Here is a 288,358-nt window from a genome sequence, read left to right as displayed (position 1 = left end):
AAAAATACACACAAAGCGACCACAGAAATAGACACAAATCCTTTGTTCTTTCCTGTATTATGGCTCATAATGGCTATTATTCTAAATTGAATGTAGACAATGTGGCCCCTCAGATCAGATGATCACATTTTGTGGCCCCCAGTGATGGTGATAAAAGTTGCTGATCTCTGCACTAGAGCATGATAAACTCAAGTATCTACAGTGAGCGAGTGGACGGCCTCGTAAATTTACTCTGCACCTTCGCTCATCATTTGTTCTGCCACTCAAAGTGTCACAGATGTAACAGGTATCTGAGCATGAGCCAAATCCCCTGTCAGTCACCACCATGAACACTCTGTGTCTGGGAAAAGATGGTGAGATAGTGATGCCCCTTCCTTTGAGACTCAATGTTCAGGGTCGGGAGATTACAAAAGAGGCTTCAGTGGAAGATGCAGCCCCTGTGGCTTCAGTGACATCAGGTGATTGTTGATATAATCCTCTTACAGAACAACACTACACGGTTGGGAAAACTTTGCGCAGACCTCCTTGGCTCACCAGCAGAGAATATATAGCGAAACAGCTTTGATGACGGACCATGAAGACTTCACAGGCTTTGTTTTCAGCTTTATGTTTTATTACATGGATGGTAGCAGCTGCAAACTTTATGATCCCTTTAAAAGTGCAGTTGTCCAGGGGCCGTGCTGACAATGAGTTACACCTGATGAAATGCTACTCCTTATACGACAGTACAATATCAGTTTTAAGATGTAACTTCTGGCAACGGCATTTATTGACATGATTTAAATTCCTGCAATTTTCTTTTAGTTGGCCTTGGAAAGAAACACAACAGGGATTACATGTAAGTAAGAACATAAAATGTAGCTTATGTAACACCTTCCTGTGGAATATCCCTTTTATCTGTACAACTAACATTTAAGTTGACCCTGTCTTCTATATTTCAAGCAGCATGTGAATGTATTTTCTATTTCCATTATAACCGCACATTAAAGGGCCCATCTTATGCTAAATGAACTTTTCTGTGCTTTAAACATCATAAAGTGCTATATGGGCTTCATACACAAAGTGTTTTTTTCATTGAGTCCCTCAATCGTTAGTTGGAGGATGATTTGCTCCTTTCTTACTGCGGGGCGAGCCCAAATACCTCGCTTCAATTTGATGGCACGTTCCCACTTTGATGACCAAGGTGAGCATGTCAGCGTCCTTCGCGCAGTGCTATGTATGTATTTTCTACAGTCTATGTGTGTAACGGCGAACGCACCGCCCCCACGCTCTGTCTCCTGTTTATTAAGCAGCATGAGCTCGGCTATGGAGTGGGTGGGAGGAGGGCGGGCCGTCCTCTGGCCCTACATCACCGTGCCGTGAGGAGGGTCAGTGTCCCGTCTACAGACACGCCCACTCATGAATATTCATAGGTAGGCCGCAAATCAGCCCGTTTGTGTAGAGTTGCTCAGAAAGTGACTTTTCAGAGGCTAAAACTCTGGAAAACAGGCGAGTTTGGGAAAATAAACCTCATACTATTTTTTGGGGGTTCTTAGAACAAATGGAGATGGATGAAAAATAGCATGATGTGGGACTTTTAAAATGTACCCTGCTATTTCCCCTATGTAGACTGTGTAGAATGCCAAAAACTGGGTAAAATTGGCAGCAGTCCACGTATTTGAATGATCGACCGGTTAATCACAGTCAATCAAAGAGTGAGAAACACTCTGATCCCTACAGACTGGCCAGGAAAGGACACTGTTTTTAAAACGTACCCACTGGCCAAATCATCAGTTGAAGTAAACCCTTGAATATGGGCCACGATCAAGTCATTTCTTTTTTTCATATGATTTATATTTGTGTGTTAATACCCCCACCACCTGACCAGTGTACCGTAATTGTATTGTCTGACCAGCAGCTGGTCCTTGGATGTACCAACAGATCAACTAATCAATGATTACCATATAAAACATATCAGCCCATGCTCACTGTGCTCAGTGGTGAGGCCTGACAGTCTTGGGGTGCATTCACTCTGATGGATCCTAGAGCGGTTAAAACGTTTTAGGATTTGTTTGCTCAGAGTGTGGACACACAAACAAAGTCTACAGAGGACCAAACAGGCGAACTCTAGAGCAATTGTTTCTGTCGGTCTCTGAGCATTTCTAATAGAAGCCCAGAGTGATTAGGAGTGCGGTGAACACAACCACTCTCGGAGCAAATCAAACACAGGAAGTATCAGGATGACGTAGAGGCGACGGCACAAAAACAGGGCTTTAAAACCACCAAAAGTCCGACAACTTGTCGCTGCTGCATTCTGTACACTCTTAAGCACTCACTTTGACCCATAGATAAGAGCTTCTTCTTTGGGCTTAGAGCAGATCAGAAGTTGCGCCCTGAATACAAAATGAACCAAAGCAAGGTGATAAAATTATCACCTGTCCTCCGCCCAATCGGACTGAGTCGGGACTAAACCGGTGTGAAAGCACCCTTACTAAAATGAACTCAATTGGCCCAAAAATGGCCTGTTTGTAAGGCTACACCATCTACCATTTTGTACATCTCTCTTAGCATTTTCCTCCTAAGAATCACTAGAATAGACCCTTGCACATTGGGACTGGTCATATAAGGGATTACGAGGCCATTAATAAACACAAGGTTGAAGAACTTCTCTCCAGCCTTTCGTGTCCTTGGGCAAGGCACTTCACCCACATTGCCTAGTATGAATGTAGTGAGTGAATGAGTGTTGGTGGTGGTTGGAGGGGCTGATGGGGCTCGCGTCCATCAATCTGCCCCAGGGCTGCTGTGGCCACAATAGTAGCTTACCACCACTGAGTGTGGAGTGAAAGAATAATGCCTTAATTCTGTAAAGCGCTTTGAGTGTCTATGATAAAGTGCTATATAAAATTCAATGCATTATTATTAATATTATTTATGTGAGAGCTGTCAGTACGTAAGAAAGAAAGTTACTCGACCAAAGATGCAAAACAAATGCGGAGATTTTAATTACAAAAAGGTGTATTTAATGATCACAGCTGTGTAATTTCCAACTGTATTCAGTGTTATTAAAAGAATATCCTGCTTGTGCACGGTGATCAATGTCCAAGCATGTGAAATCACTCACAGATTTGAGTATTTATGTCAATCTTTCTATTTTTTATCATCTATTTACTGTAACTGCTCATCATCCTCACATGTCCATTAATCTATCAACTGATAGCTAACATTTTCTAACTAACATCTTCATAACAATACACAAGCTTTTTTATTGTTATTAGTTCACTCCACATGATTCCGAACTGTTCTTTATCGTTCTTTATTGACTCTCAGCAATCATTTCTTATAGCTTATAGCCTTAAATGTAAATGATTCCATTTATTATCCTTACTTGAGGTGAAAGCATTAACTTGGTTTTCCGAAAGCATCTGCAGATGCAAACAAAATACATCTGAGAAGGAAAGTGTTGAATATTTTACTGGATTTTGGCAAACTGAGAATAGAAATCAAAGTGCACGTTGAGGGACTGCAAGCTGTGAGGTATCATTCATTACTCCTACAGAGACTTAAATATCTAAAGCCACTTTATTCACACCCACAACTACTTTCATTCAATCTCACTTCAGGGGAGTGGTGAAGGTAGAGTGGGTGTTGTAGGTGGCTGTAGAGGGGGTTGGGGGATGGACTCGGCCTGTTTTAGGAAGACACACAGTGCTGGTTTGCAGCTGCTGAATTTCTCACAGCTACAATTTCAAGGACGCCAAAATGAATTACACGTCAGGAGTCCACGTTTGGTAAAATCTCTCCGCCTAATCCGCACGATCCCATCCTCCTCGGCTAATTCCATATCTGCAGTAATTCAGAAAAAAAAGTGCTACACATTAATGCTTGCACTGCAGCATTCCCTGATCCCCTCACAGTCTTCTTCACAAAATATTCGGAGGGCTCCAATCTCTGATTTGCATGAGCAGTAATTAGGAGGCTTGGGGATTAAAAGCACCACCCAATGTTTGACTGAGACAGCACACAGCGGGGGGGGGGTGACTTCACCGACAAGTGCCATTCTGATACTAACCATGAATAACAATAACTCATTGATGCATATTTCTACACCTTAGTAAGGATATTATTTGAGCTGCTGAAACATGAGATAAAAGGAACCAGTAGAGCAGCGGCGCTTTGAGAGCTGGCGGCCAGTACCTCTGTAACGTGGAGGGTTCCACTGATACCACAGCTGGAGTGTATGTGCATGTGTGTGTGAACAGGCAGTCTGTCTGCATCTGCTCCATCCTTCACCCCGCTGCTATCCCACAAGGCCTTGGTGCTTTTCTCCTCAGCGGGCGTCTTATCAGGGGACAGCCCATCAGGGACACACGTGCCATCGTTCTGACACTGACCGTGGGTCATTGAAATGCAAACAGTGAACACACTAAACCAAATGGGGTCGAAGAGCAGCAAATATTTGGCCAAGACTTTTTTTTTTTTTGAACTGACAGAGCCAGCCTGTTTATGGAGGATGAAACAAGGTTAGAGCAGATGGCCATTCTGTGGACGTTCATTTGAACGGTCCCCAAACCAAATAAAGCCAGCGTTGAGACTTGTAGAAACAGGAGGGAACGTGCAATGGCTGAGGCCGACCATCTAATCTCCTCCCATTAAATATTAAACTGGACGAAGGTCAAGAAGAGCGATAAAATCATTCATCCTAAAAACCAATACAGTGTTAAATAGATTGCTTTCAGGGATAGTTTCCTTCTAATCGAGCTGAGTGTAACTTCATAAAAGTTGGTGATGTGTGAAAACCAACTCTGTCTCATGAAATGTCATCAAACTGTTGGCCTCAGTCACACAATCAGAGTAAAGTGAACTACAGGAGAGTAGCTCCCTCTATCTACCACAACCAAGAGAGAAACAAAAGGGTTTCCCAGTCGTAGAGTTCAAGTCCTTCTTTTTCAGTTTACATATTTGCTGTTATGAAGCAACTTCCCCGAGTAGCTTAAGTAGCTGGATCCTCACACACAGTATTTATTCTAAGAAAAAGGGAAGGTGGCCTAAGCACAGAGGGCAAACATGACAACCCATCCACGACAAGGAAATACTGAAAGAGAAAGAGTAAAACAAACACAAAAAGCAAACAAATGCAAGTAAAAAAAAAAAAAAAACAAAAGAGGCAACTCTGTCAACTCTTCATCATGTCATCAAAAAAGAGCATGAAGTTCACGATCATTATTTTTCCTGCCTCTGGGAAAGTTTTACCCACTGAACCCAAATATTTGGAGACAAACATCATAGCACGTGTACCACACGGTTTGAGAACAAAATGAATCTGCCTTCAAGTGTGTGTTTAAGCATTAGCCACAGATTTTGAAGAGCTGTGTTCTCAAAAACACGTTTGTTAAGCAGCTAGCCTCATTCATTTAGGGTTCTGTTCTCCCGTTTGCGTTGAAGCTTTGTGTTAGGCCCATGGAGTAAACCCCGTTTCTCTAACACGTATTCTTGTATTCGGACTCAACACACCCAACGTGCGTAAAGTCGCCCCACTTCGCTGTGAACGAAGGCAGGCTAATGTGATTCATTTACAAAGGAGGCAGATTTTGCTATGATGTTATTTTTTTTTTCAGCTGTCTGAAAATCATGGAATATGGAGTTTTTCTAACACTGAATGTCATTAAAATCCTATAAAGATAAAGTAGTTTTTAATTTGAAAAGGCCTTATTTGTTGAAGGATAATGCCCACCCACCTGTTTTACACCCACTTGCTCCTTTTAGGGTAGCTGGTGTCTGCCGGTGCCTATCCCAGCTGTCATCAGGCCCTGGAGTGGGTGACAGTCCATCGCAGGAAATATAATAATAATAATAATAATAATAATAGTATCTATTATATAGCACATATACATATTGCCTTACTTGAATTGCCCCTTAAAATAGTACGTTTCGATAGTTCTTCTTATAAAAGTCTGTCATCATTAATGTGTCAGTGACGTCTTGTTTATTTTATCTAGTTACACTTACAGTTACACAGTGAACATCACTGCTTTTGATGCCGTTTCTCTCAATATTGAACAAGTATTGCACTATAGTCATGTAAATCAAACTACTAGACCTTTGTCTTTTATTTACAGCCATGTTTCAAGCCTTGAATATTGTTAAATGTGACAGATTCCTTCTTTAATGTAATGTATGAGATATTGACATGGACAGAAGCTTAGTCCTGGGTAAGATGGCATTCATTTTTTAAACAAACACAACATGAACGTGTCCTCATTTATCTGCACAGTAATAAACAAATCAGGATTTGACTAAAAGATTCCAGTAAATTCTTTATGACAAATAAAACAACTTAGCAATGAGTCATGACTGAACAATCAAAACAAGCATTTAGCCTTAAAGCTACAGACATAGGCATTAGCATCTATACTGTAGCTCAAACCCACTTTAACCATAATGCTGTTCCTCCATAGCTTGATATATACCTAAGTATTTATGACTGATAGACTAACTCAATTAAATATAATATAATAGAAGTGTGAGTGGTTGTCTGTGTATATGTTGCCCTGCGATGGACTGGTGCCCTGTCCAGGGTGTGCCCCCGCCCAACGCCTAGTGTGAGCTGGAGATAGGCACCAGCAGACCCCCACGACCTTGAGAAACAGGAACTAACGGGTCTGAAAATGAATGGATAATATAATATAACAGTGGGTCCCAAACTGGGGTACGTGTACCCCTAGGGGTACATGAGCACATTGCAGGGGGTACTCAGACAGATTTAACAAATTATAAAAAACTGTTGGGAAATGTTCCTTGTTCCTTTTTAGGCTTTTTTGAGCAAATTCACCACAAACTACCAGTAATATTGCACAATAAAATACTATATTTTCTTGTAATTTATTTAAACAGGATTATTTTATGCTGTAGAGGCCATTTAATCACACAATAATTACCTACATTTTACAAAGGAGACCCTATTTATTTACTATTGAAGTAATCACATATACTGTAAGTTGCATGATATATTATTTTTAAATAATTTACACTTTGCACACATAGTCTTGAATTTCTAGATTACGCCTTAGGAAACCAATGTTTGAGACACATTTAGGGGTTTATGAGAACCCGCTGGTCCAAATATAAAAAAAGCATAATAAATTATGGAGACAGTACTTATGATATGAAGAGGGGGTACACACATGATTTGACAAAAATACAAAGGGGGTACATGGGACAAAAAAGATTGAGAACTACTGTAATATAATATAATGTCATGTAATGTAATATAATATAATATTTACGGCTGATAGACCAACTCCTTAATGAATACTTTAGATTTTTTTTTACTATTTTCGAAGTATTATTTTAAAGTGAATACTGTTTTATGAAACTGATTAGGTCACCAGGCTCTGTGACATTTCCTCCGCCGTAACGACTCGTGCAGAGAGCTCTGTTGTGATCTGCTCCCGTCTCTCTCTGAGAAATGATGCTTTTGACATTTATAGCAGCAGCGCATCCGTCCCTGACGCACTTGTTGTTTGCTCTTTGTTTTATTGAGCGTGATGACTCAGTCTTTCCCTTCTATTGTCCAGCGTGTCCGACTCGGTTGCCACAGCAATTTATCCTCCAGACAGTGCGCACGGAACAATTGATCAAGCGCTCGATAAGGCCTGTCAGTGGCACACAGGACGGCATAAACTTGGAAATGTTTACCTAAATGTATTCAGATGAGGTTTAGATTGAATAAACCGATAACCACATTCACAAAATATCAGCTTTAATTCTTTTTTTATGTCACCACAATGAATCTGTTCAGTCAATGAAATGATCTTAAACGATGTCTTTACACAGATGAGAAAGATTTAAATTACAGAGAGCATGACCTTTTTTTTACTTTAGCCAGTAGCACGGACAATGAGTTAAGTCTGTGCTTGACCTGACCTTTTACTCCAAACTGCTGCAGAGACACTAACACTTAACCCATGCTGACCTTCATTTCTCCATTTGAGCACCAAATTAGACCTGTGGGCATCTCCTTTTGGATCTCACATACAAGGCTCCAACGAATCATTGGATTTAGGCTCTAAAATCTTTGACCTTACATCAAATCAGAAGTTAAATACAGTATATGTGATTGTTTATGTCACAGTTTATAATAACTATTGAATCATTTGAAAATATTCATTTTGTTCAATTGGTTCAGCTACTTAGGCTAGTGGTTCTCAACCTTTTCAGCCCGTGACCCCCAAAATAAAGGATCCAGAGACCGGGGACCCTCAAGGTTGTTACATAGACATGAACATTGAAGAACAGTCATGTGGAGACAGTTCATTATTATTTGCGTCATAGTATATAGTCAACTTAAAGATGTGAATCCTTGTTTTAATCAGAAATAAAATGGGTTAAAAGGGACAAGAAAAGGTGGTGAAATGGGATTTTAAAAACCACAAAAATTGTGGTAAAAAGCTTCATTGTATCAACATTGGCTTAAGAGTGGTAAAAAAAAAAAAAGTAAGAACAATTAGTTTAAACTGACAAATAATGGGCATGACAAATCGTGAATGCGGTTAAATTGGCAAAATAAGCATAAAATGGGGTGAAAAGGGGTTAAAAGTGACAATAATGGCTCAACATATGTGACATTAGGTGGAAAAAGTGAAATAAATATGGCAAGAAAAAGTGATGAAAATAGGTTAAAATATGACAAGTTTGGTGTAGTTTCAGAACAATTGTAAAAATAAGAAAAAAAATGTTCAATTTGTTCTGAAAATATTCCAAATGGGGTCCTGACCACAAGATTGAGAACCCCTGACTTAGGCTGCGTTCACACTGCAGGCAAATGTGACCCAAATCCGATCTTTTTGCCCATATGTGACCTGTATTCGATTTGTTAAAGATAGTCTGAACAGCACAATTCCAATATTTTCTCAGCGCGACACACAGTCCTACACTGTACACCTCCATATTTACTTTCGTAAACACTGTACGAGCCCGTGGAGTCGTGTCACCTTAGGACCTCTTCTGCACATGCGGGTCACTTCAGGGTCGCATTCCATTCATACTCCAAACTGATTGAAGACACATTTAATATGTCATTTGAACGATCACACAAACAATTGTGCATTAGGAGCTGCAGTGTGAATGTACTGTAGTGATAGTTACAAAGTCAGTCAGTTTTTATTTCCGTCTTTTCAAGAAAGAGTGTTTGCATGTTCCTGTTAAGTCAATTTCCCAAATAAAGACACAAAAATAGTTTCTCGTGATAGAACAGATAAGACTTATATCTGAATCCTTTTGTTTTTTACCTATTCTGCTCAACATATTCCTTTTCTCGACTTATTTCTGGCTGAAGTAACGCGGCTTAAACTGACAAAAGCGTAAGTGGCCTTTGTTTGGTTATCATCTGTAGCTTTAATGAGGATACCACACATGGGCAGCATTTTAACAGGCTGCTTTAAGGCCTAATGAAGGCAGTGTTGCACTTTAATGAGCCGTGCTGCTTAGAGACGCTGCCTTCGATCGCCCATTAATCAGCACATTCCACTCCGCTTTCTATTTTGCTCCTATCTCTCACTGTCTCTCTCATTTTCCCTCCTCTGTAATTACACAGAAAACTCTCCCCACAGGCAGCTGCGAGCGGATGATCTCGCCGAACCCCACACACATGCACGCCAACCACGTGTTTGTAAACTTTCCCTCATCCTGTCTATGAAGACCGACATCAGGAGTAAACGACTTCCTCCTCGCTCTCGCTCTCAGAGAGGGGCTTCTGAGAGCGATGAGGGGAGGCGGAGCCACCAGTAGAACATCTTGGAAATAATGTGTCTCCACTGGCTAATGGTGTCGGTGTTTTACTTTCCTTTTGCTCTAATCACTCAGCAGTTGGCGTGAACTCAAACTGATAAGTAGCATCCGAATGAAATGTTTCCACAGTCTTAATGGCCTTTTTTTTTTCTTTTTTTTTTATTCGGCACAAATAGGGTGTGAAAAAAGTTCACTGAGGGATGGAAATGTTGTTGATATAATGAAGTGATTCCGTCAGTGATGATTGGAGGGAAAAGTGAAATAACAGAGCAATAGAAAATCCAAACCAGAGGAGAAAACCCAAGCAAGGGGAGAACATGCAAAGTCCACAATGAAAGTACTTGAGGCTTAAAAACAGAACCTCCTTAATGTGGGGTAGACATGCTAACCACTACACCCTAGGTTCCCAAAGTGGGGTACGCAAATTGTCAAAGGTGAAATAGCTGGGTTTCAGTCACGTGGTTATGACGGCGCGCAAAGGGAAGACAGAGGGCAAAATGGAGAATACACCTATGGGCGAAACCGGTGCAGAGAGTCCATATTGTACTGATTTAGACCCTGTTTCAATACAAACAATTAATTAACAAATTTGTTGGGCTTGACTCCTTCTCGACAGAATCAAAAAGATTTGCTGACCTCCTTCAGTGGCAGACTGAAACACCCACAGTGTAGGACTGAGCGCTACCGCAGGTCATTCATCCCCACCGCTGTACGACTGTACAATAAAACAGTCTGAGGGATGAATAAATAATCTACTGTATCTACCTTCATGGCTGTTGATATCACTATCTCTCCTTCAGACATCCTACTGCACCAAACAGCAGATGAAAGCCTATAAAAGTATGGAGGAATGTACCTTTTTTGTGAGCGGGTGGGTCCACAACCTCGGTACCAAACAGCTCCACGATGGTTATCATTTGGTCTTTGCCAGGGTGTGTTTGTTCTAATATTATTTTATGTGTTAAAGCTGATATCTGGAGTCTCTGAGAGGACGTCTTGATGTCCCGCCCTCAACAGCTCCCCCTGCCTCTGCAATCTACCAGAAGCCACGCCTCTACTTTTCTGCACGCGCACCGTGGAACATAACAAGGTCGCATCGGTCGCATTGATATACTGTAGGTCTATGGGTCAGGTAAGAGTCCAAATCAACAAAGACGTTAGCCTGACAGTCAAGGATACATGAGGTTTGTGGGTGTTCAGCTTTTATTGTGCACAGTGTGCGGGGGTGAAATAAAGAAGAAAGTCCTCATGAACTCCATATTAGATTACCAATAACTTAAAATCACTACTTAGTAAATGAGCATTTAACGACAACCTAATGCTATATAAGAACAGCCACAAAAGCAAAGTTATCTCGCTAGCATAGCTCTGACTAAGTCATTGCTACAGACACAGGCATCAGCAGACTCTGCTCCTCCCGACAGCAGACGCAGATTTAAAATCCACTTTTTACGGCGTTGTTCTGTGAGCTTTTTACATTTCTCACCTCTGTGAACGATAATCTTCAGCACTTTATAATATCTCTTTTCTTTTTCTCAGTTAGAAGGATTGGAGCAGCCGTAAACTACAAAAAAAACATGGGCATTTTAAATATTTCAGACGTCAAATTCTCAAGCTACTTCACTTCCTGCCCTCCATCGGAATTTTGCGCTCTCGCAATGCAGCAACGTGACATCACTTGAAATCAGCCTGTACGTGAATAAAAATTAAAAACAGCGTGACAACATTGGAAACTAGAATACTATAAATAGAGCAGCAGTCAGGAGCCTCCATGCATTTTCACAAAGACACACTGGCCTCAATAAGACTGCCCTCTAGTGGTGATAAAGAAACAATCTCATTAGAAAAGTGCAAATACAGTATGTTGAGAGCAATAATGCTTTGTGCTAGCCAAAACGCGCTGTTAAGACTTTGCTTCCACCTGCTAGTGTGAAAGTGGATTTGCATCTTTGAGAAACGTGAAAAATAAATACAGAACAAATTCTCATTAAAGTTGTAGTGAGTTGTTTTTCACAGTTGCAGGGTGATGAATATGTTATATTACTGACATATGTACAAAGAACAAATTGTCGATTTGTTTTAAAAAAAAAAAAAAAAATGGGAAAATCCTTCCTGCTGAAAATGCCAGTAGGCTAATTATTAAATAAATATAAATAAATTGAGTGATAATTCTGAATGAGATGCTTTATTGGTTATTATCATTATTTATTATACATTATTTCTCAACAAGATAGGTAAAATTCAGAGACAAATTTTTACATTAATATGTTTTTTAGGTGTGCAGGAGTAGGGGGTACATGGCTTCAAGTTGTGAAAAGTTTGGAAACCACTGCACTACACTATATAACACTGTTCTGTGTCGAGCAAAAAACAAAAAAAAATTCTATTATTTCAACATTTAGAGGTTTATTTTTTTTCCAGTAATATTACTTATATTGTGTGTGTGGAGGCCTGCTTTAAATAAGCATTAGTGACATGTTTGTTATAGTGCCTTATCAAAGGTCACTGGACACACACGTTCACTTCCTGTGTGTGTATTCTAGTGCCAAAGGGACTGTTGACAATTATGGATGACACACCATCCAATCAAAAACAAGCACTCTCCCGTCAAGTGTCTGGTGTCACGTTTAAACCTGAGCCATCTTTAACTATTGCACTGGCAAATATACTCATCATCAAAAGTTGCAGAGTACGCACTCAGGAGCATCAATCAAACCAATGAACACATTGAGCTGTCAACAGGAAGTTTACACCTTACCCACATGTTTGTAGCACATGAAACTCTATGTTTATACATCACAGGCACATAAATCCGTCCCATTAACCAAAGCCCACAGTAATTCAGCACCAGCACACAATTAGCCTCCTGACAGCAGATCAATACTTTTCTGCTCAATTACCCAGCGACTCCCTCTCAGACACATATGGAGGAAATAATAACGTCATGTTGGAAGTGACACCTGACCTCAGAATTGATATGGTCTCGTTTCGCTTTCACTCTGAGTGGGGCCTGCTTCTTCGTCAGTCTGAGATAAAAAGGGGAAATGAGCGCTGACAGTTGTGCAGAGCCGACGCTAATTTGACGTTGTTCTCCACAATCGTTGTCTTTAACAATTCAGCTGATTTATGTCTGTGTTTTATTATAATAGAAAACATTTTCCTTGATTTAGTCTGCTGGCATTGAAGATGACTCTTTAAATGTAGTGTTTTACATCAAAAAGGGAGAAAATGTTACATTTTACGAGAAATCTTGATCTTTATATATAACAGTGTGGAGATCAGATGAAGAAAAATCAGCATTGCTCAGTTTTCCGGTGTCACGGACTGAGTTTACCTCGTACTGAGATTGATTATGAGCATGGCCACTACCGGAAAAAATGAATTTTTGCTAGTTCCGCTGTGATTTTTGCTACTTCCGCCGTGCTGAGTGAGTGACAATCTCAGTCGACAACTTGAGTAAAGTAATAGTGTCTCATGCAGCAATCTCAATACGAATAGAAATAGTTTGATGATTATAATAAAACCCATTACAAAAAGGAATCATTTATTCTCCAAAAAACATGATAATAATATACATTGCAATAAATAGCAGTCAACCTAATGTAACTTTACAACAATATAGCAAAAATTCATTTTCCGGTATAGTGCGCATGTGCGGCGCGCGCATGTGCATATATGCGCATATACAATCTCAGTACGATGCGCACTCAGTACATGACATCGGGTAAGAGGAAATGCCACCTTTCAATATAAAAGAAGTAAACTTAACTTAAATAAATATTTAAACTATTAATTATGTTGTGTTAAGTTTACACAAAGGGTAAAAGAAAGAATTCTATTGCGCGGCATAAACAACTAAAATTGTATCCAAAAGTTACTCTTATTTTGAAACTACTGAAATCTGTTTTTGGCAACCTCTTGTATTTTTTATGCTCTTGATTTAATGACGCTTTCATGAGTCAGCATTTCTGGAGAGCCATTGTGTGCATGAGCTGAATGATGAAGAGGCATTTTAACTCAGGAGTGTTTTTATACGACCCAGGGGAAACATTTCACACACACTACACCACACCTGACGGAAACGCTAAAAACCAGCTCTTGGTCGATATTGAATTCAACTTATCATTTGTCACGCTGACATGAAGGTCACTCTTTGTCCATGCTGAGATGCTCAGTCTGCTCGCGACAGCGTTAATTATTGGGAAATCTCATTTTTCCAGGCCAATTTCCTTCCATTATGACTTTGCTATTCTAAATGAAGTAGGATAAAGGCTCTTAAAGAGGCTGTAACTCACTGCTAATGACTCTGCTTTCCTTCCTTTCATAAAATATGACTTAATCCAGCTTTAGAAGGATATCATGAAGTTTTCAAAAGAATGTCAATCATGACAGTGGTAAGGAAATAAATTCACCACAGCATAATTAGTCATTATTATTATTACTACCAGTTTCCAGGAAAGTGTTTGTCAGGGTCTGTGACAGGTGGGACAGTTGGTATTGATTCATCCTTAGAGTCGAGTGAGTAGCCAATAGCCAATGGAGGAGTCTCAGGAACACCCTCCAGACTGACTGCTGGGAAGCAGGTGGGCGTCAGCTGCCCTCATACATCACAACACTAACAGCCTCTTCTGCAGACAGCGGAGAGAACGAAAAGGTCTCGAGGCAAAAGCTGGGGAAGAAAAAAAAAAAATCTCCAAAGTATTGGAGACAAAAAGAGAAACAGAGAAAAAGCAGAACGAGGGAACATTGAGACCTGAAAAACAAATCAAACTAGAGAGGATGAGGGGAGGGGAAGGGAGGGGTAGGTGATGTAAAAAGAAAAAGCCGGCTGTAAGTGAAACAAAGGAGTCAGCTGCTGGAGTCGTGCATGAACAGCTGGTGCCAAAAACAGAGGCGAGGACAAAGTGGGTTCTGTTTGGACTGGACTGGAGCCAAAACTGGGCCGGCTTAGCAGGCAGGGAGCGCCGCCAACACCAGCAGAGGCCTACGGGAAGATCATTATATAACCCAGAGGGGAAACCTCACAGGCACAACGGAGATGCTCTTGACTCCTTAATGATACGTCTCAGTTTAAACCCACATCAAAGACGAAGGCAGGGACACGTTAAAAAGAGAGAGAGGCACATCTATAAAAAGATGAGGGAGTCGAGAATGTAGCCTATTGTTTATCCATTAACCACTGCTATCGCCTGCACTTTATCACTCTGCTTTAACATATAATGGCTGGCAGGACTATTGATGGAGCCCCAGACATGGCATGGTAAAATAATGTTTGATTTGTGGCTGAGAGGCAGCAAAGTTAATCAAATTTTAATTGTGATTATAATTTTGGCTTCTATATGATTAAATTAACCTAATCGTCTGCAATTTTTACATTTAAAATGTGGGCTCCGCTGCATATCAAACCAGGCACTTTCTCAACATAACTTTTCTTTATACACTGTAATTATTATTGCACTCTGTAACAGTGTATTTATAGTTAGCCCATTGTAATTTTTTTAATTTTGGGGAAAATTTTATCGTATTTATCATTTTTCTTGTTTAAAGCTTTTCTTTTGCACTCTAAACTGTTCATATATTGTGTGTTAAAAAAGTAGTTTGATAAAGAAAAAATACAGAGAAAATTTGTATTCAAATAATCGTGATTATAATTTTGGCCATAATTGTACAGCCCCAATTGTGGCCACGAAGTAGTAGTTTGCGACGTAGGATCGATAATGTCCATTAATGTCCCTCAAGAACCATCACTCATCACTCCCGGCTGTTAGCTTTAACTCTAACCTACTCTATCATCAACTGTTATCTGGTTCATTTAGTTGTTTACAGAAATATATCATCAACCTTACACACCTCGGTAATCCCAGATTCCCCAACCTGTTTGCTACCACAGGCTACGTGTCCCGTCTTCTCAGCCTGGCGATAAGCCACACCTACTTCCTTACTTTTTGTAAGAAAGTAGGCATGGTAATGCCGCCGTTTCTGCTCACTTCCTCAGTTTGAAAGAAACTGAGCAAATCAGAGCCATACAGAAAAAACACGTCTCCTCTCCTGCGCCAAGCAGTGTCAAAACAAACATGGTGCCCACCACTGAGAAGCTTTAAAAGACCTGGATATATCGTTGGACAAAGGACAACAAGACGAAGCTTCAAAACTGTAAGTCTGTACCGTACTACACGCCATCTTCCTCTCTTCAAGCATCTTCATCTTCGTTTAGGCAAAAAGATCTACTTGCGCTATTGTCGTTTGATTAGTTACTCTGCGCGCACTTGTCCCGCCTCAAGAACTCAAATACCTGGTGAGCACTTCCAGACTAATCGCCTGTATTAAACATTGAACAATACACGAAAATTAGGACGTATTCCAGGCTACCGTCTTCCTGCTCTTACGACACTCACTAACCCACCACTTCCAAAGGGATCATTGCTTCTTTAATGTACACTTCATATAGTCCCTATTTCATAAATGTTATAATCACAACTTCTCATGTATTGTGGATATCTGGACAACTGAACAACTAAACGTACTTGGAGAAACCTTCATTTTTCAGCTGTTCTGATTTCGCGGCAGTTTTGACCCTTTTTCTATCACAAGCTGCCTTCATTAACAGCTGTAGAAAGCAGCTGCTGCTCTGCAGAAAGACTGCATCCTCACAACAGTCGGTGGATTCATGCTGCACTTGATGCTCAGTCACCGATGGGCTGACAGTCAGTCACTGAGCAGGACATGCCCGGACTTGTTGCTAATTGTTCATTTGGGGGCTAAATCCGGTCTAATCCTCATCTATTTTTCTTCATGCGAGCGTGTTGTTCTCCAGCCAGCTGATTATCTTTGATAAGCTGAGGTCATGCAATGTTGACACTAATATAATAGAAGTAACGATAAGTATTATGGAGGCTTTGCTGACACATACCACCGACCTTTATTTCCTCTGATGTTAGAAGAAGAGCTGCTTCATGAAAGATTAATCAACACCTGGTTCTGCTTCCATTTCTCAGATGTGCAGAGCAGAAGCTGCTGGAACCTTCAGAATAGTGTGAACATGATGAGTTCTGTAGAGTGGGAGACCTGATAGTAAAGGCAGATATTCTTCTGTCAGACTGGGAATACAGCTGTTGGTCAAACTGAATATTTTTTTATGATTACACCTCTCAGAAGCTGGGTTTCCATTACAGATGTTCGCAAAATAAAAGCAATATTTCTAAATGTTGACTAGTCTTATTGCTCTTTTAACGTGTTTCCATTGAATGTTGTTTTTGGACAGGCGTCTCGTAGCTCGTGTGAAATCTCATCCTACTAGACTTAGCTGCAGGAAGACGGACGCTCAGAACCTCCTCATAGCTTTGTTGTTTCACGTCTAATGAGGCAGTAATGATTTTTAAGTATACAGTCGTCCCTCGCTATAACACGTTCACCTTTCGGGCCTCTGTGTTTTGCGGATTATTTTTACAATGCAATTTTGGAAGCATTTTTTTTTTACAGTGTATAAACGCACATTGTGTTCTGCATCCTGATTGGATAATGCTGCGTTCACCCACCAGCCGGCTGAAGCGAGGAGTTCAGTGCTCGGATAGCAGAGAGAACTTTTACCTGCTCCTCGCTGATTCTCCTCCACACCTAATCCTTCCTAGTCCGGTCTCTGTTATAAAGGCCGTGTCATACAGCTCCAGGTGGTCACACACAGCTTCTACTCTATGGTTGAACAGACCGGTGTCCACGTTGATGTGACGTCATCGTCAACAAAGACTCTGAAGGCGTTCGGCATCAATGTCTGATCACTAGCAGTGTGACTCTGAAGTATGTTTGAAAACAGGTTTATGTTTTAAAATCTACGCAGGTTTGAACTTTGAAAGTGTTTAAACAAGAGAAATGTTCATTCCTGTCTGAGAAAAGTGTATAAAGTGTGTGGTGAGGGGTTTTACAGCCTTAAAACATGTATATTCATTGTAAAAAATAAAGCTGACTACTTTGCGGATTTCGCCTATTGTGCAATAAACGAGGGACTACTGTAATGCAAAGTAATGTCCCAGTCTCCTCTTCTGTTTACATGTAACGCGCCATGTTTTCTCGGAAAGAAGTGGTCATGTGACCAAGTACCTCATGTCATGTGACCATGTACGTCAAGCTCTGTGAAGTGTAGTTGCGGGAAAAGTGTTTCCATAGCGCTTGTGCAATATCGAAACGTCTGAAATTCCTCCTCATGAAAGCGTAATAACTTTTTAGCGATATTTGAGTGTTTTACAGGTGTTTCTATTGCCAGTTTTTATTGAGCTATTTAGATTTTACGCAGTTCCAAGGCTAATGGAAACGTGCTAATGAACAGCTTTTTTTTGACTATCTGGCAAAGTGAGTTGTTTAATTACGCCGTTTGTTTGAGTGTTTAAATCTTTGAGGCAACAAACTGGTTCTCAAATGACATTTGAACTGGTAAAGCTGGTATCAAACAAGTCCAAGATCAAAATACATAAGAAAATCCCTCCCACCAACTTATAAACTGTTGCTTTACATCATTTTAAAACCTCTGTTCTCACAGCAGCAGCAACAGCAGTAAACATCACGTCGCTGTTGCTCTCAGGAAAAATAAATTATTATCTTGGGCCAATAAAAGTCAGTAAATGGCAACAGTAATAGCCCTAAAACACTCTAATGAGTTTTGGCTCCACAGATACAGACTGACTTGCATTTGTAATAATTTGACGTTGTAGGAAGAAATGTACTTTTATTATTATGCTGGGAAATAATAAAAACAAATGAGTGCACACGACTGTATTATGCTAGGAGAGTCGTCCTAAACATATATATACACTCTGAACCACTGAGGAGTAACATATAGATGTCTGTATGTATATATTTATATATATCATCATACAGGAGGGGCGAGCACTCAGCATCACCCACACAAACGTACACACCAGCCACACACGAGTCACCCGTCCCCCTCATTAGCGCTTATCTGTTACTCCTCAGTGGTTCAGAACATGTAATTATGTAGCACACATACATATAGAAATGATGTAAGTGTGTGTTTTATTATTGATTTACTAATAGGGGTTGATCTGTGACCCTCAAGCTCCCATTTGTTTGGTTGGCAGGGCTTAAATGGCTCTTATAATGCTGAAGGTGAAGACCCCTGGTGTAGACTGTGTATTCTTTTTAAAAATATGATCATATTAGAGTATATGGATGCCCAACTGAAGCCCAATGGTAACTGACGGATTGGGCCATGTTCGTACAGATATGTAGAAACAATGCTCTGGTTCTTGTTCTGGGTCTCATTAGTGCCATAAGGCATTGAGCATTTAACTAACAAGTTATTATGTAGGAATCCAATGGGCATGTTTCACTTGATACAAACAACATCTCCCGTCTCTTCTGTGATAAGGCGTGCGTTCTGCGTCACTTTTTACTACACATTTTGTGTGTATTTTGGTAGCAAAACTTAAGTGCCAGATAAAGAGGTGACCTACAAAGAAGAAAAATCTCCTTGTAGGGATGGGAATTTGCAAATTATAGGAATATGTTGTCCAGATGGGTTCCACACAGGATTGTCCAAAATCAGAACTTGAAAAAATGGTCTTGAACAATAAAGAGCAGTTTGTCAGTCAATCCTGTTCACATTCAGTCCAAAAGTTATTTTCTGCACGTCTTTCTTCAAATACTGAGGCAAATACTGACGCAAAAAAAAAGATCCTCCTCTCAGTCAGTGAACGAGCTACAATCCATTCATTGTTTCCTCTTGCTAATGTCTCCTTTATCAATTCTTTTTCTTTTTAAAGAGAGTGCAGTAAATCTTATTAAAGACTAATCTTCCACTACCAACCAGCTGCTCTCTTGGCACTGGTCAGGACCAGTTCCCGTTACCATGGAGATGACCAGCCATGCCAGTTTCTCATACGGCTGGGCTTAGCGCGCTAAGGAAGCCAAGTGTTTAGGGTCTGAGTGTGTGTGCTCATGTGCGCAGAGTGTGCCCGAATAACTTGCGTGTGTTTTACTGCGAGCCAAACCGTGCAGCGTGTCAACCTTCAGACGAGAAAAAAGTTCCTGATTAACTTCCATCCCCAGCTGTTTGTCAGTGTGAGGCTGTGAAGTGCTTTAGCATAGTTTACTACTGCTCTCAGAACACAATGGGCACGAGTGAGTTGGCCTGAGTTAGTGGAAGGCTGCCTTTTGTGTGATTGTCTGACTGTAGAAAGTCCAAACGTAGAAGGAAACCCCTCATCACTGTTGGATCTGAAACATGAACTTTTAATTGGTTTAACCAAAGAAAAAGCCTTTAAGAGAGTGACAGAGTGCATCACAAGAGTAAAACAGACCAAACAAAAACTACACCTACAGCACATTTTCTTTATTGTAATTCTCTGCATTGTGCAATCCTTGCAATTTCCTCGAAATCGCTGTAATGTGTTTCTTGTTTTATGTCTTTTTTTTTATTTTATTTTTTTTAGCTTTTCCAGCTGTGCAACAAAGATAATAGATGACCGCAGACAACAAGCTATGAGGTAATTAGAATGCTAGGAACAAGCTAGTTTGCAAATGCTTGAAATCCACTAATTACCACATCAACTCAAACTTTGAGGCATAAAAACGAATTCTTTGAGCTACGCTAACCAGCTGCTCGAGGTTCATTTCACACAAGTAGTGTCACTGCACTGAGCGTTCGACCTTCAAAACCGGCTTTTTAGGAACAGCTGCACAGAGTGTGTGTGTGTGTGTGTGTGTGTGTGCGTGCGTGTGTGCGTAACAGTCTTGTAGAAGGCAAAATTGCACGTTTGTAATCTATTTCTACAGCTACTTCTGAGTTGACTTCTGATATTTTTCTTAAAATAATATGGGATTATGTATTGGGAGAAGAAAAATAATAATTTACTAACATCAAGTATAATTTATTTTTGCAGTTAAACTTGAATGTAACAGCTTTCACATAAACGTTTACAACCAAATTTAGGTCGTAAATTAAATCCTGAGTACAGTAAACAAACAAATTTTGCAGCATTTCTAACAAAATAAAGGAATAATTCAATATATATATATATATATATATATATATATATATATATATATATATATATATATATCATAATTGTGAGTTCTCAAAGCATTACAAACAACCTGACTCACAGACCAGGTTAAGCATCACCAAGCCTTGCATCATTTTCACTGACCAACTACAGCTCACAGACCAAATATGACAGCTGATTAGCTGTTACCGTCGTGTTGGAAGCCCGCTGTTACAAGGGAGTGTAGATAAACTACTTCAGTTTCAAACTTATTCATAAAAGACAATTTAATAACTGTTTTAAAAACATGATTTGCTAATATTAGCTTATCTCTTGCAAATCAAGTTTCCCAGTTTGATGTGTTCACTTGGCTAATGAAAGCTGCATGGGGCTGTGTTTTGCTTACATCATGTTTAATGATGAGCCTTTAATTCTAAGCATTGGAACATTTAGCTTCAGATGTTGGTGCCATTCTTGGCAATGGTCTGTCAGCATAAATATTCAAGCTTTTGTAGTCCCTCACAGACGCGATCCCACAACCCGTGCACAGCTTTCTTTTTGATCCACTCATGATTTGTCGGTGTGTGTCAGGCCTTTCACTGAACACATCTTGCAACAAGTAGTGAGGGGAGGAAACTGCTGTGGTCTGGTTGCTGTGGAAACCAGGTAAGAGCACATTTTGTGCGTGCGCTCAATGCGCGCAATGACAACATACATTCCATGACGTCATTGTCAACAGCAGAGAGGTGAGGGGCGAACTGAGGCACCTCAGCGAGCAGTCAATCCTCAGAAAGTACAGTTGTTTTCAACATTTACACCTTTCTCCATTGTTGGAGACTTTAGTATAGGTATATTACTGTACTCTGAGACTTTTTTTTTTTTTGCTATTTAGTGATGTGGAGAACTTTTTTTTTTTTATTAAGTTTTACTGCAGACCAAGTAAGACTAATTGCAGAACCACATGGGTCAAATTATTCCGCCCCCCCCAATGACAGCAGGGATACAACAGTTCTTAAGTCTATTAGTCCTTCATTGAGGCTTAGTAAATCTGATTCCAGATGGCAGCAAAATAAACCCACCAGCAGCAGGTGACTCACATCCACCAGGAGTCGATGCAGGTGATAGAGATCTCTAAAGGGATACTGACAAGCTTATTACACACCTTAAGATTCACTGTGCAGTCAACTTCCAGTTATTTATTCCAGTTTAAACTAGTAGAAAAAATAGGTTAGAAATGATTTGATATATGTAAACTTGGTGTTAAACAAAGTTTTTGTAATCTTTGAGATTAATAAATGTATTTATTCATAGTGTCTCAAGAAAACAAAAGATCATTTTGCATCAAAAAATTTTGCAGATAAACTCTAATGTTGGGAAATTACACAGATTAACAACTTACTTCCATATTGCATCTTGTTTTTTTTTTTTTTTTTTTAATTATAATACATTTTCTTTCCCTGGGACCCACAATTTGCAACGGTCAGTAAAACGCGACCCACTTTTTTCTTCTTTTTGTCGAAATTCAACCAAATTTAGATTTTCAAAAATAGCTGTTGAAAACACACACATATTCTTTTTTAAAACATACATCTAGATGTTTTCCTGTGCAGCATGCATACAGTAAATATTAGTTTGTTTTTGACCAGCTGTCCACGACCCACCCATTACAGGCCCGCGACACACTTTTGGGTCCCGACCCACCTGTTGAAAATCCCTGCTTTAAAGAGCGAGTGAAACATTCCAACAAGTGCCTTGATTAAGTCCATTGAGGTCTTTGTTAAACATTATAATAAATACAGTACAATATAGTTTTAGTCAAAATGTAGTCATCAGGAGTATTTCAGTCAGTCCAGTTTTAGTCATTGCAATGACATTAAGATTTTAGTCGATTAAATGTGTAAGAGATGTAGTTGACTAGAATATAGTCATAGTTTGTTGACTAAACGTTCCAATATTCACTTGCATGTGTACCACATATAAACTCAATACTGTTCCATCATGGATCCTCATAAAAGTGATCAGTTCACTATTGTAGCCAATGGAGCTAGAGCGGATTAGACGGTTTATGATGCACTTTTGAACGGTAAGATGTTTAAATAATCATATTGGATACTATTATTATTATTATCAGCATATCTAAACCCATTAACATGCTGTGGTGTTTTTAATGACCTTTTTTTTTAAAAGAAAATTAAAGAAAATACAAAGCAATACATACTGTATACAATACATATTAACACATTTTTTTATCCACATTAATGTTGGCCTCAACTACGTCAAAAAAGCAGATAAGCGAGTTTCTATAGTGAGGAATACAGATATTTAAAAAACACAAAATTGAGAAAAGATACAAAAGAAAGGTGCATTTCAGTTCAGAGTGTCGGAATATGGAACAATCTCAATGATGACATCAATTATTAAGCTCCCTTAAATACACAGACAACTTGACTCAAAGAAATTCACAAAATAACGACAAAAACTGACTCCAAAAACTCATAAAAAGAACTCCAAAAACAGATGAAAAACAAGAAAATACCAAATACACAGAAAATGACTCCAAAAACGCACAAAATAACAACAAATACACAGAAAAGAACTCCAAAAACACATAAGAATAAGGAAATACCACATAAACAGACAAAATGACACATATAAAAATGAATTTCAAAGCAATACATATTGTATATAATACATATTAACACTTTTTTTAACCAAATGATTGTTGGCCTTAACTATGTCAAAAAAAGCAGGTTAGTTAGCTGTTTACACTAATCATTATTATGAATTTACATTAGGGGAAAAAAACTATTTATGGACTACATAAACATATATTGTATTTACATATACATATGATGGAGTACTGTATAAATATTGTCAATCAATGCAGTTATTGACAACAAATTACCGAAAATCCCAGTTATGTCACTAGGAATTGATGGATTTGAATGGCGCGCCAATAACATCCGGGAACAAATTCAGTCTTACATGAATCACGTGACGGTCAAGCATTTTGGACTTCTGTTGTCGCAACGCTCTCTCTATACGGCTCTACCTAACCTTGCCCAGGGCACCGCAATAATTAGCTTCTGCTCTGCGTTCATTCATAAAAATATTGGAGCTTTTAAGCTTTCTTGGCTGTTCTAAGCAGTTTGATCATCTGATAAAGCCTCTGGGTCAGACGGGTCCTCTCCCTCTCACTGGCCCCCTGATGTTCAGCTCCAGCATTCTTCATAGCATGCTCTGGCTTGTGACTTTATATGGAGCCCAGTCATGATAACATCATTAATCCTGCTCTAGCTTACTTTTCTAGCTTCTACAGCTCAGCTCTGCAGGAAGAATATCCTTTTTCTCCTTTCTCTGCACTCTGGAACCATTGATCTTTCACCTCCTGGTACCTAACAAAAGACGCCTGTTTGTTTACCACTGCTAGCGATCAGCTATTCACCTAGCTATCATGGCAGCTGCTTTTAAGCCATAATGATAGACACCTGACAGATCACCTTTACTGTCATCATGAAATGTGTACTTGTAACCCATCCCTAAGGAGCAGTGGGCAACCACAGGTTTAAGGGACTTGCTCATCATTGCACAGTGATGGCCCATGGTGGATTTGAACCAATGACCTTCCCTTCTTCCATAACCATTAGGACCACTGCCCTGGAAGGCTAAGTACACATGGCAGGTATAGTGAAACTGAAAATGGCTGAATAAATCAATCAATACCAGTTTTGCTTTACATTTCCTGAAGTGGTGCATGTTGTTATGGTTTGTCAGTACGTGCAATCCTTTGGGATCCTTTCAACACATGCGCGAAATGCGTCTCCATCCAGTCGGGCCTATTTTACAGCAGTTTGTGCATTATTTAAAAGTTTGAAACCCTGCTGTTTAAAAAATTATTAGAAATGTATTCTGATTTATTATTTTCGGTTTTTATTTTATTTTACTTTTGGTTTTTGAAGAAACACACTCCTCTGTGTCAAATGGTTTTCTTTAATGACAGAGATGAATGAGACCTGCAAATACAAAAGTGCAGCTAAGCAGGAGCTTATAACTCTTATATAAGAGTTATATACAGTATGTACATATATATGTACAAGAACATAGAGAACAAATATAAATGCGCAAACTCACATGAAATAAGTGGAACAGCTCACAAACACGTCTTAGTGGGAGGGAAGCAGCAGAAAACATGGATGCCTCCGGACTAACTCAGACACCAACGAAGCAGAGGCCTACAGTGGCCCCTAGTAGTCGGTGGTAAACCCTGCAGTTTTTGATTGTCAAAGTTGTGTTTTGTGTTTTGATCCGTTTTTGTATATATCGTCTTGCGGTGGTTTTTCCTTTTTGTCCCTTTTTTTTTAAGGTCAAAATGTTAAAATATTTAACAAACATATGGTCGGTTTACGTTCAAATATCACGTCCCAGCAGCTCTGTCGTAAGAATCGCAAGTAAAATGGAAGTGATGTAGTCGCATGCGTTGAAAGGATCCAAAAGGATCAGGCCCGTGAAAGGTTTGGGCACCGACGTGGGTGTTTACAGACACACAGAACAATGTCCGTCAGTCGATGAGGTCACGTGCAAAAAACGGTGGATCGCAAGCTCAAAAACTGAGAGAAAAGATTTGCATGGCTCTCATTACGAAAAAAAATCACAAAACTAACAATGAAACATGAATGCTTTTTCACAAATTAATCAAAATATATCAATTTGTCGCCATTTGTTATCCAAGAGTTTCATTTTCTCTTTAAGAAGCATTACTCAAATGCAACATTTAAATTGTCAATCCAGACTCTGTCGACACTGCTAAAAAATTCCTTGTAGACACACTCCAAACTGCTTTAAAATACCATCACTTATGATTGATCTCTGCTAAATGTTCTAAACTGGCAGAAGGCGGCGGTCTATAAAGGCTCTGTGGTCAGGGTGGGTTTGAACCGCAGCAGACACATTTCAGCAGAAAACCCCTAACAAATAAAACACTTATGAGATGGCTGTGTTTGAAGTTTTTAACTTTATTGTTTTTTGCAATTTCAACATATTTCCTGTGGAATAATACCCGTCGTTAATCTGTGCGGTCCTTGATTAACAAAGTCCAATTTTTTTAAGAAATGCATTTTACTTCAATACATTTTTCATCCTATTGTTACACAATAATAAAGGTCTCATTTGCCCCGTGTACATTTCCTCTTAGAGCATTTGAACGCATCTGGCTATTTTGGCCTTTTTGCTGAGCTCGGGTATCTTGGTCAAAGAGGGCCAACAGCAACATTACTCCAATGACACAGAATTCTAATATAAACTAAAATTAAATCATTCTCGATCATGCCACTTAACAAATAACTATTTTAGCTGTACTATATTTTTTTAAACCTAATACTAGGTTTCAAAAACAGTTCCAGACAAAGAACACTATCTTGTGTCTAAGTAGCCAACTGATGAGTCATCAGATAATCTTTGATTAAACCTCTCTGCTACATTCTTTTATCCTGTTTGACCAAAAGAGATGATTTGTTCTGTTCTGCTCCTCAGATGGGATTATACTGTACCTCTCATGGATTGAAGGTCCTTCAGACGCTGGAACGACTGAAAATTACAGAAGGCTTCTTATCACAAAGCTAACAAAAACATGTAATATGGATTTTGAAGAACTGATGAATGTGATGTCAATGAATCTGCAGGAGCCTTTGGTACTGTAGCCCACCATGTTGCCTGGGGGATAATAGATGAGAAGCTGAGACAGGAAAGGATGATGATATGTATGACCGACCTCGAGGAGAGGAGCAGAAAAATATGTCTGAACAGATTTAGTGTCTGAAAAGTCTTCGAATTCCTGTTCCAATGCAAAAAAAATTTGGCTAGAAATAATATTTAGGTGAATACATGACAAATCTGTGAGTAGATGAGTAAGGATGGTGTCCTCACAAAGTCTTCATAAATTCCTGAATTCAACTTGAATGTTTACTTTTACAAATCAGGACATACCTTCCTGGAGGTTTCCACTCCATCATAGGGCACAAAATAAACTCTGCATCCTAATCTTACATTGTTTCAAATACACGTCAGAAATGGGACTGGATATGTGCCAAAGTGACCAGGCAAAGCCAGCCCTCCTCTTTATTCTCAATTAATCCTTATCTCTTGGCCTCGGGCCATGGCGGGAAATGTACGGCAGGATGGCCACGTGCCCTCCCTCAGCTGCCTGCTAATCTTACTGCCAGCCTCAGACTCTCTGCGACCCCTCGGCCCGGCATGTGCGGTCCAGCTAATCTTTTCCTCTGGTTCTCTCCTGCCCCCTAAAGCACAGAGAGCAGAATCAGACCATGAAAGGCCAGTGCTGGTGGATCCCTCGCTGATTTCCTACAGCAGGTGGAGAATTCAATGCATGGTTTCATATAGACTCTTTCCAATCGCAATGAGTGTGTCATACAAGAAACTTTACATTACAATACTGTGTTTGACTGTAATCTTCCTCATTGTTGCACAAATGCCAAGGGATAATAAAAGAGGGAGGAATAGTGCTTGGCAATCAAATATTCCCATGTCGTTGGTTTGCTGGCGTGCTTCTTTGAACCTTCTCGATTCACATGCATTCCTTTCGCAATAGGAGCTGTCACTTTGTGTGGACATTGTCCCGTCAGTGTGTGTGGCTATGGGGAGAGTCTGATGTCCACTCTGGGCTACTTGTCTGTGATGTGAATGGGAAGACAATGAGACCCCCAGTGGCTCCCTCTCTCCATGACCTGCCTGGGGTCTGATTTGCCTTGGCAGGGGGGAGAGAGGCCCAAAACAAAGCTGAAGGAGTCTCCAGTGAAGGAGTTCAGAGGTCAGTCCTGACGCCCAGCTAACAGGCCCGTCCTCTGGTTTGGGTTCCTAAATGGGGATGAGACACAGAAGCGTAGAGACAATAGGATAAAAGGAGCCTCCAAAACCATTAAATTCTGAGGAAGTGATGGCCGTGAATGATGACAGAGAGTGAATAGGGACTCTTGAGGTGGGAGGTACGCTCCATTAATGACCATGGATGCTCCATTATGGCAGCCCTGGGAGCTGGTGATGAGGTGGTACATTTACCCATTAGGCCTCTCTTCTCCAAACCACGGGACAATTCCAGACTGATGCAGAAGTCCAGGTCCGGCTCGTATGGACTCCTGCTGGGAGCCTGAGCACGGGAGGACAACGTGACACCACCAAGGCCCCTTTCGAGGTAGGACGAGTCAAATTACTGTTTGTGTAACGTCAAGCCTTTCATCGTCTCCCCCTAAAGGACACTTTGATTGATGGACTCTCTCTTTTACAATGAGTGTACGAGAGGATGTGGTCATAACGTTCACAGCTTCAAAGGGAGGAAGATAATGGATCTGCTTCTGATTGGAAGCCATTTGGCATTGTCCATCTTTTCTGCAGGCCATAATAAACCCGTGATGTAAATGATGATACGTTCTTTACTCTCTGTCAACACTAATGTAAAAAGATCATAACATGTACAGTAAAAGCAGAATGGAGCTGTAATTAAATGTTTGCATCCAGTTAATTATCTGCTTACCATCCATTATCTTAAATGCACAAGGTGTGTTCAACAGACTCACTATAGTAGGTTATGGTAAATGATTTATAATATTAGGGACATGATGACTGAAGGTGATGCAGGAATGTAAAATAAAAACAGATTTTTGGTTTTGAAAGTTTTCATACACCCACATCACATCCAGCTCCCACATTCTTCTTTATATATTTTCATTTTGCTTAAGTTATAGATCATCTTCTGAAAAATTAGGAACATCCAACATTATTAAATTATTCACAGTGTCCAACAACAGTGCAGGTCAGAGAGGAGGACTGATCACATGCACTAAGAATGAACCTTTTTTTTTGTCCTTATTAGACAAATGTCTGCATGTTTCTGACGTACCTGGAGATATCCTTCCAAACAGAAAGCTCCAGACGCACCTTGGAAATTGATCATGTGTGTTTTATGTCGTAATTCTAAAGTTTTTCCATATTTATTTTGTAAATCTTTCTCTACAGCTTGTTTTTGTTGTTTTTCTGTGTGCACAAAACTTGGGGTTAAACTGTAACATACAGTTAGAAAGATATGGTTATCTGTACCCCACGAGCCTATTTATGCTAAGTCATTATCGCATCTCGGCTATGCCTGTCAGTTAAATGTAGTTATTCTTTATCAAGGCTTCCAGTATTTATGCTGAACTCCTTTATCAGCCCTGATTATTAATTTTTTTTACAATGCATGATTATTATTCTGGTCTAGACTGTTGGTGCAACCTCACTCTTAGTTTTAGCTGTGTAACACGAGCTTTAACATTCCCCGCACATTTATTCAGTACAGCAGTAATATTTGATGTTGCGTGTATTACAGTAAACAAACAACTGTTTATGTTGTTGATCTTGCAAAGATAGGCAAAGACAGCTTTAAATTGCAAAAGTCCACTTCTGGTCCTAAGCAATTTGGCGCCCTGGGCAAGATTTTAGGCAGCGCCCCTTTGCATCACAGTAAATTCCACCGCTAATTTAGAAAATCACACAAGAGCCTAATATCTTTGTTTCTGATCATTTGTTCATTTTTTGGAAAACAAGAAAACAATTAAAAAAGTGTCTAAAAATCCATACACATGAAATGATAATAAAAAAAAAATACAACAATATCTTATAATTAATATAGACATGTAATTAAAAATATTCTAAACAAAATGTAAAAATAAATAAATCTGTAAACAGGTAACATAAAGCATGCTACATAAAGGCTATAAAGCACTGCATGCACATAATAATATTTTATATAAACCACTATTAACAAAACACATTAGAATAATTGCAAAATAACTATCATACTATCAGTTTTTTTTTAAAGAGAGACCTCTAGTGGTGCATTGAAAAAGCTTGTTCATCCCCCCAGAGAGCAGGTACAGATTATTGTTTTATATTATTAAAGTATTTATTGTTTTTTTCATATTAACAAAGTGTACCAACTACTTTCAATTTGAGAGTAAAATATGATTTAAAAAGAATATACGTTCATTTATTTAATTGTAATAACAAAACATGCATTGCTGTCACTTCTTGTAGTGTTGACCTTTGACGGCATGTGCAGATAAGTAAAAAAATAAGAAATAAAAAAAGAGTATAAGTTTTTTTTTTCTTCCTCCATGTGTTTTACCCCCTGGATGAAATGGAATCAATAGCATAATTTTACATTTTCTTTTAGTGTTTAAATTGAAAAACAGAAAATGACCTTTTTATCACCTAAAAAAGCTGATATATGGCGTAGGGTTTCTTATCACATTTTTCACTGGCAATTAAAGCATGACACATCTCAAAGTAATGCAGTAAATTAGTGCCCTCGAGGTGTGTGCAGGTAAAAAAAAGAAAGGACTTGTTCTAAGGCTCTGATAATGATCTGTTGTTAACAAAAAGTAATCGCTGCGGAATAAAGGATTGAGATCGTGAGAAAAATGGAGCGAAAAATGTTTGGTCTTTTTTTCCCCCAATCCATTACTATGACATAGTTTAGCTCGATTCTTTACCTTCGCCTTGTCACGCTGCTATGTTGGCCTATGTATTGAACTCCTAAATCAGTATTCTGTTTCTAAATGTAATCACAACACTGACTATAAGATTAAGCAAGAGGCTTTTTCCCTAATCTGACTGTCAAGGTTCCAGACTAAGTGTTTTTACTCTTTGTAATCCGTCCATTCAGATTTAACCCCATATTCCTGTTAAAAAGCAGAAGTATGTCTAGACTGTAATTATGGAGCCACAAATAGCTTGATTTAAGAAACCCAGCCAGATGTTTTACAGTAAGAGTCTTTAAAGCAACACATCCCAGCTGGCTGTAAGTGCTCAACAGATCTGTCAGGAGAGTTAGACCCTTTTTTTTTTTCCCATGCTGAAAAATCCAGCAGCCCGGTCAAAAATAGGCATTCCACAGTGTGAGGAATTGCTTGCTGGATGATATTCTAGAGCGGTTCTCCGAAGATACACGTGGCTTGAATCTTCGGTGGCCGGGCTTTAGCATGGATAAGGACTGTTGCTTGCTAGCGGTTGCCGGCAAAACACATTTAGTGCACACTGCATACATTGGGGTCAACAAAATAAGCATGCATACGACACCATCAGTGTCTCTTGTAAGCACTGCTCTTCTTCTCCTGATGCCCCTTTTGAGGAGAAAGTGCTCTACAAACTCAAGTGCACTCGCGACGTCTCTGAGGTTAAGTGCTTTACATGTTTCTGCAGACAAATTAGATGCTGCAATGCTGAAGTATTTCAAGCTCTAAAGCCAGAGTCGGTGTGTACATACTACATACTGCTTGGCTTTGTGCTGCAGCAGAAACAGCGGAGGCTCGTCTGCATGCACTGGCATGAGGCTTTATCAGATCAAAGCGAGAGCACTAAAACCTTTCACCGAGGGAGTCTCTCCGTCTTCAGCGAGGGATCCTGGCTGCTGAAAGAGTTAAACAGGCTGCAGGGAAACCGACATGGGATTTGACTGGACTCTTATCTAGCTGTCAGCAAACCGATATGCTAATGTTAATATGCTAATCACAACCACAGCATTGGCTTGGGGGTTAAAACTCAGTGACGAGCAAATTAACAAGGGTCAAGCTTTACCCCCAGAACAAGCATGAGTGATAAAACATGAGAGCGTGAACTGATGGAAGTACTCAGTTAGGAAAAGATACATTGGAGAGATGCTCTTTCAGTAGAAATATTGAAAGAGAGAAGATTAGTTTCACTGATCCTGAAGCAAAATGAATTATATATACAGACCCTTTCCAAAAGATTAGATCATCATGGAAAAGTTGTTTAATTTCTATTCTTTCATTCGGGAATCAAGGTCCAAGCGTTTGGAGGAAGACGGAACCCAAGCTGCTTGAGGTCCAGTATGAAATATCCACAGTCAGTCATGATTTGGGGTCATGTTCTGTTCCTCACCCGTCTTCCTCCAAACCCTTGGACCTCGATTCCCGAATGAAAGGCACACTTTACTTTCATCGGAAAAGAGGACCTTGGACCACTGGCCAACAGTCCAGTCCTTCTTCTCCTCTTTTTTTCTGCAAAAACTGAGAAGTAAATGGTGATTTCTTCACAGTATTCTAATTTTTTGAATTCCTGTTTTCGTGGGTTTTATGAGCTGGAAGCCCAAATGATGTAAAAATGAACAAATAAATACTTGAAATCTTTTAAATTGTGGGCCCTGAATCTATAATCTATGAAAGTTTAACTTTTTCAATAGAATCATAAAAATTAAACAACTTTTCCATGATATTCAAATTTTTTTGGAAATGGTCTGAATGATGATGAAAGGGAAGCATTGCAAAAGAACTCCAAAAGTGTGGCCTGATTTTGGATTTAATAGAAATATTTTCAATGACTTTGGAAGGTTTGCATCAAGAAACTAATCTAGGGTCAAAGGTCAGGACATGGAGCATCCATCCAGTTATAGCTATTTTACTAAAGGGGAATGGGGCATCTTACATGTTGCACATTTGTATGTTCATCCAGAACCCATTGGTAAATAAATACTGTTTTAGGGAGTCAAAGTCAAAGTCAAAGTTAGCTTTATTGTCAAATCCACAAGACATATAAAGATTCAAAATTACTGTTTAATGTAGAAAGTAACATAGAACAAATTAAATGTAATGTTAATGATTGATTTTGATTTTATTTCTTGTAATATTCACTAAAAGATGAAAAACTTTCCATGTGTATTCTGCAAATACAACTTTGACTCATTACTGCCATTCAGGCTGGAGACTGAATTGCAGCAAGTGCATATATTGCCCCTGACCAACCCCAGAAAGACTCCAGGTTCACCCAATGGGTGCATATATTCCTTCATCGGGTGGTGTCTGTTTTGTAGTTTTAACACTCATCCAAATTATTTTCTAATGGAGTTTTGACCAAATTTAGACAAATGTGGAGAACCTCCACTGAGGGTTCCTACATGCTTAGATCTACATTTGGCAGTGTAGAAAGGGCAAAGCTATTATTCCTAGCCGAGCACAACAAGTTAATGCACATATATGATGTGTAAAAGAAGAAATGAAGAATCTTACAACAGTGTAAAATAAAAGCACACAAACCTAAAGCGTTTCATTGCAGGGTAATTTGCCCATCGCTTGTTTCTTCAGCAGTGCAAACAGAGAAAACCTGTTTTCTCAAGAATAATAAGGCATATGGATAATTCTAGTTAGAGGCTCTTTGTTGGGAAATCAAACAGGGAATTTGCTTTTGTGTCCAATGCACCGTTGCATGCATAATTTAATTTTCAATTCATAATGACCCCCAGCCCCCACTGGTGTCATGGCCCTGGAAGAGGTGAACAGGACTTTCTTTTGATTCAGCTGTAATTAAAGTGGACTAATGGACAATTAGTTTGAACTCATTTCCAGGACAGCATTGGTCCTACAGTCACCTTTGAACCACATGGCTTGACACCACTTTGACCCGTTCCGCTGCATCTATAGAGGGCTGTTTTGGGGTCAGAGGGGGACAGGGGTCATCCATACCTTGACAGACCTTTGATTTCACACAGAGTTGTTTGCAGATGTTTGGTAGATGCGCATTTCCTGGTTTATCTATTGAGACATCAACAGTTTAATGGTCCACCAGTGGCTGAGAAAATAAGGGCTGTAAAACAACAACTTCAGTCATCCATCAAATTATTGACCTAATTTTGGGGTATATTTAACCCACAGTTCTTGTTGTTTATTCATCCTGCTTTATTCTACAATCAAGTGTGGCATGAGGTTATCTTCATATATTCATTTTCTTCCTTCAAAATCTGTTATGATGTAATATTTAGTGTTGTTGACTTTCCTGAATGTGTACAAAAGAAGTCAAACGCGTGCTGACACTCTTATTGTCAGCAATGAAAACGGGCCCACTAATAAAGGCTCTTTGTCTTTGACTAGGAAACCTGACCTTTTTGTGTGGTTTTGCTCATTAAGCTCTACGTGTCAGCTTGTCAGGATAGAAAATCTAAAGTATTCTCTCTTAGTTTTTGTTTTTTTTTTTAATTAAAAAAAAACGTAAAAATCAATTTGAAAATGTTAATAACATTTAAATCTGATGCAACGCAAGAAATTCAGTGAAAAAAAATTTACTGACATGATTTCATATAAAATATCTAATTCTTACAGAAAAACCTTCTTTTGAACACATTTTGAAATGTATCATATGGATACAAATCATTTGATATTCAGCATTTATGGTCAGTTACAGTGTTGTCTATTAATGACATTAGATCAGGGTTCATCAAGACGGTGCCCGTGGGCACCAGGTAGCCCGTACGTACCACTGGAGGGGCCCTCAGACCTGTTTTAAAAGGAGCAGTATTCAGCAATGAGCAAAAAATCTAAAACCTGATTTATTTGCTTCAATCTCACAAAAGTAAAGACAAATATAGACAGTGCTTTGGTAAAGTTAAATACTGTTGGACTTCATGTAGTTTTTGCATTGAATTAATCATCTTTAATCATTTATCTTCACAGAAACATTGTTCCAAATGTGTTTATATAGTAAAGTATATAGGATTTTGTGAAAGTTGCTGCAGATTTGGTGCAGAGATTGGGATGTTTTAAAAACCTAAAAGGAGAGTTTTATGTTTTGTGTTTGTTAAAAGTAGTTAGCAGCAGTAAAATGGAAAGAATGGCATAAATTAAGAGAAATAAAGTGTTGCATGTTGAAAAACATATATATTGTTATATTTCCTATTTTTTTTAAGTTATCGTTCATTATCTTTCCCTCTAATTAAAGTCAAACTGTGAGATTTCAGTATTTCAGTGTTTATCAAAGTGGTAGCCCTTCAGATTATTCAGTAACTTTGAAGTATAACACTGTAAACCCGAATAAGTTATGATTACTCAAAAAATGAAGGCAATCGATTGCCTCAATTTTTTTAAGTTGATTAAAGTCATAATGTTCAAGAACTTTAAAAGTTGGATGACTACTTGTACTTTTTGATAGCAGTTAAATTAAAGTGCTAAATGAATAAGGTTTATTATTAAATAATATCTATTTGAAAGAATAGAACTTTATCATTCTTAGCATGGAATTACATAATTCTACTAAGTTGTACTTAAGTTATGTTTTAAGTTATGCATACTTATTAACAAATGTAGTTCCATTTACTCAAAAAATATTAGTTAAAGAACATGTTACACCAACTTGACATAATTAAGTTAGTAGAACTTTTTCTTTCACTTTGAGTATAGACTACTTAATCTATTTAATGACTTTGAACGTTAGGGTTTACAGTGAATAGCTTGTGGTTTCAGAAAGTTGGGGACCCCTGCATTAGATGGTGGACGGTTCCTGCATTAAAGGGTTTTCTTCAAAAATGGCGAGCAATACAGTTTATATATAAAGATTTGAAGATCTTTCATCATTTCAGTGAGATTTTTTTTGCCTTTGTTGCCCCGAGTTCATCAATTCCAAATAAAACAACTTGCGGCATTAAACGTTCTTCCAGTTTTACGCAGCAGCTGAAATCACAATGACAGAAAGATTACAGCAGCTCCATCCTGAAGTGGTTTTAGTCGTTTCTTTGTGTGCTGAACAGTTTGAACAGCAGGGCTTACGTCCTGTGTGAGTTCTGAGAAGCATCGCACAGACAGCTGATTGCGCTCTGGTCTAATCTTGTTAGGGATTTTCAAAAGTGCTGCGTCCACTCAGATGTGGAGATAGGAGCGCAGCCTTTGTGTGCAAAATTTCAATGGTACCCTCCCAAAAAAAATAAAAAAGGAGGGGCACAAAGCCCCCCACCCCCACGGTGATGTCATTTCACTGTCAGCAAGCAGAGAGGAGCAAGTGAGAGGGAGAAGGGCCCGGACAGGACATGCTGTGACCAGCGTTCACACATCAGCACCTCAGGCAGACCCTTCCTCAACACAACTATGTTCACAACCCATAAATTCAAAACACTAATGCTCTAAACTGCCTCAAATCTGCCCTTCAGAATCTACAATCCATCCAAAATCCACAAATGTCATTTTGCTTGTAATGCTTCCGACATGCACCTAAAAAAACAGCAGTTCCTGTCGGATATGGATACATCAGTGTCATTAAAGTGAGGCTTCCCGTTTAGATGTTTCCTCAAACTCCTATATTTATCAGAGCAGTGCACACAGCTGACCTCCAAGCCACATGTGACACAAAGTGTGTAATGGTGTGTACATTAGCATGTGCATGGGCAGTCAATTAATACTTGGTGCGTCAGTCAGTTCAAGCTGGTGCAGACTTTATTGCAAAAACACACGTGAATGACTGGAATCAGGAATGTGCAGGATTCTCATCCTCTGTCCTTTACATGTATGACACCTTTTTTTTTTACCCGTCAGTGACCTTTGACATGCATCGTAAATTCAGGTTTGGCCATTTGGCACTTTTGTGTCTTTTTTAACTTTTATGCGAGGTGTGCAAAGAATGTTTTAAGCCAGCATTACGTTCCACAAAAACAACTTCATAAATCTCAGCTGTGTGTGTGTGTGTATGCCCATCCCTGGACTACTGTGCGTCTGGGGTTTTAATCACTTGGCAAACTTTAAAAATGTGGTTTCCTAGAGTTCCCGTTTTTTAGAAGACCAACCTGATGATGCTCGGTGGTTAATGTTACAGTACATATCTCATACACGGAATACGGAGAAGCAAATATACAGTAATAGGCTTGTGTCGCATTCAAGAAGAAATCCTATACCTTGTGTCAGATATAGGGAGCACATCCAAGTGTGAATAGGTATTTATGGACATGACTCATGTGTGTGATCAGAATCCCTGCCTGTCTGTCACACATACTACTCCCCCCTGGAAAACGTGTCAGCCCCCGTGGTGTCCAGTTTAAGTCTGATCCTTTCTTCACTCCTGTAAATCATTCCACAGCCAAACATCAGCAGGTCCCGCCAAGTAGAGACAGTAAAGCAGAAAAGGAGGAGCAGCCGGTGCTGTGAAAATATGGCGATGGACGGGTGAAAGATAAACATCCCCTGGGGCCGCAGGGCTTGAGCTGTGAATGGACCTGGTATGCTCATCATGAAGCCTCTTCCTGGGCTCATCAGCGGAATGGGGTGAACTTTTGACTGAATGCCCTGATGTTTGAACTGTTGTCTTTGCTTTCGTTGTTTTTTTCACCATATTTTAGGTCAGAAAGTGCTTTTTCTTCTTTTCTGGCTCAATACATATTGAGTTTGATCCACAACAAACAATAATAACAAAGTCATATCTTGATATCTTTTCTCGAAGTGGTGCTGTACGATATTAATCTCGATATTTTTAACTCAATAAAGACAATTCTGGGTTAAATTTGCTGATAAAAAAATGCCACATAAGCATATTTATTAACAAGGGACAGCACGTGTGAGTGAGTTCTGCAGTGTGGCTTGTTTAGGGGAAGGTCTGGGTTAGGACGCACTCAGAAATCCATCTAAATGTGCTTTTCATGCTGTTCTGAGACATGACATAAAAGCAGCAACTCCTAAAACGAGGATTTTAATACAAAATAAGCTATAAAAATATATATCTCACAAATATGTTAAAATTGTAAATAAGGACACTGTTTGACTGTACTCTATGAATAACATTAAATACTTGTATGATGTGATTTGTACTGTGTGATTGTATAAATAAAAACAAGTTAAAAAAAAAAGTTAAAGACAATCAGTGTCTCACACATAACTTCTGGCAAACAAGATAAACTAATCAAACCAACATACATTGTTGAGAAGGGATGGGTGAGAACTGCGTGGGGTCTTATGTTCAACACAACGATGCATAAGCAGCTCCTCAGGTGCTCTTATGGAAGTGGACAAAGTCGTAGTTTGAAGACTTGCCTTTTTAGTATGTTAAAAAACAATCGCAGTGGCAGCCGAAACTGAAGATCCGAGACACTCTTAAGGTGTGAAATCTTTTATTTATTACAGGGATGTCATGTCGACGCATAATAAAGCATAAATAAACGCATAAATAAAGGATTTTACACGTCAAGAGTGCCTCAGATCTTCAGCTTTGGATAGCACTGCTACGATGTATTGTTTTTAACATATACTAAAAAGGCCAGTCACTGATTCCCTTCGTCAAAATAAAATACACATTGTTTTTGGCCGTGAAGGGAAATCAGTTTAGCAATTGAAAACTTATTCTGATTATATTATCTGTGTGGCAACATCATTAGACAAACCAAGGTTTGCTACATTAATACTAAAAATCTACCTCCAGTATTTACCATATACTGTACATACCAGTGTTTAGTTACTGTTAGGGATTTAAAATAATTAATACACACAATGACATCTTGAGATATTAAAACATCACGAGAATATCTGGCCAAGTGGTCCGAGATGTATTGTATTGCATCAGCATTGCATTAGCATTGCATTTCTCTTTGTGTGTCATGCTGACTCTTTCTACCCTTCATTACTGTTGTTCTAGAGGCATGTTACTGCCCCCACAGGTGAGCAAAGGAAGTGTGTGTGGGCCGCAGACAGTCTGTCAGGGGTGCACAATACGTCGATCGCAATCTACCGGTCGATCGCGGAGGCATTTTGTGTCGATCGCGCACATGGCCCGCAAGACCTCATAAATAAATGAGAACGGCACAGTCACATATACCAAATATGAAACCTAGCAATTCAGCTTTTGACCTTAATGTGAGGGGGCGCTAGCGCACTAATCAGTTCATTTACATTTACAACCTCTAGCCGCTCACACCGACCCAACCAGGTACATTTATGAAAGTGTCTATTTGTATGGTTGCCATACGGACAACCCCTGGTGCTATTGGTACGGTTACCAAAGTACACGTACAGTACGTATCGTCTTAGGGTTAGGATTAGGTTTAGGGTTAGGGTTAGGATTATGGTTAGGTTATAATCCAATATCGCAACTATTTTTAGGGTTAGAGTTAGAATTAGAGTTAGGTTTAGTCTTAGTCACACAACCTAAACTGACCAATGACTGACCTATCATGTGACCTAAACTGGCCAAATAGGGGCGCTGAGTACGAATAGAATCACCCCATTCTTCTTATTCGCTTCTGAATTGTAACTTAACGTCTGGTCTTGATTGGTATTTCATCTGAACAGCAGCAAAAAGGATTAAGATTAGGGTTAGGGTTAAGATTAGGATTAGGGTTAGGGTTAAGATTAGGATTAGGGTTAGGGTTACTTCTACTTGACTTTGACAAAAGTCAAGTAGCGGAAATGACATTTTTTCAAACCCCACTAAGGCGGTCTTGTAGCCCATCCGAAACGCCCCACAGCTGGCCTGACCCTGCCCCCTTCGCCCTGCCCCCGGTAGTTAGGTATTTATATTGTGTTGCTGAAGGGTTCCAACCACAAATTTGGCAACATTATCAGTGATTTGGACTGAACTGACACCAATAGTGGATCAAATATAAAATATTTGTCAATTGTCGTCAGTCCACAAGTAGAACACATACTTTCTTATTTCTTCTCTTTGCTTCTTTCTGTACTGAACACAAACTTCTTCTTTCTATTTATCTGATCCAAAGCCTTAGCGCTTTATACAGGCTTAAACAAGGCTCCACTCTGGGTATTGAAGCTGGAAATGTTGGTATTGTGATACTGGACACATCCATGTACAGTATGTGGCCAAATGCATTACATTCTACACTCCATAAAAATCAGCTGTAATATGTTTCACTGTGCGTGGCTGTGGCTCTTTGGAAGTAGTTCTGCTTTCACGTTAAGTCAACAGTCCAGTGACGTGACGGCAGTGGATGAAATCATGTGCAGCTGTAACAGTGAAACTCATGGAACGGGCTGCAAAAGGCCAGGCTGGTTCCCCGTCATGAAACTTGGAGGTAAGAGAGGAGTGTGGGAGCCAGAACTCATTCTCATCATTAATGAAGCTATGGCAGGAAAGAGGAAGCATCGTCTCAGGTTCAACATAAATGCTGGGTGTTTGCACTCAACTCCACCTTCAATCTGGGAGCTTTTTACTCCTAACAAAACACTTTACATCGGACCTTCTGTGTCTTTTGATGTTTTTCATCTGGACTGGACGATGACATAGCAGCACAACTTAAGTTTTATTGACTGCAAAGTGACTGATGTATTGAGCCAATAATAATGCAGGGGCTGCTGTTGGTAATAAGTCCCTTTCATTTATGTGGGAAACAAGCAGTGTTTGAAGTGAGGTGGGGAACGCCATCTCTATAGCTTTCATTAAAATTTCATTGTCAAAAAAGTTCATCGTTGGGGTACCAAGTTACTGCCATTTGAAGCAGGACCCCTGCCCTGCAGAAAGCACAAAGCACACACTTTCCCATAAATACCTGAATTTGGCCACTTAATGATGCCTGCACAAACGGCCCCCCAACCAAACAACTAGCCCCTATTGCGAGTAATTTATTGGAGACAAGCTGCATACTCAGATCAAAAGAGTGGCACTTACTTGTAGCACCTTCACTCCAATGAATTTACTGACCCCACAAACCTTTACATTTTTGTATAAAGGCCATGAGAGGCTGACAAAGAGTCGCCCCGAGGAGGAAAACAGGAGGTTGGCTCACATCAGGTTTGGGTTTGTATCATGCTTGTGTAGCCCAATAAATCAGCTTGTTAGGAAATTCACCCACACTCGTACGTGCACATACACTCACACAGTAGCTGAGAAAATATCAGTATGAAAGCCAGATATCCAGGGAGCAGAAACACATGACTGGCAGATGTGCATGCGTCATGTAGGTCCACCAAAATACAATCATAAATCCACCTGAGATTGAAAATACCAAATCCATGAATGTAGAAATTAATTTTGTCCACTTCCTGCTCTGCATTTTCTTCTTTTTTTTTTTATTGGACCATCAGTGAGTCAAGGTTGAGCTTGAGTTTCATTACGAGACAGATTTAATGACCAGGTTAAGGGCTTGGAATTCCCACAACCCGAACATATGAGGAGGATTTAGTTTGGCTCTTTTGTTCCTTCACATGAAACGGCACATTGTTAACCACGGCCTGCAGGCACACCGGCATGGACTCTACAACAGGTTAGATCAGCAGCTACCACGCTTCACTGATGGCTGAATATCTCCTGCTGATCAAAATGTTGTCTCAGAATCAACATTTTGGAAATAGTTTCTCTCACTATTAAGCAGAAATCAAATGACAGACTGTATCAGAATCAGAAGAAAAACATTATTTATCCCCATGGGGATAGTTGTAGCTGGATGTGTTGTAGACAGTACAGACTGGAGATACTTTTGTAAAACTGTGCATGACGAAGGACTTCTAAAGCAGCTTATTATGTCCATTTGTGATCAATCTCTTTTCTTTTTACTCACAAAATAAACAAAAACCTTTTAACCTTCACCTTAAATTACTCTTTTTGATCATCTAAAAGCAACAAATTACCATTTAAAACAGAGGTCACCAACCATCCTGTAACTGTGAGCTGTACCGTATAGTGTGAAGGACTACCAGTACGAAAAGCACTTTTTAAAAACGACATTTTCACGGTTTCACTTTAATTAGATGGTGAGATAATAAGCAAGGACAGCAGTAACTTCATTAAAAGGGCAGAAAATGTTGAGGTTTCAACATGAAACACTTTCTTGCTCCTAATTCATGCAATTGTTTCATTTTAATTCAATTTTGTAGAAAATCCACTTACATAAATCACATTTTATATAACACACCACTGACGTAACACTTGAAAATAAACATTTAAAGATGGTTAGTATAATCCGAAAACTTTATCAACAATATTTAACTCTATACTAAGTTTCAACCACATCTCTTATGTGTATTAATCCTTGTTAGTTACAGTAAATCAGATTTTAGATGGATCTCACTGGTGACTAGAGCTCCCGAGGACCCCTCACATGCTCCATGTGGGCTACCAAGGGCCCACTGGCACCGTGTTGGTGACCCCTGATTTAAAATGTATAACAACGTACTTTCCCCCCCCCCACAAATTTAGTTTGTCCTTATTTAGATTTAAATTGGGCATAGAGAACATTGCATGGGGTTTATGATCCGCAGGAGAAAGAGTATATCAACACCCAAAATGAGCCAATTAAAGCAGAGTCAGTCGACTGCTTTAACTTCCTCTCTGAAATGAGAGGTGAAATAATTGGTCGTATGACATTAGGTGGTGTTGATCTGGCTTTAAGAACACAGGTCAGCTGTAATCAGATCCAGCCTGTGGCAGTAAAGGCAAACGCTAGTACCGTCCATCCAGGAGCCACACACACACACACACACGGAGGAGGAAAATAATGTATCCTTCTGTTATCTCATCTGATTATATTCCCTCATTAAAAGTAATTGGTAATATTTGTTAATATGAAAAAACAAGGCCACATTAATCTAATGACACTATATTGCAAAGCCTATAAAATGATAATATAAAGCAATAAATATTCCTCGCCCCCCACTGTTTGGACTATATATACCTGCTCTGGGGATGGGCGAGGTTTTTGTTAATAAAGGTTTCTATAGCATCTTATTTTGTTCAGTGCCTTATGCATTTTGTTTACATAATTTATCGTAATGTCACATTTGGTTAGACTGTTTTGAATGTATTTATATATTTGACAATATTTATTCTTTTTTATTCTAAATGTGTTTTTATTTATTATCCCATGTTAATAAAATGTTATGTAAATATTTTTGATTGTTCCTCACCACCACACACTACTTAATATTTGTATTTGTGTGTCTTTTTAAATGTTTTTTTTTATAACTTGGGAAATAATGTTCTTATTTAGCTGTTTTGGATTTACTATCCAACATGTCTGGTGTTTTAAACCTGTGGGTCGCCTGCTGCTTTTAGGACTGGGATCTTGGGGTCATGGGCAGCACAAAGGATGAACTTTTTGTTTTTGTTTTTTTTTTCTTCTTCTTTCCTTTTTTAATGTAAAGCACTTTGTGTTGTACGACCTGCATTATAAGTTCTATACAAATACAGTTTTGATTGATTGATTGACTGATTTTGAAAAATAAAAGAAATTGTGAAAGATAATAATATTCTGTTTCTTGTGTAATGATGTTTAAATTAGAAGTGTAAATGCATGATTGTGACGCAAAGGGACGTCACATAAAAATCATAAATAATAATAATTGCTTAGGGTTCTAAATTGCCCTCTCACTTTGCACTGTTCACGCTCATTTTTGCACTAATACCATGCAGTTCCTTCACTTTTGACTTACTTTTGACTATTTGTACTGTTTTAATATAAAACTCAAGCCATGCACTGACACTTTCTGTATATTTGGTATATTACAATGACATTAAAGTTCTAAGTCGTAATGCCTCTGTAAGTAAAGTGTTTCAGTCACTCCTGGTGCACGTCTTTCTGAGATGAGTTTCAAAGTTTCCTCCCATTTGTTTATAATGAGTCGATAAATCTGTGGTGGGCAGCGGTCCTGAATGATGTAGTTCAGATTGTCCCACTGATCAGACACGCCTCAGTGTAAGGAAAGACGGAAATATGTTTACGAGTCAGTTTTATTTTGAATCCTACAATTTTAGTACCCGTAACTAACATGTCCATTTCTTTGTCGTCCTGTTTCTAGTTGTGGTGATGTTTTAGTGTCAGTAAAGTCCTCCCCCCCCCCTGTATGGCTATGTCTTCCCGCACTGTGATTTGATGTGGGTGAATGTGTCAGGGTCACAGTCAGGAGGTCTCCTCCCCGCTGGCGATGGACCCCATTTTCATGGAAGACCCCCCTCTGTGTTATTGAGACATGCTAGTCATCTCCATTGTGGAGCGTAATTAGGCTGTTGTGCTTATTAACTCCTATTATCATGGGAGCGCTGAGATGTCTACGTGCTGCTGGTGGTGCGGGCGGAGTCTGCAGATGGCTGTAAATTCATGTTGGCATCTTTTTTCAAAGATTGGCAGGAGGACAATGATCGGTGCACGCTTTTACATGCATTGTGTAAAAAAATCTAAGGTTTTTGTTTCAATTCGGACAACACGGTGAGCAATTATTTTGTGAAACCACGAGCCACGCTTGGTGAAAAATAAACCGCGCAACATGCTACAAAATATTTACAACAATTATAAATACCTGTGTGTCAGTAAAATGATAATTATCTCCGGAAAAAGCTAATTGAATGAAATTATTGAAGTTGGAACACAAGAACAAGTCATTTTCTATGGACGGGATGAGAAGAAGGAGAAAAAAAAAAGAAACATAGTTCCACCTTGAAATTAAAATTGTTCAAATGTTTTTTAACATGCATGACCAGTGGTGATGTGGTGAATTAAATCCAGGTAACTTCATAATGCAACATCTGACCATAATGACCTTCATCCTTCAATATGCAATAGTCAATATGCAATATTCAACAAAGATAGCAGTTTGTTTGTTTTTTTAGCTGAAATAAAAGAAAGCAGAGTGATGCAACATAAATAATTCATCATTCAGTGTTATTCAGAGTAGGTGGGGAAGGACATAATACAACACAAAGGCAATAACAAACACTTCATGTGTTTTGTATAATCTAATGTTTCCCAAAATGGCAAATAGCCACTAGGCTTGTAAAAATACTCCTACCAGTTCAATGAAATAATGTTGATTATAAAAACTGTCCAACGAGTGTTAACTTCATGTCAGTGTACATGTCTGACTGAACTGGCACCCAGTGTCCAAAATTAAAGAACTAAAACAGTTAACTACAGTTTTAATTTCAGAAACCCTCATCAGTAACTAATGCATCAGATCAACAGTGCACAGGAGTGAATACTTGTTTAGCTGGCAGGCCATTAATAATGTCCTATCATTAGTTGATTTGCTAAATTACTTCTTATGCTAATGAGTCTAAAAAACTGGTTTTGCATATTTAAAAGAACTTTTCAATGGACTTTATGTATTTAAGAAGAGGAGGCGTCAGGAAGTTTAAAAGTCTGACATTTCATACTAAAATGTTGATAAAATACTGCTCGTCATGGGGTCAAAGGTCACAGTCAAGTATAGCTGTGTAAGGTTGGGAGTAGGGGAACAGTTTCACCCTCACAGTGGGTGATGCAGTCACAACGAACAAAGGTCACGAGCCACATGCAGAGGAATCTCTCCACATTCCTCCACAGGTTGATCCTGTTCACACGTTCACCTGTATGAACCAGCACATTCACACATTCACCCGTTCACGCATGCATCACTAATGTAAAACATTGGTGAAATTGACATATCATAAATCATCACTCGATGTTAATACTTGTCTAACTTGTAAAGTAGGAGTGTGAAACTTTAACTGGTAAGACAAATCTAGTACCATAGTTATATCAGATCAAAGATCCTTAAGGGACCCATGTTACGCTGAATCAACTTTTCTGTGCTTTAAACATAAAGTGCTAAATGGGCTTCATACACATGCCTAAAGTGGTTGTTTTCATTGATTCCCTCAATCGTTAGTTAGAGGGTGATTTGCTCCTTTCTTACTGCAGGGTGAGCCCAAACACTTCGCTCCAATTTGATGACACGTTCCCACTTTGATGATGAATTTGACGCGGCACTGAGCTGGAGAAGCCGCGCCTCCAGGAAGCTCTCTGCCGTATTGACATGTAAACAGACACGCCCACGAAGGTGAGCATGTCAGCGTCCTTCGCGCAGTGCTTTGTATGTAATATTCTACAGTCTATGTGTGTAACGGCGAATGCCCCGCCCCCACGCCCCATCCCGTGTTTATAAAGCAGCATGAGCTCGGCTACGGAGTGGGTGGGAGGAGGGCGGGCTGTCCTCTGGCCCTACGTCACCGTGTGGGGAGGAGGAAGTCAGTGTCCCGTCTATAGACACGCCCACTCATGAATATGCATAAGTAGGACGCAAATCAGCCTGTTTGTGTAGAGTTGCTCAGAAAGTGACTTTTCAGAAGCTAAAACTCTGGAAAACAGGCGAGTTTGGGAAAATAAACCTAAAATATGATGTTTTTGGAGTTCTTAGAACAAATGGAGATGGGTGAAAAATAGCATGACATGGGACCTTTAAGAACCTAAAACTCCTTGTGATTCTGTTATAGTTTGTAACAGTCACTTTTGAGTGTATAACGCCGCAAGGTGGCGCTTCGCGTACTCAGACCGATGTGCTATCTAATTGTTATGAGTGGTGAAGCTGGCATATTTCTATTATAGAATAAACAAGATTGCGTGGAAATTTATACAGTAAGTCTTGCTCATTTTGCTATCCAGCCGCACACGTCCACGGCAAGATACTTCACCGCCAACACCACCACACGTTACATGTTATAGTTTTTACTGTAGGGCTCTCTCTAAAAATACCGAATGGTTGATATATATATATATATAGGCTTAAATGTATGTTTGTGTAATTGTGAAAAGATGTGTATATGCATGTAGATATAGTGTAAAGAGTAGCTTCCATATTTGATCAGATGTGTTGTTAGAACTGCGTGAGGAAAGTGAACGGTGGTGTAATCCCCTGCATTTCTGCTGGGCTCAGCATAATGAGCACCTCTGCTTTAGAGGGAGAACATATGAAACCCTGTGCATGAATAGTGAGCCTTTATCACGTTTCTGTCAACTTCTATACAGACTTTTCCCATCATTCACTTTTTCCTCTCCCTTTAAATGCCTTCAGGTTGTTCAGTCTCTGATGGATTGAGTCTTTATTGCACTTCAGATCACAGCAACTATCCACTTTTTTATTTTTTTAGAGAAAACTCTAACTTCCCATCTACCTCAGCACGCCTCTAATCTGGGAATCACTAGTCTTTAAGGATTAGCGTGAAAGGCCGCAGACAGATTTGGCAGTTTTTCAGGAAGCATTTCTTAATTTTTTTAAAGCCCACCCTGTCACAACGTCGAGACATTTCCGTCAAATTGTTTCACTGCCCACTAATTTATCAAACCAGAAAATGCTAATCAAAAAACACATGCGACGCTTGTAGGCAAATAACTGCTGAAATATACATTGTTTATGGTTTTTTGAGGACAAACTGTTGATGCTTTAAATAATAACTGAAGCTCAAATCCACTTTTTTATGCTAAATATATATATACACACACACATTTCCAGTCTAGACGCCCGCCAGCCCAAACCTCGGGGTTTAGTTACTCTTTTAGTCATCATTATGATGATCTGCTGTCTTCTTTTGTGGTTTTTACAGCACCACATTGTAGAATTAGTAAAACAGCTTCTTATCATGTGCCGCTCCAACTCATCAAATGTGGATTTCATCAGAAGATAACCCGTCCAACGCTTTGTCTCTGTTTGTAGGTCGTTGTTTTTGAGTGTGAGGCTCTAAAAATGAGACTAAAAGTGTTTGTTTAAGATGTTCCAGGTGGAGAATCCTTTTCAGACTCCCTCCCATTGATCCATTACAGAGAAACCACTGAGTGCTATATATAGGTTCAAATATCTCTGAAGCTTCAGGCCTTTGTGCAACCCATTAGATCGTCTGAGCTACTGTATCAAACCTTAAAGTGGAAAACTCAGGCACCCAAAAAGTAGATATATTATGGTGCCGTTGGCTACCACCATCATACGTGTCATCAGTCTCAGCCCACACAGCAGCGGGCAGGGAATTTTAGTATCCCTCAAGTCTCAGTATCTCATACCCATCTGCCTCACTGAGCATTTTAAATGGAACTGTGGTAGGCCTGTACATCAGCGAGAAGGTGAAAGGGTCTTCACGAGGTGAAAGGGTCATAAAAGTGATATATTTCCACCAATCCTCTTATTGACATGTCCTGAAATCCTGCAAAATGTATGTGTGAGACATGTGCAGTAAGTGCTAACTGCATACATTTGCATTGCATAAATAAAAAAGATAAATATAATAAGAAATCATTCATCAGCAGCTCTAGACTAGAGTTTGTTTAAAGGTACTGGATCTCATGAGACGATTTCAAGTAAATATATCATTTTACTTTAGGTTCTAAATCTAGACCCGTTTTGTCTAAATTAAGGTTAATCCTACTGAACTGTTCAATTATTCTGACCAAAGCGTCTGACTGGGCTGTGAAACAGTGATTCAGTACCCTGAAGAAAAGTGTTTGGTTGGTTGGTTGTATGTGTGGGTGGGTGGGTGGTAGGTTGGTGTGTGTGTGTGTGTGTGTGTGTGTGTGTGTCTGTGTGTGTGTGTGTAGTTGGTTGGTTGTATGTTTGTTCGTGTGTGTGGGTCAGTTGGTTGGTTGGTGTGTGTGTGTGTTTTTGTGTTTGTTTGTGTGTGTGTGTGTGTGTGTGTGTGTGTGTGTGTGTGTGTGTGTGTGTGTGTGTGTGTGTGTGTGTGTGTGTGTGTGGTTGGTTGATTGTTAGTTAGATTGTGTGTTTGTGTGGGTGGTTGGTTGTGTGTTTGTTTGCGTGGGTGGTTTTTGTGTGTTTGTGTGTGTGTGTGTGTGGGGGGGGGTTGGTTGGTTGGTTGGTTGGTTGTTAGTTTGTGTGTTTGTTTGTGTGGGTGGGTGGGTGGGTAGGTAGTTGGTTGTGTGTTTGTTTGCATTTGTTGTTGTTTGTTTGTGTTGTTTATTTGTGTGCGTACATTTGTGTGAGTGTTTGTGTGGGTGGTTGGTTGGTTGGTTGGTTGGTTGTTTGTGTATTTGTTTGTGTGTTTGTGTTTGTGTGGGTGGTTGGTTGGTTGGTTGGTTGGTTGTTTGTGTATTTGTTTGTGTGTTTGTGTTTGTGTGGGTGGTTGGTTGGATGGTAAAAATCATCTAAGAAGGCACAATTGATTAGATTTAAAGGAATAATACAATCTCTTATAAATCAAACTATCTCACACTAAGTGACAAAATTACTTGGAGAAATGTGATTAAATATATAACAATAAAGGTCGTTCTTTTTTGTTGTTGTATGTAATGATATGTACAAAAATTATTATAAATATAAGCTTTCCAAATATAATTTTTTTTGCACAAATGAGTTTAGGGTGGGTCTGTCTATTGTTTACAAGTAGGAAATGTTCCTTTGTGTGGTTGTGTGTTCAGATAATTGATGAGCACGGTGCTGTGTGAAGGTTATTCATAGAGAGAACATGGTTCATGTGAAACAAATCTGGTCACAACCACTAGGTCATTGTTAATAATGAAGGAAATGATCATTTTTAGCATTGGTGGCTCCCACCAGTTTGCATGGTGCTGGCATCTCGGTACTGTACACCCAGGGGTGTCCAAGGTCAGCCCTGACAAAACGAGCAGGTCTGAAATATGCCTGTGTTCAGCCTAATGACCCACAGCACAATTAACACTCTGCAGCCCAGCAGGTCAGCGTGTGGACGCGGAGGTGTTTATTGGCTGTTGGCTTCGGTTCCCCTTGTAGACTCGGTCGCTCCCAGCTGATCATCTTCCAGACTGGAGCTGGAGGCGCTCCAGTCTGACACATGGACAGTACAGTGAAGCCCCAGCAGCCGCACTAAAGGAGGCTGACACACATAGCTGCACAGAAGACCAATGAGAGGCTGGGAAAGAGATGTTAGAGAGCTATTTTCATCTTTGTGTGATGCACACTGAGCAGGATCACACACTTGTGAACATGGTAATTTTCAGGAGGCTGACATTGTTTTTCCAAAATGAAGCAAGTAATGCCAAGGTTAAAGAAGTCCCTCAAACTTAATCAACCTATACATTCAGTTGTATGACAATTTCATCACTTTATCCTGCAAGCCACAGGAGATATCAGTGAATCCTGACGTAAGTGACCCAATTCTTTTTTTTTTCTTTTTCTTCCTAATTGAAATGAGCTGTTAACAGGTTTTTAAGTGATGATGATCTAAATCACACATGGGGAACTGGCGGCCCGGGAGCCTCATGCGGACCCTTGCTCTAATTTTGAGCGGCCAGTAAATTCAACGCACAAAATGAGAAAACACATACAAAGTTACAGAAATATACACTAGACACCAGCCTGTCATTGCCCGATCCCGTTAGATCTCGGAAGCTAAGCACGTCTGGGCCTGGTCAGTAGTTGGATGGGAGACCACTGAGAATTCCAGGTGCCACAGTGGGGTGGCAGTCACCCCAGTGGTATCTGTCATTGTGCCCTTGGGCAAGGCACTTCACCTACATTGCCTAGTATGAATGTAGTGTGTGAGTGAGTGTTGGTGGTGGTCGGAGGGGCCGATGGCGCACTATGGCAGCCTCGCTTCCGTCAGTCTGCCCCAGGGCAGCTGTGGCTACAATAGTAGTTTACCACCACTAAGTGTGGAGTGAAAGAATAATGCCTTAATTCTGTAAAGCGACTTTGAGTGTTTATGATAAAGCGCTATATAAAACTGATGCATTATTATTATTATTATTATAAATACACAACATGACTCCAAAGACACACAATGGCAACAAAAAAACCCAACACCTAATGAGAGAAAAATTATGAAATTACAAAACGATAACAAAAACACAGAAAACACACACAGGACAATAACAGAATGTGCAAAACAACCACAAAAAACAAAACAAAACAATATATTACACCAAAAAACAGATGAAACTACAATAGAAACTCATTGATCTTCCCTGTATTAATGCTCACATTATTCTAAATGCTGACATGAATGTTGATAATGTGGCCCTCGGATCAAAAATTCACTTTTTCTGATCTAAATCATGAAATACATGTTATTTTATTAACTCTGAGGCTCATGCTTTGTTTATTCACCCACAAAAGACAGATGAAGGCCATTTGGTATTTTGGAAGAGCAGTCAGTGAGTTGCACCTGCACTCACGCACATCTGTCCCTGAACATCTAACGACCCGGAGCAGGACGCGAACCAAGAGAACCGCCTCGTCCCCTGCACACAGAACTGTTCTGCCTCCCATGTGTTGATTGTGCCGACACTCAATGTGCCAGACCCCGGGAAGCAGGTGCTCCTTGTCTGAGCCAGATTTTAGACCCACCGTCGCCTAGCAACAACACCAAAAGATGAAAGCGGCACTGGCTCAGTGGGTAACAGCTATTTACCAAATCAACCACAAGTTTGATTTGGCTGGTTTGACAAAAAAACAAAATGCGGAAGGTGCAACAATGGAAGCTTCCAGTTCATGGAACGCTACAAGTCCACAGACAAAGTAGGGATGTCAAAGACCTGTTGTGGTCATATTTTAATGGTTTTATCATGCTGATAAATGAGCAAAGATGTCCTACAGGCAGCCACTAAAGCAGCAGGTCCATTAATGCTGATCACTATGGAGTTAACGCAGCGAATCAAAATGATCCAGGTGGTGACCTCTCTGGTAGCAGCTGGTTTTTCTCTCATTTTGGACTTTAAGGTTTATACAAAACTAAATATATGCCCACTTTTTGCAAGACATATTCTACCTTTAAATTCAGAGTTTAAAACAGTTTGTAGCTATTGCTCAGTTTAGATCATTTATAAGGCCCTGGAGGACTGACCTGAGCTTCAGCTTTACTTATTAAACACTAATGCTGAATGTGAGCTCTTGTGATCTTTAACAGAACTAGTACAGTTAACGGAACATTGGGGCAGGTGAAACAGTGACTGTACTTCATTAAAAGAAGCTTCTCAAATGGTTTATCAGATAGTCTGTCCCGCCTTGGGGTCAGCACCAATCCGCCTAAACTAAAAAGGCGCTCCTTGACAACAGACAACAATATTCTTCCCACTTGTGGAACACGCGAAATAATGGTTGTATTTCCAACTCGTGAAAGCTCCATGCTGCATTTTTTTGCGTAGTTAGCCGCTTGCGGTAGACGGTCTCATTCAGATGACGTCGCATATTAGTGTGACGTCATCTGAATGAGATCCAGTACCAGTACTTGAGGTTAAATTTACAATAAATGTGTAAATAACGCTTTATTCTGATAACAAAACATGACGATCAAGTAACGCATTATTATTCGGCTAAGTTACTATAATCTAATTACCAGATGTGAAAAAGTAACGCGTTAGATGACTGCGTTACTTCAAAAGTAAGCTGATTACAGTAACGCGTTACCTAGTTACGCGTTGCTGACCAAAATAACGGATGCACACTTGTGGTATTTGGAAGCCGTTGACAAAGTTGCAGGTCAAACACACCGCGTCTGGGAGATGTTCGCTCCACAAACACACACACACGCACACACGCAGACCTTTGCTGCTTTATGGTGCTTAGTGTGTGACTTGTATAATGGCTCAGAATGCTGTTTCCTGCCCATCTTTCTGTGGGCAGTGTTGGTGTATCTGTCACTTCATCATAATTGCTTCAACTGACCTAATATAATGGCTGATTGGATGTTCCCATTGAAGTCTTTGATTATACAGTTAACTTCAGTTCATTTTGTTTGTTTGCACCTTTTTGCAGATACAAGGTAAAGTCACCTTTTCCACTTGTGTCCACTGATGTCTTATATCACCACAAACATGCACACAAGTCGAGTTAAGTAATAATGCTCAGAATCTGTAAGTAAAATGATGTAGTCGGACTTTATGCCGTGTGTGGCAGATTTTAAACATCACAAAGAAATGTTGGATTGTGATCTGATATTGACGTTTCCACTTTTTATTAAATTGTAAGCACTGTGTGATATTTTCCCTGTGAAACAAAGCACACATTACAGAATCTCAGAATCCTGTATTTCATCAAACCCACGTACATACTTCTGTATAACGTTTGTGATGAGCGATATCACCAATGGCCCCTCCCCTTTCCCCTCACTACCAACAGGGAAGTACAAGGTCATTAGAATTATCCCAACAACACAGCAATTACTGTGGGAAAAAAGGAATGTAGTAAAAAAAAAAAAAAAAAAAAAACAAAGAACATTGCTGGCATTCAAAGGGTTTTGGTGTCTCGAAGCAAACAGAGCTGTCCACATTACACCATGAAATGTTTGCCATTGTCGTCGTGCTTTTATTACAGAGGCCGGTGCTTGAAGTGAGTGCCAGTCTCTCTGTCTCATTATGGGACATCCTAGCAGAGATTAGGGGGCCTGGGCAGCTGAATGGAGGCGAGAGGAAGCCCATTCTTTTTTTTTTTTTTTTTGCTCTGGATGCTTTCACTCATCATGAATGAGTGCAGTTCTGGGAAATGTGTCCTGTGAACACAGAGGAAAACCCCTAAACCCAGCATAGCTCCTTAGGGGATCTATCTTTGATAAACGACTTCCACAACAAGAGTGTTGAAGCCCTGGATCAGGCAGTGCCTCTAATGACCGAGGTGGGGTCCTGCTCACACACAACTCAAGACGGTTATTGCTTTCCAAACACGAAAGAAAATGTCAAGTTCTACAGCACACTCACAAATGATATGTTCTTTCCCATTAAACTTAACACTGTACACACGGAATATTTACTGCCACGTCAAGGGGTAATATTCTTTTGCAGCACCTGAGCAGTGGAGAATAACGGCAAAACAAATAGCGTTTACGGTTCCAGCGCATTCCCATCTGAAAGGTCAAACATCAAAAAGCTGTGAATGAATGACACTGACAGATGCTGTCAATCCCAGTGGGGGTTATACTGCCCGTGGTCTGCACGAGGGTGGGGCTAGCTGGGAGTGCTGGGACGGAAACAAACAGCTGAGTGGGCCCGATGTTCTCCAGAGCCTCAACAGCTGAGACCACGAGGGCTGAGGAAGCAGAGCTTAGCTCAGTAAAGAGCGAGGAGACCCCTGAAACCTTTGTGATGAAGAGGAAAAGGACCAGGATTGAACAAAACTCTTAGAACAACACGTCTCTGCTAACGGTTCAGCAAACGATGTACGCACAACATCATAGGTTCCCAAAGTGGGGTATACAAATTGTCAGAGGGGTTACGTGAATTAAAATGAAAAACAGTGTGACAATATTAGAAACTACAATATAAATCAACCTCGCAGGCAGGAGCCTCCATGCATTGCCACAAATTACACATGCTAAAATATGAAATTCAGCCAAACATTGCAGATTTCTGTGCATCCACGTTGTAGCGATTTGTATTTCATGGTTTCAAGGTAATGAATATGTTGTGTTTCAGCTAATATATGTTCAATCAACAAATGTTTGGTTGATTCGTTTTCCATAAAAAGAGTGATTTATCACTAAAAAATTGCAGTATGCAGCAAATAGGGTGATTCTGAATAAGATGTTTTATTATGTGCTTATAAATTATTATTATTATTATTTTATTATATATTATTCCCCAATAGTTTAGGTAAAATTAAGAGAAAAGTTTCACTGTAGGGTTACAGTGTATGCTAACCCGTGGACACCAGAGGAGGTGCGACCTGCAGCAATGCCTCGCAGGAGATTCCAGCTTCCTGTAAATCCTACATTACATTATTATGTTTTTGAAGTGTGCAGGGGTAGGGGGTACAGGGCTTCAGGTCAAATGTCTGAAGGGGTACGCGACTGTGAAAAGTTTGGGAACCACTGCACTATGTCACACGTTGGTCTGCAGGAGCAGTTTCAGTTGAACAGCAGACATCCAGCAGTTATGTTATCAGCAGCAGCAACACGTCGAGATTAGAGAGGCCACACATTTCGGTTCAACAGTCCAACAACATACACCAAGAGTCAGTGAAGGCTCTGATTACGAGGAGCTGCTGCTCAGAGACAAAAGAAACACACGGGATTTTAAAGAGTCAGGAATGCCAAACAGCTCTCAGGGATACTTCATGGTTGGGAATCAAAGGGTCTCTTTGAGCACTTGAATGGTGAAGCTTTTATCTCCCCTCTGTTGGTTGAGTAAGCTATGAGTGAACGATAGGAACACTTTCCACTGGGAGAAATTAAAGGGCTTCCCACTTGTACGACAGAACAAAAAGCTAATGATTCCCTCGACTAATATTACCACCTGATGTTTCACCTACAAACAAGGACTGCACTCAGCGCTGGAACTGGCCTCACAGCCAGTGACGAGTGTTAAATGATCCAAGTACAGTTCCTGCAGACCAAACCACCTCCACACATTAAGTGACTGAGGTCCAGGGGTTGAGCACTCAGTGATGTGCAAAGCTCCTTTGCCTCGTCTGAACATGACCTCCAACCGCAGGCTGGGAGGGATCCCCTCACAAAGGGACACTGTCCTTCCTCCTGATAGCAATCTGAGTGCTGACATCTGTTTTGAGGCTGTATTTACTAAACGTACACAGCAGCAGATTTGGAGAATCCCAGGAGGCTCCTTGTTGGGTCTAAAGGCCATTGCAGCATCCACAAGCTATAAAAGAAGGCATGTCGGACATAAATGAGGTCTTTACGGGGCTTTGAATAAGGCTGTTATACGGTGTGTGGAGGAGGTAAAGTGTAACACTTTCTAGTACTATCACATCATGTGAAAAAATGTACATAATCTAAAGTGAACAGGCAGATGTTTATGAAATGAGATTTTACGTTGTTATAATGATAATCAAGCAATGTTGCATTTACACAGTGTCATAATGGCGTAGACAGTTAATGATAGCGTGAACCTGTTTTGAAGAAATCATATATTTCTTGTTTATGTATTCAATGAGAAATGAATGCATGGTATAGTTAGTTACCCTCATTTCTAGTTATTTCTGTACTTTATTATTATTAATAATGAGGATTCAAGGCCTTTTCAAAGGCAGTAGTAGCAACGTTTGCACTGTATGAGTTGCTTGACTGCAAGGTCATTTAGTCATTTTTGGTCAACTGGGTTATAATAATGATCATAGCGGTGATTTCAATGTGTGTTTGGCTGAATGTGCTTCTTTAGACCAGCAAGTATACTGTATATTAGGGGTGTTCAAATAAATCCATTCGGCGATATATTGCGATACCACGTCGCGCGATTCTCTGATTGATTCAAAATGCATTCATACAGATTTTTTTTTAATTATTATTATTATTTGTTATAACTGCACACAGAAGTGCTCTGAAACCTGGACATGTTGACCAGCTTGTGTTTTTTCAATAAAATCTAAAAAGAAAGTACTAACTTTCTACATTTATTTGTTGTTCTAGACATATACCTCAGTTATGTTGCACTAAAGTCAAAGTTGGTTTCAAAGCCACAGGCAGATTGTATGTTATCTTTTTATTTTTAAGTTGTTGGCACATGGCATGTTAAAGCAATGTTTTGAGTGTAAAATATGCCAATAAAATATATTTCATACAATGTTCTCATGAAGGTTTAAACATTTACAAATTAGTTGTTTTCTTAAGTCAGATATTTAAAAAAAAAAAAAAAAAGAAATTGCAATAATCGCCTTATACTTTAATATAGGAATATATCGTATCGTATCGTGACCTATGAATGGCCAGATGCCAGGCAATACACACCCCCACTGTATATACAATTAAATCAACAAGCATACGGTAGGTGCATAGTTCTAATACTACTTAAACGATGCTTCGACTTATCTGTTAAATCTAGGAAAAGCTTCAGGCATAGTTGTTTAGTCCAGTGGTTCTCTTATTTGTGAATCCGAGTATTCACTTTGTCGGACTATTAAAACAATTCTTAGAATAGCGTGAAAAAACAACTATAGGGCACGGAATGAATGAAATGAGTAATAACACACATTTTAAAGAATCTAATTTTGTAAATAAGTGGAATGAAACTGTATTTCTTGCCTCCTGAAATGATTTATTTCTATAGTTTTTTTTTATCATTTTCACTCATCTCCCACCTGGTGTGGGACAAAGACTAACCCTTGGATTTTTCTGTTCATTTTCTAATCAAGATCATTTCCATCATCATTATTATGATTATCATTTTTTTTACTCAAAATAAACTTGTGAAGCCCCATATTTTTAATTCTTTCATTTGTTAATTTTCCACTCTGTCTCAAGTACCCCCTGTAGTGCCATCACGTACCCCCATTTTGAGAAACAACGATTCACGTTTTCTCTGTCATTTTTACTTTCTCCCGAGAGCCAAATTGAACGCTCCAAAGGGCCAAATTTGTCATTTGTTAATTTCCCACTCTCTCTCTCAAGTGCCCCCTGTACCCCCATTTGAGAAACACTAGTCTATAGTCAATAAGAAAAGATCAGTGTAGTCGACAAGGTACATAGTCGGTTAGCAACAACCTCCCTCATCTCTGGTCTACACTACACACACACACACTGTGCACATACATATATACAGTGTGTGTGTGTGTGTGTGTCTAGTTCACACATTTGGAAATATTTTGTCTACAGACCAGCTGTTGCACAGTAAACCATTAATCAGTTCAGCATAGAGCTTTTGTCCACGTTTATATACAGTAATTATCATATTATATACCTGTTGTTTTCTTCTGAATTATCACTCTGACATAATACAGTCACACTCAAAAACTCAGTCAAGATGAATAAAGTGAATAAAGGATGACTAATGAGTAAAGTATCATATCTTCATCTCATCTTAGTGATAAATTATTTTATTTTGATCTATCCATCAGCGATACTTGACATAGACTACAAATACAAGCAGGATGACTTAAAGTATTGCTCATATACATACTGTACATCCCATGTTAACAAAAAAACACACTTTAAAGGTACTTTTCCATGGATCCGATTGTAAATATGACCCTTAGCAAACAGATTTATGAAACAGCAAAGTATGTTTCCTGATTAAATAGTGATTAAAAAAAATAATAATATTTTGCAACGTTGTGAGACGTTTGAAACGAATCACTCTGTTTTTACAAGCGACTCGTGTATCATGTTACATATGCTTATTGTGATGGACGTATTTGTTGCAAAACAAAACCACGTATTATGTGCATGTGGGTGAGTGGGGTTGTTGTTAGAAAACACTAGAAACTCTGACGTGAGACATTACGATTTTTCGTTCAAAGTTCAACTGCCAAAGTAGAGCGGGAAACTCCTTTCAATAAGAAGTTATCACCTTCTCCTCATACTTGTTTTCACTTTCAACATGAAACTACGCATTGAAAACACATTGTTTAAGTTTAGTACATAATAGTGGCTGGAGATAAACTCTCTGATCAATTACTGTATATAAATATAATTGTATATAAAATAAAAGCACCCTCTTTATGGCGTGTGTAGTTCAGCAGTGCAGGTGTGGATGCTCTAGTTCAGTGGCTCCCAATCTTTTTTGTCACATGTACCCCCTTTTGCATTTTTGTCAAATCATGTGTGTGTACCCCCTCTTCATATCATAAGTACCGCCTCCATAATTTCACATGCTTTTTTTTATATATATATAACAGCGAGCTCTCATAAACCCCTAAATGTGTCTCAAACATTGGTTTCCTACGATCTAATCTACAAATTCAAAACAATGTGTGCAAAAAAAAAAAAAAAAAAATGTAAAAAAAAAAAAAGTGAATGTAACCATGTCGGAAATAAACTGAATAAATAAAAAAATAAATAAATACATAAAGTGTAAATTATTTTAAAAGAATATATCATGCAACTTACATGTGATTACTTCAATAGTAAATAAATAGGGTCTCCTTTCTTTCTAAAATGTAGCTAATTATTGTCTCCTATTGCCAGAAGTGTGATAAAATGGCCTCTAAGGCATAAAATAATCCTGTTTAAATAAATTACAAGAAAATATAGTATTTTATTGAGCAATAATATTGGTAGTTTGTGGTGAATTTGCTCCCAAAAAAAAGTAACTAGGAACATTTCCCAACAGTTTTTAATCATTTGTTAAATCTGTCCAAGTACCCTCTGCAATGTGCTCAAATACCCCTAGGGGTACACGTACCCCAGTGTGGGAACCACTGCTCTAGTAGACAATGGGGTAAACAACAACAGGGGTTCAGCACTAAATATTCAACTGAGTCGTATAATAACTAATAGGAAGCAATTATTCAGTTCAGATTATTAACAATCTGAACTGTGAGGTCAGCTTAGTTCCATCGTGGGCACAGGTCATTAACTCTGCACAATCAATCGCTACAGACTTCAAACTTCATGTTGCGGTTGCCATGGGAACGGCTCTCGTCTGACTGAATTGTGTCACGTGTGTAAGGTTTGGTGTGAAAATGAGGTATTAATATATTAAAAAAAAAATACAAAAAGATGATTTTTGAAAATGTTTTGCTCCCAACTATGTGGGAATAGTTTGAATCCCTTTCTTTTCCATCATGACTGTGCACAAAGCACAGTCCGTAATGACATGAATGAGTGAGTTTGGTGTGGGAAAACTTGACTGGCCTGCAGGAAGTCCAGACCTCAACCCAAATACCATTGGGATGAATTTAGACCAGATATTTTTTGTCCAATGTCAGTGCCTGACCTTACAACTGCAGAGAATGGATAAAGGGGAATTGGATGTTACTTAAGTTCTTCTTCAAATGAAGGCAGACAAGTCAATACAGTGTAATGTAATACACCTGAATACGAGCACAACAGGTGAAACTCACATGGATACTGAGAGTTTTTCTAGCATGAAACTGTTGACAATCTCAAAAGTTCAATTAGGCTAATGTGAGTCCATTTTCAATGCATTAAAACCCACATTTGTCATTATATTACATCATTAAAGCCTACATAAAGTGGACCTGTTAAAGAGTAGAGGTGTAATAGCATTTATTCTGCCTCTTGTGAGAGGTTTCAACGTTTAAAGTGGATACAGGATGTGCAACCCCTGAAACACATCAGGACATTACAAAACACGACATTTGAAGAAAAAAAAAAAAAAAACGTTTCACAATAAAGCGTTAGTTCATTAGCAGAGATATATTTTAAGCCTCTTCCTTTGCCTTGTGCATCTTGCTGCCTAATGACGCAGTGACGGATAAAGCTGCAGGACCATCTGGATTCTGGGCAGTTTAGCAGCAGAGGTGAGGGCCGCACTTTGGGTGATGCATACTAAGATGGTAAACGGTTCAAGCAATACATTTATATAAAAAAAAAAAAAAAAACTTTAAAGATGTTTAAAAAGTAGATATGGCCTGCCCTTAGCCCTTTGGTGCAGCTGTTCACTGCATTGCTGGTCAGTGTGCGATAACGTGCCCGTGACTGGAATTGGATTAAACCTTCAGTGAACACCCGTTAATGACTTCTTAGCCCCACCAGGACCAAAAACGTGACAAAAAAAAAAAAAAAAACGAATGGAGCACTTCAGAGGGATGGGAAGAATGAACCCTGCAGGGCAACAAATGTCTCATCAAGGCCTGCCATCCAGGTGGGGAGTGGCTAAGGACCCGCTGCTCTCTGGGATAATGAGCGGATGGTGGTGATGGTGCCTTTAGATAAGAGTGCAAATCTACTCCACTGATATTACAACGGCTGCTGGTGGAGCAGTGAGGGGCGCGGTGTTTACACAACATGTGCACATGTGGTTACGTGTGGCTGCATGTCAACGAAAGCCAACGTTTCATCTGCAGGACTGATCCTGCCGTAAACCACACACTCATCTCAGGATGTAACGACATCACTGCACTGCACACCATAAACCTACACTGTATCTCTACACACTTCCCCTGTGAATTCATCACGTTCAAGCCATATTCCACTGTTTTCTTCGAAATATCTTGAATCTTATTGTTGTCCCAGTTTTCATCAACAAAAAAATGTGCAAAACTGAAATTATCCAGAACTCTTGTTTGTGTAAAAGGAAAGCATGCTACGGCTAACGGGTGAGATGTAGCTCACAATACAACTGTTCCAGCTGATTTTGGGGCGGAGTCAGGTGTGAAAGGGTTGACCTTGCATCTCACGTCCCAGTTTGATCTCACGTGGGTCGGATCAGAAAACTGCGTCAGAATGACTTGAATTTGCTACGAATCTTCTCAAAATTTGCAAGAGTTTTCCAGGTTTTATGGGGAAAAAATTTGTGATTCATTATTACTGCAAATAATGTAGTAGTTTTTTTGGTTGGGTTTTTTTTTACTGAATTTGGGGTATTTGGAGGGAGTGAGAAATCTACAACTTACTGTATATATGGTGATTTACAGACTCATGTAATCGTCACTTTGAACAAAATCTTCCTGCGAGCTGGACTAGACATTATACTCTGGCAGGATAAATTTGATTAATTCTATTTAATACCACAAGAATGAAATCAGTAGTGAATGCAAATCTGCTCTACCCATTGTATCAAGATGTCCTTTATAAAGTGGCATATATACAAACACTAGCAAAGATGCGTACAATGTATTTATTTGAGGTAAAGTAGGAGAAGTAGAATTTATTTACATTAATACTATTGCCTCTGAGCAGAACTCTGATCGCCCCAAAAAATACAAAACCAGAACATAGAATGAAAACACATCAAAGGACAGAAAGGACTGTCTTAACGGAGCATTTCTTTACATTTCAGGCTGTGATAGTTTCCCACGAGTTTAATGCAAATATTTACTTCCATTAAAACACAGAGTCATCCTGCAAGGATGTGCAGCTCAAGTAGACCTTGTCAGAAGGCGTGTCACCACCAAAGGAGACGTTGTTGTTTTTGAGGGAGACCACGGGCAAGATCTGTCCGACTTCTGGCGTGAATAAAACATGCTGTAGCATGATGGTAGCGACTATCGAGAAGTTACCCTGCATTATTCATGAGGAGTAGCAGGCTAGGATGAGAAGTAGTGGGTGGGGTGGTGGGGGTGGTAGATGTAGAGGTATGGGTGTTATCTGCCTCTGGAGATCGGAGAAGGTCATCCACCCAGCAACTGGCAGAGTCATCATCTATAGGCTGCTCTCATGCAACGACATCAATCCCTCAGCTTGGAAATAGTCGCAGTGAGAACCAGCCTATAGTTTAGTATAGTTTATGCACATTAGCTCAGCAAAAAAGTCAACTTGGGTTTATAGGAGATAAAACTCAAGAAAAACCCTGAAGAGCATCAATAAGACATGCACATGGAGGGGTTCATGCCTCAGACTGATGAGGATGTGACAGTGGTTGGTTTATCCCAACATCACCAACCCAAGAGACACAAGGTTCTCCCATAAGAGCTGAATCAGTGTTTTCCCTCTGCAGTGTAGAGTAGAGAGGATGAAAAGTGATCCAGTCAGCAGCTCCTCTCCCAGTCTAGTCTGCAGAGGAGCTGCAGCCAAAGCTGAGGCGACTGCACCACCTGCAGGCTCGCAGTCACACCAAGTGTGTTGTGCTCTGTGCGTGTGTGTGTGTCTGTGTATGTGCGTTAGTGTGACAGTTTCAAGCTCTGCACTGCATCAGACTTTTGCATGTTTTACATTCAGTCAAAAACCAAAATCTCAGCGTTTGGACTCAGATTTGATGTAAAATATATGTTTGTGTTGAGAAAATGTTTGACCTTTTCATCTATTTGGACAAAGGTCACGCGCTGACACAAAACTGCTGTAGTTGCATGTGTACGGCCATTATTTCTGTGACACACCCTGCAGAGTATTGGGCCAGAATGAGTGCAGCTGTGGCAGAGGAAAAAAAAAACCAGTGCATCAGCAGGAAAATATGTTAAAATCAAACAGGTAGGGCTACTGCAGCTAATGGCTATTGATTACCAATCCAAACAGAGCACATTACTTGAAGTGTTTGGCTCTGCGTGTATTTAAGTCAGGCTGTAACTCCAGACGTTCCTGTCACTATCACAGTTTCAAATGATAGGATGTCATTCATTGCTCTGCATTAAAATAGGACTGACAACAGCTTTGGAAATGCACCCATCGAACCCCATGCGAAAAAAAATCTACACACCCACAAATCTTTTTTTATGTCTCGATGTTCCCTATCGAGTAATGTAAGATAAGTAGGTGCAGAAGAACACTGTAAACGGTGCCAGAAGGGTCCGATTCCAGTAAAGTGAACGCTCAGCTGCAGCCATAGAGTTGGAAGTGAGTTCCCCCGGCTGACACGCCCTTTGCTCTCACAGAACGTGGCTTTCTAATTCAATATAAATACACTCCTCCACCTTTCATAGGCAACAGTGTGGAGCCAAACTCACAGTGTCTTCCACACACATCGACAAGGATTAAAGTGATTTGGAGCAACATAATCTGATATAATCGCAGATATTCAATCAATTACATTTTTTCCCCTCTGCACTCTGAGCCCGCAGGACTGAGAAAACCAATTCAGTGACGCCCAGTAATTTCATCAAAGCTGAAACACATACATTTGTTAAAATGATTGGCAGGTTGTCCACACTGTGCAGAGAGCGGTTAGATGTAGAGGACACAGCACTTTGGTTTCCTGTGTGGCCTAATTGTTCGGACTCACTGATTGGTTGGTAGTGAGATATCTTTTTTTTTTTTTTTTTTTTTTTTGTAGTGTCGACAAATCAATAGAACTCAAAACGGGACAATATCATATAACTACCACTCTAAGACCAGTAGACTACACAAAGTGAAAGAGTCGTGCAACTACTTGATAAGTTACCAGGCAGGCCAAACTCTTTCACTTTCAAAATAGTTGTTGAAAAACTATATTTTGTATTAATTCTGGCTAAGTTTGTCAGACGTTAGCCATGCATCATTTTGTGATCAAATATGAGACAATTCTGTTTTAAGAGACAGTTGGTAAACCAGGGTTGTGATCGGCCATTTTCAAAGGCCAAGGCTGTGTTCAAAACGGCACACTCTGTACTATACACTACAAACTCAATGAGTATATACTGTCTACTCTATACTAAATGTATGATAATGACTGATGACGACCGTTCCCACTGAAGTATACTTCCAAGCTTCCCAAGAGGCATTTCAAACTGTTTATTCATCACCTTTGAAAGCATTTTAAGCAAGAAAATGACCAAGTAGAACATCAACATGCGGCCATTTTATTAATAAAACTCACAGATGCACATTTCATTCTGACATCTCATAGTTTTCACAAAACTTCTGGTTAACTTCAAAACAAGAGCCCTATTTACAAATGCACCAAAAAACTAATGGAAGAACAGAAAAGATGCTTTTGTTTTGAAAAGGAGATGTTTGATTTTCAGCTAAAAGCCAGTGTCACGGTCTGAGTTTACCTTGTACTGACATCGATTTTGCTCACGCCCACAAAAGGAAAATGAATTTTTGCTACTTCCGCCATGCTGAGTTTGAAAATTCAATTTCAAAGCAATGTGTTTGTATAAAAAAATATATGTTTTATAATTTATTCTATGCAGTTTTTTTTTTGTTTTTTTTAATACATGTTTGTATAAAAAAAATGTTTTATAATTTATTCTATGCAGTTTTTTACAATAATAAACTGTTGTTTTAAGCATTTTTTTAAAATCAGTACAATAATCTATGTGCATGGCTAATCCAGCACGGGTACATCTCAGTACGTAGCAGTCACGTACTGAGATTGTAAATTAATCTCAGTACGGATGTAAACTCAGACCGTGACACTGGTATCAGGACGATTTTACATTCTGCACGCAATGCATCATGGGGCAGTTATGATTAGTGTGCCCACCGTACATACTATACGTAGTGTACATTAGTGTATTTCTCGCATACTCATTCTTTCCATCCTCTCTAATGTGAACGCACTACATACTGATTTTTACGTCAAACTTAGTATGCGTATTACATTAGAATGTGATTTCGAACACGTCCCAAGTTTCATGGCGAAGCTAATTAGCTCTACACTTCTAGCACCAAATATTAGCGACAGTGGACGCATTCTGAAGCTTTCTAATAAACTCAACTCTATTTTGCACAAAACATCGCAAACCCTAAAATAAAAACAACTGACCACTGAACATCAACACTGTCATACCTAAAACTTTCTGTCACCAACAATAAAAGTCTAGATTTGCCCAACATGTGCAAAGCTCCTGAAAAATGAGTTGGTGACACTACTTACAGCAGCCTTCACACAAAGTCATACCTCTATCTAAGTGCTGGGTCACTTGGCCGGATATTACACAGTGACAGGATGGCTGAAGACAAACTGCAGTCGCTCAGTCCTCCAATCCTAATTTATTGTCCGACCGAAACAGACAGAAAACTGTCAGCTAGCCACAGGACATCCTCATCAGGAAATTGCAAAAGGCCCGAGGCATCAAAACTGGAAGTAAACGTGACCACAACCGTTGACCACAAAAAGAAGGAAATCATCCCCAACATCGAAACTTTTCCTGTTGTATCCTGGTTTTATTTCCCCATTGTTTAAATGCAGGAGTGAACTGGGACATAATTCAGTTCTAGCATTTTGTGTCCAGACCAGTCCACTACATCATCAGCGACACCATGTAGAAGCTGTTATTTAGTCAGTGATTCTCAACATGTGGCTCTTTATGTCTTAATTTTTATTATTATTCCCACAGAAACCCTTACAAAATGGAAACTTTTTAACGGCTTTTTACCCATTTCCTTTGGTCATTTTGCAATTATCTTTTGCCAATAAATATCGTTTTTTTTCCCCTATTTTTTGTCCATTTTTGCGAGTTCTTTTTGACACTTTAATCCAATTTTTGTCTTTTCATTCATTTTTTTGGCCACTTTTCATCCAAATATGCTAACTTTTGCCCAATAAATTCTACTTGTTTCCTTTTTCACTTTGGCTGCCTTTTTTGTTCCACATTTGTGCCTTTTTTCACTATTGATTGCCACATTTTGCCCATTTTTGACCTTTAGTCTTTACAAACCCCCTGGTTCCTCTTTATTTGCCACTTTTTTGGGCACTCTTGGCCCATTTGAATCACTTTACACACTTTTAAGTTTTAATGTGAACTTTAGTCAAAACGTGAGTGAGCTGAAGCTATGATCTCTGACATTATGATATGGTTCCTCCACTGGTGTTGCTTTGACAAGGTGATTGACCACTGATTACATTGTTGGATGCCGGTAGTGATAAATGTCTTTAATCCTACTTTCAATCATTAGACATGAGGGTCATTGTCTAGTAGTAAAAGATATGAGATTATAAAATACAAGAGTCATTCATCATGAGCCAATATAAGAAGGTTTTCATGCAATTTATATCAAGAATGCAGTTGTAAATCTGAGTGTGTTTGGAGCGTGTCCATCATCGCCTTTGTTCGCCCATTTACTGGCACATGGCAAACAAAGATAAAGATAATATTGATAGGCAGATTTCTAAGTAATTCTAAAATAACTAGCAGAAAAGAGTGATCAAACGTTCCCCTGGCCCAGAGGTTGGTTTAAAACACCCTCTGTCTTTTTAAAGGATCTTGGCCCTGTCCACTCACTGTGGCATTACTGTCACTGACTCTCAGCCAAAGCAAAGAGTCCAAACTGCTCAGCACATCCAGATTACAGCCGCTCTTGTTCAGTTTTACTGGTGTACAAACAAGACTCTCACTGAGCCGTTGATGTTTTGACACAGCTGATTAACTAAGACTCCCACCGATTAAAGCAACATGAGGAGGAAGTGGGATTCAGGGGAGTTGGTGGTTGGGGGTGGGGGTTTGGCTTCCGTGAGAGAGAGAGAGAGTGGTTGTGTGTGAGTGTGGGTGGCGAGGGGCTCTCAGAGGATAGCCGTTGTGTTTCTCAGAAAACTGAAGTTGTCTCAGCCAAGAGACAGATGAGCAATGTGTTAGAGCCCTGTGGTTTCAGGATAGATCACAGTTCTCAGATTGCTGTCGTGTGATTACAGGAATAAACCAATAACATTGTTACTTAGAAATAACTGACAGTTGTGCAAGTCTACTGCATCAAGAAAAGGCATTTCTAAATAAACCAACAGGAGGGAATGAGAAGTTTGGAAAACACAATGAACCAAACTAAGGTTTAAATTTGTTTAAGGATGACATTTCTTTGGGTCATAATTAACTTTTCATTTCAGAAGATTGTGAATTATATTTCCTATTGTTTGAGTCAAATGCAGCTCTTGACCTCTGACTGGAAACACATTGAATTTTAGAAAGAATCATCATAGAAAGGTTTGAAACATTTAAAAACATGATAAATGAACTTGATTTATGTTATGGTCTATAGCAGCGATTCGCAACTGGTGGGTCAGGACCCAAAAGTGGGTCGTGGACCTGTACTGGGTGGGTTGTGGACAGCTGAGCAAAAATAAATAAATACCTAATGTCACTCTTGTTGGACTTGTCTTTTATTTTGAAAGACAACTTTTCTTTTTACAGGCATACTGTGAAATGCATGTTGCACAGTAAAATATGTAGATTGATGTTTTAAAAAAGATTATTTTCGAAACCTGTTTTTGAAAAACTAAATTTGGTTGGTTGAATTCTCAAAAAAAAAAAGTGGGTCAAGATTTAATGACCTTGGCAAAATGTGGGTCCCAGGGTGAGACCAACAAACCTTTAAATCATCTAATGCTCTTCATCCACACGATTCAGAGCTGTAATGCACCTAAAAGGTAAAAATGATTTATTATGAGGGAACCTTGAGTTGTGCACCTGAGAGTATAAACTCATTCATCTGGAGAGCTAAGCGTTCATGGCTCAACCAATGATGCAGGGCGACTGGGAGCTCCTGCGTCAAAGGAGGAAGATCAAAGCAAGGTCACGGCACGCTGGGAAGAAGTCACAGTGACAAACGCTGCAATACAACTACAGCTGAGCTGAGTCCATTCAGCTGAAAAAGTGCAGCGAGCAGCTTCAGCCCAAACCTGGGCTGCATTTTAACAACCTCCCTCAAGGTCATTAAAACACACTGAGGATAAAAACCACTTAGCCTCCTCCTGTCTCCTTCACTGCGTCTGGTTCCTTTCCTCTGACTTTCCTGAGTGCAGTGATGCTGCAGCGGACACACCCTTCCACACTCTGCTGCCTCTCGCTGACCCTGATGACTTGTGCAGTCTGTGCTGCAGTGAACAGCAAGGTTAACAGAGTGAACGCAAAGTCACAGGACGTAAAGGATCCAAACCAAAGAAGCAACACGGGTCATGAAAAGAATAGTCTCAGTTTTTCTCTTGTAGCCAATGCAATTCCTGTCCATAACGACAGGATGACACTCAAGAGAACTCTTACTCAGTGAGCATCTTGCCAGAATAAATGCTAATCGGATTTGCAGAAAAACAGCAATGCACTTTATTTAGTTACTGTTATTCCATTGTTGGCTTTATCCTGCTACATTTGAGAGAACAAAGCTTAAAACAAAGCCCCTTTTTTAATAGATCTAATCAATATGATAACACAGCCTGAAATATGTTTGCACATGGAGATTATCAATCTTAATCATAATCTGCACATTGTCGCAAGGATTAAGAAAAGACTTTAAAACAAGAGGGAAAATAGGAAGTCGGTACTTGAACTTTTCTCTCATACTTTCTAAATTAACTCAATGTTCAAATGTATTCCTGTTTTGTTTGTTGTTTTTAATCATGTTCCCAAAGGGCTGCATTGCTGCATGTAATGCACCAAAAAACAGATTCTTTAAATGCAGAGTTGGCTGTTTTAAATTCAGGTGAATGACAGACGTCACCATGGATACGATTGTCTATCAATGCATCATCGTGGGTTAGATCAAATAGTCCATTCACACTCATCGACTTCACTGGCTTTCAACTTTTTTTTTTTTTTTTTTTTTTTTTTAAAGCAATCAGAGGCACACAGTTATGGAATACACTTCCAGAAAACGTCAGAAACTGTGGCAATTTCCCAACCTTTAAAGCAATTTTCAAAAATTGGTTGAAAACAAAGCAATCATAGATAACATTGTCCTTTTTTCTTAACTCCTGACTGCTGTTTTTAATTGTAAATAATATATGCAGAGTCGTGTTTTCTGTCGTCAGTCAGTTTACTGTTTGTCTCATTGTGTGATGTTGCTTAACTATCACGTTTACCTGCCTTAGGACAACGGATGAAATTTAACTATCTGGCATATTTATGTTCATGCTATTCGCGGACACATTGATTTACATGTAATGTCCTCATTCAAATAAATGAAATGAAAACACCCACTGATCTGAAGTCTGATTTTGAAAAAAAAAACAAAAAAACCTAAAAACCAAACGTAAAATATGTCAAAACTGATTTAATTGGGTTGTAAGTCAAGGCGAGCACTCATCTAGTGGCATTAAAAATAAATCTTTGAGATTAAATTCAGACAGTAGATCTTATCTCAGGGAAAAGGTTCAAACCTGTTGAAAAGAATCAGACTTGATGAGACACGCTGTAGAAAACAAGAGTTCTCCTTTAATTTCTCCGGCCACAGCCTCCTGTCCACTTACAGTACAAACTCCCAGCTTTAGTTTGATTTCTCACACATCACAGTTTAAAGTTTTCAAAGAGAAATTACAACACAACTATGACAAAAGACAAACGCACAAATTAAAACCTATAAAAAATATATAAAAACAGTACTCTTGAATCTCATGTGGACAAGTACCATTCCAATAACCGACTTCAATAACGGACAAACAGAGTCGACCAATCCAACTAAACCTTTTGTGGTTTGTTTTTAAATAGAAGGAAAATACATCATTTTCATCATGCAGAGGATATAATTAAATAACAAATCAAACAAAAATAATATATACTTCTCTATATATCTCTCTCTTCTACATTTTCAAGTCAAAGCACTCCCGTCCCTTAAAAAAGGGAAAAACAGTTTATAAACCCACAATACTTTCATGAGCTACCACTGTGTGGCACAGCCTTTACCAAAAAACATCTCAGCAACAACAGTTTGGCACAGAACAAAACTAAAGTTCATCATGGCAGTAGCATTTTGCATTACAAAAAAAAAGGGCGGAGCTATAGCTCTTTATCCTAAAAAAAACAAAAAGAAAAAAGCAGAAAGGAACTGTTCTGTGCAGTGACATCAGTGCGGAGAGCGTGTGCAGTCCTACTGCAGCATGCTCTTGATAGTCTTGTTGGTCGAGTCATCGTTCAGATGCTTGGTTGTGTACCTGCAGAAGAGGTTAGCTGTTAGCACCAGAAATGTACCATTTTAATCTCCATATAGTAAATAATCTGACATTGTTTTTCTGTCTACGAGGACAAAAACACAGTACAGTGCATCCATGTTAAAGTACAGTGGAGAAAATCAAAGGCAATAAAAACTATTCAACATTGACTGATATTAGATTTGAGGAGGTTCTCCATCTCCTCATCCTGAAACAACCAACTATATTAAATGTGATAGGAAATAAAAGTGCAGAAAAAAGTGTAGAACCTGTATTTGTTCAGAAGAAAAAAAAAAAAAAAAAAAAATCACCTTTAGTGCAAGTAATTCAACTATGTTTTCTTCAGGAAACAATCCTACACATACAAAAATGAGATTATATCAGATACAATGGTTTGATTTATCGTAGGAAAGACCTCACAAAGCCCAGCAGCAAAGACACTGACATGACTTGTCTAAATCAGGGGTTTTCAAAGTGTGGATGAGCCCCCCTCAAAGACCATATACTGTATACGGCGGCACTAAATGTACTTTCATTGGAACACAGAGACAGAGTGGTAGACACACACCATCATGATCACACACCCAATTGAGAAACCCACCATAGATGCACCTTAACCAACTCGGGTAAAGAAAAAGAGGCAGAAAACCTCAAATACCTGGAAGGAGGGTCTCACAGGCACTTTCCTTCTTTCTTCTTCTCATAAGGTTTACCGCGATTTCTTCTGGTTTATTTTTTATCGTACAACGCACCTACCCTGAAGAGGAGGTGTGTCCCACATCTAATACACTGACTCCGTCTCCATAGATGGCGCTGTATCCTTTACAAATCAGTGCGTATAGACTTTTCAAAATTTCATCAAATTAAAATCTTTTTTCCGTGTTTTTCTCCAGTCCATGTATTTTAAGATGTTCAGCTCCTTTAGCTGTAACAGCATTAAATTGGTTTCCTTGTATGTACAAACAAGGCATCTTCCGCTTCTTGACTGCCATCAATATCCTAATTGCGGAAGAAGGTTGCGGGATGAAGAAGTGGTGCACACACAGAATGTGCCAAAGCCCAATCAAGCCAACACATCTAAATGCTTGATTGTCCATCACATTATCTGGGTGTGTTATTCGAGCTACATATATTCCAAATCTAACTAAGTTAACTTGTTTCCATCCATTTAGAAATCCAGTTACGATTGGACGAAGCCATTTATTTGTTTTTTTCTAAAGCTGCATGTAACCACCAGGCAGTGCTGTGCATTAGGACAACAGAGGAAAAGCACAACCTGGTTTGTGTGTGATCTGACCTGAGAGCGTTCAGAAGGCCTTCAACGCTGTTTGGAGGCTGATCTTTGAGGACTTTGATGCAGCCTTTCATCTGTTGAGTGAAAAGGAAAATGCTTTTAGAGGAAGTTATGAGCTGCAATATAAAGCAAATTATTTCCTAACTCACATCAATTTTGGACGACTTGGCGAAAGCTCCAACAGGATGCACATAGTCGTAAAGGATGATTACCCCGACCATGACCCGGAGGCAGAAAGACACCGTTGCCTCGCTGGTGAAACGGCTGCGATACTCCCTGATGGGTATCAAACCTTTGATTAGTCCTGATTAGAACCATCAAGACAAAGTTAAACAGCTGGTGCTCACTTACGGTGTTTCCAACATGACTTTACACACGCTAGCCATTGTGCTCAGGCACTCTGTCGTGTTTTCAATGGGCAGGTTTTTGTTCTAGGCAGAAGTGAGCATTTACACATTTACACAGCTGCTTCAATGAGCTCCGCCCACATCCTGCAAGTCTCACCTCGGATACAAACTTGGTCGTGCCGTCACTCAACGTCTTCAGCATGGGAGTGGCATCAGCATAAAACAAAGATATCCGATTGGCCAGCTCATTGTTGACTTCGTTCTCATTGTCTGCCTGAAAAGAAATGAAGCCATTAATCCCTCCTTTTTACATGCAGTGGTTTATTAACAAGTATTAATAATTCATGCATCTTGGTTTACTAAGTGTATATTATCGTTTAGATTTTCTACGTCCAACATAAACAATAGATTTACACACTAAGTTACTAAGTTCAGCCATGTCAGTTTAAATACTGCTAAATTGAGCGTTTTACAAAAAGATGACACATGTGGATGGCCTTATGCATATGTAAAATGTTCCCAGAGTCATGTAATGTAACCCTTTATGAACGGTTTAACGAGGTCATCCAGTAACATCTCAAACACCCAATAGTCTTGTTAAGAGGTAATTGCTATGTGAGCAAACAAAGCAGAGAATCGACCTCTGCACCAAGATTCAGCCCTTAGTCAGCAGTGAATAATGGAATAGAAGGCATGTGTTTAGGTAAAAAAAAAGGATTGTTTGTCCTAGTGCCTATAGATACCATTACTAATACTACTTACGAATATTCATAGAAATATTTTGCTTAAAAGGCTGATTACTTGTATTTATGATTGCCAACTGAACTCGGTTTGTTGTCCTTAAGCAGCTTCAACAAACACCTGTGTTTTGTGTGTATTTATATTACACACACTACACAAAACATGGATGTGAACCAATCTGTGGCTCCTGGTTTCCCAATAAATGCAGCAGCTTTTTAAAATCTAACACACACTGATGCTGAAAACACCTTGAACATCCTGTTCTAAATTTGTCTGCACATTTGAATAACAAGAACATCTCCTGCTTTCATGAGCACAGACAGGACATTAAAAAAACAATGCCCCAAACTTTTACACTGATACATATTTTAACAAAAGACAGCACCAGGACTGGGCGGGACTGATGCGTTTCATCTCAGACGTCTGTGCGGTGACTACACGGCGCTGCGCAGAGGGAGAGCATCTCTCAGCTGTGACAGCTCTACAACACTGTTTGTCTATGGGTCATAACTAGGTGTGGTTTCTGCTTTTGTGGATGAACAGTGGAATCCACATCATCCGTGTGTGGAGTAAGTGAAGGGCAAAAAAAGACTAGAGATAAGCTGGGAAAATACCAGGAAGTTAAAGGGGTCATTGAGTTTGATATTTAGAGATATAGTGGCGTCAATCGATATGGGAAATATCCAATAACACTTTAATAGCATTCAGAGAGCTGCTTCCTCTGCCTAAGTAAATCTTTCTTTAGGGTTTACACCTGGGGTTTATAGGAACAGCTTCTGCATTATGGAAAAACCCTGTGCCCTTTAGGAGGCCTGAAATGACGCTAAGTGACTGCACTGTTGATACAGATGAATACGTAAACCAAAGGTAAGGCAAATCTGACATTTCATTTCTTACTTCACAAAGTGTGAAGACAGAAATAGGACACACCTTGAGCCTGAATTAGACATTAAAACAGCAGGAAAGCATGTGTGGAGCAAAGTCTATTAATACCGACTCAGTTTAATTTCAGTCAGATTGGACAGCGAGCTGGAACGCACAATATTACCACTCTACAACTGACTCACGCACACGCAGCACACAGCAGTGTTTGTTGGATGACAATAAATCAAACAGAACTGAGAAATTTGGACTTTCGTATTTTAGGCTGTCAGACAAAACATTTCCCTTTCTCACATTATGTTGATAAATCTGTCTCTTATACTTAATCTTGTTTTGGGAAGTGTGGCAGGAAAGCCAATCACTTCTCAGAAAAACTCAAGTGAACCAAACTTACATGTTTTTGGACAGTGAGAGGAAACTGAAGCACAAAGAATCAAAGTGTAAATCCCACACTTAAACCCAGATTTAGCCGTGGGATTTTATTCTACCCAAGAGACAGTTTCTAATACATCTCTAATAGAAACAGTTGAAAGTTGAATCATATTTGTGGGTTTCGATTCTTGAAAACAAAACTTAAAGCCAAAAATCTTTGAAATGTTTACAGTGCTAAGAAAAAATGAGGTAAATCCTAAAGATTGTGGAAAAGCTTTTGAATGTACTCACCTGTACGTTGTTGATCCACATTCGGCTTAGGGTTCTCCTATAATAACTGAAGTCATTCTGAATGGCAGGGTTTGTCATCTGCAAAATAAATCAATTAAGCCAGTTTTAAGTCTTGTTTGTAGGCGGTACAGCCTGCAGCCAAACATTCAGCTCGGAATCAAATTGAATTGCACCGCTGTGACAGAAAGCTTTAGCCATCGAGACAGAATCGTAGCTTTGGGGCTGGAGACGACAGCGAAATCTCACCGATACAATTAGAATTTTATCTGATGAACTGGTTTTTAGATGTCTGACCCTTCCTCCTCCCTGTTCCTGCTGTCTGGAAATGTTTCTCCCCCTTTGGTGCTGAGCAGAGTGTCGGTAGGACAGCAGGCTGAACAATTACAGAGCTGACAAAAAGCTACAAAAGGGTCTCATTAAACAGCAAGACAAATACAGGCTTACTCCCAAACAATGGATTCACTGTAAGAGATGAAACCCACAGGAGTCGCTTAACTTGGCTGATATAACTTTGCAAAATAGGATCAACAACTTGTAGTGAGTGGCTTCAAGCTCAGACACTTAAACTGGGTCACACACTCGTACAAGGGTGTGAAAAATTGATAAAAAGACTGGCATGCCACCTTGCCCCCCCCCACCTTCTTGTATTTATCCAGTCTGGGTAGTGGACACTAATTGGGAGGTTGAAGCAAAGTGCCTCCGGGGGTCTTAACGTAGTTGACGTATCTAAGGAGCAGGCATGTAAGGCCAACCAGTTCACTCACTGTCCAAAAAGATGAGCGCTTGCACATTGAGGGCATTTCACTAAAATCTACTTTTAGGTTTCTAGAAGCTTCCTCCCTCTTTTGGCAATCTTCAACCCAGAAGCACATTAGGCAGAGCTCCATTTAGGATTACTACAATTTGCAGACTTCTTTCCCAGCAATAATCCTCATTAACAATTTCACTGACATCCACTGTTTTACCAGCGGTGGAGGAGCAGTATCAGGATTGTAATTAAATAGCTATCAGGCTTTCTCTGACTGTACTTTGAAATCGTAGAGAAGTACAAAAATCAATACAGGGTCATCAGTAGCAGCAGCACAGCTGCAGAGAGACGTACTTTCAGCTCATCGAAGCGCAGGGTGAAATGCAGAATCTCAGCAAACTGCTTGGCCAGCGCCTGCTCGCGCTCCAAGTGTTGAGTCGGGTCGCTGTAAGTCTCACTGGTCAGAGCTCCCAGGAGGCCGTGCAACGCTGCTTCTGTAGAGAAAACGTGACCACGTCTGTGACAAAGGTGCAGTGGTGTGAGATCACGGACCTTTTCACTGCAATATTTTAGTAAAGCCCTTAAAACTCATTTTAGTTCAGGGGCCAAATATGGAGCAGTTTGATCTCAAGGGGGCAAAGGTTTTTATCTGGAAAAACAAGTAATTTCAACATTATTTTCCCCTTGTTTACACTTCTAGGTATACATAAAATACAAAATATGTACTGTAAAAAACTGACAATATCCAAGCAATAAGTGACATAATTCCAAAGAATCTTTACTTTAAATCTCCTAGATTTTGTGAGCAATTTCTATTTAATTAAGGGAAATATGAAGTAGTAGTTTAAGGAAACTTAAAAGATTTTGTCAAAATTGCAGTTTTTTTTATTTCAACAGTTTACCATTAAAAATGACTGCAAACATGTGACATATAAGCACCGGAAAAACTGTGAGCCCCTGCAAATACTGCTGAGTGTCATTTATACCAGTGGTTCTCAAACTTTTTTAGCTCAAGTACCCTCTTTCTCTTATTTCTGAAAAACGTACCCCCTTTGTCCGGCTATGACATTTTGCTCAGAATACTATGAAAAACAACTATAGCACATAGTGATGGAATGAATGAGTTATAACACACATTTTAAAGAATCCAATCTTGTAAATAAAGTGAATGAAACAGTATTTAGTGCCTCCTGAATGAATTTGTTTGTGTCATCTCACGTCTGGTGTGACCAGGACTGATCCTTGTATTTTCAGTTCATGTTCTAATCATTATCATTTCCATCAACTTTATTATGATTAGCATTTTTTAACTAGAAATAAAAGTTATACATCCCAATATTTTAATGCTTTAATTTGTTAATTTTCCACTCTCTCTCACATACACCCATTTGAGAAACACCAATTCATACAATGATTCACGTTTTCCATGTCATTTTTACTTTCTCCCGTAGGCCAAATTTAATGCTCCAAAGGGCCGAATTTGGGCCCTGGGCCTTGAGTTTGGCACATGCCTTTTCAGCATTTATTACAAACAAAAGCCATAATCAGGAGAGTAGCTACATTAGGAATAAAGTGGAAACAAGTGTGAGTGTGTGCATGTGCCTGCAATTACCTAGAGATATTACCAGTAGTCTAGACATATGTGGACGCATTGGTATAGTAATATAAACTATATTCATTAAGTGACAAAACGTCACTTTTACACCAATTGCAAATGACAAAACTGAGACAGTTTGGCACTCGTTGATGAAAAGTGATGCATCCTCGGGACAAAAACTCTCACTGCAGATTAGATAAATATATCCTGTGCTATGAATATCCCAAAAACAGCCTCAAAGGGTTTTTTTCAGGCTATGGAACACATGCCACCCAACACCCCCCCACACACAAGCACTCCTGAGAAAAAGCTCAACAACTCAAACAACTTGATGAATCTTTCAGTGTGAACTCAGTGTGAGGTCAACAAAGGCTTTCAAAGTGGATCACAGCCAGAAACGTGAACAGCACAGAGTGTCAGCCAGCTGAGGCACCCTGATTATGACGCAGACAGATAATAGGGCAGCGGTTGTGCCCAAACTGCCCAGGGCCTCGTGCCAGTCTCAGGAGGGAGGAGGAGGAGGAGGAGGAGGGGACGACATATTTGAGGAGGACCCCCAAGAGGAATCCCTGCTCAGATGCAGATGAGGCAGGGGACTAATTATCTCATTGGAATAAAACAAGAACGAGGTGGAGGGGCGGGGGACCAGGATTTCATTCAAGCAGGATTACGCTCATTGTTTTGACAGGGAGTAAATACAGAGCCTGTGCCATGCCTGGACAACAAATGCCCATAGACCCATGAGCAAGAATACAGGAAGAGGATGGGTAGGAAAGACAGGAGGAGTGAAAGTGAAAGGTGGTGAATAACCTCCTCATATCAGATGAAAAACATCTCACTCTTGTTTCAATGTTAGGTTTTCAATACAGATACATCAGAAACTCTGTACATCTTACAGCTAAATTCTATTTTTAGATTTTTTTTTAGACACAGACGATGCTCAGAATTCAGTCTAGACTGGAGAGAACCTCCGACAGTGATACACCTACGCCTACAATCACATGCGACATGCTGTGTGGCACAAAATGAACATTTTGAAAAGGGTAAATTCCAAGTGGCCTGTGCAGCTCATGTTGATTACAATCGCCAAAGTTGACATAACCCAGAAACAGGAGGGTTCAGACAGTAGTCTAATTAACATAATCGGACAAAGACTTTCAGCAGAGGGACAGCACTGTGGCAGGGCAGTAAATTGAGCAATAATGGTTCCCATCTGCTGGGATGGAGTTTGCAGCAAAAGCAGCTGATTTAAAATTTCCTTAGCACGGCAGTTTTTCCCCACTCCTTTCCCACATCCCAGTTCAAACAGTGGTTGAGATGGAGCTGCTTTCAAGTCCTTTTAAAAGAGCCTCTTTCCTGTATCAGGGATGTGGAGAGATGTCTTTGCTCATCAGGTCACTGCAAAGAAGGCACTTAGGCAGTGTGGGCTTCTGAGAAGGTAATTTCATTTCTATAATTTATATTTTCATAAAACTAATTTAATCCTGAGAATTGTTTTGAACATGAACGGATTAAGAATTCTAAGTACAGCATAAAAAAGAGCAAAAACAAAGCGTTGAAAACTTCACTCTTGAGGTGTTTTCTTATTTGCACCTGCAGGCCCAGCTAATAATGACAAATAAAATCAAAGCAAAAGCAATATTATACTGTAGAAAGACTTTATATTACTGACTGTAACACTTTAAATATTGCAACCACTCTTTTTGAAAAAGGTAGGCAAGTGTTTCCCATTTTTCCACACGGACGACAACAAATATAAATAATGACATAAAAAGTTACAGTATGTGAAAGTGCTGAAACAGTCAGAAATGACTAGCTTAAAGTAAGTTACTGTCATTTTTGACTTGGGATATGAAAAAGGCTCAGAAAATAAAACTGTTGTAGTGCATTTTGATACTAATTACATAAGCTGCTGTCCCTGGTGCTGACGCTCTGAAGCCTGTAGCCGAGGACTTTTAGCTTCATGCAGACCAGGCGGAACAATCGACTGCCGAGGTCACGGCAGCCCCTGAAGCCTGAAGTCAAGGCAGTGAAATGGAGCAGCAGCCTAGGCATGCATGCGACCTACTTTGTTACATAACAGCCATCGCCATCTCGCCGTCGCCCCACTCTGCTCCCACTGTCTGAAGTCTTTGCTGAAACTGGAATTATTGGGTTGAGTGTGCTGGGGCATGATGGGGAGCAGCCCCGCCCCTCCTCATCCCCCATTTAGCCTGAGGGTCATAAGAAGATCAGGGGGAGCAGTAAGCCTGCCTCCCCCACCCCCTCCTCTTATATTCATGCTAATTAAACAACCTATAGCCCCCCATCCCAGACAGGGGTCACAACACAGTGCATCGCAAGCAGCATGTTGAGAAATACACGGCTGGGGGAGGGGGGTCGGGCCTGTTAATGTAAGGCCTGGTGCATGTACAGTGTGTGTGTGTGTGTGTGTGTGTGTGTGTTGCATGATTGCTGACTTCAACAGCTCAGCAGTCAATACCTTGGATAAACATGTAAACAATTAAGGTCAGGTGAGGTTGCATGTAGAAAAGATCCTCGTCATCAAGTAGCTCACATCTCGTCCTTGAGCTTATTGAGTTTGTGGCTGTGGTGAGCTCTGAATTTACTCTTTGAAGGCACGTTCTCAGAATGTCTAAACTTCCAGTGCCTCAATACCAGTGACAACATTTACCACTGCAGGACTACAGCAGGCTGATGCTTACCTAATCTCTGTGAAAACTCATAGAACTTCTTCAGCTTTCCCACCAAGGGGACCACAGCTGCCCACGCCTGCTCCTGCAACGCTTCATCATTTGGATTCTGGATCGCCTGAAATTGAACAAAATGCAATAGCTTCTGAAAGGGATTCGCCACTGTTTTTACAAATGTGGCCTAAAACCTTTGAAATGTCCTTATTAGAAGATCTATGCTTAACAAAATGCATTATTTACCATATTTATCTTATTAACTTTTAATAATAGGACTAGTTTACCGTTTGATAGCCTGTGCGCCGCCATGTTGAAATGACATTATTGATGACACTAATCACCCCTTTCAGCCCAATGAGTTCTATTTCATCCTTACTGACCGCCAGAGGCGGTGCTTGAAGCACTGGATGTTCCATCTCGCGCATGCGCAGGTCGAGTAATTATATCAACAAAGTCACCTGTGACCCCTGGATGACCCGGAGAGTCTATATCTACCGGTGTCATCAGGTGATCTGTTCCTTCTATCTTCTCGCGATTGCGGATAACGATAGCAGGTCGGTTGTTGCTATTCACAGCTTGTCGCTTGTAGCTTCGGAACCGTAAGGTTGGCGCCTCGAGTGTTCTCGTCCGCAAAAAGCTGCGACTCGCTGTTTTCCCTTTAAGTGAGGCTGGCACGTAGTGACCAGTTTACCAGGGGCTGCCTGAGGTGGTGAGTACCGTACACTTGATGTCATCGGCGGTGTTTCGCCTTGTGATTGTGTGCTGGTTCAGACTCGGTAGCTCCACGGCTACGCCACTGTCTCTTTTCAGTGATTAAACGGCTACGGTTAATCTGCTGTGTTGCTATGCTGCTCTGTTAGCGGACCTCCAGGCTGGTGCACTTGCTGGCCTGAGTGAAGTTCCTTCATTGAAGCCCCTTCATTGAAGCCACTGCAGTTCGGTGGTTATCAATATAATTATTATTAATTTAATTATTTGTATATAATTAATATAATTATCATAGTAATTATTATTCATATAAAAATAATTTGTAAAGTTGCTATTCATATAATAATAATTTGTGTAATTATTTATATTATAATATTATTAATAAAATTAATAATATTAATTAATATTAAGGAAGAATGGACTGCCATTTGTGTGTCTCCTGCATGGCCCCCCTTCAGGCAGAGGACGGTCACGATCAGTGTCCTGCTCGCCTGGGCATTGACCACCTAAGAGAGGGGGTGTCCGATAATCTGTGCATGAACTGCAGTTTTATGCCTCATGCACTGCGAGTCTCCAGGTTGGCTGAGGCGGAGGGCACAATAGACCTGCCCTTTTCAGGTAGAGCCACTGGCGTTGCTAAGCGTGCCAGCACAGCGTCTGGCGAACCTGCTCGGAAGACAAGGAATGTTGATGCTCTGGCTAATAAGGTGAATGCTCTCACCACCGAGTTTGCTCAGATTAAAGCCATCTTAACCTACAGACAGAGCCCGGTGCGCCAGCCTTCCCGGCTAACCCTGTTGCAGGTCCATCCCACCTTCAGGAGGAGGATGCGCTGTCCACGGCAGCATCATGTACCCTGTTTGGTTACGCTGACCGGAATGGGCATGGGGAGCTTGCCACAGGCTTCTCATGCTTTTTCAGAGGGTTCTAGTAGGACCTCTTGTCTAGGTTCAGTGTCCAGCCGTGGCACTGTGCAGCCGGCAATGCGCACGGCCTTGACACGCCTTGGGTTGGATGAAGCCCCGGTCCCTCCCCGAACGGCAAATGCTTTTTTCAGGCAGGCCCCCGACACCTTGGCCTTTGTGGTGCCTCCCTCCGACCCATACATTGCGGAGCTCCACAGATGCTGACCTGACTCGAGGGTTCTCTCCAATCATACAAGTGATGGCAGGGCTCTGGCAGCCATGCATGATGCTGGCAGCTATCTGAGCCTGCCATTGCAGCCCTGATAGTTTCCCCAGATGAGGCTGTGAGACCTGATGCACGCTGCCCCAGGCCTCAGTGCAGGTTGACTGACGATCTTCTGACTTGCAGTTATAACATTGCTGCCCGAATGGGACGGTTAGGTAATTCTCTGTCACACTTGGTACTGGCTTTGTCGAGTACCTTGCAGGATTCCGGGGGGGAGCCTGCAGCTCAGTCCCTCAGCGGTGCCTCATTGCAGACATTCGCATTTATGACCAGGGAGCTGGGCAGGCTAATGTCAACGATAACGCTGACTCGTCGCCAGGTTGGCACAGTCCCCTCTATCCGAACCATGTCACAGAACATTGCGTTCTCTTCCGGTTGTGCTGGGCCGGACCTTTGGTCCAGCGGCATTGCAGGCCTTGGAGCGTAGCGTGCAGGCTGGCCAAGCAAGGCAGCAGTTTGCCAGTTTGCACCAGGCTCCCCATGCCCCTCCTAGGCAGGGACATTTGGCAGGAATGGGTGCAGATCACCCATACCTACGGCCGACTGCTCGTCCGTCTGGGCAGCCCAGGGGCCTGCAGGTCACAGTGCCAGGAAATCGGCAACGCCGTGCAGCCACACATCCGTCTGCTCAGGGGCCAAGGGGTTCTGCACCAAGTCGCTGCCCCCCTAGAGCCCCAAGGGGCGGTACCTGAACCTCAGGGGCCGGTTGTCGAATTCTTTTCCCAGGAGCAGCTCCTCTGCTGGGAAGAGCAGACCACAGACCCTTGGGTAGTGTCCACGCTATCCAGAGGTTATACATTACAGTTCCGATGCCAGCCCCTACATTCAGTGGCATCAAACGCACTGTGGTCAGAGATCCTGTAAAATCCTTTGTGCTACGTGACGGGGTAGTCACCCTTCTGGGGAAGGGTGCCATCATCGAGCTAGTGGAACCGGAGGCTTGCCTCAGCGGGTTTTACTCCACTTATTTTCTTGTGCCCAAAAAAGAGGGCGGATTTCGCCCGATCCTGGTCTTGAGGGGGTTGAACCAGTTTCTCAAAGTTCTCCCCTTCCATATGCTGCGTGTAGCTGATGTCCTTCAGACTCAGTCTTCAGTCTCAGCAGGAGACTGGTTGGTGATGGTGGAACTGAAAGATGCTTACGTTCATGTTCCCATTGCCCCTCATCACAGACCGTTCCTTCGTTTCATGTTCATGGACAAGGTTTATCAGTACAAGGTTCTGTCGTTTGGGCTATCCCTGGCCCCTCGAATATTTACCCCATGTGTGGCAGCTGCTCTGTCACCGTTACAGGCCAGTGGAGTTTCAATACTCCCCTATCTGAACGACTGGCTCGTCATTTCCCCGACTCGGGAGCAGGTGTTGCGGGACACTGCTGCTCTTCTCAGTCACGTAGGCAATCTAGGTCTCAAGGTGAATTGTGCCAAGAGCAACCTCGTACCCAGCCAGGTGGTGAGGTACTTGGGGCTTGTGCTGGATTCATCAGTAATGCAGGCCTCCCTCTCTCCAGCGCGAGTCTCCGCCATCCTCGGCCTTCTCCGGCGTTTCCAGCATGGCGCCCTCCTGCAGTATGGCCTGGTCCTGCGACTCATGGGGATGTTGGCCTCGGCATCCATGGTCGTACCACTGGGGCTTCTAACACTGCACCCGTTTCAGGTGTGGATGAACAGCCAGCATTTAGACCCCAGCTGCCACTGGCACAAGGTGGTCAGGGTGTCTGCCCAGTGTCTCCTTACCCTGGAGGAAGGAATACTTGATGTTGAATGTACCCATGGGAAGGGTAGCCTCCCGCCAGGAGGTTGTCAAGACGGGACGCCTCTCTTATGGGTTGGAGTGCTGTGTGGCAGTCCAGGACTGTCAGGGGCCTGTGGTGTGCCCAGCAGTAGCGACAGCACATAAATGTGTTGGAACTTCAGACAATACCTCAGCTGTGTATCACATCAACCACCAGGGCGGCACCAAATCTCTGACGTGTCTGCGGGTGGCACACCGGCTCCTCACGTGGGCTTACCCAAACTTCTTGAGCCTCCGGGCAATGCATGTTACTGGTCTCGGGAACACTGCTGCGGATCTCCTCTCCCATCAGAAGCCTCCATCCGGGGAGTGGAGACTTCACCCAGAGGTGGTGGCTGTGATATGGGCCACGTTTGGCAGAGCAGCAGTGGACCTCTTTGCCTCAGAGGCAACGACTCACTCCCCTCTCTGGTTCTCTCTGAGAGAAGAGACCAGCCCCCTCGGGCAGGACGCCCTGGCGCATACCTGGCCAGACAGCCTACTTTTTACATTTCCTCCACTTTCCCTCATACCAGCAACGTTTCACAGGGCCCAGCAGGGTGGTCTCCATCTGCTTCTGGTTGCCCCATGCTGGCCAGGAAGACAATGGTTCCCGTGACAACGTGGTGTCTTCCGGAGAGGAAAGACCTCCTGTCTCAGGTCAACGGCCGCATATGGCACCCGAGTCCGGGTCGTCTGAGGCTGTTCTTGTGGCCCCTATAGTCGTGGACCCACTTTTGGCGTCCTGCGAAAGGGTGGTTGCCGACACAATTTTAAACTGTCGAGCACCATCCACCAGGGTGCTTTACGCTAACAGGTGGAGGCTATTTGTGGAGTGGTGTCACTCTCACAACGAGGTGCCGGGGACATGTTCAGTGGTTGCAATGCTGCGTTTCCTGCAGTCAGTTTTTGACAAAAACAGGACTACTTCCACCCTCAGGGTGTATGTGGCCGCTATCTCAGCCAATCATACTAAGGTGGATGGCCAGACAGTGGGATCACATTATCTGGTCAAGCAGTTTTTTGAAAGGGACTCAGAGACTCACACCACGTCGGGTCTGTGGGTCGCCATCATGGGACTTGCAAGTTGTCTTTCGGTCCCTTTCCCAGCCGCCCTTTGAGCCGCTGGGACACACTGATTTGAAGTGGCTGTCTCTCAAGACGGCCTTTCTTCTTGCTGTGGCAACGGCGAAACGTGTGGGGGAGCTGCATGCGCTGTCAGTGAGCCAGGCATGTCTTCGCTGGAAGGATGATGGCTCTGGGGTGAGTCTCAGGCCAAATCCTTCATTTTTGTCCAAGCGGTTGCCCCCTCATCATGTGAACCAGCCTATCGAGTTGGCTGCCTTCAGTCCTCCGGGCTCCTCTGGGGGGAATGGCGAGCCATCAACACTGTTGTGCCCCGTGCGGGCGCTTAAGGCTTACATGGAGGCAACAGCTAGCCTACGAACGACAGACTGCCTTTTCGTCTGCCATGGAGGCTGTAGAAGGGGGACCGCACTTTCTAAACAGAGAGTCTCTCACTGGGTAGTGGAGGTCATTCAATATGCCTATAGTGCACTGAACATCCCGGTGCCTCAGGGCATAAAGTGCCATTCTACTAGAGGCATGGCCGCGTCATGGGCCGCCTTGAGAGGCGTTCCCCTGCAGGACATCTGTGCTGCAGCTACTTGGTCCTCATCATGCACCTTTGGACGTTTCTCCAGGGTGAACGTTGCTGGTGTCCAGCTTATGGCAATGGCCGTGCAGTCAACAGCTTCAGGCCTTGAGTAGGTGAGGATTCTTTCGTGACCTTTCTGGTATAAGTCATCCAGTGCTTTAAGCACCGCCTCTGGGGGTCAGTAAGGATGAAACAGAACGAGAGTTACGTATGTAACTACGGTTCTATGAATCCTGGATGACCACCAGAGTATCCTGTCACTCAGGATCCTTGTGTCCTCGCGAGAAGATTTTGACAGGAACAGATCACCTGATGACACCGGTAGATATAGACTCTCCGGGTCATCCAGGGGTCACAGGTGACTTTGTTGATATAATTACTCGACCTGCGCATGCGCGAGATGGAACATCCAATGCTTTAAGCACTGGTCATATAGGATTCATAGAATCGTAGTTACATACGTAACTCTCGTTCTATGGAGGTGAAGCATTCAGGACCATTTAGTAGCTTTTTCAGTCAAAATGACAACTTGTGCTGCATTGGGTTGCTCGAAAAAAATCAGTAAAAGCTAAAAAAAAAATTGATGTAAACATCTTGTTTACCGAAATTTGATAACCAAAATCTGTGTCCTGAAAAATTCTGTGACCGCAGGAGGCGACAGTTCCAACTCTGCTGTTTCGTAGACAGCATTAGGAAGAAAAGAAGTGCATGTAAATGTGACTTTTTTAACTTTAACAGATTTTTTGACTGTTGTCATTTTGACTGAAAGAGCTACATGCTTCACCTCCAATAGAACTCAATGAACTAAAGGGGCGATTTGCGTCATCAATGATGTAATTTTAACATAGCGGCGTACAAGCTCTCAAACGGTAAACTAGTCCCATTTTTAAAAGTTAATAAAATGAATATGGTGCAAAATAATGGTTTGTGTTAGGCATAGATCTTTTAATAAGGACATTTCAAAGGTTTTAGGCCACATTTGTAAAAACAGTGGACGATCCTTTTAAAGCATCATTAAAAAAAAAGAATATTTTGACAGCAGTTTAATATATCTTGGGGGTTAACTTGTTCTGAGGAAATCCAAACTGTCATAACAGGCTGCAGAGGAACTGTATGAATTCCGTATAAAAATGAAAGGAAAAAAACAACCAAAAGCTCCTCTCACTTTGAAGTTGAAAGCTTTGGGGTAAAACACTAAACTGTTGAAGGGCAGATTTTATTGTGAATTTGCTTCTTTTAGTGGGTAGACTGATTATAATAATAGTCTACTTTAGTAACAGTGCAGCATATTATACAGTAGTGCAAATTACTGATGACTTAACATCTAACTCAACTACAGATTATCTCCTAATGAGGAATAAATTGCTTTAAATGCAGCATAAAAGAGATATTCCTCTTTAGCAGTAGGTTTGTAAACACTTTGCTCCGACTGTGCCGTGTGTCATCAGTCAGAGGAGGATCACAGCTTCAGGTGTACCTCTCTGATCTCCTGCCCCGCCCCCTTGTACGCCTGCAGCTCATCCAGGATCCCCATTGCATCCTTCAGCACCACGTCCACCTGCTCCCAAACCTCCTGCTCAGCTTCCGTGGGCTGGGCATCTGTAAGAGACGCAAAACGAGGTCAGCTTCAATCTGACTGCATCTAATCCACAGTCACACACACTCTGACATCGTTCTTGGAAATCTAACAAATCATCTGCTATCCTAGCAGGTTAAAAGGCAAATTTTCAATTATGGAGACGGAGGATCAGTGAAATACTCTCATCTCCCCTCTACAGTTTATTAAGCTTTGACACCACCCGCTTTCCCGGCATTGAAAAGGGAAATGAGGCATGTTAAGAGAAAACCAACAGAGAGAATCCTTGTGGAGCTTCATACTCTGTTTAGGTTCAAGTTCAAGCTTTTATTTATTTTTTATTTTTTTAAATTGTACATAAAAAAAAACAGAAAGAGCAACACTTCCTTGAGCAAAAACATCAGCGAGATGATGGAGAAACCTTTTGCACTCCTGCATGTGAAATTAATAAAATATGACTCGCACAAGGTGACGCTCAAGCACGTTGGGATTAGATTCGTATTACTAGTTCTCATTAGAGGAAATAAATGCGGCTAGTTTTGTTCAGGGAACATTTTGGGCTTTTCAAGCATTTTAAAGAGGATTATTGATTTAAAAGAAAAAACACTCAGTACTGCAGAAAAACAAGCATTCTGTGGTTGTAGGGCCAAAAAGACCACATTAGAAAGCTTAGAAATGTTCATCCATAAACAAGCAAATTTCAAAAAGAGCAAAAACAAATTAGATATACACGTTCTTCCTCATGCTTGTCCTTTTGTTCAGACTATGAGAACACACACACACGCAGGTTATTGTTTAAATATAGAAAGTACCTAGAAACCATCTGCGTGCGTTCAGAGGTGGTTTTCTCTACAGGTATGCCACCATACAGCGTTGCCAAGTGTGAGAATAACACAGCACAGGTTCAAGCCATGTTGAGACGCCTCGGGCTACAGAGAACTTCAATGCTTGGTATTTGAGGAGGGGGCTCGCTAGCATCTCTGCTTCTGATTGATATTGCACGCACGCAGACACACACGCACTAGAGTGGAAGTGTATAGTTGATAGAAAATTGCAGCAGCTCTAGAGGAGGATTTGATTCCAGTGCCGCTGGGAGGAACACAGCGTTAAATATAAGCAGGGGTGAAAAGACTTTGAGAGTTTAGGTGCTGAAAATGTTATGGTAAGATATTCATGTGATCGATATTGGTAAGTGTTCACTTGAAGAGACTCACTTTCAAAATCGAGGAAGAAATTGGGCTCCTGTTCCAGATCTGTGCACGTCAAGACTTTCAGTAGGTTCCCCATGATATGAAACCTGTTAAAGACAGGAGAAAAACTAATAAAAATGAAGGATGTTGAAAGAAGAAGATAATGCTCTCAACGCAGTGATGAAGGATGCTCCTGTTGGGAAACAAACACTTGGAGTTTTTACGCTTTACCCAGTTTCTCAGAGCATTTATAAACATTTACGAGAAGTTATACATGCAAGGTAATACAGTTCATCAAGCTCTACAGGGATATGACTTCTAATCTGCAGGATGAAGTAGGCAATTTGCAGCAAAACAGCACATCCAATTAAACTTTTATACAGGAAGCTAACATCGTAATACACATAGGAGGACCTGCTGTGTTGTATGCATGTATACATTCATCTTTTAACCCAACTTTGACACATTCACTCCAATCCCAAGAAAAACAAAACCTGCATGAGTAGAGACAACATGCAAACTCTGCCTCTAAAGAAAACATCATGAGCTTGCACATACTTCAGAATAGAGTTAAAAGAGCTGAAGCAGGACATCAATATTTAAAAAGATCAGTATACAGTGATGGCTTGGGCTTATATACTGTAAAGCTATACATGTCTTTAAAGTGAAGAGACAGATTCAATGTGGAAAACAAAGAGCAGTTTATTCATTACCGAGTACGTTACTAATTTGAGGACAGATGCAGTCAAACCATCAGAAATAATTGGTTACATATATGAAAAAACTAGTTTATTTACTGATACAAATAAAAAAAAGTATCGATTAAGGCATTTTAAAGGAAATCATTTATCTACCCAACACTGACAATGCATCATGTCTTGAATACAAACAGAATAGAGAAATGAATAACAACAATATTCCTCATTCAATATGTATAAGTGGGGCTACTCATCCAATGTTGTAAAAACAGTACACAACACACAGTTAAAGAACAGTGAATGGATTACATTTGTTTCTTAATGACACACCCAGCATAATGTGCATTTCTAGATTAAAATCTATAAGTTTGAGGAGTTTTACTTTTTCTGTAGCCATTTAAAGCTGCTTGCAACGACCCCTAACAATTTTAAACTGTACCTGTATTTCATCCAAAGGTTCTCTGATCCACTACTGATGCCAGTGTGACCCCAAACAATCTGCCAAAGTGACTTTCCAACACATTTCTGGTGTTTTCACAGACTGAAACTTGCGTCAAACAATGGTGGATGTTGATTTTGTGGCTTTTCAAGGAAACACCCAAACACGTCCCTGAGTGACGTTGAAATAACAAAAACAGACCAGAAAAATGGCGTCAAGCAAATCACTGACTTTCTTTACTGGCAAAAAAAACCCCACACAAAATCTGGAGTCAAAATTAAAAAAATAAATACTTCTTAGATATCAGAAATGTAACTTTGCACACCTTTGCATTGGTCCACAGGATTAACCAATCGCACAATGCAACTCACAGAAAGTCACGTGACCATTTGTCAACAAACACCATGTTTATAGTCGAGTCAAAAACAATCTTGCAAATGCAATTACCACCTTCAACATGTTAGTGAGTAAAACTAAATTCTCCCGTTTTGCTGAAGAACTATCTTCAGTTAGTTGCTCTATGAGGCCTACAATGTCTTGATCTATTAAGACATTGTATTAATATTCACATATTAAGAGGTGATATTATGGAGGATTGTTGCCGGCAGCTTTAAATGCACACCTTCATGAAACACGTTAGACCCAACAATAATAAGTTGTTTTTATGCCCTTTAGGCGACATGTAGTAAACCACAAATTGAAAATTAAAAATCAAGACTGCTTAGATTCAGCCGTCCTCCTACACCCACACTCTTCTAACATGCAGACACACTGTAAACCCAAAACGCATCTCAGCTGCCACTTGTGCAATAAAAAGTGACAGCCGCACACTGACGCCTTCTTCACCAAGCCTCCCGACTCCTGAAGAGCACAGAGCACACGTTCTTAGAAACACCAGACACAAGTCGAAGATTTGCTGGCAAAAAACAGCGGCAGATTTAACCCTTGGTGACACGGTGGAGATAAAGAGGAGTTCAAATCCCAGGGGACAGGTAGGAAGGTCAGGACATTGGTGTCCAAAGGTCACATAACATTAGTGACAAGAGAAGAGCCTGAGTGAGTAAAGGCTGGTGGTGATGGGGTACATCATGGGTGCACACTAGGTAATGGTGGGAGACAGAGAAGCGTTGTGATGTGACAAAGTACGCACTCAGCATTCAGGAGGGAAGGGTTAGATCAGGTGCTTTTAAAATGCATGAGATGCAGCGTGTGCAGATAAGGGCGGGGCCATCTTTAAAACCTTTCAATGGGCTGTGGTCTCATTATTTTAGTGAATATTTGACATAAAAACCTTATTTTATGACAGCGCAAAAAGTTTAGCTTTAATAAAGGATGGTCATTATTAAAACCTAGAAATTACATTTACAAAAAAAATAGCTGATGCAGCTGTAATACATTACCTCACCCAACCTGATAAAGTTAAGCTGCAGGCGATGTGGGAGAGGGAAAAAACACATTTTCTCTGAATTAGCTGCCTTTTTCCACAAACTGTTACATTTTTTTTCTTACCGTAATAAATACACCATATCTTTTGATCACTGTGGAACAAAGTAAATACTGAAAAACTAAAATTATAATCACCTACTGTCAGAAGTATGAATATATTGAAATTGTAAAGCTATTTTTTGTATTTTTTGAAAAAATAACACAAGCAAATAAATTCAACACAACATAAATCCACAAAGCAATTCAAGCCAAAACAAAGCACTCAAATATCATCTGTTTAGCTAACATATTGATTATGCTTAATTCATTATTATATTGTATTTATTGTGTTTGCTGTTTAATGTAAATCCTTTCCCATTAAACTTATAAACTTTGAGATGAATTTTTGCATTAAAACTGCACACTTCATCTAATACTTTTTTCTTTTCCACTTTTCACCCCACTACCCATTACCAGTGACGACCTGCACAGACCCACCTTCCTCCTCCAGCCTCGTCCCATTACTCCCCACTAATGTGACCTGAACAGCTGACTGTGGCAGCGCTGGCAACTTTGCTGGCTGTCAGAATAAAGCACCAGTCTGCGCCTTTGCCCATCTCTGCCTGTGCCTCATCTGGTCCTTTACTGCCACCTTTCAGCAGCTCGGGCAGAGCCAATGCTCTGTCCCAGCGCTCATTGAAATGAGGTCATTTTAAAGTTGGGGGATTTGAGATGGACATACTTAAAAGCCCACAGAAGAATCTTCAAGAGCACCAGAATAAATATGAACATTTGGCTTTTTTTTTAATTTTTTTATTTAATCATAGCCGAGCTTAAAACACATAAATAAATCTGAAATTATGGAAACCGTGTTGGCAGCTTATTTAGACCTTCTAGGATTGTCCTTTTTAAGAGAAAAAAAATGCACAATAACAAATAATGAAGTCTCAAAGAGTGTAACTTGTAGCTAAGTGAAGATGAAGTAAAGTTAGGCAGCTCTGGGCATGCACTGATCTGATATCAGAGATGAGGAGATGCCGCTCTGCCACCTCCCCTCCCTTCTTCTTTATCCAGGAAAGCTGGCATGTCCTGGGCACTGCAGAGAGCCCATCCACTGCTGTGTTGTTGTTTTGAACCCCCCCACTGGGCCATCGCGTGCTCGCACACAGCAAGGGTGGGTTCGGTTGGGGAGGGGAGGGGGGTATCTGCTTCTAAGGCTAGGGGCAGAATCTGACAAGCTAGGAGCCCGCGCTGCTCTGCGATTGGCTGAGCTGATCTACCCAACAGCTCACTGTATCCATGGAGTCAAAAAAAAATTTGGTGCCATTGAAAACATTGCAACAACCAATCAGGTGCCAGCTCCTGCCGAGCAGCGAGTACAGTAGTAGTAGGACTTGAAAGCACATGCATATATTAATACTGATGAGGTAATGCGCCAAAAAGAGATTAGCAAAGGAGTTCAGTCAAATGAAAATCAATTTATATTTTTATGCGATGTCAATACTAAAAAAATAAAAATCCTAAATATATCTGTTGGCTCTAAACAACAAATGTCAAATAATGTAATGACACTTAAATGAATGAGCTCTGACTAAACAGAAACCAGGAGGAAGCAGAGAAGCACATCAATAATGTGTGCAGAGAGATTATTTTTTGCAGAGACACCAAAACAGTGCCACGCCCATACAGCAGCAGCCTGACCCCTGGATGGCACTGCCTCTACATCTTCCAAGCATGAGCCTCCACTTTTCATACCCACGCCCAGAAGTGGGGCAGCAGCTGAAACCGAGCACCGCGGCTGTCTCCTCCAAAAAGGGCTCAGAGCTCGGTGGCTGGCTGAAGTGAGGAAGAGGAGGAGGATAAAGCAAACATTCCACTACTCAGCTGCAGCATGAGGATCCACGTGCCCTGCTGCTTTACTAGGAGAACTACGCCCTCCCTCTGCCACAGTGCTCAGCATCACGTGGGCTCTGCCGTGGACAGACGAGGAGCCTGGGGTGTGTGTGTGTGTAAGGGGGGGTTTGGGGGGTGATGGAGGAGATATTGTGATTTTAAAAAACTAAATAAAATGCAGCACACATTTCTGTTCCAGGTCTTAAAATGTCATGCAGGTGCAGGTGCCTCCTAAATGTTATTTCTTACATGGAGGGGGAGGGATTTGAAGCGTCACACTGCGGCAGAGGCGGGCAGAGTAGGCAGCTTTAAACTTGACCTAGATTTCCTGTGTGACACGCCACATCGCATTAGCCCACTCGGCCAGACCTGGACCCGCCGGAGCTCGCCAACACTGGCCTGACTCGACAGGCAGAAAAATAGGGGTGCACTTCCCAAATGGGGCTGGCATGTGCTCCCCCACCCCCCTTCTTTCCCCTTGATAAAAAAAAATCCACCCCCACCTCCCCCACCATCTTCTGCCAATACTGCACAGCTGACTAAAATGGCTTAAAGGGGTGGATGATGACTTGAAGAGAAGGGGTGGGGGTTGTTTGTTTATGGGGTGAGCCTGGTTACCTTGTAGCCACGCCCCTATATTCTCCCACGCTGGTAAACACAAGATAATTCCCGCCTCACCCAGATCCAGGCCAATCAAAACAAACATACAGTAACTCCAAATCATCACAACCGACAGCTTTTACTACAGACTTTCTCATCTTCACTTTGCAACCACATCTGCATCTAAAAACACAGCATTTATCAATAAAAACAACTGGTACAATTCATCACTACAGCTGTGATGAATCCAATCAGCATTAAAGCAAATGAACACATGAAGCCGGCAATCTGTCCAGTGAGGCAAATCAGAGGGAAAAAAAATTGAAGACAGAGAGCCCCATCCTCCTCAGTCGAGCTCCTCTTTTTGGATGGCACCTGATGAAAGTTGGAAACCATGGCAACAGGCACACACACAAGAGTCAGCTAAAACACTTAAAGTGAGCAGTGTGGAAAGGCTCTCAGTGTTACGCCAACACAACACTTTATTAGACCAACATGCACAGATGCTGACCGCTCAGAAGGTGCTTCAGATACAAAAAGAGATGAAGAACAGAACAGGACAACACAAGTGAAGACGACGTGTAAAAAAAAAAAAAAAAAACATTTAAATATTGACATTTACACATTGAGGAGTCCTAGGCTGAGTTTTGACACTGAGTATTGTTTTAATAAACTTTACAACCAATTCATCATTGTGATTCTTATCTCTATGTGCATCACATCTGTTTCAGTTACAGTGAATCATTCTCCGCCCTCCCACCCTGACCTTGAGAGTCCGCAGACCCCTTTCTTAGATGTGTGGGGGAAAAGATGACAGGAGGCCACCATTGACTCACTGTCTCGGTTTTAATCAGCCCCCCTAGTCCCATTCTGATTCAGTCAGATCTTTCATTCCTCTGCAGCAACAGCCTAAAGAGCAATTCTCAACTGACCTTCTGTGACTTGACTGTGACACACACACTCCATGGCAACTTTACATCTCACTGCTTCATTTCCACATTAAGAGTCAAATTTATGTAAACATAAAGCTGTGTGTGAAGAACATGCTGAAATATCATCTCAAATGATATTTTCCAGCTCAGTATTAACAGAGCAGGATTTAGGGTGGGGCACAGAGGAGATTTGGAGAGTCATCTGACTGTCAGGTTAAGGAGCAGAAGTGTCATTCAGTAGGAGAAGACTGCCATCTGGAGGATGACAGCAGAAGTGCACGTCAAGACAGATTAACAAGAACATGACCACTCCCTCCTGCACGTGCAATTTCATAAAATACAATTTTAGTCTTGATTTATTACAAAAAATACATTCCTCAGTAATAAAAACGTTAATTGCTCACACATAAACCCAAACACCACTTTGTCCATGCAATTGTTGAATAAACTAAACATCATGTACATATACATGTTTAAATGTTTCCCTTTTGCTATCATTTACTATAGTAGATCATTGAAGTTCATCTTACTGTAACACGAGATAAATGAATATTATCAGTCACGCAATGAAAGAATAATATGTTGGGCTCAGGCAAAATATGTTTTTACTGGAATGAGGGGCTTCGAAAATCCAGGAGCGTCAACCAGTGTTTAGATGAGTAATAACACACAGGATTACAAATTACAATACAACACAACTGTAATGTTTATGTGACTAAAAGCCAGAAAGGTTAATGGTATTCTAACGCAGGTCTGGAACTTCCTGAAGGGAGACCCGCGTGGGAAGTTACAGTGTTCTCTCTCTGGGAGGATTAATAATGGATAAGGTAGGAGAAGCAAAAGGCTTTTAGCTAATGTAGCAAGCCATATATCAGATGCATCATCTCAAATTACAGATGCAATAGTTGGGGATAAAAGTGGGAGGTAACGACATCATCCATATGCTGAATCAACGACACAGAATCTGATATTTCCAAGAGAATAAATTATTTAATGAGTCAACTTCTTGTACAGTAAAATGTAAAGAGCATCATTCCATTTTTACAAATTATTATATTGTTGAGGGTGACATGATGCTAATGGGACTAATATAAAACTATCATGGAGATGTTCTAACTGTGTGATGACAGTGGTGTATGTCAAGAAAACTAATGTATTGTTAAACAGGGAATATAAATATCTAACTATAAAACTTAAGTTGACACCAGAATTTCCCGCTCAGGGATCAATAAAAGCCATCTCTATTTTTCTATATTCATAGTTGAGGTGCAGTACCAAACCTCACCAGTTGAGGGCAGTATTGACCCACTGCTGACACATCAACCACACCTCCCCCAGGCCTGATACTGAAGCTAATCCAAGGCTTCTATTCACAGAGAGCTCTGCATGTATACAGCACAGCACACACTGCTATGCTGTAGCGCTGCAGGCTCGTCGCGCCTGTCAAAAATAGCTCGGCATTCAGCCCACATCAGTGCAAGGCTTTGAGTTTTACTCAACCATCGCTCCGTACACGTCATGGAGGTCTCATCAGCCCTATATATGAACCACCTGAGGCCCAGCTGTCACATCGAAGCAGCTTTTTAGAAGCAGGGCTCAGCCAATCGAATGGTAGCTGAGAGTCATGGCAACAGTCTCCAAGGAGACGAAAGGGAAGATACAAACCATGGGCAGACGTGCAGGTAGAGAGTAATAATGAGGTGTTAGAACAGAGATGAGAGTACTCAACAAATGAGATCCAAAATGCTTAATTATGAAGACAACACGACTGTAAAAATATGAGGCTTATCATTGAAACAGAGTTCTTAAAAAACCATTAATAACACTATGAAGAAACCATTTAAGCTGCTGGTGTCTGAGCTCTCAGCTTGTCGTGTGACCTTGTGCCTTGCAGTTACATAAACATGAAGACTTTACCAGCGAACAGGAAGCTGGGAGAGCCTGCATTACTCACTCACTCTTTATGACCCACAATGCATTTCATTTCCTGAGCCCCATTACACATTCACCCAGTGCGTGGCAAAAGAGGACTATATAAGGTAAAGGTGGACCACAAACACTGTTAGACAACATCATGTTGCCAACTCTTTGATTCTAGAAATTTGCACACTGTCATATTTGATTACATTTCATGTAAAGGCCCAACTCGGGACGAGAGTTAGAAACTAGCAAAAGCCATTAACTCAGTTTCTGTACTGTACTCGAACTATGTTAACTTTAATCTTCCTTTTCAGATAAAGAATTCAATGTGCATGGAAACACATTGAGTGATAAGAAAACAATGTTCCTGACTCATTTACTACTCAAAGAAAAGTTTCCATTCATTCAAAACCATTTGGTATAGAGCAAAGTCTTTGTTTAATGACTCAGTATTGGCAAGGATGTTGCAATACGATGCGTATCGTGATACTTGGATCACAATATATTATCACGATATATCGCAATATTCTACCCAGTTAATAACAGAAGATATTGATCATTCAGAGAACAAATTGAGTCTAAACTATTTGCTTCAAAACATCCTATTGATTATTATTAGTGTTTTTGCACATTCTCACTGAAAAAAAAGAAAATGCAGTGTTACACAGTCAACATAAAATAAAGTGCAATAACTTTCTTTTCACTGAAACTACTGTGTAGAAGTCTCAAAGTAACCATGACAACATAATGACGCCATTGTAACAACTGTAAGTGAGAACATTAAGGATAAATCACCCTGAGTTACTGATAATGCACAAAATTAGGAAAAAATTATGTACCCTATTATATCAGTTTAAACACTGATCTGAACAGACTATATGTAAATAAAATGTCTGTGCATACATAAATATTGCAGGCATTACACACTGCCATCATAAAATTAAGTGCATTGAATAACCATTGTAACACATTGAAAGCATTGTAACACCACTGAAATATTGCACAAATACACAAAATGATTAAGTATAAAAAAAACAGAAAAATGTATTTTTTAAATTAAAAAAATCTATTTAAAATCAGCACCCAAAAAAATCACGATCGTGAAATCGAAGAATGTTCTCTTCAATCTATAAAATCTGGCTCAATCTTGTGGTCTTTCTGTGCAAACAGCCAAAAACACACATGTTGGGTTCATTTTTGGAATAATCAAATAAAACAAGTAAATAAATGTCTAACCAAATAAAATAAGAATGAATGAATTTGCTTACTCAGTAATATTTAATTGGCATTTTTTTAGTTTTGTTGTTGAGAATGGAACATTCCTGCTTTTAAGCTCAGCCAAGTGAGCAACATTTGATCAGAAAACACACAATCCAAGCAAAGGCATGTGCAGAAATCATGTGACTACAGGCAACACCTGCTACATTAACAAGTGCACAGTATATCTACGCAAACACATACCAACAGTGGAGCAGTGGGACTGGCAATCAGGACCAGGGAGGTCCAGCCTGGATGGTATCCCCAGGTCAGAGTCCAGCAGAGGTCAGCCTCTGAAGCACAAGGGAACAACAGAAGCATTAATGTCAACAGAAGACACAATAACTCCAGCAGCTAATCTACAGCCCCTTTGCATTTATAGTGTAGGAGTGTCTCAGCCAATAAGAGCACAGGAAACAACATTTCCCTCGATTCCAAAGTCTCACAGTTAGGACAGAGTCAGTCACACTTGAATGTATTTTTTCAGATTGCAAGAAGAGTTCTTCATTCTACCTTTGTCCTACAATTCAGAGCAAATAGACCTTGTTTACTTTAGCCCCCAGACGCAAGAAGAACACAGAGGTATAAAGAAAAGCAGAAATGTGAAATGTACACATATCTGACCAGGTTTAAAATGCAAGGCAATCACAAAAAAGTGAGACTTCATTAAGAAAAGATGAAATACTTAAACAAGATTCTTCCTTTTATCTAAGTCTCATTTTAAACTAGCAGTTGAAAGCATTTTTAAAAAGCAGACTGCTTCCTTCACATCCTATTGTGCAACACTTCCTCTAATTCACTTCAGGTTTTTTTTTTTTACAAGGCACCAAACTTCCTCCTATAAGAGCACAAGTTCACAATTCACCCACTCAAGCTCACTTATGGCATTCAACCAAAACACAATGTGAAAATGAGGGTCAAATTTTCTGTACAACAAAACACTTCCTTTTAGAAATGAAAACATGAACCCAGACTCACGAGCAGTGCAGCTATTGAGCACAAATTCTGCAAGACCTTTCTGTCGAGACACTTCTTCCCTGCATACAAATACACAGCAATAGAAGCAGTGTTGGTCATGCATGAATGTGATCAGACTTGAATGCCTTAAACTTCAAAACCGTATCAAAAGTGGGCAGTGGAAGAGGAGGCTAAGCAAGCTTATGCGTGATGGAATGAGAGAAAAGGCAGGCTACGAAAAGAGACAAAGAAGAGGAAGAATCTGAAAGAAATCCTCCAAATGCAAAACTTTTCCTGCAATGGAACAACTCCTGGTCCGACTGGGTGGATGGGAGTCATGGATAGAGGTCGACCAATATATCGGCCGGCCGATTTATCGGGGCGATATATTAAAAAAAAAAACATTAAATAAAATATTTATTTTTAAAGTTCAATAAATGTTAAGAGTTCTATTGGTGTATTAATTTAAGTTCTAATATATACATTTATATCATATGAGTGTTTCAATTGTCTTTCATAATCAATGTGCTTAAACTTTAGATATTGGCCATCAGCTGAATTTTTTTATTTATTTATTTTTTTAAATCGGTATTGGCCTTTGAAAGTTCCATATCGGTCGACCTCTAGTCATGGGGGATTGTGTGGGAGAGCATTATGGATGTCTGCTATGCATGATGTGTACAGCTAGGAAACATTCCATATATTAACCGATATATCTGTCATCTGCCATTATATCCAAAACTGGCTGACGTATTTTCAAAATCTTTATTTATCCCCGCGGGGCAATTCATTCCGCAGCAGTAGTAGTAAAAAAACAACAAAAATGACAGCAACATAGACATCTGGTTGGCACGCACAAATGGCAACAACAGTCACAAAAAACAAAATTAAAAAAAATTTAAAAATCTGGTATCAAAACCCCCAATATCCCCACCAGCCCCAAAAATCCCATAATGGTCAGGCTCTAATGTATATAGAACATTTAAACTAAGTATGTTTAAAAGTATGGTTTGTTGTTGCGGTCCAGCAGTTATCAATATAGTGATCTGTAGTGAGTGATGTGTGTTGATTTGAAGTTTAGGATTTGCCTTTTTTGTCTTAATGTAAATAACATGTATATGTATTCTTTTTTTAATTATTATTCAAAAATTTATTATTTCAAATATATTTTCTATTGTATTTTATTTAATAATTTCAGTTCCAAGCATTCTGTTGCATAGTGTACGTCTATGTATGCATGTATTTGCTTTTTATAACGGTAACAAAACTGCCACAGGAAGAGATTTACGGTAAATATCTTAGTGAGTCACAGTGATGTTGCTATTTATACAATACAGGCAACTTCTCTAAAGCTTTAGACGGGTCTCCTGTATTGTAGAAATTGCAGCTGAATGGACCTTAATCATAATTAATTAGATGAATATTGTTCTGATTCGCAATCCAACTGATCAATAATCAAGCATGGCTAAAACTACTAAACAGCACCCTATTCATTCTCTATTTACAGTCCATTAACCAAATATGAAGCTGCTGGATAAATATGTCTCAACGAAAACTCTTTCTTGGAATCAGTTTGAAAAAATTAATATGGAAATTAGATTGTAGCAATTAATAGAGAACACTAACCCTCATCTGGGAGGACTAATGCTGGACATGTAGAGACTTCTGGCATTCTCTTCAGTACAGTAGCAGGAAAAAATGAGATCATTCATGATTCAACTTTGTTTACCCCTCCAAGCAACTATAAAATCAGAGTTACTACTGCAAGAAAATAATTACAGTACAGTAAGGCTCTCAGACTTCTCAATGCAAGGATTTAATTTGGCATTAAACTTTACACGTGTTGCGAGCACATGATCCTAGCAAAAACTGAAATGTAGTTAAGAAACGTGAGGATGCATGGACATATACAGTATCTGAAACTGAAAGGTTTAGGTTATTAACTGAAAAGTTTCCTTTACAGTTATATTTTCCATTTGGAAGCTTAACTACAGTTGAAACCAACACATTTTACTCGACAACTATTGCATATTTACATTCAAATTTAAACCCGTCCCCAGTTTATAAGGTACCACCACAATCAAACATAAGATACCATTTTATAAGCTTTACCACATCTAGGGACAATGTGTGTGGCTCTGCTACAGATTTGTGTTAAACGATTTTCATGTGATAGCAAACCAGACTATTAAGAGCAACAGTGCATCAAGCCTTTACTGCTGGCGATGGGCCAATTATTTTTACAGTTACGCTTTGATTACATTGATTTAATGCACACATGTTTACAAGACTAAGTTACAAGATTACAAGGCATGCAGAGTGTTTATTGTACATATAAGATGAAAGCCTGTGGTTAGCTTCTCTCAGTACAGCCTTTAAAGTATAATTTTATCTATTTTGTTGTTGACAATGCTGCCATCCTATCCACTGGTAAGTGTGCTTCAATTTTATATTTAAATAAAATATTTGTAATGTTACAGTTATGTATATACAGTCACAAATGTTGCAGAAACTGCAGGTGTCTTTCAGAAACTCCATGAGTTCTATGAGTAACATGAGTGCGATGTCTCACTATGGGATGCAACCTTTGTCTGCATTCCTCAGAAGCATTTATTTCAATCTACCAATCCTGATTGGCCGGTGAAGTGCATCCATCTGCCTATAAAAGGAGGCCGCGGACAGGCAAGCACCATTCAAAATTGTTTAGGACTTAACATTTTCTTTGACAAATATGTATGCTATTAATACATTCCTGCAGGTAACCTTGGCACAATTATTTTTTATCATTACAGAGGCTCTCAGCACCAAAACAGAGAAAAGTGGAAAAAAAATACAGTAAGAGTGGTGAATAAACACATTGTCAACTGGTGTTGGTGTATCCAACTGTGAGTGAAAAGGATCGAGTTGAAAACATCATCAAATATGTAACATTATCAGAGATTTTCAGCCTAAATAACTTCAGTTAATTAATTAAATGAATTGAGTTTTTAGCACAATCTCAGTCTTTAGCTAGTTTAAATGTGTGAGTTTTGTACACCATGTAATCCTGTCAATTCATTAGATATATACAGTGTGTAGGGTTTGGGTTAGCGGGTCGAGTCTTTTCACAGTATGAATTATGAAGTTTTGGCAAACATTGAAGGGATTCACATTGTTTCAGCATGAGCTATGTGCTGCTAGCTACTGTTGTGCTTTAAAAAGCCATGATTTTAATATACAACAATGTCATTGCTAAGTTCAATAATAACACGTCTTTGGACCAACTAAATACGAATAGTTTTCTAACATAGTGGTTGAAAAACACTGTTCTAGACAGGAGAAAAAAAAAAGATTTTTAGTGTTTTTACAAATGACTGCTGATACCTTTGGTTAGCATGACAATACAATGCATTTCATTTTTACCTTAGTACCTTACTTGCTTCATAATTTTTAAAAAAACATAACAATCCAAGCTCATAGTCAGGTGTATGAGATTTGAAAAGATGAATTAGGGATCCTGAAGGCTTCTTTAAAGTTTAACTAAACCCTAGGTTTTTGATGACTTGCCAATAGGGGGAGCAGCCCAAGTCACAATGCTTGAGGTTGCATCATTTACATCGATTTGAATGTAATCTAGTCGCTTCAGTCACTTCAGTCGTGTTCAGTGTGAACGCACCTTTAGCATTTACACAGAATTAAAATACTTTTACTAAATGGTAAAAGTTGGACTCAGGTCATTGAACAGCACTAATAATTATATTACCCAAATACATATGTATTCAGCCAAAAAAAGGTGGGTTGTGGGGGGTTTAGTTACTCTTTTAGGTCTTTAGGACTCACTCATGACCAACAAAAACACTAAAGTCAGTTTTCTGTTGGTGTGAAGATGGAGGTTTGGTGCGGGGGCGTAAAGCCACATTCTCATGGAAATATCTCTGCCATGCTGATGCACCATCTGTGGCAACAAGCCTGCTCCATGTACTCACTGACATGTAGGCGATCACATGAAGCTCTCATGCCTGCCAGCTTGCACATATTACAATTCATTTTCTGCATTTTTTCCAGACTTTGAAGTTTGGATTTTTTTGTTATTAAGTGCTAGAGAAAAGAAGAAAATCCTCTACACAATGGTCACCTTTGTAGCTTTCTTAAGCCTCAAAGGCTTTATGTGTAAAAGGTGTGGCGATAGAGCACAAGGTTAGATGCTTTCCTTTGAATGTGCTACTTTATTTATATACCTTATTGTGGTAGATTAAATGCAGAAATCAACATTAAAAAAAACTTAATTTTTCTTTTATGCCATCTTCGCAGACCGTCAGGCTCTGGTAGCTATTTGTTGGTGAACATTAATGAGATGCAACTTTGAACACATGACCATTATAAGTAGCACTACTTTTTTCAACAACATGTGGTCAACATGGAAAAAATACACAGCATTTCCAAACATTAGGGGCCTATGTTACGACTCTAGCTTGGATTAATCTCCGTTAGCTGGCTTCAACTAACCAAACATTCCCTGTCAGACAGGAGCTGTCTTACGACCGTCGATTACCTATGATCACAACATGCTAATTTAAGCCAAGTAATTACAGCCCCTTTCATGTGCGCGTGCACATGAAAGGGGTGGAGATTGCAGCATCTGACCAATCAATGGAGAGAACTGGCAGACTGAGCGTCTTTACAATGAATGGAAGAACAGCTTATGATCAAATACAACAAATATAAATCCATGATGACAGTGAAGAGCAACAGTGAATTCGTAATTTAGCACTCGTTAAGGTCAACACTACAAGAAGGGCTGGATATCAAATCTCACCCAAAATCTTGCATGATCTCATGCTTGTTTTGCCAAATTTCTGCTTTGTATGAATATGAAATTAACCACAACAGTTAACTTCATTAACAATATCAAGCATGTTTGGCATGACTTTGGAGGGTTTAAATGCCAGTAATGAGTCTGACATGATTAGGGAAAGTTGATGAAAGAAAACACGGAAATGGATAAAATGGTAAATCGGAGCCTCTTACACACCCAACTACCTTATTATAGCTACCGTTTACAAGTTTGTGTGTTCTTGCTTAGCTCAGCTGCTACAACCGTATGTAGATTTCAATGCGAACATGTCTATAATTGAAAAAGCACAGTGTAAAAAGCACAATAAAATAGATAACAGCAGTAGGAACATGCAATATTGATTAAATTCAAAGTGCGCCTTTGAGAGAGGGAAAGAATCCGATATGTGATCTATTGAAACTCCAGCCTACTCTAGAGAGGGCTGGTAATACGCTTTAGCACACGAGCAGATATGCTAAAACAACATAGAAGTGTACTCAGGGGAAATATGACATTTTCTTTTTGAATCCATCCTGTAACAACAGAGTTCAGTTTACACAAGGTAAAGGTATGGATGTTGTTTGAACAAAGGGAAAGTAAATATTAAAGATGTACGTGAATGGGGGGGGGGAGCCATGAAATCCAATGATGCTTAAGTGATCGGCTCTTGCAGATTAAGCCATGTCATGATAATGGTGTTAGTGCAGAGTGCTGAACAGGCCATATCAGTTAAAGGAAGTTAATCCAAATAACTGCAGCAGCAGCACAATGCCTGAGAGAGGGATCAATACAGCTCTGAGACAGGGACAACAAAGCACGCTCGCTTTTAATGCACGGGCCACAGCAGGTGGACACAAGAAGATGCTGTTTAAGTGCAGAGGGTCAGTTTGACTCTGAGGTTACTTTGTGGGGCTGATCACGCTGTTGTACAACAGTTCCTACCTGCGTAAAATGATAACAAGTATTGAATTAAACTTTTCTACTAAAACCAGATGATAGGTTGCTGAGGTCCTTAGAGTTTTTTAAGGACTGCCTCAAATATTAAAACAGAAAAGAAAAAACACATTGTTACATGAGCTGAGCATGTTACAACAATGACTTAACCAGAGATGTGTAATCTAGCGCACACTTGAACCCATTTGTCACCAGAAAGCTGGCTTGTCGTAAAAATCTGACTGTCAGCAGGAGATTTGAGGGAGGCCCATACCGAGAATGACTGCAGTAACCCAACCTGAAGATAGGGGCTCAATGACACTGGGTGTGTTCTAGGAGGCAGACTGCAATGAGGGGTCCTGACCCTCAGCATGTCAGAGACATGGTATATTCATGGTGTCACAACTGAAGAACGCACACTCACTTACTGTATGGTTTAGCAGATTTGAGCACAATAAATGAAATAGTTCACAGCTCTTGTTTACAGACGTCATTTTAGTAACTTGACAAGAGGCCCACAGACAAAATATTTAAAGTAATGGCAAATTGATATTTGCTTAAGAAATGTAATAAAAATGCCCACATCGTAGGATTTGGGAGATGTGACATGTTTTTAGAGATGCACCTTATGAGGCATTTTCTGTTTATTTTAGTTAAGTTACACAAAGCTAAAATATTTTCCAGGATAGGTGACATTCTGTTTTAACAAAAAAGCTAACTTTTAATCTTGGTAACCACTTCATACCTGAGTATGCTACTTGCTCATTTTCAGTGATGCTTCCTATGGGATAAAATGATAAAATACAAAGAAATACACTTTAATATTAAACAAATAAATTCATAGATGGGAAACTTCTATTACAGCATGGGCCACATTATCAACATGAATGTCTGCATTTAGAATAATGACCAACCTATGCATTAATACAGGAAAAAAAACCTAAGGGTTTGTGAGTTTGTATATTTTTGTTGTTTTGTGTGTTTTTGGATTCATTTTGTACATATTTCTCTTATTGATGTGTTGTTTTGAGTCATTATGTGTGTGTTTTTGTTGTCTAGTTTATTTTTCAGTCAATCTATATTTTAAGTGTTATTTTGTGGATTTTTGCTGTTTTTTGCTTTTTTCTGTCAATTTGTTTTGTGCGTTTACCTGAGATGACTTGTAACAAACAATTAATTAATTTTGCTCCTTTTTTTCTCCATTTTAATGGTCTTTTTTTCCTTTTTTCTAATTAAAAAAGGTAAACTTATTTTGAAATAATTTATATATTTAGAAATGAGCAACTTGCTAACTGCTACCTGTTCTACAACACATGAGGTAGTCCTCATAATTATATCTACAGCCTCCAGGAATGGAAATCTTTGTGTAATTTGGTTTTCTTTCATGGCTTTCACACTAAAAAAAAAAAATGACGTTCCAGAACACATTACACACCTCTGTATTAGAGTCAGACCTCCAACTCAACAGTTTGGTAAATGACCCACATTGTCTTGACAGGGCTGTTTCACAAGCCAAGACTGCAAGAAAAAGCTCAGCTAGATCACTTCCTCAAATCCTAAAATGACCACTTCAAGATTTCCTTTAGTCAAAAACAACTTTTCTCCTCACTTCAGTCATTTTTGTGACTGCTTTTAAAACAAACACTAAATGATGAACTATATCTTAAACTCCATGTTAGAGCAGTGAGTTTTCCTCAGAATGCTCTTTATTTTTTTTAACACGCCTCAGCCTAGTGCAGCAAGTTTGTTATGGCTGCCATTTCAACACTGGGGCACCCGTCATCTCCTCAAGGCTGTTTTTAGAGGTCAACACTGGCAAATCTAACAGAGCTAGACTGTCAGACCCTAACCCTTCATTAAAGGAAGACATAAATAAGATAAGCACCGAAATAGAAAACCTCAAAACATCAAGTGTTTTTTTTTTTTAAATCACAACAACACTGATGTGAAAATACAGAAGGTTTCATCTATTAGTATTCAGCTAAACTAGCATCAGTGCAGACTGACTACCCAGTGTAATACTGAAGCACTGATGAGAAATAGTGTAGATTTGGTCCTTTTTTCTTATCACGTCAACAACAAACTAGGTTGTCCGGATGCATCACTTCCACTTTCAGCCTCAACACAGAGACGATGCAAAGAGGAAATGAGGTACACATCTTTATTTAAACACAGTGGATTCGAACCTGTACCACATCTGTCAGCGGTCTACAGATACGGCCAAATTCCCACAATTGTTGCCTAAAACTCCAGTAAACTAAAGCTACAATAATACTTAAAGGCAGTCTGCAATCTGCATAGATGGCTTTAAGCTAAAAATAAATAAATAAGAGTAAACTTATGACGTCTGCCTTTGCAGATTTTCATTTCAAACATCAGTGCAGATGACTTGTGCCCAAACCGCTGGTCCAGCAATACCTATCCAGACATGAAACAACCACAACATTTTAGCCTGAAGGTCCAGGACTTGAACCTGCCACAGTTTCAGTTGATTCATATCCTAACAGCTACATTAATGCTCAACACACTTTGCAGGAAATTGCATGCATCCGGGTTTCCCGGACTATTAAGACATGCAGCCGGGTCGACATTGTAAAAGAAAACTCATCCATGCTCGACATGCCTGTTTTTTTTTTTTTTTTTGTTGTTGTTGTTGGAAATAAAAACAAGGAAGGAAGAATGTTGGCCAAGCATGATTATAATGTGGTGGCAGTAGCATGGAATCAACCCTCCATTCTGATCATTTCATCAACATCATAATCAGTATCACAACAATGAACAACTTTGGATTCAACTGACAAGTGGATCCAGACTAAATAAAAGCTAATTATTATTTTTATTTTTTTTTTAAAAAAAAATGGGAATATATTAACTTTAAATCTTAAAGATGTAAACATAAAATGACATTTCTTACCACAGCCTTAATACTTTTTTTTTTTTTTTTTTTTAACTTCCTCTAAGCCATCAAAGGCAGCAGTTAGTGTCTGATGTTGTGTAAAGCAGTGATGATGGTGAACACCATCAGTCAGTCTGCCTCCTCTCCTACTCCAGCTGTCCGTGTGTGTGCTCCACTTAATGCAGCTTTAATGAAGCATCACTTGCCTCCTGGAAGCGATCAGTCTTCACCCAAACCACACGGTTACTCCAACACATGTCCAGTCCACAGGTGATCAGGACAACACACACACACAGCGGACAGCTGATGATAGTCTGCACAGGCACAATGTTCAGGGTCCGATCGGTCACCGTCTCTGACATGTAAGAAGAAAGTATAGCGGAGGGCTTTAATGAACTAGCCGCTGTGCTGTGATAAATACACGCTAAAGTAAATGCTATTGTTTGGCTACTTTACATTAAAGGTAGTTTAACAGATTTCCATGTTAATATTTGGGCGACCGTGGTAGTGGGTCGTCTTCTGATCGAGAGGTTGGGGGTTCGATCCCAGTACCTGACTATGTGCCGAAGTGTCCTTGGGCAAGACACTGAACCCTAAGTTGCTCCCAGTGGTCGACTAGCGCCTCGCATAGCAGTCCTGTCCCATTGGTGTGTGAATGTGAGAGTGATTGGGTGAATGAGCTGATATGTAAAGCGCTTTGAGACTGCTTCAGTGTGGTGATAAAGCGGTATATAAAATCAAGTCCATTTACCATTATATAGTGAGTTCTGCCAACTAGAATCAAGAGGTAACATTCGAAACCAGCTGCGCTGAATGTCGACGAATGAGTGGAAAATAATCGGACCTGAGAACCCACGGTGAGCCGGTTAAAAGCGGAGCTTTAGTGTGTTTTTATTACCTTGGTGTTCGGAGAGCCAGCCGGAGCCGCTGAGTGAACCACGCTATGAGCGACGGGGCGGGCTGAGAGGGCAACAAAAAGCCGTTTCCGGGTTGTTTATCCCTGCGTCACTTTACGTCAGACTGAGGTGAGCTCGATTTGTTTCCCATCAATGCGCGGAGGATCAAATCCCAACCCGACCTCAAGACAACTAAGTCTACCCGCCCGGTTTGATCGACCCCTGAAAATAAATTCCACACGTGTGAGACTGCCGCTTAAGTGGACTATACTGTGAATCAATGCTGATTTATTTAACATACTAGTTATTAAATCAATACCAAGACGTACCGTTCACCGTTACAATAGTGTCCTCGAGCAGAGAGCTAGTCATTTGCTTAAAAAGGCCAGGGAAGGACATTGTTAATATGTAATTTGACCCCAGTATCAGAAACAGTCATCCTCCTCCTTCACTGAGGTTCTCAAAACGTGGGCAGCGGACCTGTTATCTGTGCTTTCAGAATTCCAAATGTTGCCTTGATTTTGGATTGTGACTTGTTTTTATGAAGTAACAGTGGTTCCCAAAGCCAGACCCTTTGAAAACCACTGATTTAAGCCGCTGTGTAAATCTTAAGGCAGGGGTATTCAACTCCAGTCCTGACACTTTTAGATGTGTCACTGCTCCAACACACTTGATTCAAATGAATGGCTCGTTATCATTGCTTCTTCGGAGCTTGATGACAACACATTGGTTTCAATCAGGTGGGTTGTTTGTAGCAGGGAGACATCTAAAAGTGTCTGGAATCCAGCCCTCGAGGACTGGAGTTGCCCACCTCTGTCTTAAGGCCACCAGACTAAATTATGCAAATTCCCCTTATCTGAAAAAAATTGCTTTGACCGTCGATGACTGTGTTGCTAGTTGACAGTGTCTCCTTCCTTAGCCCACTTTTGATAGATAGATACTTAAGGTGGGACAATATATTGTACGACAAGATATCGCAATATTAAAAATATTAAAACATCATGGTATCTTTGAGGGTATGAGTTGTATTGTTTTTAGTTTTCGTTTTTCTACTGAGTTGAAAAGATCAGACAGAGTAAATATGCAAAATGTCCATTCACCTTTTTTTTCAACTGCAATTTTTGTTGTCCGTTATCGTTATTTCAAACTCTATCATATATTGTATCGTGAACTCAGCGTACCAGCCCACCCTACTAGCTACCCATCAATGCAGACCAGCAACATTACATACAAGTTTTGGAGGTCATTTAACTTCATTGTCTAACCATTGCTTTTTTTTTTTTTCCTGGGACGAGACACAGCTTTGTACTTCATGATCTAGATGGCCTTATGGCTACACAGATGTATGGAAGGACAGTGAGAACAGGAAGCTGAACCCAGCGTTGAACCAGTTTATCCTTTTGTTATTTTAATTTTATGCATTGGAACGCGGTCCATAAACCATGTGTTCTTCAGTACACGAACAGATTCATTTCAAAGTCTTCTGTCTGCAGAATGCACCCTTAGCTGTAATTTGATATAGTCCTCGATAATCAATGGTGAAAAACTCAAATTATTAGCAACATATATAACAAACTTCAGCATGAAGTTGATGTTATTCTGTTCATTCTCACTTTTGGTCGCAATAAATGAGGACTAACATTTCCAAACATTTCACAGCCACCTATCTTCAGCAGGTGCTAATCAGGATTAATCAAGCAGCACAGCTGGTTCCACTCACTAATCAGTAAGGCATATAAACCCATTCTGAAAAGCCTCCTCACACGCAATTATCAGAAGAGTTGGACGAGAAGTTTGCGCAAATCTACCCTAAGCCATGGAAAAGGAGAAGACTCATGTGAATTTGGTGGTCATTGGCCATGTGGACAGTGGCAAGTCCACCACCACTGGACACCTGGTGTACAAGTGTGGTGGTATTGATCCCAGAAGGTTGGAGAAGTTTGAGAAAGCTGCAGCTCAGGTGAGTAACTTGTTTTTATGCTTGTCTGTGGCTAAAGGGAAACAGAATTGTGAATTTTGGAGCTCAACATTGAATTGTTCTACAGGCTGGCAAGAGCTCCTTTAAGTTTGCCTGGGTGTTGGACAAGCTGAAAGCAGAGCGAGAGCGTGGGATCACCATTGATATCTCACTGATGAAGTTCAACACGCAGAAATACTCCATGACTATAATTGATGCACCAGGTCACCGGGACTTCATCAAGAATATGATTACTGGAACATCACAGGTTGATATATGCACACATATTTAATCTGCTTTAAAATGGCTTCATAATTGTATCTATTCTCCTTTCAGGCAGATGTGGCCCTCCTGGTTGTCTCTGCAGCCAAAGGCGAGTATGAGGCTGGTGTTTCCAGAAGTGGTCAGACCAGAGAACATGCTTTACTTGCCTACACTCTGGGTGTGAAGCAAATCATTGTATGTGTGAACAAGATGGATCTGACGGAGCCACCTTACTGCCAGAAACGCTATGAAGAGGTGGTGAGGGGCGTCAGCAACTTTCTCAGGAAGATTGGCTATGATGTGCCGTCAGTGCCGTTTGTCCCCATCTCTGGTTGGACAGGGGAGAACATGATTACAGCCACTCAAAAGGTAACCATGTTTGCTTTAAAGTTGTCAGCAGTTCTGTGTTAACGGTAATGTTTGCACAGATGCCGTGGTACCAAGGATGGAAAGTCAAACGCAGAGAAGGGATGTTGAGTGGGAAGACTCTGCTTGAAGTCCTTGATTCTGTTCAGCCACCTGTGCGCATAATCAACAAGCCACTACGATTACCCCTGCAAGATGTCTACAAAATTGGAGGTCAGATTAAACCTATGGTATACCTTCGTTATAAAGATTTTTTTTTTTTACAATCTGGAGCTTCAATTGCTCAAATGAGGCCCAGGTGGGCAAAGCAATTGGAGTAATAATGGAATGAGTGGTTCAATACTGTTTGTAATGATTCAGTTTGCTCTTTCAGGTGTTGGGACGGTACCAGTGGGAAAGATTGAAACTGGGGTCCTGAAATCAGGCATGACCCTGACATTCTCACCTGCCAAGCTTACTGCAGAGGTCAAGTCCATCGAGATGCACCACAAGGGGCTGCAGACTGCTTTGCCAGGGCATAATGTTGGGTTCAATATCAAGAATGTGTCTGTCAAAAACCTGCGGCGTGGAGATGTAGCTGGCAACGCTCAGCAGGATCCTCCCTCTGATGTTTGCAGCTTTGAAGCACAGGTTGGCTTATTAAACAGAAAATGGCTTTTATAAACTGAATTATTTAATTTATTTTTATTTTTAAATCAAGATAATCGTCCTGAATCATCCAGGGAAGATCAAAGTTGGCTACTCCCCAGTCCTAGACTGCCACACTGCTCACGTCACATGCCGTTTCGCAGAGATAAAGGAGAAGCTGGACCGCCGCACAGGCAAGAAACTCGAAGACCACCCTCAGATACTGATGTCTGGAGATGCTGCCACGGTCAAACTGGTTCCCATCAAGCCCATGTGTGTAGAGAGCTTCTTCACATACCCTCCTTTAGGTACTGTATACACCACCTTATCCCGCAATATAGAGGTCCTTCCTCAAATCTAAACTTCTCTCATCCACAACAGGTCGTTTTGCAGCTCGAGATCTGAAGCAGACCGTTGCTGTTGGAGTCATCAAGTCCGTGGAGAAAGACAAAGGGTCCAAACCTTTGCCTAAAGCCCAAGTGGCCAAATGAACAGTTTTACCAGTGTTGTGGTAACTTTGCATTTTGTAACTTTTATTTGAGGTGCAGCTTTTGTGTTAAGACACAATTTGTTTTCTATAAAGTTTATAGAACTCCTGTGTTAATAATCCAAGTTGGATGTTGTGATTTTGAGTTAAATTTGAAGAATAAATAATGGAAGGAGATTCTTGTCTTGTGTTAATGTTCAACTAATGTTTTAACACTTATATCAGCCAATGGTTCCAGTGGATTCTTTTTGTGCTTTAAACGGTGTTAAAGTTATCTTCTGACATGTTTTGACTGTCAACTGCTCTTTGGCAAGAGTTCTGATTGCCTTTAATGTTTCAAATCCATGTAATCAAGCAGCATTTTGTCTTTAACAGTATGTTGACAGTCAAAACATGTCGAGATAAAAATTCTCAAACCTAACATGCCAGCCAAATGCTTTACCTTAACGGCGCATAAACAGTTTCACAATGTGTAAGACTCAAATTACGGTTGCAGCTCTTCACATCCTTTGAGGTGAAAGTGTATTAATTATAATTTTTTATTTTTTTTTTCCCCCCACCCATTTAAATGGTTGCTACTCATGTGTTTTAAAGCATCCTTGTACTAGACTTTAATTTACTAAGGTTAATGGTTTAACCTCACATTAAAATCTTTTGGCCAATGGCATGAATCATGAGTCTGACTAGTTGGAAATGTTAAAACACTTTAGCACTGGAAAAACCACCTTAATTCCAGGAACTTTCACTTAAGCTCTAAAGGAGCAAGTTAATAAACTAAACTCTCACATCACATCTAATTATACCTAAAATGTAAATTCTGTTTCACCAGTTTTTTAATTGCAACTCCCTGGTTTGACTAATAAAAAAACTATCTGGAGCCCAGAAATAACTTTGATAAGAAGCTAAAGAATGCATTTCTAATCCAAAAATTCCTGACAGCTTGAAAAACAAAAGACCAGACTAAAGTACAGCACTTTTATTGATACAATGGGTTGATGGGTTTATTTCTTAACTTGGGGGGGGGGGGGGGGGGAGAAACTGCAAGTCAGTGAAGACTGGGTGAAAATACACTGGCTCTCCAGTCTTTACAACATCCACCCTTCATCTCAACACACACCTCTGGTTCACAGGCAGACATGGAAATTCAATCTAACATGGAATGACTTAAAATGACTCGTACTGAAATAAAACTAATTCAAGCTCATGAGGTTTTACAAGACACCGGTTTGTGAACACAGGTTGGTGCGAGGCCAGTAGCCTGTCAGAAACTCAAGTTATTGCTAAGATGCATTCTTGTGTTTTCTCGTACTTGTCAACAATAGTGGCTTCAACAACAGGACCTCTACGCGTAGTCCTGAATTATTAGTGGCTCTTCAAACCCTGAGCTGAGCGTCTGTGAACGCAGCACTCCACTCGTTTCCAGTCATTGTTACACCATGCACAGAAATATAAAAAAAAAAAAAGGTAAAAGGACTGTGGAGATAGCTTTGAGTTCACACGCAGAGCATACATACAGTGAACAGTGTAACAAGGAGTAAAATAGTGACCAACAGTGAACCACAGGCTGAGTTTCCACCACACAGTAGCAGCATGTTTTTGATACTGTAAAACAACCATAATACGTGTACACACAAAGCAAGCAGGGACGGGGAGTACAATTTATGAATCTCGTTGCACCTCGAGAACATCAGTGAGAGACTACAGCCTCTGCAGTCGATTACGGTGTTTAACAAGGATGCAAGACACAAATAATGACCTGTTCTGTTTCACATTCCATTTCATATTTGTCCTTTTTCCAGAAATATATGCTGATAATTACTTGAGGGTCAGTAAAATGAATACCAGTAAAATTGAAAGTCTACCACCCTGATGCTTGATCTGACAGGCAGAGAGCAATGGTACATGTTTTGTACAATAAAACATGTATATACACTTACACACAAATATATATATTTACATACATATATACACAGGAACAGCATAAACATAGACTTTTTTAGGTAAGTGCTAGGTTTGAGATAGGCATCGTCTCAGCCGTGCTATAAGGATAAGATAATACTGGTAGAGGAAGAATACACACATTCTTTGTACAGGATGGATGAGGCATCCATAGTTAGATCAGCCTTCTTGGGTTTCTTCGTTGTTTTTTAATCTTCTGAGGACACTTGTCTTGTGACAAGAGGCTTTACTGTAGCTATTTACAGGTTCTCACTTCAGGGAGAAGCGTAGTGCAAGACTTTGTGGCCGTCAGTCACTCAGGATGTGCACAAACGACATTGGGAACACTCCCTTTCTGTCCGGCTCTCCTTCAATATGTCCGATCTAGGAGAGAAACACAGGCAGAGCATGTGAGAAGATGAGCTGAGTCTGGATTATTATTATTATTATTATTATTATTATTGTGGTGTGCAGATATTTCAGCTGGACTCACCCACCACTCCTGATCCTCTTCCCCTGTAACTATGATCACCTCTCCTTCAACAAATGTCAGTTCGTCATCATTGTCAGCCTGGCAGTCGTAGATCGTCTTCACTCGGCGGGCTTTGTTTTTCCCCTGGACAATAAATATTATTTACAACAAAAAAATATATATTTTCAGACCAAAAATATAAGTTTGCATCTTCCTGGTTCCTTTCAAGTCAGCCACATATTTTCCAATAAATCCTACAATAACCCAGGTGGCCATTGTTTTTATAGGTCAAAGAATAAAAAGTTAAATAGTAGTAATACACATGGGATCTGAAAGCTGTTGTAATCAGGCAAGCATTTTTCATTTAAAAATATAACAAGAGTGAGAGAGCAGAGAAAATGTATGTTCAACATCGTATTGTGTATGAAGGGAAATGATCATTTTGCTAATGTTAATCAGCATTATACGACAGTTAGTTCTGACCAAGTAATTTGATTGGACAACAGACATTCCAAAAGTGCTGATATAGAGTAACAACAGCACCCGGACTTCTTACAGATCATATCACTCCCCTGTACAGCTGATCTGAATACTGTTAATTGGGCTAACTACACCGTACTAAACTGTGTGCTCTCCACTTGTGGAACTATTTTTTTTGACGGAGCCAAATGATTAAATCAACAAATCGTAATCTCTTGACACTTATTATTGTTAACTAATAAAATGTGCTTGTAGAACTGTTGAATAAAAGCAATATCACACTCGAGGTCGTGCTGTTGTGCTAAAATATCAGCAGTGGTGTGATCATCTACTGCACAATAGCGGTGTAAAGTCTTCTTTATAGAGTTACTGGCGAGAGAAAAATAAATAAAATAGCCAAAGATGTGTTTAAATGGAATACCGTGTTTATCTTTCTTGGGAGGGGCACGGGGGTCTCTGCAGTGACAGTCCCTCCTGGAGTCCCGTTGGTGTCGTCGGCCGGCTGTTGGGATGGGCTAGCAATGGGAGCTTGATGATTAGGTGACGGAGAATCTTGAGGCTGGGGTTGAGGTTGAGGCTGAGGCGGTGGTGGAGGTTGTGTCTGAGGTCTTTGCAATGATTCACTGTGCGACAGCCTGGGAGTGGACTCGCCTGTGCCAGGTTTCGGGGGTATATCTGCGAGCTGAGGCTTTGGGGGGAGGTCTTTGAGCTGAGGTTTAGGTGGCAGGTCTCCCAGCTGAGGTTTTGGGGGGAGGTCGGAGAGATGCGGCTTTGGTGGAAGTTCTCCGGGTTTAGGGGGGAGTTCGGACAAGTGCGGTTTGGGAGGCAGGTCTCCCAGCTGAGGTCGGTCGGCCACAGGAGCTTTTGCTGCAGGTTCGGTCGCTGGTGGGGACTTTTGGAAGACCTCTGGAGGAAGGCTGGACTTGTCCATAGACGGATGGTGTATGGTGTCAATCTTACGCAAAGCCACTGGATAGATACACATACAGACAATGAAAGGATGAAGTCAAACAACACTTTAAACTGTATCAAATGCGATGAAAATCGAACCTTTCTGAGGTAGTTTGGGAAGAACCCTTGGACCAAGTGTTGACTTTGTGTTGCTTGAAGTAGTGCTAAAAACAGAAGTTTAGAGACATCACCCCTTTACCACCTCATCAAACTTATTCCTAAAGGTGCGACTGTACATTTAATTATTGGCACAACATCCTGTGTGATTGAAATCACGTATTGGCTTATCAAAAACTATGATAGTGTTTTTTATTTAAGTAACTTAGTAGTATTGTTTATTTCTTCTCAAATATAAGCCATTTTATAATGCAGTGACGGGAAAAGATGTTAAATACCTGCTGGATTGTTAGTGTATAATAGTGTGTGACAGTTGACTTTGTGTATGACAACAAATAGTTTTAAGACTTTTTTCTTTAATCGTTTTTAAAATCCAATCTTCTTCTCACACAGAAAGTTGCACCTATAACCAGTAATAATTTTCCATTGTGTCCGATACCTTTGCTGCTGAGGAATGCCTTCAAACTTGTTGGAAACAGGAGACATCTTAGTGATTGAAGGAGGTGTGGAGTCACTTCCTAAAATATTAACACCAGTGATGAGTAAAACATTATTTAACATCAGAGTTTAAAAGGAGATTTATTTGATAACAAAAAATGGAGAAAATCAACATGCTGTGATGGTTTAAATAAAAACAATGAGGGAGGCATCGTCTGGCTGAGCTTTCCATGAGCCCGTGATTTATTTATTTATTTTTTTTAGAAAACTGAGATGGTGTAATAAAGTGCCGATGAATGATTATCAGTGTTTAAGTCGTGACATAAACACAACAGGACAAACATAAGTACATTTATAAAAGCATTTCCGATGCCAGACATACAAGGTAAGCAATATGAATGATTAGGATTAGAGATTAGAGCGTTTCTCTATTAACAGGTTTGTGTTTCCTAGCAAAATGGTGTCTCTGTATGAAGACCTTGATTGAATCTTTGTGAGAATAATTGCAATAAAAGCTTAACTCTGGACTGAAATTGCCCTCCATTGATGCCACTAAACTGGTTTGTTTAATAAGGGGCTAGCTTGTATCGCAATTAGCCATAACATTGTAACCCATTATAACCAGTGTGGATCTTATCATCGAGATTACAAAACTATTATCAAGATTATTGCATTGTGATAAAGCTGATGACAAAGTAGAGTATTTCCTCATATGTTATAAATGTAACTAATCATCAATCACCATTGGATAAATGTTTAAAATTGTAGCATAAGACACAAAAAAATATAAAAGTGTGTATGACTGTTCAAAATTACCACCACACTTCACTTAAAAGCTCTTTTTCAAGATTTGAATCAGGTTCGGGGTCAAATATAATTGTAATTGCATAATTGGTAATTAATTACAATTATGATGTAATTGTGATTGTAATCGTAATTCTAAAGATATGTTGGTGTTGTAATCGTATTATTGAGTTCAGATAATTGACTGAGTAATTGTAATTGGCATGAATATTCTATAAAAAGTGTCAATTACAATTTAATTAAACGTAAAACTGTGGAACCGTGTTATAGTTCTATGGCTGACACATACTTGGTTAACAATCATTAAAATATGTTTCAGATCAAGTTTACCTGTTGGTTCTATTAAGGGTCATTTTACCAATAAAAAAATAAATTTTAATTTAAATTTAAATCAAGGGGTACACTGACACAAAAATGGCTCAGACGTCCACACCAAAAATATTAATACCAATATTTTCATTGATTAGGAAGCCTAACAAGGTAACCAAGACACAAGAAACTAATTAGATGATAGATAATATGTTTTATTTTATACATGGGTCAAAACAGAGCCGTTTTCACAAGAGATGCTAACAGAAAGCTAACACAAGAGGAAGGTCATGTTTTATTGGCTTATTTATTAAAGACTGTAATTGAACTTTAATAATTGAGAACGTAATTGTAGTTGACTTTCACGGAACAAATAAAAATTGTAATTTTGGTTGTAATTGGAAAAAATGCGGGTCAACGTAATTGTAACTGAGTCGTAATTGATTAAAGATGTTAATTGTAATTGAAAAATGTAATTTACCCCAACCCTGCTTTGAATCATATCTAAGTAGAAGATCCATCGGAACCTGCAGAACTGTGTATCACTACACTATCAGTACATTTGGGGCTCACATGGATGTATTTGTGTGTCCATGAGCATTGGACACTGACGTATAGAACCTGCCCAACGTCTGAGAGCCGCTCTGTGCTGTTAATGTGTGTTTGCATCTCACCCCCAGTTAAGCCCCCTTTACTGTGTGGACTGTGAGAGAGTGGGCTGGGTGGGTCGGACAGGGTGCGTTTGTGTCCAGGAGGAGGGGGCGGAGGCCTCTTCTTGGACAGGGTGGAGCTGCCTCCTGCTGTAAGTGTAGAGGGAGGACCAGATGGGGGAGGAGCTGGAGGAGCGATACATAAGACACATGAGGTGATGAAGCTCCACAAAAATATCTCTGATAACCCCCAAAACACCCAGAGGAGGAAGAGCAGAGGATGACGAGGAATGGAGAGAGGGGGAGCGTGAAGTGGAGACGAGTATGAACACAGCACGTGTTGTCGGGGAAATTAAACATTATAAACGGCACACAGCAATTCTAAATTCTTTATTTATGCGTGACAATCGGGACTTTAAAGCACTCACTGGTCGCTAATGTGGAGAAAAGGAAGGTGAAAGCAGCCAATAGAGAGCTCAGCCAGAGAGGAGTCAGCTGTGGTTAAGATTTTACAGCTCAAAGATGGTGGGACGCGTCTCCTTTCAAACACGTCGGCAAGAACTAACTCAACTTGCCGACATCGTCCCGTAATTTAGCGAGAAAAAACCACCACCATCTTGTAAATGTGAGCTGTAAAAGGAAGAAACAACTGAGGGATAACTGTATATGGGGCACACAGCCGAGAAAGAGGGAGAACATAAAACCAGGATATTCACTGATGTATGGTCGAGTGCCAGCCAGAGTGGCGTAGTGCGAATGAGAGCCAAGGAATGCCAAGTGTGGAGCTGAAAGAATAGAGAAACAAAAAAGAGAAAGAAAACAGAGCGAGATGAGGAGTGTGGGAGAGAATCTACAGCATGTCAGACCTATAAAGAGCTCTGCTCCCACACACTGTAAAAACAACAAGATGAAACCTCATCAGTGGTGAGCAACGTAAAAGAATAAATTAAAAAGAAGAAGAAAAAAAAAATAAGGAGGGAAAAAAAAAGGTGGAACAGTGTGAAGCCGGTCCTCAAGGTGAGTGGGAGAGATGAGCTCCTCAGCACCCACGAAGAGGAAACGCTGCTGCTAACGTGAAGCATCTGAGAATCAGGAGGAAAACATTTGTGTTGTTTCGCCTCGTCATCTTATTTTTGCATAAGTGGTCCAAATCATCTTGTTTCCAGTGTTTTTGGTTCTTTATCAACTGAGACTGTCAGATTAAGCTCATCTTTCTTCTGCTTCCGCCAATAATAAATACAGCTTTGGATAAAATACATTGTTTGCAAAGTGAATTTAAATCCTTTTTAGGTAAATCAGACACTAACTACCTGATCATCATCATCATCTAGCCTTTAATGTTTTTAACATTTTTTTATAACCTTGGTTTTTTCTTTTCAGCCATAAGGAGCATTTTATAGCAAATGATAATCACGTTTTGACTTCTTTAATCACATTAAGGTGACAGAACGTATTTTTCCAAATCATCACAACAGATTAAAGTCTCCTCGATAAAATTAACTAGATTAATAACTACTTAATCTTAAATTGGATAAAACTTTAAATTATAGGGGCAAGTTTGGTAAGGTACATTTAAGACTGGTGGCCAGTCCATCAAATGGTTACAACATATCTTCAAAAATACACAATTTTAGCCCTATAGTAAGTTTAAAAAGGGTTTCAAACTCTATTCCTTGAGGGTCGTCGTTGTGCACAGATTTTAAATGAGCTCTGGTTAGTTGGATCGCTATAAGGTTTTCTTAAGAAACCCCACTTCAGATTAAGGTGAGATATTGATTTCATATCAAACTCGCACACAAGTAGGGAGCACATGCACACTTCACTAATCATTTATCAGAATGTACAGAGAGAACAGGGTCAGTGGGGCCAGATTTTGTGCCAAAAAATGTGTATGATCCTTGATATGTATTTATTTTTTATTTGACCAAACATGCCAAAGCCTTTGTTATGAGTCACGTCCAAACCTGCCGTCCTACACTGGAAACAAGTGAAATCCCTCCCCAATGGCCTTAACAAAAATAAGATTCAAATTTTAAATCAGATGACAAAGAAAATGACTTGTTAAGATGGATGTTGTGATCTTATGTGGTGATTTACAATCTGGTAAAGAGCTGTGACGAGTTCAAAGAGGGAGGGTGTTGTCTTTAATTCCAGCAGCGCCGACCCAGCACAGCCTTAGTACGCCCTGTGTATTTTCTGGGCTGATAAAGTGTGTGTATCAGCGCCTCTTTTACATGCCTCACTAATGATCACCAACTAAAAGCTTACTACAGTATGTATGTAAGCAGTCCTAATGACACCTGCTTCCCGCCATCTGAGCCAAGTGCGGTGACAAATTGCATACCAACGTAGGTTTGATTGACGGTGCACCAGGGTAAGTGATAACAGAGCATTCCTGAAGACTCCTGGGCACAGTAACACATTGTAAGAAGTAACGAGGGTCGGTGTCGCTCGTTCTTTACACAGTTATCATTACAAACCAACAGAAAAAGAAGAAGAAAAAAAAAGTAGAGTAGAAACATCTTGATATCACTTCTAAACTGCAGACGACCTTGCTAGATCTGAAATATCTTAGCATTTATTTCTGGGTAAACATTAGCTGCCCTCGCAGCAGGCAGGTCTGACCTTTGCCCTGGTTCCTGGGAGGCAGCGGCGGGCCGTCGGCAACAGGGGAGGAGCTGAGGTCGGTGGAGGCGCTGTACATCTGGTTGGTGAAGGCGCTGTAGGACAGACGCTGCTGCTTGTCTCTCTGGCTGATGAAGCCAGGCAGGGAGAGCTTGTCGTGAGGGGACAAGCTAGAGGAGTGGCAGAAGCTCTGTGGCCTTGGAGAGCGGTCCTTCTTGATGGGGCTGGGCTGGGAAGTAGAATCACAACCTTTAACATTCACAGCTTCACTCTTTGAAACCTGAACAGATCTGTAGGATGTTCTCATCTAAAAAAAAATGGGGGTCGGGTTCAAACCTTATCGTCCAGATCATCGTCACTCTCGTCCATCTCCTCCAGGCGGAGGCTCCACTCATACTCCACGTGAATGTGAGGGTTAAACTTCCCCTCTGCGGCCTGCACGAGCTGAAACACAAAAACCATGGTTTAATACATTCAGAATCAGAAACTGTTTCGAGGACTTTGTTTTGGTGCAAACAATAAATGTAGAGGAAAAAATACAAGAAGACAAGAGCAAGGATAACAGTGCAACCAGTAGCAAAATGAAAAAAAATAATAAAATATTAATTCAGAATGTCAAAGAAAAAAAAAAAGCAGAACAACATTGGAATTTTCAGGGAGAGGATGATTACATAAATACATGATATAGATATAACCCCTGCTTTACAACCTGTGTCCCCCACAATTCACTTAGACCAGTAGTTATCAAAATGTTTTGGCTCAAGTACCCCTTTTATCTTATTTCTGAATCCAAGTACCCCCTTTGTGCGACTACAACCTTTTGCTCAGAATACTCTGAAACAAGTTTGGATGAACTATGGTCGTGCCCGCGGAACGTCTTTGTGACGAGTAGCACGTTCCATGTTCCCGATAATTCAGTCAAGAGCCAGCCCCCTGGCGCCCTCGTGTCACATACGAAGTAATGGGCCCCATTCATTTATTGGTACGTGTCAATGATTCTGTACCACCATTGACTCACAAAAAAATGAAAAAACTACATTAATGGAAATTGCCAAAAAAAGGGGGCTGGGCCCCCAGGCCCCTAATTGAATTGTGCGAGGCATTATCCTACTTTCGTTTTTCTTTTCTTTTGGGGCCCTCTTTTTTCGACAATTTCCATTTAAGTTGCTCTCTCATTTATTTGAGTCAAATATTGCGACAGTTGGTGGTACCGTATCATTGACACCAATATATGAATATATATATACATTACTCCGTATGTGCCACGGGGGCCCCAATTTGTTTTACTCGGTGGAACCGAGTCATTTGACTGAATTCTCAGGAACGTGGTACATGCTATTTGGAGCGGAGACATTCCGCGGGCCCGACTGTAGTTCATCCGAACTTGTTAGTTATGTTCTAATCAAGATAATTTCCATCATCATTGATATGATTAACATTTTAAACTAAACCCATGTTTTTTATGCTTTAATTTGTCAATTTTTCACCCTACCCCCTGTAGGTACACGTACCCCCATTTGAGAAACACTGACTTAAACCCTTCAGAATAATTGAAGTTATATTCTTGAATGTAAATAATGCAAAAATATGCTTCAAAGGTTGTTTTAATAAAGCACTAGTTCATAAATTGACTCATATTTAGTCCCAAAATTGCATTTTATTAATTAAATAACTGTTCTTTCAATTATATCCTTCCTATTGTGACTAGAATATTCAGAAATAACTACACAGTACAGATAAAAAACTAATTAAACAAACAATAGGCTACAGAAAGAAAAACATACAGATGTGTTTGTGGTTAGACTTCAGCTCAGTACGTGTTCCATTGTTTTCCATCTGCCTGCTTTTTTAGTGCTAATAACATACATACATGCAGAATTACTTCCACTCTGTTGGCCTTCCTGCTCGAGGCTGGAGACAGACCTTTGAATCTCATTCAGCGTTTTGACTAAACTGGTCAATGCAAACATTACATGAGATCATTTCACCCTCTTGCCACCCACACATGGTTTTTAGTCTAATTAATGTGACTAAATGTGTGTATTCTGTGTGTGTGTGTGTGTGTGTGTTTTTAACATATTTTTAAGCAATCATCTTGTGTTGATCAGCACAGCAATGCTGTACTTACAGCCTCCTCGCACTGACTGTTCCTCAGTCGCCTGGCAACATCCAGCGCCGTCTCTCCGTTCTGATTGGCTACAGGGCAAGGAAGGGAGAGTGAGGAGTTGAGAATGTGCCACAGACCAAAGGGATGGGCCTTGGATGTGTGACTCACTGATGTCGGTGGCCGGCTTGCCCCTCAGGAGCAGCTTGAGGCACTCAGGCTTTTCGTACATGCAGCAGTAATGCAGCGCGGTGTTCCCCCACTCCGTCTGCTTATCCAGGTTACCACTGGAGAGGAGAACACAGGACAGAAATCAAAAGCCTGAGGGAGTTTCCTTCCATCACTCTTTGTTCTGAGAAGTCATGTGCCATTAACCAGGATTTTAAGGGTTTACAGTAAAAGAAATGAGTTGGAAAACAAGATTTAAGCATCTTTTGAGAAGAAAACTGCATTATATCCTTTCTAAAGAAATTAAAGCCAGCCAAAACAATATTTTGATTGAATTCAACTTCTAATATAAAGCCTGATGTGAGGCATTGACCAAAGAGCGTGTGTGCAGTTGGAGCAGTGGTGGGTAAACAATTGAAAAGAGAGGAATAAATTACGGCACAGAACAAGTGCCTGACCCATTTCTCTTTGCCTTGTGGGAATCTAAGCTGAGCAAAGCTGAACTGTGCTGTGCTCTCTCTGTCTTTTACAGCATCATTTTAACAAACCAGAGCACAGAGGAAAAAACAGACTAAAGGTGGACTGGAACGTACAGTTTGATGCAGCAAGTTTACAGGAAATAACAATTTCCATGAAGTAAATCCAAAATATTGACTTTAACAGAAACCGATGCCAACACAATTTGGACAAACGTGTAACAAATTGTCATTGGCAAAAAATATATATATTATTTGAAAACTGTACCTGTTTTGCACAAGAAAGTCCACTAGGTGCAGTGAGGTCTGGTCAGCAGTCCGTACAGAGTAGTGCAGTGCTGTCTCTCCAGATTCCTGCAGGGGGCCATCAAACACAGCAGAGACAGTGAGGTGATGGAGGAGAGCATCCATTCTGTATTCTCTGCCTCTCCGAGTCTTTTTCAGCATTTAAAACAAGCTACAATAAACAAAATGGCTCCTAAAAGTAAGGTTTTCCAGGAATCATATTTGGATTCGGTTAATTTTTGGTCAATAAAAATCCTGCCAAAATCTGATTTGGCAAACGAAAACTGAATCTGAAGATTTATTATAGATTTAATGCACAGGAGTAATTTTTTTACAGCTTATTAGAGCATCTCACAGATGAATACAGGCTCGATTTAGCCACGCATTTCAACTGTGATGTGTATATCTCAGGCTGGAGGTTTGTGGGATGTCACTGTGGAGCACTTTGTATGTACTGACAGCAGCAGATCAGATATCGGTGAGTCAGACTTCATCACATAGACAGCAGCTGCAGCAGCAGCTCCGTCTCTCACTAAATAACTCCTCTCTAACGCACATTCATCTCACTGCACACCTATTTTCTAAGAGGGAGCTCCCGATGTTTGTTACAAAACCTTGACCCAATTATGTCAGATTAGGTCTGATCACGCTTGATGTTTATAGTACGCTGTTCTTGCCATCTACTGTGTGTTACAGAACTTTCATTTATGCCCCAAGCGGCGCCGCAGGAGGCGTGCAAAACAAAGAAAGGAAAAGAAAAAGACTCAGCAGCAAAATGAAAAGCAGACACAAGAGCGAAAGCTGCTGCAGATGTCTTCATTTAAGTAAATAAGGAGTGAGTTGATGCAGATGATGCCATAGATGTTGCTGTCTATCACCACCTGCTGGACAAGTGTTGTTGTAGGTATGCTACAGCCAAGCAGGGAAAATCACAAGAATATTGTGCGTCCGTGCTGTGGGACGAACTTCTGCAGGATCATCTGCAAAGCTCTGCAGAACACTGCAGTGCGCAGAAGCCAGTGATTATTACACTTTACCCAAATGACGCCAAGGTACGCTAATAATAGTGTCATCTTCAAACACATCTAGCCCTGGAGAAAACTTTAAATTGTGCAGTGTAAAGAACAATGGAGGGGCTAAAATATATTACATAGCATTACCAGATCATTGTTCACATTGAAGTAGCTGAGGATTTCACCATTGAGGCACAAACCAGGAGATATTAATGTGACTATTAATATCACAGTTACGTTTACGCCAACAAGCCACTAGCTGGTAGAACCACCTCGACTTTTTCTGGTATTGTGTTGGTTGATTACATTCATGGGATTATCGCCCTTTTTTGACTTGGTGAAGAACTGGTTTAAGGTGAGCTGTTAACTAAGAAGAGGTTTGTACATAAATGTGTTTAAAACATAATATGTTTTAGAGGAGAATATTGTAAGCTGTAAGGTTTATATCTTCAGTGATGTATGTTATACCACTAATGAGCAGTCAATGACTCAGCTATTTTACTCAAAGGAAGACGGAGAGAAACCCCGTTAAATATCTACAACCAATGAGTTACAGTTTTTAACACTTTTTTCGTATAATTTTTTTAATTCTGTTTGAATCACATGATGCCTACATTAAAGCCCTATTCACAGGGGATTAGTTTTACCTAGGGACCACATGTTATAAATAAATAAACATCTGCTTTTTATGCGGCGCATTCGCACGGGATAACTGAAGCCTGAGATTTTGCTGAAATGTACGGACATCTGAAAACGTGAAACAGTATGTGAGTAGATGTTAAAGCAACTTTGCAGGCTTTTGACCACAGCTTGGTGCTGTGCTACTGCTAGCGCTAGCCAGCTGTATAAAATAGAAGGCTACAAACAGAAAAAAAAAAAAAAAAAGATTATTACTGCACAGTGCAAAGCAGGACTTCATCTACCATTTTCTTCTGATATTGCTCCTTCTCTTTTTGTTGCCGTATGTTACAGGCCCGGGACCCAAAAGGTTTAATAAACACTCCAATGCAGCCTCCATTCTTCACCAAAAGTAAATACACATGTGTCCCAGTGTCACGGTGTTTACCTCGTACTGAGATCGATTATGAGCATATATGCGCATGCGCAGTACCGTAAAAAACAAATTTAATAAAAAAAAAAAAAAATTAATCAGTTTTGTTTATTTTTGTTTTCAAAGGGAATGGACAAGTGTTTTATTAGTCTATTAGATTAGGTTAAGGTTAGGGTTGCATGATCATAATCAATCTCAGTACGAGGTAAACACAGACCGTGACACCGGAAACAAAACAATGCGTAATCACGCATCTGATCCCGCCCATTTATGTACAAATCACAGAGATGTCTATTCGCATTGGATTAGTATTATCACAGGACTTCGGAATTCAGCAAAATATAGTATGTAATTTGCGGGGGAATTTTTACTTTACAAATTACTGACATGGCCGATTCGCACGGGATAAACGTCACGGACATTCTCCACAATTATTACAAATCGCATGTGGTCCCTAGGTAAAACTAATCCTGTGCTAATAGGGCTTAGGACTGTTTTTATTCCATTTTTTTTTTAGCTAAATGAATTATTAAACATTATTTGCATCCTTCTTATTAACCCTGACTTCATAGAATCTGTCTTTGTGTTTCTGCTTTAGCTCAGTTAAGCATTTTTACTCTATGTGAAATTTTAAACTTCATTATTTTATTGTATTTTTTTTTTACTGATTCGAGCAAGTTAGTGTATAAATACCATTTTCTTTCTTTTAGATTTATTTCTTTACTGAGCTGTTAAAAGAAAACAAAAGAAAACCAGAGTGGACTCACTGGTCCTGCCTCAGGAAGCGGCTCCATCAGCTCCACCCCTTCGGCGTACACCTGAATGAGAGAGAGCAGGTCCCTGGACTGAACCGCTTCAAACAGCTCGATCATCTTAGCTGGTGCTGATGTGCATGTCTTCCTGGCAAACTTGTGATCCACGTACTTAGCGTTGATGAACTCCTTCCTCACCGTCCTGTGAGCAGAAAGTGTTCTTTAAGCCTCAATAGTTACAGAAATGAGACATATGGGTGTAAAATGAAGAGGCGACTTACATGTCACTTGAAGGAGTGGGCTTTGGTGAAGGGGAGGGGAGGTTTCCCTCCATGATCTCATTGAAACTACTGTTCCCTACATTCTTAGCCAGCTGGTGGAGAAAGAACAAGCATGAAATGCAGAAATGTCAACAAGCACGGTGGCATTTACATGAAGAACATGAGCTTTGGGAGACAAATCCCAGGAGTCAGATTCTCTTTCTATTCTCACTATTCCAACATTTCACTAGAGATTGAAATAGTAAATCATGTTCCTCAAAAAAAAAACAGTTACAGTATTTTTTTAGTCAGTAAAAGACTCGTCTGACTTACCAAGAGCTCTGAGGTCCCCAACTTGTCCAGCTCCATGGACTGGATGCGAGAAATGTGTACTCCCATCTCTCTGTGGATGCCAGAGCACTCGATGCAGGTGAGGATGCCCAGGTTCGTCGACAACCATTTGGGATCTGCAAACAATGACCAAGCAAAAAAAGCTCTCATCGATAATTGATAGGAAACTCAGAGTAGTGATCGAATCTTCTTCTGCAAACTGCCAGCAGAACATTTTAAAATCCAAGTTAAAGGCACTTGTTTTCTCTACTGTGTCTAACTGAGAGGGAAATGTTTAATGTTTTTACTGCTGATTTAATGTTTATTGATTTTTAAACTGTTAAATGTTTTCTGTTGCATTTTCTAATCATGTAAAGGGACGTTGAATTGCTTTGTGTATGAATCATTTTATGTAACAAATCTGTAGAATATTGACAATGTGCTGCCTGTTGGTGTGCAGATCAATATGAATAATAATATAATACTACTACTACTACTAGTACTCTATACTACTATATTATATAGCATTATTAAGATTAATTAAACTTGTATGTTCTGCATTTTATTTATGAATCCCTCTGGTTAGCAGAAGACCACTGTCTGAAAGAAAGAGTCCACTGTGTGACCCCAGGATGCTGAGATCCTGCAAATCCGTGAATTATCTTCACACGACTTTATGAACTGCAGGGATTGACCAGGATCCCTGCTTGATATTCTGATGCAGTGTAAGAGATTTGGGCGAGTATTAAAGCGAGGGCGTGTGACCTCAGCACTGCAGTGACGCTGCATCCAGAGTTGTTGTTCTCTGCGTTTCAGACAAGTGAGCACCAGGCGGAGGCCAGGTGGAAACATCACAGGGCAAGAAAACAATGAGTCATCCCAGAGCAGCAAAGAGGGCAGTGAACACATGCGTTAACATGACACAGCGAGCAGATGCAGTCTGACGATGTTTGGCTGTGTGCATGTTAAGCATAATGAGCCAACGCTGACCCCTGGAGCTGCTTTTAATGCTACAGCAGCACATCTGTGTTGTGCACACTGAGGTCCTCGGAGAATATCAATTGATGGAGACCTTTCTGTACTCGGAGATGGAAAAGGTGACCCACGAGAGTCATTAGAAGGACTTTTCAACCATGAGGTGAAATGTTTTCATTTAGGACACGAGGGAGCGCTCGACTCTGCAGCAGCAGCTGAAACTCAGTCACATTCAGGAAAGTAATCGGAATAAAACTACTGCCCATCTCATCTGGAACACATTCTAAGACTGAAATCTAAATAATTTAAGGCAGTTGTTCTCAAACTATTTTGGCTCTCGTACCCCGTTTCTCTTATTTCTGAATCCAAGAACCCCCTTTGTCTGACTACGACATTTTGTTCAAAATTCTGTGAAAAATAACTATAAAGCATAATGATGATGATAAAACACATTTTAAACAATCTCATTTTGTAAAGAAGTGGAATAAACCAGTATTTAGTCCCTCCTGAATAGATTTATTTCTATAGTTTTTATAATTTCCAGTCATATCCAGTCTGGTGCAGGACCGAGACTGACCCTTGTATTTTCAGTTCATGTTTGTAATGAACATCATTTCCATTATAATTTTTAACTAAAATAAACATTATAAAACCTCATATTTTTAATGCTTTCATTTGTTCATTTTCCACACTCTCTCTCTCAAGTACCCCCTGTAGTGCCATCGTGTACCCCTAGGAGTACACGTACCCCCATTGAGAAACACTGCTCTAAGGCAGCGGTTCCCAAACAGGGGTACGTGTACACCTAGGGGTACAGGAGCACATTGCAGGGGTTACTCAGAAAGATTTAACAATTAATTTTAAAATAATCGGGAAATGTTCCTAGTTTCTTTTTAGGCTCTTATTTGGACAAATTCACCACAAACTAACAGTACTATTGCTCAATAAAAAACTATATTTTCTTGTAATTTATTGAAACAGGATTATTTTAGGTGGTAGTTGCTATTTTATCACACTTGTGAAAATTGGAGACAATAATTAACTACATTTTCCATAGGAGACAATATTTACTAAATAGCAATCACATAAAAGTTGCATTGTTTTTTAATAATTTCCACTCATTGTTTTTGTAAATTAAGTGTTAGGGAACCTTTTTTTTTCTGTAAAAAAAAAGGTCTTAAAGAACCAATGATCGAGACACAGTTAGTGGTTTAGGAGAGCTTGCTGTTCCACAAATGAAAAAGCATATGAAATTATGAAGAGGGTACTTATGATAGGAAGAGGGGCAACACATGATATGACAAAAATGCAAAAGGGGGTACACAGGACAAAAAAGATCGAGAAACACTGCTCAAAAGGAGCACAGACATGACTAACTACTCACGCACCTCTTGTTTGTGTGTGACTTATGTAACAACATGATGTAATGATGTTATTTCTCCAAGACTAGAAAAGTTCCCGCCCTAAGAGCCGAAAATCCTCCCGTTGGTCAGAGGAGGTGCTGCTGTGTTTGTGTAGCCCAAATGCAGTGTGTGCATATTTGTGTGTGTGTTTAACTTTGTACACGTGCAAGTCTCCTGCAGGTCTACAACCCTCCTAAGTGCTGACTCTTTGCTACTGAGTGCGGGGGAGGGAGGATGAAGATGGGAGCTGTGCACTGAATGCTAACAACACTTGAACGCTCACAGGCACACGCACGGACACGCGCTCGTTAGTTGAAGGCTGCAGAGGGGTTTGAAGTGCAGCTTGTTCAGTTGCCTTTAGGCTGAAGGACGGAGAGATGAAGGCAGTCGTGACACTGCAAAAGTGAAGTGTGGCTCCAGATGAATACAGAACATACCGTATCACAGTATAGATTTACAATGATCTGACTTTACATTATGACCTCTGAAGGATGAAGTGAATAACACTTTTAGAGCTCACGCCCTCTCTTTCAGTCCAGGGGACACACATGGTCCAACAATCTACCAGCGTCCCATTGGTGTGAGTGTGACTTTGTTGACATTGTAACGCGCTTTGGGACTACTACACTATGTACAAAACTCACCAGAAGCCCCACAGTCGCAGCACATTTCATTGCCTGGCATTCGAAACACATCTTCTATGATGGCTTTGGTCAGGTCCTCTAATCCATCCTCCGCTCCGGTGCTCTGCTCACCACGAAACGCCATGTTTAACGCCTCCTCCTTACTGTTGGTCAGCACAGAGATCCAACTGCAACAAGGAAACAGTTATAGTTATAGATCAACACATCTTTATAAGTCAAATAGCATTTAAGGCACAATAGAAACTTCCCCCAAAAAACATTTAGAAACTATTTATTGAAAAAGCTGAGACGAATAACTCACGAGACAAAATGAACTTTCGGTCACTCACTACACGCACGGACAACAAAAAACAGCTTTTGTGTGTCAGTAAGCGGTACCAGGTTATGGAACAGTTTGTGTGTGGAAATAAAAAAAAAACGTCTTAAAATACATAAAAAGTATTTCTCGAGGCATGTTAAAGGGAAAAAATTATAAATAGGTGTGTATATACTTATGTACTGTATGTGTATGTTTGGACAGATGAATACATAGTGGATTAGATTAATTTTATAATTATATAGATATATATCGATGATTCATTTCTCCTTTTACAGTGTAAATAGGTGTATATCATAAGAAGATTAATGTATGTACAGGCTTCATGTGCAGGATTTTGTAACTATTTATTCTCTCTTTGCTTTGTTTTAGTTTTTAATTATGATTATTATTATTTTCTCATTGTGGTAATTGCACTGCTGTTGTTTTCATGTTCAAAATAAAAATTAAACCAATTAATCAATCAATCAAAATAACCTTCGTATAAAGGTAAAATATAACTTTGCAACAGCAACATTACTAAACTCATAAAGGTAAATAAAATCAAAGACTTGATGACATTTTTTGAGGGTTTCTATGTTTGTTTGGTTATCTTTAGAGTGTGCGCCTGCTTAATTAGAAGACAAACTGCGTAAAGAATCAGAGAAACCCTTTCCATTATCAGTGACCAAAATAAAGAAGTTAAATCACGTAACCACCTAAAGCTGAAAACACATACTGTACATGTGCTCATTAAATTAACTTTACGAATGAAAATAATGTAGCTGAGTTTCAAAACACTTCCCAACCTGCAGCAGTGCAATCATACACAAACGCACTATATACACAAAACAGCCTGGCACATAGAGTGCACCCACAGCTGAATGGTTGGTATATACAGTAAATACAAGTATAAAACTAGATATTTAAAATCCAGTGAAGTGCGTGTGCACTGATGATCAGGTTTCTGACATGCATGACTATCAGCTTCCAGCTGAGCTCCTATGGATCTCTAAATATTTGAAGGGCAATCCCCAGTGAAGCTGCAGTAGAACGTTGCGTGACAGAGCCAGCAGAGAGGAGCTGTGAGCTGGGACCCAAGGGACTACACGACCAGGAGACAACAAAGAGTGCCAAACAAAACCCACAATTCAGGAGGTTATTCATTCATGCGATGTGAGAATACATTATATTTAACATGAAAACTGTTCATACCAACCCCTGAAACAGAAGCACCTTAAAATTCTGAAGCTATTTGAGCTACCATAGCTTAAGTGTGCTAGCGTTGCACCTTTATGCATGTCTACATTACATTTTTGTTTCCCATTAATTTTAATTGATATTAACTCATTGACTGCCAAAGACGTCTGTAGACGTGAATTGTGTTTTCCGGCTGGGGTTGCTAGGAGACAGTGTGACGAAGCTCTTCAGTGAATATCTGACTTGTACAATGATGTAGTGACCAACTGGTGCCATGTAGGTGGCAGCAGTACACCTTTGGATGAGAGATCACCCATGATGGGCAGAGCTCAGAGAGAGAGGAAAGGAGTTTACAAGACAGAAAATGGTGCTACGAAAGTTGATGCTGAAGTTCCCAGCAGCGCACACTCGACCAGAGCATGTGTGGAACTAAGTGGACTATTGAGAGTGTCGTGATGGTGAGAGAAAATGATCAAAAAACAGGGCGAGCGGTGAGACTTGGCATAACCGGGATGAGGGGGAAGTTGTGTGTGTGGAGACTGACGGGGGGAGAGACTTGGAGGACGGCCAAAATACAGTAAAAAAAACATTCAACTCTGACCCAGATAGCAAAATAATTGTTGCCATTAAAGGTCAGTCTCAGTGTTGTTTTTGTAGTTTTATAGTAGGAAACTAATGTTGAGGCATCACTAAAGCTAAAAAAAAATAGCTTCAAAGTCACTAATAGGTTTTTTTCAGAAAAAGACGGGTTTTCTCAGCTTTTTGTCACAAACTGGTGATTTGTGTGAAACTTGCCTCCATTCAACTGCTGATTACAGAAGAATGAAACAAGCTAGAAACAAAATTCTTTTTTTCTGATGAAACTAGAGAGTCTAATCTTTCAGATTGTCATAAGACAAAATATTCTGTGAAAATCATCTAAAATGCTTGGCAATATGGGGTTGGCTGCTCTTAAAAGGGCTGGCAGTGAATGAGTTAACCCATTCACAATAGCAATCATATTGTTAGATGATAAAACATTAAAAAAAAACGAGCAAGAAGTAAAAGAATCAGAAAATTTTACTGTATATATTCTGTCGTTTGGACAATGTGTGTGTATTTGGTATCATGCATGTGTGTGTGAGGCCAAGGGAAACAACAGTGTATGGTTACAATGACCTATATCACTTCACACCACAAATACCACTCACATCCTCCCAACTCACTACACAAAGTACAACGGCTCATTTTAAAGACAACTGCCATTAAACAAGTCAGCCATTGACTCACAAGTGAGTTCAGAATAATTGAACCCAGATGAATAAAAAAATGAAAGTTGAGTTTACCACAAAAACATCAGCAGTATCTTTCATGATTTAAAGCAAATGTAATCCTTGGTACTCACATAACAAACTCTTGTTCATCTTCAGCTTGGAAATGATATGTCCGGTTATCTGTTGAAAACACATGGTTAAAAAATATGCACTTTGGTATTTCAAAACAACATAGAATCAACAACATATCAGATATGACTTTCTGTGTCTTAAAATAGATGCTCGTTGGCTAGTAAAGGTTGTTTAAAGGCAGTTTGTGTTTTATTAACAATGTCAATTAAAATTTTAATGCAAAACTCGAGAACCGTGTTACAGTCCTATGACTTACACATATGAAGTTTATGTAATCATTTTACCATTTTTTAAAAAGTTAAATCAAGGGCCATACTGACAAAAAACACTCAAGACGTCCACACCAAAAACAAAATTGGATAATAAATAATGTTTTTTTTTTTTTTTTTAATTTTAATGCATTTTACAGTTGACTTAAGACAAAACAAGCCCGTTATCATTAGAGATGTTAACAGAAAGCTAACACAAGGGGAAGGTTAAGTTTTATAATCTGGGTTATATTTATTAAAGGCTCAGTAATTCAACGATTAATGAAATTTGACCTTTAGTAATTGACTTTCAGGGGGAAAAAATAATTGGAATTGGAATAAATGCCAGTCATCGTATTCATAATTCAGTTGTAATTGAACAGGGCTCTTTGAATGTGTAATTGAAAAATGTAATTGCATATGGCAAATGATCAAAACTTCATACCAAACAGTACTGATCCCAGATTTAAAACATGGATCACAAAGGTCATTTTCCAAATTGTAAATGATAATCAATTAAAAAGTTTTGACACACTGCAACATAAAGAATATTATTATGAATATTATGAATATTACTCATTTTAATAGTCATTCAACAAAATATGTAACAGATAAATGGGAAAAGAAAGCAAAAAATTAATATGAAAGAAGAAAAGTGGGAATATATATGCACATCTCAGTGGAGGAATACAAAATCCCATACTTGGAAAGAATTCTGTTGAAAAAGTGTATGACGTTTCTTTATAATCCCCTGTTAAAGTGCACATTTTTCTCAAGGAAACAGTCACTGTTGGATAAATTGTGGTTGCCAGGTTGCACACCATTACCATGTATTCTGGGAATGTCATATTCTTCAAAAATATTTGTTTGATGTTAACGATGCCTTAAAAGCATATTTTTCACACTAACATTCCACTTGACTTTAAAACTATGCTTCGAGGTTATAAGACACAAGCAATGCAAACAATAAATTGGTATCTCTGGAATATTCTTTTAGCTTTAGCTAAAAAAGCTATAACAAAGAAGTGGAGAGAACAGAGAGAACCAACTATCCATGACTGGACCAATATAATGATGGACATTTACATAATGGAAAAGATGACTTTTACAGTGAACCTAAAGATGAATCTATTTGTTAAACACTGGAGTGGGTGGGAAAGATATGCTAAACAATATATGCCTGAGAAAACATAGACTATTCTCTGCTTTTAATTGACAAGAGTGCTACAGATTGACATGGATGCCTTTGTAATTATTTTATTTTTCATGTATATTTACTTGAATTAAGCCCAATCTGGGTGGTGATGTAATGCTACACTTGTTTACTCTCTGGGTGTTCAGTGGTTGAATTTAATCTTATTTAATTTCTTCATATATATATAAAAGGGGAAGGAGACAAAAAAGGAAATATCCTTGAATGTTTTTTTTAAATCATATTTGTCTTTTTTGGCAAACCCGAAGTGTATTGTCGCCTATCTTTCAATAAAAACATAAAAGAAAATTGTAGTTGACCCCAACCCTGCCTAACATGCACAAACATGACAGATTTCTTTAACTCTGAAACACACATTTTTAAAAACTTACGAGAAATGAGATCAAAGCATTTCCTGTCCTCAGAGCTCGGCTTCACCTGACAGGTGAGCAGGTTGAGTTTGACCGGCTGCCTGTTGGACTGAAAGAAGAAAAAATGTAATGAAACGCCTTTGTATGTGTTCTAAAGTAATACTGTATATATTCAGTGATTACTCAGTCACACTTTCTACTGGTAGAAGCTCGCACCAACACCAGCCACACAAAGACTCTTCTCTAATTAAAATATCTTCAGGCTACAAGTTGATATTTAAATAACAAACAGTTCTATAATTTTCGATAGACGTGCTGAGTTTGTCTGTGTGTGACAGAAGTGTCACAGTGACACCAGCTGATCTCTGAGAATCCTCTTAAGAAACTGGACCGTGCTGGCTGTGCTGTGGACAGTGATAATGGGCTCAGTTGGACACATGAACACTGAGCTCTGTCTGCTGCCAGCGCTCCAGCAGACAGCGGGCCAGGGCACGTGCTAATGAAATGCTAACAGTCTGTGAGGAGCCCTGGAGCCGAGCTGGTGCGATGGCATCGAGCCATGTCAGATAAAGTCAGCTCGAGTTCAGTGGGGAAAGAAAGGGGCAATAAATTACTTTGAGAAGGGATTGTAAGCTCCTGAATGATGAGTGTAAACTAAAGTGGGTCGAAGCAAACAGGTTCAAAGAGTGGCCTCAGAAATGATCTTTTGTTTTCTGCTGGTACATGAACCACCACACCTCAATGGATGACTCAACCCGTAAGACTGAAATAACCAAACCTCAAACATTAATATTTAGACAAACATGGCACAAAAGGGTATATTTGGAAACAACTGGGGCAGCAGATAGAAAACTCCAAACATCAAAATGGAAACTAGTTCCACTCACATCCCATTCCACAGACAAGCAATCCCTGTAAAACCCGTAGTTGCCATGACAACAATTCACGTCCAAGTTACTAATGCCACAAGAAGTTTACCAAAATGTGGAACATCCTTTCATTTAGATCAGGAGTGTCGAACTCATTTTACTTTAAGGGCCAAATACCAGGGACCAGTTTGATCACAAGTGGGCCACAGGTTTTAGGCATGGAAACAAACAATTTCAACATTAGTGTGTCCATTTGCACTTCCAGTTGTAAATTAGACAAAGTACGGAAGGCATCAACAATATCTAAGCAATAAGTTACAGGTACTTAAATGTTATTTGATTTATTTATATTTTGACCAATTTTTATTTAATTTGAGGAGAGTGTGTGGAATAATTTGAGGAAAAATTGCAGGATTTTGGAAACATTTTGAGTAAGGATGCACCGAAATGAAAATTTGTGGCCGAAGCAGAAGCCGAATAAACTATAAACGCCTGGCCAAAAACCAAATGTGGTTGTTAGGTTTTTCACTATTTTTTTTTAGTAGTGCATACATTTTCAGACATGTTTTTTAAAGAAAGTAAATGTTTATTGAATATTCTGATATTTTTTAAATATCCCAGTAGTCTTTGCTTTTCAAAAAAACCACAACAAATTATAGTATATTAGGCCTTCAAATAAAATAAAAAACTAAAGTGCATTAAAGTGGATAAACCCACAACAAATGAATTATTGTCCTTTAGGCACAAGTCTGCATAGCCACAGTAGATAGGCTAATAATGTAAACCTAGGGCTCTATAAAATCAGTTTTATTTTTTTTCCAAATTCCGTGTTTTCCACTTAAATTTTTTTAATTCCGTTTTTTAAGAAATATTTATCTTTTTTTTTTAAAGAAAATACTAGTTTTTAACTCCTGCGAGGAAACAAAAATAAATACTAATAACTAAAAAAACAAAACTTAATTAAACAAAAATGTATGTTAAAAATAAAGTAACATACAATTAAAAAGTAGATATAAGTTGCAGTGACATGGATTATTCTGACTGCTCCTTTTTAATTATTTACATGTCATATAAAGATGTACGAGAACAGCATTGATGTCACCTGATTTCCTCTCAGGGATCAATTCAATGGTTTACTGAATCTGAGCAGGCTTATTGATTAAGTTTTGATCAACTTATAGTTTAAATTAACCTAATTTAAAATATCCTGATGACAACATTCCAGACCGTAATGATTAAACAAAACTAAATGGACACAAGGAAGCATCAGTTATTTCACCACTAGGGTCAGATTATTTGACAGTATCAGAAGTTATCATTAAACTACGATGTTTCAGACTCTACAATCCCTGGCATCGATGGTCTAGTCCACAACAACAGAACAACTTGGATCTTCTGTAGCACAGATGAGATGTTGCTCCAGCTGACTTTTATTTTGTAAACCGGAACTTCCCACTGAAAAGGTTGTACTTGAGGTAGCTTGCTGACTGTGAATGTGTACCTACAAGGCACGGAAGAAAGACTGGAATAAAAAGAACTAAAGGACAACAAGGACTAAGTTATTCCTAGTTAGCCAGACAACAGTTCGAACACTGAGCAGGGGGAGATGATTAAAGCTGATCACGTTCTCAGGGAGCACCGCTGCGCTACAGAAAAAAACGGACGGAGCTTTTACAGGCACAGCAAAGTGAAACAGGCACCAAGAAATGTGCGTTGGACACCGCGTCACTGCAAGTTGTTTTATTGTGTCATATGCTACTCTTAGGCCTTTTTTTTAACTCACTCCACCAAAGGCCAAATGTTGCTTTTTTCGCAATATTCGGCCGAATATATTCGGTTACTGAATATTCGGTGCATCCCTAATTTTGAGTTCTTTCAATAACAATTTACCACTGAATTATTTGGTAATTTACACAATGATTAATGTTTTCTCTGTCATTTTCACTTTCTCCAGTGGCCAAATCAGAAGGACTGATTTGGCCCCCATGCCTTCAGGTTTACACATGTGATTTAGAATATTTAGATTTGGATTTATCTGTTGCTTGAGCCTAATGAGACAGAGATCACAGCTGGGCTGCAATTAGCTAAATTCACTGGTTGTTCTAAGCCCCTTGGTCCAGTAGTTCCCTTTTGTTTACAGGCGGATTAGAGATTGACCGACATAGTTGTGGGATATGAATAATCCTTCGATATAAATAAGCAGTTTTAGATCTTTGTAATGCACAGGGAGGGAAAAAAACCACAAATAAACCGTGTCTGCATGGCTGCAGTAGAGTGAGGATGCTCCTACAGACATGCTAGCCTAGCACACACTGTAACACTGAAATGAGTCACTGAGATGCAGCAGGCACCAAGCAGGAGGGCGGTGGAGGAGAGATTGCGGGGTTGTCATGGCAACCCATCTATGTCAATTTCCTTCCGCCAGGATCCAGACTGAAAAAAGCTCGACACTGCCTCCCCACATGGTGCTCTCCCTTTGATCCACACAGCTGCTCATGAGGGTGCACGTGTCTGTACTCACTGTGGCATGGGAGATGGTGAGGATGCCACTTTTGACTGAGCACTGCCTCCTTTGCCACACCTTCCTCAACCTGTGCAACAGAAAGAATGGAGCTCATTAGCCACGCATGTTTTTTTGTGTCTTTCCTCTCCTTAAGAACCTTTAAATATTTCATGCAACATGAACACCAGGTTTGGGGTCAATAATAAGTGTAATCGCAAAATTGGTAATTAATTACAATTATGATGTAAATACAATTGTAATCGTAAATGAAAAAAATATGTTGCTTTTGTAAATGAAATTGAATTGTAATTGAGTTTGGATAATTGACTTGTATGGAAATTCGAAAAGAACTGTCATTTAAAATTGAATTAAATGCAAACCTGTGGAACCATGTTACAGTTCTATGCCTTACACATATGTAGTTATTAATCATTAAAATTAGTTTCATATCACGTTTACCTGTCAGTTCCCTTGAAGATCATTTTACCAATTAAAAATCATTTGAAATTGAGGGGTATAGTAACAGAAAAAAGGCTTAGACACTCCCACCAAAAATAGTAATACCAATATTTTCACGGATAAAGAAGTCCAACATGGTAACCAAGAGATGAAAAACAAACTGGATAATTGATAATATTTTTAGTGTATTTTACAGCTGATTTAAAACATGGGTCAAAACTGACCCATTATCATAAGAGATGCTAACAGAAAGCTAATAGGATGTTGGTTATGTTTTATGGGCTTATTTATTCAAGGCTCAGTAAGTGCGATTAATTGTAACATAATTGTAATTTACTGTCAGGAGGAATATAGTAATTGTAGTTTTAATTGTAATTAGGGAAAAATGCCAGTCAACCCTAATGAACACCAAACTCTTGCAATTTGAAATGAGTGTAAAATTCTATGCTAGTTTTTAAAAAGACCTTAAAATATAAACTTATCAAAGGTTACAATGAAATTTGATTGTTTTCGATTCTTCAGTTTAACCTATTATGTGTTTTGTAATGATGTACTAGTACTGTTTTATTGTGAATTATTTGGTTAATGCTATGATGGTACCGGATAGGCAAAAATAAGATTAAAAGATTAGATTAGATTAAATCGGGCTTTCGCCTTTAATTGGCCATGTAATGTTAGTACATTATTGGAATTTGTCTTCTGCACTTAACCCATCCCTGAGGAGCAGTCGGCAGCCATTTTGCGGCACCTGGGGAGCAGTTCGGGGTTAAGGGACTTGCTCAACATCCCACAGTGATGGCCCCGGTGAGGCTTGAACCGGCAACCCTCCGATTACAAGCCCAGCGTCCTTAACCACTAGGCCACCAAGCCTTGGTGCTTCAGTCTAATCCTTTTTTCAGTTGCTATTTGATAAATTCTGTTGTAAAAACATGTTTTTAATTATGTTTTTTTTTTTTAAACCGAAAAAAAGCATTCATTCATTCAAATGAATAACTGCTGGGATTGGTTTAAGCTCACCCGTCGCTCTTCTTCAGCAGATAACCTTTCTTCTCACTCCCAAACTCCTTGTTTCCTTGCAGCTGGTGCATGCTGTAGCCACCTTGCTTACTTTGGGAATCCTGTGGAGAAACCCATACAGTAAACACATGCACAAATATGCAATATTCAACACAAACTGTGAACGGAGAAGCTGCTTTCAACCACGCATTTAAGACACCTACAAACAACAAAAAAGGTTCTCGGAGTTAAAACTGCCAGTGAGAAAAAACGATGGAACCTACAGGACATGCTCTGCAACACGTCTACAGGAGCAAACCAGTCAAAATGTCACGCAGGACAGACAAATGCCAGCATGCCGAACGTGCACCAGCACTTACTCTTCTAGACTTGATTCCAGACAAGCAGAAGACAAGCAGAGAGGAGATAGAGGGGAGACGTGTGAAGGTGGTGAGTCCCAAAGAAGCTACAACTGTGTGAGTTACAACAACTAGTCGGTTTCATGCAAAGTTAGCTGCACTCAGAGTGATTCGTTACGGGGTTTAAAATGAATATGGTTTAAATGTGGACATATGCGTGTGTGTGAGTTGGGCAGTGAGTGACTCTCCACTGAGCAGCCAGCGAGGCACAACGCTGGTCATCAGCAAAGCCAACCACACACTGGCTACCAGCATGGTACAGCACTGGGCTCTGCTCTGTGCTCACATGGTAGTGACCAGAGTGAGTGGTGATGGGAGGAGGGTGGGGGGGTTAAAAAGGGGTTTTAGTAAAGCTGGGCAGTCAGATTCACGTTAGCTGTGGCTGGTTCCAGTTCACAAAAGACAGTTTGTGCTGGACTGGCAAATAATTGGGATTAAAGGTGACTTTGAGTGGATAAATGCAACCTGCGTACCTCTTTCTGATCCAACTGCAGGGAGGATTTGATCAGATCTCGTAGAGCAGTGAGCTGCTTTTTCTCCTCATCCTGAGTTTGTTTGATCTGCAAAAAGAAAAGAGGAAACAAGGAGGGGCTTTAGCGGTATTCTTTTTACCATCAGGCTTAGGGTGAGCAGCCTGAAAGTCCATTGACCTCTAACTCAGATAAAAAGTCAGCAAAAACAACATTACTGCACTTGAGATGATTTACTTGTTTTTCAAACTATTCAGGTTGTATTTAAGGCAAATAATAAATTATTACCAGAGGGATGGAACTTACAAATTAATTTGTGGTCTGGCTTTTGTTTCAGTATGTGGAATAAAATTCTGGAACAGTTTGCGAATGTAAATTATTCATTGATTGATTTATTGATTCAATCTTATTTCGAACATGAGCACAATAGCAATGTATCTACCACAATGAGAAAATAATGAAAATAATAATTTTAAAAATAATAAATCAAACAAAGTTAAGAGAGAACAAATGTTTACAAAATTCTGCACATGTTCAAAAATGAGTAGAAGGAAGTATAATATATGATCCTACCCCTTGTAATATTTAGTACTATACATACATATATATATATAATATACACCAATTTACACTATAAATATAGTATAATTCATTGATATATATGCATATAATTATACAATTCATGTGATCTACTTTCTGTTATACATTCATCTGTCTAAACATACACAAACAAAAGTATATACACACCTATTTAAAAATTTTTCCCTTTAACAATTATGCTTGAAGAAGATAAACTGTATATATTTATATTTTAAATTGCTTTAAATTCTGACAGTTTTTTTTATTTCCATACACAAACTATTCCACAACCTGGTTACACTTACTGACACATAAAAACTTTTTTTTTTGCACAGAGTGTACAAATATCAAGCAATATCAACATTTATGTTGTATTATAATCAAAATCATATAAATATGAGACAAACTGCAATGGTTAGACAGGATGCAGAAAACATAATTATTTGTTACTTTAATGTAGGAAAAAGGGTGGGACTTATAACTTTATAACTCCACCCACTCCCTTTCGAACACAAAAAGTATGTGTATGCAGGAATATATGTAATTATTTTTTTGTTTTTCTTTTGTTTATTGTGATATTGTTTCTTGTATTATTACATTAGTATGAAATAAAACAGTATATCTAAAATCTATCAAATTCAGTTTACCATAAACTTGAATTGGTAGAACTGTTAGGAATACAGATTTATAAATAAAGCCATGAGCATGATGCAATAAGAATATACAGTTTAGTATTTCATAGTAGCCTAATATGTATAAATAAATGAAGCTAACTGACAAATAGTTGGGTTTATTTTTAACTAATGAATGAATGTCACCAACAATATGTTATTATAACCAAACGTTTGTTTCCAGCAGGGAAATGTATCACAATGTGTTGTGTGTTTACTTTACTTTGGGACCAAACCTTTATTCTTTGACATAATCATTGTGTTGTTTCAACCAGTTTGTCACATTGGATCGTAAAGAAAATCCCATATTTACATTATAGAGATCAGCTGCCAGCTTCTCAATGTACTGCTTTAGCTTATCCGCTGTCTTCAAGCCATCTTGGAAAAAACTGAAAGAACAGAAAGCACAGATTATTTTGCTATTCGTCAATGAATTATTTAAGAAAAGCCACCAACGGTCACACTAAGGAGTTGTAATAATGTCCAGATCCCTGAGCAGGAGTGAGATTTAGCCAAGGCCAAGGCAGATTTGCAAGAGGTGCTTAGTACATGACTACATGCTGGAATCCATTATAGATCTGTCAGCGATACACACCTCACAGCAACATCTGCAGCTGCAAATCACTGCTAATGACCTCCCTGTTGTGCTCTCTCTATCCTACTGCTGCCAAGACATATCTCTCTCCTGCTTCTCATCACTTCCTCTGCTGCATCGTTCTACATCGGTCAGCTAGGAACGAACAACCTTGCGTAAAAGATTTAAAAATATAAGCAGCGGTTACTTTCTATCTATTTATTTATCAGGGACAATGCAATCCACATAGTTACAATTAAGGTTTGCAGCTGATGCGACACATAAATAGGTTCTAGCTAGTGTGACTCAGTATTTTTCATCTACTATCTCTTTAAAAACACTTGTCCCTTCGCTTCCCTCCCTCTTGTAATCCATAATCGCAGCATCTATTTGTCAAAGGCTGCAGGTTGAACAGATTACCAGGGAACTGTATTGTTTCCTTGCTGCATTTCGACAGGAAAAAGCAACGCTAACAGAAACTCGATGATCCTGTCGTGGTGCTGATGTAATCTGCAGCTCTGACACACGGAGCGTCCTTTTTATTCAACCCCCCCCCCCCACATCCTAGCAACTGTCAGAATGGATCTGTATGATGACCCTTGCATATTCATAAGCACTATATTTATACATATGACTGCAGATGTTGCAAAGAAAATAATCACACAGGATGTGGAAATCGGACATGGGGCTCCAAGAAAAGGCTGCGCCTGTGAGGATATCCATCATATTTGGGTGGGGTGGGTTAGAGGGATTAAGGTGGTACTTACTTGCACTGTGCGTGGTAATACTTAATCAGGTTCTGGAGGAGGTCCACTCCTTTCTTGGTCTTGATCTCATTTACTTTGATCAGATACTGAAAGAAGAAGAAAGGTGCAGTGTTGAAAAGCAGGGCATGCTCCAGAAATTTTTTGTTGTTGTTTTTTAATGCAGAAACCTTCGTTAGCTCTGTTGCACAAACAATGGCCACCCTTCCTTTGCCTTCGACAGTCATATGAAAAGCACTTTGCAATATGATAATCACATCTGAGTGTGCACATGCTGCATGAGAGCCTTTGATGTAAGAGCCAAGTTTAGCCTCACTCTGTGGGAGAAGGGAACAGGCTGGTAAACACTAAGGAGATAGCCTTGTAGAACAAGAGAACAGCATCCCTCTGTTTTCTTCTGATGACACTTTCCAAAGGGTAAAGAGACATATTTGACATTAGCATGATAATAAGAGAATAGCCTCCAGAGGAAGTGCTCAGTCTGGCTGTCTGAGGATTGAAAACAAATGTCTTCAGACAAGACTCCCACCAAACAAATGAATAAAAGATCATCTTTATCGTAACCTAATCCCACTGTGTGCCAATCCTCAGAGATTTACAAAGAGTCACAGCCATAGACCACTTTCAGCTCCACACTAAGATTTAATCTACTAAACAATGCTTTGCTGAAGCCTCCGACGTCAACACACGGTTTCAATTTGCTTCTTAAAATGTGTGTGGATGCATGTGTGTGTTAACATACGGATGAGTGCACAGGGCTGTGTGTGTGTGTGTGTGTGTGTGTGTGTGTGTGTGTGTGTGTGTGTGTGTGTGTGTGTGTGTGTGTGTGTGTGTGTGCGTGTGTGTGTGTGTGTGTGTGTGTGTGTGTGTGTATATGTTTGCGTCTGTGTTATGCACGCATATGCTGTCTCTTTGTCTGCCTGACACTGTCTGTTGGACAGGAGATTAACCACATTTTGTCCGAGGCCGGTGTGGGCTCTGTGTTTCTGCATGAGCATGTTTAAAGCTCTTTTGCTAACGAGCTGCGACATTCGCACTGCTGTGGTGTCTGGGCAGAATAGAATGTAGCCTGCTGAGTGCTGCCTTTCCCCACTTGCTGACAGTTTAGGATGAAAACCGAGGGACAGAGAGTGAGAGCATTCTGTAATCTGGGGATGGAATAACGAGAGAGAGAGAGAGAGAGAGAGAGAGAGAGAAAGGGAGTGCAAGAGTTTGCACGCAACAGAAAGAAACGAGGTTAAATGGGATGAATAGATTGTACTACTAACTCACACACAGCAGCAGCAGAGATATTTGCAGCCTCTAACTCCCAACATTTCTACTTTTCTTTTCATTTAAAAAACATAATTAATTAAGTCTAAAGGCGTCAAAATGTAAATAAATGTCTTTCCTGGGTCTAAAAAAGATGACAGAATCTCAAGAAGATAAAATATCAAGGATAAAGACTGTGTTGTACATTATGTCACACAAAAGTCAGCTAGCTTCTTATATCTTTAACTTGAGGAATTTTCAGTGGATAGATAATCTATATTGCTATGAAAACTGTATATACTTTCCTATATCATATCATAGTATATAGCATCCATTTAGGTTATACAACAATATACAACAATAATAAAAAGGGTAACTATACAGAAATCTGTACATGCTGTATAAAAGCCTTCATTTGGTTTTTAACAGTGGAATGACACTATATATACTATATAACAGTCGGCTTGTATAATCCTATGTACACTGTACATTTTTTCCAATCAAATAGGTTATTATTCAAGTATATTAGTCATCAAGGTAAATAACTAAATTCGGATGTGTTTTTGCCCTTTTCTATAAAATATTTATACACTATATAGAAATGGAAACTTGCACAATGTGTTTCCTGCGGATTGTCTTGATTTATGTATTTATTTATCTTTTTAAAAGGTTCACTTTTTTCAGTCTCTGTTCATCGTTACAAGCTCATTTTGCTTAAAAGTTATTACCTGCATATGACCTGTTCTTTAAGTTGTTACCCTGAGTAAAAGTCCACTAGAATGAAGGACTGATGGGCTGAGGGAGTGGACTGGGTTCCCACACTTTTTTCACAATGATTTTTTCAAAACTTTAAAAAAATATTTTACCAAATTCCCATGACTTAGTTCTGAACCGCTAAGACCGTTAGAGTGCAAAAATGAGCGGACCTTTCCAGTGTAACAGAAGTCTGTGAGTGTGCCACGGTTAGTAGCAGAAAATAGAAGTTCACTATCATTCCACCATTAGTTAAAGCTAGAAGAAAATACCAAGTCGTTTTGATGTTTTGACGATCTTATTTCAGGCATTTAAATGAAAATCATTATTTTTAAGAAAAAGGCACATTCTTACGATGTCGATGTTGATCGAAGGTTTACATTTCCATCGTTTTTGATTCGATCGTTGCTTCCCCAATCGATTAATCATTACACCTAATACATGTAAGTAGATTTCTCTGTCAGTAGGTGGCAGTAGGTACCTCGTGAAACATTGTCATTTGGTTGATTGATTATATACGATGATGCCAAACATTTTGCTACAGCTGTATTAAGAAGATGGGATGCCCAAACTTAGCACGCAAGAGTAATAACAAACAATTTGGTTAAATTAAAGATGTCAAAAGAAATGTATGGTGTCAAAGACATAAAACACAACCAAGCCGAAAAACTGTTTGTGTTTCATAATGCCTCTAAGTAGAATAGCTAACACAATATTAAACAGCGTTTTACTAGATGTCAGCAGATTTTTTACATGAACAACAACCCCAAATTGATTTGCTTTTCAGCCCTGCTGTGAGTCATCAGCAAAGTGTCTGCCAATTGCAGCCTGATCATGGCAACGACAAATTAAACTGAGTTACTGGAAAGCATTACTGGTAACTGAATCTGACCGGCCCACACAGCGCGAGCTCTGTAACAGAGTGAGAAGTTTGAATACAGGTGGAAAATGTGGGCAGGAGAATACTTTGGAGTCACGATGAGATGAGGGGGGGGGGGGAGAACAGCTTGGCAGTTCACAAAAAGACTGGTGAATAATTTACACGAGCAACAGCAGTCCAATGGAAGCAAGCACCACTGGTCCATTATGTAACTTAAGTAAAGGCATCCTACCAAGAACGGAGAGAGATGCGTGGGCATCGTCACCCACTACTAAAGTGCTTTTTCACACAAAGCTGAGAGAGTTTTAACAGTTGGTTCGGAAAACCATGGGCACGCACAAATTCATTACACTTGACAGTCAAATTGATTTACTAATGTGCACAAAAATCAAACAGACAAAATATTATTAATTCAAATACATTCACATTATCAGAGAAACATCTTAAAATGCTCTAGGATACAACGTCTTATGCTAGCAGTCCCTATAATGACATAAATCCCTTTTTATTAGTTCAATGGTATTGATTATGAATGGGGTATTTTGGCAAACAAATCAAAGTTGTTTAATAATGCAATACACGTTAACTGGAATTGATCTGTTAATAACAATTGCCTTGCTGATATCCAGAGCTCTTGTTGTGAAAGGGTAAAAAAGGAAGATGATGGTCTGCGTATGTAGCACATGGAGCCACATGATTGGAGTCCTTGGTTGTATTTCATGTAATGATCCTGCAGGAAGTTACACCCATAAACAGGAAGTAGTCACCCCAGATTAAATAAAACCAAGAATTATTCAATATAAATGAAATAGTTGTGATTAGAGTGAATATGTGAATATAATAAGAGTAAAATGTGAGAATATAAGACAACAGACATTTTCTAAATCTAATCTAAACTAATCTAATCTCCTGAGAATGTTGCTGAAAAGGTCATCCTCACCTAACAAAGGACTTCATAGGGAAATACTCAAAAACTAACTTTTAATCCTTTTAATACTAACTGAAAATCCTTTTGTTAATTCTTGATAACACTTTCACAGTTCACATGACCAATGTATCAGCCCCCAAAGAGTATTTTTAGCTAAATGGCATGTGACACTTCTGCTACTGCTCATAAACCGGAATTAAAAATGTCTTTTGTTGATGCTTTCTCTACGCGAATGCTATTTTTGTAAAAGAGTTCCTTTGCCTTTTGTAAAGAAAAGGCTTGTTTCCTCTGTAAGAACACACGTCTTTAGTTTGATGTATTGTGCACAAATTACAACATGCCCTGCAGCTATACGAGGCATAATGTGGTGGTGTTGGGTGACCTTTCAACTTCCAAGGAGGCTTTCTTTGCTCCTCTGATCACAGTGCAAGCCAGAACAAATCAGTTCAACCCATTCAAACCTGAGGCAATACCAGCATTTTTCCATTTTGTGAAGGCCTGGGTGCTTTTCATGTGGAGATATTCAGTATTAAAGTCTGTTTCCAAAGCTTTTTCTGCATATCACTATATTTATTGAGTTGTTACAAATTTGCTCCAAATGTATCCATGCCAAAAAGAAGTGTTTCACAAAATCTTCAAAAGTTTCTTTTTTCGCATATAGCATTTCTCCAGCAGGACTTTACCTTTACTTCTTCTGATACACAGTGTGTGATGGTGATGGTTTTAAAGATTTACCTCACACATCTGCAGCTGAAACAGACGCCGTTCCTTCTCCATCTCCTCAGCGATCTCAGCTCCGGTGATCTCCGTGCGGATCATCCCATGCTGCTTAGCATGCTCTCGTTTCTCCTTCTCGATCTTTGTACTGTGTGAAACAGAGAAAAACACAATCATAAATGACATAATGGGCTATGCTAATTCCAAATAACTGTATTGTAATGTACCTTGGAAACATTGAAGACGCTGTGCAAATAAAAAACTGATTAAAATTTTACTGATAGCAAAGCAAAAAAGCAATAATCACAAACTGGTACAATGTTGAATCCCTAAAGAAACAGCACTGGTTTGAGATCATCCAGGACATCTATATGATGAAAAGTTGACTTACCAACTAAATCTTAAAAAAGGAAATACCCATGAAAACAACTGTCAGAAGTGGACTGTTTACAAAGAACCAATGCCAACAATTAACTGGATCACTTGAGAATGACTAAGAACATTGTTCCCACGCTTTTGTCCACTATGATTTTTCAAAACTTTTACAACATTTTTCTAAAATATTTGACTTAGTTCTGAACGACAAAGATGATGATCAAAAATGAGCGGGCCTTTCCAGTGTACTAGTATAACAGAGGTCTGTAAGTGTGCCACAGTTAGTAACAGAAATGTGGCGCAGGGAATGCAAGTTGTGTCCATCACTTATCTATTATATAGCATCGTACAATGGTGCAATATTTTTTAAATAACGATGCATCAGCTATTGAATGTAACATTAAACAACAACTAGCTAAGTGCTACCATGTTTGATTAAAAGATTAAAATTTCAATTTTCAGACACATTCATTAAAAGCAACGTACAACACAATGTGTTAGGGTTAAGGGACTTGCTTAACGTCCCATAATAATAGCAAAGGTTGCATTTTAAACATAAAAAATAGGGTACCGATATATTTCCAAAATTTTCCCTAAACAGTTAAATTATTCTATGACTTTTCAAGACTGGAAAATTGGTTTTTACAAATTCCATAAGTCTTCCAGGAATTTCATGACTGCGGGTAACCAGGAAATGCAGTTGAAAATGCTAAACCTTTGTAAAATTATTGGGGTTTTTGTTTGTTTTGTTTTTCTTTTTGTTACATTTGTAAGTTGTTTGTAAGTTATAAATGGTAAATAAAAAAAAAAAAAGACGCAAAAAAACCAGACCTTTTTTGTACATTGCAGCCATAAAGGGTCCAAACTGCACTGTAGTGTATCATACATTGGATCATGTTGTCAGGAATATTTATTAACAAGTGAATAACAAAGTAATCTTAATTTTCTACTTACAACTTAGCCTCGTAGTCTTTCCAGGCTTTGTCAAAAGGCTTCTTTATGTCCTGCAGAATCACACAATTCCAACAATCAGCAAACTACACAGAGGTCATGCTGGGGACAGATCCGTGTGGTGTTGGATCACAACACGAGATTTAGAAAATGCCTCCCTCAGCTCTCTATTCACAGGCGAGCGAACACGCCTCTCCTTGTACCTTGATGTTACTCTACCCTCGCTTCTAAGTTCAAATATAAAGGCGATGTTTACTTCTTTTTTCTTAATCACAGGCACAGTAGAGGAGAGATGGATAAAGGGATGTGCTGATGGGGCAACTAGTGCAGCGAGTGGAGGATAGAAAAAAAGAGGAGGAGAAAAGCTTCACAGACAGTCTTACCCCTTTCACGCCTTTCAGATCACCCTTCAACAGAGAGTCGAGAGTGAAGATCACATTGTGGCTGAGGCTCTGGAGCTGAAAGAGGAAACAAAAGGGACATAAGGGGGCTAAAAAACATGGACATCATATCATTGCTTGGACACAGAGAGGAGGTGAGATTTTAATGGGTTTGTTAGAGAGCTGCCAAACAACAATTAACTGATGTTACAAACAAATTTGTCTTTGGAGCCAAAGCTTTTCAAAAATCCATCCTCGGAGTCACAGAGCACGACCGCTGCCAAAAACTTAATAAACACAAGACAGGGAGCCAAATTGTTGCACTGGATGACACTAGTGAACCATAAATATAACTTTTTACCACCCAGGATCGAATGTTATTCTTCAGGTTAAAAGCAGAGGTTCATAACCTTTTTTGGGTCGTGACCCCATTTTGATATCACAAATTTATAGCGACAGAGAATTTTTTCTTTCTTTCCAGAATTAGTTTTTGATCATGTTTATTAAAGTGTGTTACAAACACAGAGTAACCATGATTAGTGCACAAAGTGACAAGTGGCCACCTCAAGAAAGTTTAAGTATACTGAATATAGTTATTTGATATTTATTGTGTGTGATATGTATATAGAAAAAAACATAATTGAAATATATATACATATACTGTATAATCAGTTTTTTTTTTTTTTACCTAAGTTTGTGTTTTTTTTTTTTTTACATATTACTAGACATTTCAGGTGACCCTGGGTTGAAGGAAACTGGAATACTGAAATACTAAAACTCCCCCTTGAAAAACAAAAAAAGGAAATATATAAATGTAGGAATAAAGCGCAGATATACACAAAAAAACTGTCTGCCACTTCTAAAAACCAAATGTATGAGGTAAGCAAAATCTGGATTATCCTGAGGATTTCATTATGTGATGTAAAATCAAATAATGCCTTCTGCCTTATTATAAATATAAACTCCACCATTCCAAATATCCATTGATCTGCAAAACCTGCTTATTCTGCTTATGATCACAGAGCACTGAGCCTATCCTCATGCACATTTCTTACAATATGGCACCTCTAACACATGGAGATAAGGGTTATAATAAATATCTAAAAATTGCATCAGTGTAAAGAGAACAACGTCTGGTACATTGTTAGGTGTAATAACAAAGCTGATTTGTGAAAAACTGTGCTGAAACACTGCATAAAGTACAAGTCAATCTATAAAGCCAAAGCTTGGCTTTCTCAGTAGCTCAGGTTTCCATAGCTATGCTCAGCAGCTCTAACCATTAGGATCAGCAAGGTCATTTACAATAGCACTAAGCATTTAAGTCCCTGTTGTCTTTAGCCCAGTCTGCATAGTGCACAGCAGTGGTCAGGGAAGTAAACAACGCTTAATGGGGGCTAATGTGCTTCTCTTAAGTGCATGTCTTGCAAGTGGCCAACGTCAGGATCAATCTTTCACTGGCAGGCTGCCTGCACGCGCTCACTGTTCATCTCCACTCCTCTGTCTCCTCGTTTAACTCAGAAACATCTGTGTGTAAAGTCCTTGCATTCAGGACAAAAACAAGTGTAGGACAACTAGGGAGTGTGTTACTCATCAATACTCATGTGTAGTACGCACACATACCAGCTGCCCTCAGGGGGCTGTTATCGATGTCTAAACATTGCTCACTAGCGTAAACCCCTCAAAATGGGTGGTGGAACTTCTTTCGTGCAGGGAGCTCTAAAAACTCAGATCTTTAGGAAGTTTTCTTACATTGGCACAAACTTATACCAATACACACAGTTGTCCCAGCAACTGTAGTTTATTTATGGAGTGGGCTCACAGTGGGCCACAGGAAGAGACCAGTAGATATAGAAATGGAGGTAAAAGGGAAAAGGGAGCAAGACCATGGTCTCCTGCAGACGACGATCACTCACAGAGGAAACTAACAGGACACATCACTCAGACACAACGGAGACGTCAGAGGAAATCCACGCCGGCTGATAAGAGCCCGACGGAAGACAAATGACTAAACTTCACAGCTTTGAGGCGCATGGAGCAGCTGCAGTATTAGAAACCTAAATAAACTATTAGTTCTGCTACATCCAGGGTTGGGAACAATTACATTTTTCAATTACAATTACATCTTTATTCATCCATGTTCAATTACAACTCAACTACAATTATGTGACCGTCATTTTTTCCAATTACAATTAAAATTTAAATTATAATTTTCTCCCTGAACGTCAATTACAATTACGTTCTCGCTTACTAAGGTTTAATTACAATTAATCCCGATTACCGTACTGAGCCTTTAATAAAAAACCTCATAAAATGTGACCTTCCGTTTAATTAGCTTTCTGTTAGCATCTCTTATGATAATAGGTCGGTTTTGACCCATGTTATAAATTAGCTGTAAAATACGCAAAAAATATTATCCATCATCTAATTAGTTTTTCATCTCTTGTTTTTGTTGTAAGGCTTCTTTTGCCATGAAAATATAGGTTTTAATATTTTTGGTGTGGGCATCTGAGCCATTTTTGTGTCAGTTTACCACTAGATTTTTAAAAAAAATTTAAAATGGTAAAATGATCCTCAAGAGAACTTTCAATGGGAAAAGTTGATCTGAAACATATTTTAATGATTGTTAACTACGTATGTGTACGTCGTAGAACTGTAACATGGTTCCACATGCTTGTGTAATTGTAATTGACAATTTTTTATATAATTTCCATGCCAATTACAATTACAAAGTCAATTATCTGAACTCAATTACGATTACAACAGCAATATATTTTTTCCTTTTTACAATTACGACTATAATTACGTAATAATTGTGATGAATTATCATTAAGCAATTACAATTATAATTGTACCTGACGATACCCAGTTTAAATGCCCAAGCATCAGTACAATTGGTGACCTTTTTAAGTGCTGATGCATACATGTTTTTATTATAATCCTGTTACTCACAGGGGTCATTAATTAGAACTAGGGCTAGGTGATATATCAAGGGTCAAGATACATCAAATTTTCTATTTTGACGATATAGAAAATTACAATATCGCCTATATCAATTTATATAAATTTTTTACAGCTTATTTTGTATTAAATTACTTGTTTTACAAGTCGCTGCTTTTACTACTTTTCACGACAGCATTAAAAGCACATTTAGAATGAGTTCTGAGTGCATCCTAACCCAGACCTTCCCCTAAACATCCACACTAAAGAATTCACTCACACATGCTGTCTCTTAAAGGAGAAAACCCTGGATTGTCTTTCTGGTCAGACTTCATTTAAATTTAAATTATCGAGATTTATATCGTATGTCGCCATTTTGAGAAAAAATATTGAGATATGAGTTTTGGCCCATATCACCCAGCCCTAATTAGAACTGTTTAAGTCACAATCATACATCAGCTTCCTTTTCTGTATTTTACCATCTGTCAATTGAATCAGAGATACATTACTGTCAGAAATCAGTCCATGACAGCGTGCTAATGTGTTTTGTGCAAACTAGCCGGCTCTAATAGCTCTAATGCTTTGTAATTAATGAGAAGTGGTGCTCTCTTTTCCTTTTGCTCCTCAGCTGTGATTACAGACATGAGTGTGACAACACAACTTATTTCGCCATGACCAGGCCATTTCGAGCACTGATGCCAAAGTGGGAAAAGGGTGGCTAAATTTAACCCTTATCTTAACCCTAAACTCAGATCCTAAGCCATTCAGACTGGTGAAGACAGCTGTAAGAATGTTTCTCCACTTCGCGTCCGTTAATCAGACCACCCATACAGTGTGGAGTGGAGCCTGAGGCACACCGGGCACTCTGTGGCTATCTGTGTTAATGGTGCTGTGAGTGCTGACACAACAGACTCACCAGGTTCTTCAGCAGGGCAGAGAGCTCCTTGGTGAGAGAGGAGAACTTGACGAAAGCCGTTCCCAGGTCAGGGTTGTCTCGGCTGATAAAATTGCTGCCAAATTTGTCCAAAGCCTGCGCATAGTTTTCCTCATTCTGAACATGGTCTGGATGGGAGATGGGAAAGAGACAAGATCAAAAGTTGGTCCATTTAACCCCAATGAAAACACATTGATTGAGTTATAAATATTTGTATGTATACAAGAAACCGTTAGGGACAAATAATCCCTTTCTCTAATACATCTGGAGCATGCTGCATGCATCTTTCTCTTTAAACATCACAATAACACAGATGTGACGGACATGCAAATCAAGCCCTTCACAAGGACAGCAACAAACCTTAGCACTCATGAGCTGTTGTTTCTGTTCAGCACTCCACTACAACGGCTTTTGTTGTAAATATTATCAACAGTAAGTCATCTTTATATACAGTTGCTGTCAGTTAAATGAGGCATGAGTTTCACCACGTCCATGAAAACTCAGCAGGGGCCATCACTCAAAGGGAATCGACCATCTGTCCCTGTCGTTACGTGGGTGATGAAGCAAAGGTGGAGGGAGGGAGGTTTTAAGACTGTTGCCAAATGGAGAGTGGAGATTGGAGGAGGTCAGGTGAGACCGAAACCCCGTTGAGTTAATACCTGCTGCAGCCATTGTGAACTACTGACATACTCAACAATCAAACAGAAGCCCACCAGCCTGCCGTCAACACTTCTTACACATTTCTTCAACGCAGAAGTGTTATCGGACATAGATTTCAAAAAATAGAAGAAAAACAGATTTTTTTATCGCATTCTAAGCAGAAATTAAAAGTTTTATACACAAGACTGATGATTATGATGACATGACATCTGTCATTAGCATGAAGGCTTTCATTAAGTGTTGTTTGTTACCCTAACCCTAACCCTTCATTACCCTAACCTTAACCCTGCCAAACCCTATCCCTATCCCCTAACCCAGTGGTTCTCAAATTTTTCTGTTATTTCGGAATCCAAGTACCCCCTTTGTCCGATTCCAACATTTTGCTCAGAATTACATGAAAAAAACAACTATAGAGAATAATGATGGAACAAAAGAATTATAAGACACATTTGAAAGGATCTCATTGTAACTAAGTGGAATGAAACAGTATAGTGCCTCCTGAATTAATTTATTTCTATAGTTTTATAATTTCTGGTCATCTCCCACCTTGTGTTGGACCAAGACTGACTCTTGTATTTTGGGTTCATGTTCTAATCAAGATAATTTTCATCATCATTATTATGATCATCATTTTCAACTAAAAACAAACATTACAAAACACCATATTTTTTACGTTTTCCATTGTTAATTTTCCACTTTCTCTCTCACTCAAGTATACCCCCTGTATTTAACAGACTTGGTGAGAGTTTAATACATAAATTATGTCAACATTCAACATGTGATAAGCATGTCAACTAGCTGAGCAAAATGCTAAATGTAGTTGTTGTCGATGCTTTTCAGCTATGTTGGAGCAAACAGTATCATGTTTAAAAACCTTTTTTTTTTGTCTCACATTGTTGATTTACAAGAAAGAAGATGCATTCAAAAGTATTTCATGGAAAATAACTGAGGATTTGTGACATAGGAACCAGCCAAACAAACTCAGCTGTTCGTCTGGAAGGACTGGAAACATAAAACACTGTCTGAGCCACGCCAAAGGAAATACCAACATCTTTTTTCCTGGAGATATACAAACTTTTTTTCTTCTTTTTGTGGCAGTAAACTCAAAGTCAATTCAAGCCAAAACACAATAAGGCAAAATAAAGTATGTAGATGCCTCACCTTGACCTGAATTGTAGATGGCCTTCACTGATTTCTTGACCTTCTGCAGGGATGTTCGGTCCTGGTCCAATGCCTACAAAAGAAGACCAAAAAAAAGTATTTAAATGTCTTGAATTAATGTTCTTGAATTTCACAAAACATCAGCATCAAAAGCACAGAATATCTCATATTCAAACTTTTGTTTTAGCAGCAGACGAGACTGGAACAGCACATCGCAGAACAACAAACATTTGTTCAGCATTTCAAAGCCTGCATACTCAGCAAGGCTGAGGAGCTCACAATAGGGTCCTTGACCTGAATGTTGCATAAATCATTGTTTCAACACTGCTGACTGATGGTGCACACTGCACACAGCCTTTGTGCTTTGTAACAGGCAAAATATACAGACGGGGTATTCAGATTTGTCACCATTGGCTCTTTTATTGGTACAAATGACTGCATAGAAGCATCTGAAAAATCAACAGCCAGTAACCTCTTGTTTCAGGAAGTTTTCAATTATTTTTCCACTAGCACGTGCTTCTTATTTAAAAAGAAAATGACTAGGGGAATGAATAAAAGTCAAACATAAATAAATAAACACAAATACAGTAAATTTATCAGGAACATGATTCACAGGGAAACAAGAGTTAGTCGCATATTTTTGACAAAAATCATAGGAATGACAGGGACCCCATTTTGATTTTGTCGGCAGCACAAAAACAGTGCAACAATTTAAATTAAAAATAATTCATAAATGGTATAACAATAGATTTTTTACCTAATTTCTTATGAGGACTCTGAGGTGTATAGACATTTTTAATGTGTATATACGTCTTCAAAAGATCAACTTATTTATTTTAAATGTAGTTTGTTATATTTTTTAATAATCTATGCAGATTAATATTTTTTTTGATCTAAGATAAACAGTATATTGCTATCAATTCCACTTTACCCAGTGTTGCATCAGATTAATAAGCCTTTGATTGAGCCTCCCACCTCTTCTTGATGGCGGTTTAGTGTGAAACTATAACTCTATTCTTTTAAGGACTGACGTGTCTTTGAGAGCAGGCCAGCACATCTGCTATGTGTGATACTATAATTCACTGTAATATCTGTGATCAACAAGATTGCAGTGTTTTGTCACTCTTCTCTCCTTCACAATTGTGGACATCAAACTCGCTTTCATCGCCAACTTAAAAAAGGATATGTCATCCAACTATGGCAAGATTAGGTTCATATCTGATTAATTAAACCTCTGCATGCATTACAGTAAATGTATTACGCAAATGTAATAACTCTGATTTTACTTCAAGCAGCTTTTTGCTTTATGTTTATACTATTATTATGTGCAGTGACAAAAGGAACCTTTTATCCATCAGCAGTTTTTTTTAACGTGAATCGAAAGCAGAATCATTTTTATTAAGATGAAAAAAGGTTGAACTAAAATGAAATTAAATTATGGTCAGCGTGATGCTTAGAAAAGTCCTTTAAACAGGAAAGTACAAACAGATTTTTTTATTTTTGGTGCAAATTGCAGAGTGTAAAATTTCAGGCGAAACCTAACGAAAATTACAGTATACAGTGACACGATCCCTACAAGAAGGGATCCTTTACAGAACGAGTAAACGAATAAAACTAAGCCCAGGACTTACAGTCCTAACCTCATATAGACCAAAAAAACAGACATCAACATCCCCCGCCAGATTGGTTGTCATTATAACTCACAACTTTTTCCTAAATGTCCTAAATCTAACTTAGATGTATACATAATATCTTAAAAGTTTGCTAGGAAAAACTGTCCCCTTCGAAGATACCTCAGAGTAAAAAAAAAACAGGCACAAGGGCAATATCTCCGGAAGAAATAATTGCGTGCTTCTCATTTTCGAACTTCATCAAGGTATTGATACCCTGAGCCACACACCGAATTTGGTTATCCTACCTTAACCTGTTACTGAGAAAATCTGTTCCCTTTAACTAACACAAAGTTTGCTGATAAATAAGCTGCTTTTACACATTATCTACATATGTACGCCATGGCTAAGAATTCTGAATCATCAATTAACAATGATTATTGTTAATGTACTCTTCTAACAATAGTAATTTACTAGTAATATTTTAATGGATTTAAAGGGAACCTGAAAAAGGTAATTTGCTGATGATTTGCTGGGATGGATGAAGGTAATGAATTCATCCTCAAACTGAACTCAATACAGTAATCAAACAAGACAAGATGACTTTTGTCATGCCATGCTGTGTTTGCACTACATGTTGGCAGTCTTTGTGAAGAAAACATTAAATCTGCCATGTTTTCACATTAATAGATGAGCTAAACACCATTAGACAAAGGTCAGCCAATTAAAAGCTGCAGCACACAACTATAAGAAATGGCTAATTAAATTCCACAGCTTAATTAAGATGTCCTTGGCCTGCCTTGGACAGCTTTACATAGCTGTCCTAATTACGACAACCATAGTTTGCCACCCCGGGGCCCTTTTCTGCCAGGGCCGAGCCCTTTGATCCCCAGACACATGAACAGCTTCTGCTGCCACTTACCTCCACACATCTTACACTACACAGCTCCATGTCTGGTTAGGTATCACAGGCTTAAATAAAGGTTTAAGAACAACTTCATTTAGCAAACAACTCCAGTGTTGGCCCACTGACCTCAACTTTATTGTGTCTCAGTAGTAACTAAGAATGTATTGCATTTTTGTGTCCACATGGACCCTATGTGATAAGTATTATAAATGAATATTAAAAGGCATTTAATCATTAGAAATTAAATTACCTGATATAATTAATTTATTAATGTTTTACTTACATTTTAACTTATGACAAAAAGCCCTCTGGCTGCTGAGCAGAGGGAAACCTATAGGATACATTACTAATCAACAACATTTTAAACTTACTAACTTACTTATTAAAACCAATAAAAACTGATACAATTCTGTCAATTTCAAAGTAAAGGAAAAAACTAAAATGTCTTTTTATAATAAATAAAAAAAGGTAATATTTTTACAATTCATAAACAAATAACTTTTTTTAATTTATTGTATTCATACTAATTATTAAGCAGACAAAAGGTCACTGGACTTATTGATCAAAGTGAAATAAAAGATTAAGTTTAGAGATTCCCCCTCCATCGGGATTAGATCGATTCGGTACCAATCAGTGCGCTCGCCCAAACCCCTGGTTCATGCACAAAAATTACGCATTACTCAGGCAAGTTAGGGGTAATTTTAGCTTGACAAACTATAACTTTAACTTGCCAGTGGCAAGCTTTAATGTCAAGCCCTGATTTGATGACAGTTTTGACAGTTTAGACTACTATAGAGATTAATTTTATCCGTCAATCTGAACAGGAGTCATTTGGGCGTACAATTGACAAATACAAATTTATAATACGCTAAGACAATATTTTTCAGATATCTTTAATAATTTTGGGAGGTGTAAAGGAATGAAGCCACAGCAAGTATAAAAAAGTAACGTATGAAGATGTAGACGGACTAAGAAGTTGACTTGAGCCCTTTTGGTTAATCTGTCAAAGTCTTCAAATAGAAAGAAATTGAAAAATAAATTCAGTAAATTTGCCTATACATTTTTGGGCAATACTACTTTTATATCAGTTAAAATTGTATTCTTTAAAATCCAGCATGACAAATGTTTCTAATCTCACTGCGACCAAGGCTACACCCTTTTATACACAGTGCTTTTGTTTAAAATATGCAGCACAAGCACAAATATCCAGTCTTTTCCTGTATTGTGGACTGGATCTTAGTTTTGGAAATTACTATTTCTTAAAACAAGTTTAAAAAAATGCTAGTTTATTCATTTGTTTTGTGTTTTTAAATTGTGTCGAAGATATGATTTCTATGATAGTTGACGCATTGACTGAGAGGATGTGTTTTGATAACACATCAAGGATTAGGAGTGAGCAGGCAGAATGACCTTTGAGGAACTTGTGACATTAGCAGATATCACCCGCAGCCATGAGACATACAGTACCAGATACTCTCTAAGTAACTACATTCATAATTACAGTTCAGTCTTCTTTGATTCTGTTGCTGTTATCCTTAAATACACTCACATACAGCTTCATGAACCAGACTTGGTCGATTAACTGCAGCGCACTACTTAATTTTGGAAGAATCTGCATATTCACAAACTCATATATTTGCTGTTTCTGTGTTAAATGGGGCGGGTGATGGCTTACTAAAGTTGTTTTCTCTCAATGAATAAGCTGCCTTTGCAATCTCCTAGCAACAGACAAGAATGCATCCAAACTGAATACTCCAAAAGACCGACAACTATTGAATGCAGTCAAAGGGTTGTTTTTATCAGCGTGTGACCAATGGCAATCGTGGCAAAGTCAAAACATCTGCAGTAACTCTTCGTTCCACATTGGTATGGGTGAAGCAAATGAGGTAAAGGCCCAGTTTAAATGAAGTAAAGGGTGGTCACACATTGACTTTCCGCCAGAATCATTTTTTGCAACCCGCCGAATTAGCAACAATTTCTTTTCTTGTTGAATCTCCTTCATGAACTGTTAAATCATGAAACAACGACATAAACAGATTCCTTTGTTTTGTTTTTTTAAATCTAGCTTGAATTTTTCCGTACAATGTTTTAATCAAATCTTCAGCTTTTTATAAAACTCTCCCAAGTTAAATAATCCTGAGTTTTTCCTTTTCCTAACTGCTGAATTATTATTTATTACAAAACCTCTAACAATCATGACAAATACAATATAGGATACAAGCCAAGCAAAGTCCCTGGCCAGCCCAGAGATCTACTTTCTGTATGTTAACCAAATGCCTGAACAAACACCAACAACCTACTGTTCATCATGACCTCCTGTATCATCATGCCACCTTGACACACACTTAAAAACACCTCACGTCACTCAAACCCTATTACCCAAGGCAATGTATCAACACAAATGTCACATGGAACCTGAGGACCCTGCACTGCGTATACTCAACTAATACATTAAAATTTTATCAGATTTATTTTAATTTAAAAAAAACTCACAAAAGAAAAACTACGACTCAGAGTGAACCAAATGACCAAATGGGTTAATGACACTTGTGTCCTGCTTGACAAACATCACACATGAAGAAATGAACAGAGTCTATGTATGTGTGTGGCAATTGTGATTGTTTCTCAGCTTTAAACTTCCTGCCACAGGCCTTATCCTTCCTCTGCATTGCAGCCCCTTCCTTTCCAGCCATCCCTTTGACAGGAAGCAGGAAACGGCTTGCCTGTCAGAGTCTTGTCCTGGGTCCTCAGCACTCTGTTTAACAACACCAGGCGCTCTCCGCTGACAGCTGGAGGATAAAAACAGCATTCTCTGGTTGTCTGGAATGTAGTCTGTTGGTTGGCTCAACTGCTCTTCTCTAGTTTGGTATCACCCTAGTGTGGGACTACGTAGTTACCAAGGAGATGCGATCTGGCTCTCCCACGTGTTAGTTCGACATTTTTCACCATATGAAACTACTCTGAGAGAGTAGTTTCATTGTGGTAGAGTTTACCCTTCACCCAGCAGAGAGGGGACACTGAACTTCATAGAAAATGCAAATTATTGCCTCAAAGAAGAAAACAGGAAAGGCACAGTCATCAAAGGACTTTCCCCGGAGTTTAAAGATGAAACTAAAACATTGTCAACGCCATCTTTGGGGTCAAAAGGACATAGCTGCTCTTTTATTTATTGTTTAAACTGTAATACTTTGTTCTTCTAAATCTTTGTCACACTCAATATAACATTAAAAGATACAACTAAAATTGATATCTCAGTTATTTTGATAAATTCACATTGAAGACAAGTATATCCGTTTGTCCGGCAGTTGTGTCTATGTGGCATGACTCAAGCAGGAAGGGCGGGGAGCCGTTTTCATTGGCAGGAAACAAATGCACAACTTTTTCTCTTGGCCAGCAGCCGGCAAGGTCTCCACGCAGAAGGGAAAAAATTATAGGATGTCACATTTCCAAAAGCAGCTGAGGTTAGATGGCCTATTTCTCATACACACTGAGAAAAAATATTATGCTGTCTGTCAGTCTGATTAGTTCAAAATGATCATATGAGGCATGTAGTATGTCCAAGATGGTAGCTGAAGTTAGGTTAAATTACGATTTTTTTCATTTTTTTACTATTATCCTGAACATCATTTTACTTGGAGTAGTCTTTTAGTCTGAATGGATGAACAGTTTATCTGACAGAACGATGAAGGTCTTGGAGTGCTGCTCTTCAATCTTCACAAAATTCATTGATCTTACTTTTATCACAAGTATTTAAACCGCATTAGCTGGAGGCTTTACACAAAATCACCTGTAAAATATCAACCAACTTAACACATGAGCTTTGATTTGAGTGCTTAGGGTAGTTTGAGGGGTTCCTCATGTCTAGTAGTATAAGAACATTAAGCTCAATACATCTTTGTCAGCATAAAGTGGCACCTAAACGGACACATATTTTGTGGCTTTTTTTCAAGTAAAGAATACATGTTTTGGAGAATATCACTCAAGTAAAACATTGTGCAAAACACTTGCTATACATTCAATCACCTGTTTTACTGGGAAAATATGGTGGTGCGATATTCTCCCAGAACATATAGCTATCTCTTTCTGTTTCAGGAAGTGAAATGGCAAATACCAAAGTTGATGAAAGCAGATGAAACAGAACAGCGGAAAATGAAAAATTGGAGTCCCTACATCTTTTACCAGAATGAAAGAAGGTTTACAAGCTGAGATGTTATAGCCAATAAAAAGGAGGTTGTTGGCTTAGTCAACTGTGTTGTGTTGAATGCTAATAATCTATGGCTGTATTTTGTCATTGAAAAAAGCCTTCACCACCTTGTTATAGATCTTGTAGTCACAGAAGAATCTGGAATTTCGACCCAAGGACATGACCTGCATCAATATTTTGGACAGGATAATTGTAATCTAAGGCCAGTGACATTGCCCTGCTGTACTTTCTTTTATATTCTTACTAGTGCAAAATGTCCCAAAAGGAAGTGCAAAGCAAGATTAGGCTTTAATAGACATTTAGTTGAAAATAATAGTTGCTAAAACACTCAAAGTCTTTAGTCAGGTATTAGTGGTGATATGTCAAATATCAGGTTGCAATGGTTCGATGACGTTGATCAATGACAAAGTTTATCGTTGATGAATGTGATAGCCAACTATTAGTCATTTACGTCATTTCAAGTGTTACTGTTATTCACCATCCAAGGGAGAAAATGGCCACATTTTGAAGAAGATTTTCTGAGGAGTGCCATCTTACATCTTTACTATCTCACATGAATACATGTAAAGCTGTTTAATGATATTTTACATTACAGGATTAGAACTAGTTTGCACTGTGGACAATTTCTGCAGTCAAACACGATGAGCAGGTCAAGGTGTTTTGATTTAACTGGTAACCATTCTAACTAACAACTGCGCATAACTGTGGTTAACCCTCAGGCTGGTTTTAAACCACCAATGTGTTACTGGAGGTGGTGTGACTGAGAAGTGTTCGAATGATCCAAAATCCGAAGTCTTGGGGGTCAGAAGGGCTGTAGGCGCAAAATGGCAGCCACGCTTCTGTACCACCACTGGTATGACTGATGTGAGTGACTGGTGTGAATGAAAAATTGTTTCTCTAACTTCTGTAATGCACTTTGAGTCTCCTTGAAAAAACTGATATATAAATCCAAACCATCATTATTTTTATTAGGGGGCCAAGCCCGTGGGGCCTGGGGACCGCGTATATAAGCATACGTGGTTCCCAGGACAAGCAGTGCTGGGAAACTTGTTGTAATCGTTCCAATTATTATTATTTTTCTCTCGGTAAAAGTGGTGCTGCAGGCTAAACCGGGCAAGGGTGGGCGGTGCCCTTTAGAGGGTTGGTCCAGACCCCTCAGCTTACCTCAGATGCAAAAACTCACATGTCCAAATTTGAATAATTTAGGCCACTAGGCAGCACTGCAAATATGGGAAATGTATATCTCTTAAATGGCAAGACCGATTTTTACCAAATTTGAAAACCTCATATCCACAGATTCCCTGAATAGCACTGAATCATCTGGACTGGGCCACGCCCATTTCCACCTATAATTGTTTTGCCGCAAAATCGCAAAAACTGGAAAACCTACTTGTTCGAACTCCTCCCTGGGGTTTTGTCAAATCAGTGTGAAACTTGGCACGCAGAGTCTTCAACTGGACCTTATCTAAAGTTCATAAAATAATTTTGTTTGGTCAAAATATGTGCAAATTATTAACGAATAAAATTTTCTAGCTAGCCATAAAAACGCAAACTGTTGTATATCTCAGTCAAAATAAATGCTAACAACTCCAAATCTGAGATCCTTGGTTGGCTTGTGACTGTGGGGGTATGAGCCAAATTTGAATAATTTAGGCCACTAGGGGGCACTGCAAATATGGGAAATTTATATCTCTTAAATGGCATGACCAATTTTTACCAAATTCGGTGGGTATGACCTTGGGTCGCTCCTGAGGCCGTATCTTGTTAAGTTAAGTGGGCGTGGCTTATTACAACATAAAAAAACATTTATTTCAGCTGAAGTATTATGTTGAGGGCTGTGAAATTTACAGGATATATATAGAATGGTAAAATGGTAAATGGACTTGATTTTATATAGCGCTTTATCACCACACTGAAGCAGTCTCAAAGCGCTTTTACATATGAGCTCATTCACTCATTCACTCTCACATTCACACACCAGTGGGACAGGACTGCCATGCAAGGCGCTAGTCGACCACTGGGAGCAACTTTGGGTTCAGTGTCTTGCCCAAGGACACTTCGACACATAGTCAGGTACTGGGATCGAACCCCCAACCTCTCGATCAGAAGACGACCCACTACCACCTCAGGACACGTAGAAGAGCACGTAGAACGGGGTGGTGTGTAGCTCAGTGGGTTGAGCGCCCGCCCCATGTACGGAGGCTGTAGTTCCTCACCTGCAGCCGGCCCCAGGCTCGATTCCCGGCTTGGGACCCTTTGCTGCGTGTCATTCCCTGCTCTCTCTGATCCCTTTCCTGTCGAGCAACTGTCATATAAAGGCCACTAGAGCCCAAAAAATCCTTTAAAAAAAAAAAAAAAAAAAAAGAGCACGTAGAAGAGCACACAGACCACCCATTCCAAAAAGTGTGCCACTAGGTGGTGCTATAGGGGGTGCAAACGCATTTTGGCCTGTAACTTTCACATTTTAAATCACATCTCCACTCCCATGGAATATTGCTCTTTTTAAGTCACTCCACATCAAAAACCTACTTTGAAGGAACCAATTAGTTTCAATATTTAGTGACTAGTCGACTATCAAAATAGTCGTCATTTGTAGCTCTGCTTCAATACTTCCTTTCCTCTGTACTTTTTGTGCAGATAAGTCAATCGTATTTGGGTTAGTCGCTTCCCAGTTGTCAAATTGGGAATCTAAAAAAGCTCTACTGTGTGCTTTTCTGTATCGATTTCTGTGAGGATTAATCTACCTCCCTGAGCTCAGCTGTGCTGATGCTGACTCTGTGCTGAGACACATCACCGACTCACCAAAAAGCATGTGTCAAGCTGTACATGCAGCAGTGTTACTTTCGCACATTACTTGGCATCTTCCATCTGCTGTGCTTTGCTCTCAACCTAACACCTTTTTCATGCATGGTTTTCACATTCACTCCTACACACAAACTCAACACAAGCTAATGCAGATTGCCCTTCACTGTATCAGTTTACCAAATCAGGAAGTTAATCATCCGCAGCTGTTGGATTTTTTCATATACAGCCAACAATGTGAAGACATTACAACCCATAGGTATCTATACCATATCAAGTTATACATTGAGGGGCTGATTATTTTGGTGGACAATCAGATTCACTTCCCGGTGTCAACATATCTTGGTTTGCACTGAACTTTGTAAAAGTTTAGAAAAAGAAAGCATCTTAGGTATTTGCTATTTATTTATTTTTTAAAGTCCCATTACTTTCATGACCTTTTACTTGTAAACACATGACAAATTGTTTGTACTACATTGCAACTGTAGATTACATCTCTATCAGCTCAAGGCTCATTGTAAGTACCCTTTTTTTCCCCTATCTTCTTCTTTCTTTTCCGCAAACTCCAGCTGGAAAATAAGTTAACTGATGGATAGCTGTAAACAGGCACAGGTTTGTTACATTGCCAAACCAATGACTCAACATTATTGTCTTTTCTATGGTTCTATGGATCTCCGCTCATCACCTATTCAAATGTCACCTCTAAGCTTTCATTCCACTTACAGTAAATAAAGTGAATAAAAGGAAAAGCAATACATTTAAGTGACCTTGAAAATGTTGTACAACATGAGCAGTTAGAGTTAAGGGACTTGCTCAACATTCCACAGTGATGGCCCAGGTTGGATTCAAACCAGTGATCCTCCAATAACAATTACGATTGCTTGTGCTGTTTTGGATTGCTTTTTCCATTTTAGAATGTGAATTCAGTTTGCCTCTTAACCTCGATGACAGAAAATCTGTGGCCCTACAACACATCATCAGGAGGGTAAAACTAACCTGTCACAGTACGGTCAAGTCTCAGTTAGCGAGTTAATAAAAAACAAGAATAGTTGTAAGAAATGTCTTAGAACATATAAATGTGTGCATCACTGTTTTGGAGATTTCGGCCAATCAGCATTTGCATGTCATAATCACACTTATGTATTTCAAATCCAATTTCACTTGGTGAAATGGCAGTTCAATCTTTTAGCGCTTGGTTAAGTTTTATCCAGTTTCTTAATCCTTATGGTGGTATTCCTAAGACCTGGAACATTACGGCAACATATTTTGATTTTTCACTGACTAGGAAATGAGAAATGGGAAAATGTCAGAATGTAAAGCATTTGGATGCTACTGTCAGCCATCTTTCTACTGCGCAGCTCATGCCTTCCAGCTGAACAAGGAAGAAACCTTTAATCGGGTAAGTCTATACCACAATCGGATGCCTTTAACCCTCATGAGACCAGTTTGTAGTTATATGAATGGTTCACTTCTGCAGTAACGACTACATCACAGTTACATGTTAAACCCCACAAGGAGTCTTCAAAGTACTTTTATGCATAATTATACAACTTCTATATCACCTCTCATTTCTACTAGTAAAGTTTACATGTCATAGTCTTTCACTTGATCAGTCTTTGTCTTTCGGGTTAATTATGTCGATAAACATGAATAGATAGACAAAAGCATTGGCAAAGCATTGTTTGAGTAAATCAAAGGATGACAAAGACAATGTTTTGGTTGTTAACCAATAATTCTTGAGTTTGCATCGTAAGCTGATTGGCGCACCAGCACTGCTTCCACATGCTCTGGAAACACCGAGAACTGTGCAGTCTCAAAGCAGTCTGATAAACATAGATGTGTTTAATCCTGCAATACTGCAATTCCCAGCCTTTCATTTACCGTACTCCTAAACACAACACCAAGTTAAGAGTCCATGCCAAAGCTGTAGGGGCAGATTTTGTAGTGTTTACAGCATTTTCCTAAGGTTTCATGAAGAAGAGTCTCGAATTTCACACTTGGAACTCTTGCTGCTGAAGAGGCAACCAATCCCAACCCACAGGTGTGTCCTCTTCTTGGAACGGCACACCACAGAGCAAAATTACAACTGCACCATGAAGCCCAAGAAATGCATCAATGAAACATTGAATAGCATTGTTTCATCTAAGTAGGGTAGTTGTAGGTTCCATTCCACTCAGGTCAAGGTCTTAATGAGCAATGAGTTTGCATGTTTTTTGAGTCTGATGAAGGAAGAATGACTTTGCTTCCCTACAGCCCTGAGATCATCACTTTAAAGTAGAGATGTAACGATTCACTCAACTCCCGATACGATTCGATTCACGATACTAGGTTCACAATACGATTCTCTCACGATTTATTTTACAAAATGGGACTGTAGAAAAAAATTTTTTTTGGGAAAAAAACTAGAAAATACTGTACTATTTTCCTTTTATTTTTCATTGTCAAAAGAATTCCTTGATAAACAATTCAAAACAATGCAATTTAACTAAAAATAAATCTTGAATGAAATAAATAAAGGAATAATACAAATGAAAATGAAGCCTATTAATTTAAATTCTGGTTCTATAATAAACAATGTAAAACTGCATAATAGTTCTTTTTCTTTTAAAAGTGCAACTGAAAATGTATTTTGTGACTTAACAATTGGACTTTAAAAAAAAAAAAAACCTGATTACACTGATTTACGTCATATTTGTTTGGACCAGCAGAGGGCGCTTGTAACCCAGTGGTCGGTTGGCATGCAGATATCTTGCAGTGAAGAAGAGAAGCTATGCTAGCAGACAGAGCTAATAGAAAAACGTGACTTTTACAGATATTCAAGTAATATTACAGATATTATTTCGGTGCTTAAGGGGTAATGAATCATTTATTAACATATTTAAGAGTAGAAGGCAGCCAGAAAGAAAGTATTAGCAGACTCCGCCTGCCGCCTACACTTGTGGATAGCAGGTTAAAAAAAGTACTGCGATTCAATTTTCAGAAAATCGATATCAACCGTGATACCTATGAATCGATTTTTTACTGCCTTACGATTAATCGTTACATCCCTACTTTAAAGTATTACCATCAGTGGACTCCACCAATGGTGTTTAAGATACAAATTAAAATGGCCGATCATGAAGCAGAATTATAACACCATCCATCCGTGTGAAGAAGGCTGCAGACAGATGTGAACACTGACCCACTCATCGGCTAAATCTGGGTAAAGAGCCGAGGGGGGAGGAATCCGTGTGCCAAAGCAGAGTGTGGTCTGCGGCTAATCTGCTGCCAGCTCACAGCCCGTGATGATATACACAGTGCAGCTGTGGAAGGAAGGTGGGCCAACAGCTGTGGCCCACAGACCCATTATTAGATTTGAGCTTCACAGTAAACAAGCCGACAAACAACACAACACTGTCTCACCTCCTGCTGAGAAAGAACCAAGAGGGAGACAAAGGAATATCTCTGCGGGTCTTTAATAGGATCCTATTGCAATGTTTATACACATATATACAACAAGGTCAAAGCCTACAAAGTTAGATAGTATCATTATTATCATTACACCAACTACTCTCAAAGCTGCCTCCATATTGTATAGCAGTTCATTGTAATTAGACTTCTGTGAATTAAGTTTCTTTATTTACACAAAGCTTGATGCTCCTACAGCTTGAGCATAGACAGCAGGGCTGAAGGCTGCATCCTCATCATATTGGGTCCACAGTAGAGTGACTGAATTAATCCATAAAGCGGAATGTCAATCTTCAACTTATACTCTGAAGGGTAACCACTTTCAAAGTGAACTTCTCCAGAAATCAAACTTTCTTGTGCTTTGGCCCAATCGCTGCGAGCTGAGGATTCCTGAGCTGACGTCACTGTCAGACTGTGAATCTTTGGGTGTCTCACGATTCGATTCGGATTCTTAGGGTCACGATTCGATTCAAAATCGATTTTCATTTTGACCGATTCAAAAATTGATACAATGCATAGTGTGTTAGGGCAAATCATAGCACCAAAACAATACAGTTTGTATAAGATAATTTCAAATAAACTGATTCCAATAATGTAATCACACAAAGGCAAAATTAAGACAAAAGGTAACGTTTATTTATGCTAAACAAATAAACACACACACACACACACACACACTCCTTGTGCTGTCTATGTAAAACATTGTAAGTTGGGGTCGACGTTTCCTGGTGACATTGTGTCATAAACTGTAAAGGTCTGGGTGAGTTTGTGTGTTTTGACCTAACACTGTTGCCGTAGTAGTCGGAAGTCGCCATCTTGAAAGTCCATGGCCTAGTAGTCTCTACTGACTAAGTTCTTGTATTTTTGGCTTGAAATAACATTATGCTTGTGAGCATGTTTAAGTGTTCTGTTTGATAACACTCTTAAGACTGTGTTTGTGAAAGTTAAGGATAAACGGTGCGTTATATAATTCACCGCCGATCGCGGTAAATGTTAGCATGAGCATATACATGGGTGTCCCATAGACTTTAGCATGAAGCTAGCAGACTTTTTGTATAGTGGTATTTTCTATTTATGAGAACACTAATATGTATTTGTATGTTCAGTTTACAGTGTTTCCTGAGTAAAGACTCTAAGCTGATTTTCTGAATCAGAGTTTTTCTTGAAAAAAAATACTAAATCATTTTTTTTTTAAATCGCTTTTTGAAGTTCATGAATGATGATTAGAATCAATTCTTTCCCCCACCCCTAAGTCAGACTGCTGGATTTTTGCAGCGGCGCTCAGCAGAAGTGAAAAATACGATGTTAAATGATTACAGACAAACCAAGCATCATTTGGCACTTTTATTACCTGATATCAGAATGTTTTTTTTCAAAGAATAAGATGTGGTAAAAACACAAGATGTCAAAACTGGTGTCGTGTCCTTCAATGACAATTCTTTAAACTTTTACTCAATTTATTTCACTAAAGTAAAAAGTTCACCTTATGTCATTGGCTACAATATAAACCTGAAATGATCCAACTAGATTATAATGAAGATATTAAGCCTTTTTATCTGAAAACTAATGTAAAATTTGCTGTCAAATGTAACGCTGCTCTCTGGATGTGAAACTTAAAGTTATTAGTTCTACTAATTGGTAAAAAAAAGTGTGATTGTTTGCAATGAGTTTAGTACAAAATAATACAATAATAATGTGCAAGTACAGGATCAATAATGGAATAAAATTAAATACATAGATTGTGGTCAATAATATGAGAAAAAATATAAATGGGAAAGTGCTTCAAGATTTCTGACAACTTGTCCCCAAAACATTCTGCCATAAAGTATTTTTCCTCACATCACAGGACAGCTAAAGATTCCAATAGAGTCACACAATCCCTTCATGGTTACTTCAGTCCTGATCCACTCGAACTGCATCTTATAGATTTCTTAAAACTTGCACATGCACATATTTGACAGTCCTTTTCAAAAACATATGGAATACCAAGCAAAAAAAACAAAGAACTCTTTACTGGACAAAGGTAATGATGCGAAACAAAAAGGGGCTTCTAAATATCACAGTTCATACAAAATACATTAAAATCATCCCTGATTCTTGGCAATGAAATCTAACTGTGCGAAAGGGTGCCAAGAAAAGAAAAACGCTCCCATTCAATCACTTGGGGATTTATTGAGTTTGATGACACAAGGTACACTTAAGACGTTATTTCTTTAATAATTGAATCTGACACAGCTATGCATCTCAATTGCTAACACTGTGGAAGCTAAAGCCATTTTTGTTATGTAAAGTCAAGGCTGAAAATGGCTGGTCTGGCCCTGGTAAAATATTCATTATTCTTGCCTCATTTCTGTGGGGCAAGACAGAGAATACCATAATGCATCAAACTAATTGAAGCAAGCAAGGGGAAAGTTGCCAAAAGAGATGAATAAAATGTTCCTCAATTCTCTAATCCTTCTTTGGTTCTTGAGGTTCACTGTAAAGCAGGTTTCAGATGTCTCCTAGCTTAAATAAAGCTGATTATAGTGAGCAGCTTGCTCTGACATTCATTAGATTCAAGCTATGTTAGAGCAGAGAGACATCTGTAACAAGTAGGATTGTACATCCCCTTTTTTCAAAAGTGCTCGACACTTCATTGCCAGACAGATCATGACGATAACAAGAGTATAAACCTCAACCCAGATTTTGAAAAGTTCTTACTAATCACTAACAGCATCTATAGTTCCAGCCCAACCTTTAAATTCACCCTCTGAGGCTGAAACCAGAAGAAGAAAGCTGGAATTATGTGTTATCTGTGCAACCATTGTTTCAGCCAAGGCCCGCTGTTGGCCGCGATGTGACGTGACGAGCGGCTGAAGAGTCACATGACAGTGTGTCACCAATGCCTCAGGTATTGAAGATAACTGACTTCAGGCTACTATCAACAACAATTAGTGTAGGTTTGCCTCCTTTGTAAACACGAGGCAGATTTCCTTCTGATTATGTTTTACTACAAAACACACATTTTTGTTTGAAGACTTTGAATGTAATAAAACCATCATGTGAACAAGGTCACAGGGTCAGAGCTTTTCTACTGCAATAGAACCATTGATTACTCATTTTTGCAAGCTTGAGCGTAATGTTTTATGTCTTCCAGGTAAATAGAACAAAAATAGTAAATACAGTAGTGATCCTACACACATTACAGTAATCAATGAATGCAAGCTAAATATTATCTGCAGGCCTTCAACAGTTGATAATGTAGCACAAACTGAAGAGCCAAGGGTTAATGCAGGACAAACAGCATCCCATCTTGTTTAAAGCTGCTATCCGGAGTTTCTGAGAAATGTCTCGAAGTCCCGCCCTAAACAGCCTCGCTGCCTCCCACTGCCTCTGCCAGTCTAGCAGAAGCCACGCCTCTACTGTTCTGCACAAGCATCGCGGAACATAACAAGGTCACATCAGGTCACACTGATATAGGTCTATGGGTCAGGTAAGAACCAAAATCATATTTACCTGTTTGCTGTTGTGACGGGCAGCCTTGTTTCTGTGCACAGTTCCGCATTCACTTTCATTGACAGTCTCAAAGACAGGAAGTCGAAGCCTATTGGCTAGGCGCACTGGGCAATCATTTCCATTTGTATAGGGGTCTATAGGACGAAGGAGGGACTTATATACATTAATGTATATGAATGACCACCGGCAGAGGACCATAGTAAAAGACTAGTTAGGTATTTTTTCGCATTTCAAAAGAATCATACATAAACAGATTTCTCAGAAACTCCAGATGAATCAAAATTAATGTTAAACATTGGGAAAACATCAATAAAACAAAATAAACTTGGCAATGTCAAGAGACAAAGATAACATTAGTGGATTAATATGTTTATTTACAAATTAATCCTTAAAAAACAGCATTAGAGATGCTATTTTTGTACTTGACTTTTATTTAAATTCTGAAAAGTTTTTTTTAAAATTGTTTATTTCTAAATAAAAATTGTTTGAATATTACCAAAACAGGCCACCTAAAATGAGATTTATTGAATCTCAATAATTCTTAAATTATGAAAAATTCAAGTATCACTCTGTAAAGGCTTTCCTAGAAAGAAGAAATATTTATTTATTTATTTATTTATTGTGTTTGTATAGATACAATAGTAATGCCAAGTTGCTTGATTTTATACATTTCATGCCTCAGCTTATCAGCTTTACAAGCTAAAAGTTGGAAAATCAATCAGAGCCCATGAATCCTAAACAGGGTCACAAGGCCAGGGTGTTCTACATGACATAAATTCATTCATAGATTCATAGAAAGTAATGCGAGTTAACCATCTTCCCCAAACGGCATATCAGGAATGCTTGGATTGGAACGGGATTCAAACCACATCCCTTAGAAATTATTGGACACCTTATATTACCTCCAGAGCTCATTCTGAGCCAAAAATCATATTTCCTTATTGGTTGATCAAAGTAAAAGCATAGTCAGAACGATCTTCCAGCAGCATCCATTCAGTGCAGTTCAAAATTTGATAACACCGTTACTTGTCTTTTTGTTTTTAACCCCATCGCTCTTTCCATGACTTGTTAGGAGAACAAAGAACGATCCTTGACGTCTAAAGAGCTTCATGAAATCCAACAGCTGATTAAAGTGACAGCAGCTTTCAAGTAAAATTATATAAATAAACACTGGAGGCACGCAAAAAATGACAGGAATGTTAAGGGAAAAATGTGATTCAGATTGAGTGACAACCTCGGGCAATGGTTTTCATTCCAATATAAACATAGTCTTCTTTTTCTATTTTTTTTATTTAGTTGAGAAAAAAAAAAGGTAGCACTCGCTGAGGGTATAACGTCTAAAAGCTTGTTACATAAATGTCAAACATAAAAGTGGCTGGGCCATTAGATTGGGCTTGAAAAGAGTGACTGTGGAGAGTCAACATTTCTCCATGTGATGCACAAAGGAATGCCAATGCAATGAGGGTTTCCCTTGTATCACAGCTATGCCTCGCTGTGGTTTAGAAAGCAAACCCAGTGACGTAAAGTGCCATCTGTGGGATAAACGGGAGGGGACAAAGCATAACCCTGGGGGAATAACAAGTGCCTGCTGCTAATATTAGCTTAAAGCACAAAGACGCGCACATAGGATTGGCGTTTAAATGCAATATCTTATAGAGCAAATATCAGGTTGGATTTTTTTTTTTTTTCCTCAGCAGAACAAACAATCACACCCCGGTTTGACAGTTGTGTTATCAGCAAACTGCTCCTTTCATTTGGCTTTAGCTTCGGTTTTAGAGGAGGAAAGCTTTACATAGAGCGTAGAGATGATCAAATGAATACAAACATTGTAGTAACATGAAATGTAAAGCGGTAAATGTAAAATATTTTGTATCCACACACCTATGCTGCTTATTAAACATTACTAACCTCGATTAGTTTTAAATATGGTGTAATTGCTATACAAACTATCACATTTTATTGGATACTCAAACCAAATGACAAAGACAGCTCAACTGAAAGACTATTACATCATGTAAACGTTACTAATAGGAATGAGAGGTGATTTCTTAGCTTTATATGCAATGAAAAGCACTTTAAACTGCATGCTTGTGGAGGTCGACATGTTTGATGAACTGTGGCGTAGTGATTCTTCAAGTAGAATTGGTTTTGTGAGACTAAAGGAGTCTGATGGTTCCCATGGTACTGTTTTAAGTTGCCTTCCATGTTCAACTGGAAGGCTTGTGTGGATCTGCAGTAAGATGGTTGATAGTAGCATCCAAATGCTGCACAGACAGCATTTTCAAAGTCCGATTTCTAGGCGCAACGTCCAAATCTTTCTACCGTAATGTTCTTGGTCTTCTCAAGGATAACGTCATAATAGAATAGAATGAAAACAACATAAGGTATGGTAAAATCTGTCAGAATAAAAAGTTTATCAGTATAAAAGTTAAAATCCATATAAAAGTGCATGGGTACAAAATATTAAAAAAGAGACAAATTTAAGGTCTGAAGACTAACTAGACACGTAACTAAGCATCTCCAAAATGGCAGTGCCTACATATGAAGGAATATTACATGTGTTTAAAGGATAACAGTGAATATAAATTACTCCAAAGACATTTCTTCTTACACAAATTGGTTTTTCACATCTAAACCTAAAGTGTATCTAAAGTGCATTCATGTGATGGGTTGCATGTAATTTCAACTTTTTTTTTGCATATCATGTTAACAATCCATCAGTGTTCATTTTAACATTAAATTCTAATTGCTTCCAAGACTTCTGAGAAAAATGTTATTGAGTTTTAGTCTCGATTAAATCATGAGAAATGTTATTGGTTTTAGTCTAGTCTCAGTCATCTACATTCAAATTCAAAATTATTTTACACTAAACGTGTATCAGTCTCTCAACTACCCACTCGTTCCTTTGTTCGCATTTAGTGTTAGTTGGGTAAAGAAGCAGTTGACAGAAATGAAAACGACCAGAACCGCTGCAATTCATTTGTCTTTGTGTTTTTGATGTCAGACAAAAACACAAAGACAAAGTGATTTTGTAATAATCAGTGGTATGGTCTTCAACAATAACTGGAAAACATGGAAACTTCAAAATGGATAGCGATGATGGATGGATGGATGGATGGATGGATGGATGGGTGGACGAATTGCTGTATTACGAACCAAGAAGAAAGCCAAAGAATAAGCAACTTCTTCTAAATCACACAGACTGTGAACAAATTACAAAATGTGGACTTTAACAATAATCACGTTATTCGTTATAAAAAAACTGTATTTTTACAACAATGTTATATTGTTTCAGATTCCAAAATGTTATAAGCAATAAACTAAAAACCTGATATATAATATATACAGTATGTAATTCAGTATTTACCAGCATACAGTATAATGATATATATTTTCACACTGTGCAGACTTCTCTGCATTTCTGCGCAAATACCAACTCTGAGTAATGAGAAACAGTCACACACGTTAACAGACACACACACACACACACACACACACACAGAGAGACACACACGAACACACACACTCCCACACAGAGACAATGCCCCCATCCCCTGTGTCTCCATCAGCAGGCACGGCGGAGGCAAAGAATTTATTTTAAAGCCTTTATCTATCCATCTTGCTGCTCATTGTTTTCACGTCACTGCGCTGATCCGGGTGTAAACACTAAACATCTTCCTTCACAGCAACAGGGAGACAACTTTGGGGTGAGGCTGATGATGAGTCATCATCACTCCCAAGTCATTACACGTTGCTAAATGCGCGAAGCAATCATTAAAGAAAAGTATGAAGGAGCGGCATGTTGGTCTGTGTCTTTGTCCTTCCTAATGAGGCGATGCTGAGTACGACTACAACGCTCCTGTAGGATTAACTTTCGCCCTCAGGTTACAATATTAAATATTCACACCATATGTCTGCATAATTTACCTAGTCAACATACGGAGAGGGTGACTCGGAGAAAAAAAGAAGAGTCTCTAATCAGCAAAAAACTATTTTAAACAAATATGGTCTCCAGGCAGAGCTGAGGGATGTTTACTTCTCTACAAAGGCTTTCATGTGAGTGTGATGCAAGTGAGTCTAAATGACTATGCAGGGATCAAACTAGGAATTTATTCCATAAAACAAACCCTAATCTTAGAAATCCAGTCTGTCTTTAGGGTGTTTCCTTGTTTGAGCGACAGGAACATTTCAGGTGAATCCAATCTTTTGTCTAAACATAGATGAGCAGCATGTTGCCTGTGTAACGCTCTTTGTCGTCATGTGATCCCTGCAAAAAAAATTCCAGAGCAGCTACAGAAGCCCGTTGCACATGGCGGCCCTCTTCAGCAGATGTTTTTCGTTTGTGCTGCTGCAGTCTCTGGGTTCAGAGGCACGGAGCCAGGGAGGTGATTCATGATGCGAGCCTTTCCCTTGTTACAGCCAGCAGACTCAGAGAGCGCTCCAGGTTGGGTAGAAACGCCAACCTGGGTGGATCCTCCCTTTTTACAATATAATCAACTTGTAAAAGTCTAAGGTTAGAGCTAAGTGATGGATGACACCGAGTGTGAGCTCTCCTATCTGTAGACGTGGGCCTGTCTTTAGTCCTTTAAGCAAACCATGCGTGTTTTACTGTTCTGCATATTTTAACATTAACAAAAGATCCATTTGGATACAAAACCTAAAAAATACACTTTATATTCATATCAAACCTAAAAGCAGGAATCCATCAATGAATCTGTGAATAAAAATACAACCAATGCTAACAGCGGGGCTAACATTATTTACTTAAACACCTATGGAAACTACATTTAGGAGGACTCTTACAGCCGTAACTTGTTTCTGGACTCTGCAGCCGCTCATTACTTTGATATTTCACAGGACATAGACATGTAATCTTGTTGCCAGGCAACCAGGCAGTGGATACTTTTTACAAGAATTGTTAGCATTGAGGAAGCAGGTGATGAGAATCTGATGCCAAGCAGCTCACATGCTTGTTTCTGCACTGTGGAGGCCAGTTGTAGTAAGTAACATACAGAGCATTTAGTTATTAGTTTGTTTTCACCTGCGTTTATTTATTCATTTGTTTGTTTTCATTGGTGCTTAATTACATGTTTGTTTTCAGTGCCGTTTATTTATTTGTTTGTTTTTTCCAGTGTTTATTTCTCCGTTTTAATCTGCATTTACTTGTTTGTTTTCATCTGCGTTTATTTATTTGTTTTCACAGGTGTTTATTTCTTTCTTTTAATCTGCGTATATTTACTCGTTTGTTTTCATCTGCATTTATTTTTCATTCGTTTTCACCGGCGTTTATTTACTTGTTTGTTTTCATCTGTATTTATTTACTTGTTAGTTTTCACCTGCGTTTGTTTATTTATTTGTTTCCCATTTGCATTTATTTACTTGTTTGTTTTCAGCTACGTTTATTCATTTGTTTGTTTTCACCTGCATTTATTTATTTGTTTGTTTGTTTGTTTTCATCAGTGTTTATTTACTTGTTTTTACATCTTTGTTTATTTGTGTGTTTGTTTTCATCAGCGTTTATTTACTTGTTTTTACATCTTTGTTTATTTGTGTGTTTGTTTTCAAATGCATTTATTTACTTGTTTGTTTTCATCTGCGTTTATTTACTTGTTTGTTTTCGTTGGCTTTTTTTATTTTTATTGTTTGTCTGTTGGCAGGATTACATCAAAACTACTTAACAAATTTTGACAGCATTTGAACCAAGGATAAATCTCACATCATGGAACGTTTCAATATAAGAGGAACTCCGGATCAATACTCTACCATATACGACCACTTGGTGGAAATTTGCGCTCTCTAAGGGTTCTTGTTACTCATCAAACTAAGTGATGAACTCTTACCCTGGTGGGATTCTATATTAGTGAACGTAATTCCCTTAAAGCTGCTTCCCACTATCATTTTTCATTAGATAATATCATGGCGTATGCCTCGTAGATCAATGAATCAAACAGAATTTACCCCAAAAAGAAAAGAGAAAGCTTGAAATTGCCACTTAAAGGTTTCGTTTCATCACCACGGTAAACACTCACAGATATAAGATAATATAACTTTTATTCGTCCCACGAGAGGAAAGTTGCACAGTTCCAGCAGCAGATAAATAAAATAAAAACAAAAACAGCATCATAAAAAACAGGAGATATACTGTATACACACATTTTGCATTTGTCGCACATTGCATTGTGGGATGTGAAGTCCGTAGTGTTTTTCCTTCATTTTTACTGTGATTTCTTGTGTTTTTCACCAGAGGTGGAGAACAGTGAATCATTTCACATCATATTTGTTCTAGTTTGTTCCCGGTATTTCCCATGATGTCAGAGTGAAAAACAAAAACAAAAACAACAACAAAAAAAACACACGTCTATTCACTCGTCTTCGTGACTCCACATCCCACAATGCAATGTGCAAAAATGTCAAACAAACTTTAAAGTGGCTATTTCAACCTTTTACATCTTTTTTTTCAAGCAAAATGGTCTTCGATTTATTGATCAATGAGGCTTATACTATGTATTTATCTGAGTAACAAAAATATTGTGGCTAAAAGCTTTAAACATTTTGATAATAAGTATGATATGGATTTTGTTATGGTTGGATAACTGGTAAACAGTGATCAAAGCTTATAGCAGTGCTCATAATTACACAATTATACGTTTTCTTTTGAACTATGTGGTCATCCAGTACACAAAAGCTTTGTAATTTTTTTTTCCATCTGGCTCCATCTACTTCAACAGCAGCACATCATCTTGAATAGACAACATCAAGTGCGTGCAATCCCCATCCTTTGATGATCCATGTATTCAGACAGGGAAAAAACAGCAGTGTGTGATTGTGTGAAGATAAGAGGAGGATGAGGAAGAGGAGGAGGAAGGAAACTCACATGCAAACGCATCCCAACCCACCTGCCTGACATGATTAGAGTGACACAGCATCCTAAAGTGCAGCTTTAGGCTATTTCACTGCAATATTTCACTGGATAAATGAGTTTTTAATGCACAGGGGAAACAGTTCAATCAAGATCTTTCAGGAAAACGTCTTACCTCCCTCTGTCCTTCACACATAAACACATTTCTATAGGCTGGCAGTGTGCTTTGAAGCTGTGAGTTATGTAATAATAGTGAACACACAGAGCTGCGGGCCTGAGTGCACATCCTTCTATTCCCAAACAAAGCCATCATCCACCATTACTCTAGTCCAGTGGTTCTCAAGTACCCCCGTTCTCTCTTATTTCTGGATTGAAGAAGTATCTCCTTTAACCAGCTTCAACATTTTGCTCAAAATACTATTAAAAAAACAACTATGGAGCATAATGATGGAACGAATGAGTGATAACACACATTTTTAAAAAAATCAAGTTTTGTAAAATCAATTTAAAAAAATAGTGGAATTTAGCAGTATTTAGTGCCTCCTTAATAGATTTATTTCTACTGTTTTTATCATTTCCAGTTTGTGGGAGATGACCAGAAATGATACCGACACTTGCATTTTCAGTTTATGTTCATGACTATAATTTTTTACCCAAAAATACACTTTTTGAAATCCCCATATTTTCTGATCACTCTCTCGGGTACCCCTTGTAGTGCCATCGCGTAGCCCTTGGGGTACACGTACCCCCATTTGAGAAATCCAGCTCAGAGAACCAGTGCACAGATTTACACTAAACTCACACACAGATGTGCATGTTGGATGTTTGATTTATGGACATTAAATTACAGTTTGGACGATTTCTAAATGCACATGAAGGCCAACAGGTGCTGTTTTTCATGTTTAATCTGCTTACATGCAACACAATCAGACTCATCTGTAGCTGGGTTTATAAAAATAAACCTATTCTCATTCATTTTTATATGGATTTTTATGTTAGATGATACATTTAGAGAGTGTTCTGAAGGCAGTGATGGTTCCATCCTCTGCAGGCCTTACCTCCTCCAGCACACTGACGGTGTTTCTGCAGCTCTGCAGGCGGGTGGTGAAGCTGGACGTAGTCGGAGAATTGTAATCCTCTGTTGTCTCCGACAGAAACTCGGACACCGATATTTGATCCGGCATCCTTCAACCAGGGGGGAGGGAAAAGGCCCAGGGAAAGTAGACAATGTAAAAACCTCAGAACAGCAGGAAAACAAGTGGCAGTCCGCAGTGATCTTCGTCCACCAATGAGAGAAACCGTGGAGATGATCGTCTTCTCCTTCTTAGATGACTTCGGTGTTCCCCGGAGAGCTTCGGGAGGAGGCTTTGAACACGCTGTGAACGCGCCGTCCCCTCGTTTTCCCTCTGAGAGATGTTTTAAGAACCACACATGTAGAAATAGTGTCACTGCGTCCGACTAAAGCTCAGAAGAGAAACCAGCGGATGCCCTCATTATGCTCTACAGATGTGCAATAAGGCGCCGCTCGTCCGAGCCGTCCACGGTTAGCAGGCTCCGGGTGTTTCTCAGCATAGTCCGCGGTGGGTGTGCCGGGGAGCGGAGGGACAGCGGCGGGGTTCGTTCGTCTCGTCTTCGGCCTAACCTTCAGTTTTTTTTTGTGGGGCTAAATCGTTGCCGCAGACAATTTCGCCACCGCTCACTGCTGTTCGGCCGTTTTGCTCAGAGCTGGGCAGGAGGAGGGGAAGCTAACGGTGAGCGGAACGTCAGCATCCGGTGGGGAATGTCAAAAGAAAAGCGCAAAAGCGCACAATCAGCCACAAACTTGCCAAGAAGACACTATTAAAAATAACAACTCCTTCTATTTTAATTTGTAAACCTATTATATATGTAACAATAAATAAATGCATTAATTTGAAGATTTCACAATTTTGTTTTATTTAAATCAAAATGGTGTTAAGAAAATAAAATTAAAAAAAAATCTAAATATTGACATTAAAAAGAAGAGTGATCTTATTTTGAATAATAATCATAATCATAATGATATAGCACTTTCAAACAAAACATTAATAGGAAATAACTTAAAAGAGAAAGTATTTGCACAGATACAAAGGGCAGCTGTGGCTACAATACTAGCTTACCACCACTAAGTGTGGCATGAAAGAATAATGCCTTAATTCTGTATAGCGCTTTGAGTGTCTATGATAAAGCGCTATATACAATCCAGCGCATTATTATTATTATTATTATTATTATTATTATTATTATTATTATTATTATTATTATTATTATTATTATTATTATTTCAATTTTCAACGCTGCAAAAACAAACACCCAAACAAATGCAATACAAAGAAAAACACAGGTATATTTTAAGTTGAGTTCTTTCCTAATAATGTTTTGTTTGAAATAACTATATGATTATTATTATTATTATTATTATTATTATTATTATTGTATATTTATATATATATTTATATAATTATAGCTTTTTCAGTTAGATTTGCAATCTCAAACAAAACCTAATTACGTACAGTTTTTATTATTTTTACTAATTTAAAAAAAAAAAAAAAAAAAAAAAAACCGCCATCATGTTCTTATTTTGAAAGAACAAGCCTTATTCGGTGGTAATTTATGTTAGCTTCACAGCCGTCGCTCCCTCCCAGCCTGCTGCTGACGGAGCAGAGAAGCCGTAATGCGCATGCGTGATCCGGAGGCTGCAGCTCGAGCCCGTTATGATTCTAACGGTAGTCTATGACGACACCGGAGCAGAGAAGATAATATATTCCATTTTAGCTGCAAAATTAGATTTTTATTAGCAAAAAAATATATAAAATGCATACATTAAAACAAAACAAAAAAATGGTCGTATCTGGTTTTTTATTCATAAGGAAGTTTGATCATTTTGGTAGTAAAGTTAAAAAAAAATGAATTAAGGTAGTTGAGAATGTAAAATATTTCAAATAAGTTTTTTTTTATCAGGATTACGTTTATTTTTTAAGTACAAATATAGAACGGTGACTGGTTAAACATTTTCTGTGAGTATATTATTATTTACACATATTTTTATAGCTTTAGGTTCAGGTTTTCTATCATATAATGAATAGTGTATAAATATTATAAATCAAAACATTTAATTTTTTTTTTTCATAAATACAGAAATCCAGCTGGACATACATAATAAAACATAATGTTGATAATCTCAAAGGACCTCCATCACCTTTATCCTCCTCTAAAGTCAGGAAACCCGCTTGGAATAAACCAAAACAAAAGCGTCACCTAGTGGTCATTTCTGTTACTCTCTGTTTAATTTGACTCATTTTTCTCTTTCTCTCAAATGTTACACGTTCATTTAATATAATTTATTTCATTTTAAGACATTAAAGAACGTTTAGGAAAATATTTTTCTTTAAATTTTATTTTACAAAAATTTGAAATGGAAAAAGCCAACATTTGATCCATCCTCACAGTCTCTTTCATGTCTAAGGCTGTTTTATCATATAAATATTACAGTGTGTGGATTGGGTGTACAATACTTATCGATACCTTGTTTTCAATTGTCATTTAATTGTTGAAATTTACGATGGAGCATTGTAGTCAGTAAAAAAATATAATTTATTAAAATTAATTCGGGAAACAGATTTTATTTTTTTACCTATTACAATGCTCCATCGTAGATTAAAAAAATTAATAATAATTAATTCGGAAAACGGATTAAAAAAAAAGAAATTTAATTCGGAAAACGGATTTTTTTTAAAAAAATTAATTCGGAAAACGGATTTTAAAAAAAATTAATTCGGAAAACGGATTTAAAAAAATTTAATTCGGAAAACGGATTTTTAAAAAGAATTAATTCGGAAAATTATTTATTTATTTATTTATTTTACTGACTACAATGCTCCATCGTATGTTCCTTTGTGTATGTGAATGTGTCTGCTCATTGCAATTTATTTTGTCTTTTTGTCAAAGGATCGATAAGGTTTATTTAATCTACGCTGACATTTTAAGACTTTTGTGCAACAGGTTCATTTTAGTGCCTGGTAAGAAAAAAATCCTCTCGCATTCTTGATTTTGTTTTCACCAATCAAACATTATTTTATACATTTTCACACAAATTTTATGTAATTTTAAATTTAATTAAATTAAAATATTGTAGTTTATGTTTCATTGTTATTGTAAAGTGTTTATAATTATTTAAATAACTTCTCATTCATCTTCTGTGATAAAATACACAGAGTATGTGCGTGTGTAGAATAATCTAAGAGACATACATTTATATAATATATTACATAGTATCCTACATTACATAATATAGATGTACATAGCAACGTTTAAAAAAAATAGTTGTTAGTATTTAGTTATTGACACGTTCATTCATTCAATTATATTCAACTTTATTTATATAGCGCTCATTACAACAAAAGTGATCTCGTTCATTAATTTATGCTTAACTATGAGCAGACCTTTTACAAAATTACATTTTATAGAACGTGTTTAGTAATTGAAGGTTTAAAAATGAAACGATTACGTCATTCCATGACTCATTGGGATCGTGGCATCAAATACATGCCCTTGTTTTGAAAATACTAACCGGAAGCTGGCGCTTATAATAGGTTTAACTTGCTAACTCTTAGCTCTGTCTGTGGCTGTATCCTGACGGGGACGAGGTGGTACAATATTGTTGTTTTTACGCAGTCTGGTCCGTATCAAAGTACTTAGACAGTAGTTTAAAGTGTGGGAGTGTTGTCTCTGACTCTCTGGGGTTATTTGTTATCTATTGTCAGATCGTGTGAGCTCTTTAAACGTGTGGCGTGACCGAAAGAAGCTCCTGACTGTTACTGGATGGCTGAAGGCTCGTCGGGTAAATAACATCCTGTTTTGTTTTATTTTTAAGAGGTCCATAAAAAATAAAAATAAAAACTTAAATTAAATCATAACTACTAGTATATCAGCCGCGTATGTTGGATTTATATCACTTCATATCTGTAAGTATACTCTTTATTTTATTATTGATTGTTGACTCTTAGCTCTCTGAATTGATGCTAACGTTAGCTTAGCTGACATGAGGCGGAGACCTTTGGACGCTGCACCAGGAAACTTATTACAGAAGGTGACACATCAATAAATACTTATGTCATTATAGGCTGCAGGGATTAACTGCCATTATTAAGGTTATTAATGGTTTAATGTGTCAAATTATGTGGACATTTTGATTTTGTTGTGTTTAAGTTAAGTTTCCATTCGTCGTCTGTTTCCTGATATCACTTCTGTTTTACAGTAAATTCATTACTGAGTGTGACAACAACTGTTAAATATGTGATTATTATAGGAAATTGTAAAAATATTAATTTTAGTTTTATTATCAAATAATTACTTTTTAATGTGATTGTATTTATATTGTTGATATTTATAACTGGGACCATTTCCATCCACTGCTCCTAATGGGAGGAGATTTGCAGAGAAGTAATTTTAACACAATGCATGTTTTTATATCCAAAAATGTAAGTAAATATATATATATATATATATATATATATATATGATCTCTCTATCAATGACTGATTACTACTACTAATTACTAATCATTGAAACATATTTTATGACTTCAGTAACATTCAGTGCATTTTCTTGTTAAATTTCCATTTCAAATATAACTTAACTATTAATACTGTTACTTTTCTGTTACCAGATCCACTTGACCTTGTTCGGGATGAATCGCAGCATCCAAAACCACACCAGGGCAGATTTAGACGAGGTCGACCCCGGCACGAACATGACAGACACATGAGCGGTCATAGTTTAGATCACTCTCAACAGTACAGACATTTTGACCAGGAATATAAACCCCCAATACAAAGTTCACACGCTGCAGAGTACCAGCGCGACACGGCCAAAAGAAGAGGAAGAGGAAGAAGAGATGGAAATAGAGAATTTAACGGGAGCTTTGATAGCTCGGGATTCTTTCATCAAAGAGCTGGAGGCGATTTTGTCCCGTACAGTGGGAGCAACAGATCTACAGAGGATGGACCAGACTGGTGGAGAGAAGATGTAAATCAGAATTTAGCCAGTGGAGATCAAAATGCCAGGGTCAAGAAGCCCAGGAGGTTTGGGCGTGAGCAGAAGAAGGGAGAACAGAAGGAGAAAAACAGTTATTCACAGCATGACATGAAGGCTTTACCACCACAAGCTGCAGAAGGAAGAAAACCTTCAGACATCAGAGAGAGGGATGAAGAGAGGATGACTCTATCGGAGGAGCATCAGAGGAAACACAGTGAGGTAAAGAAGCGACATGGACCAATCAAGCCCCCCAAACCACCAGCCCATGAAGAACCAGGTTCACAAAGTGCTGCCAGTGCTCCGAATGACAGAGAGACTCATGACTCAACCAGGAGAGCTGCAAGAGACCCAAAAGGACATGCAGGTCCTCAGACCAGAGATGGGAGAAGACCAAACCATCCCAACCACAAGGCTGGTCTGAGGAGCTGGGACAGGACGCCCAAGAGCAAAGAGACACAGACAGGTGAGACTGATGTGATTCATTGGTCCATTTTGAGCTGATTTTTCACTCTTGATTCATGAGTCTATTTTTGGGATCGGGCCGAGTCTCGGCTAAATTGTGTCATGCATCGGGTAGTAGACTGTATACTACAGTAGATGTCATGAGAAGCAATAAAACACCTCGAGAGTTACGGCCAGCTCCCGATCAGCAATTGTATGGTCGCAAGAAAATCAACCATGTTTGAAATTTTGGTCACTCCACGTGAGGATATCAGGAACCGGCTTACCTCAAACGCCACACTGTGCATGCGTAAACACTGTAGGACGCTGTGGAATTGATGGACCGTACTGCCCACGCCTGCCCAGCCAATTCCTGGTCCACACATGTCTTTTTTTTTTTTTTTTTTTTTAAGCTTCTTCACAGAGAATCGCACAAATTACCAAAGCTTAGCATCGCGAGTGTCTATCCACTTCAGGGTTCTTCTTCTTCTGTTTCAATGGCGATGCTTCAGAGGTCTTTTTCCCCCTAATTTTCCGTTATATTTCCGGATGCCAGACTCTGATGTCTCATGTATGGACATGCAGTGTGAGCAGTCAGATCGTGTCATGTCGGTCCGTATAGTGTGAGAACATGAATTGTTAGCTGCGAACATTCCGACACTTCAATTGAGTCGCCCAGTTTGAGCTGGGGTTGAATAAGATGATTGGAAAAATCTCACAGTGTCTCAGCAGGGAGGGATCGATTATTGTTGTCTGGATGTTGTCCACAGGCTGCCTGATTGAACAGCTGTCTGAGGAGAAGTATGAGTGCATGGTGTGCTGTGATGTCATCCGCCTCATGGCTCCGGTGTGGAGCTGCCAGAGCTGCTTCCACGTCTTCCATCTGAACTGCATCAAGAAATGGGCTCGGTCTCCAGCCTCACAGGCAGATGGTACACACCCCAAACACACTTTCTCAGCTCTTTGACTGCTTCTTTGAAGGTTAAAGGTTTTGATGTTTTGTGGTTTTTTCAGATTCAGCGGAGGGTTGGCGATGTCCAGCCTGTCAGAATGTTGCACTAAAACACCCAACCTCTTACACCTGCTTCTGTGGTGAGTGCTTAAAATGATCCTCCACTGTTTTTTTCATGTTTGTCCTAAAATCTTTGAAATGTACTTGTTAGAAGATCTATGTCTAACAAAATGCATTGTTATGCATCATATTCATTTAATTGCCGTTCCAACTCTGGTTTTGTAGTAGACAATGAAGCAGAGAAGAAGAGCTCTCCTAAGGCATCTTAAACTGCCCTCAGAGCGCGCTGCGAATGATGCTCTGTTGGGTGAAGTTAGCAAGTAACTACGGACTGACACACAAAACCTGAGGATAGAAGTCCTTTTTGGTGGGAGACCTGTAGTTCAATAAACAAAAGAGGGTTACATTGGCATCTTTAACTTTTCCTGTGTTTTTAGAACAACCAAAAGCAGCATTAGTTGTCATTTTGACCAAAAAAGCTGCTAAATGATCTAAAAAGCAGGCTAAATGCTTCACTCCAGAAGAAAACAATGGGATGTTTCGAGGCAGTTGGGTCTTGTGACGCCTTCAATCCCGTGATTTTAAGATGGTGGAACCCATGGTCTAAAACTGTAAAGCAGACCCTTTTACAAAAGGCAATTAAATGAATATGGTGCATAATAATGTGTTTTGTTAGGCATAGATCTTCTAATAAGTACATTTTCAAGATTTTAGGCCAAACTTGTAAAAACAGTGAAGGATCCCTGAAGTCAAATATTTTTACTGTTTGAGATCTTGTTCTCTTAAGTCTGGGTGTGATCTACAGGTAAAGTGACCAACCCTGAGTGGCAGCGCAGTGAGATTCCCCACAGCTGTGGAGACATGTGTGGGAAGAAAAGGAGCGGACTGGACTGCAACCATCCCTGTAACATGTGAGCTGTAATCAAACAACAAACATGTGTGCAGTGGAACATTTTAAACATCTTAATTCATAAATCAAACATTCTATCAGTTTTGCTTTAAGAGAATACTGAATATTTAGAAGTTTAATGGTGAACAGGAAGGAGAAATATATACTTGGGCCCTCAATTAGCAGCTTATAAAATGCATCCATGCATGAATGTACTGTACATATTACAGTAAAATCAAACGTGATATCACAGCTACTAAACGGAACATTAAAGGGATTACATTTCAACTTAGGAAACATCTCTATTTTGAGCTGTTTAATCCACAAACCCAAAATAAATCATACGATAGATTTCTTTGTATTCCATGATGTCAGACTAGTGTTGTTTTAACTAACATCATTTGTTTCTCCTCAGTTTGTGCCACCCTGGACCTTGTCCTCAGTGTCCAGCGTTTGTAACAAAATCTTGCATCTGTGGAAAAACAAGGTAGATAAGTCTTTAGAATACTGTATGCTAGTTATGGACAAGAGCTGAATGCCCACAAAGTTTAGTGACTATCTATTCCTCTCACTTTGTCTATTTTGTCTTTCCCTGTGTGTTCCATGAGCAGTCAGCCAATGCGCTGCGGGCAGGGAGCAGCGCTCCAGTGTAACCAGTCGTGTGGTTGTACACTCAACTGTGCTGAACACTCGTGTGTAAAGGTGTGCCACAGCGGGCCGTGCCCACCATGCCAGCTGCAGGTTAAACAGGGTGAGTTTAACAATGATATAACAGAGTTTAGATGCAGGTGAGAAAGAAATTGGAAATGTAAGTGTTCACTGTGTTTGTTTGCAGTGTGTTACTGTGGCGTTACTACTCGGGATGTCCTGTGTGGGACGGACAAAGAAGGATTTGATGGATCGGGTCACTTCTCCTGTCAGAAGATTTGCGGGAAGTAAGTCAACAGTGATGATGCCCGTCTGAGGCTTTTTTTCAGTTTAAGATGGCTTTCTCATCACGATTTCTCTCTCTCTTTCTCCTCTTCAGGATGTTGAGCTGCGAAGCTCATTGTTGTCAGCGGGTGTGTCATCGCGGCTTGTGCCAGCCGTGCCCGCGCTCCCCCAGCCTGGTAAAGATGTGTCCATGTGGCCAAACGCAGCTGAGCAAACTGCTGGAATTTGGCTACTCGGAGCGAAAAAGTTGCTCTGATCCCATTCCGTCATGTGGGAAGACCTGCAACAAACCTCTGGCCTGTGGCTCCAGTGGTAAGGAATGCACATGTTCAACAGTTGTCTCACAAAGCTTTGGAATAAGGCCGTAATTGGGAGAGAAACATTGTGAAAGTATTTAGTTTAAAGGGGACATATCGTGCTAAATCCACTTTTTTAGCCCTTAAATGCATTTTGTTGTATATTTAGAGTGCTTAGAAGTACAGAAAAAATCAAATTAGTCTCTTCAGGTGCTCCGTAGATATCTTTATATTCTGTTTTGCTCATATTTTTCAATCTGTTTTGATTTTTCTATTCTCTATTACGTTTTTTGAACTATTGCATCACAGTATTTGCAGCGGAACTGCCAAATTAGTACATCAACTCCAGGTCCAACACTTCCAGTAATCTGCCATTTTTATTTCTCGCTTTTATTTTGTAGTCCAAGCTCAAGGATGCTGAAGTTACGAGAGGATAAGTCAAAATGTTCGGTTGTTGGATGTAGTAACCCACACGCTTCATTACACCGTCTCCCAGCATCAGAACCTTTTCAAAGTGCCTGGTTGAGTTTTATTTTTCACAGAAATGTACCCACATCTGTGGGTAAGGCCATTTTTGTGTGCGCGCAGCACTTCAAGGATGACTGCTTCTGCAACCTCCGCCAGTATAAAGAAGGATTTACAGAAAGACTTTGTCTGATTGAGGGTTCAATTCCTTTTATCTTTGGAGACGACGAACAGAGCACTTCGGTAAGCTGTAAATAACGCTAAAAAGTGTGATGATAAGACGTCCATGTCGTTGTTTTGTTAGCATTAGCAGTTGCACCGTCTTCATATGTTAGCGCTGTGTGCTCGTTTTAGATCCTTGATGATATGGCCTACGTGATTTAATTTAAGTCTAAAGTTTTCATTAGTCATTTCATTTTGCCGTTTTTGTCTTTGAAAAGACTGTATTAAATGCATTTCGTGACGTTAGCTTGGCGCTAGCGTTAGCTCAGTGCTTGTGTTAGCTCACTTGTTAGGGTTCTGCAGGTTCATCATCTTCATTTTCATCTCGCTCAGCTGGGTCCGACTCTGGCTCGAACATGTAAGGCTGGATGGACAAGTATTCCGTTGTTGACATTTTGTAAATAACCTCTGAATAAAAAGTTTATGCGCCGCTACATAGCCGTATCTCTTCTATCAAACTACAAAAATGGCCGAACAGGGTGGAGTTGAACCGAGTGTCACCTGAAGAGGGGGCGGGGTATGGAGTGTCTCATTTACATTTAAAGAGACCGCACCAAAACGAGTTGCTCTCAGAAGCACATCAGAAAAGGGGCCTGTGGAGCTATAATAATGAGGAATTCACACCCAAGCATTGCAGTTCCGCTTTATATAGACCACAACTGTATGATTTATATGTAAAAAGGAAGGATTTAAAACCATGATATGTCCCCTTTAAAATGGGTTTTACAGCATTGTAACAAGGAAGGACACTATGTCACTTGCTTTGATTTTAAAAACGGAGCCTTCTGGCTTTTAGAGTCATCTAAGGAACCTCACGAAATCATCAAATTCAACAGTAATCATAGTACAAAAGATAAATATTAGCTTTTTCAGCTTATTCAATCTGATCTATCACAAAAGCGATCTTATTCAGAAAAATAAAGACAAGCAAAATCCTCAATGATCAGCACAAATCCCACAAGAAACTATGTACTATGTACAATCAAAGCTGCTTTAAAGTAATCCTCCACTGTTTTTACAAATGTGGCCTAAAATATTTGAAATTTCCTCATTAGAAGATCTATGGCTAAAAAAACACGATATTTTGCACCTTATTAGTTTACAGTTTCTTAGTCAAAGATAAGCACCCTGTGCTGTTTCAGACACCATCCATCTGTGTGAGAAGCTGTGCCACGAGGGTGTGTGTGGACCCTGCTCCCTGAACTCCACTGTCAGGTGCCGATGTGGTTCTAAGACCAAGGTTTGCTCATAAACAGCAGCAGGACTTCATCATTTTTGTGCTTTTACCGTCTTTGGGTCTGTTTACTTTTGTTTGTTTTTCAGGAGGTGCCGTGTATAAAGATCCAAACAGAGGGTAGGTTATAATGTTATAATGTGCTTCAATAAAAGGCGTCAGTTCACTCCTCTAACTCTGGTTTCTGTATCAGATGAGCTGGTTTTTACTTGTGAGAGACGCTGCAACAAAAAACGCTCCTGTGGTCGACACAAGTGCGGCGAGCTGTGTTGTGTGGTTAGTGAACTGTTTTTAGGTGTCAACACAGAAAGTCATTTCAGCATGTGCTTTCTAGTTTTCACATTGAGACACCTTTCGGCTTTGAGGACAGGAAGTTCTCACAGGGAATAACAAATGTAATCTCATCTGAATATCAACAGTTATGTATTTTTTTTTTTATTGCTCAGGAGTGTATTTTTAATGCAGATATCATCCCCAAAATGATTTGTTCATTTCAGAATTGTCTTTTTCTACATTTTGTTTGCACAATTTGTGCTTTAAGAGAATCTTTGAGCTAAACAGGCTGCTTTCAAGCTAATTATTATTCTTTATTATAGCAGCAAAAAGAAGGAAAGAAAAAAAGCACTTCACACATTGGTAATAAATACATGAAGCTTAAATAACATGGGAATAATGACAATAGTTTTATTATATATAAAATTAGTAATAATATAAGAAAAACATTAAAATATGGACACGTACATATTTATACAAACACACACACACAAATATAATGACTAGTAAAGGCATTGGTTCTACTTATTTGCAACGCAGTTGTTAATGTTCTATCACCTGTTTGCCATGACACTGTATTTGGACCATCAAAGCTAAAGTTCTGGGAAAAAAATGTCCATTGAAAAGATTTATTTGAATGGAAACACAAGATCCCATAATTTGATGAGGAATGTTTATTTTATTTTTTCTGTCGGTCCAGACTATGGAGCACAAGTGTCCTTTGATCTGCGGCTACAAGCTCAACTGTGGCCTCCACCGCTGCCAGGAACCGTGCCACAAAGGAAACTGTGAACCATGCTGGCAGTCCAGTCAGTCCCAGCTTCAATACATCATTGTATCTAAATATCACCATTTAGTGAAACCTGATTTATTTTAAAGGATCACAATGTCAGCTTCTGTCTCCTTTCTGTTGATACTTTTGCACTAAGTGGTCTCTGTGTTGTGATTGGTCCTGCCTGCAGGTTTTGATGAGCTGACGTGTCACTGTGGGCTGTCTGTGCTGTACCCGCCTGTCCCCTGTGGCACCAAGCCGCCTGAGTGCAAAAGCCTGTGTACAAGAAGACACGAGTGTGAGCACCCAGGTAGTGAAGTAGGGTTTTATTTACTTTGGGCTTTTTCATGTTTTCCAACAGCAGTTCTACATTAGAGCTGGGGTGAGGCTTTTAATTCAGACACTTCTGTTTGATGTTACATAAGGGGTTTACTCCTAAAGCTAAAGTCACAGCCTGAACAATTAACGCCTGTTTTAAAAACCTTATATCAAGAAATGGTTTCCAAATGGATCCATAAATGCACCCCGAGGGGTTAATTGGATTTTCTTTAAAAAAAAATCTTATCTATTGTTTAAAATACATTAATCATCTTTTTATTTTGAAAAACACTTTCTAAGCTTTGTTGTAGTATTAATTTATGAGTTTATTAATCCAGTGTAATAGGAGCTCTTGGCTCAGAACATCTTAATTTATGTTGTATTATTGTATATGTTGTAGTCATGGAATATTGTTTTTTAATTGTGTAATATGAAAAATTGAGTTATTGTATGAGTTCTTAAATGTTTTCAAAGAACGTTGACTGTAAAGTGTGTCTGAGTTGTGTCTCCAGGCAAAAATCCTCATCATTAGACAAATTAATTGACATTGAATTGGTTCAGGTAATCAATATTCAAGCAACATGTGAGAACTGAGCATCCTCAGGTGTTGGAATTCAGATTCATATTTTACCCAATCTTCTAACTTTTGTCTCCGATTTAGTTTTTCACAACTGCCACAGTGAGGAGAAGTGTCCGCCCTGTACGTACCTCACTCAGAAATGGTGCATGGGAAAGCATGAGGTAATGCCCATGAGCTCATAAATGAGCTTTGCCGACCAACTCATTTTATTTATTTATTCATTTATTTATTTTTCACCCGCAGCAACGCAGCAACATCCCCTGCCACCTTCAAGACATTTCCTGTGGCCTCGTGTGTAACAAAACACTGCCCTGTGACATGCACCGCTGCAGAAGGATTTGCCACCGTGGGGATTGCCTCTCAGACGGACGCTGCCAGCAGCCCTGCATGCTGCCCCGCCCAGACTGCAGCCACCCATGCTCCGCCCCCTGCCACACTGGCAGCAGCTGTCCGCTCAGCCCCTGCACCGCAAAGGTATGCACCTGCTGACAACAGTGCAGGCTTTCATTGTTGGTCTTTTATCCTCACGTGTGTGGATTTGCTGTTCAGCAGTCTAGCAGTGAGAGTTGTCTCTGTCTATCCCCATTTTGACATTTTCATTCATTGGTCATCTGATTGTTGGCCTGCAGGTAGCTGTAGAGTGTGGCTGTGGCAGGAGGAAAGAGACTGTGGTTTGCCCAGAAGCAGCCAGTTCATATCAGAGGTGAGCTTTAGTCAAGTGAACCAATTGAATGTATGTCTACTTCCATTTATTACAAGATTGTTAAAATGGGCTTTTTCAATAAATACAAATAGTTTTTTAGGGGAAAATTTGTATTTTATTTCAAAACTTTGATGATGGGAAGATCTAAAAAAAACATCCACAAAATGCTCAAAACGCAGCATTAATTTGAACGCTGAATCAATAAAAATGCATTTTCCTTTAAAACAAAGGAGAGTACATAAGTAGAACACCTTGCTCTAACAGAAAGCGACAAAACCTCATTTGTTTCAGATTAACCGATGTATTGTGACTGTAAAGCAACTGTTTTTGGCTTGCAGGTATGCAGCAATTGCGATGGCCAGTAAACTCTCTGATATGCAGCTCGGAGAGACGATGGACATTGCCCCATTGCTCACGAAGAAGGAGCGGAAACAGGCGAGGTAAAGCGCATGAGGAAACCAGCTGTTTATTTTGGGTCTAATGGATAGAATTAAAGTGTTTTTATTCAATTTAATGACAGGAAATACAATTTTTTTGTCCAGCTTCTATTAGAGCTATTTTCCATTCATAGATGAGCTTTACAGTCACATAGCAGCATGTGTAAAACTCATTAGGCCCACAGGTGAAAATGACAGAGAAAACATGAATCACTGTGTGAATGAAACTCAGCAATATTTGCAGGGGCTAAAAGTTTTCCCTGTGCTTATAACTCATGTTTGCATTTTTAATGTTAAACAGTTGTAAAAAACTAAAACTTTTTACAAAATCCTCAAAATTTTCCTCAAATTAAGAAATTGTTCCCAAAATCTAGGAAATTTAAAGTTAAGACCCTGTTGGAACTAATATCTGTCACTTATTGCTTGAATATGGTCAGTTTACCACATATTTCATGTATACGTAGAAGTGCAAACTAGAAAAACTGCTGCAGACTGTCATTATTCTGTCATTATTCTTCCCCTTTTTAAATATTTCTATACAATGTCCTGCCTCGGTGGACAATAAAGATTTATTATCTTCTATTTCTCAGGCTGGAGTGTGATCAGGAATGTGCCACTTTAGAGAGAAACCGACGATTGGCAGAGGCGTTGCAGATCGATCCGTCCTCAGACCCCTTCAATATTCGCTCGACCTCAGTTTACAGTGACAGCCTCAAAGATGATGCCAGGTTTGAGTTTCAATGCCTGCATCTTCAGCAGTCACCTGATACTTCAGCACAGGACATTGGCTGAGTGTGTGTTGGTGTAGATGACGATGATTCAGCTGTACTGACTTTAAAACTCTTCTCTTTTTTCTCCAGGAAGGACCTTAAATTTGTCACAGAAATAGAAGAGGAGATCAGGAATCTGGTTGATCTTGCCAATAAGGTATATCAGGCTCCAATTTCCCAGCTTGTAATCTTAACATAGATGTATCATGTATTGAATTGTATACTTGTGGGCCCTCTAGTGGCAGAAACAGGAAGGGAATTGTGGGGGGAAAATTGGCAGCATGATGATTTTTCTCTGCTTTGAAGAAATTCCAATTTAAACTGTTGTTGAGTTGAAGCATATAAAACATATTGAAGAACAAAAAAACAACACATTGATGATGATGTGTGGGAGAAACCTGGTGAGAAATACAGGCAAGTGAGCTTAGAAACAAGAAACGAGGTGGTTCTTCTGCACCAGCAGTGTCTCTCTCTCTCAGGAAAAAGGATTTCAAAGCAAACTGAGGATAAAGTCGTGCTTTTCTAGATCTTGTAAAGAAGCACAACGACTCAAGGACTTGTGATGAAGCTGCAGTCCACAAGATTAACATATCAGAAAATGTCTTCTTGTTAATTTATCTTCTTGTTTGTTAAACAGCATATCAGAAATGTATGATTTGGTCATATCTTGTGTAGCATTTATTGCATTTTTTAAAAAAAAAATTTTTTAAAGAAGTTTGTGTGAATATTTTGCTTTGTCAAATATTATATTTCTGCAGGGCAAACAGTCAAAGAGAAGCCATTGCTTCCCACCCATGAACAGAGAACACAGGAAGGTTATCCACGATCTGGCCGAGGTTTACTGTGTGGAGAGTGTGAGCTATGACAGTGAGCCCAAGCGTAACGTGGTCATTACAGCCCAAAAGTAAGCAACTATTTCCAGATACAAAGGATCATTATCACAACACAAAGTGTTGATGGAGGTTTTCAGGATGTGGCTCTGTATCTGTGTGTCCTCAGGGGGAAGTCAGCCTGCCCAAACTGCTCACTAACCTCTCTGATAGAACGAGAAACGACCATGAGGGCTCCGCCTCCCATTGCTCATATCAAGCAGCACAGCAGCCAGTACGTCTCCAGTGTTAATGTTAGAGAAACATGTTTAAAAACAATCTATTCTGCTGTTTGGTTGTACGAACAGACCTTAAAACAGGAAGGGTTTAGTCTTAAAAAAAGGGGGAAAATGTGTCGTTTTTGACAGATTTTTGTGGAAATATATAAAGACGTGTTAATTTTTTCTTCTTCTTTTTTTAATAGGGCTGCTGGTGGGAGTTCCTGGTCAAAGATGGCTAAAGATGAACCTGTGATTGATTACTTTGATGTCCAGGACTGAACAGACAAGAACAGCATTGATGTGTTCATTAGATATTAAAAAGTATATCCTCAGTCTTAATGATAAACAAGTTATGATCAGAAACATTTGGATTTCAAAGATGGGTTTTTCTTTTCCTCTAAAATTTAGAGTCATTCTGTAGAAGAAGCTTTTTAACCTGTGGAATATTTTCCCACGTCTTCTCTTCAGATCAATACTGATTTCATATTTATTTTAAAAATAAATAAATGTAAAAATGCTGAGGTAAAATTTATGATAAAATCATCATTATCATATGCATTTTGGTCTTTTTGCCCTTGTATTCTGAGCAACAAGTGTAGGAAGATGAAAAAGTTGGCATTCAAATATACATTTTACATCAGTTAAGGCTTGAATTTACAATGTTCTGGCATAAGAAACAATCTGTTTCACTGAGTGAATTGTCAAATGTGAATTCACAAATTCAATAAGCCAGCTACCTGTGTGCAAGACAGCAACTGTTCACATATGAAAAAAATCAACAAATTGCATGTAGGCAGCATGGAGATTTTAAGAATAAAATGCCATTTTTGCATTGACTATTTGTTCACTCAATTCAAAGTGCTGTAATAGAGTTTTAAAAAAAAAAATTGCGAGTATATGTTTACGATACCATTTACAGTCACACATTTTTAGGCAATGTAGGCTTAGTTTTAAATGAATCAAAAATCTGTGGATTGTATGTGTAGGATAGCTTTTTATATGTACAGCTTTTACAGTTTAAAAAACAGTGATTTGCTTCATATTTTGCATTAGGTTTAAGTGTGCAACAGTTTCTTCAGCTACATTTTGGTGAAAGTTTCAGAGGTGTTAGGGTCCAAGCAGTGAGGCAAGGAGACAACAGCATTACATTCCAAAAAAGGTGCTTTATTGGCCACAGACAAACACAGGCCAATCAAAGAGGTAGCATGTGCAACAAGCACTAACACAAAACCAACTGCCTCAAATGAGACAGGAGTCAACTTAAATATAGTTTGGATCATACCAAATATAAATAAGGAGAAATACAGGGGATAAACAACCAAAACTAAGGGACAAACACAGCCCCCTTAACCTCAGTCACCCTCTACAATGGTCTGGTCCACTTAAGGCCGCCTCCAGCTCTCTCCAGGCCAGCCCCTCACCACCTCTGTTCTTAAAGGGACAGAGAATAATGTCAATGTCAATCATCAAATGATTTAGGAGCTGTTACCTCTGTGTGGCCCGGCCATCACACACCCCCCCTCTTCAGGACTCTCGCTACCCCAGCGAGAGAGATAATCTGCTGTTACATTATCCTTTCCTGGGATGTGTTGAATGGAGAAACAAAAAGGCTGTAGGGCAAGATACCACCGTGTTATTCTCCCATTAGTATCTTTCATCCTTTTGAGCCATTGTAAGGCTTTGTGGTCCGTCTCCAGGGTAAACTCACGGCCGAGAAGGTAATATCGGAAAGAATCAATGGCCCACTTGATGGCGAGAGCTTCTTTTTCCACTGTTGAATATCGAACCTCACGGGGGAACAACTTCCTGCTAATGTAGGCCAGTGGGTGGCGATCATGCTGGGGTCCCTGCAAGAGAACAGTTCCGAGTCCTCTTTCAGAAGCATCTGTTTGCACAATAAAGAGATCATCAAAATTTGGAGAAAATAAAACTGGCTTCTTACTCAGTGACTGACGTATGTCCTGAAAGGCTGCCACTGCTTCCTTTGTCAACTGTATGTGGTTTGGATTCCGAGATCCTGTCAGGTCAGTCAGAGTTGCTGCCCGGGCAGAAAACTGGGGAATGAAGCGATGGTAGAAGCCAGCCATCCCCAGAAAGGAGCGCAGCTGCTTCTTTGACTGGGGCAGGGAACAAGATTCCAAAGCCTTTATTTTGTTTACCTGCGGCCGCAGCACTCCACCCCCAATGACATGTCCGAGGTACTCAGTTTGGGAAGCTGCAAAGACACACTTGGCTGGATTTACAGTAAGGCCAGATGCTTGCAAACACTGCAGAACAGCTTGCAAGTGGTCCATATGCTCCTCCCAATTTGAACTGTAAATGACAATGTCATCCAAATATGCTGCTGCAAAACTTGAAAATTCCCTGAGTACCTGATCCATAAGTCTCTGAAAGGTTGCTGGTGCACCATGTAATCCAAAGGGCATCACCGTGAACTGGAAGAGGCCCCATGGCGTTCGGAAGGCGGTCAATTTCCTGGACCGCTCAGTGAGGGGAACCTGCCAATATCCTTTAGAGAGATCTAGAGTTGTCAGATATTTGGCCTTCCCAAGCCGTTCAAGCAGGTCATCAATTCTCGGTGTAGGATAGGAATCAAAGAGTGATATAGAATTAAGGTACCTAAAGTCTATGCAAAACCTTATAGTTCCATCCTTCTTTGGAACCAGGACCACAGGGTTACACCACTCGCTTTTCGAAACTTCAATGATCCCCAGGGACAGCATTAGGTCAACCTCCTTCTTTAACGAGATCCACAGGCGCTCAGGAATCCTGTAACTGAGTCTTTTAACAGTAGCACAATCTTGGAGTACAATATCATGCTCAACAATATCAGTTCTTCCTGGGTTTTGCTGAAAAACATTCATTTTGCAAAGTGTGCTCACCTGGCCTCTTTGTTCTTGTGAGAGGTATGTTAAATCAAAGTCCTGACCAGAAGCTGCAGATGGAAGGTATTGCTCTTCAACCTCCTCCTCTTCTTCCACTCCTCTAATTAGCATCACACTCCTTCCAGGCCTCTCCACCCACTCTTTCAGTAAATTTATATGCAGCACTTTATTTGAGTGGCGCCGTCCTGGACCTTCAACCTGATATGTTGTCGGACCGAGCTTCTTGATCACCTTAACTGGCCCCTGCCATTTAGCCAGCAGCTTATCGTTTTCACTCGGCAGAAGCACAAGAACTTGTTGTCCAGGGCTGAACGATCTCTCACGAGCTGACTGGTCATACCCGGACTTCTGCTGCTGCTGGGCCTTCTTCATGTGTGCTTGAGCCAGTTCACTCATCCTTTCCAGGCGCTCCCTCATCTGCACAACATATGAGACCACATTAACAGGTTCCCCCCTCCCCTCCTGTTCCTCCCAGATCTCTCTGAGCAATGAGAGTGGTCCACGTACCTCATGCCCATACAAAAGTTCAAACGGAGAGAAACCTGTGGAGGCCTGGGGTACTTCCCGGTAGGCAAACAGGAGGTATGGCAGCCATTGGTCCCAGTCTGTGCCCGTGTTGTTGACAAATTTCCGGAGCATCTGCTTTAAGGTCTGATTAAAGCGCTCTGTCAGCCCATCAGTCTGAGGATGATATGGTGTAGTCCTCAGACGTCTGATGCCAAGAAGCTGATACACCTGTTTTAGCAGAGTGGACATAAAGTTAGTGCCTTGATCTGTCAATATTTCTCGAGGAAACCCAACTCGTGAAAAAAACTGTACCAGGCAGAAAGCAACAGTTTTCGCCTTGATATTTTTCAATGGAAAGACCTCTGGGTACTTGGTAGCATAGTCACTCAAAACTAGCATGTAGCGATATCCCGATTTACTCCTTTCAACAGGCCCAACAATGTCCATTCCTATACGTTCAAATGGAGTTCCAATAATTGGCATGTTTTGGAGTGGAGCTCTGGAGGGCATTCTTGGTGATGTAATTTGGCACTGAGGGCAACTGTGACAGAACTGTGCTACATCCTTGTGGAGTCCAGGCCAATAGAAATAGTGAAGAATGCGTGCTGCTGTTTTGTGCTTACCAAGATGACCAGCCCAGGGCACTGAATGGCCCAATTTGAGTATTGTACTCCTCACCACTTGGGGGGCAACCAGTTGCTGTACTGTCCCCTGCTGGCGATACAGTATGTCATTATCCAGTATATACTCGAACATCTCTCCGGCTGCTGCTCCAACTTCCTGGAAGAGAGGCACTAAAGATGGATCAGACTTTTGCATTTCAACAATATCTGTAGGCATTTCAAAATCAATAGACAACTCTGGTTCCGTATTTTCGATAGGCGTCACAATTGTATGTTGAAACTTTTCTTGTCTTCTCTTCCTCCGTGATTTCCGTGCCTTTCCAGGTTTTGTCTCAAACTCCTCATTATAAAAGGGCAAAGCACTAAGCAGATCAAAAGTCTCTTCACGTTTTTGAGCTTGAGCACGAGTAAAAGCAGCACAACAAGTTTGGCTTTGATCCTTCTCCAGTAAATCAAATAACACTGGTAAGTCCCTGCCTAAAACTACCGGGTATGGCAAACTGTCCACAATGCCCACATTTAGCAAGTAAGTTTGGTCGTCTATCTTTAGATACAAATCAGCTGTAGGATAATGTTTCTTATCTCCGTGTATACAACAAATAGGTATAGTATCTGCCACATTTATCTGGTTCAAAGGGACATGTTCTTTATGAATCAAAGTCTGGTCACTCCCGGAATCCAACAGAGCTTTTAGAGCAGTCCCATTCACTTCAATGTTGGCCATTTTCACAGTTTGGAGATTATTTACTGAAAGTTCAGTTTGGGACCAGGGAGCATAACACATTTGGGTCATTTTAGCTGTATTTTTGGGACACATGGGTTTTGTATGACCCTCAATCCCACAAAGGAAGCAGATAGGTTTTCTCCCAGAATATTTCTGTGGCCGCCTTGATTGATTTTCAACATTTTGAGGTTTACTCACACCTTCTGCCCTTAGGTGGCGCTGTGGAGCCGAATTATAGTCCCAGGTCATCTTCCATTCTTCATGGCTCCATGTTTGTCCTTGCTCTCGCGCAGCCACAAAAACGTCAGCCAGTTCCGCTGCCTTCAGAGCAGTTTTGGGGTCACGTTCTTTAATCCAGACCTGAAGCTCAGGGGACAACATTCTCAAGTATTGCTCCAAAATAATCACTTCACCAATATCATGGATGGTTTTACTTTTTGGTTCAATCCACTTCACATACAATTCTTTCAGCCGTGCATACAGTTCCTTTGGGCTCTCACCTGCATGGATCTCAAGAGAGCGAAATCTCTGCCTGTAGGTCTCTGAACTAATATTATATTTTGACAAAATTGCAGATTTTACTTGTACATAGTCAAGTGAATTTTCAAAGTCCATGTGCACATATGCCCCTCTTGCTTTCCCTGTTAATAATGGAATTAGATGGAATACCCAATCAGATTTAGGCCATCTGCATGCAAGGGCGATACGTTCAAATGTGATCAAAAAGTGTTCCATATCATCATTATCTGTTAGTTTTTCCATTCTAGGTTCATGATAAGTGTGGGACTGACCAGTCAGAGTTTGTGAGGAAGCCATGTGCTCTGCTTTGGCCTGTGCATCAGAAAAGTCAGCTTGACAAGATTCAGATCCTGGCTCTCTACTTGATAGTGGATCGGTGTTTTTACTACTCACTTCTAACTGCAAGAGTTGAAACTTGTGTTCCAGAGCTGCAAATTGTTGCTGTTGTTTGACCTCTCGAACATTCTGCTGCCCCATGTGTGTCTGAAGAATGGCCATTAGGTCTGAGAGTGTTGGCTCCTCCCCTTCTTCAGTGTCCTTTACCTCTCCAGAATCTCTATTTTCCTCCATTTCTCCTTCAGAGTCTTTTCTTTCTACTACTCCATGTGGTTCTTTCCGGGGTCGTCCTCTTCCTCTCAAAGGCATTTCCCAAAAAAAAAAAATTTTGAAGGTATGATCCAAAAAATTATCAACGAAGAGAGAAAAAACCTTGTCCTCACTGGCTGATTCCACCACTGCCACCAATTGTTAGGGTCCAAGCAGTGAGGCAAGGAGACAACAGCATTACATTCCAAAAAAGGTGCTTTATTGGCCACAGACAAACACAGGCCAATCAAAGAGGTAGCATGTGCAACAAGCACTAACACAAAACCAACTGCCTCAAATGAGACAGGAGTCAACTTAAATATAGTTTGGATCATACCAAATATAAATAAGGAGAAATACAGGGGATAAACAACCAAAACTAAGGGACAAACACAGCCCCCTTAACCTCAGTCACCCTCTACAATGGTCTGGTCCACTTAAGGCCGCCTCCAGCTCTCTCCAGGCCAGCCCCTCACCACCTCTGTTCTTAAAGGGACAGAGAATAATGTCAATGTCAATCATCAAATGATTTAGGAGCTGTTACCTCTGTGTGGCCCGGCCATCACAAGAGGCTTAAGAAAAATACTAAAACTTTTCACTTTATTCTGACTCAACTCAAGTGATTAAAGGACCTGCTGCTACAGAGGGGGTACTTTGTTCCCCTGAAAATGCTGATCTGCTAGTTAAAATACATTACTAGTAAAAAGAAAAATCAAAGCTTTGTGTGGATCAATATACCACTTTCCCCTTAGTTTCTAGCCTCAAGGTGCTGGACTTGAGGTGGTACCCTCCATGCATGTTGGATATCTTTCTTTTCTTGATATTTGTGGCTTTAATCACCTTGACCAGTTTATTATCCCATGTCTGGCAGTGTGTACATGTTAACGACGAACTTTTTGACCGTTCATCTGATTTCTCAGGACTGGTCTTACTGTAGGTTCTTGGTTGTGGTTGACTTATATGCATACTTGTAGCTGTCCTGGATATCTCCAATGATCCCATCTGGTAGGTCAACTCCCTCAGTCCGGATCATCTTGACTTTCTTGGATACCATCCAGACACATAACATCAGAGATTTCAAGTCACCCAAGTAGCTGGATGGATCTCCACAGTAACAAGCTAGAGTCTGTGCCTGAGTCCATCAGTAGCTTCAAGTTGCTCACCCACCTCAAGCTTTCCAACAAATGGCTCACTCCTTGAGCAGAAAACCACATTGAAGAAGGCACTGAGAATAAATGGAGGGGAAAAATAGATTGGAAAAGTGTCCCACTTTGTTCATCAGAGCAATTTGTGTCAAGAATGAATGAAAAAAATATCAGACTATAGATGGAAGTGACAATATCAAAAGTAAATAGTTAAACTACTTTTCTGGCCTGCCGACACCAAACTCAGATGCTGTTAAGTGATAAGAATGACTTGGGCGTCAAACACTAAAGTTAAAGCAACTATCAGCTTCAACCCTTTGCAGTCATCATATGAAAACAATACACTTTGTTATTACACATTGTTTCACTGTTCTCTTAAGGTCATTATCCTTGGGTTGTGGCAAATCTCGTCTGGGAGGTTAACTCCAGGGATTTAATTTTCCCTCCTACTACTTATCAACCAGTTAAATAGTGCCACTCCTTGCATTGTTGTGGTCGATCTAGAAAAAAGTCCATTGGACATAGAGTATGAGCTCAGCTCACTAATGGGCAGTACTTCAATGACAGTAATCAGTGAGATCAATGACTCATTAATATAATCGATCTATATTACTTAACTATCAGTGTATTTACCCCAGTTAATCTCTTTTTCCTGCTCGTACTCCTCAACCTGTTCGACTCCTTGCATGAAGGATTTTCACATTTGTACTGTTTTGCATCATTTATACATTTCTTTGCATATAACTTCAGTACTTTATTATTGTGTGTTTGCACTTTCACAGGCAGACTCAGAAACCTGATTTATTTTTATTTAGTTTCAGTCAACTTTGAAATAAAACTTTTGCTCCTCTAATAACTACACGTAATGCAATATCAAAACATAAAGGTGGATGGCAGACTTTCAAAATAAAACTATCTTTGAATGAATACAGGCTTGAAATAAGTATAATGAGTGAGGCAAGGCAAATGCATTTGTATAGCACATTCCATACACAAGGCAATTCAATTTGCTTTACGTGATTAAAAGGGCAACATTTAGGAAGCAATGCAAATATCAGCCATGAAAACATTAGAGTTTGAAATAAAGAATATTTTTTTTGTAATATCCCTGTCATTTATAACCCGTAAAGAAAAGGAAAGCTTTTAAATTAGATAAAAATATTAAAAATATTCACATGTGATGCTGACTTCAGCTCCGCACGCAATTTATTTTTTCCACTTCTTTGCAGCATAACAACTAAAAGCAGCGTCATCATGATTGCTGTGAACTCTGGGCTCCACTATCTGACCTGTGTTCATAGATCTGGGTTTATATCTGACTAACATCTCACTGATGGATTCTGGACCAAACCCATTCACAGATTTATACACCAGCAGCCCAACGTAGTCTATTCTGAGGCTGACTGGAAGCCAGTGTAAAGACTTTAAGACTGGACTAATGTGCTCTGACCTCTTTGTTCTGGTTAAGACTCCTGTTAGCAGACAATTACTGTACATGGTCCAGTCTATTGGAGATAAAAGCTTTCTGAATCATGAAACCTTTGACTCTGGACCTGTCCTTAAAGTGGTAAAAGGCTGTTTTTGTTTTTGATTTAACTCCAATGTCAGATCAAAGTCAATCAGAACACCAATGTTTTGTTTTTGGACTTGGTCTTTAAATTTTAGAGATCGAGACTCAAGGTAGTCCCTCACAGCAGTCCTCTATTAGTTATGTATATAATAATTTGTGTCAATTTTATCATTTTTAAAGTCTAGAACGAAATCAACATGTTTGATGCAAAAATGTTTTTAGTTTTTTTTTTTTTTTTTTTTCTAAATTTGACGACCTGATTAAAACACTATTTAATATTAAACTTTTAAAATGGAAAATTATTAAAGACAAAAAATAAAAAAATACATCTTTAATGAAACTTCAATGAATAAATAATAGAAATGTAAGCTGAGGAGCTGTAAGTGGACCAAATCCATCGCCTAGGGCTCCTCGGGAAAAAGTGGTACCTGTTCTGTTTTTAGTTAGGGATCTGCCACTGTTTCTGTCTTGGAAAAAACAGGCTGTGCCTCTTTGCTGTTTGTTTACATTAGTTACAGTCGGAAGAAACCGACATCAATATTTCACTGCGTTCTATTTAAATGTGAAAACGAGCAGTTCATTTTCACAAGAGAATAAAGAAAATAGCGCGGTTGAGGACAACAATTTGTGGACACTCCCTGCCGTTGGTAATTTGTCATTATAGCGACTCTCCAGCAGAGACCGCGCCTGCGCTCCCGCTCCCTTCCGAACAAGGCTTCACCAATCCCGGCTCTGGCTCCATCCCCGGCTCGGCGTCCCACAGGCCAGCGCTAATAAGTCGCCTTAGCTGTCCAGTAATGGGGAAGTGATAGGAAGAGACGCTGCTGTGTTGAACACCGTGAGGAAGTTGAGGAGCGAACGGCACCCCCGTACCGTACCGTACCGCACCGTAGCGTACCGTACCGAAGCGGACTGCTACACAGACAGACGCAGTAGCTGTTGCTGAGCCCTAAAAAGACGCATAGTGATGGAGAGAAAGGTATGGACGCCTCTTCTACCTTACATTACTAGCTTATTTTACTACTGTGTCTCTCAGTCTGCATCCAAAATGAAACTGTTCTCTACACTTTAGTCTGAGCTGCTCGGGAGTTTCCCTCCTTGTGGCTTTAAATTATTATAGTCCGGGTGTAAAATGTCATTTCAAACCCTCGCCTGGGGCCATTTCCACCTTGCAGTGGATTGTTTGGGCTTATCTCAGTGTTGAGGCTTGATGCACATTAGATGGAGGGATATAGAGCGTGGAGTGGGATGTGGTTGAGGATATTTCAGGGGACTGTGGGCTTCAGAAAGGAGCCTGTCTGCATCATCATCATAGTGTATAGTTGCCCCCCCCCCCCCCCCCCACACACACACACACACACACAACCCCCCCTCTGTGTGCAGCCGACGCAGACAGCCTGGTTAACCTTGACTGGTGTGGGAAGCAGACACTTGAGGAGTGAGGCAGATGGAGGATAAAGGGGTGGTGAAGATCCTGCACAGATCCATCCATTCATCCATCCATCCATCCATCCATCCATCCACCCTCTATCTTCTTCTTCTCCTTCTCCTTCTGTACGCCTTTAATTTATCCCTCCTCCTCCTCCTCCTTTTCAGATGCCTCCCCCGCACACAGTAATGTGACTCTCAGTGCACAGCAGGGATGTTAGAGCACAAGTTTGCAGGTCTGCCTCAGAGGTAGCGGGAAAAGTTTGGTTTCTGTGTAAATCTGCTGGGAAGCACTCAGCAGGAGGAGCAGGAGGAGAGGGATTTGTGAGGTATAAATCTGAAGCAGATCAGCTTCTGCTGATGCAAAGGAAAATCACATTTGAAACTAAAGCTGCTGTTAGTTACTAATTCCAGTCAGCTGGAAGACAATTGGAAGTTCTAACCTTAACCTTTAAAAAAAAAAAGCATGAAAACCCCAGACTACACTTTTCCACATCAGAATTTATACCTAATTAGGCTCCAGTACAGGGATGGGCAGGGCTATCACACAGCGGGGGCCACAAAAATGTGATTGGCTGTGGCTATGGATATGTTAAACCAGGGGTTTGCAACCTGCGGCTCTGGAGCCTCATGTGGCTCTTTGACTCTTTTGCAATGGCTCCCTGTAGCTTTAAAGAAATAAAATAAAATAATGAATTGTTATATCTTACAGAGGGTATTGATGATGAATGACATTAACTTCAAATGAAATTATGATAATTAACACAATTAACATAACAATTTATCACAATGTGCAATAACTCTGCCACCTTCCTATTTCAACTCCTGCAACCTCTACAGACCATCGGTTTTTCATCCATCTGTGGCTAACCTTAAGTTTTCAATCCCTGGAAAGATAACTAATAAAAAGACTATTCTGGAAGAAAATAGAGGTTTTATTTTTGTGGGGAAAGAATTATTTATTTGCCAACATGCCGGCTTAGTATGTATGCTTGATATGTTGCAAGAAATTGGCAATTAGCATGTGACGTCACATATGATTGTGTGTTATCAAATTCAAGTCATTTTTTGTAGCCCTTCAAATTCATTATTCGATACATTGTTAACTGTAGATAATCTTATACATTGTATTGTATTTATTGAAAGAGGTATTTTTTTTTGGCTCCGGAAGGACTTTAATCCAGGCGAGATGAGGCAAAATGGCTCCTTTGAGTGTAAAGGTTGCAGACCCTTGCGTTAAACACATCCATAGAATGCCACTCTATGCATACGCAGCGCCCCTCATTGGCCAGTTTAGGTCACGTGATAGGTGCGCCACGTGAATTAAAGTTCCGTCAGTTGTATTTTAGCTCATATTTATTTTTGGCTACCCCTTTTATTTTAGCCCTGACCACTTGGCCATCCTGACACTGTGAAAGTACAGGCACTTCACGCTTATGTAGAAAAGGTCCGGCAACGTCATCGGTCTAATCTATAGTCCCGGGGGCTATGGCTACGTTGAACGTATCTCTAGACACTTTCAATGTGATTTTATCTGATCCGAGGGCCGTGTTATCAACATTTATGTGAGTATTAGAATAACGATTGATCGGAGCTTTAATGCCTTTGTCTGTGATAATGTTGTTTCGTTCGTTTTTAGTCATTATGTGTTTTTGTTATTTTTTTATGTTCTTGTTCTGTAATTTATTGCATTTATGTTGTTGATTTGTGGCCATTTTGGGGTCATTTTCTGTATTTTCCTGTCATTTAATTGACAGCTTGCGTCTTTGGAGCTATTCCGTAATGTGTTGTTGTTTTTTGTGTTGTTGTGTCTGTCTTGTGTTTTTGTTTACTTTGTGCAATTTGCTGTCGATTTGTGTGTTTTGGGAGTTATTTTGTGTGTTATGTTGGGCTTTATTTTCCATCCAACTTCTTGAATAAGAATTTTAGGGGATTAGACCAAGGGCCACATGTGGCCCCCAGGCCGCCAGTTGCCTATGTCTGCTCTTGTAGCTGTACATTAGCTTTGGCATTATTGCTCATCTATCCATGCCAGGGGTCACCAACCTTTCTGAAACTGTGAGCTACTTCATGGATACTGTATAGTCCAAAGGGCCACCAGTTAGACAAGAGCTTCTTAAATACTACATTTTCACGGTTTCACTTTAATTAGAGGGTACAACAACACGAAAGGCTTGCAGGCACTTAAAACAGTCGGAAATGTTTACGTTTCAACATGCAACACTTTATTTCTCCTAATTTATTCAATTGTTTCATTTCCCACATTTTATTAAAAATCCCCTTGTTATTATTTTAGTAGTTACAAACAAACACCATTTAACTAATCGTAAAACATGTAGAATTTGTAAAATCCACCTTGCGTTTTAAAAAATATATATTTTATTTATATCATGTAACAATTAGTATAGATAACATACCACAACCCATACACCAAATCTGCAGCATTTAAAAACATTTTTCACAATGTTTCAGTGAAAATAAACATTTAAAGATGGTTAATTTAATACTAAAATGTTATTACGTGCAGCAGTATTTAAATTTACTAAGTACTTACTACATCTGTCATATGTATTTATATTTGTGAGTTTGAATACTGAAAAGTTAATCAGATTTTAGATGGAGCTCATCAGTGACTAGAGCTCCTGAGGGCCCCTCACATGGTCCATGAGGGCTACCTGGTGCCTGCGGGCACTGTGCTGGTGACCCCTGATCCATGCTTTGTTTCATGTTGCAAGTTCTGTTCCAGATTACTCCATCACATTGTTTAACATAGTGGTTCTCAAACTATTTTGGCTCAAGTATCCCCTTTATCATATTTCTGCATTCAAGTACACCCTTTGTTCGACTTTTTTTTATAGTCTCTGATCATGTTTGAGCTCAATTGTTATTATTTTTTTAATATATTTTAGTTGAACTAGATTTATATTTCACAAAGTGAAAGTATAGAAATACAGTTGTTTAAGATTGTGTATTGTTTTAATTACAATAATAATCAAAACATTTCAAAAATCTGTTTTAAATTTTTTAAGTGGCTCCTGAATAGATTTATTTCTATAGTTTTTATCATTTCCGGTCATCTTACGCCTGGGGTGGGACCTAGACTGACACTTTATTTGTTAATTTTCCACTCTGAAGAACCCCCCTGTAGTGCCTTTGTGTACCCCATTTGAAAAACACTGGTTTATCACATAGGGACAGACATTTAGATACAGCCGTGCATTCACTCCTACCCTCAATTAAGCCTAACTTAACATTCTATGCTTCCTTTATGGCGTTTGTGGAAGACAATCGTACCCCGTTCACAGCAAGCCCTACAGGCTACCCGAAAACCCTCTTCTCCAGACATCACCCCTGTGTGACTGTGTGTGTGACTGTGTGTGTGACTGTGTGTGTGACTGTGTGTGTGACTGTGTGTGTGACTGTGTGTGACTGTGTGTGAGTGTGTGTGTGTGTGTGTGTGTGTGTGTGTGTGTGTGTGTGTGTGTGTGTGTGAGAATCATTCATGAAATATTCACTTTAGTCTTTTTTTAAGGGCCATTAGGCATGTATCCGACCTTAGGGATGTTGTCCCCACTATAGTGCCAGCAGATTGTGGTAAAAGAAGTTGTGTTTTAGTTTGGATCCTAGGGTGTGTAAACCCTGGTTTTGTGAATCCTTGCAGTTTGTGTGCTAAACTATTTTAATTGGCTGTTGCTTTAACTTCAAAGTAGACAAATTGTTGGTTGTTAGCAGCCACAGAGTTTATAGCCAACCAAGGAAATGACTAAAAATATGCTGCTGCCAGTTTGTGTCACGATATATCTGTTAGGATTAGGATGGACACGTCTTTAAATCTGTTAAAATGTATTCTGTAGGTTTGTTAATATTTACTAAAAAATATGAACTAAGGGTTCATGTATTAGATAAAGAGGTATACCTTCTTTCTATCATTTATACTCAGATGTAAAAAAAATATAATCTAGTTTTATTTTGATTAACTCTATAGCAACACATATTAGATAACAGTAAAGGAAACATATGAATACTTTTTTGAGAACCCTATCAATGGTCTTTTTAAAGTCGCAAAATGAGTCGACTGACTAGGGAATTTCCAAACTAATTAAAATGTCTTACTTTGACAATAGCTGTGTGTCCCCTACCAACAGGCTTTCATTTCATGACCAGTGCTTTAATCCCTGGAATACGTTTTTTCAGTTTAGGTTACTTTCATTGTGTACTGTACGTTGGTAGTGAAGAAAACTGAGGTGCGTGCCTATTGCTCTACATATGTAACGTATTCATTTACTCATGATCAGAACTGACAAAATATTTCCTCATGTAAAGCACTATTACTTCAGGTATATTCAAATATATTAACAATGTTAATACTTTTATTCTATTCACAGAATGCAGACTGTGCATTGAAAGGAAACTGACAACTGAGGACACTGATGTTCCGCGATATAATTTTTGATGCTTAAAATAAAACTTATTTGAAGTCTTAATGGTACAAAAATACCATATTTGAAAGATTTATGAGGACCAAGTTTTTAAGACATCATCACTCACTTATTTCTCTATAGACTTTTTGAGGATCAGGCAGGTATAACAAATGGATGGATTGTCCTCTTTTGTCATTGGTCAACTATGACACAATGGCAAATAACTGCTATATTCAATGGTAAAGCTAAACGTTACGCTAACATCCTATCCAGGGTAGGGGTGGGAACCTTTGGGTACCTCACGATACGATATGCGATACAAAGCTCACGATATGACGATACTGCGATTACCGATATATTGGTCAGAAATCAATCTACGATAATCTATGACATAACAAGAAAAAAAGATTAAGTGAAAAAATACAATTTTTATTTTATATCTCTGAAAGACAATACATTGAAAAAGTGTCCTATGAACAGTGACACTATTTTAGTGCAACATTTCTGTAAATAAGTGTCAACATACCAATGTAAACGAATAAGTGTCTCCAATAGTGCTTTATGTAAAAACCCTTTACAGGATAAGCAGGTACAGATGACGTGACGAGGTTGTTAAATGACTAAAGGTTAAAATAAGTTACTTTTTTTTAAACATCCACCTGTCTAAAAATGTGGCTAATGCTTCATTTGTTGTGAATTAGCATTAATACATTTCCAGTTTAGCATTTTTCTTCAGTGTTAGTACATGACAGTAAGCTAAATTGATTAGTTTAAAATAAATCAAATGTTTGCGGATAGTGACGGAAGGACGGGGAGGCACTACTGCTCATTCCAAGAAGTATAGAAATGACATATTATCTGTTAGCTTAGCTGCTTCTAAATGCTACATTTTTAAAAATTACTTCAACATCAAAATCATTTTAGATTTGTTAGATAGCATCAATAAAAATTATACTGTAAATAGAGCTTGTAAAGTTGAAAGCATGTGTCTGATTATTGTAATAGGGTTAATAGAGTTATTTCTGCTCTTTTTCTTTCTGATATGCTATTTTTCTTGTATTTTTTACTCGATTTATTTGATTTTTTACTCGATTCTGTTAGGACTTTGTGACTTAGTCTTTCACTTATCTGTGCTTTCAGATGCTTTTCATTATACATGAACACAAATGTATGGGGCTTTCATTTGTCAGTGCAAAGTACTTCTTAAGTCGTGCCATTTTGAAAACTGCTGCCTTTTATTTGTTGCTTTTTCCATAGATTTGGTTTTTAAGAAGCGGTTTCACAAAATGTTCCCGTTATATTCAGACATTCAGACATTTTCCATGTACAGCTTTACCATTCAGTGTTGCAATAGTTTCTGCATCTTCTCCTCTGTCCTCTGTTATTTACGTTGTGCATTAAAGTTTGCATTGTAAGCTCTGCTAATACCATGACTGCTACTTTGCTCTTGCCTGTGTTTTTTTTTTTTTAATGAAAATCTGAATAGCAAGAGACATTTAGCGACACTATGTGCAGTAGAAAGGGTTGCATTGGATGTGTTTTGTCCTTGTTTGCCTTCAAAGCAGAAAATCAGACCAAAATAGCTCAGTTTCACACTGCAGTCTTCCCTGACCTAGCTGCTGGCACACATATCCTCCTCAGTCTGAGGAAAGCAGAGCAGTCCTATTAGTATGCAAGGTGTCTTCATGGGCTCTGAGGTCTGATCAGGGATCAGAGAATCAGCTCCTTTTATAGCCTGCTGCCGAAGGCTCGGCCTGACTTTTTAAATGAAGACTCACACAGCTCAGACGTGGTCATTCTTTCACTTTGTTCACTCCCTTCTTTAACAGAGGAACTTCATCAACAATGATCGGCATTTCTTCAGCGTGTCAAATACACAAACTGTCATATGGCTCTAATTCCTGAACACTAGGTCACCCAATGAAATTACTGCTTGTTTTGTTTTGAGTGTTATTTGTAAAAATGAATGGACACTTCCTTAACTGGGGGTATTTGTGAAGAATGTCTGTTTTTTTAAAAGAGGGAAACAAAAAAGCTGCCTGTAAAGAATATTGGCAGTTTTCTTTGAGTAATGAATTAGTGAAAAATGTTATTCATCATACTTTTTGTCAAAGTTAACATTCAAAGCAAACGTTTTTGAGTATTTTAGTAGTCTTTGATCTTTCATTTCAAAATGTCTCCAATTCCATTTCAGAGTTTACCCATTGCCATTTCCTTTTGAAAGTCTCTATTTGTACGGTTATCGTACGGACAATCATTGGTGCAATTGGTACGGTTACCGAAGTACACGTACGTAGCGTCTTAGGGTTAGGGTTAGGGTTAGGTTATAACCCAATATCATAACAATTTTTAGGGTTAGCTTTAGGGTAAGGTTTAGTCTTTGTCACGTGACCTAAACTGGCTAAATAGGGGCGCTGCGCACGGTTAGAATGTCGGTATATTGATATGGCAACCGTACGGATATCCACTACATTTCCTTTTCATTTCATTGGTTTTCCCTAATTATATTTCACTACTGGCTATTAAACCTCCCAAAAATGTGTTAAACATTCTATATTTTGTTAATTGAGTTAACTGTTACTGTTGTGTTACATATTTCTATGCTGCAGTATTGAGCCGAAAGCACATCAATACATTTTTTTTATTGTATTTTATTTTATTATTTTAAAATGTTATTATTTATTTTTATTGTTTTTGAATTACTAACATGTCCTGATGATGCTAAAATACAACAGTTGATTAAAAAGACATTCAGCTCTCCATAGAATCTATTGGTAAACAAATATATCAAGATTCAAAGTTGTCATAATTTTGCACATACTTAGAGCAAGGCACACTTGGTGCGATGGTTAGTTGGAGATTTTGATACATGTTCATTCAGTCGGAGGCGGAGCTTAAACTTATTGAAAATTATCAATTAACGAACCTCTTCAAAAACAAAAAAGCAAATCCAACATCTTTAAGCTTTTTCCCCTCATAGCAGATCACTGTCTAACATGGCCTGATCTTCGTTTATCCGGGTTTCGGCCAACTCTCTGCAGGGTAAACAGGCTTGGGCAGGTCTACACTGAACTTTACAGTCTCTCCTGAATCGGCACACCTTCAACATACAGTCAACCCTCAACTCAGATTTTCCAAATATCACAATCTCTAATTGAGGCCGGTGTGCGGCAACTAAAGTCAGAGTGTGAACCACTGTATCCCAAAGTACATAAGTAAGGTACCATTTGGTAGCATCATTGGCAGGGAGATTATGGTGTATGAAAAATCAGAGTGGACATTGAATGCATCATCACAGATAAGTGAAAGCGAGAGAAAGAGCGGAGACGAGAGACTGTCTTTGCACGTACAGTAAGATCTGAGGTGCACTCGTGTAGGTTCATCATAACTTCAATTGTCAGCAATAAAAAAAATACAAATAAGACTAACAGTCAATACGACTAAATAAATACGTAAATGCACATCAGGTTTCTTCCAGTAGCCGGTGATCCCAAGATCCACAAATAAATGAGGCATGTGAAACCACACCTTGGCTCATAGTGCAGGTCGAGGCAACACTTTTTTATTTTGAGCGGATTATATGTGTAGTATTACCGTTAACTGTTAAGCTGATAAACATGCTTTTTCTTCTCTTTTTTGGTTGCCATATTTTGCTATTTTTTTTAATCTATGCTTTATTCACAGGGGTAGAGATGGTTAAAATTAGGATTAAGTAATACAAAGTTTTGTGTTGTTTGATCATATGTAATCTTCAATTCTTTTTTGTTTAAATTTTCCTCCATGCAAAGATGCCTTGTGTTCAGATGCTCTGATATAAACCTCGGATAAGCAGGTATATAATGGAGTTAAGGACATACAAGTCTAATGTAATGCCAGTAAACTCGTGAAAATTGCTCAAATAACCTTGACCAATTGCATTTTATTTATTAATGAGGCAGTTTGGTGGTGAAAAAGCACTATTTATAAATACGTTTGTTAATGTTCTGAATAAAGACAAAAACAATTAGACCAAAATGGGTACTATGTGTATTAGGGCTGCTCAATTAATCGAAATTCAAATACAATTTCGATTATTACACCCAACGATTACAAAAATAACAATCGAGAAAAAATTATTATTTAAAAAAATTATTATCATTTTTTACACATTTAATTCGCTAAATAAAACAAACCCACTATTTCGGACATCTACAAATAATAAAGCTTGGCACACATGATATAAATACTAACATTGAGTTGTTTAATCCATGCACATGCAAGCTCCTCCCCTCCGCCCCGCCCCTCTCAAAGCCAATGATAGCCTGCAGGCCAACACGTGCAAAGTTGTTGCTAGTGGTGTTGAAATATGGCAGGAGAAACGTAGCAAAAAGGCTTGGTAAACAAGTGGCAAGTCAAATTCTCTTACATTATATGGGAACACTTTGGGTTTGATGATGAAGACTTAGAGCAAAGACGCATCGCATGCAAGAAGTGTTTTGTTTTGTGCAAAAGTGAACATACTTGATTTTATTGTTTGAAGGACTTGATTTGAGTTTAAAGAATATATTTTGTGCTTTTTTTGGTCCAAAATATAAATAACTTTTTGGTTGACAAATAATCGTTTGAATAATCGTGATTTCAATTATGACTAAAATCATAGTGATTATCATCTTTTCTGTAATCAAGCAGCCTTATATGTCTATGTGTTTAGTATTTAAAAACATTTGAAACAGCAAAGTGAGCACTTACTTGTTTTCTTTAGCCTATGTGTGATATGAAATCCAGTTGGATTGTTGTGATCTGATGCTTGCAGATAGTGATTCTGCACTATTGTGTGATCATCAAGTTTCAGTTTGATGTTTAATGGCTGATTTTAGCCCCTCAGAATTCTCAGCATGGCTATAGTACATGGTACATAAGTCCTAACATTTCACTTGGTTTCTGGTTGGCTCTTTTATGAGTCACACTCTTTGTACAATGACGGATGGTAATACTACTGATTAAAAATTTTCCATTACATCAACATCAATTGATGTGTATATATATATTTTTTATTTTTTTAATGGCAGTACCAAAGAGCAAGAGCTTAATACATTGTGTCTGGTTTCCAAAGAGCTAAGATTCCTAAAGAGTGGGCATCACTTCCTGTTTGCCAGGGAGCGGTCATTTCTAATTTTATTACGAGAGGCTTTTAACAGTATTATTACATTGTATTGTATTGAGTTTGTGATTTGGGTCTCTCTGTATCATACTGGTGAGCATTGTGGGCACATCCCTGTACAGGATACACAGGTACGGAAGAGACAGGTTTGTAATTTCTAAAAAACATTATGCACACTTTTCCTTAATTTCCAAACTTTGATGTAACTTTCAGATAACCTAACTTGCTTTGCACAAGGTTTGTGTACGTTGTTGTATACATACGCAACACTAGCTTTTACTCTAGCTTTTTGCAGTATGAGCTGTGAATTTAGCCTATATAAATATTGTTGCAACTGTGTAAAGCTGATAACTAGGTGATATATTTCAGTCAGATTTGTCTCTCTTGTGGTCTCTTTTGGGATTTAAGAATTGAAATAGAAAAGGCTGCAAAATAGAATTCTGACCATGAAATGCTGGTTTTAGTCTGTGTGTTGTGGTATTAAAGGCTCTCAGCCTTCCATCGGGAAGGGCGGTGAACAGGGTGTGGTCCGGGTACAAAAGGTCACTTAAGGTTCAGGAATAGATGTGCTTCCACTATTGCATCAGTTTTCATTTCTACATATTAAATTCTATAGATTGTATTATGGTGTGTTTTTTTGGAAAGCTTCTTTCTTGACTGCCTGAGGAAATGGCTTTCCTAATCCCCGTTACTGTACCTGAAGCCTTTAAAGGTCTGTGTATATGATTGCGTGTAAGTATATTACCATCTTAGTCCTACTTCCCCTCCCATCCATAATGCAGATAATGAGATTGTGCACTCAGCTCTGAAACAAAGCGTCTGGTTCCTAATGGTGCTGCAGTTCACCGAATGGCTGGTTTGACCCAATTAGATGTTGGCGCTCGATACTGCGCCATGCTTAGTTATAGACTTTAGTAGGGGTGAACATTTGCAGCCTACAGTGCGTTTGTTACAGAGCAGCTGCTCTTGCTCATCACAGCAGGCTCTTATTCTTCAATGTTGTAAGGGAATGTCTTTACAGATGTAGGTAAGGAATAAAACTATTGCTTTTTCGAAGATTGGAAGATGAAGGAAAGTATTTCATGGTGCCGCATTGATGTGATGTGTAGCTAGACTATAAATGCACCACAACACAAAGGCTGCTGACTGCCACACATCTGGAAAACACTGTATTTTTGTATATTCCTCATATAATGTAAGTGTGTGTGTGTGTGTGTGAGTGTGTGTGTGAGTGTGTGTGTGTGTGTGTGAGTGTGAGTGTGAGTGTGAGTGTGAGTGTGAGTGTGAGTGTGAGTGTGAGTGTGAGTGTGAGTGTGAGTGTGAGTGTGAGTGTGTGTAATACACAAGTACAAACCCAGACACAGAAGGTCACTTTAAGCACAAGGCATTTCCTGTACCTTCATCTGCCGATGAAAGTGTTTTTGTGAGCAAAACCAATTAAGCGCACAGAGCGTATTCTGTCAGACCGCACAGGACCAAAAATCCTGGAAAATTTGCCGCAGCAGGCTGCCGCACACAGAGAGAACAGGACTGTTTAGGATTTATTTCAGCTGGTATCCCACATGGTTTCTATCAGCAGTTTTCTGGTTACTGTTTTCATGCAGTCTGTGTTTGTTTTTACAGCTCATAAAGAGCCTGCTCACTTCAGTTTTGTTTTGTGGCGTTACGGTCCAAGTGGTATCCCATTAAACTGGTGATTGACAATCGACTAGGGTTGTCTCATTACTAACATTTTCAACTCGATACTAGGGGTGTGTATTACCTGGCATCTGGCGATACGATTCGTATCCCGATACATAGGTCACTATACAATACGATAAATCCCTATATTAAAGTATAAGGCTATTATTGCAATTTTTTATATATACTGTATATATGACTTAACAAACAACTAATCTGTAAATGTGTACACCTTCATGAGAAAATTACGTATGAAATATAATTTATTGGCATATTTTACACTCAAAACATTGGCTTTAACATGCCATGTGCCAACAACTAAAAATAAAAAATAACAATCTGCCTGTGGCTTTTAAACCGACTTTGACTTTAGTGCAACTTAACTGAGGGATAGGCCTAGAACAATAAATAAATGTAGAAAGTTAGTATTTTCTTTTTAGATTCTTTTTAAAAAACACAAGCCGGTCAACATGCCCAGGTTTCAGTGCACTTCTTTGTGCAGTTTCGTCTCCTACAGTGGAAAAGACTTTCCTGGTTAAATAAAGGTAAAAAAAAATATATTTTTTTTAAAAACCGATATGGATGCATTTTGAATTGATCCGAGAATCGCGCAACGTAATATTACGATATATCGCAAAAATAAACTTCAACTATAACAGCTGCTGTGTGTGCAAAGAGAGAGAATATTGATACTTTTGATAACCCTCCAATCGACTGTTGCTGGTTGGAAGCAAACAATAGATCATGTCAGAAATTTTACGATTAGACTTTTACAAAAATATTTATATTGAATTATTAGCTTTTGTGAGGGCAGTAAAAATATGTTTTCAATGTTTTAGTACCTAATGCGACCAACGGCAACCATCAACACACGCACACGGAAGTTGATCACAAGAAACATGGGACACCAGTAGATACATAACATCAACTCTGGTTCCCTTTAATCCGATATGTTCAAGCGTTTGTCATACTTTTAATGCATTTTCTTTTGATTTATTCATGTATTCATAACGTACAAATTCTCCAGTATACCAGTCATGTGACTTTTGGTCACATGACTGGTATACCTATTGGTCAACGAGCTATTCTCAACATGAATCCATCTAGAGTGCTCCTACAGTATATCTGGGTGTGAATAATATCAAAAGGTTTCTTTTTAGACCAAAAAAACCTATTATATTAATTTCTCAGCAGTAGTAGAAGTTGCAGTGATCCTAATTTTATAAGGCAAGGCAAGGCAAGGCAAGGCAAATTTATTTGTATAGCGCATTTCATACTCAAGGCAACTCAATGTGCTTTACATGATACAACATTCAATTGTTTAAAATCAATAAGAACATTTAAAATCATCAGTAAAATCAATTAAAATCATCAGTAAAATCATCATGACATCAACAACATGACAAAAAATCTCTCTCTCAATCATATGCAGTAGAGAAAAAAAGTGCCTTTAACTTTGATTTAAAAATGTTCACATTGGATGCTGACTTCAGCTCTGCTGGCAGTTTGTTCCACTTCTTTGCAGCATAACAACTAAAAGCAGCATCGCCATGTTTACTGTGAACTCTGGGCTCCACTATCTGACCTGTGTCCATAGATCTGAGAGATCTGCTGGGTTCATACCTGACTAACATCTCACTGATGTATTATGGACCAAACCCATTCACAGATTTATACACTAGCAGCAGAACTTTAAAGTCTATTCTGAGGCTGACTGGGAGCCAGTGTAAAGACTTTAAAACTGGAGTAATGTGCTCTGACCTCTTTGTTCTGGTTAAGATCCGAGCTGCAGCTTTCTGAACCAGCTGTAGCTGTTTGATGCTCTTTTGGGGGATTCCTGTTAGAAGACCATTACAATAGTCCAGTCTGCTGGATATAAAAGCATGGACCAGTTTCTCCTGATCTTTCTGAGCCATTAAACCTTTCACTCTGGAGATGTTCTTTAGGTGGTAGAAGGCTGTTTTTGTGATAGATTTGATCTGACTGCTGAATGTCAGATCTGAGTCAATCAGAACACCAAGGTTTTTGACTTGGTCTTTAGCTTTTAAAGAACGAGACTCAAGATAATTGCTGACAGCAGTCCTCTTTTCCTTGTTACCAAAGACAATCACCTCCATCTTGTCATGGTTTAGTTGAAGGAAGTTTTCACTCATCCAGCAGTTTACTTTTTCTAAACAGTCACACAACACCTCAATGGGACCATAGTCATCTGGGTTCAGTGATACATATAGTTGTGTGTCATCTGCGTAGCTCTGATAATCAACCTTACAGTTCTGTAAAATTTGTCCTAAAGGAAGCATATAAAGGCTAAACAGAAGAGGTCCAAGAACAGATCCCTGAGGAACCCCACAGGACATTGGTAATCTGTCAGATTCAAAGTTTCCAATGCTTACAAAATAGCTTCGCTCCTCCAAGTATGACTTAAACCATTGCATTACTTTTCCATTTAGTCCAACCCATGTTTGCAATCTGTGCAACAAAATTGTATGATCTACAGTATCAAATGCAGCACTTAGATCCAACAGAATGAGAACAGATACTTTTCCTGAATCAGTGTTCAACCTTATGTCATTGATCACTTTGATAAGAGCAGTTTCAGTGCTGTGATGAGAACGAAAACCTGACTGAAATTTATCAAATATTTTGTTGAATGTTAGGAATTGACTCAGTTGGTTGAAGACCACCTTCTCAATGATCTTGGCCATGAATGGAAGGTTGCTGATTGGTCTATAGTTAGCCAGTATAGAGGCATCCAGTGTTCTCTTTTTTAACAGAGGTTTCACAGCAGCTACTTTCAGGGATTTTGGTACGGTGCCTGATTGGAATGAGCAGTTAATTATCTGACACAAATCAGTGACAATTGACTTTACAACAGTTTTAAAGAAGTTTGAGGGTATTGTGTCAAGGCAACACGTTGATGGATTCAGCTGCTGAACAGTCTCCTCTATTGTTTTTGGGTTCACTGTAATAAACTCTAACATTGTAGTTGACTCATCCCTCAGTGGTTGAAGCTGTTCAAGCTTTTTGTGATTTTGCTGGTTTGTTCTGATGTTTGACCTTATTGATTGTATTTTTTCATTGAAATATACAGCAAATTCATTGCATTCATTGCACAGTAATTCAGGGCCTATCTGATCTGGGGGGGTTGTGAGCTTTTCAATTACAAAAAACAACGTGCGAGAGTTGTTGACATTTTTGGCAATAATTTCAGAAAAGTATTGCTGCCTTGCTTTGAACAAGCCATCATTGAATTTTCGCAGACTTATTTTGTACAGTTCTAGATGAATTTGGAGTTTTGTTGATCTCCATTTACGCTCAGCTCTTCTACAGTCAGATTTCAAATTCTGCATTATCTCAGTCCTCCTCCAAGGTGTTTTCTGTGTGTTTGGTTTTCTCTTAGTTTTGATTGGAGCCACCACATCTATGACATTACAGACTTTTCTATTATACTCATCCAGAAGATCATCAACTGTCTCAGCACTCAATGTTGGTGTCATTGCTATGGCTTCCATAAACTGTGCACTTGTGTTCTCATTTATGTACCTTTTCTTTAAACACACATAACTAGGGGGAACAGATGTTACAGTCTCTAGGTCAAAAAAGACACAGAAATGATCAGATAGAGCTAAGTCTCTTACATCAACAGCAGAGATATCAACACCTTTAGAGATAACCAGATCCAAAGTGTGACCTTGAGTGTGTGTCGGACCAGTCACATGTTGTGTAAGAACAAAAGTATCCATTAAAGCATACAGTTCTTTGGCAGTATTGTCCATGTTATTGTCTACATGAATATTTAAGTCACCTGTTATTATTAAAAAGTTGTATTCAGTGCATACAACTGACAGCAGTTCAGCAAACTCATCCATGAATTCTCCAAAATATTTTGGGGGTCTATAAACGACTAAAAACAGAACTCTTGAATCACCCTTCAGTAAGAATGACATATATTCAAAGGAGATAAAATCCCCAAATATTATTTCTTTGCACTGAAATATTGATTTAAAAAAGGCAGCAACTCCACCACCTTTCCTGTACGTGCGGCACTTATTTAAATAAATAAAGTCTTGTGGTGCACTTTCATTGAGAATAGTATTACTGATACCATCATTCAACCACGTTTCATTAAGAAATAAAAAGTCCAAGTGATGTGTCAAAATAATATCATTAATTATTAGTGACTTGTTAACAAGAGATCGAACATTAAGAAGAGCTAATTTTAAAAACTTTACTGGAGACACTGGTGGACTTTTTGGATGACATGTTATAGGAGTCAAATTTTTTATCTCTGTAAAGCTTTTTGCTTTTCTTTAATTTCACAATTTTACCTGTGTTACCTGTCACCACAGGAATTAAAGAAGCTGCATTAACTCCATAAGGCCCTGACTTTATCTGGTTCTAATTTACATATTACTTTATTTACTAAGCATAAAACTTTATACATTCATGACAAGTTTCTAGATTTAAACATAATATCCTCTGCAATAACATTATATACAATAACAGTACTTTGTGCTTCTGTGCATATCTAATTTCCATCTCTTTTTATTTGTATTTGCTTTAGCGCTGCCCTGCATGTTTCTGGCCTCATTCTGTCGACTCTCTGTCCCGTTCTAAATAGGCACAGTTGTGCTGAAAGATTGGGGCTAGTACCGAGTTTGGACACGATGAAGGAAAAAAGAGGAAGTGTAAGGAAAGTTTATTTGGAAAAATGTATTCGGAGTATACTGGCAGTTTTTATATTTCATCTTAGGGATTTTTCTATGATGCCGATGGGAGAATGGTCATGTTTAATTTCCTCCCGTGTTCCTGCTGCTGGTAGAATCAGCTAGCTAACCAAAGCCCTGGCTCTCACTAAAACTCAGCTTTTCTATGGAACTTTTACAGTTGGAGGAACAAAATAGTCTCTCTTCACAGTTCACCAGCTGCTGCACCAGATTTCAAAGCCCTGAACTCACACTTGCTTTCCCCTGATTGGTTATTTGGCCTGAACACAAGGCAGATTATCCCGTTGTCATGGCTACAGCAAACAGGAAATGCCCCGGAGCAGGTAACGCTTCAGGCTCGTCTCAGAGAGCTTGTGTGTTGCTCAAGGGGAAAGTTGGCTCATTACTGCTGCCTCGTCTTTCCATCTGCTCCCACAATGCATCACTTTATGCGAGTGGCCAGAACCGAACAGTTAGCTGCGTCTAGAAAGGGAGGCTTTGTGTCATCCAAGCCCCTGAAAACCAAGATCAACACCTCAAATCCTCATCTGCAGTTTATGCGCTTTAGTGGATTTGTGACAAAACCTTTTGTGCAAACCTTTTTTTGTCCTCATAACAATTTTGCTCTAGATTCCTTTGATTACCAAATATCAGCAGATGCTCCATTATCAACAACCCCAGGAGCCTTTTTTTTTTCTCTAACCCTGCAGGTTCCTCCTCATTATGCCTAGCTGCAAGACCTAAGAGCTGAAATGTACTTTCCCATTTTTTTTTAATCTTCACAGAGCGAGGGTGCAGGTCTGTGTGCTTTTGTACAGTCCCTTTCGATGGCTATTGAGCAGTGTTCCCAGAGCTCAATAAGCAGCTTGAGCAAAGGTTTTTGTTTGCAGTTCTTCAACTGAAGAACGAGGGAGAGGGGCCCTGCAGTGGGAGGGAATTAGACTCCGCTCAGGCCTTTGGTACAGTCGGCTTTCCCCCTTGTGCACCCCATCCGTTCGTGACAATAATGTTGACGAGGGCAGGTTAGAGATTTCTGGTATGTAAACGCTGCCACTGGGAATTGGGCTTTATACCTCAGCACTCATACAGAACTTTCTCTTCTGTCTAGAAATGTGTAACAGCAACTGTGACAAGACAAGTATTTCTTAATTATTATTGGTCAATGACACTAATACAAAAAGAAAGGGTAGCTGTACTCATCATGTATATAACATAAAATGTGTTTAATGGATTTCCAGTCAACAAATAATGAAGGCAAGGTCTGACAAAGATAGTTTTATAAAGCCACGAATAACCACCATTTAACTTGATAACAATGATATCAAAGTTAGAAAATGAAGAAGGTGATCTTTCAGGATTTTGCCAAGCCATAGAATAGACTTGCTTGTTAGTGTGTATTATACAAGCAAGTCTATGTAGGGTGGACTTACTGTAACTACGTCTTTGACGTTCATCATCAACTAGACCTGCCTTTCCTAAAGTCGGGTTAATTTCTAAGATAGCTATTTTCATTAGTGTTGAATATCTTGCCACTGTTAGTGTCGTGTTGAGATAACTGATCATTTCTGTTTCTTGAAAGGATCCACTATTGGTCCTTCTTTGCAGCTTGTTTCAGTGTTCTGTAAACAATAGTGCTTGGATAAAGATGCTCAGTGTATCTTGGGATTTTATTGATACATTTCAGGTTGAGAACATGATACAAAATGCAGGAGTATCTTTCAGAGTGACAGTAGAGTTGAGACATTGGCAACTGCAGCCCTCAGTTTAATTTAGTGTGCCCCCCAACGTAAAAGCACAGAATTACCAAAAAAATCAACAGCAAATAAACACAAAATGACTAAAAAAAAGACGAAATTACAGGAATGTACACAAAAAGACAACAAAAAAGCAGAACAAAAACAACAAAATGACTCTAAAAACACATAAAACCTTTTGTTGTTCCTGTACTAATGCTCAGTATGGTCATTATCCTAAATGCTAACAGGAATGTTGACAATGTGGCCCTCAGATCAGACAGTCACAGTTTTGTGGCCCCTGCTGTTACAAAAGATGCCGTCCCCATAGACTTTGCAAGACTCTAGTTTAGGGTTTGCTCTTTGTCTCCCTCTTGTTTCCAGATAAGGAAGTGTAAAAGAAGACACTAGTAAAAATATATTTAATATAATATTATTAATTAATGAAATGAAGAAAAACTGAAAATATAAATAGTCATTTTGCTTTATTATTATGTATACGATTATACCATAACAGATTTTTATAAGTATTAACATCACCGCCTCAAAGACTTTCTTTCAAGTCCCTCAAAGCCCTACGGTAGCATTCTAACTCCCCCTGTTGGTTATTAATCACAACACTACAGCTCTGTTACCCCCTTCTGCCCCCCTCTCCACTCTGGGACATGACCATTTGGTGAGACTGACTGGCTTTGGTGAGAATGATGATGGGGCTCCAGCAGGGGGTTCTGCAGCGCTCGAGCCTCCCTTTAGCAATGCCTCAGTGGATCTCTTTGTTATCATTGATCCTGTATGAGTCATTCCTAAAGAACAGCAGATAGGCTGGATCTCTGGATCAGTGGGCACAAACTGTTTGAGTTTTTGACCTTGCAAGAACCAACGCTTTATGCATTTGCATCCATTTGATACTTTTTTTTTTTATTTGTGTAATTTCAAGGGCAAAAATCAAGTGAGGGTAAGTTTAGCTTTGTTTTCAGGGAGGTAGACTAAAAGCTGAAGGTCCCTCCTGAATATATTTAGGAGCATTGCCCTTGCCCTAAACTATATTCACAGTTAAACTGTTTCTCAAAGCAGTAGACACTTGGTTGTCTTGGAATCAACCACCACTCGTTTTTTACTGACATAATATGTATTTAAACGGTGAAACTAACAAAGGTGACAACTGCAGAATACATTTTGGGCAATCTGACAGCTAAAACTCTCAGAGGACAAGTCACGCTCCACTCTGACACCTGCTGCGACACTTTCCACCCATTTTTGAACCAGCCGAACAAGAGAAGGACAGTGTGACAATATGCTGCCAAGTGTCACAAAGCCAAGTCCCTTTTAAATCTGCCTCACTTCACCTCCTTTGTCATTCAAATAACCTCATGAATATTTCAGTTGTCTGCTCTGACTGCTGGAAGAAGAGAAGCGGGGAGGAGAGAGGACAAGAGCTGAGAGGCAGACTTCAAAGAGACGTGATCTTCAGCGTGGCGTTGTGGTTCCAGTAATGACCTGTGTGCTACGGATGAGCGCTCACGCTTGTGTGTAATTGCAGTGTACGACGACGTGTCACATGATGTGGAAATCGCACAAAACAGTCGAGCGTGTTTACAATTCTGCCGCTCAGTGCGTCTGTCCTTGAAGAGTGTGGGGATTTATTTCTGCCTTTTTGGTTTAGATCCAATCATCTGCATCATGTAATATACAACTTATTAAACTTCTTCAACCCAAAGGTGGAAGAAGAAAAAGACAAAGCTGGAAGGGAAATAGAAACACAATGCTGTTGACCAGGGGTGGACTGGGACCAAAATTTAGCCGTGGCATTTTGTGTCCAGACCAGCCCACTACATTATCAGTGACACATGGAGAAGCCGTTAAGTCAGTGATGCTCAACATGTGGCTCTTTATGTCTTCATTTTAATTATTACTTTTCCAGAAAAACCTAAAAGTGGAAAGCTTTAACCCCTTTTTACCTCTTTCCTTTGGCAATTTTGCAACTTCCTTTGTCCGATTGTTGCCCTCAATTTTGCAATAAATATCCATTTTCCCTATTTTTCGTCCATTTTTGCAAGTTATTTTTGACTCTTTTATCCAATTTTTGTCCCTATTTATTTGGTGACTTTTCATCCAAATAAGCTAACTTTTGCCAGATAAATACCACTTGTTTCCTTTTCCCCCTAAATTTTGCTTCTTTTTGTTCTTCTTTTCTCATTTAGCTAGCCTTTGCCATTACACACCACCTGGTTCCTCTTTATTTGCCCATTTTTGGCCACTCTTTACTGCTTTTGCCCCATTTTAGTCACTTTCCACTCTATCTACGCCAGATAGCGAGTCCACCCCTGCTGCTGACGTATTGACGCACCTCAACAAAACAATCACCCTCCTTTTTTTTTTTTTAGCATTAGCTGTCAACACACAGTGAGCTTTATTTTAGAGCCCAAATGTCTCCAGAATCTGTGCGCTGACCACATGTTGGTCACCAGCAGGTGGAGATGTTGGAGTTCTCGTAGAAGAACGATGCTCCCCAACCCCCTTTCTGTTTCCAACCAAACTGCATGCTTGCTGTGCTGCATGCCCTTATCTACTAAAGGAATGCAACAGCTGTGCTAAGGAGCACATGGTTGGAGGGCTGAAACCCCCCTACCGGACCCCCACACAGCCTCACATCTCTCTCTCTCTCTCTCTGTCTCTCTCTCTCTCTCTCTCCCTCCCCCTCCCTCCCCCCTGTCCCTCTTTCCACCACTGCCACCTCTACCTCCAAAAGACTGCCAGGCTCCTGAAAGGCAGCTCAACTAAAAAGTGACAAGACACAGTGAGAGCCTCGACAGAGCTGCTGCACATTCAAAATAGAGGGAGAGGGAGCAGGGAGGGAGAGAGAGAGAAAGAGAGAGTCAGGAACAGGCAGTGCTGAAAAGGAGAGCACAAAGAGAAGGAAAGTGGAGCAGGGGAGGGGAACAGGAGGCTGGGTGAAGGGAGAGGGAAAGACAAAAGAAGGAGAGGGGAGACATAGCAGGGTTGAACGGAGGGGACCGAGCAAATGGCTGCGGAGGAGACGGCGGGGGGAGCCAGGAAAGCCACCAAGAGCAAACTGTTTGAGTTCCTGGTCCATGGAGTGGTGAGTGGCGCTGTCCGTCATTCCCTTGAAGCGAGCTGGGCTCTGGCATGCATCTCTGTGTTTGTGTGTATGTGTGTGTCTGTACAGCAGTAGTGGAGGTCTGTGTGTGGGAGATAGCCGGGTAGAGCTGGCCATGTGAAGGTTATTTCCAGCACCTCCTCCTCCCAGTCGCTTGTGGATCCCCAGCCTGTGAGGAGATGTGGAGCAGCGGGGATGGATAGGATGGGATGAGAGGAGAGGAGAGGAGAGGAAAGGGGCTTTTAGTCACACATAAGAAAAGGACATTTGTAGAAATAGCAGCTGAACAGCATCAAGAAGGAAAAAAACCAAGCAGCTCCCCCTTTGGCTAGCACAGAGACAGACTGAGCATGCTTCTCTGGGAGTCACAAACAGGGGAGGGGGGGGAGAAATGACGAGTCCACTCAAAGCAAGAGTCACATATGCCTTTCTGATGGTGGCTCCAAGGATTTGAACCTCTAAGGTCATCAGACCCTGAACGGATGTAGTAGCGTAGAAGAGAGCCGCAGCAGACGACCAAATCCTGGAAATCCTGCAGAACAATCAGCTCATTCATGTGAAGCTATAACAGAAAATGCCAAGTCAAGTGTGGCTCATGGTTAGAGGTTAGGCAACTGTTAGTCTGCACATGAGGCGCACAGGAGGTTTGTTTTGGTAATGAGCTAAATGAGTTCTGGGTGAAACCTCAATCCTGTTGCAGTTTGTACACATCTATAATTAGCCTAATAACTGTTTAAAACTCATATTATGAATAGCTTTATCCTATTTCTACTATATATAAGTAGATTTCTGCCACACAGACACACACTCACTCACCGAAGAGACTCCAGGTGCATCTAGACTGCATTGTGGCAGGAAACTGGGAATGCATTGAATGAACTAGTGCACGTTTAGAGAGAACATGCATATTGCACCAGGGCCAACAGGGCTTGCACCTACATTCCTGCATATTTTCCCTCCTCACTATCAGGCCTACTGTTGATATTCATGATGTCACACTCCTGAGATTTTATTGTAGTGGAGCAGCAAGACGTTAAATTAGGCCTGGGTGATATATCGGGATTGAAGATATATTGAGTTCTCTATTTTGGCGATATAGAAAATTACAATATTGCCTATGCCGATATATATATATATATATATATATATATATATATATATATATATATATATATATATATATATATATATATATATATATATATATATGATGTCCCGCTGAATGACTGCTGAGATTTATACACTGTAACAAGATGAGGTATTGTGTCTTTGACAGAGGCGGTCACTGCAGCAGCTCCTATTCTGTAGCCTGGCACACAGAGTCCGACTTTAGGAAACAATGAAGCAGGTGATTGATGAGGCAAATGAGCGCGTCCTAGTCTCAACAGACCAATTAACCTTGATGAGGCTCCAAGCCAAATATTTCTCCATCCCTTCGTTCGTCGGTGCCCCACTACTCTTTCCTCTTTGTCCCCTCCATGTTTTAACAGTGGCAACATCTTGGCTGTTGAGGTTGTGGCATATTGCGTGCTGTGTAAATCAACAGTTGTGGTGCAGATTTTTAGCTGATGGTGTAGTCACTTTACCTGAATAAATGGGACGGTGAAGGACGGAGCCTACAGGGACTTTGTGGAAGTGTCTTTTGGCTTAATAAGCCAAAAATGCAAAATCTTTTTGGTTTGCTGACCAAACAAAAGACTAAAACAGTTTTAGTCATGAGCCTTTACTTCTTTAGAATTTTTACTTCAAACCCAAAAAGGTGAAAAGGATTTTTTCTCATCCATTATAATATGAAAACCGCAACCACTAAACATTTCAAACACAAAGTCCTGGTTGCCCTGAAAGTACCAGAGACCTTGTTCTAAAAGATTGTATTGAAATAACTGTGCAAAGTAATAATAAAAAAAAAAGGTCACTAAAAATTCACTTCACATATATTGTTGATGTTAAGGTAAAAAGGTTTAACAGTTATTCAATCTCTGTTTTAGAAAGGTGACTAATATTTCTAAAGCCAAGTGGATAAAAGTATGTAGAGATGTTTGATTCAATGCTTCAGTTGAAGGATAAATTAATAACTTAATGCAGCGGTATTAATATGAACGCTATAGAAACCAAAAGACTATGCAAGCCTGATGTAATTCATTCAGTTCTGGAACAAGATCATTATCACATCCTGAAATGTGAATTCGGTGACAGATTGGATTAACCCAACTATGCAGCGTCCGTCATCTACTGTACTAATGAATATGTTGCAGTTCAATCACTAGAAAATATGAAGAATTTCTTCTAACTAAACAAGTTTTGGCTTTTAAAAAGAAAAGGTGGGGTAGGGTAGGAGAGATGCATGTTTTTGGATTATTGTAGAGTAGACAAAACAAAAAACCTTCATGAATTATCCAGTCTCTGAATAAATAGGTGCATTGCAGCGTTACACTGTTTTTAATATTGTTTAGAAGTATATCCAAAACTATTTGATTGATCCCAAAACACATTTAATAAACCGCTGTAGGTGCACATACCTGAAATTGGTTCTCTTACGGTTAAGGGTTAAGGGCCTTGCTCATCGGCACACAGTGATGTCTCCAGCAGATATGAACCAACAAGCCTGCAGCTATAAATCAGCTTATTTTTACATTAATCACATTATATCATCATATATTCCAGATATAATTTATTTATTTTTTATTTTTTTGTATTTATTGTTTATTTTATTTAATTTTTTTACAAATCTATCATTACGTTGGCCGTATTCACCACCGTGCAGCACTGAGCGAGCGGTGAATATCATAAATGTTTTTGAAAGTACTGCAGAATTGAAATAGTTTAGTTAGTCTCCGCTCAGAAAGCACGACCTTGGAAAAAAAAAAAGCAATAAATTAATCTTCAGATGAACACATTTCTTTTACGGTGCAACTGTTAAATGTCGGGAGTAATAATCACATGCAGTCTTTAAAGTTTTCTTTGAAAATCAACTGTGTACTTAATTCCCTGCGATAACAAGCGTAGCATTTAAATCTGAGGGGCATTTGAACACAGTGATGGATTCTAAGATGTTGACATTTTATTCATTGATTTATTTATTGTCACATTCAAGCACATTTATCAACAAGTTGGAAGTATTTCCCCTTCAGTGAGTTAAATATCTCATATAAATACATCTCTACCTGCTTGTTATTAGCTATTAGGGCTCAGATCAAAGCCTTTGAGGGGTCAGTCTTGTATAATAAACCCATGTGTTCATATGTTTAGGACTGTGCGGGTTGAGTTTGGCCTTTTCAAATCCCTCCAGCCTTCACCAAGATGCCAACATGCTTCTCAGATATCTGTTCTCATGGCAGATTCGATTGCTGGCTTGTGAGCTGGGAGAGCTCCCGGCAGAGTGTTGGAGTCAGTTCATCTGGTCAGATTATACAGTCCTGCTCCGTGTGTGTGTGTGTGTCTGTGTGTGTGTGTGTGTGTGTGTGTGTGCGCGTGTGTGTAAGACCCACATCTGTTGTCCCTGGTTCTTATCTGAAAGGCTCAAATTGTGCAGAAAGCCAGTGGTGGTTGGTTTGGCTTTGTAAAATCTTCTCTGCTGTTCTTCTGAGACAGTGAAATAATGCGACCACTTAAGACGCCACCAGGTGACAACATTGGCCTCAAACATATGTTGTTATACTGTATCCTCTCCTATCTGGAGACCCTCTCAGTTGCTGCTACCCCCTACGTCCCTGCCCCTCCCCCCTCTGCCAGCAAACTTCCCCTCGGAGTGACAGCAGCGTCTGCTGAAGCTTCTTATCACTGGATCTCTGCCTGGTCCATTTCAAAGGGCACATAATACGTCCGTCTGAGCCCGTCGGACACGGCTCTAATCTGTTTGGTGTTATTGAATCTCCATGTGAACACATGCATATGCAATTTGAATCACTTGAATATTTACCTGGCTCTTCTTGGGGCCTATCTGATTATACTTCGCTCACTGTTTGCTTTCAGCCTGTTTGTGGACAGTCTAAAGATCAGTGTACGGACTATGTGCGTGTGCATTTACTATGAATCTCCTGATTTTTTTTCTCTTTCTACAACATTTAGATCCTGGATTGTTTTATCATCTTTTGCCTTGCATGCATTAAACTCAAATCTAGTTCACTAAGAAAAAAGACCCAAGGATATAGTAAGTGTAGCCATAACACAAGTGTTTTAAAACAATCACAACTGTTGTGTGTGTGTGTGCACAGTACAAAGAATCCACCACTTTGTGTTTCAGGCTCCTAATCTGACTCTGTACAACATTTTTGATGGACTTGCAGCATGCATTAGTATCACTAAGGTGGTTACTACAGATCGATCTGTGCTCAGGTTGCATTTAGTCAAAAAGGATTGTTGTATTTAAACAGCACAGCGACGTAATCCGAATAATGTGCTTCAGTTTTAACTTTCAACTCCTCAAATCTGGATTTTAAAGGTAGTTTGGTGATAGTCAAAGTGCCCCCAGCACGCCTCAATTCACATCCTGTTCAATATCATAACCTTTCTTGTGAGTTGTTGCTTGTCTGACTCGATTTACTTAAAAAAAAAAAAAAAAAAAAAAAAAAAAAAAAGACTGGATATTGATCAACCTCACCAGTGATCACCCTGTTCAAGGAAATGCTATCTCACTTTCTCCTTGAGGTTTGAGCTTTTAATTACTCTCTGATCTCTGAATGGAGCTTTGACCAAAATATGTTTAAAATGATATATTTTTACATTAAAAAAAAAAACCAAAAACAAATCAAAGGCATTTTTGCTGTTACTATGAAATAATCTGCAGTGTTAACTACTGTAAGTCTCTGCCTTTTGTTTACTTCACTGTCTAGCTACTGTAATTTTAAAGGTTGGCTTTGAAACCCCCCAAAGGTATTTTTCTATTCGTTCCAATGTAATAAAATATATAAACTCCAATGACATCATCAGAAACATTCTGCAACAGCGTTAATTATGTATCTTTCATCCAATCATTTGATTTGTGCTGAACAATGAAGCAACACAGTCAGTCAACACTGCACAGAACAATGTGGGTTACACTGAGTGGAGGCTGGGAGGACAAACTCAGCTGTGTACTTTAAAAATTGAGTTTGCTGCCACAGCTCATTCCAAAGTCATCAACCTCAGCTTTTAAAATGCCTGATTGCCTGTAAATCTTATGTGATTGCAGCATTAAAAAAAAGAAAGAGTTAAAGCCCTCAAGTCCACTCTAGTATGGCAAATTAAATGTTATATAATCCATTTAATGAGTTACATCTGCTTTTTCTTTCATATGATGTGAAATGTCTGCATATATTTCAACTAAAAATGCAGTAAAATGATAGTTTACGCTTAAGGTAGGACTTGGAAGTAGTAATAAACAACCAAACTAATTTAAAAATGACAGAAAAAAAATCTGCTCGGCTTGTCAACAGGGTTACGAATATTTATAAAATAACGTCTACTGATTTGTAAAGTGATGCCACTATAATAGATAAACAAACAAGAATCACTACTTCAGTAATTGTCGACATGCTGGCAGAGGACAAAGCCTCCTCTGCACCCGTCGTGCATAGAATTATTGGCTATTAACATTTAGCTGCTCTTTACGTGATTAAATTATTTGAGCGCAAATGACACAAAGACAGGAGCAGATAATATAAGATAACATCCACAGTTCTGTCTTGACCTACACTATTTTAATAATAAGATATTCTGAATTTCTTCGATTGTGTCTGCAGGCTACTGATTTAATGTGTTAGTAACGGTATAGCTTATTTATTTAGAGTTAAAACCATCCAAATCAAAGAGCTGCTTATTCTTGCAGTGAGTCTCTAACAAACAGTGGAAGGTCCGTAGTCAAACACAATAAAGTGAGGCAGCTGTTGCAATGGGAGTGACAGGCACAGGTGAGAGGCTCCCAGTTGTTCAACGGCATCAAACTCATACACTCTTTGCATTGTTTACCATTCCTTTTGTATGACAAAGTTTGCAGTGTGAAGAATGACTATTCAGGGGAGTTTTGTAGCAAGAGAAGAGTCTATGTTTGCGTTTCTACACTCTAAATAAAACACACACGACACATTCCCTAAGTGACAATAAAACTAGAGTACACACACGTCACACACTGTCCCAAACTACTACAAACAACACTATAGGTCTAACCCTGGAGCTCGAAGGCAAGCTCCGCACATGGACTAGCACCAGTAGATTAAACACAAGGGCTGGGTTCAAAATGGCACACTGGTACTAATGTTCTACAAACTCAATGAGTATATACTGTCCAGTGTCTACTAGATAATTGAAGAGGAATTAGGATTAATGACCGTTCCCACTGAAGTATACTTCCAAGTCTCCCAAGATGCATTTCAAACCTATAATTACAAAAACCTGAAGCACACTGAGGCTAAATATCTCAGTTTATTCGCCACCTTTGAAAGTTCTGAGAAAATAACCAAGTAGAATCTCAACATCTGGACATTTGATCCATGAAACGTGTAGAATCACATGCCATTGGCCACGGTTACATGATGTTTTTGAATTCGGAATTAGTTTTTCCGAATTAAATTATTCGACATTGAAGTGTTCCGCTTTGTATTTACATGGAATTAGTAATTCCAAATTGAGGTTTACATGGAAAACATCTTTATTTGGCTTTATTTAATTCCGCTTTAGGTCTGGGGGTTGGGAAGGGTTCTGATTGGACAGGGGGCGAATGTGACGTATTCACGTCTATCGGGATGAATTACACAGCAATTTTTTTTTATTTTCGGCTGCAACATAAAAGACCTCATGAGAACTGTTTGCACTTTTATTTTGATTGTGCAATTGAAGCAGCAGCTCAACAATAACACACTGTTTCACTTTGCTCTGCTGAGCAGGAGAAGGAGATAGGAACTAATCGCCGGTAAATAAAGCCCAGTAAAAGTCTGGAAAACAATAACCAGGAATAAATATGAATTAAACATTTACAATGTAGAGGAATTATTTAATTCAGAATTAAAATCAGAATAAACCAGTCACCTAATTCGGATTTAAGTTTATTTCGGAATTACATTTGCATTAGGAATGAAGTGTTTATAAGGTCAGTTTAGAGAGGAATTCACTTTTATTCTGAAAAGAGGAATTAAAGCTCCTATGTAAATGTGGCCACTGTGCTGCTACTGACAAAACCTCAGGTTAACTTTAAAACAAGAGCTCTATTTGCAAAAGCGTTAAAAACTAATGGAAGACAAGATGAGATGTTTTTGTTTTGAAAAGGGAATGTTTAATTTTCAGCTTGAAGCCTGCCCCAGTACCATTTTACATTCTGCTTGCAATGCATCATGGGATGGTTGAGTATGACTCGTGTGCCCATCACGCATACTTAAAAAATGTCCCGATATAGTATACATCCGGGTATTTCTGGCATACTCAATCTTTCCATACTATCTAATGTCCTAATATCCACTACTCATTTTGATGTTAGATTTAGTATGAGTAGTACTGTAGTATGCGATTTCGAACACAGCCATGGACTTCCTCCCACAACCCTTTGCACACACACACACACACACACACTTGTGATCAGACGCTCAGGTCTGATCCACAATAGACATGATGTCACTTTGACACTTTAACAGGAAGAGACACAGTCAGCCTAATAACACATGGTTGGAGTTTGGCAATGTGACACAGAGAGGCTTTAATCGGCTGAATGATGAGTGTATATTTCCTCACACGTGTCCCTCTCTCTCTCGGTTTTTCCACGCAGCGTCCTGGCATGCCGTCTGGAGCAAGGATGCCCCACCAGGGCGCCCCGATGGGCCCCCCTGGCCCCCCGTACGGAGGCAGCCCATCAGTGCGGCCTGGCCTGCCCTCCCCGGTGATGGAGCCCAGTCGTAAGAGGCCCGCCCCCTCCCAGCAGCAGCAGCAGCAACAGCAGCAGCAACAACAGCAGCAGCAACAGCAGGTCGTTCCAAACCGGGCCAGAAAGTGAGTGTTGATCTGCTCCACCTTCAGCTTTGATACAAAAACACACTGCATGGTCTGCACTCCCTTTGTGTGTCCACTTGTGTTTTATCTGTGAGCTCAAGTTGACAACAACGCCTGTGGTTAAACTCTCAAATGTGTCTATCAACTAAGAATATTATTTGAATGCAGTGATGGTAATGCTAGTATAGTTTGATATTGTTTGATCATTTATTTGATATCAGATCAGAGGTAATTAAACCATCTTGCCTCGCAGGAAAGAATGAGCTTTGCTGAACATGCAGGAATCATCAGATGGAGTAAAGGGTTGGGCATTGGCACTGGTTATATACTGAGTTTGAAAAAGCAGGAAAGCAGTATTACACCACACAATTTTGGGGAATTTTTTATTCCGCGTACCACATGACCAGCGAGAGGAAACCACGATCTGTGCACAGTGTGCACATCTGTAGAAGTAACATTTGTAGTCATCTCCCACACTTTAGGCTCTAAACTCTGCTTCTTCAAAACGAGCTCTCAATAATTTATTGTCAAGGAAACTGTACATATGGAATGTTGTTGTTTTAAAGGAACGGTCCACTGAGTTACATAAATATCCAAACATGTTACAGTTTATAATAAGACATAAAAAGGAATCCTAATAAGAAAAAATATCATTAGAAAATTTTGGTTAATTCAAGATGCATTTCACAATTTTCACTGTAAATAAACAGGCATGATACTGTAAAATTATCCATTTATTGTGAAAGTCGCTACTGTGAGAAAAAAAAAAAAAAAAATATTTATATTGACACAACAATCAAGATTGGCTTAAAAAAAGATGAGTATTAGTTGCACCAATATTAAGGCTTTAGCAGCTCCAGGAATAAGATATGTATTGTCAGAAAAAAGGGAAAGTGAAACCGTGACCTTTGTGTGTCTGTTCTGGAGTTTTCTGCCCCTTTTGATTGCCTGTCTCTTGCCTTGCTCTCCTTTCTGTACGTCCACCACCATTACACCTCAGCGTGACCTCTAAATGTCCTTGGTGACCTTGTAATTGAGTTTTTTTCTCTATCACATTTAATGTTGCAGCTGTCTGCAGTCACTTCGACCCTGTAACACCTCTTTCTGAAGACAAGTGTGAGGTCATTAGACGAACGATCAATATGCACACTTTGTGCAGCATGATTGATCCACTTACAATTAAATGTTCTTGTCGAGCATGTAGGGGTTGACGTCCGGTGTCCAGGTCGGTCCTCGGTGGCTCCGATCGATGCGTCCACAGATGACTTGTCTGATGCTTTGTGAGCGTTCTCAGCCTCTTCACTGACAACAAAACGCTCGTGTTGGCAGTGTCATTGAGGACTTATGGCCGCGCTGCACAGCTAATGCTGTCCTACACACAGCAGCTGAAACTAAAAATAGGATTTAGGTGCTCTTTGCTTTGCTTTAAGTGCTACTTAAATCTTTTATTTGAAAGAAGGATCGTCTTCTAGAAAAATAGCAAAAAATATACATTTGACAATGTTTTTGTCTAAAACCCAGTAATTAATCTATGTATTTATTTCAGTTTGGGCTGCCATAAAATCTGAAACAGCTATTATTGGTTAAGATAAGGTAGTATCGGGATCAAATCCTTTACAGCAGGGGTCCAATATGATGTCAACGGGCACCAGGTAGCCCACATGGACCATGTGACGTGCCCTCAGGCCTGCACTAGTCACCAATGAGCTCCATCTAAAATCTCATTTACTTGCCAGACTTCAAACTTTAAAGATAAATACAGATGACATATGTAGTCAGAGCCTCAGTACAATATTATTCTGCTGTCAGAACATTTAAAGATGGTTGTCAATTGTGTTCAGGTATCGCAAATAGGATTTTGTTAAATATGCTGCAGATTTAGTGTTTGGATTGTGATAGAATATATTTAAAGTAACAAACCCAAAGCTGATTTTTAAAAATAATGCCAAATTATTAAATGTGCATGTTACACGATTAATTAAAAGTTGTCAGTTAGTGGCTATTAAAATAGGAATATGATAATTTCTTATTAAATATAATGAAAATGAAACAATTGTATGAATTAAGAATAATATAATTTTGCACGTAAAGACTTAATTATATACATTTTGAAGTTACTGCTCATCTTCCTTCATTATCTTACCCTTGCACCATTCAAACTCATTTTAGTTCAAGGGCCAGATATGACCCAGTTTGACCTCAAGTGGGCCGGACCAAAAAAATCCTATGTTTTTTTTTAAGTAAAAAAACACAAATTCAAACAAAATTCAGAACGTTAAACAATTGGTGAAAATTCATTGACTTTGCAACTAATTTTCTCTAAATTTGCAATAGAATTTGCCAGAATTCTGTGGGATAATTTGCAAGAATTTTCTAGCTTTTTAAAAAAGTCCTATTTTTGCTGTAATTTGTACTTTGAACAAAATCTTTCTGCGGGCCGGACTAGATGATCTGGTGAGCCGAACTTGGTCCACGGGTCTTGAGCTTGACATATGTGCTCTAATGAAAGTGGACTTGTAAAATATTTATGAATTGTATATCAAACTGGTAGCCCTTGGTGTTCCCTGCTTTTCAGGCTTCCAATTCATGTTACTGACTGTTAGGCACCTCATGTATCATTTTTTCAAAATGTTGAAATATGAAATGTGAGTAATATTTGCTGTGCAGCGAAAAGTACAAAAACAAACACATAAGGAGAGGATGTATCAAACCTAAAAGTGCTCAACAAATATCGTAACCAACGTTGTTGTTTATTTGTAATTCCCTGTTTGCTTTAAAGCTGCAGGTTCATTTGACAGCAGTGACTCATCAGTTATAGGCAAAAAAAAAAGTAGACGACGCAGCATTCTCCGCAAACAAGACCAGAAAAACATCCACCACCACATTTGCACGTATTTCTTTAGGTTTTAATATTAAAACCTAACATGCGGCCCTGTGTCATAAGTTCATTTTCTCATTGACTCATTGTTCCTCTCACATCCCAAAAAGGAAATTACATTTTTATCATTTTGCAAGCTTGTTTTGTGGTCTTGGTAGCTCTGATACTGCCAAAAATCTTTTAATCACAGCAACAAACGGGCAGCAAATAGAAACTTCTCAATGCATTCAGTGATGCTTCCCGCCTCGTTCACACAAATGTTTTGTTCTTAAAAGAAAAAGAAAAAAACAAGGTGGTATATTATAATTGGGTTTTTCTGAATCGTCTTATTCGATCAGTATGTGTGTGTTTGTGTGATCTATCCCATTCAATTGGATTTTTATTTCCCTCAAGTACTTGTGAACCTCTGCACCCTAGTTTAGTTTTTTAATATCGGGCTTTCGCCATTAATGAACGTCTCCGTGTTAGGAATCAATGCTCGGATGATGAGAATGACAGGGAAAGTGTGCATGGTGTGTTCCTTGGTGCCAAACTCCTTGTTGCTAAGTGAAACTAGCATCCACATCCACGCAACAAGAGCGTCTAAGCATGTCCACACCTAATGTGTTCTCCCCAGATACTTCACAGTGCGTTCATTATCAGTGTGTTGTCTGTGTCTGTGTGAAGCATGTTTGTTTTGGTTCCCGCAGAGACCTTGTTGAATGAGTGTGTCCCTCAGAAGAGCAGGAATATAGCCTCTGTGCACGTGGACTACAACTATACACACACAGCAAACGCACAATCACACCTAAACCCGCACACCAACCAGATGTCCCCCCCCGACGCCGTACATGAGTGTGTTTTGCCACAACTCTAATCGGTCAACCTTCGAATCCTCACCAACTCTTAGGAAGCCAGTGGGATTCCCTGGAGCCAATGAGATGCCGGCGAGGCAGATGGACATGAGAGAGCCCCAATCAGATCCCACGCTCGGATCAAAGTAGGAGTTTATTCTGCTGCATGTCAGTTTTTCTTTGGTTTGACAACTCTGGCCTAATTAACCTACCCACCCCCACCCCAACCCCCCAGCCCAGCACTCCCTGAATGAGTTAAAGAGAAACCTTTAAATCTGACGCCCAGTACAATGTAGTGGTGCATGCTAGTGGCTGGAGCATGGCATGATGGGAACAGGTTGGGAATAAAATCCCGTATTAAACAGTTTTAGGTGAGTGTAAAAAGGAAACTTCTTGTTTTTTTTGTTTTTTCCCTTTCAATGCACTCCCAGATCCTTCAGCTTTCCTTGCAGCAGCGCAGTGTTTGGCATGCTGATGTAACGCACTGCTTCACAGAACGACTCAGTGCTCTGTGACAGTAAAATTATTTGCACTGCAACAAGGATAGGATAGTGAAAGCCCACCCCATCCTACAAAGACGCCCCATTCCTCAGCAATCCCTTGTGTTTGCTCCCCATCGTGCACAGTTTTTTATTAAGCTCTGAATTTCCATTTATTCTGCATGAATTCAACTCAAAATGTGGTATTTTAATGTGTCTCAAAACATTTAAAATATATATAATCCAGCTGTTGATAAAACATTCACATTTTCTATCATGGAGGAAAATCAGATTAAATGTTTAGATCACTTCACACTGGAAACATTGAAATATCAAATAGGTGGTGGCACTAAAAGAAGCTGCAGTATGTGTTGTTGAATGATTCAGTTTTTTGGTCATTTTAGGGAAAACTAAGTTAATCAGAATTAGTTCATATGAATCAGGGGACAGAGGACGAGAGGCAGAAATTAGAGATTTCATCTCTGTCGTTGCTAAAATGCACCTAAACTTTTATTTGGAAGAGGAAACAAGAAAATCATGCAGGTAGGGAATAGGAGATTAGAAACACACCCACTTATATGAACAGATAAAGAGAGTAAAAAAGGCACAAAACCACTATAACATTTAAAAACTCTTAATTAATTAAAACAAGTTCGGATGAACTACAGCCAGGCCCGTGGAACGTCACCTCCCGGATAGCACGTAACACGTTCCTGAGAATTTGTGTCAATAATTCGGTACCACCAACTGTCGCAACATTTGACTCACAAATAAATGAGAAAACGACTTTAATGGAAATGGCCGAAAAAAAGGAGGGGCCCATATAAAAAACAAAAAAGGGCTACATAATCGTAATCTACGTTGAATTACCTTTGAAAAGATTAATCACACGACTATGTTACCATGAATTTTAAAATAACCGGAAATGGGGGGTTTAAAAAAAAAAATGGCTCAGAGCGTCTCATCATATTCATTCATAGAGTATTCATACCAAACTGTGTTCCGATCTAACGAGAACTAACAGAGGAGTAGTCATTCAAAAAATGGAGCAAAGAAGAGCAGTCGTTTTTTTATCCATAAACTAATTTCAGTTAAACCTTCAAAAAGGTAAAAAAAATATACGATATCCTCATGGTTACAGCTTTGTGCTTTAGAAGGAGAAAATTGTATAATAATAATAATAATAATAATAATAATAATAATAGTCTTTAAATACTATCTTTTCCATCAGTGTAACTAATGTTTTCTTTTATCTGGTTTGTTTTCTCTCACCTGTAGCAGGTCATAGTCAGTCTGTCACCACTGATTCATATTATTCATTACTTTTTGTTAAATTGTAAATGGTAAAATGCCTGCTATAATAACTAACATGGCATTCAGAACATCTTATACGCACTAGGATTTTTTTTTTCTGTTAACAATTTATAGTTGATTACTTAGTTGACTAAAAAACAGTTCATTTCATTGCTGCTGCAATGTGGCGCTTATTTCAAAGCTGTTCTATCTCTGTTGAAAATATACAAGCGATCATACAAGTTCAATTCCAGTGATGCAGTAAATAATTTTAGAGAAGAGACAGAGAGATACTCATGTCAACATACAGGTGTGTGGTTTCTTCTTCCCTGTGTACCTTGAGGAATGAGGACCATGATGAGAGGTGTTCCTTTGCCCTCTCTAACCAGAGAAGAAGAGAGATGGAACAAAATATAGTCACTAGATTAGTGGCTAATAAATCTGTACATTTTGTAGATGAAAAAATCTGTACCATATACTCTGTGCCATTCGTCTTTCTTCCCACCAATAAACTGTCATCATCAACCAAAGCACTGAGCCCCCTCATCACCCAGGACACACGATTAGCGGTAGACCGATACATCGGCCGGCCGATGTTATTGGCCGATTTTTTTTTTAGTTTTTACGTGTATCGGCATTGGCCGATGCAGGCTGCTGCGTTCGCCGATTCGCATTATTTACAGAGAGTAGAAATATTTTTTACTTGTTCTTGTTCTACATCACCTGTTTTTAATATTTGTTAAATATTTGTTAATTGTTTTTGTTCTACATCACCTGTTTTTAATATTTGTTAAATATTTGTTAATTGTTTTTGTTCTACATCACCTGTTTTTAATATTTGTTAAATATTTGTTAATTGTTTTTGTTCTACATCACCTGTTTTTAATATTTGTTAAATATTTGTTAATTGTTTTTGTTCTACATCACTTGTTTTTAATTTTTGTTAAATATTTGTTAATTGTTTTTGTTCTACATCACCTGTTCTTAATATTTGTTAAATATTTTTTACTTGTTGTCATTCTACCTCACCTTTGTTAATTTCAGTAAATGCTCGTACCATTTGTTATCATTGTGTCATTTTTTTATGTAAATTGAGGCAGCAAAAGTAGTATCGGCTCAAGAAAATCGGCAGTCCGTATCGATCATTGGCTAAGGCTGATGGAAAAAAATCGGTATCAGCATCGGCCCTAAAAAATCCATATCGGTTTATCCCTGAGTCTGACTGATGTGCGTCGGGTAATGACTGCATAACTGTATTTGTGTTTATACCAACAACCAGGAAAAGTCTATGGCAATGGAAACAACAAGCTTTTATTGTTTGTTTTCTATACAGTACATATAAAACTAAACAGTTTTTTCTTAACTCTAAAACTTGATTTTTGACTGTCAATGTCATTATTATACAGTAGTTAACGAGCTGGTGTTAAATTAACCCTCCGTGTTCACCGCATTGTAACGGCTCAGCTGACTGCGCTCAGATACTTTTTTCCTCCCGTTCACAAAACATCTTCTTGTACTTTAGTTCATTTTAATCATTCATCTTCTAAAGCGAGAGCACAGCTGTCAGACTATTTTTAAAATCCTGTTTGATGATTTTTCAACTACAGCTTTTTACTGTTTGGGTGGAGTTTTTGCAGTGATGTGCTGTATTATTGTGTAGTATGACAACACCTTGCATTATTCTACTCCTGTGATTAGAAACAAATGGGACAACATAGCAAAGAAATAGACAACAGTGTTGCGTTTGTGATCATCTGGACACAAATACTGTATGTTGAAAAATTAAAAGCCTCAATCATGTCCTTGATTGGTCTTTTTCTCTTGGCATGGTAAGTATTAAGTCAAAAAATATAGATTAGAAACAATAGAAGTTCATTGGGCACATTAAAAAATGTGAAACGTAAAAAACGTGTCGAAAATCTTCCAATCTTCTGCAGTGTGTGTGCGTGTTTGTGTGTGTGTGTGTGTGTTTGAAGCCCCCAGTCACAATGATGCCATTCAGAAACACACAATTGCACATATGAGCAGATACACGCACACACACACACACACAGCTGGGACGCTGGGGTGCTGGATGTGGCCCAGCATTTTAGCAGATGGCCTGGGTGCTACGCTATCAGTCACCATAGTAACAAACTGTCTTTTTCCTCTTTCCCTCTGTCTTTCTCTCCAGTGCTAAGAGAAGGAAAATGGCAGACAAGATTCTTCCACAAAGGGTGAGCCGGCATATTTCTACCTATGTTGATAGTTTGATATTTTTTCCTGCTTATCTTTTGTACACAGAGCTGAAAAAGAAAATCCTGATTTGTTCTTGGTAGGCACAGTAGTTCAAATTATATTTTTACTAAATAGAAGGAGTGATTGTAAGGTTTTGGGGCTTTCTTTGTGTTGTTGGGACTGAATCTTGTTCGTTTGAAATTGGATATGACAACCAGAAGGTAGCAGATCCAACATGTTGTCACTGGTGAGGTTTTTTGTTTCTGTGGCACCACATCAGTGTTTTATGTCTACGCTGAAGCTGGACAGGTACCAGTTCAAACAGACAGAATGTAGTGGGAACGGCCGGGTGTGACACTCCCCAATAATGAGTCAGGGATTGGGAATGTTTGACACAGACTTCCATCAGCACAGCAGCATGGACAGTGAAAATGTGTGAGATGCAGATACAGGAGGGATTTGGTGGTGGTGGTGGTGGGGGGGCAGCCAAACATGAAGGAAAGGAAACATGAAGGAGGAGGAGAGAGGCAAGGACTGCAAGGTGTGTGTGTGTTTGTGCGTGTGTGTGTGTAGCCAGCAGTTCTCGTTGGTTAAAGGACTTTTATTACTATGGTAATGCACTGCTCCGTCTGAGTCTCATTTCTATTCCCAGTAGACTTTTCATCCTAGACTGGGCAGCAGTGGGAATGAGTTTGCTCCAGAAGAACCTTCACTTACCTTTACTTTCAGAATGTACTTTTAAGCAAATTACAAGTACAAGTGTAATTCTTTACTGTCAAATGCTCCGTGTGCAGTACACCAAGGTCACATTCAAACTGAGATGCACTATTAGTCTCAGTATTAGACTACACTACACCATTGATTGTTGAAGCGTTTTAGTGATAAAATTATGCTTTATTGTTCTCAAACACTGCACATATATTTGGTTCTCCAAGCTTAACAAACCCAAACTATAATTTTAATTATGTTATTTAATTTTAAGTGATTTTTTATTTTTTATTTTTTTATTTTGTTTTTATTTTGTAAAAAGGAAAAAAAAGGACTTAAGAAGGATTATATTCTACCTGCGGCTCTGGAGCCTCATGTGGCTCTTTGACTCTTTTGCAATGGCTCTCTATAGGTTTTAAAAAAATATAAAAATAAAGAATTGTTATTTTCTTACAGAGGGTATTAATGATTCATGGCATTGACACCAAATAAAATCATGATATAACAATTTGTCAACATAAAAATAAATCACATTGTGCAAATAACCTTTCTGCAACACCTCCTTAACTTTTAAATCCCTGGTAAGATAACTAAATCAACTAAAAGACTATTCTGGAATAAAGATTTTAATTGTGTGGGGAGCCGATTAATTTAATTTAGCCGACGTTCCAGCTAAATATGCATGTTTCATACAAATACATTAACTAAAAATAAAAAATCTTCTTTACATAACATTATTCAATGTATTTTTAACTGCATAGAATGTATTGTCTTCATTGAGAAGGTAATACAACAAATCCATTGCTGAACAATGTTAAAACCATGTTTTTTCTGCTCTAAATGTGACTCAACAGTGAATAAAGTGAAGTCTCACCAAATTCTTTGTTTTTACAATAACAGCCATAAAGCTTTTCAGCACCTCACGCTCACACTTAGAAATTAAATCAGACACTTTTAGAAAGAGTGCCAGTAATTAATGCGTTACCAACTAATATTGTGACAAGATCAAACTTTTGTTTTAAAGTCCTAATTAAAGCTAGAGAAGACAGTAATCTTTTATCAGATAAAGCAGTGGTTCCAAACCTAGTTCGGGTCATGACCCCATTTTGTATCACAGATTTCTGGAGACATTTTTTTTTTCTCTAAAATTAGTTTTTGATGTTTGTTATGCAGGATTAGTGCACTTAGTGGTATTTTTTACCGCATTTTATTTGTAATAGAATTATATTTAAGAAAGTGAAAGTATAGAACACTTATGTTTGACATTTCAGGCAACCCCGATCTAATTCCAGGCGACCCCACATGGATTCACGACCCCAAGGTTGAACAACACTAAGATGAAGCCTCAGAGATTAAAAACATCAGAGATCAGCCAAAAAAAGATGTGAATAGTAGTTTGTTTTCATCGCCACTGTAAACACTCTCGGAAAAGTGTTGTACATTGCATTGTGGGACATTGAGTCCAGTAGACAGATGCATAGATGTGTTTTTCCTCCATTCTTACTGTGATTTCTTGTGTTTCTTCACTAAATAAGGACAACATTGATTCGCTTGACACCATTTTTGTTCAAGTTGTTCCCAGTATTCCCAGTGATATCACCTCACTCTGCGGAACCTTCAATTTGTGTAAGCCCCAAAATAAACATCCACCATTGTTTTGCTACAACTTGCAGTTTGTGAAAAACACCAGAAAAGTCACTTTGGCAGAGTTTTTTGGGCCTAACACAAGAAATCATGGTGAGAATGAAGTAAATTCGCATCCGTCTACTGGACTCCACATCCCACAATGCAACGCACAAAACTATTCTGACAATGTCGATAGGTGAGAGTTCTGAGTGAAGGTTAAAACAAACTTTCGAGTGGCAATTTCAACCTTTTATATTGTTTTTTTTTCTAACAAACGATTTTGGGTTTTTATTCATCTCTGAGGCCGTCACTGGATTTATCTGATAAAAAAGATAGTCGTCCTTACTAGCTTTAATTAATTAATCTTTTAAACATGTTCTGTTGAGCACTCTTTTCAAACACTGGGCAGTGACACTCCAAAGTGTGTAAGAGATTCTCAGGTTTTGAGAGTGGAACAGAACACAGGTTTATTCATTGAACTGTGAGGCCGTCAGATTTTTAGGGTATATTGTCATCACTCTGTAAGCAGATCCGGGAGCTTGTCCCAGAGTCCCAGGCCTACATGGATCTGCTGGCATTCGAGCGCAAGCTGGACCAAACCATCATGCGTAAGCGTGTAGACATCCAGGAGGCCCTGAAGAGACCGATGAAGGTAATATGACGAAACGACTTCTGAAAACTCACCAGATAGAAATCTGAATCTTTTCCTCCAAATCGTGTGAAGGATTTCTTTAAACACTGCTCTCTGCTGTGCCTTTGTGCCAGCAGCAAAAACGTAAACTGAGGCTCTACATCTCCAACACCTTCAACCCTGCCAGACCTGACGCTGATGACTCAGACGGCAGCATCGCCTCGTGGGAGCTCCGAGTGGAGGGCAAGCTTCTGGATGACGTGAGTCTCATTTTGGTTTTCTTTCACATTTACTCCAATTTTGTTAAAGTGGGTCACACGGTTCATTTAAAATGGAGCCTGTGATGGAGATCGTTAGTAGAAGTTGGAGAAAGGAAACTAAAATGACAGTGTTTTCAATTAAAAAGAATGATTAATGTTGAGATGAGTGATTAAGGAGGCCAACTGTCAAACTGTGATACTCAGCATGTTGTTGTTTGCAAAGCTGAATTTAAAAACCACAAATATTTCTGGTTGTGCTTAGAGGAATCAGAGTTGGAAAACATCCTTGGAACTTCTTTTTTTCTCATCTCATGCGACTGATTGTCGGATGGCGAAAAATAAGTTTAGATGACAGAAACTAAGAAGGATGTCTTTAAATCTTCATGCTGTGTTGCTGATGTAATCAGTGAGTTCTTTATTATTACATTTTGGAGGGGATCCGAATCCATATGCTGATTTTGGATCAGTTTCAAAAATCGAAAATTCCCTATCTCTCATCATTGACGAGATTTCAAAAATTCACATCTTGGTTATGTCGGGTTGGTTCCACCAAAACCACTCTGAGTTTCATCCGGATTGGTTCCGGATAGTTATTAATGGGGTTAGAAATGTCTTCCAAACCATGAGATAATGGTCACTGATGCAAATATCTGGCAAACAGTATACTGTATTTGGCGCTTGGCGGAGTTTTGCGCGCTCTTAGTTTTCTTGTTAGTTTTATTATAGAATGTTTTTAACAGGTCACTGATCCATTTTGATTATTTTAAATGTATTTTTCATTTTTCAGGCTCCACAGAGCTGAGCTATATACTGTAATTAATGATAAAAGACAAAAGTTCCTTCGTCTTTGTTGTAATGAACTTCATTATGGGTCAACCAGGCAGTAAATGAAGAACCAGTGTAGCGCAGTTTGCCCTGTGGTCGACTGTAATACCTACGGTAACCACAGTCGCTCTCAGGAACGTTTCTATGTGAATGTTGTTAATTTACTGTTCTCACCTTTTTGTTCTGCAGCCTGGAAAGCAGAAGAAGAAGTTTTCCTCATTTTTTAAGAGCCTGGTCATCGAGCTGGACAAAGAGCTGTACGGACCTGACAACCACCTGGTTGAGGTGAGCACAAATGTAAAGATCTGTAAAGTATCTGAGGAAAAAGTGAAAAGCAGCAGCAGTAGAAATCAAAACAGATATAAGAAGAAGAGGCGACGATCATCCTTTCATTCTGCGTACATCTCCTTAAGTCAATTACTGCAGCCATCTGCCAGTTACAATAACACCTGCCTGTGAAACCTGGGACATTAATGCTCAAAAACAGCCTTTGGAAACATTTCCAGGCTTGGTAAATCCCATTCTCTGTGCTAAATTGATCTTTTTACTTGATTAGATATTAGATCAAGCTGCTTAACCACATAACTCACATTTAACGCTTTGAGATGACTATTGTTGTCATTTGCACAATATAAATAAAGTTGAATTGAATTAAATTTCTCACGAATCTTCTGATAGAGATTTACTCGCAAACAAATGTCAAAATTAGAAATTGCCACTCGTAAGTTTGTTATTGACTCCACCAAAAACAATTGGGTTGTTGACAAATGGTCATGTGACTTGAACTTCGGAAAAGTTTAATACATTGCATTGTGGGATTTGTAGTCATGCAGAAAAATGCAACTATGGCGCCGAAGCGAAAACGTTTCTTGAATAAGTGTTTTTACTTCATTCTCACTGTGATCTCGTTGAGTTTTTTTGCCGAACAAGAAAGTGATTCGCTTTTTGTTCAGCTTTGTTTCCCGTTTGTCCCTAGATCTATGGTTTCCATGGGAACCACAATATCAATATCCGGCTTTGTTTAAACACCAGAAATGTCACATTAGCAGTGTTTCTATCTGCGGTCACACTGGCATTAGTAGTGGATGACAGTTTAAAAAATGTGATTCATGTGGTGAAGCAGATTTAAAGCAGAACTAAGTAACTTGCACTTAGCGCTCCCCCTAAAGGTCCCTTTTGGTTATGTCACTGTCGTAAAAACTGATGGAGAGCTGGGTTGCAAGTGTGTGTGCATGCTTGCTGCACAATCTCACACACACTACGACGACAGTGTGAATGCTGTGTGCTGCTGCTGAGCTGTCACTGATGGAGTTGCTCCGTTCCTCAGACAAAGGTCTTCTCTGCCTTTTTTTTTGCTGGCTCCACCATGATATAAGTTTGAGAAAAGTGAATTTGTAGACAACCGTGTGCAGCCACGGGGCTGGTCATAATCTAGCATTAGTTTGTATTGGGCTGCCGTAAAGCAGTACGTCTTGCCACCGGGTTGGAGGCAGGAAAGTTGCATGTGCTGTTTTCTGGCCAGAGACTGCAAGGGGGATGAAGGACCCCCCAATCACCCCATAAACACTTGTATTACCCTCACAGGGACTATGAAAAGGATTTATTAAGGTGAAAAAGTTACTTAGTTCTGCTTTAAGTAAGCGCACGTTTTTAGGCATGATGCCAACCTTCAGTACATCAGGTCCTAAGTCTGCTCAATTAAGATGTGGTGAAAATTTGACCTAATTGCTTCCTATACATGGCATGTACAGTATGTATAGCAGAAGTCTAGTTGGTTTAGAAATACAGACTTGTTCCTTTTGAACTGAATGTTTAGTCAGAATTCATTAGATCTAAAGACGCCTTGTTTGTGTTTTCAACCTTTATCATTCATTGTATTTTGAAGCTTTTATGCAAGTTTTTCTCCTAATCTTGCTGGCAAATTTAACAGTTCCCCATGGAAATAAGACTGTTTTATATTTGATACTTGTCAGACTTTTCTTTGATCATGATCACTGCAATCGCTTCTGCTTTTGTCAAAAAATACTGACAGTTTTAAAATCCGCTCTGCTTGTTGTTTTACGCCAATGAAAAGTAACATTAAAGTGGCTGTACAGGGGAAGAGAAGCAGTGTTAAAAGACATCTGCTTGTTTAATCCGAGCGCTTGATATTGTGGTCCACGTTTGAGACGAAGTCTTTGGTTCTTGCCAAGAAATTAATTTGATAATTGTCACGTCTGTCACGTCCGTCCTTTAATGGGGAAGGTAGACTGAGGCAAAGGTCAGTGTGTCTGTGTGAGAGAACCAGAGGACACTCCCGGAGGTGACTTTATGAAGTACAGCTACCAGGACTTCAAAAAGATTTATTATTGGTTTTATATCCATTTTTATAAACTAATGGCATCTGACAGGAAGTCAATATGAAAATGGAAAACTGGATTTGTTCCTCATGCTCTTTCACTTTGATCATTTTTTACATTTGGTTAATAGAATACTTTAGTGGATTTAGTGAATGTCACCAGAAAGCCACAAACTTTAATATTACTGTTTAACTATGTTAGAATCAAAATAATTAAACACAGAACGTTAACTAAACTGTCTTTTGTGGCAAAATATGGTAGTCACACGAGGTTTACCATTTGAGAGTGGTGTGGGAGCTGTGTCTCAGATATGGGAAGGATGTACATTTGGGACACATCATCAGTCGTGTTTCTTTGAATCAGGCGCTGTTTCAGCTTTTTAAACACGAGACACCCTCATCAAAGGTGGCCAGCTACAGGGTGATCAAGCCTGAGCTTGCGTCCCATAACAGTTTCCTATTACAATAAGCACATATCTTTAAATTCACTGAAGCCAAGACCGAATCAGAATGGGTTTCAAGGAAAGATTTGTTGTGAAATGATTCTTGGTGAAAAACAACAACTAACAGAACGGTCATATAACAAAAGTAAAGACTTAACACAGAAAAAGAAGCATTAACACAGAAAAGAACTAAAAGGGTTTTGTTTCCTCTTTGTGTTGTTTTGTGAGTTTTTAAGTCCATTTAGACTTTTTGGGAATTTGTAGTGTATCTTTATGTGTATTTCTATTCATTCTGGGTGTTTTTGTCATTATTTTTTGTGTTCTTGTTGTCAATTTGTGTATTTTTCTCTCCTTTTCTGAACTTTTGTTGTCGATTTGTGTGGTTTTTTTTTTAAGTCATTTTCTGTCATTTTCTTAAGTTTTTCTCTCATTTTGGGTTTTTACATTGGCGTTTTGTGTGTCTTTGGAGTCATTTTGTATATAAGTTGTTGTTTTGTGTGTCCTCAGAGTCATTTTGTCTGTTTAAGTTGTTGTTTTGTGTTTCTGTTGTCATTTTCTGTGTTTTATGTCATATTGTGTATTTTTGGAATCTTTTTGTTATTACTTTGTGTGTTATGCTGGGCTTCATATTCCTTTGAACTTTTTGAAGTACAATTTTAGGTGAATTTGTTAGTAATCCACTAAGACTCCCAAAAAAAAAGAAAACATTATTCTACTCGACTGACAATTCCACCTTTTGCTTAATCAGAATCAGAGTTCCTTTACTAATCCCAGAGGGAAATTGTTTTAAATCAGAATTATTAAATACATTTAACAGAGACATTACACTATCATTAAGTTTCTCTTCACTGTGATTTGTAAGAATTTCCGGTTCATTTTTTAAGCTGTAAAATCCATTCACTCCTGATGACACACGTTTAACAAGATGTTCACCTTGTTATGTCTGCTTGAATCTCTGACCTTATCCCAGCCCTTCTCAGGCTAAATGAAAGAGGACAGCTCACGCTGTTGTTATAAAACAGTTTCTCAATAAAAGCAGAAAGCAGTGAGCTTCTTTTCTACTTCTTTCAAACACAAGGTCTCTAAATCGCAATCGCAGAGAAAACAAATGCTCACCTATTAAAAAAGAACATAATCTGTCCTTCACTTTGTGTCTTCACAAAATGTTCCGCCTCAAAAAAACACTTGGGTAGTGCAAACCGTGATTTTTCCAGGGCTTCGCTTTTCAGGAGGGCATTTTATTCATGCTTTCAGATGCTTCTCTTTGAATGATTTTGGAACAATTTAGCATCTACCTTGAGCTACAATCAGTGCTTCATTTGTTCTGGTGGAAGGAGAATCATGCTCCTGCACTGGAGAGCCCTTAAAGGGCTTCTCCTTTGAATGCAGAAAATGTGAAAACCTTCTGCGGGCACAGATTAAAGCATAAACCTTTAAAGGTCCTATATGATGCAAATCAACCTTTTTGAGCTTTTAACCTTGTTACAATGTTAATTCCTTATCAAAAACACCCCCAAAGTATTATTGGGCTTCCTTCCTGCATCTCTGAGAAATCGTCAGTCATCCTGCTCTCTGAGCTGCTGCTCTGCCCTCTTCTGAAAAACGAGCGGTTCAAATGCTAGTGACGTCATTAGCATTCTGAACCGTCCCCTCCAGGAAGTGCCTGCTGCCGGTGCCGCGCCTCCACAGTGAACACTGCAGTGTAGGCACCCAGGGAGCAGACATCATATCGCCTTTGACTTGATCTGACGTGTTTGTGACCCAATGCGACGCAACGGTTGAGGTGATAAACAATTGATTATCACCGTAAATGCACTGTTCCTGCTGCTGCTGATGCTGCTGGATGAACACACACAGCACGGAGACGGACTCACACAATAGCCGTTAAATATCCATGTGTTTTACTGTAATGTGCAGTTTTTTGGCTGAATACAATAACAACGGTATGTGGATAGCAAGAGAAAATTGCTTTGGTGATCACTGATTTGCCTCAGAGCGAGTCATGCAGGAGTCTCACAGGCAAGTCAGTGTATAGACACGCCCACTCATGAATATGCATAAGAAGACAGCAAACAGCCCGTTGGTCAGAAAGTGACTTTTTAGAGGCTAAATCGCTGGAAAACAGGCGAGTTTGGGAAAATAAACCTCAGATACTATGTTTTTTTGGGGTTCTTAGAACAAATGGAGTTGGGTGAAAAATGCATGATATGGGACCTTTAAAACATTCTGATGTGGTCAGATAATCAGGTTAAACCAGTGGACATGTAAGTGAGATGTGGTCAGCGTGTTTTTTCTTTATCGTTCCTGCAGTGGCATCGCACGCCGACCACCCAGGAGACGGACGGATTCCAGGTGAAACGTCCAGGAGACGTGAGCGTTCGCTGCACTTTGCTGCTGATGCTGGACTACCAGGTGAGGGCGCTACACCGTGTTTAGCAGCACCTGTCCTCACCTGTCAGAGCAATGTAACTGTGCTGTGACATCACCACTCATAACACTAGACCCTGTAGAGCAGGGGTGTCAAACTCATTTTCACTCAGGGGCCAAATATGGAGCAGTTTGATCATAAGATTTTAGTTTGGCAAAAATAGCATTTATTAACATTATTGTGCCATATAATTCCAGAAAGTTCATTTTGCCTTATTTTTAAATAATATGTTAAGGTTTCATTTATTCAGAAAATTGACTTTGATATCCTGACATGTTTCGACTGTCAACTGTCAGACTTCCTCTTTGATGTGTCGCCCAAGGACACATCAAAGCGATCAGCAGACACTTCTGAGGAGGACTGACAGTTGACAGTCAAAACATGTGAAGAGATCAAAGTAATTTTTTTGAATAAAATTGTCTAAATAATATAAATGAATAAATAAATGAAACTTTAACTTCATACTGTGCCATAGTTTGCACTTCCATGTATAACTGATCACAGACGAAGACACACATTAAATAAGATGTACAAATAACATTCACACAGAAAAGAAAATATAACCAAAGCATACATAATACCTAACAACATTAACCGAAATACACACAACATAGAAATACAAAAATGAAAGTAAACTAATAATTGATTAAAAAATAAAATAAAACTCTACCTGTTTGCTAAATATTCAGGTACAAAATTATGCCACACATTAAATATCAAGATTCAGCACACAATATGCAATTTAATTTTATAATAATTGTTATTCTTGAGTAAACATAAATAGTCTAACTCTTTTTGAAAAATCAACGGTGTACATGCTTGAAATAAAAAATAGTGGCAGGGAGTTCCATGCCACCATTTCTTGATTTTGTGACAAATTTTTCTGTAATTTAGGGCAATTTTGTGGGATTGTTTGTGAGAAATTGCAGAATTTGGGGGTAAAAAAAAATGGAGTTCTTTCAACAAATTGTGACTCCACTCATATAAGTGATATAAGTATGGGAAAATAATGAGCCCCTGCAAATAATCTGGAGGTTCAATAAATGTTTGAGATTGGCAGGACTGAGATTTATTCAACTGAGTTATTTGGTAGTTTGCAAAGTGAAAAAATGCTTTCACTCTCATTTTTACTTTCTTCTGCAGCCCGATTTGAATGCTCTAAAGTGTCAAACTCAAGGCCCGGGGGCAAAATCCAATTAGGCCCACAGAATAAAGTTAAAAAGAAAGAAAAAAACATAAATTATTGTACAACTTATTAAATAATTCAGTTATAGATAACTCAGCTCAGATATCTCAGACATCTAAATACACAAATTCAATGAAACTCCACAATATTTGGAGGATCGCAATTTTCCCTTGCCTGCAGTCATTTTAAATCTCAAATTATTCAATGAACTAAATTATTTCACATTATTTCCCCAAATTAATTAGAAATTGGTCTCAAGATCAAATTTAAAAGAGAAATTCCTGCAGGGACTGATATCTGTCACTTATTGCTTAGATATTGTTGGTGCCTTACATAATTTATGTATGATTAATACATTGTGTAAAGTACAAACTTAAGAACATTAATAAAATGAAATTGCTTGTTTTCCCAGCTAAAATCTGCAGCCCACTTAAGATCAAACTACTCCGTATTTGGCCCCTGAACTAAAATGAGTTTGACACCCCTGCTCTAAAGGGCCGGACTTGGCCCTCGGACCTTGAGTTTGACACGTGCTGTAGAGGCATTACTATGCATTCAAGGCTTCATTTCAAACATTTTATAGCTGTGAGCTCTGATAGTATCAAAAGGATGAAAGTGTTAATCATGGTGAAAAGTGTTGTAATGTGGTTGCATCATCTCTTCCAGCCTCCCCAGTTCAAACTGGACCCTCGCCTGGCTCGTCTACTGGGCATTCACACACAGACCCGCTCCTGCATCATCCAGGCCCTCTGGCAGTATGTGAAGACCAACAAGCTCCAGGACTCTCACGACAAAGAGTACATCAACTGTGACAAGTACTTCCAGCAGGTGCAGAGTCTATCTAGTTTCCATGAATATATCATAGCGGGAGCTACAGCTTCCACTTCAAAGTCATCACGTTTAAATTGCTTTTTTTTTGGGGCTTTTTTTTTTGTTGTTGCAGATTTTCGACTGCCCTCGACTGAAGTTCTCTGAGATTCCTCAACGCCTCACCAACCTCCTCCTCCCCCCCGACCCCATCGTCATTAACCACGTCATCAGGTTTGAACTGTCCGGATGAGAGATTATTCTCTTAGTTACACACGTCCATCATCACTCATTCAAACAGAACAGAATAGAAGAATGTATCACTGTTTTTAAATCAAACCACCACGTTTAAAAACCTTAGAAAGTAACATGGTCAACACACATATAGCCTATAATCTTTTTTAAAACATAAGGAACAATAATCCATATATTTTCCTGTGCTAGATGCATTTTACAGCAAGCCTGTCAAAATAAAAGACAAGTCCAACATGAGATATTAAGTTTTTTTTTTTTTTTTTGACCACCTGTCCGCGACCGACATAGTACAGGTCCGCAACCCACATTTGGGTCCCGACCCACTAGTTGAGAACCGCTGCCATAAGGCCAAATCCGGCCCTTTAGAGCATCCAATTCGACCCGCAGCAGAAAGCAATAGTCCACAATATTAGCAGGTTCTACATGTTTATATCACATGATGGCAGCCATTTTTAATCTGAAATTGTTAAAATATTTTTTTTTCCAAATCATTCAGTTTTCTTCAAATTGTTCCACAAAATGGGTCACAAAATCAAATAAATTGAAAGTGAAGAACCTGCAGGGACTAATATCTGTCACTCACTGCTTTGATATTATACGTGCCCTACATGTTGTATAATTTATTTATACGTGGAAGTGCAAACTAGAGCACAATAATGATTAAATTATTCAGTTTCCCGCCTAAAATCTACGGCCCACTTAACATAAACTGCTTCGTATTTGGCCTCTGAACTAAAATGAGTTTGAAACCCCTGCCGTAAGGTATTTTTTTACTAGTATATTTACCAGTATTACTCCAACCAGAACCAGATGATAACAAGCACGGGACAGAACCAGTTCTTGTCGGCCCATTGAAATCACTGCCTCGTAGTCACTCTTTGATCTATTTCTACGATTGTTTTAGGCTTGTGTCACTAAATCGTCACTAGACTTATTCTCTTACTGTCATGTTGCTCCGTTTCCTTATTTGATGCCTCCTCCTCCTCCTCCTCATCATCAGCGTGGATCCCAATGACCAGAAGAAGACGGCCTGCTATGACATTGATGTAGAGGTGGAGGATCCATTAAAGAGTCAGATGAGCAGCTTCCTCCTCTCCACCGCCAACCAGCAGGAAATCGCCACGTTGGACAACAAGGTGAGGCCACAGCTGTCAGGGATGTAATTATGGGTCCCAAACTGTGGGTAATTGTTTGGTTAAAAAATGTAATTCTTTGTGGTTTTATTGTTGTTATTGTGCATTCTCAGATCCATGAGACCATAGAGTCCATCAACCAGCTGAAGATCCAGAGGGACTTCATGCTCAGTTTCTCCAGAGATCCAAAGGGCTACATCCAGGACTGGCTCAAATCTCAGAGTCGAGACCTCAAGGTCTGATGCTTCGTTCCTTCAACACTCTCTCATTTCAGCTTAGAATCACACAGGCCAGAAAAATGCAGAATAATGTTGAAGAGATTGATCTCATTAGCCTCATTTTTGGAAGCGATGATCTTATTTTGAGCGTTTAGAGGTTTCAAACGTATACATTTATGGTTGTATTCTGTCACTCTGCTGTTGATTTTGCTCTAATGTCTTTATTTTCTGCTCGACTACAGTTAATGACCGACGTGGTGGGAAACCCAGAGGAGGAGCGCAGAGCAGCGTTCTACCACGAGCCCTGGTCCCAGGAGGCCGTCAGCCGCTATTTCTACTGCAAGGTGAGGAAACGCCAGAGGTGAAAGTGACAGATTACTCACGTTACTGTAACTGTGATGCTGGTACGGGTTCTTTACGGTGGCCCAGAAGGGCCACACAACACACCAACAAAAGTCATAGCGGAAAAGGGGGGGGGGATTATTTTCAAAATAAAAGACTTTGTGTTCAAGGCGGATTGTAATTCCATTTTTTGATGGAGGTTAGCCGTGACAGAGGAAAACACCAACCTACTGGGGGCCCATTTCAGACTCTATCCAAAAATTAAGCACATATTCAGACTCTGGAAGACCAGACCTTTCTGCTGATACTGCACATGGCCCGATCCGAGTACTTTTAAAACTGGGTTTCACATATACTGTAAATATTGCATTTACTGTATCCATGGTTGAATCATATGGCGGTCAGGGCCGGCCCATGACATCTTGGGGCCCTAAGTGGCATACCTTTTGGGGGCCCCACACTGCCAGTTATGGACAGTTAAGGAACACAAAAACAGGTACCATATTCTATTAAAAAACAAATTAATTACATTACTTACATACACAGGGCGACCGTGGCTCAGGTGGTAGTGGGTCGTCTTCTGATCGAGAGGTTGGGGGTTCGATCCCAGTACCTGACTATGTGTTGAAGTGTCCTTGGGCAAGACACTGAACCCTAAGTTGCTCCCAGTGGTCGACTAGCGCCTTGCATGGCAGTCCTGTCCCACTGGTGTGTGAATGTGAGAGTGAATGAGTGAATGAGCTGATGTGTAAAGCGCTTTGAGACTGCTTCAGTGTGGTGATAAAGCGCTATATAAAATCAAGTCCAAGTCCATTTTTTCCCTTCATGAACTTGGCCCCTTCTGGGCCACCGTAGTTCTTGTACTATTTTGAGTCTATTTCTAAATCAGTAATTTTCCTTGTACTTAAGTACGTTTTAAAAGAAGTAATTTGTTACACGTATACGCCAAACCGTTGCTAAGAAAATATCTTTTTGGTTTTTTTAAATGACAAACGGACATTCTGAAACTACAAAAAATGAAAGTAGTAGACAACAATCCAATGCATCACATCGTAGCCGACCAACCAGATTTGCTTATTTCCGGCACATTGAACATAATTCATATGTTCTTAATCGTGCCACTTTCTTGGGTTCAGGGTGGAGTTTTTTACCCATTGTTTTGTTACCCACATATGTAGTTAAACGTAGAGTCTGAGAATTCATTGGTGTTATTTTATTTATAAAATAATTGTACATTTTAACAAACCTTTTATTTTATACAGATGTTTTTGTGGAAAATAAATTAAGTTCCAATTGTGCAAAGATCTTATTTTTGTCCTTATTAAGTTTATTCATGAGATGTTTACTGTATGCAAGGGAACCGTGGCAAGAGTTATTGGTAAATGGACTTGATTTTCTATAGCGCTTTATCACCACACTGAAGCAGTCTCAAAGCGCTTTACATATCAGCTCATTCACCCAATCACTCTCACATTCACACACCAGTGGGACAGGACTGCCATGCAAGGCGCTAGTCAACCACTGGGAGCAACTTAGGGTTCAGTGTCTTGCCCAAGGACACTTTGACACATAGTCAGGTACTGGGATCGAACCCCCAACCTCTCGATCAGAAGACGACCCACTACCACCTGAGCCATGGTCGCCCATATTAGCAAAAATAAAGGTGGGGGGTGAAAGTAACGAGTAACTTTTACTATGAGTACTATTTAATTGAGTATTTTATGTATGACTTACTTACTATTTCAATCAAGTAACAGTAATTCTACTTCCAACCCACAGATTCAGCAGAGGAGACAGGAGCTGGAGCAGGCCTTAGCCGTCCGCAACACCTAGAGCCACGCTGTGGAGGAACCATCTCAGCTAAAAAAAAAAAAGAAGAAAAGAAAAGAAAGGACAACAGCTGAGTTTCTGGCTGTTTTATTGTGTGGAGGAGGGTTTGCATGAGACAGCAGCAGCAACGTGCACGGTTAAAAAAGCAGCGTGCACGAGGCCGACGCTGCTCTGCGCTCTGTATATAGTGAACTCCTGCTCCATCAGCTCCACAGTGATCATCTACTCATCATCAGGGTCACTCCTCAGTTGACCCTTCATGTGTTGTGTTGTGTGTGTGTGTGTGACTGTGTGTATTTTTTTGTTTGCGTCCCACTAGATGAGTGTGTCGACAGAGTAAAGATATACACCAGCAAAAAGTGTGAGTGCTGCGACACACACACACACACACACGCACGCACTCACGCACACACAGGCAGCTGCAGTCTGTGGGTCAGTGTTCATGATTGGAGTCACTCACTGCCTCTCTTTTGTACATTGTTTAATGTTCTCGAGGTGTTACCAAAGGTTGCAACATAAAGAAGAAAATGTGATTACTATAAAGAAAATATCAATAATCCAGAGAGTTTATGTGCTTGAAATGTGCTCTCCAACCCAGAAAAAGGCTTCATTTTCCCCTTTAAAGGATGAAAGCTTTCAAGTATTTCAGATTTCAACTTCCTGTCTGTTGTTGACTCTTGAATCAAGAGCTTTATTAGTTTTGCTTTTAGGATTGAGATACGAGTGTCATTGAACTCCTTCCGCCTCTGGATTTTTCTACACTCCCACTCCCCCCTGGAATTAGACCAGGCCACTTCCTATGTCGTAGGAATGTTAAAACTGTTTCATAGCCCACATATTTTGACCATTTAGCTCACTTTCCTCACATTTAGTTCATTTTTCTTCCATTTAAACATGAAAAATAAATCTAAATGTAAATGTTAAATATAAATCCCTCCATCCATTTTCAGACCTGCTTGTTCCTGTTTTTCAAGGTCCCGGGGGTCTGCCGGTGCCTATTTCCAGCACACATTGGGCGCTAGGCGGGGGTACACCCTGGACAGAGAGCTAGTCCATCGCAGTTAAATCTAAATGTAAAAGTTAAATCTAAAGGTTAAATCAGTCACCAAGTGTAAAGCTAAGTGTTTAGAAATTATACAACCCCATACACCCCACCACTCACTGAGCCACAGTTGGTGGTGTGGGCGGGGCCTCGGGATTGACAGGCGCTGGCCTGCCCACTTTGAATAATTTCGAAACACTTCTAAACTTTTAGATTTACATTTACATTTACCATTTAGACTTAGATTTAACATTTACATTTAGATGTATTTTTCATGTGTACATATTTTTAACAACGATATAGAATATCCTGATTTCCATAAATTTCTGTCTCATATGAAAGAAAAATGTGGATAATGTGAGGAAATATGTCGCCTATGAAGCAGTGACTGAGTTTTTACATTCGGTACCCATAACTTCCCCCCGTCTTTCTTTGCTTTATTAATCAATATGTCAAACTCCAACTTTGGTTTTGACTTTAATCATCTTTTGGTGTCCGATTCCAACAGAGCTGTTTGTCCGTTTTTAATTTTTAAACGTCACAAATACTGAAAAATGAAGTGTTTTCTAGAGATGTGAATGTAAATATGCCATCTGTACAACCTACAACCGACTATCTGTGTGTGTGGTTCTGTGTGTGTGTGTGTGTTCGTCCGATATGTGAGTTTTGGATCAGTGGGTCAGGAATGTTGGTATCTCGGTTAGTGTGTTGGGAGGTTATTTTAGGCTTATCCCGTTTTGTAGCGTGGGAGCTGGAAGCAGAAGAAAGAAAGAAAGAAAGACCTCCCCTCACTCACTCACTCTCAGTAGAGTCTCAGTAGCTGTAACACACACACAAAAACAAAAAAAACAACAGATCCCACTCCTGTTTCTGTTCACGTCAACGACCTTTATCGACCTTTCCGTATATGTTGTGATGTGAGATGAAGGAGGTTTTTCTCTAAGCAGATGATGGGGCGGAGCCTTTTCTTTGCACTGTGCTGTAACTCTTAGTGAAGAGTGAGGCCTTCGTTAACGTCCCAGTGTTTGGAGGATTTCCCACTGACCTATGCATGCTCCAAGGACTTGGATTCTACATCTGCTGTGACTCGTGTGTGTGTAAATAAAGAAAGCTGGCATAGCATTGCGTGTGTGTGTGTGTGTGACAGGACGTGTCACATTTTGTAGAAAAGCCTTCCAGAAAAGAAAAAAAAAAACAACTTTTTTGCCAAAAATAACTTGCCGTACCAGCAGTCAACTGTAGGTGTGACTTTTCTGGGTTGTGTTTTTGTTACTAGTCTGAAGTTATATTAACTGCACTCAGTAGAGATTAGTCATAGGTAGTGCTCTTTAGTCCTGAGTCTGATCCAGAGTGACTTTTCTGCATTCAATCAGGCCACCCATCATCTTCTTCTTCTTTGTCACTGAATCATTAGCACCCTCTTGTGGAGAAAAATGAAGCTGCAGCTCTGAACAGCAGATGATCTGATTTCTAACAAAAACTCTGCAAACTACAAACTGTGGGAGTGTGTCTCAAATGTTGCATGTTCCTAAAGAGCAGGAGCAGCTTTTCCTCTGTTTACACTGTTGTTACCATTGTTAGTCAGTAAAGAGCAGCACATGTGGTGGTTTAATCCTGAAAACAGGAAACAGCCGTTACACTGAGAGACCGTCTGGATGTAAATAAAGAAGCGCTTGCCAAAGTTTGTAAATGCCACTATGTCCAACGTGTCTTTTTCTTTTAACAATGTTTGCAGAAATCCATTTACAATCTATTTATTCTTAAAACATAAGTTAGGGTGGCATCTTAGCAGAGCTGGGCAATATATCGACATTCAAGATATATCGAGTTTTCTATTTTGGCAATATAGAAAATGATCAAGATATATCTTTTTTATTTATTTATACCATTACACAGTACAAATCACATCATACAAGTATGTATTAATGTTATTCATAGAGTACAATTAAACAGTGTCCGTCTATACAATTTTTCCATATTCCTGTGACATATTCTATAGCTTGTTTTGTATTAAAAGACTCATTTTAGGAGTCGCTGCTTTCCGTTCCAAGTGTGTTCTAACCCAGACCCTCCCCTAAACAAGCCACACTACAGAACTCACTCACACGTGCTGTCCCTTAGAGGAGGAAAAGCCAAAAGTGGCACATATTGTGCAGATGTTTGTTAATAAATGTGCTGTGTGGCATTTTTCATCAGCAAATTTAACCAAGAATTGTCTTTTTGGTATGACTTTATTATGTTAAAAATATCGAGATTTCTATCGAATATCGACATTTTGAGAACAAATATTGAGAGATGAAATTTGGTCGATATCACCCAGCCCTAGTAGCAACAACTTTTGTACTAAATAAAGCTAAATAATTAACTAAAAACTGCGATAATAAATTTTTAAAAGCGAAAAATTGTCCTGATCAAACTGTTTTTCAACCTTGGGGTCGTGACCAATATGGGGTCACCCGGAACTCAAACGGGGTTGCCTGAAACGTCTAGTAATTTTTTTAGATTTAGATTATATTTTTGTCATTTTTTAGATGATCATTCTTTTTCAAATTAAAACTCAGCATGCAATCTCAAATAACTATCCTATACTTTCACTTCCTCAAACATAAATTTTGTTAAAGTAAATACAGTTTAAAATTAAACCTAATTTTTTTATTATTATTATTCTTTTTCAAATTAAAAAACATTCTCAAACAACTTTCACTTCCTCAAATATATATCTAGTTTAAAAAATAAAAAAAACCTATAAAAATATCTGAGCTGGTGCATCTCGTCACTATATCACAAACGTGATCAAAAAGTTGTTTGTTGTTGTTGGTTTTTTTTTTTTTTTTTTTTAAACTGGGGTCACCAGAAATGTATGATATCAGAATAGGGTCATTAACCCAAATCAAAATGTTTTCCTTTAGTTTTGTTACTTAACACATATTTCTGGTAACCAATTACTTGACAAACATAAGAAAATATAAACACTGTCAGGAAGATTTATAATATTAAAAAAAAACACTAATTGATTTTCACCTTCACAAAGTCAAACAGAACATTTATTGTTTCTTTATATCGCTCATATCAAAGTTATTATGGACGTTAATCTGTATTTCTCACTCTGGAAGCATCTGAAAATCCCATGAATTCTAAAAAAAGAGGGGTTTTGATCCCATTCGATGAATGAGGTTATTTAAATACTCACTTGTCTACGGCAGTTGTGGCTACATTTCTAGCACACCTCCACCAGTATGACAGAAAGCGTTTTTGGTAAATTTGGGATGCTAGCAAAAAAAAAAAAAAAAAATGCTATATAAAGTCAAGCTACTTTTAAATTAGTTCGACTGACTCGAAAAGATCACTTTGGTTTCATTAAAAGTGATTTCAAATCAACCAAAACGTGTCATTTGTTATGTCGTTAATCCTCATCCATAGACAAACAGGGAACAAAAGACTTTATTCTTTAATAAAAAAAAAAACATCAAAGTAAACACATGAATGACTCAAGCTGTTGTTTTTCAATTGTGAAGGAAACTGGCTTTAAAGTTACGACTGCCGCATTGTATTTTTATACTTGTTTCCTGAAATATATTTTCAGTTTAATATTATTAGACCATCAGTGTGAGTGACTCAGGTAGTTTAATCACGTCTGACACATTAGATTCACATATGCTTGTTGTGTTTGTGGGTTGATGTTCACTGCTTTAAACTTGGTTATAATCAAATGTGTTCATATAAATGTTTTAAATAATCTAAGATTAATATATATATATATATACTGTATATATATATATATATATAAATCCTCCCCAATTATGAAAGCAGTTTATTATTGCACAGTGTGTCATTCCACAAAAGATAAACTACATGGTTCAGCTGGTTTCTGTAATTAGATGACAAACATATCCACTGATGATTCCCTGTTTGCTCAAAGTGCTGACTCAGCATTAAAGCTCAGTGTGCCGCTTTCCTCCTCCTCTCCCCAGTGAGCACACAGGCCTTTTATTGTCCACTGAAGACAGGTGGAGATCTTTTCCAGTCAGCTGCAGCATAAAGAGCCTCTTTCACTCTCTCTCTCACTCACTGCACTAGTCAGACATTATTAATGGAGCAAAGGTGTGGTGAAGCAAACCATTCAGCATGTTCACACCACGTGGCCATTAAACAGCATGGTGGGTTCACTTTCTTTACTCCCCCAAACTCACATCTGCAGAATAATCGATAAAAATTCAGCAATCGCGCCAGGCGATACGGACCAAAATTTATATAAAACTTGATTTTCTTAACTCAGTAAAGTCTGACCAGAAAGACAATTCTAGGTTAAATTTGCTGCTTTATTAACAAACACAATATGTGCCACTTATGGCTTTTTCTCCTATAAGGGACAGCACGTGTGAGTGAGTTCTGTCGTGTGGTTTGTTTAGGGGAAGGTCTGGGTTAGAATACAATCAGAAATCCATCTAATTGTGCTTTTTGTGCAGTTTGGGAAGTAGCAAAAGCTATATATATATATGTTATAGGCAAAATTGTAATTTTCTATATCGCCAAAAAAAAAGAAATCACGATACATTGACTCTATCTATTCCCCAGCAAATTAATTAAGGCTGCAAGATTATGGCCAAAATGATAATAATCACCATTATTTTGATCAATATTGTAATCACGATTATTTATGTGACGAAAAAAAAAAAACTACTTTTAAACAAACAATATGTGCATAGTTGACAGTACAAAATTAAGCTTTAAATAAAATTAAACCCAGAATTTAAAATGTACCAAAGGATAGCAAAATAAGTACATTATTACAGAGAGCAAAGCTTGTATATTTTAAATGTAAATATCGCCGACGATCAGATTTATTTCATCGTTTCAACCAAAATTGAGATCAGGATTAAAATGTGATTAATAGTGTAATTCCAGTTCAACAATTCAGATCAAACACAGTAGGTGAATACATCTTGCTTTATTACCTTTAATGAAAACTACACAGCTTAAAGAAAAGGCAGCCGATGGCTTCAGCAAGACTCCAGTATTGTTTGAAACAAAGGAAGACATATGGCTCAATATCCTCCTCCTTATTAACGGTGAAGGCTTCTGTTCGTCACAATTATAAAAACAGAACATAAATAAAACTGCGCCCATCTGTGTAGAAATACATCCTGAATAAAACTAAGGCTTCCTCAGAGTCTGAAGAATCATCTGATTCTTAGAACGAAGCAGGAAGTTTGCATCTGTAACATCAGCATCTGGATCTCGAGAGACGTCTTTGAATGAGTAAAATCTGGCCCGTGAGGAGATCCACGGCTGTAACTCTAAGTGCTGTTGGCCTGGTCCTGCTCAAACAGAGCCATGGCCAGATGTGAGCGCGACCCCAGACCCTCCAGGTTGCTGAGGACGCAGCGGTGGTAGATGTCCTCGCTGAACCGAGGGTTGCACGCGCGCCGGACATACTTCTGAATCAGGGCCGGCTCCACGGCTCTGAACACGTGGAGGCCCGAGTAGCGCACGAAGATGTCGTACACGTCCATGCTCTCCAGCAGCTCCTCGTTGTCCAGGATGTCAGCGGCCATCTTTGTGCGCGAGGTCATGTAGTCCGCGTTGTAGAAGCAGGCCTCGTCGAACACGTGGCGGTCAAAGTGTCCATCTTTGAGCGACTCGGAGGTGAAGGAGGAGGAGGCAGCGGACGGCTGCTGGTCCCGGTAGATGACGGCGGGGCTGAACTCCTGGAAGTGGACGGGGAAGAACACCTGCCAGCTGCTGATGGCATTCATTCGGCAGCGGTTCAAAAAGTCACTGTTGACCTCCGTCCAAACACTGGCTAGAAAGAACAACGTGTCCACCGGATGCTTCTTGGAGATAATATCCATGAGTTTGACCTGTGAGGGAACCTCCGTCTTTACACTGATCCACGGAATCTTCACGTCTCCGTAGCGTTTCTCCACCTCTCCGATCATGGCCTTGATGCCAGCGAACACGTCCGTCTGGCTGACTCGCTGAGCATCAAACGGGTCATAGATGAAAAGCAACGTTAGTAAAACGTTGTCGTGGGTGTCCAGGGTGTTCATCACATACATGTCCAGGAAGTTGCCCACGTAGTCCTGGTCCTGGGCCGTGACCGGCAGGATGACCTGGACGCGTGTTGCCTCGGTGACGTAGGGCATGGGGATGATCTCCACTGCACTCAGAGGTCGGAGCAGGTTGACCCGTTTGGCGATCACCTGACTGTGGCCCTTCTGTGTGTAGGCCTCCAGCGCCAGGTCCAGCATGTACTCCATACCCCGTGTTGGGTCGAAGCGCCGGTAGCCGTTAAGAAGTCGGTGTTTGCGGAAGCGCAGCTGTGGCTGGTAGCGCTCGTTAAGGCGCTCCACGGCGATCTCTAAGATGGCGTTGACGTCGGCCCGGTCCGCTCCTCTGATCTCACACTTAGGGGAGCTGTCAAAGCAGGAGTAGATGTGCTCCTCTGTGAAGTATTCCCAGTTGATCACCTCGAAGCGGGTCCTGGGTTTGAAGGGTGGGTGGATGCCTATGGGCCATGTGACCCCCGCCCTGCCCTCAGGTGTCAGCTCACTCAGGTTACTGATCTGGGTCTGAGGAGGGCACACACACAAAAAATAAAACACAAATAAACAAACATAAAACTAAGAGTAGAATCTCAATAAGAGTACTGCAATAAGTTAAGTGAAAATTAAAGTTAAATGTGGCAATATGTGTTTTTTCCTCTGTGTTCACTATTGTATTCCCAAACAAAAACATTAATTAAGAAAAAAAGAAATAAAAATACATTGTTATTACATAATAATACTACTTGGTGCAGGGGTGTCAAACTCATTTTAGTTCAGGGGCCAAATACAGAGCAGTTTGATCTCAAATGGGCCACAATTTAATGCGGGAAAAATAGTAATTTCAACATTATTGTGCCCTAGTTTGCACTTCTACGTATATATAAAATACTAAATACATAAAAAAACAACAACATCCAAACAATAAGTGACAGATATCAGTCCCAACAGGATCTTCACTTTAATTTTCCTAGATTTTGTGATCAATTTCGATTTAATCAAGGTAAATATTGTGTAATATTTAAGGCAAATTTGGGGATATTTAAAGAATTTTCAATATATTCAACAGTGCAATCATGTGATATATGCACTGGGAAAACTGTGGGCACCTGCAAATATTGTTGAGTGTCATTTACACAGTGATTCATGTTTTCTCTGTCAGATTTGTTTACTTTCTCCTCTGGGCCAATCTAGAGGCTCCAAAGGGCCGGATTTGGCCCCCGAGCCATGTGTTTGACACGTGTGACTTAGCGAGAACACACTTACTATGAACTCTCAATGCCAGAAGGCCTTGGTAGGAATATAAAGTTATGTATTTATTACTACAGCAATCAATCAGATTTAAAAAGGGGAACAATATCAGCAGCTCTAACTGAGTAGCTCTATGAAAGGCAGCAGAAATATAGATTTGATATGATCATAAAATTAATTAAATTAAAAAAACAACAGCCACGGGACAAAGTAGAGATAGCGACAGTCACACAGTTAGTCATGACAAACCTGCAGCTGCTGGATCTGCAGGTAGGTCCATTCCAGCTCAATCTGACTGAAGCGCTTGTGGAGGCGGTACATGAGATTGGGTTCAGACACAGGATGCACCGTGAACGCCGCTTTAAACTGACTGCTGTCTTCGCGCTCTGGGTCAGCGTTTTTCCCAAGCTCAAAGTAACGATAGGTCATTTCCTGAGAGACGACGCAGACGAAGAGGAGAGAGTCGAGTTATAAAGGCATAAGACAATTAAAATAAATACTGTAAACAACATTTGCCACAAAAATAAACCTAAATGATATATCGTAGGCTGAGTGTAAGTTTTGGATGCTTCTTTTGTTTACATGCATTCTCTAAACATTTTCTGTTCACTTAGTCTTTCTGACTTGAAGTCAGAGGATCTATTCTGTCATTTCCCCTCAACAGCAGTGTAAACATGATTTCAATTATAATAAAGATGCATTTGATCCTAAATTATCACAATTAATGGTGTTTTATTATTTTGAACATTTGTACCATTTGTGGTAGAATTCTCGCCTGCCACTCGGGAGTCTTGGGTTATAATTGACGGATGGGGTAGGGGTAGGTGGAGGTTGGGGGTTTAGGGTGGAGAAAGTAAGGATTGCAGGGAGGAGAAAAAAAAGGATTGCAGGCTGCTGGGGGGCGCGCCTGTGCAGCCTCTGTAGGCGCTTCACATGCTCCCTTGTAGCTTGCGGGGAGGGAGGGGGGACGGAGGGCTGATGAAGGTGTTAAAAAAAAAGAAACCCTTTGCTTTCCATCTTGTTTATATTTAAGAACATTATTATATACACAAAATAAGTCAAGAAAGATAAACAAGCCGATCTAAGAAGGAATTCCATGTGCTTCTGTACCTGATGCATCTCCACACAGCTCAGACCAAGGTAGTCGATGATGCACCGGCCCAGCCACTCATCCGGCCTCACGCTGAGGATGTCGTTTCGGCACGTGTCCAGGTGTGGCTGCAGGCGAGCCAACAGACTACGGGACAGCAGGTATCCATACCCTCCGTGGCAATAGCGCGCTTTCTCCTCCCCACCGATGAATTCCTCTGCACGTCCCATGTACAAGTCCTGGCCCGCACTCAGGTGGCCCACCAGCTCAGTCAGACGGTCCGCCTGCATGTATGTGTCGTCTTGTGCCAAAAGGAACCAGTCGTACTCCCAGCCGAAGTGCTGGTGGAGGTGACGCACCGTCTCGTACATCAGCCACACCGGTCTGTCGTCTCCGTGGGCAACCACCGTCATTCCGTGAGGGGTTTTTGGGCTGCGCAGGCCCGTGAAAAAAAAAGTCCGGTGGAAGTGGTGGGCGACTGTGCGGTTCACCGCCACGGCCAGCGTGTTGAGATTAGCTCGAGAGGTCAGCACGCCCACCAGCAGGCGCTCTCGAATACCCAGTTCAGTGTGGATGTATCGGGTTCTGAGGAGGGTGACACACAAACCAGAGCAAACGGTGAAGAACAAACAGAACGAGAGGAAGACATTTTCACATGGAAACAGTTTTCCTTTGCAAGAGTTGCAGGTTGTAGCAGAGAGAATTTGGAAATCCCACTTAAATAACTTCTTCTGCACAACAAGCAATAATAGAATAGAACAAACTTAGATTTTAAAAAACAGGTACAATGGAATTATTGTGCATGTAACTCAGTCAGATGGAAAAAATTACAAACAACAAATCAGCCAAAACAGTTTAACAATAGAACAGTGGTTACCAAACTGGAAGCACATTGCAGGGGGTACTCGGACAGATTTACAAATGAGTAAAAACTGTTGGGAAATGTTCCCAGTTCCTTTTTAGGAACTCCCAGTAATATTGCTCAATAAATTACTACAGTATATTTTCTTGTAATTTATTCAAACAGGATTATTTTTTGCTGTAGAGGCCATTTCATCACACTTCTGGCAATAGGAGACAATAATTAGCTACATTTTACAAAGGAGACCCTATTTATTTACTACTGAAATAATCACATATAAGTTGTATGATATATTCTTTTTAAATACTTTGCACACATTGTTTTGCATTTTGTAGATTAAGCCTTAGGAAACAAATGTTTGAGACACATTTAGAGATTTATGAGAGCCGCTGTTCCACATATAAAAAAAGCATGTAAAATTATGGAGACGGTACTTATGATATGAAGAGGGGGGTACATGTGATTTGACAAGAATGCAAAATGGGACAAAAAAGATTGGGAACCACTGCAATAGAAGGTGCAAAACAAGGAAAGAACATAAGCACACTCTACAAAAACATAAATCAATCAATATAACTTGAGTTGAATATACATATATTCCATTATCAATAGGAATTAATAAGAATGTATTTTGCATTTTCAGTGACCCGTCTCCAAACTGTACACATGGTAGCTATTAATAAACCTCTATTTGATTGAATATTTCTCCTCTTACCACATATCTAGCTTGCATTCAGACACATTTCTTCTGCAAATGTCACCGTTATCTACAATGAGAGTAGAACATTCATTGTAGATAACAGTGTCATTTGCAAACATCATTACTAACAGGGAATCCTCTTATCACCAATGTAAACAGGAAGGGGCATAGAGGTGATCACAGGCACTCTCTGATGTCACTGGTATGGACATCAGAAAAGAGGTAAGAGCTCTTTTCTCTTACCTCAGAACCTTTTTGTGTGGTTTGTTTGGGTCTTTGTGGTAGGGCACTATACGTGGCTGGAAGTCTTCATCTCCTGCTCCATCTCCAGCCTCTCTCTGAGCATCTCCTCGGCCCAGGAACAGCCGCCCATTGCCTAGTTCTTCTCTGCAGGACTCATCGCTGTCCCCTTGAGTCCAGGACACCATCAGAAGGCTGAGACTGCATCCCAGGGACAAGCCCAGGATGAGGGGCAGAGCAGGCCTGAACAGGGCCACAAACGAGGACAGACGCATGTCTGGTGGGGGATCTCTCTGATGATGATGATGATGATGTGGAGAAGAGTTCAGACACAATCTGTCTAACGATTTTATCTCAAATAAAACACATCAGAAGCCCTCCAGAGTTTCGTGTGATTATACTAATTATTAGACACAGACCGGAAACAGATCCGTATATCCTGACAGAGCTTCTTCTCAGTCTTTGTAGATGATTTGGTCCTTCAGCGACACAGGAGCTTTGCTTTGTAGCCGTTCCTACAAACTTTACCTTATCGAAAAGCAAATTAAACCTCATTTATTGGGGTCAATAAACCTTATACTAACAAAAGTGCAGCTTCATTTGTGTTGTTGATAAAACTACCCCCCGACTAATAATTAGCCTACCCTTTTTTTTGTTGCTAGCTAAAAGCTACTTTAAAACTCCCGTCATTTAAATGTGTCCAATAAAGTTGACGGGTTAGTTTAACCTTAACTTATTAGTTAATGTTTAACTAAACCGATGTGAGGACATCCTAAATGATATTCGCGACAGTAACATCACCTTATGACAAACATCTACGGTGATGCTAGCATGCTAGCATCGGTCCAGGGTTTGACAGTAGAAAAAACGGCCCATCTCCGCTGACATCCACACATAAATCCCACTTTTGGTCGGTATTGTAAGTCCAAACACCGGAGTGGTTACACGGAGCTCCAGCATGTTGTCCTTGGTCTTTATTTCCTTAAAATGAGTGCCACACACACACAGAGAGAGTGAGAGAGGAGAAGCAACGTCTACGTCTACATCTACATCATCATCATCATCATCATCATCATCATCAAATGACGCTGTCCCGCAAACTGTAGCATCACAAAACACATCATGACACATCAATGTCTCAATATAAATATATGTATCACATACAGGAAAGCAATAATAATAATAATAATAATAATAATAATCTTTTCATTGTATTTAGAGTTCTTCTTTATCAATGCGACGAACATGTCGCATTGATAAATATATATATATATATATATATATATATAAAAAGTACACAGTGGGCCAGAAACTAATGAAGACATTAATTAAAGGCTGTGGCTATGGATACATAGACTGCCACTCTATGCATACGCAGCGTCCCTCATTGGCCAGTTTAGATCACGTGATAGGTGCATCACGTGACTTAAAGATCCGTCAGTTGTATTTTAGCTCATATTTATTTTTAGCTACCTTGCTAACCATCTTATTTTAGCCCAATCCCTAATCCTAAACCTAACCCTAAAATGTTTTTTTTAATGTATTTTTAAAGGTGGAATTTGCCGTGTTAAATATGTTAAAATGAAGGAAAAAAAATGTCAAAAGTTATTTTATGTTATTGCAAATGGTCAGGATGCAGTTAAGGAAATACTGCCATCTTGTGGACAATAATGTGAACTATATTTTTATATAATTCATAAGGATCAACTATGTAACCTTGTTTGGTTAATTTTGTTAAAGGAATAGTTCACCAGTAGTAAATATTAAAACTGTTGCTTTTACGAGGTAGTAACAAGACCAGTGCAGACTGATTGTAATACTTGTCAGTATATTTCTTATATTTCTATATATTAATTGTTATGTAATTGTTATATAGTGTTGATATTACTTCCATGAAATATATTTAATGTGGGATTTTAAGTCCACTAAAATATTTTTGGTGGACTTTCATCTGATTGCATTTTAGTTTTGTCAATTCTTGTCTGTTAATTCGTTTTTCTTAATCTTTAAAATGTACATTTCTTTCATTTTCATATTTAAAATACAATAATGAAAAAACATACATTTATTTTAAATGTTGAGCATCTTGTAAGCTACTAGAAATGCCTTCTTCTTGAACCAAGTGCTTTTCTTTTTTTTTTTTTTACTACTAAACTATAAGAGAGTAAATACCTGCTATAGTTTTAAGTCAGAACTGTAGACTGTGCCTCAACTCAAAAAAGCACTTTGGAAAAAAAAGGGGGAAAGTGAGGGGACTCGGATTCAATTTCCCGCCAGTTTATACGTAATACAGTACTGCAGTCATGTAGAGGGTGGTACCATTTCTTTTCCCCGCCCATTTTGACCTTATACGGTCAGTCTGGTGTTACATCGCGCGGCCGCTTCCTACCGGCGAAAATTCGACACGAGACGTCGGTGTGCCCCAGTTAACAACGCTTCTCTCGCGCAGTAAGTACCGCCACACACTGTTTGTAACAGCTTACAGCTACTACAACACATTACCCAGGCTTTGTGACTGAAAACTACATTTGTTAGACGTCTGTACGGTTTTGTTATAGCCCGGTCAGCCTTGGGTCTTAGTTAGCCGTTCAGGCCTGTTGACGTTTAGCTTAATTGCTCATAACGGTATGTGTATTGATATATTTAGGATTTTAATCCTGTTTAAGTAATACAGGGTTAATGAGCTGAAACGATTATTGTCGTAGAATAGCGGCGCCGCGTGTGTTAAGGCGTGTCATACATATAGCAGCATCTCAGCTAACCGCGAAGCTATCTGGTGTTACGGTTCAACTCGTCGTTGATTTAAGTGGTGACCAGCTTCCGTCTACTTCGGCAACAAATTACTTTGAAAATAACGGTATATATCTGTTTAATTGGGTTTTGGTGACTGGTTTCATTTTCGTTGTTTTTTAGTGAAATCTTACAGCCGAATCCAGCTTGAGGAAATCACATGTAAATCGTTTTTTTCGTCGCATTGATGGTCGTTTTCGTAAGGGTTAGCTTCATTGCTGCCACAATTGTTCTAAGTTTAAAACAATACATGTTAACCACAGAAATCTACAATGAAACCATATTACGCTCGCAAGGATATGTGTATACCATATTTTAGACTTGTATAAGAATACAGCTGGGCTCAGGCGGAAGTGAGTCATCAGTGAATTTGGTCACCAGATTAACTGAACCACGGGCTTCACACGGCAAGGGGACAACGTGCCGGTAAGTGGTACATTAGGAGACATACGGGTTACCCGGCACACTAGTTACGGGATGTCAGACTGGAATCACTGAACTATTCATACCTTTTTCAAAATCATTAATAAATTAGACTTTATGACGTCTATTTGTAATATATGTGGAGATTGGGAAACCAGTGTATCCAGTGCTGCTGCTGCTGCTTGACGCGTAAGATTAGTCACTGTTGCAGTGATTCATTATTTTATTATACTTGATGTTTGTTTTTGTTTTTTTTTTACTAAATTTGATTATTGAACTTTAGCCAATTATTTATTAGAGGTGGTGTTTAAAATAAATAAGTAAAATAAACAAATGTATGACCTAGAAATTGAACAAATGGTGCAATTACCTTTTTGTAAATAAAACAGCTCTGCAGAACCATGCCGTCTGATTTGGCAAAGAAGAAGGCCGCCAAGAAGAAGGAGGCTGCCAAAGCTCGCCAGCGTACCAAGAAACCAGACGAACTCGGTGAAGAGAATGACCAACCAGAGGCCCACACCAACGGAGCAGAGAGCAATGGTGAGCAATAACGCTACAAACGCCACAACACCTCAAATAATGAGAGGACAGGGGTCACCAACACGGTGCTCGCGGGCACCAAGTAGCCCACGTGGACCATGTGAGGGGCCCTCAGGAGCCCTAGTCACCAATGAGCTTCGTCTGAAATCTGATTCACTTTTTAGGATTCAAACTCACAAAGACAAATACACATGAAATATGTAGTTAATACATAATTACAGTGAAATACTGCTGAAAAAGTTTTAGTATTAAATTAACCATCTTTAAATTTATTTTCACTGAAACTTTGTGAACAGTTGTTTGAATAAATGAAACTAATGTTATTTAAATTTAAAAGACAGCAAAAAATTAAAAAGGAATTATTTCCTACCTTTTTAAGTTAGTGCTAGCCTTCCTTATTATTATCCTCTAAGTAAAGTGAAAATGTAGTGTTTAAGAAGTGCATTTCTAACTGACTATACAGTGCCTATGAAGTAGCTCACAGTTTTAGAAAGGTTGGTGACCCCTGGTTTGGGGCGTAACCCTTAATGGCCGTTAAGTGCAATACAAATGCGGTGTGTAAAACAGAATTATTTAAGACAAACTGTGGTTTCAGGTGTTGCCTGTTTGACCAAAGAGCTGGATGAGTTTGAGCTGGCAAAGACCGAGGCACGGGCAGTGACTGGAGTCCTTGCCTCCCATCCGAACAGCACTGATGTTCACATCAGCAGCCTTTCACTCACCTTTCATGGCCAAGAGCTGCTAGCGGACACCAGCCTGGAGCTGAATTCAGGCCGACGTTATGGTCTGATCGGTCTTAACGGCACAGGTAACCGTTTCCTCCTGATGAAGGTTACACTGCATTCAACCACATAAACATTTTAAATTCAGACGTCAGGGTCCTTAGTGCAATTAAAGTGTATTTTACAGAACTTTTCTTAGAATGGAAGAAAAGACACATTCATTGATTTAAAAATAAATAGCATTGAGTTACTACTGGACTATTATCAAAGTAATTATATATTTCCTGGTAATATACACACCAGGGTTGGGGACAATTACGTTTTTAATTACCCATGTTAAATAACAGTTCAATTACGATTACAGTGACCAGCATTTTCTTCAGTGATAACATGACAATTATTTTTATCCTTGGAAAGACAATTACATTCTCATTTACTCATGTTCAATTACATCACAATTACTGAGTCTGAAATAAACAAGCTAATAAAAATTAACATTCCTCTCGTTAGCTTCCCGTTAGCATCGCTTATGATAACGAGTGCTATATCACCTGTAAAATACACTAAAAACAAATATTTATCATCTAATTTCTTTCCTATGTATTGGTTACCTTGTTAGTCTTCCTAATCAATGAAAATGTGTTTTTGTTTTTTGTTTCGCGCACCGACTACCAAGACAAATTCCTTGTACTGTCCTAAAAACTGTACTTGGCCATTAAAACATTTCTAATTCTGATAGGTTTTAATATTTTTGGTGTGGATGTTTGAGCCTTTTTTCTGTCTGTATATTCCTTGATTTAAATTTTTTCCAAATAATAAAATGTGGGAAAGCTTGATATGAAACATGTTTTAATAATTGTTAACTACATATGTGTAGAACTGCACATAGAACTGTATCACAGTTACAATTACAAGTCAATTATCTAAACTCAATTACAATTTAATTACACCATAATTGTAATTAACCATCAATTACGTGATTACAATTATAATTGACCCAAACCCTGAAACACATACTCTACTGTGTAAGTATTTTATTTTGTTTACAATTTCAAATATTATTTTTCTTCTGGGGAATATGAAGGTTTGCCATAACATGGGAATCTGATTATTTCGTATTTGTCTGTCAGGAAAATCAATGCTGCTGTCAGCCATTGGGCATCGTGAGATTCCCATTCCAGAGCACATAGATATCTACCACTTGACCAGGGAGATGGCCCCCAGTGAAAAGACGGCTCTGCACTGCGTCATGGAGGTGGATGAACAGAGGATCATGCTGGAAAAGGAGGCAGAGAGACTCGCTCACGAAGATGGTAAGGAAGTTATGGTCCCTGATTGGGGAAAAAAGATTCTTAATCTGAATAATGGTTTTAGAAAAGGTAGAGGATTTGCTCTCAGTTTCACATAAGAGTTTTTCTGTGTGTAGCTGAATGTGAGAAGCTGATGGAGCTGTATGAGCGCCTGGAGGAGCTGGATGCAGACAAAGCAGAGGTGCGAGCGTCTCGGATCCTCCACGGTTTGGGCTTCAGCAGCGCTATGCAGCAGAAGAAACTGAAGGACTTCAGTGGAGGGTGGAGGATGCGTGTTGCTTTAGCCAGGTAGAGCCTGTTATTTTAGATCCTCTAGCTTCATCGTACCTGTAATTTAACTTGTTTAGTCCAGATACTCCTATAAGTGTGAGAGCAGCATGCTGTGATCTATTTTGCAGAGCCCTATTCATTAAGCCCTTCATGCTGTTGCTGGATGAGCCCACCAATCATTTGGACCTGGATGCTTGTGTGTGGTTGGAGGAAGAGCTCAAGTCGTATGTATTTCCTACAAACGGTCCACTGTTTCCCTTCCTTCCTGTTTGCAACCTCCTCATCATCTCCCAAATGTTTCCTGGTAGGTTCAAACGCATCCTCGTGCTCATCTCTCATTCTCAAGACTTCCTGAACGGTGTGTGTACAAACATCATCCACCTGCATCAGAGAAAACTCAAATACTACACGGTAAGAAGGTGCCAACAGATGGACTAGTCTTTGGGAGATCATGTAATGTTAAATAAGGATAGCAGGGCTATGCTCTGTGCTAGAGGTGGGAGAAAAAATTGATTCGGAGGTGGACGATTCTGAATCAATTCATAAATTTCCAGTATTAGAAAATCTAAATTTTAGAGGCCGTTTAAAAGTCGGAACAAAAATGCTGCGAAACTGTGGCATGCAGAGGGACACATAACAAGGAAGCATGGACGTGCAGGAGTTAAGACCAGCCCTGTGCAGCTTAATCTGTTGTTTGGAAGCACTTTGGCTTCTTTAATGTCCATGGTGGAAGTGAACTGTACAAGAGCCACGCTGTATGCAAGCTTTGTTAAAAATTAAGTACTTTAGAAACACAACGAACATGAGAAGCCAAATAGCACGCTTTCACCTGGAGGAGGAGGCGAAGTCGGCTGCGTCTGTGGCTTAAAGTACCTCTGCTAACCAGAAAACAATCAAACAAGTCACAACAAAGCTTCCACCCTCTTCGGAAAAGGTACAGCGGATTGCAACATTTATTGCTAAGGATTTACTTGTAGCTGAGATATACCATCCCTTCTCGGTGGTACTTAACCCATACGGCCATCCCAAAGCTTTACAACCAACCAAAACAGAAGTCATAGCATTGCTGCAGAAAGCGGGAAGGATAGCAGTGACGTGATTCGTGGACATCAATTGCCACTGACTCTCATGTCACTATAGCTGCACACTTTATCTCTGACTGGAAGCTAATGTCATGTCATTTTTTTTTTTTTCAATTGAAATTATGTTACAAGGAAGGCTGCTACTACCTTTGTTTAAAGAAAAATTTGTAAAATTTCAGTTCACATACTTTCATTAGTTTAATAAAGGATAATGAATGGTAATGTATCTCTTTTTTTTCTAACTACAAATAATATAATTTTTATACAGTGAGTGGACACAATGAATACAACACATATGTTGTGAATAAAACATGCATCAAAATACATTAATAATCGATTGTGAGGTGCCTAAAGATTCCCACTCGTACTGTGCGCAACCCTAATAAATGACCATACCTCTCTTATTTTGTTTTTAGGGTAATTATGACCAGTATGTGAAGACCAGAGAGGAGCTGGAAGAGAATCAGATGAAGCGCTTTAACTGGGAACAGGACCAGATCACACACATGAAGGTAAAGGAGGGAGACTGTAGCTGCATGACTAAAAGAAAATAAGGATGTAACTTTTGTCATTGGCCAATTTAAACTACTTTCAAAATCCAACATTGAGTTCTTTACCAATGGAAACCATGAGTCATTGAACTTCAACATAAAATGTAAAAACTGTCAAAAAAAATGACTTAATAATGAAGTCCAAAATTTCATCCAAATAAACATTATAAGCCCAACAACTATTGGGAGTCAATCACTTCCTTATTCCAGCTTTTATTAAAAATGAGAATCATAAGTTTTCCTCATTCTGCAACATCATTAGTATTTAAACTAAAAAAAACTGACATGAGTTAAACTGTTGCTAATACGTTTCTCTCTTTCAGAACTACATAGCCCGGTTTGGTCATGGTTCTGCAAAGCTTGCAAGGCAGGCCCAGAGCAAAGAGAAGACGCTGCAGAAAATGGTTGCTTCTGGCTTGACTGAGCGAGTTGTGAATGACAAGGTAATGGAATTAATCATGGCATAGATCCAGCTTATTGTGGTAGACACTGTGTGACTGCTTTCACACTTGTAAAACCAGACACATGCACGTTTTGTGTAAACCTATGTCGCTAACTTATCCTGTTTCTACAGACTCTGTCATTTTGTTTTCCTCCCTGTGGGAAGATTCCTCCCCCTGTTATCATGGTTCAGAATGTGAGCTTCAAGTACAGTGACAACACGGTAACTAAAGTTAAATGCATTAACATCACTATCCATAAAGTGCTACTGTAATCCCAATCTGACTGAGCGTGTTTTCTGCAGCCATACATCTATAAGGATCTGGAATTTGGCATCGACCTGGATACTAGAGTGGCTCTGGTTGGACCTAACGGCGCTGGAAAATCCACTCTGCTGAAACTGCTTATGGGTGAAGTAAGTATAGATATTCTCTCCTAATACCATGAAACTCTCTGCACCTGTATGACAATACAAATTTTATTTGTGTTGCAGCTTCTTCCTAGCGATGGTATGATCCGCAAACATTCTCACGTCAAGATTGGCAGATATCACCAGGTAAGAATGGTGATGCCATCAGCTTGATATTTAGAAATCACAGTACGGCTGTCATACATTGAAAAGTTGAATAAATCAAATTCCTCTGTTCCTACAGCATCTGACTGAGCAATTGGAGCTGGACCTGTCTCCTTTGGAGTACATGATGAAGTGCTATCCTGATATCAAGGAAAAGGAGGAGATGAGGAAGATCATTGGTCGCTACGGTCTCACAGGAAAACAGCAGGTAGGGATGGAGGAGCTTTTGTAGAGCAAAGCCTCATCAACAGATCAGTTACTGAGAGGATTGTAAATGAACTGTGACAATTGACTGCAGGTCAGTCCCATCAGGAATCTGTCAGATGGTCAGAAGTGCCGCGTGTGTTTTGCTTGGCTGGCCTGGCAGAACCCTCACATGCTGTTCCTTGATGAGCCGACCAATCATCTGGACATAGAGACTATTGATGCGCTAGCAGACGCTGTCAATGAGTTTGATGGTGGGATGATGCTCGTTAGTCACGACTTCAGACTAATTCAGCAGGTATGCATTACTCATTCAATAGCTCCACGTACCAAGCGCTTTAATTTGGCTTTAATGCGTTTGTGTTTTATTTGGTTCTAGGTGGCTCAGGAGATTTGGGTGTGTGAGAAACAAACAATCACCAAGTGGAATCGTGACATCCTGGCATATAAAGAGCATTTGAAATCCAAGATAGAAAAGCAAGCACATGATATTTAACGTTATTACTTTTACTGCATTTTGGAATTGACCTGTAAACTCCCCTAGGAATGAGCAAGGCATGTTCAAACCACAGTTTGAAACAATCTTGTGTGCATTGGACACGTGTCCTGTACAGTCTGTACTGCATTTCCTTTGCGGGTGGTCAGTGTGTCCCTGCACCACAGGCTGCACTCTGATTGGCTGAATTACCTGGAGCGTCTCTGTGGGAACGCATTCCTTAGTACTGTCTTCACAGAAGTTATTTTCCTCCCCAACCATTGAGTTTTACCCTGATATAGTGCAGCAGCTTTTACGTCATATTTTATGATATTTAAAAGTTGACTTTTGTTTTCCATGTAAAAGAGCAGATTTGCCTTATTTAACGATGTAATGCAATAAAGGATTGTCTAAATAAAAACATAACGCAGCACATTATAATGTGAAGACTTTAATGGTATGCATAGATCCTACACAATTATAGTAACTTCTGGTGGTGTGTACACGTTGTGTAGCAGCAACACATGACATCAATAAACTAACTATTACCAGATGCTAATTATGGCTGGAACACTTTTAATCAACAAAAGAACAATTCTTCCTAATTTAAAGGTTAAATCTATTTTCGACAGCTCTGTACACCCATGACAATTTGTGACCCAAAACAAATTGTTACATTTCTGTGAAACATTGCCTCTACAAATAGTGTCCTGAACTCAAAATAATTCATGGTTAACAGTGTCGAATCAAAAACAAAATGTTTTTTTAACAATTGAATGTTTAAGTTAAACATTTAAAAAACAAAAGGTTTAACATTCTTTTTTTTTTAATGAGGTCCTTAAGATAGATTGTACATAGAAATGATTAAAGAATCATTTTGAGTAAATATAAGTAGAATATGGCTTCCACTGCATTGGAAAACATGTCCATTCAGCTGTCAATAATCCATGTGTTAATTTTCTTTTTAATAAGTCTGCCTTAATAATTGGGGAAAAACCATGCTGTGTAATACAGTAAATCTCTTGAGATTACATAGTCAACCTGCAGAAAGAAGGCTGCTCCAACCAAAAAGCCTCCTGTGGACAGGTGTTGTAAATTAGCACATGTGCTAGCACACAAACATTACATCTGGGAAACTTGTGTAATTGTGACATCCATTACGAATGGAGGGAACCAATCAATAAGACTACACAATTAGCTTTAAATCAGAAACTAGCAGTAAGTCAAGGTGATTAAATTCTGATTGGGTTAGGGTTTCAACTCAGCGTGCTTGATTAAAGGATTAGTTGCACTAGCTGCAGTTAAAACAGTGCAAATAGTGTTTGGGAATGGTGAGGGGTGCTCACTGGGCTTCCCACTCCTCATCTGAGACGTCCTCTGGTGGGATGCTGTGGATGTTACTGGCCCGAATGCTGCTAATGTTGGTGAGAGAAAGAAGGTTGGCGATGCCAGTCAGAGTCACACCAGTGCTGTCCAGGTTCACCTGAGCCAGATGCATGTGTTTCAGAAACTTCAGACCTAAAAAAAGACCAGATTGTTGATGCAACCACGAGCTGCTGTTAAATCTAATGACTTGAGACTAAGTTAAAGTTTACCTCGATCTGTGAGTCGTGTGCGGCTAAGGTTGAGTTTGATGAGCTGATTGCAGTGAATCAAACCTTTTCTCACGACTGAGTCTCCCACCCGAGTGCTGGCTAACCCTAACACCTGCACGGAAAGAATTCATACATTTAAAAAAAAAAATATATATATATATATATAGTATTTAAAAATTTGGGGGTATTAAACATAGTATTGTGCTGAAAACTCAAACCAGAATTGAGAATAATTGATGAAGTTTAAGAACGCTGCCAAATCATCAAGTTACCTGACAAATACTGGTCCCAGTTAAGGCCTAGATCTGTGTTTTTCAATCTTGGGGTCACTCGAAATGTCTAGTCATTGATAATAAATTAATTAAAAATGTATTAATTTATTTTTTTATTAATTAAAACTGCAAACTCTTAGTATCTGAAATGTAATCTTAAAAATAAATATAAAATGCAGTATAAAGAAAGAAATAGAAAAAACCATCATGTCACTTTGTGCACTAATCCTAGCTATTCTGTATTTGTTACACAGTATAAAAAACATGATTAAAAATAAATAAATATAGGGGAAAAATAGTCTTCGGGGTTGTCAGACATTTTTTATATCAAAATGAGGTCACGATCCAAAAAAGGTTGGAAACCAGTGGCCTAGATCATTAAATCAATTTCCACTGAATATAGGTTCTGTCAAATAACTTTGGATCTTATTTCAATTCTGATCAATCTTTTTTCAAATATTTATACTTCACTGAAACAATGGGACTAATTTGTTTAAGTGTTGCAGATGGGATTTTGGTAAAGAAGCTACAGATTGTGATAAGTTGGATTTTTGGAAAACTTTATGAAATGTAATGAAAATAAAACCATTGCATGTACGTTGAAAAATGTCCTACCTTTTTAAGTTACTGCTAGTTTTCCTTATTATCTCACCCTTTAATTAACAATGAAACAATGAAAATGTAGTTTTAAGAAGTGTATATCAAACTGGTAGCCCTTTGGATTATTCAGTACCTTTGAAGTCGCTCACAGTTTCAGAAAGGTTGGTGACCCCTGCTCTGGACTGTTAGTTGGACAAAATGCCCCTTAAAGTCACAACGGTAGACCAACCTGGAGGTGTGGCAGACAGACGATGAGGTCGGACACTCCTTGGCTGGTGACGGCTGTTCGGTCTAGACACAGCTCCTGGAGCTCGTGCAGCCCTCGCAGAGACACAAGTCCAGCGTCTGACACCTGAGTGTTACTGAGTGACAGCTTCTGTAACCTACAAAACAGCACAGACAACGCCTCGGTGTCAGTAGTATCCACTCTAACAATCACTCACTGGTGTGTACACATTTATCCTGAGGGGAGACCTTTTCATGGTGCTGAGCTGGCTCACTCCCTGATCTGTGACCTGTGTGTAGTCAGTCAGATCCAGCTCAGACAGCAGAGAGAGTTTGGAGATGAACGACATCCCGGTGTCAGTCACTGAGTGACGCTCAGGGAGGATGAGATGAGTCAACTTCAGACCTACAAAGAACATATCCCATCATACGGATTGTACATTGATTCAAACTGGCTTTAAATCCTTTATATTTTTCCTGATGTTTACAAAAACAAAACCAACAAGAGGACAGTCATCAACATCCCCCGCCAGATTGATTGTCATAACTCAACCTTTTCCTAAATGTCCTAAATCTAAGAACTTAGATGTATACATAAGAAAATATTATCACATCAGAATATGAAAAAGGGCATTAATTACGCACTTCTTATTTTCGAACTCCATCAAGGTATTGATATCCTGAAGCCACACACAAAATTTGGTTATCCTATCTTAAACTGTTTCTAAGAAAAGTTGTACCGTTTGAAGATACCTCGAACGGAGTAAAGAAAAACAGAACAAGGGCAATAACTCCGGAAAAAAATAAGTGCGCACTTCTCATTTTCGAACTCCATCGAGGTATCGATACCCTGAAGCCAAACACCAAATTTAGTTATCCTATCTTAAACAGTTTCAGAGAAAAGCTGTCCCTTTTAACTCGGACGGACAAAGCTCAAACCTATATCCCCCTTCCACACTTTGTGGCGGGGGATAATAAAGCCACTGACAACTCATTACCTGTTTTTTTTCTTTTTTTATCTTATTGTGCAAACATAATGGTGCATTTGTCTTATTTTGTATTCATTTTCAGTTTGAAAACTTCTCCTTAAATATTTTAGAACCTGAGATGAGCTGAAGAACACGATTGCCATCCAGTGAAGGGATTCCTCCCAGACTGAGGAACGTTAGTGTTGGGTGAGATCCCAGGTGCTCCAGAGAATCCTCAGACACACTGGTCCCATCCAGCTTAAGAGTCTGCAGATTTCTCATCTCTGCCATTGCTGTCACGTCTCTAACCTGGAACACAAAACCCAGAAGATAAGAATCAGCCACAGCGAAGCAAATAAGAAGGCGTGGCTTACCTTGGTCTGTTTGATGCTGAGAAGTCGTAACTGGGGCACACAGGAGGGAATGACGGCCAGTGTGGCTTCAGTCACTGATGTTTGGTTTAGACTGAGCTGAGTGAGGCAGGATGGAGCGGATTGAAGATACAGCACCATTCCTGTGTCTGTCACTTTGGTCTGGTCCAGTGACAGTAAACACAGACTTTTTAAACCTTTGGGAAACAGACAGAAAGTTGTTTCAAAAATCTGCTATTGCAGCGTTTAACTTTGACCAGATGTGTAGCAACAGAAGCACCTGTGATATGCTGCAGACAGGAGTCGGTCAATTTGCTACAAGAGGCCAGGTTGAGATACTGGAGTTTAACCAAACTGGACAGGATTGAAAGACCAGAATCTGGAAAGAACAAGAGGAATGTGGCAAGCAGGATTGGAGTCAATTACACTTTTCAATTACAATTACCGTATTTTTCGGACTATAAGGCGCACTTAAAATCCTTTAATTTTCTCAAAAATCAGCAGTGCGCCTTATAATCAGGTGCGCCTTATGTATGAAATTAACTACTGTGCTTCAACACACTGAACTGAAAAAGTAAGCGTATTGTTCTGTATTTTATGTGTTAAACCTGAACAATGTTGAGAGTTATTGTTAATGAGTTGAATAAAGTTTGACTTATCTGACTATTTGATTTCGCTTAATGCGTAATTAATAATAATAATAATAATAATAACAACAACAACAAACAGGTGCGCCTTATAATCCGGTGCGCCTTATAGTCCAAAAAATACGGTATGTCTTTATTATCCATGTTCAATTACAACTCAATTATGATTCTTATGGTGACCAGCATTATTACAATTATTATTTTTGCCCTGAAAGTAAATTACAATTAATTACAATTACTGATCCTTTAATACATAAGACCATAAAGCATAGCCTTCCTCTTGTGTTAGCTTTCTGTTAGCATAATTGTAATTAAAGTACACAAGTTTTAAAAAAAAAAAAAGCCACTAGGACTACTTGGTTAAAGTCAGGAGAGTACAAAGGATGCATGGAACATCCAGTAAATCAGTACCTGTAATCAGAGGTGAGTTGACCAGGCTGAGATGCTTCAGTGCTGTGAAAACCCGCAGCTGTCGTAGGAGCTCATTAGTGGAATACGGGTAGTTGTTTAGGACAAATATCTGTATTGGACAGCCAAAGAAGAGCTCCAGCGTGCGTGGACGAAGCAGCCTCTCACGAGACATGTGGTTGAGCAGGAGCTCGGCCACCTCTGCAGTCAGACCAGCCAGTCTGCTGCTGTGCATGCTGGGAGCTGAGCGAAGGTGTCAACAGGGCCAAGCTTTAACAAAATATTCAGAGAAACTGTCTTGCAGAGTTGATCTTTCTTACCCATCATTAGGTGGACAGTCGCTCGTGTGGCCAAGGCACAAAGAGATGGCACGTTTGGTGTCCTGAAGGGTCTTTTTGGTGGTGAGGGGTGGCCCTGAAAGGCTTGCTGGTCATCTTGCTGTGCAGCTCTTTGTCGACGCTCCACTGCAGCTAAGCCTGGAGCCATTGGTGCCACTGGACCTTCTGCATCTACTGGGTCTGCTGGCTGCTCTTCTGGAGCTTCCCTGCAACACAGAGACACAAATTAAGTCACCCTGAAAAGATGCTGAATAGCTAAGTACAAGGTAAAAGGAAATATGTTTTTTCTGTACTCTTAATTAAAAAAAGTAAAAAGCGTGTTTAACTATAATTAAAAAATATAGTTATTTAAGTTATTTCTTAATTAATTATCATTAATTCTACTTCTTGTCTAGCCCTGAATATGCAAACTAGGTATGAAAAGGTGACAGAAGAATGTATTTCAAGAAAAAAGTGAGTTGTTGGGAGTAATTATGGAATGATATACAAATGAGACAAGACAATATACAATACTAAGCTCACGATAACGATACGTGACACTATTTTTGGAAAAGGAAAGAAACAAAAGAAATGCTGTTTGAAAAATAACCATGCTTTTATTTTGACAAACTCCGGGCGTACTTGTATAAAGTCTCTGTATGACCTTTTTAACTCCAGTGAATATTGATTATCAAAAAATAAACAATAACATACATAAGACCAATTTCTTCTAATGAAAGAGCAGAAAGTCCCACTGCTAACAGAACGCAAAGACTGACCAATCAAGCCAATTTAAAATTAAAAAACTAAAAATTTAAAACTTGCATTTTTCAAAAAGTAATTCCTATCTTTGCATAACAAGTTTTTTAAAACACCAAAATTGCGATATCTTGTTGCACAATACCGTATATCGTCCCACCCTTAGTAGTAATACGTAAAAAATAATAAAATCATAATGTGGATAAATTATTAAAAAACTACAAGCAGAAGTGTACACAGAGAATGTATTGTCCCTGTAAGCCAGGGGTGGGGGCTGGATTCCTGAGGCTTTTAGATGTGTCCCTGCTCCAACACACCTGAATCAAAGGGATGGCTCGTTATCATTGCTTCTGCAGAGCTTGATGACAACACAAGGTTTTAACCAGGTGTGGTGGAGCAGGGAGACATCTAACAGTCCTCAAGAACTGGAGTTCGCCACCCCTGCAAGCAGAGAGAACTTGTCCTGACCTGAGTCGGTTGCCTTGCTCTGGCCAGAGGTGATGACGCTCAAACCGTCCCCCAATCCTGTTCTCTGGATAGAAAGGCAGCCTCGGCAATCCTGTGAATGGTAAACAAAATTTGATTTATCTAATTCTTCACAGCAACACTGATCAGCTAATAATCACACTCAACCTGTGTGTGTAACATCACCCACCACACTCTGACTCTCCTTGAATCCCTTAAAGCTCCCTTAACTGTAATTAAGCTCTTTTCTTTTTCCAGGCTGACATAATTTCAGAAAATGTTAATTATGTCTGGCTAGACACCTGTGAGCACTTGTGAGACTTTAACTCATTGGACTAAGCAGCTGGATTGCTTGAGTGAAAAAGGTAATTTTCCTACACATTGCATAATCATAATCTGTCCTAAAATGTGACATACATTACAACAACAATCACTTCTGTGTTTTTTTACAACAGGTATTTAGCTTTTCTGAGTGATACAAGCATATAACTACTTTGGTAAAGGAAATGAAATGTCATATGAAGGGGAAACAGAAGAAAACATGTAGTTGCAGTAGGGATAGCAGACACAGGCCCAATGGCCACACTTACACACTCATTGACTTTGAGGCTTAGGGGTGTCCCATTGTCAATTTATAAAGTGCCATGCTGACTTTTTGAGCCCTTCATGAATCATACGCCCTTTCCGTGAGTGAGCGAGCATCTCAGCAGACTTAGCGTGAGGAAAATACCCATAGTTCATTGCATGGAACGTTTTGTACTATGCCTTATGCTAATGTGACCTTGCTTTGTAGTTTGTACTTAGTTTTGTTTCTTTTTTATTTTATGTTTTGTGTGTTTCTGTTCATTGAAAGTTCATTGTATATTATTGGATGTAAACACTCATTGTAAATCTCCCATCGAGAGTTTTGTACATTTAAGTATTTCAATAAAAAGAGTGAAGAAAAAAAGTTAACAAAAACAAGGAGGGTCCAACCAGCGCTGAGGCTGCAAAAACAATACATTTCTCATGTCAGTATATATAAAATAGCCATCATGGCATGGTATATTTGTTTATTATCTCCTGGGAGTGTAGATGTTTCATTCTTTTTTTTAAAATGACATGACTAAAATGCAGTTTGGGAAACACCAGATAATTTAGAATCCTGCTCAACTTTTAACAAAAATAAGAATGACATGGTATATTACTCAAATTGTAGCAGTACTGCACTGGGTTCCTCAAGTACCCTATAGGGAAGTAATTACATTTCTGCCACTGTTTAATGCATTTATTTATTTTTTTAATTATAAATAAGAACTGAACAGCGAACCCTAAAGCTTGTTCAGCTGAGAACAAAACAGGATTTACACATCTAGTCACTGGACACAGACATGCTTCAGCACAAGGTTTTGAGTCAAGATTCAACTTAACTTTCATATTTGACTTGTGAGTGTATAATTAATTGGCCATGCAGTATACAGAGAGATTGTAAACACAGTCACAAAGAAGCGTGAGTGTTATTTACCACAAAGTCCCAAAACATGTAATCGTGAGGGGCTTTATGTAATGCTGTCAACAAAAAACGACTGTCCCATTACTCCCTAAATAGTGCTTCATGCCCTTAAAGCCCCACACTAGGCGACCGTGGTGGTACCTCAGGTGATAGTGGGTCGTCTTCTGATCGCGAGGTTGGGGGTTCGATCCCAGTACCTGACTGTGTCGAAGTGTCCTTGGGCAAGACACTGAACCCTAAGTTGCTCCCAGTGGTCGACTAGTTCCACTGGTGTGTGAATGTGAGAGTGATTGGGTGAATGAGCTGATGTGTAAAGCGCTTTGAGACTGCTTCAGTGTGGTGATAAAGCGCTATATAAATCAAGTCCATTTTTACCATTTATTTACACTCAATCACTTTCCAGGTGCAAAGAGTTAAATCAATGAGATTTAGGGAGGATATTGAGATTCAGGCACAGGAAGAGGTACCATTAAGAATGTCAGCTGGCTCTTCCTCGCCTTCATCGTGCTCGTCATCCTCTACGCTTGCGTCCTCTCCAGGAACCAGCCTGTGTCCTCGTCCTGTAGAATAAAAAGACTTCACTTAGCAATACGAGTCATTTAAAAGTGTTCAGCTTAATGTTTGAGATTACAACAACCTTAAAATTGTAAATAACACAGTGATGGAAAAGCCCAAGTGATAATCGACCAACTTTTGTTTGTTTGAACCAAATGGAACTTTAAAAGCTAAAATATTATTTACACAACATTGGAATGTGAAGAAATCACAGAAACTGTAGGAGAAATGAACAATGAAAGATACACTATCTTTCAAAAATGAAACTTGTAAGTCTTAGCGCTACTACATTTGTTGGAAAAGCAGAGAATATTTCCATTGTCTGTGAGCTGTGAAGTGTGTGCTTTCTTTTCATTACCACTGCATCAAACACACGTTTTAGTAAGAGTGTCAGCTATTTACTGACTGTCCTCATTTTCTAAGAAATGATCTCAGACAATATATTCCATTAAGATTTATTGATTTGTATTTGTTACACTAGAAATCTGTAGTTCACGTGCTGCTTTCTCTCACCGCTGCCTCCGTGTGGGCTGCTGTAAGTGATACTGTGTTGCTGCTGCTGCTGATAGATTGGTTTGTGCACATTGAGAGGGAGACACGCTGCAGTAATATGCTTTTAACAGAGCATGTTATATTACTATGATGTTGCCGTCGGGCTAACGTTAGCTCTTCTGAGGGAGGGACTTTGGAAAGTTCGGAGGCAGGGCAAGAGAGCAGCGGGGAGGGAGGGGGAGAAAAGTTGCGGACTGCACCTTTAAACTTGCTAACATTTTACCTGATGGGATTAAAAACCTGCAGCTCAGCATTATCATCATTGTTCTATTTTGAGAGATGTTTTTTTTAAATAAAGCATTGAGGAAAGTCACCATATTTTAATTTAAAAGGGTTTTTAACTCAAATTACCCCAGGAATGAGATGATCCTGAAAATGCAGGCCTAGCTTCTGGTATTCCTGCATAATTCACAGCCTCCTCCCAGTCTTGGTTGGGTAGTGGTGGGGGAATGATAGGGCCATGTCTTCCTGCCTGATCCTGATTTGGCAAAACTGGTTGAGGAGGCACAATGCAAGGAGATGGCTCATTTTCAGCTGCCGACAGAGAATTGGCAGGACTTTGTGGAGCTTGAGGAGTTTCAAGGGAATTGGTTTGAATGCAAAGGGCGGCGTTGGGAGTGAGGCCGAGGGAGCGCAGGGAACAGGTGAGCTCTGCCTCGCTGAAGCGTTTTCGTGGGAATCCCTGAAGGAGAGAGAATGAAGGTAAAGACGGGTGTCGTCCAGTGATGTGCTCCACGACGCTGCTCAAAGGGGCGTCTGCTGAGAAGCGCTCACGCATGGATTCTCCCGACGGCAGCCGAATCTGCAGCACAAATACAAAAGTGTTTTATTCATAAACAAAGCCATTCATTCTTTTAGCATGCACGTACACACAGATAATGAATATGAATGAACTCACCATGAGTATGCAATTGTTGTCCACATTCGTCTGAACCTTTCCTCCAAGCTTCTTGCCTTGATCACTAGTAGGAGACATGTCAGAAGCGGCATTTGTTTGGGTTTTCTCCTGCAAGCTTTTACGATCCTCAGCTATCCGTTTTAACACCAACTCCCGTTCCTGGTAGCACATAGGGTAAAAAAACTTTTATTTATAAACACTCGACATAGAATGCTCTCTTGTAGGAAAAAAAAAGAAAAGTGTATCGGTCAAAATGTAGCATGTCTTTCTATTCAGCGCCGCTGACCTGTTTCCTATGTCTCCTCTCTGCTCGGGCTTCCTGTGCGACACGCTGTCTTTCTTTCTCTTCAAAGTCACTCTTATCTTGTTTAATACGAGACTCGACTGGCAGAGGTTCCGCTGATGGAGACGTTCTGAGCATTAATGATGGACATGCTGACAGAGGGAAGAATAAATACACTGAGATCATTTTGCACCCTTCCCAATGAGGTTGAACATTTTAGCATCAACTTTAAATCTATCCCACAGACAGTAGACAGATAAAAGTATAAATCAAACAGAAACATGTAATCTACATAAATGTACTTATTACCTTGGCTCCCATTAGGATTTATGGGCGACCCTGATGATCCAACTGCCTCTTTAGGGGGGTTGAATGCAGAAAAGGCTGTCTCGGCGGGTTGTGATGGTTGCATGGTCAATCTATGATGTGGAAATTGACCTTGTAGGAGCCTATTAAAGTAAAACATATGCACATACAAAAAGAAAAGGTTGATCCTCTACATGCTACCTAACCAAACTTTAAAATGAACAAATAAAAAAGAAAATAATTTCATAACTTACCACTCAGAAGCGTCTGCTACCGAGAAGTGCCCTGCCTGTACAGCTGCTTGGATCTGCTCTTTTGTGAAACCCATTTCACTGAGGATAAGGAACAACTCCCCGATAGTCTGCAAAGCAAATACACACTGGAAAAATGAGCAACATCCCTAAATCTTCTTGACCCTTTTGGAACCTCAGCTGTTGTGTTAATAACATATCCATCCATCCATCCATCCAAACCTTCTTTGGCTCTAGTTTCATAAATAACCACGCAAAAACTACATTTAAATATATCAGAGATTTGGGAAAAACTCCCATAAAATGGCAAAACAGCACAATTATTCTGTAAAAATTGATAATCTGCAATTTTTTAAAAGAAAAAAAAACAGATGGCAATGGTATTTGTGATTACAATGTTATTACCACATATTTTATGTGTATAACATGCAATGAAAGTAATAATGCAGGTGCTCCTATTATGAAACATTCATGTTTTTAGAAATGTCGTGTTTTGTTGGTTTTTTTTACAAAACATTTTTAAATGCAAGTAATGCTACATATTGTAATGTTTGCGCGTCCAAACAGAATGTTTCAGACAAGGTTTGCTATCATTTAGACTGGCTATATATATAAATTTTTTTAAATTTATGTTTAAACTCTTATTTGATTGAATTGCGAGAAACAAAATTGCTACATTTCAGTGATCTATGTCCCATTTTAGGGATGATTAAAAATGAGAAGAAAATAGATGGACTTTATTCTCTGTCCTGAAGCAGTGACAGAAATTCACACATTCAGCACAATGAAACACATTCTGCTGAGTAAAACACACAAAATTGGCTTAAAAACGCATAATGAGGATCATTTTAAGAACAAAAGATGTAATTTATTTGCAGAGTAATGGCCAGTCATGTTCAGAGCAGTTAATGCGGAGGGGATGAGTTTGCAAAATGTTTTTTCCGAGACAGATGACAGTAGCTGAAAACTGTAACTTGTAGCAAATAACTGCATTACGTTACGATTTAGTATTTTTTTTCCATTCTGTGCTAATCACTCACACACTCACTGAGGTCAAGGTTTTGATTGGAGATAGTTTTATTGTTAATATTACCTAAAAAAAAAAAAAAAAAAAAATGCTTCCTAGCTTAAATTTACGTTATTATCGTTAAGTGAAAATAGGAACTCTGAAAGCAGAAATGTTACATTTAAAGTTAGCAACAGCTATGATGTTAGCCAAACGCCCAGTACAGTATGACGTATGGTGGGGGTTGTCAACAAACAACGTTAGCATTTAGCTGCTATAAGCTAATGCCACAGTAAGTCTCGTTTCTTACCGGAGAGGCGGCAGAACTCATTTTGTTGTTCGAAAAGCAGGTCCCGAAAATTGAAAACTACTAATAAATACCACCTATAACTTTATGGACTCCTTGTTTTGTTTTTTTTTGTTAACAGCAGCTTCTTGTTAGCTTCAATGATTGACCCCTACCCCGCAGAGTCACAAATGATGTTGCCAGATACAGCTCAATATCCCCCGCTTCAAACTGTTGCCAAACAACAAACATCTATGAATTAAAATTGTTTCTTCCTCTCTTCTGCACATAAATTTTACTTTTATTTACACCTATGGTATATGACATGTTTTATAACGACATAACTTCTAAATAGTGCGTCCCAATTCGATAATATGCAAAGATTAAGTGCGCAAAAAATACCCGGATGTTCACTATAGTTGTGCTGTAAATTGCTTATTGGATTATGAATAGGCAATTTTGGATTGCAAACATTATTACGATATATATGTATACATGCCCGTGAGTGAGCAAGCCATAAGTTAAAATCTAACTAAACAAGCAAACAATCAACAACTCTGCTTGATATCTATTCAGTTGTACGATTTTATGTACTTTGTTAAACAACCAAAAATAGACGGAGAATCAGCCAATTTGGCAACGTGACTTGCAGACAGTAAGAACCAATCAGCAGAAAGAGAGATTCTCTGCAGCCAATCAGCACACAGCTCATCCCATAAGTTTCCACAGACTGACAATTTTTCTTCTGTGGTTGCTGTGGATAACATAAAATCCAGAAACAGTGACAAAGGCTTCAGCAGTATTATTATTCTCTGCCTTTAACTGTCAAATGTAAGTTCTATTTTTGTTTTTTGTTCTAAAAAAGCAAAAAATCCTTTTAATAAAATTATTCACGTTTTTTTTGTTTATCATTGGATAATTTAGCTTTTTAATTAATAATTAAGATGGAAATATTATTAATATTATTATTATCATTATTGGGGTTATTATTGTTGATATAGACACACCGCTTTGGCTGTTCACTGTGCATTCAGTAGCAGAAACCCGCCAGCAGAGGGCGGACATTCGACAGCAAATAAAATATACATGATGGTAAACTGCACTGAATGCCACTTTTAATTTTGAGTTGCATTTTAATACAAAAACAAATCTCCAACGAAGACATAAAAACATTAAAAAAATAATAATAATGTAGTTGATAATGGATTTGAGAGATTTAATGTAGGTGAATGATAATCATGTGTGAATGATAAAGCATTTATTAACAGTAGTTTGTGCTTCAGTGTTAGGGGCCCCCAAAATGAAAAATCAACATCACTGATATAAAGCTG

General features: G+C 39.2%; 8 protein-coding genes across 25 annotated transcripts; 4 read left to right on the top strand and 4 right to left on the bottom strand.

Moving 5' to 3' along the window:
- Positions 1-68,562: 68,562 nt before the first annotated feature.
- On the bottom strand, positions 68,563-106,090 carry fam49bb (family with sequence similarity 49 member Bb). Of its 2 annotated transcripts, XM_028434570.1 has the most exons (12): positions 106,015-106,090; positions 95,722-95,810; positions 86,378-86,460; positions 85,065-85,186; positions 78,275-78,380; positions 74,327-74,466; positions 73,225-73,302; positions 71,096-71,212; positions 70,943-71,022; positions 70,741-70,867; positions 70,595-70,665; positions 68,563-69,300 (listed from the first exon to the last, which is right to left on the bottom strand). In XM_028434570.1, the coding sequence occupies exons 3-12, from the start codon at positions 86,448-86,450 to the stop codon at positions 69,237-69,239; spliced, it is 978 nt and encodes a 325-aa protein (XP_028290371.1). In that variant the 5' UTR covers positions 86,451-86,460; positions 95,722-95,810; positions 106,015-106,090; the 3' UTR covers positions 68,563-69,236. The 2 variants fall into 2 exon arrangements, with proteins under 2 accessions (XP_028290371.1, XP_028290372.1); XM_028434571.1 differs by lacking the exons at positions 85,065-85,186; positions 86,378-86,460; positions 95,722-95,810; positions 106,015-106,090 and having other exon boundaries at positions 74,327-74,489.
- Positions 106,091-107,828: 1,738 nt separating this feature from the next.
- eef1a1l3 (eukaryotic translation elongation factor 1 alpha 1, like 3) lies at positions 107,829-109,717 on the top strand. The gene is made up of 7 exons (XM_028434329.1): positions 107,829-107,972; positions 108,058-108,237; positions 108,306-108,602; positions 108,662-108,812; positions 108,973-109,229; positions 109,300-109,534; positions 109,608-109,717. Exons 1-7 carry the CDS (start codon positions 107,829-107,831, stop codon positions 109,715-109,717), a joined length of 1,374 nt encoding a protein of 457 aa, XP_028290130.1.
- Positions 109,718-110,674: 957 nt separating this feature from the next.
- On the bottom strand, positions 110,675-177,938 carry asap1b (ArfGAP with SH3 domain, ankyrin repeat and PH domain 1b). 6 transcript variants are annotated; one of them, XM_028433943.1, is made up of 30 exons: positions 177,263-177,938; positions 152,881-152,953; positions 151,042-151,187; positions 147,192-147,266; positions 146,812-146,861; positions 145,501-145,630; positions 140,957-141,042; positions 139,929-140,004; positions 138,369-138,455; positions 137,857-137,865; positions 137,498-137,598; positions 136,040-136,109; positions 132,671-132,758; positions 130,838-130,886; positions 127,959-128,125; positions 124,940-125,073; positions 124,628-124,719; positions 124,362-124,548; positions 121,514-121,599; positions 120,773-120,888; positions 120,626-120,693; positions 118,834-118,941; positions 118,498-118,726; positions 116,589-116,657; positions 115,897-116,058; positions 114,111-114,189; positions 113,654-113,718; positions 113,025-113,572; positions 112,145-112,267; positions 110,675-112,035 (listed from the first exon to the last, which is right to left on the bottom strand). In XM_028433943.1, exons 1-30 carry the CDS (start codon positions 177,386-177,388, stop codon positions 111,961-111,963), a joined length of 3,474 nt encoding a protein of 1,157 aa, XP_028289744.1. In that variant the 5' UTR covers positions 177,389-177,938; the 3' UTR covers positions 110,675-111,960. The 6 variants fall into 6 exon arrangements, with proteins under 6 accessions (XP_028289744.1, XP_028289747.1, XP_028289746.1 ...); XM_028433946.1 differs by lacking the exon at positions 115,897-116,058; XM_028433945.1 differs by lacking the exon at positions 116,589-116,657.
- A 2,861-nt stretch (positions 177,939-180,799) lies between these two features.
- On the top strand, positions 180,800-193,529 carry nfx1 (nuclear transcription factor, X-box binding 1). 4 transcript variants are annotated; one of them, XM_028434783.1, is made up of 24 exons: positions 180,800-180,868; positions 180,986-181,062; positions 181,891-182,721; positions 183,470-183,631; positions 183,714-183,791; positions 184,517-184,622; positions 185,016-185,087; positions 185,212-185,351; positions 185,436-185,535; positions 185,628-185,845; positions 187,659-187,756; positions 187,840-187,870; positions 187,944-188,026; positions 188,724-188,832; positions 188,986-189,105; positions 189,775-189,854; positions 189,937-190,167; positions 190,323-190,396; positions 190,735-190,836; positions 191,424-191,561; positions 191,694-191,760; positions 192,362-192,507; positions 192,603-192,707; positions 192,897-193,529. In XM_028434783.1, exons 2-24 carry the CDS (start codon positions 181,044-181,046, stop codon positions 192,970-192,972), a joined length of 3,186 nt encoding a protein of 1,061 aa, XP_028290584.1. In that variant the 5' UTR covers positions 180,800-180,868; positions 180,986-181,043; the 3' UTR covers positions 192,973-193,529. The 4 variants fall into 4 exon arrangements, with proteins under 4 accessions (XP_028290584.1, XP_028290583.1, XP_028290585.1 ...); XM_028434782.1 differs by having other exon boundaries at positions 180,801-180,900; XM_028434784.1 differs by lacking the exon at positions 180,800-180,868 and having other exon boundaries at positions 181,049-181,186.
- Positions 193,530-201,927: 8,398 nt separating this feature from the next.
- smarcd3b (SWI/SNF related BAF chromatin remodeling complex subunit D3b) lies at positions 201,928-254,212 on the top strand. 8 transcript variants are annotated; one of them, XM_028434925.1, is made up of 14 exons: positions 201,928-202,230; positions 231,210-231,430; positions 235,198-235,287; positions 239,087-239,129; positions 241,991-242,116; positions 242,230-242,355; positions 243,370-243,465; positions 248,272-248,373; positions 250,242-250,403; positions 250,519-250,616; positions 251,638-251,773; positions 251,884-252,006; positions 252,231-252,332; positions 254,110-254,212. In XM_028434925.1, exons 1-14 carry the CDS (start codon positions 202,219-202,221, stop codon positions 254,161-254,163), a joined length of 1,491 nt encoding a protein of 496 aa, XP_028290726.1. In that variant the 5' UTR covers positions 201,928-202,218; the 3' UTR covers positions 254,164-254,212. The 8 variants fall into 8 exon arrangements, with proteins under 8 accessions (XP_028290726.1, XP_028290725.1, XP_028290723.1 ...); XM_028434924.1 differs by lacking the exon at positions 201,928-202,230 and adding an exon at positions 223,102-223,459 and having other exon boundaries at positions 241,994-242,116; positions 242,233-242,355; XM_028434922.1 differs by lacking the exon at positions 201,928-202,230 and adding an exon at positions 223,102-223,459 and having other exon boundaries at positions 241,994-242,116.
- Positions 254,213-260,133: 5,921 nt separating this feature from the next.
- Positions 260,134-266,449, bottom strand: chpf2 (chondroitin polymerizing factor 2). Of its 2 annotated transcripts, none has more exons than XM_028434930.1 (4): positions 265,393-266,449; positions 263,608-264,172; positions 262,747-262,929; positions 260,134-261,774 (listed from the first exon to the last, which is right to left on the bottom strand). In XM_028434930.1, exons 1-4 carry the CDS (start codon positions 265,662-265,664, stop codon positions 260,500-260,502), a joined length of 2,295 nt encoding a protein of 764 aa, XP_028290731.1. In that variant the 5' UTR covers positions 265,665-266,449; the 3' UTR covers positions 260,134-260,499. The 2 variants fall into 2 exon arrangements, with proteins under 2 accessions (XP_028290731.1, XP_028290732.1); XM_028434931.1 differs by having other exon boundaries at positions 266,191-266,449.
- A 1,266-nt stretch (positions 266,450-267,715) lies between these two features.
- abcf2b (ATP-binding cassette, sub-family F (GCN20), member 2b) lies at positions 267,716-275,206 on the top strand. The gene is made up of 15 exons (XM_028434387.1): positions 267,716-267,837; positions 268,992-269,142; positions 269,738-269,950; positions 270,995-271,177; positions 271,291-271,462; positions 271,573-271,668; positions 271,753-271,855; positions 272,943-273,038; positions 273,401-273,520; positions 273,652-273,741; positions 273,823-273,933; positions 274,012-274,074; positions 274,172-274,300; positions 274,391-274,594; positions 274,676-275,206. The coding sequence occupies exons 2-15, from the start codon at positions 269,004-269,006 to the stop codon at positions 274,790-274,792; spliced, it is 1,836 nt and encodes a 611-aa protein (XP_028290188.1). The 5' UTR covers positions 267,716-267,837; positions 268,992-269,003; the 3' UTR covers positions 274,793-275,206.
- LOC114454149 (uncharacterized) lies at positions 275,205-287,341 on the bottom strand. Its single transcript, XM_028434386.1, has 17 exons — positions 287,052-287,341; positions 285,739-285,845; positions 285,488-285,627; positions 285,182-285,330; positions 284,896-285,054; positions 284,349-284,799; positions 283,358-283,450; positions 281,402-281,492; positions 280,178-280,401; positions 279,861-280,100; positions 279,083-279,181; positions 278,806-278,999; positions 278,566-278,740; positions 277,713-277,869; positions 277,468-277,621; positions 276,367-276,478; positions 275,205-276,289 (listed from the first exon to the last, which is right to left on the bottom strand). The coding sequence occupies exons 1-17, from the start codon at positions 287,070-287,072 to the stop codon at positions 276,114-276,116; spliced, it is 2,742 nt and encodes a 913-aa protein (XP_028290187.1). The 5' UTR covers positions 287,073-287,341; the 3' UTR covers positions 275,205-276,113.
- Between the last annotated feature and the right edge of the window lie 1,017 nt (positions 287,342-288,358).

Source organism: Gouania willdenowi, chromosome 20 (genome assembly GCF_900634775.1).
Source record: "Gouania willdenowi chromosome 20, fGouWil2.1, whole genome shotgun sequence".
Taxonomy (NCBI): domain Eukaryota; kingdom Metazoa; phylum Chordata; class Actinopteri; order Blenniiformes; family Gobiesocidae; genus Gouania; species Gouania willdenowi.
Note: the sequence above shows the minus strand (reverse complement) of the source record. Positions and strands in the feature narration are given on the sequence as shown.

Excerpts from the sequence above, each read along its gene's own strand:
- nfx1 (XM_028434783.1), top strand. Across the intron at positions 183,632-183,713 it reads TCCAGCCTCACAGGCAGATG|ATTCAGCGGAGGGTTGGCGA; the intron begins GTACACACCCCA and ends TGGTTTTTTCAG. Across the intron at positions 190,168-190,322 it reads TCAGCCCCTGCACCGCAAAG|GTAGCTGTAGAGTGTGGCTG; the intron begins GTATGCACCTGC and ends GTTGGCCTGCAG.
- asap1b (XM_028433943.1), bottom strand. The coding sequence starts at position 177,388 with ATGCCGGATCAAATATCGGTGTCCGAGTTTCTGTCGGAGACAACAGAG. Across the intron at positions 146,862-147,191 it reads ATCTGAAAGGCGTGAAAGGG|GACATAAAGAAGCCTTTTGA; the intron begins GTAAGACTGTCT and ends GTGATTCTGCAG. Across the intron at positions 114,190-115,896 it reads TAAAGGGGGCTTAACTGGGG|GAAGTGACTCCACACCTCCT; the intron begins GTGAGATGCAAA and ends TTAATATTTTAG.
- smarcd3b (XM_028434921.1), top strand. The coding sequence starts at position 223,382 with ATGGCTGCGGAGGAGACGGCGGGGGGAGCCAGGAAAGCCACCAAGAGC. Across the intron at positions 243,466-248,271 it reads CTGACAACCACCTGGTTGAG|TGGCATCGCACGCCGACCAC; the intron begins GTGAGCACAAAT and ends TCGTTCCTGCAG. Across the intron at positions 250,404-250,518 it reads GTGACAAGTACTTCCAGCAG|ATTTTCGACTGCCCTCGACT; the intron begins GTGCAGAGTCTA and ends TTGTTGTTGCAG.
- fam49bb (XM_028434570.1), bottom strand. The coding sequence starts at position 86,450 with ATGGGGAACCTACTGAAAGTCTTGACGTGCACAGATCTGGAACAGGAG. Across the intron at positions 73,303-74,326 it reads TGCGCTTCGATGAGCTGAAA|ATGACAAACCCTGCCATTCA; the intron begins GTACGTCTCTCT and ends TTTATTTTGCAG. Across the intron at positions 71,023-71,095 it reads CGACCAAGTTTGTATCCGAG|AACAAAAACCTGCCCATTGA; the intron begins GTGAGACTTGCA and ends ACTTCTGCCTAG.
- abcf2b (XM_028434387.1), top strand. The coding sequence starts at position 269,004 with ATGCCGTCTGATTTGGCAAAGAAGAAGGCCGCCAAGAAGAAGGAGGCT. Across the intron at positions 271,856-272,942 it reads GAAAACTCAAATACTACACG|GGTAATTATGACCAGTATGT; the intron begins GTAAGAAGGTGC and ends TTTTGTTTTTAG. Across the intron at positions 273,039-273,400 it reads ACCAGATCACACACATGAAG|AACTACATAGCCCGGTTTGG; the intron begins GTAAAGGAGGGA and ends TCTCTCTTTCAG.
- LOC114454149 (XM_028434386.1), bottom strand. The coding sequence starts at position 287,072 with ATGAGTTCTGCCGCCTCTCCG. Across the intron at positions 283,451-284,348 it reads AGGATCATCTCATTCCTGGG|GACGAGGACACAGGCTGGTT; the intron begins GTAATTTGAGTT and ends TTTATTCTACAG. Across the intron at positions 277,622-277,712 it reads CAGCTCAGCACCATGAAAAG|GTTACAGAAGCTGTCACTCA; the intron begins GTCTCCCCTCAG and ends GCTGTTTTGTAG.
- chpf2 (XM_028434930.1), bottom strand. The coding sequence starts at position 265,664 with ATGCGTCTGTCCTCGTTTGTGGCCCTGTTCAGGCCTGCTCTGCCCCTC. Across the intron at positions 264,173-265,392 it reads CCACACAAAAAGGTTCTGAG|AACCCGATACATCCACACTG; the intron begins GTAAGAGAAAAG and ends CACCCTCCTCAG. Across the intron at positions 262,930-263,607 it reads GCTGTGTGGAGATGCATCAG|GAAATGACCTATCGTTACTT; the intron begins GTACAGAAGCAC and ends GTCGTCTCTCAG.
- eef1a1l3 (XM_028434329.1), top strand. The coding sequence starts at position 107,829 with ATGGAAAAGGAGAAGACTCATGTGAATTTGGTGGTCATTGGCCATGTG. Across the intron at positions 108,238-108,305 it reads TGATTACTGGAACATCACAG|GCAGATGTGGCCCTCCTGGT; the intron begins GTTGATATATGC and ends TTCTCCTTTCAG. Across the intron at positions 108,813-108,972 it reads AGATGTCTACAAAATTGGAG|GTGTTGGGACGGTACCAGTG; the intron begins GTCAGATTAAAC and ends TTGCTCTTTCAG.